This window comes from Tursiops truncatus, chromosome 13 (assembly GCF_011762595.2).
Source record: "Tursiops truncatus isolate mTurTru1 chromosome 13, mTurTru1.mat.Y, whole genome shotgun sequence".
Taxonomy (NCBI): Eukaryota; Metazoa; Chordata; class Mammalia; order Artiodactyla; family Delphinidae; genus Tursiops; species Tursiops truncatus.
Window position 1 is genome coordinate 81,205,355 of NC_047046.1, and position 288,358 is coordinate 81,493,712.

At 39.2% G+C, this 288,358-nt stretch overlaps 2 protein-coding genes and 2 pseudogenes across 17 annotated transcripts; 3 read left to right on the forward strand and 1 right to left on the reverse strand.

Moving 5' to 3' along the window:
* Positions 1-10,412: 10,412 nt before the first annotated feature.
* Positions 10,413-153,295, reverse strand: RTTN (rotatin). 11 transcript variants are annotated; one of them, XM_019937200.3, is made up of 50 exons: positions 153,005-153,282; positions 152,477-152,664; positions 151,367-151,544; positions 149,604-149,693; positions 147,061-147,154; positions 145,594-145,708; positions 144,483-144,633; positions 141,263-141,428; positions 138,809-138,990; positions 136,448-136,563; positions 124,863-125,033; positions 118,598-118,810; positions 117,281-117,393; positions 115,757-115,883; positions 113,091-113,216; positions 112,449-112,565; positions 111,392-111,531; positions 108,453-108,624; positions 106,800-106,899; positions 104,684-104,772; positions 104,214-104,331; positions 102,541-102,637; positions 101,836-101,904; positions 98,009-98,197; positions 97,132-97,371; positions 95,754-95,898; positions 88,742-88,896; positions 87,338-87,557; positions 80,775-80,903; positions 80,200-80,310; positions 78,347-78,505; positions 77,061-77,132; positions 66,378-66,567; positions 64,809-64,900; positions 58,483-58,576; positions 54,127-54,319; positions 52,450-52,540; positions 49,144-49,297; positions 46,028-46,165; positions 43,062-43,279; positions 35,680-35,785; positions 34,833-34,930; positions 32,965-33,042; positions 29,198-29,324; positions 26,937-27,139; positions 23,372-23,639; positions 17,423-17,526; positions 16,258-16,327; positions 15,063-15,192; positions 10,413-10,546 (listed from the first exon to the last, which is right to left on the reverse strand). In XM_019937200.3, the coding sequence occupies exons 1-49, from the start codon at positions 153,033-153,035 to the stop codon at positions 15,107-15,109; spliced, it is 6,693 nt and encodes a 2,230-aa protein (XP_019792759.1). In that variant the 5' UTR covers positions 153,036-153,282; the 3' UTR covers positions 10,413-10,546; positions 15,063-15,106. The 11 variants fall into 11 exon arrangements, with proteins under 11 accessions (XP_019792759.1, XP_073646914.1, XP_019792760.1 ...); XM_073790813.1 differs by lacking the exon at positions 10,413-10,546 and adding an exon at positions 12,969-13,329; XM_019937201.3 differs by lacking the exon at positions 10,413-10,546 and having other exon boundaries at positions 14,559-15,192; positions 147,061-147,151; positions 153,005-153,281.
* Positions 20,600-21,827, forward strand: LOC141276235 (small ribosomal subunit protein eS1 pseudogene; annotated as a pseudogene).
* Positions 69,145-69,410, forward strand: LOC109550299 (small ribosomal subunit protein uS14-like; annotated as a pseudogene).
* A 58,918-nt stretch (positions 153,296-212,213) lies between the features above and the next one.
* On the forward strand, positions 212,214-243,323 carry SOCS6 (suppressor of cytokine signaling 6). 6 transcript variants are annotated; one of them, XM_019937207.3, is made up of 3 exons: positions 212,214-212,350; positions 217,115-217,302; positions 240,406-243,323. In XM_019937207.3, exon 3 carries the CDS (start codon positions 240,535-240,537, stop codon positions 242,140-242,142), a length of 1,608 nt encoding a protein of 535 aa, XP_019792766.1. In that variant the 5' UTR covers positions 212,214-212,350; positions 217,115-217,302; positions 240,406-240,534; the 3' UTR covers positions 242,143-243,323. The 6 variants fall into 6 exon arrangements, with proteins under 6 accessions (XP_019792766.1, XP_033693732.1, XP_019792765.1 ...); XM_019937206.3 differs by lacking the exon at positions 212,214-212,350 and adding an exon at positions 212,773-213,014; XM_019937204.3 differs by lacking the exon at positions 212,214-212,350 and adding an exon at positions 213,031-216,558.
* The last annotated feature ends 45,035 nt before the right edge of the window (positions 243,324-288,358 follow it).

Sequence of the window (288,358 nt, forward strand, 5' to 3'; positions counted from 1 at the left end):
GTTTGTGTTGCTTGGTATCACGCTCTCTGTTTCTAGGTATCTTCTCCAAACTCTAATATATATGCCCATGATATGTGTGTGTGTGTGTGTGTGTGTGTGTGTGTGTGTGTGTGTGTGTGTGTGTGTGTGTGTGTGTGTGTTGTGCAAGGCAGAGCTCTACTTTCTCCTGCCCTAGAGGATACTGGGGGTCAAATCCACATATCTCCAAGTCCATCCAGAGCAAACCTCTTTCTTATCTAGTCCTCTCCTTTGGGATTGAAGTACTTTTAGGACTTTTGTGGATTGTGTCTGAATACGAGTTCAAATTATACTACTTTTCTAATTTCAGAAGTAACCAGAAGGCAACCATGAGCTGAGCTAGTTTTAAGATGCCCCACGAGATCAGCACTGACTACAGGTGCCATCTTCAGCACCAGTGGTCTGGGGCAGGTGAAGTTAGCTGCCTCATCCGCTGGACTCGAGGAGCACTGTGCTCTTATTTGGTCATGTCACCTGGCAGTTCATGTGTGTATATGTTTGTCTCTGCCCTGAGGGCTGGGAGCTGCTTAACCAGAAGCTCTGTGTTTCGTATCAGGGTATCCAGGCCTGGAACATAGTAAGTGTTGGATAAATGTGAATTAATACAAGTCTACACCGGGGGAAATGTACAGTGGCCTAGTACATAGCATTTTTCTTTTTTGAGATTTTAGATAATGATGCTCAGAATTCCAGGTATGCTTTCATAACAGCGAAATCTGAGAGGTTCTTTCTAAATTTCGGCAATAGGTTAAAGGCATTTTTAAACTTTTCAATTAAAACATGTTGGCAATTAGAGCCCTTCTTTAAGAAGCATACAATTTCCATTTTTCTTGTTCTACCAATTTATTTCTCAGTTTGTTTCCAAGTCCTGTGTCAAATAATGCTTTTCTCCTATGTTATTCATACATAACCAGGATAAGAGATAGAGCAGTCTTAAGTTGAATAGTGTACCAAACAGACTTGCAAAACTTATGAATGTATATTATCAAGTTTCGTTCTGTGCATTTGTGACATGAACTTTTAAAAACCCATCATACAACATTATATAGCTTGAAACGTAAACTGAGGGATCAATTCTACAAAATCAATGAAATAAAAAGCTCCAAGTGACTACTTTTACAGTTGACAGTTTAAAAGAATAAGAAAAACTTCCACTCTCAGTGCACACATCAAATCTCACCCCAAAATCCTGGGCAGCCCATGTGGAGAAGGGGAAGGGGTACATGATCAGCAAAGTTTGAGTCATGCCTCCTATAACCACCAGAATCAACATTGCTTTCAGCAAAGGAGGTTGGGAAAACTAGATATCCACATGCAAACTATGTTCCCTCTATACTACCTTTGTTGAGTTTTTATCATGAACGGATGCTGGATTTTGCCAAAAGCTTCTTCTGCATCTATTAAGATGATCATGTGATTTTTTAATCCTTCTTTTCGTTAATGTGTTGTATCATGTTGATTGATTTGCAGATACTAAACCATCATTGCATCCCTGGAATAAATCTCACTTGATCACAATGTACGATCCTTTTAATGTATTGCTGAATTTGGTTTGCTAATATTTGTTGAAGATTTTCACATCTATGTTCATCAGGGATATTGCCTGTAATTTTCTTCCTTTGTAGTGTCTTTGTCCTGTTTTGGTTTCACGGTTATGCTGGTCTTATATAGAATGAGTCTGGAAATGTTCCCTCCTTTTCAATGTTTTGGAATAGTTTGAGAAGGCTAGGTATTAACTCTTCTTTAAATGTTTGGTAGACTCCCCCTGTGAAGCCATCTGATCCTGGTCTTTCGTTTATGGAAAGTTTTTTGATTAATGATTCAATTTCATTGCTAGTAATTGGTCTGTTTAGATTTTCTATTTCTTCCTGATTCAGTCTTGGAAGATTATATGTTTCTAGGAATTTATTCATTTCTTCTAGGTTGTTCAATTTATTGGCATGTAACTGTTCATAGTATTCTCTTAAGATTGTACTTCTGTGACATTGGTTGTAACTTCTCTTTCATTTCTAGTTTTATTTATTTGGGTTCCTGTCTCTTTTTTTCTTGATGAGTCTGGGTTAAGGTTTATCAATTTGGTTTACCTTTTAAACAGATCTTTTCATTGACCTTTTCTATTATTATTGATGGTGGTGGTGGTGGTCTCTCATTTATTTCTACTTTCTTTCTTTCCTTCCTTCTGCTAACTTTGGGCTCTGTTTGTTCTTTTTCTAATTCCCTTAGGTGGAAATTTAGGTTGTTTATTTGGGATTTTTCTTGTTTCTTGAGTAGGCTTGTATCACTATAAACCTTCCTCTTAGAATTGCTTTTGCTCTGTCCCATAGATTTTGGAAAGTTACGCTTGTATTTTCATTTGTCTCAAGGTATTTTAAAATTTTTCTCTTTGATTTCTTTGTTGACCCATTGGATTTTTAGTAGCATGTTGGTTAGTCTCCAATGTTTGTGTTTTATTCCAGTGTTCTTGTAATTGATTTCTAGTTTCATACCTTGTGGTCGGAAAATGATACTTGATATAATTTCAATTTTCTCAAATTTATTGAGACTTCTTTTGTGGCCTAGCATGTGACCTGGAGAAAGTTCCATGTGCACTTGAAAAGAATGTGTATTGTTTTTGTATGGAACGTTCTGTAACTATCTGTGAATTCCAAATGGTCTAACGTGTCATTTAAGGCCACTCTTTCCTTATTGATTTTCTGTCTGATCTATCAACATTCATTGATGTAAGTGGGGTATTAAAGTCCCCTATTATTAATGTATTACTACCAATCTGTCCCTTTATGTCTGTTAATATTTGCTTTATATATTTAGATGCTCCTGTGTTAGGTGCATATGTTTATGAACATTATATATCTTCTTCTTGCATTGACTCCTTTATCATTATGTAATGCCCTGCTTTGTCTTTTTTTTTAAATTTTTTGTGGTAATCAGGCCTCTCACTGTTGTGGCCTCTCCCATTGCGGAGCACAGGCTCCGGACGCGCAGGCTCAGCAGCCGTGGCTCACTGGCCCAGCCGGTCTGCGGCATGTGGGATCTTCCCAGACCGGGGCACGAACCCGTGTCCCCTGCATCGGCAGGCGGACTCTCAACCACTGCGCCACCAGGGAAGCCCCCTGCTTTGTCTTTTGTCATAGACTTTGTTTTAAAGTCTATTTTGTTTGATAGGAGTATTGCTACCCCAGTTTTCATTTCCATTTGCATGGAACATCTTTCTCCATCCTTTCATTTTCATCTGTGTGTATCTCTAGCTCTAAAGTGTGCCTCTTGTAGGCAGCATATATATGGGTCTTGTTCTTGTTTGTTTGTTTGTTATTATTCATTCACTCTACATCTTTTAATTGTAGAGTTACCTTTAAAACGATTTTAAAGGTAAAAGGATTTACCTTTAAAATGATTATTGATAAGCATGTACTTATTGTCATTTTGTCACTTATTTTCTGGTTGTTTTGTAGTTCTTTCCTTAAAGTTCTTAATTTTTATATATTAAAATTTATCAATCTTATCATTATATTCAATGCTTTTTAAAATTTAGTCAAAAAAATTTTTCCTAACCATGTTCATGTTTTGGCTTTTACATATTAGTCCTTAATCATTTGGGATTGATTTTTACATATGTTGTGAAGAAGGAATACAACTTCATCTTTTCCCATATGGACAACATTTTCTCTTCTCCTATTAATCAAATTGTCTCTCCTTTCTCCATTATCTGTCATGCCACTTTGGTCATATACCAAACTTCCATAAACATGTTTTGCTTATCTCTGCACCATGTCAGACAGTTTTAATTACCATAATTTCATGAGAAATCCTGCTGCTTGGTAAGGTAAATCCCCTCCTCCTGCTATCGTTCTTCAAAAATGTCCGGGCTATCTCATTATTGTTTCATGTAGACTTCAGAATAATCTCACCAAATTCTACCAGGAATACCCTGTAGAAATTTTGGGTGGAATTGTATTAAATCTATCCGTTAATTTGAGAAGAATTGACATTTAATGATATAAAACCACCACCATTTTGTTGGTCAGAAATACGTGGGTCAGGATTCCGAGGAAGCACAGCAGAGGTGGTTCTTCACCTACCGTGACATCTGGCCTCAGGTGGGAAGATGGAAAGACTGAAGGAGACTCAGTAGCTCACAGCAGGACTCGTCTGAAGGCTCCTTCATTCACATGTCTGGCTGTTGAAGCCGGCTGTCTGCTGGAAACTCAGCTGTGGCTGTCATTCAGAGCATCCATTTATGGCCTCTCCATGCGGCTGCCTGGCTTTCTCACAGCACAGTGGCTTGGTTCCCGGAGAACCAAGAGGAAGCTGTATCACCTTTCACGGTCTAACCTGGGAAGTTACGTAGTATCACTTCCAGCCTAGAATCATAAACCCATTTCTGGAGGGAGAAATACCAGTCACTTTCTAAGAAAGTAGATGGGATAGTAAATACTGCTGTGGCTATCTTTGGAAAACACAGTCTGCCGCATAAGTCTCCCTGTCTATTCACATGGTATCGCTCATTTTTATGTGTTTTTAATTATGACTTAATAAACATTTCTAATTTTCCCTGTAGAGATAGTGCATGTTTAGCTAGATTTACTACTCAGTACATTATATGCTCCATAACTATTGTTAATGATGGCTTCTTATTAAATGTTTTTAGTTGCTTGTGATGTAAAGAAGTGCAACTGCTTTTGAATCCAGCCACCTTGCTAAACTCCCAACTCCTAAAATAATTTATTTAAAATTGTTTTGACTTTTTAATGTGATTATATCATCTGCAAATAATGATACTTTTATTTCTCCTTCCTAATCTTTATGATTCCAGTCAGTATTTTTTTAACCTCATTACACTGCATAGAACTTCCAATAAAATTTCAGTAGAAGTGATAATAGCAAGACTCCTTGTGGCATTTTTTAATTGTAAGGGAATAAATACAGTCATCCCTCGATATCCACAGGGTATTGGTTACAGGACCCACACGGATACCAAAAATCCACAGATACACAAGTCTCATATAAAATGGCTTAGTATTTACATATGGACATACTCCCTCACAATTTAAATCATCTCTGGATTACTTACGACACCTAATGCTATGTAAATAACTGTAAATACAATGTAATTAGTTGCTGGTGTGTAGCAAATCAAGTTCTGCTTTTGGAATTTTCTGGAATTCTTTTTCCTAATATTTTTGATCTGCAGTTGGTTGAATCTGAGAAGGCAGAACTGCAGATACGGCAGGCCAACTGTACTTCTACCGTTTCCACATTTAGAATGCTGGTGCTCTGGTTTTTAAACACACTCTTTATTGTTTAAGGTATTGCCTTCTACTTCTGATTCACTAAGAGATTCTGACATTAATTAGAATACTATCAAGTACTTTTTCTACATGTACTAAGAGAAACATATAGATATGTTTCTTTTTTTATATACAATGTCTACTTGATTTGCTAGTAATATTGCTTAGGATTTTTGTCTCTGTTCATGAGATAAGTGGCCTATACTTTTCCATTCTCATACTGTTCTGGTCTGGTTTTGGTAGCATAGTTATACTGGCTTTTTAGAATGAATTGGTATTCTTCCTTCTTTTCCTCTAACTCTTGCCAAGAGTTTGAATAAAATTGGGATTGTCCTTGGAATGTTTATTAAAACTTGCCTATAAAACCATTTGTCTTGTGTTTCCTTTGTGGGAAGATGATAATCACTACTTCAGTTTCTTTAATAGCTATAGGGCTATTGAAGTCTATTATTTTTCAGTTCAATTCTAGTAAATATTTTCCCAAGAATTTGTCCATTTATGCTTTCAAATTTGCTAGCATAGAATTGTTGATAATATTCCAGTAGTAACTCTTTATTCTTCTTTATCTGTACTTATGTCCCCCTTTATATTCATTATAGCATTTGTGTTCTTCTGCTCTTTCAGTTGATCATTTATGGCAGAAATTTGTCTACTATTTCTTTTCAAAGATCCAGTTTTTGCTTTGTTGATTTTCTACATTGTAATACCTTTGATTCTATTTCATTAACTTCTGCTCTTTTTACTATCTCTTCAACTTAATTTAGGTTTATTCTGTCATTATTTTTCTAATTCTTAAGATATACACATGGCTTATTCATTTTGAGGCCTTCTTTTAGACAGATTTAAAGCTAAAGATTTCTCAAGGATTAAAAAAGTGAGAGAACTTTCCCTTTCGCTGCATCTCACAGGTCTTTTTGTGTAGTTTTCATTATCATTCAGTAACTTTCCATTGTGGTTTCTTTTCATTGTGAGTTATTTAGAAGTTTGTCTTTTAATTTCCAAATACACAAAGATATCCTCCTTGTCTTTTTGTTATTAAATTTTAACTCAGTTACACAGTGGCAAGAGTCCCTTCTATATGGACCTATTCTTTGAAATTTATTGAGGCTTTTTTGCCTGATACTTGAGTCAACTGTAAATGCTTCACGTGGACTGAGGAAAAAATGTGTCTTTTCTAATTCTCGGTTGCAGAATTCTGTATATATCCATTAGATTAAGGTTATCAATTTTGTTATTCAGATTTTCTATATCTTTTCTGAGTTATTGCCGACTTATCGAAAATCAAGAGCATGGGTTGAAAGCTGCTTCTGCAATACCAGGTAACCATTTTATCCTTATAGTTCTGCCACCTTGGGGTTCAAGTATTTTGAGGTTATTTTGTTAGATACATGTATTAAAATTGCCACATCTTCAGGGTTTCCCTGGTGGTGCAGTGGTTGAGAATCTGCCTGCCAATGCAGGGGACATGGGTTCGATCCCTGGTCCCGGAAGATCCCACATGCCGCAGAGCAACTAAGCCTGCGCGCCACAACTACTGAGCCTGTGTTCTAGAGCCTGCATTCCCCTCTCAATAACAATATAGCATTCTTTTACTTGCTTTGTTCTTCTCCTCACTAATGTCCATCATGTTGATATTATCTAAACTTTTTTTCTTTCAGGTGTCTTATTGAAGTATAATATACATATAATAACAGGTACACTTTTAAGGTTTTTTACATATGCATACACCTGTGTTACCACACCCTGGATCAAGGAATAAAATGTTATAGATCAAGACACAGAAGCCAGATGCTTGCTTTGTGCCTTTGCAGTTAACACACCCCAAAAGACTACCGTTATTATAAACTCCTGTCACCAGAGGTTAGTTCTACCTGTTATTTAACTTCATATAAGTGGAATCAACCAGTATGTTCTCTTTTGTGTCAGGCTTCTTTTGCCCAGCTTAATGTTTCTGACGTTTATTCATGATGTTGTGTTTATCAGTATTTTGTTAGTTTTTATTGCTGAGCAATACTTCATTGCATAAATATAGCACAATAGTTTTTAGCTTCTCTTGTTGATGGGCATTTAGGTTGTTTCCAGATTGGGGTTATTATCATTTTTATTGGGTTGTTTGGGGTGTTTTTGTCTTTGATATTCTTAGATTTTTGCAATGAGTGTATATATATTTTTTCTTCCCTCTCTTCTTCGGCTTTCTATGAGCTGTTTAAGTATAAACTTTACCTTCTTAGTATTAGGAAATTTACCGCCACATTTCTTCAAGTACTTATTTTCTTTTTATTCTTTTCCATTTCTGAGACTTCTGCCATCCAGATGTGAGCACTTCTACTTCTATTCTCCTAGTTTTTATATTTTTATTTTGTATTTCCTACTTACTGTTGTTTTCTTCCTTCTCAAAGATTTCCTCAATCGTGTTTTCTGAGTCATTAATTCATAACTCAGCTGGATCCATTCTACTTGTCCTACCTATTGTTGTCTTTCTTTCAACCTTTATATTTGTTGTACATACTTTTTTGTACATTTTAAATGTTTTCTCATTTGGGTCTTATAGTTTTAATTTCTTTCCTTATCTCTTTAAATTTGGCTAATTTAAAATTCCTGGTTCATCTGTTTTAACATTTCTGCTTCTTTGGAAAAATGTATTTCCAGCATGTGATTTTCCTTTTGAAGCGGTCGTATTCCTCTAATGTCTTGTTATTTTGACCAGTGAGCTCACTTCCTGTGGGAATGTCAGACAAGTACCATGAAAGGCGGTGCGCTCGTCTGTAGGGGCCACGTCAGCTCAAGGGGTGGAGAGTGCGGGTCCAGGGCACCCATCGACCAGTCACTTCCACACTCCAAAAACCACCCCCTGCTTGGTGAGAAGCAGCGTTAGGAAGAGACACTTTTCCACTGCAGTGCCCAGGCCTGGGGCTCTGAAGCGGCAGGGCACAGCAGGGCCTGATGGAGTTCAGTGAGCTCCACCCGTTTTCTCAGCCCCTCACCACTGCAGGGGTTCTGTGTTGTGGCCTTGAGTTTGCTCATGCGCACCCTAGGCCCAGAGATGTGAACGGAGGGGCAGGCACTGGTTCCCTCAAGGCAATGGCTGGTGGGAGCGAGAACAGACCCACCCTGTGTGCTTTCCCTCACACAGCCCTGTGGGGCTGTCTGCTGCCCATGACCAAAGACACGGCCTCCCCCTACACACAGCAGCTCCAACAGCTGCCCCATGACACCAGGGTTTGCTCACCGTTCTCTCTCTCCATCCTGGGAGTGAATTTGGGAGGAGGGACCAGCAGTCCTGATGGTTCAGCATCATTGTTAGTACCAGCCCCCGTCTCCTTGACAACTTCAAATCTTTAAATCAGACAGAGCAAATGCCATATACATTGGAGCTACCAGTTTTTCTTTTTTTACGCGGGCCTCTCACTGTTGTGGGCTCTCCCGTTGCGGAGCACAGGCTCTGGACGCGCAGGCTCAGCAGCCATGGCTCACGGGCCCAGCCGCTCCGCGGCATGTGGGATCTTCCCGGACCGGGGCATGAACCCGTGTCCCCTGCATCAGCAGGCGGACTCTCAACCACTGCGCCATCAGCGAAGCCCGGATCTACCAGTTTTGAATCAGACTCTGTACGCTTAAAGCTTCCCCATTTGGGTCAAAACTCAAAATCACTGTGCAGGAGCTGTAGTATTATCCTCACCTTGCAAATGGAACTGTGTATTATCAGCTGTGGATAGGAAATATGCATGAAAAATGTAAAGTGATGCAATCACAGACTTCTTTCCCTATTGCAATGGTACCAACAGATTAAGCATTTTCCCCAATTTTAAGTCAAAGTATTAAAAGCTTCCTTTCGGCCTTTACTGCTGCCCCTCCTCTCTTTCTGTGCAAAGCAGTGTCATGTTTATTTTAGTCAGGTTCTCACAGTGCCTGCTGCTGCCAAATGTGGGCACTAAGAAACAGGAACTGGAAGGAAGCTGACAGGCTATCTGTTGATTTGTGCTTTTTACACAGGATGGGTAATGCAAACTGGCTTCTTCTGTTTGTTCCACACTGCTGGGGTTGCAGCTTATATAACTTTCAGAATTTAAGGTTCTATTTGCAACTACATCCTGCCTCCCAAAAAGAATAGCCCAAATAAGGTTCTTAGTAAGCAATGGATCTTGCAAGTTTAGCCTAGAATCTTTGTTCCATGTCAGTGCTGGTTATATTTTCAAATCACATCTAAAATACTGCGGTTTTATTCCTACTCTGCTAAACTAAAAAAATATTCTAAGGATTTTAAAATGTTTTTAAGCAGTGCTTTTTGGTTTCATTCTTTATTTTTAGAACCTAACAAAAATCTATTCTCATAAAAAACTACTTATAGTAGTGGCATTTTGACAAAGTCTACAGAATTTTAGCCTAATTTACATTATGAAATTCTGTAGCTTTTGTTAATACAGTATTTTCCATATTCATCCCCTCATTCATTCATTCATGTAAATAAATATAAACTGAACACCTGCTTTGTGAGGCATTGTGGGAGGCATGGAGTCACAAGCTGAGTCAGAAGTCCTGTTTTGAAGCAGACAGTGGGAACAATGACTTTATGCAAGTGAGTATAATACAAGGTGAAAAGCGCTAAGTGATATAAAAGTGAAAAGAAAAAAAAAACACGACTAAAATTGGTGTGGAAACTCAAAGAGTAAAGACTTTCCTGCCAGCTGGGGAATCTGACACAGCTTCACGGGAGACGTGACATTTGATCTTAGCCTTTTAAAGCAGGCAGAAATGGAAACGTAAAGGTGGGTGGAGGCACACGGGTGGAGGAAAGTTAGAGAATTCAATCAAAGAGGCAGGAGAAGAAAGGGCACGGATAAGCAAGCCAGAGAATGTGAAGAAGGTACAAGGTAAGTTGAGAATAATGTCCAACAAGGACCCGTGTCCTTTATCCTCTGGCCTTCTTTGTGTCTAATACAGGGAGCCAGGCAAGGATTAGCCACAAAAACAAACAAGAGGATGTTCAAAGTTTCAAGAAATCTTAGAAGCTCATAGTATAACCTCTCTTTATTGGCCACCAGAGAACGGATTTGCTAAGCTTAAACAATTCTCTCCATTTTCCCAATAAACATACCGGCCAACCAACGCCAGAGCACATGAGCACAGGGGCGAGTGGACCTCCCTCCAGCACAGGCTTCTCTGGCTTCCACTCGGCGAGTTTCATACTGACCAGGATCTGGCTGTACTTGTTCCTAAAACATCTGTACCGCTTGGACTCCTTACTGTAATTATAGAATTTGGTTAAATACTAAGGACAGTGGTAAGATGAAAAATAATTATTTCTATAAGAGCTAAGTTGGATGCTTTGCAAAGAATTAGAAACAAGGAGTCACAAATTGCTATTGAATCTGGTGAGGTGAGTTAACTACAAAAGAAAGTCAGAAATAATAGAAATTTGGAAGAATTCTTGGATACAATGGTAAAGAAAAATCTGGAAGAGGTTGAGGTTTAGATCGCTTAGTAAGTGTCTCAGTTTTTGCTCCACTTCCAGAAACTGAAACTGGAAATTGTCCAGAGATGTGATTTATGCCCCAAAACATAACATCAGTGAAGGAACTACCTTCAAAAAAGGCCTCAGCCCTTATTAAGAGACTGGGTAATGAACACATATTTACATATTTGAAATTAATGGTAAAAGTACATATATTTTTTAATCTTCCAATTAATTTTTTGATTAATTAAACTATCATTGAGAATGCTGGTATCTGCTCAGACCAACTACTCTGTCTTCACAGCCATATTTCTCTATGATAAGCAGGTGGGTTCTGACAACTGAAGGCTTTCATGTCATGGGAATAAACCCACACCAGGAAGTGATCTTACTTTATTCTCTGACAGTACTATTTCCAGTTCTAAATGCAACTAGACTTAATCACAAAGTCTAAACACAGATCGAATAAATTCAGTAAGCATCTAACCTCTTATTTTTAATTTGGGAACATAATACTTTAACTTCTAGTTGTATCATGTTTTTCTCTTAAATCAGCTAGAACGTTGGCCAGTGGGGCAGGGATTGGTGGTTGCCTAACCGAACCCCTTGTTCCTTTCTGCCCGGCAGAGGCCTGTGTTACTAAACGTGCAGTGAGCCCCGCTGAAGGACTACAACCCTTCGCTTCCCTTGTAGTCAACACACTGTTCTGTCCAAGGACCTAAGGGCAAGTTGTTAGACTGCTCTTTTGGGAAGCCTCCTGAAAGGGGCAATAGACAGCTGGGGGAGTTCTTTTCCTTCCAGATGCCCACGTGGCAACTTGCCGAAGGAAGAATGCATCAAAGAAGGATGGGCACTTGAGCCCCTGAGGACACCGTCAGCCAAGGACTACACCCCACCCCGGGGTGGCGGTGGGGAGCTTGCTGGCTGTGGAAAAAAACAAAAAACAGAAAAAGAAACTCTTCTCTCACTGAAGCCATTATTATTTTGGACTTTCTACTCTGCAATCATGGCTTTTCCTAAGAGATATAAGAGGTAACTTTTTATAAGAGGTATCATATCCACATACTGATTCTTTGCGATCCAATCTTTACAAATAACACCAGAAAACGATTAAAAATAGTTTTCCACTTTATAATCTGTCTCTTCCCAGGGTAAGCCAAGGGAAGAATGTTCTAACAGAGTATCTGAGGAAGTCATGTTTCCAGAACTGCAAGCAATCTGCTACCAGAACACCAAGCATTGCTGCCCAGAGGAATGAACCAAATGGGACGCAGACGCTCCAAAGGCACGGCTGCGGGCACGGGTAAGACCATAGGGAAAGAGACATCATTGGAAAAGAAGAAATGCATGAAAGAATCTTTCCCTTGGAGTCTACATTAAAGCACATACATTTCTCTTGGCTTTCATGTGAAATTAGTTAAAAAGAAATTTATTGAACGTTACCATATGGATCTTTTATGAAACACCGTTTTTTAAAAAAAGCAGATTTTTTTTCTGAAGCAGATTTCCCAAATGCAGAAGGAGCAAATGAAACACAAAGATGAACATTGTTGGGAACAGTTAAAACAGTATCATGCCGAGCCCCTCACATCTCGCTGCCAAACCTCAGAATCCCAGGTCTTGGCATGGTCTTCCCTACATCCTGGGCCTATGTATGAGACTTGTTACCTGAGTTCTATAAGGAATCTCCTTGAGGAATAACTTCTGACTTAAGAAAAATAAGCTCTAAGTTCCCCAAAACTAAGTTTCCTAATTCACAATGGCCTTTTATCATCCATTCCCCTAACTTCCTGGATCACACAGGCCAACAACAGGTGGCAAGAGGAAAAGGTCTGCTCCCAAACTGATGGATTCTGTAAGCTAAGATTTTCTTCCGGCTGCTAAGGTTATAATTTCTTGTATTTTCCATTTTCATAATTCAGATGGAGAAGGGGCAATATTTCACCAACTGACATTCAATCAAGACAACCTGTTGAGCCGAAGAAGAAAAAGCATCAGGTCACCCAGGTGTATTTAGCACCTCTATGCAGTGCTTTGCGAGACTTAGACGACTTGCTCAATGTCTGTGCCTTTAGCGACCTCAGGACTGTGGATGTGCACCTCCACCAGAAACGGATGATCTTTTTGGAATGTGGGAGCCTTAGTTCTGACAACAAAACTCACTTTCCAGCACATCCCCCTCCCCAAAGGGAGAGAAGCATTGCAAGGACACAAAAGAGTTAATGCTTTAATGAAAGAGAGATACATTTCTGAGACTGTAAGAATAATCAATCACTGATAACATCTAATAGACAATGAGCTACGTACCAGGTACACAGAGAAGACTGGGCACTCAATCCTCTCCCCAACTTTACAAGGTGGGTATACTTATCCCCAGTGACAGCGGAAGATATGGCCTGGAGGCTGTCCCAGGTCCCTGCAGATGTGCAGGGTGAGGCCAGGGCTGGCCCCAGGTCCATATGACTCCAGAGCCCTATGCCCTTAACCACTTCGCCACGTTCCCCGAAAGAACTGTGGTCACACCTCGTATGGCAGGAACAGGAATGCCAGTCATTATTCTTACTCATCAACCTGCTGAATTTGAGAAACATCATGGGTCAAGCAGCAGATCCCAGGAAATGGGGGGCAGACAAGGTGCAGCCACAAGACTAATGATGGAAAATATACTCATCACCTGTATTAATCTAACACTACAAAGGGAAACTGGGGACCTGCAATTAAATGGTCAAATTCTATTTTTCACTCCATTATTTACAGAATACCAAAGAAAAGTACTTCCAGCTATTCACTTCTGAAAAGGATTTTAGGAAGAGTGGGGAAAGGCTCCAAGTAGGTCAGCTAATTATTCTACTTGTTTCCTCTGTTTTCAAAACCAGTCGTCCCCCAGACTGCTCAAGGCCCTAAATACAGACACCCCAGGATCAATGTCTGCCTGCAACCTCAACTTCCCTCTTCATCACCCACAAACGGATCACCTAGCCACTGCATTCACTCACCTCTAACACAGGTACAACAGCAGTATTTTAGAGAAAGACAGATTAAATAATAAATGTTTGGAGAATAGTGCCTGTGACATAGAAAGAGCTCTTTAAACGGAAGTTACAGAGAAATCTGTTCTATCAGTCATCAATGAGGGCTTAAAGGTGATACCAAGAAAATGACATAGAGTACAAGAAACCAGGAAAAAAGGAAGAAATAATTCCTAAGATTCCTGCTCTTAGAATTCTTCAGAATACTGGCATGTCCATTGCTTCAAATTAATTTGGGCTATCCAGAAACTTCTGAACTTCCTAGACCTATTTTTCAGATCTCTAATGAATAACTTTCAGAAACTACAAATTTATCTGCTTCTATTTCAGCATTTAACACATATTTTGTCCCCATGCTTCTAGCGTAAATAACATCCCATGGCTTATTTTATTAATGATAGCAATTTGCTAACAGTACTTAATAAAAAAAGTTTTTTTTTCTTTTTCTTGTTAATCATAGTTTAATTAGAAAACATTTTCCTAAATAATGAGTGTGTATATATGTGTGTGGTGTATGTGTATGTATATGCAGGATCTTAGTTCCCCGATGAGGGACTGAACCTGGGCCACAGCAGTGAAAGCGCCAAGTCCTAACCACTGGAGCACCAGGGAACTCCCAATCTTAAGTTCTGAGTTCAGAACTACATGTTAGTTAAGAGTTATGTGAGGAGGTCTTGACAGAGTTGTTCCTGCTAGATTTTTCACATTCCTGTTCTTCATGATGTTCTGAGCTGAGACAGAATTTGAACCCAGGCCACGGTACATGACCATAAACACTATTTCTTCCTTTTTTATTACACAACATTTCAGAGGTTGAAAGGTGAAAATAATAAAATATAACACATTTATAAATCATATGGAAAGGAATTACTATCACTAAAAATTGCAAAAAGAAGCTAATCACAAAATTATACAGGTTTACTACAAATATTCCTTCACTGATGTGTATGCTTTGAAAAATAAGGGTTTGTATTGATGAGCCAAATTTCACGTAAAAATTTTTTTAAAAAAGGAAATCAGAACACAATGTCTTCTTTCCATTCCTAAAATTTATATTCATGAGACTGCTAAAAGCCTGTAAGCAGCAATTATTAGTCAATTTTCAGTTGCTAAAAATATTTTATTTTATTAAATAACTGATAAATAGGATTTTTACAAAACACATTGCATAGAAAAAAAAGAGTTTGTGTTCCCAGGACTCTCTATGCCCTTTGATGCAGAGGCTTAGCACGTCTTCAGGGACAGGTCTACACACAACTTGCTTCAAGGTTGGCTCACCTGTCCGGTGGCCGCTGGCTTCGGGGCAAAGCATCTCAGAGCGCTCATGAAGAGTTAAGTTGCTGCACAAGGTTTTCAAGACATTTCAAATAATAGGCATTTAGAGGAGTTTCTTCTGAGTTTAAGAAAGCTGAGACAGAAAAATTAGAGCACAGAAGAGCAATTTATTAAACTTTAGCACTGCACTGAACAGCAGACACACACACAAACACATGTGAATAGGATTATCTGTGACAAAGTTCTATTCCAATTCTTGAGTGCTAGCATTATAAGAATATTTTTTAATTTAATATTTAAAATACTAAACATTTTAAAAATTAAGAAGTTATGGAATTTATTTTTAATTACTGGTTTAGCCACAGAGTGTAAACAAAAATCAATATACCTCCATAATGGATACTATTACCTACGATCCCAAATGAATGCCTTGCTCTTTTTACGGACCACCCCTCCTACCACATAAATTCAAACATTCACTGCCTCTAGAAACTCATGGTCATAGCTAGAAACAAACCGAAGGGGGGGAAAAAAAACCCCAAACCAAACCACTTACAAAAAAATTACACTATAAAAACATAAAAATTATTAGCCAACAGACACAGTACAGGAAAGACACAGTTCAGTACCTTAGTGGAAAAAAGGTTTAGAGAATAATGCTCATTGAAAACTGGTATCACTTAAAATGAAAAATGCACTTTGAGAGGAAAACTCTACCTCATATCATGGTCACATCACAGGACCGAGTGGATGCAGGGGCAATGGGATCTATTCTTGGAAGACTGTAATTCAACTCCCTGACGTTAGATCAACATTTTCTGTTCAAGGTCAGTTCTAATTGGGCCTAGTTCTTATCATGTAAGAACATACTTCAGCACAGTGGTGGCCACCGGCAAAAAGAAATGTGATACAAAAAAATGAGCTGGAGAAACATCACTGACACGTCAAGAAAATACTGTATCTCAAACATTCATCTATTAGAACATTTTATTGTTTTAAAAAATGTTACAATGAAAAACATGGACCAAGTATTGGCACACTTGACAATGCCTCAGCATAAAAGCTCCTCAGACTCAGTGTAGAACATCAGTGTAGAAAACTGCCATTTTGCTGTCAACTGTCCAAATGTATCATTAATCAGAGAACTCAGGGAACAGCTTCCAAGTTTAACTATAATCTCTTTAATAATAAAACTTACTTTTCTTTGCTGTGGAATATGCTTCATCCACTCTTCTTTTTATTGATGGATTTTTCAAAGTTGTTTTTGCCTAGGATAATATAGAGCAATCCATCAATTAGATTTATTCCCATGTGTTTAATTATCAGGATAGCACAATACTAATACTAAGTCTGCGCTTGTTGACTACAGTATTAAACAGGATACTACAGAAGAGAATGATGTAGCTAGAGATTCTACACTACTCCATCCCACTGTGCCACCGCCCACATCCTTCCCTATCTGACTTGATTTTTACTCTACTGTCCCATGTTCTTCCTTCCCTGCCCTTTTCCCCCTTCTCCCCTGATCTCAATTTGCTATTTTAAACTATACCATCTCAGTTTCAGTATTTCATTATTTCCTCAAACCTCAGATTTCAGATCAAGGATACACAATACTAGCAGTCGGCCAGTTGGTCAACAAGTATTTACTGAGCGATTCCAAAGTGCATAACCCTGTGCTGAGCCCTGGGGGTACAGGGGTGACAGTGACAAGAGCAGCCTCTGTCCTCACAAGTGCTGACACCAGCCAGTGCGCACCAGGGACGGCCAGCTGCGTGAGCACCGTTTGGGGATGGCCATCTATCCTAACACTGTCACCTGGCCACTACTCAGCCACTAGGTACACACAGGTATTTCTCTCAGGAGTGAGACGTCTGCAATCAAAGAGAAGACCAGAGGCCAGAGAGAGCAGGTGCAAGTCCCACCTGCTGGCCGTTCCCCTGGGGCCGGCCCTGTGTCACAGCCTTACAAGGACTGAGCTGACTTCAAAGTTCAGTGATGACGTGTCCTAGAGAAAGGCGAATCTCGCAACTGGATAAAACTTCATTGTTCGGCCTGATTTCAAGATGAGTTTTTCCTTGACACGTCTTTTAGAAGAAACAGTTCATACTAGCATTGTACCAATATGGCAAATCAAGTTATATTCACAGGGAAAATTCACTCGAGAGAGAAACACTTGGAACTGAGACACCTCCTATTGAAATGATTACATGAAAGACTTTGACAGATAGTTTACTAATGGTTTGAATGCACAAAGGCAACACTGTCTTTGACTCTTGATTTTTTCCTTTCTGACAGTCCTCTGACTTCCGGACAGCCTTGGTGTTTGCCCCCTAGGGACAACAATGATTTTAAGAACTGACCTTTTGGTAATTGTGAATCAAAGCCCAAAGCGCAGCTGCTCCAATCCTCTGAGCATTTTGATTCTCACTTTCCAGACAGGAAGCTAGCACACTAATGACTTTTTCTAATAATAAGCACATTAAAAAAAAAAGTTCAGTCCCAGACAATACATTGTATTCATATCTTAGACTGGTCAGATAACCCCTTTTTACCCACCAAACAAATAAATAGTTGGCAAAAGCAATCTTTTATAACATGTGGTATGGGGGAGAACCACCTGGAAACAAATTGTTTTCACAGCAGGCACAGAACTGTCAGGGAAGCCACGGCTGCTTAACGTTTTAGGCCCTAATTCAACAAAGGCACATTCATTTAAAGACAACGATAGAGCAGAAGTAAGCCACTACACAATGAGTTTATCAATGAGCCGTTCAATCATATCTCACATCTTCACATGCAGGAAAATAGGACTTGGTCTTATGATAAATTATAAAGACATTATACAAACATATCAATAGCATGGGCTACAATATAAAACAATAGTCAAGAAATACCATATTAGTTAAGCCTTGTAAAAAAGGCCTAAACATTTCAAAGGCATGTTTGTGTATGTGTGTGTGAGAGAGAGAGGAAAATGTTTTTTAAAGGCGTAACAACACACAAGATACAGCCCCTCTGTGCAAAGCTGGCCAGAGGATGAAAGACTTACAAATTATCTGCAGCAGCCTACTCATTTTAAAGTACAGATGTCTAGCCCCAAGGAGATCGTCCAAGTGTTTCAGAACAATACACGAACCTATTTTACTACTTAACTGTATGGATCATTAAATTCTATCCAATTATTTTCCCTCTAAAATGTGTGATTTTAAAAACATGCTGCATTCCTAGGGGTGAAACCCTTGTTATTGGGAACTCTCCCTATGCATTATCCCCGCCTCAGTGAATGCACCTAACTGCAGCCCAGCTGAGGGCACACTCTGTGTGTCCGCTCACTGATGAATATTCACACTGCAAGTTTATTGTAGGGGCTCAATAAATACTAGTGGGATGAAAGATTCCATAACTAAAGCAAACAAAAATGATTTCAAGTAATCTTATTTAGCATTTTTCAAGAAATTTTAAGAAATTTAAAATCTTTTACAGAAAAAAAAAAAAAAAAGCGGCTCCATAAAGTGAGCTGTGTGCAGCAGAGGGACAGACAGCGTGGAAGTGAGGTGTGGGCGCTGCCACTCTCTGCCGACTACCCCCTGCTGCCTCACCACCTGCTCTGCACTCCCCGCCACCTCTGTATCATAACCTACCCAGACCCAGGCTATATATATACAACTGTTACCTGATGCAATTCATCATGTGAGGTGATGGGTGGCAGCTGGTACTCTTAGGGACCATCATCAAATGCGAGGGTGATTTCTGTGTTCTCCAACTGAGTATCATCCAGGCATGTTTCCATACTTTTTATCAGACACTCAGAACATATAACCCATGATCTAAATAAGTTTATATAACTCCTTCAACCAGTTACTATCTCTTAAAATTTTTAATAAAGTACTGTATAGGTACTGTATAATGTATAGGTCACTTAATGTAGTGTCCCCTCTGATAATGCAAGTGGATCAATTTTTTTTAAAACACATTTTATTGTGAAATATAATATGTATACAAAAAAGCATATAAAACATTTTTAAGTTTAACAAATAGGTATGAACTGAACTTGCACAGAAACATAGAAATAACCTCGAGAACAGACGTGGATTTATTTTTATTTATCTGCTCGAAATTATCTGAGTCTCCTGAATCTATGGATTCGTGTCTGACGAAAACAGTTCTTAAAATGTTTAGCTGTCCTCGCTTACATTTCCTCTCTTCTCCTCTCCTTTGAGGACTTCAATTAAACATGCAATTAGACTGTCCCAATGTATCTGCTATGTCACTTACCTTTTTTTTTTATTTTAAACCCTTTATTCTTTTAATCCTTTCTCATCTTTTTTAGCTGCCTGTGCTGCATTCTGGATATTGTTTTTCTGATCTATCTTCTAATACCTAAGTTTCTCCTCCACTGCACCTAACTTGCTGCCAGACATGTATACTGAGTGTTTAATTTTGGCTATTGAAGTTCTAGAATAGTCCTGTCTAACAGCACTTCCTACAGTGATGGAAATAATTATATGTATGTGGTCTAATAAGATAGCCAATAGCCACATGTAGCTAGTGTGACTAACAAACTGAATATATAATTTACACTTAAACACCTATAAGTGGCTAACTGATTATCATACTCAACAGTGAAGCTCTGCTTGGTTCTTTTTCCAAATCTTTCAATTTTTCAGTTTCCTATTCCCAGCAAATACTTTCAAGTTTGTCATTTATTTATCTAAATACTGTATAAATAAAGTCATTTCAAATCTGTGTTTTAGAATTCCAGCATCTGAAATCTAGGCAGATACGTTGGTATTTTTCCCCCTGCTCTTTCTCACTCATGTTGCCATTTCTCCTGACAAGCTTGGTCATCTTTAACTGTATACTGGCTGATGCTTTTGAAAAATTATTTGTGGAGGTTCCCTGAGGCCTAGTCCAAACTTGTCCTCCATCCATCAGAGGGCAGTCTGCTTCTGCTCAGCCCCCCGCGGCACTGTCAATCGAGGATCAGCTCCAACCAAGGTCATGGGCCACTTGTCTATGTGTGTCTGGGGTGCAGAGCTGTGAGGGGCAGTCTGTGGTGCCCATTCTCACACTTGTTTTTCTTCTCTTTCTAGTCGCCTGCATGAGGTTTGGGGCACCAATTTAATTCTGATTCATCCTCTTCTAAGAGGTTAGTTCTTTGGGATTCCAGCTCAATACCTGCAGGATGGTCCATAAGACTCCAGAGATTCCCGGCGTCTGTCCCCTCCCCTCTTGGCACTCCTGGACAAAAGCCCCAGCACACAAAGCTGGCAAATGTCCTGGGAGCTAAAGAGCCTTCTACAAACTTCTTACCTGTCTGGGTACACACTTTCAATCAAAATTGGCCTAGAAGTTTCCCACTATGTTTTCAGTTCTTTGATTTTTTAAGGTGAATTTTAATATATTTTATCTAGCATGTTCTTGTTTTCAGAGAGGAGACCTACCCTGACATGACCAGAAACAAGGAGTACTCTGGATCTGTTTAAACAGCAAAGTCAAGCCCCACTGCCCACTCTACTCCTGGCCATCTAGACTGGATGTTTGGGTGCTACTATCAGAGTTACGCAGCCTTGCTGGGAAGATTTTCAAGCTGCCTGACCCTGCCAAGCATTCCCTCTGGATCCCCAAGTGGAGACGGAGGCAGTGCCTGCGACACATCCATGTAGAAACGGCACAGTTGCTGCTTCCTACCCTGCCTTGAAGGCCCCTGATCTCACATCTGTGGGGCTGGGGAAAGCTACTTCTTTAAGCTAGTGAAGGAGAGAGCACATTGCTGATACAAGGAAATGTTTAAAAATAAATCCTGAGTGATCCAGCCTTTTGGCTCTCTGAGCAGCACCCTGGCAGTCAACAGTAACAAGCATCTTATGAAAGGCAGCAAAAAGGGAGCCAAGAAGAAAGCGGTTGACCAATTTTCTAAGAAAGATTGGTATGATGTGAAAGTACCAGCTATGTTCAATATAAGAAATATTGGGAAAATACTGGTCACGAGAACTCAAGGAACCAAAATCACATCTGATGGCCTCAAGGGTCGTGTTTTTGAAGCGAGCCCTGATGATCTGCAGAATGATGAAGCTGCATTTAGAAAATTCAAGCTAATTACTGAGGATGTTCAGGGCAAAAACTGCCTGACCAATTTCCATGGCATGGATCTTACGCATGACAAAATGTGCCCCATGGTCAAAAAATGGCAGACCATGATTGAAGCTCACGTTGATGTCAAGACTACCGACGGTTATTTGCTTCGTCTCTTCTGTGTGGGTTTTACTAAAAAATGTAAATCAGATTCGGGAAGACCTCTTATGCCCGGCACCAGCAAGTCCACCAGATCCACAAGAAGATGATGGAAATCATGACCGGAGAGGAGCAGACAAATGACTTGAAAAAGGTGGTCAATAAATTGATTCCAGACAGCACTGGAAAAGACACAGAAAAGGTCCATGATGTTTTTGTTAGAAAAGTAAAAATGCTGAAGAAGCCCAAGTTTGAACTGGGAAAACTCACAGAGCTACAGGGTGAAGGTAGTAGTCCTGGAAAAGCTGTTGGGGATGAGACAGGTGCTAAAGTTGAATGAGCTAATGGATATGAGCCAACAGTCTAAGAATCTGTTTAAAATTCAGATTTTAATGGTGACAAATAAAAGATCTTATTTGTGGGAAAAAAAAAACAAAACCCTGAGTGATCCAGAAATGGAAAATGCAGACTTTTCCTTCAGTTCCCTAAAGCCTGACCTTTTCCCAACTCTCTCAATAATAAAATTGCAGTTAGCAGTCCCCAAAGAAAACATTTATTCTGAGAAAGGTGAATGCTAACAGGTGATGGCAGGAAGAGGAACAGACGCCTCACACAGGCCGTCTCACTGCCCTCTGAGGTAAGGCCCTAACGTCACCCTCATTTCACAAACGTAAGGACTGAGGGAGACACAGCGAAGGAGGATGGAAACCTGGAAACAAGTCGCTGGAGCGCCCCCCTCCCAGCCCCTCCCCCATGGCAGCTACACAGAGTCAGCAGAGGGGCCACGGGAAAGGAGATCATCGTTCATTTAGGTAAGTTAAAGGCTGGCTGAGCTTCTAAAATCTTCCCCTGCATTTCTAGCAATTCAATAATTATTATCAGAAAAATAGAATCATGACTATACACAACAAAATGTAAGCAGAATCCTTTCCACTTGGAAAACTCCGCGTTTCATAGAAAAACACCTCTAAGAAAAGTTTAAGTGAAAAACATGAATGGAAAGAGAATTAATACATCTGGAGCATCTACCATGTACCACAAACAGTGCCAGGCAGTTTATGTGTTAACAACTGATTTCTACCGAAGTCAAGAAAGGAGAGACCATTTTCTAGATGAAGAAAGTGGACCTGGAGAAGCTGCCCCAGGCGATGCTGCGGGAGCACACGAGGGCCTGGCATCCGGCACCAGGTACGTGGGAGACTAGAGCCCACCTCTTGTCTTTTCATGATAACACACCTCCTCATAAAACTTGAAATTCACACACCCCTCACAGAAACAGCACATGGTTGCACAAACAGATGTTTCCATTTCGCTCCTTCCGTTCCAAAATTTTTCTGAATCCTCACCGATCCTCGCCTCCATCTGTCCTGAGATCAGAGAATGGAGTCGCTGTGAAGCTACTGTCACCATGTGCTGTTGGGTCCTGAACTCTGCTGACTGCTCAGTGTGGCTCTCAAGCTCACACACCCACTGGGCACCCACTAGTGACGGGCGTGAGTCTAGCTGCTCCAGATAAACATGAACAAAAGAGGCAGAAGCCTCTTGACGTGTAAGAGCTTATGTTCCAGTGCAGGCAGACGAGGAACACACAGATATACACTGAAAACACAGTGTAGCAGCTGGTGGTAGTGCTATGGGGAAACGTAAAACAGGGGAGGGGGCAGAGGGTGAGAGGGCGGGGAGGCAGGAGGAAGAGGTGGGGTTACCACGTGGACAGGCTGGTCTGGGCAGGCTCCACGGACAGGGCAGTGCCCGCTCAAAGGCGTGGAGGAGTCAGAGGACCAGGACGAGGGACGGGAGGAGGGAGGTGGGGCCCAGGCCCACCTCGGTACCACCTCCTGGATCCAGCCTGGCTGTTGTGCGGCGACTTGTTAATCCGGGAGACTCAGCAGCAACTCAGGGACGGGAATCACACCCGATTCAATTCGTCCCTACAGCTGCAGCCTCCCACAGTGCCTTGAACGCGGCGCATGATGAATAAGCACCTGGCACATTATTTATAAACTATCCTGTGTTTTCACCTGAATAACCACACGGATAAATAGATGCGTGTGGTGTACAGGCAGAATACTCACCATTAGCCAGGATCTTGGGCTTATTGGCAGGGCTGAAGCAAATGTTATGAAAAATAAGAAGAGGTAGATAAGGGCTGCTCTTATGCTTGAATTTGCTCATCTCTGTAAGTAAGTCTAAACAGCCATCGAGCCTCAGGATCATTTGCTGCCCATCTTCTCCAAACGATATGTTCAGGAGTAACTTCAACCAAAGAATGGTCAGATTACTGAGATGTTTATTTCCTCCTTTTGGCAATGTTAGAGACAGGAAGTTCTGTAAGAAGTTACTCTGTGGATAAATAGAGAGAATATCATTTTCCTCTTGAGTCTTTTCATTATTTTCCTAGTCCCTCAGAGATCACGTACTAGCATTCTGCTCCTCTTTTCCCCAACTTTAATTTCTCCTTCCTCCCAATACCTTCCAAATACTCCATCTATACTGTTTCCAGGTATAAGTGAAAAGGTTAAGGAGTGCTTAAATTTTAATTTAAATTTTAAGTGCTCAAATTTTAATTCTCACTAATCCTTTCCTGATGATGGATACAGTAACTAGTCAACTCCTAGTTATTTAGGGTTGATCATTCAGTTTGGGGATTATTTCAGGCTTCCTGAGTTTTCTCTTTCTGTCTGCCTTCTGGCAATTTTGCTCCTCATTTAAAGTGATCCTACAGGAAAGAAAAAGAAACAAAACCTCAGTCAGTCTTGGACACCAGTTAACAACTCTGGTAGTACCAACGACAAGTGTTTTTTTAAAAAAAATCTGTGGGTACATCTTATATTCACTTTACCCCAGCTGCTCATCATTACAGATGATTTCTCGTGGCTACATGTCATTCTTGTAAACTTATAGATGAGAAAGCTCCGTTACTTAACTGTAAGAGTCCTTTCAACCTCCAAATAAAACCCCTTCTATAAAACCACACCAAACCCTGAACTATGTGAAAGACAATAACTTATTGCCTAGAATAATCTGTATGCAAACAAGGAAAGAGGGCATAAAAGTATCAGATCAAGAAGCAGCCCAGGACAGCATGGGAACCACAGGCATTTGGATCAGGGCGCAGAAGTACAATCGCTTAACTTTCACAACTCTCCAGAGTAGCTCATCTTTCTTCCTGTTTAACGACCTATTCTGGCTTATTTCTTGGGTTCCCCTATACCTAAATCAAAATTTTGGCTTGAATCTATAAAATAAATTTGGCACTTTTACATAAAAGGACTGAGTACAAGAACGAAACGAGCTACAGAAACATTAGCAACACCACCCAAGCAACAAGTAAACTGCAGAACTGCATCCCACTCTGCCCTGCCCTTGCCATCACTCACATCTCTTCCCACCTCTCAGCCCAAATTAGTGCTTTTTAGATTCATCCCTTGTCTTTCCCATTCAGCTAGATTCTGCCATGATCTTGGGGATCTGGAGTTGACAACAGTGATAAAATATATGATAGTACTTTAAATTGTAAATATGCTCTGGGCAGTCCTTCTTTTTGCTGGGCCTAAAGACATTTTTAGACGATTTCCTGCACTGGGTAGGATGCAAAGAAATATGCCGTGGTAGAGAAAAAAGAGATTATTTTAGAATTTTAGTTGTACAATAGCATTAGCTACATTTTCTAATAACTACAGATGAGTTATGGGAGGTGTAGCTGAAAGTGTCCAGGGCTCTTCATAACAATGAGCAGAGGAAGGCTCGGAGGATTCCTAATTCGAGCAGAGGAAAAATAACCTGACTGATCTGCACCTGAAATGGAAATCTGATGAAATGGAGTCCGATCACACTTATATCAAAATACGCTTAAGGGGACTTCCCTGGTGGCACAGTGGATAGGACTCTGCGCTTCCAATGCAGGGGGCCCGGGTTCAATCCCTGGTCAGGGAACTAGATCCCGCATGCATGCTGCAACTAAGAAGCCGGCCTGCTGCCACTAAGAGTCGGTGCAACCAAATTAATAAATATTTTTTTTTAAAAAAAGGAGAAAAACAAAATATGCTTAAGTACCTTACCAAAATCATAGATTGGGGGTTGAAATATCTTAGAGATCATTTTGTTTAATCTAAAATTTTTTTGAATGAAGAAACTGAAGCTTAAAAAGAATAAGCATCAGCTCAGTCACACATCAGATCCAAGATTAGCATTTATATTCCACTTGGGAATTCCAACTTTGCTTCCTACCAGCGTGCTCTCCATAAGGAAGTGGCAGAAAGCACTGTCCCCCCCCACCCCCACCCAACAAAATCCAGTTGCAGATGACTTCACACACACACACACACACACACACACACACACACACACACACACACACACACAGAGCAAATATCCAGCCATGTGCTGAGGTGAGAGCAGTAGGTCCCTGATGTGCATGGCGTGAATATTCCCACCATGGCTGATTTCAAGATACCACCAAGATGTCAGCTGGCTTGCAAAATTCCTGAAAATTAACAAAAACACTCATGAACCAGCGTGAGTTAGCTCCAACATACCACTGAGAAGATCTTTGTTTAGTAAGACTGCTATTTATTTAGAGATTGCACTCAAAGTGTGTTTGTTTTTGGAGGGGGTGGTGGCTGGGGAGATGATACAATAGAGGAAAAGGAGACTCAATTCTTATGAATGTGGTCAATTTTTGCAATTTACCTTGGCCTTCATGTAAATGAAAGGGAAGCATTCAAATTACTATGTACTAGTAAGTAACAGATAATCTGATCATATTCAAATTTTAAGGAATCTTCCAAATTAGGGATCCTGTTTACACGCACCTAAATACAGCCTAAGGGAACACGTGTACTGGGTTTGCTTAAGCCAACCGTCCCTCTTAAAGCGCCCAAGTTGAAACCAGCGGCGGGAAGTCACGTTCTGGCACAGGAGTCTCAGGGACTGAAAAGTCACCTGTGTGCCACAAAGAACTTAGGTCTAACTTGAGGAGGGGCCGTCATTTCATAAACCATTTGACAATGTAAATTGAACTAGAATTGTTATGCTCAATTTGGTCTGTTTTTTGTGTGTTTAAAGACCAATATATCGCTTTTATGATCTCAAATAAATGTAACACAGCTGTCTTTCTAAAACCATCATCTTTTTTTTTTTTTTTTTTTTTTGCGGTACGCGGGCCTGTCACTGTTGTGGCCTCTCCTGTTGCGGAGCACAGGCTCCGGACGCGCAGGCTCAGCGGCCATGGCTCACGGGCTCAGCCGCTCCGCGGCATGTGGGATCTTCCCGGACCGGGGCACGAACACGCGTCCCCTGCATCGGCAGGCGGACTCTCAACCACTGCGCCACTAGGGAAGCCCTAAAACCGTCATCTTTGACAGAGAGAAAACACAGTCCAAAAGCTAAGAAGACAAACTAAAAGGGAATGGTGTGATCATATTCTAGCTTCTGTCACTTTTCATGTATCATCTATCAACAGGCTTTAAACAAAGTGAACCTCCTGATCCTTTTACAATCCTTTAAAATACAATGCCTTAAAATCATAATAATTAATCCTAAAAACTGAGTTCTAGACTTTTCACACATGTCCTCGGTTGAAAGGATTATTTTACTGAGTCTCTTTTTTATGATAGGAAGGAGAGTTTAAGTACTCACTTTTTGAATTACCCCTTTACAGTCATGAGACAAGGCCAGGTTTGAAAGAAACATGAAAACCATCTGCTGGACTGCAGTGTTCTCGAGAGGCACCTGGGAAGCCATCTTCAGGATACACAGCATCAGGGAGCTGCCAGGGGCCCCTCGATGTGCAGTTTGAACAGGATATTGTCCGTAACTTGACCAACAGAGAGAACTGCAACCTTGAAAAACAACAGTCCATCACAACGTCGTCTCGGCTCCACGCTTTAGTTCAACAACCTGAGTGGTAAAGCATGTCTGTCTATCAAAGGACTCGGCCATTAGCCTGTGAACTGCAATGGCACTGAAGGCTGGTGCTGATATGTCTGCATCTGATCTAATGGACTGAGGGCCTAATGACCTCAATAAAGCATTTAAAAACACTGTGGTCTAATGCCTTCATTTTCCAGAAGAAAAAAATGAGGACCACGAAACCCTGGGGTGGGAGGACAGGACAAACGCCACCAGCCATGTCCGCTAAACGGCATCTCGGGGCTCAGAGGTGTCAGTGACTTGCTCAAGGTCACACAGCTCACAAGCAGCGAGCGCCAGCAGTAGCATCAACTGGTTTTCCAGAGTCCAGTGTTTACTCAGTAATTTAAACAACCATATGGGATTTATCAAAGGAGAAAAATAATCATAAAAGAATTAGAAATGCATTTTACTGTATTGTAATGTAAGCCTAAGGTGTGATTAGCTTGTGAAAGTCCGTGCAAGGAGGCTAACTTAAGTACAACTAGATTTGAATCAAATACTTTCTGTAAAATAAACTCATAAAAGTAAACACAAATAAATAGAGTGATCTTTCCTGTATTCACACTACACAGCAGTATCCAAATACCAAGGTTTCCGTTCATGTTACATAAAACTATCACTAAATGATGCAGGTTTGCTTGGAAACAGAAAAGACAGGAAAATAAAAAGCTTCTTCCTCCATTAGAACCACATTCTAATATTTGCATCTACTGTAAGTATGTAAGTAACATAGATTACGGTTTCAAAGATTTATCGTAAAGTATTGGGTTGGTCAAAAGTTCGTTTGGGTTTTTCTGTAGCATCTTATGGAACAACCCGAAACTTTTAGCCAACCCAATATATGTTTCTTTTGCTCAGTATTTTGCAATGGATTCTTTTCTTCCCCTAAGCACACTTCCCTAAACCCTAAATTAAGGAGTGAAGGGTGGGGTAAAGAAGGATGATGTGCAGAGGCCACACTTCAGAGACCGCCGTGCCCCGCCGGTCACACTGCGAGAGGCCGTGAGCCGGGGTGGGGGGCAGTGAGAGCAGAAGTGGGGACGAAAAAGTCAACAGCAGCGGCCTGAAAACAAGGATGACGCTGCCCTGCAGTGCTCTCCATACAGCACAGAGCCTGAGGCTCTGTTCCCGCCAGCTCACACGGCCAGAGGCACGCGGAGTGGGCAACAGGACGGGCGACAGGACAGGCGGCTCCAGGGTGGAGGAAATAGCCACCCCCAGCACACAGCAGTGCCAAGATGGCTGTGAATGTTCTCAGTTCCGGTCCTTTCTCTGTCTGTCTTTTGATACCGGGAGAATCCAATTGCTACGCTGCTGACTGTTGTTAGAAGAAGCACGCAAACCTTAAACTTGCTGACTAAACCTTAAACCTGTGACCCTAAGTTTACATGGAAAATTCACACTGCCCGCAATGCCCCCCACTTCCTTCCCCTCAAACAGTTACCTCACACCTTCTCCTCAAGTCACCTCCCTGCTTGCTCTGCTCTCTCTTAGTTGTTGGCCTCTAACAATGCAGGGCCCTGGGAGGTTCTCAATAAAAAGTCTGTCAAATGCAGGAATGAAAGAGGCACCCCAATGATACCAACTGTCGCCAAGCCAACCGAACCCAGAACTACCTTTCACCACACCAGCCTCCTGTTCTAGAATCTCTTTAAGTTTTAATCTTAACCTGTTTTTAAGGTCTTCCATCATAATTTTCACTCTCAATTTTCCTCTTAAATTCAACGTTCCGCTGCCACATAATCGCGACAGTTTCTCCCTCTCTATTCCCTGAGCTGTCTAATGACTCTTCTGTCTCATCAAACATATACTAACGTAACTGCTCGTTCTTATAATACCTGTGAGAAAGCATACCTCTAACCAACATACCCTCAAATAAGTGGAAGAAACACTTCAAAATGTATATACATTTTTCCACTTTAACAACATTACATAAGATTAGTATTGCAGTATACTTTTGAAAGGCAGTGTTGGGTTCCATTTACCATTTGGAAAATTTGCAGTATAGACACAAAGCAGCTGCAGGGCAGTTTGCATCAGTGAATCATCCATCAGAAGCCAAGGCCAGAGAGAGTGCAAGACAGGGACGAGATGAGCTTCCAGGGCTGCCTCCTGCAGCAGGAAGGAAACAAGGGCAGCATTAGTCTGAATAATGAAAATATAAATTAAAATCAAAGCCAAAAAACTTGTCACCAACATGAGACAAAAACTGAATTGATTTTTGTTCTGATTAGAGAAAGGAACCCTATGGACAGATTCAGCACCTCGCAACCCAGACTGCCCTGACCACAAGCCTGACCAGTCTCGGAAGTCCCTGCAACACTGGGGTGACCAGGATACGCAGCTTAGGTCAGAAATGTAGAAAAACAGCTTCTGAACATGTAAATTAAGCAAGACAGTGATATCTTGCAACATTAAATAAACTCTTATAAATGCTATGATATGGTTAAGAAAAGGGATTTTCTGGTTAAGGAAACATTCTGATCAATTCTGAGTTCTCCCCCCCCCCCCCGTGTGTAGGTATATGTATATATATCTAATATGTGTAGCTAGACAGATAGATCAGAAGTAGATCACTGTTTTTAAATAAGTTGACTATGATAAACTTCAGTCAAAATATTATGCTAAATCAATAATTCTTAAGTAACTCAGTTTTTATTACAAAGATCAGTTACCGCTGGGACAATATTATGGATAAAATATAACTATTGGCAGTAAATGCAACAATTTTTTTAATGAACAGAGTTACTAGGCAATTTGTAGACCCATGTGCACACATGTGGGCCTTCACATAATGCCCTACACAATTTTATGGAGTATCAATACTCCATAAAGAGAGTGGGCGGGTTATTCCCAATGTTACTCCCCACTCTCCACAGGCTTGGAGCACAGCCCTACGCCAGCCGCAGATGACCCTGCTTACTGTTTCACACAGAAGACAGACACGATGAGGTACGGGCTCCTGCTCTACTCCGCCGTTCCGTCCACACGGTTGATCTGTGTATCCCTGCACTCACCCTTCCTGCCTGGCAGTGAGGAACAGGTGCTCTTTGGGCAGAGACTGATCCGCCCATCTGTGTTCTGGAACACAGCCCCGCGTGCCTCCTCAGGGATCTTTACCCATCTATTAGTTCTTCCCTTCCTGTCTCTTTAATAACTAGGCCCCGATTTGCTCATTTCTGTTTATATTTAAGCACTTTACATGTTAGGAGTAAACATACAGACTAGCTTCCTTTGATGCTATATTCCTAAATTATAACTGCTGCTTTTCAGAACCAAGCTTCTAGGAAGAGTACTCTTAATGCTGTCATTTCCCAGCTATTATTTAATCTTCAGCTTACTTCAATTTCTTTTCTGAACTGATGAGGCTGGTAAAGTCGCTCCTACCTTTACGGCTGTCAAACCCTCAGGCACTGTGGCAACTATTAAGGGCTCTTTGTTCTTTGTCTCCATGCAGTCCCTCTATCCTAGATCACCTCCAAACTCTCTCCAGCATTCCCTTCTCAGCTGTTTTCTGTCTCCTCTCCAATAGTTATATTTTCTGAGGACATGACCTAGGCTTTCACTACATGCCCTCTTGGGAAATGTCAACAATAGTCACGGCTACAAACACCTCTATGCACTGCTAGCTCCTAAGATCCCCAGCCTGCACCGCCCCTCAGAGTCCCAGAGCCATGTAATCCGCCGACTACCAGCCATTTCCCACCCCGAGAGCCCGAAGACACTTTACACTGCGATGTGCGAACCCAACATAAGGATCCCTCACAGCTACAGGCCGCTCTGTTAGGCTCGCCTGCGTAGACTTGAGCCTGGACATCGTTCTACATGTCTCTTCTTTCTCCTCAGTCTCTCGTATTTGCTCCCCTCCCTCCTTCCCCGCTCTCCCTGCCTGGCTAAGGTCTCGTCACCTCTTTCTGCACCAGCACATTCACCCCCTCTAACCTTGCTCGCTCTTCATTCCATCTACCTCACACCCCCGGTGACCTTTCCGGTATGGAAACTCCTCTGTGTCATACGTATAGACAGCGGGGTGGGGTGGGCGTGGGTGACTTGGTGGATCACCACAAGAGTGACCAACAGTTAGTGATGGGAGTGTGTCACACACCTCAGGTAAGCTGGAACAGGGAAAGAAATTAAGAATCTTTGCCCCCTAGAACTATGTCTATTCTCAAGAGTAATCTAAATATTCTTCCTTGGATTTATTCCTCATTAAACAACTTGGAAATGCAGAAACACGTGACTTATGGAGAGATTACACTTTCATAGTTGGCTGATGTGTTACAAATGTGAACACTACACTTACAACCAGTACTCAGGCGAGCATCTCGGAAATCCACAGGCAGATCCTACTTGGAAAGTGTGCTGGCGTGTTGCCTGAGTGAGGTGTCACAGATGCATACTAACTGCACCCAGTCACAAGGACCCTAACAAACTCAGTAAATGACACCTCTATTTGGAGTAAAAAGTTTGTACCATTGGGAATCTTAATGAAATCTATCAATGCTTAATTCCCATCAAAATTGCTTTGAAATGTAAATTGTTAGTCATGTGTCTTGAACAAATTATTTTACAGTTTAAGGGATATGTGTTCAAGATGTTCATTTCCTAGATATAGTATATATTTTCCAGTTTTATCACAACTAAAAACAAAAAAGGTAAGAAATTTTTTTAAAAAACGAAACTTCTGTAATTTATCTTCATCTTACTCATTTTCCATAGTAATTCTGTGTGGAAGCTAGTTCTTCAAAAGTGTCGTATCACTATGACCAAGCAAATCAAAGTGTTCCAGACACTATATCCTGTATAACAGCACCAACGGCTGTGTTAAATGACAGCGTCAATGCTCACAGACAGAGCAAAACAAGAGAGGGGCTGCAGGAGAGCTGGGAGTGAAGAACCTCCTGGACGTCAACAGGCCCACACTCGGCAATAGCAGTAAGCGATTTCTCCTCTGAAGCAGGAGACACCCTCATCTTCTTTCCTATGCATGCAGACACCTCTACTTATCTCCTTGGACAGTTGTCTAACAACCACCTTTGAAAAAATTCTGCCTTAAGATACATACATAGCCGTGGGACTTCCCTGGTGGCGCAGTGGTTAAGAATCCGCCTGCCAATGCAGGGGACATGGGTTCGAGCCCTGGTCCGGGAAGATTCCCACATGCTGTGGAGCAACTAAGCCCATGCGCCACGACTACTGAGCCCACGCTCTAGAGCCTGCGAGCCACAACTACTGAGCCCGCGTGCCACAACTACTGAAGCCCACAAGCCTAGAGCCCGTGCTCCGCAACAAAGAGAAGCCACCGCAATGAGAAGCCCACACACTGCAAGGAAGAGTAGCCCCCGCTCACCACAACTAGAGAAAAGCCCGCGTGCAGCAACAAAGACCCAACGCAGCCAAAAAAAAAAAAAGACATACACAGCCATTCATTCCATCTTAGTTAAAAAAAAAAACAACCGAAATGGCTACCAGTAGGAAAAAAAGAGGCTCAAGTTTGCTTTAGCTTTGCTTTAGCCTTAAGTTAAAGTTTCAGTGATAAAGTTAAAACGCCAACATAAGAAATGTCATCAGGGTTGAGAAATTATGGTAAGATTAGGTGCATCCATTTCTGAGAATGAACACTGAGCTTACAAACCAATCATGCATCAAAAAAAAAATTTGAAGAGTTTTCCATTTTCCCAAATTATCTCATATAAAATTTAACCTATTTAATAACAGCACTATCAAAATTTTGAAAAGAAGCTCTACTTACTTTACATTCTTCATTTTGATAAAGACAATTTCTTAGGAGCTGCATGGCAATGCTTAACTCTTTAATAAAACCATCTTCCTGTTTAAACAAAAAGCAGTTGAAAAATGTGAACAACAATAGCATATTCCACTTTTTACATATAGTAATTCCTTCTCCCCTGGGTCACATTACAATGCAGCTATGCTCTCACTGCGCCTGATCGCCATAGCTTTGAGGGAACTGACAGGCTAATGATCTCTGAAAGATGACCATATCTCGAGAAGCGCATCCACCAAGAAAAAGCTATTTCTGTTCTATCAAGCACGGAGGAACTGAGATATATAATAGGCTCCATGTTTCATCTCGATAAAGTGAAGCAGGTACTGACTGGTTTTCAGTCATATCAGGTGTTGGCTGACACTCTCAATGATGAAGTAAAGGGCCTCTGCATGAGAGGAAAAAGGAAAAGAGGCAAGAAAAGAAACTGACAAACATATAAGCCCCTGGACCAATGAAATTATCAAATATGGCTTTTTCTTGGTTTCTTATCAAAGGCAGCAGAAACTAGTTATTACACAGACCGCTGCAATAATGGTCTTAGATCTATGTATATATATAATATATATATAAATATAATAGATATACTTATAAACATATACACATATTCATTTTCTCGATAAGCCTGTGTGGCAGATCTTTTTAACCATAGTTATTAGTATTAAGCATTGCTATTATATAAAAACTGTGTTATTTCCAATAGTCCAGATATAGAAGCAACCTAAGTGACCACTGACAGATGAATGGATTAAAAACGTGTATATATCCAATGGAATATTACTCAGCCACACACACACACACACACACACACACACACAAAATCCTGCCATTTGCAGTGACACAGATGGACCTTGAGGGCACTATGCTAAGTTAAAGAAGTCAGACAGAGAAAGACAAATGCTGCACGATTACACCCACATGTGCAATATAAAAAACAAACAAACAAACCCCAAATAAATGAACAAACCAAACCAAATAAAGACAAACACGGAGGTACAGAGACCAGAGCAGTGGTTACCAAAAAGGGAAGGGATGAGGGGGAGGGCAAAAAGGGTAAAGGGAGTCAACTCTACAGTGGCAGATGGAAACTAAACTTTTGGTGATGAGTATGGTGTAGCGTATACAGAAATAGAAATATAATGTTGTACACATGAAACATATAATGTTATAAACCAATGTTATCTCAATATAAAATATAATTTTTTTAAAAACCTGTGTTATTTCAAGTTTACAGTGAAAATGAAGCTTGAACATGAGTCCAGCAGACTCAACGCTTAAAAGAGACATTCAGAAGTCACGGAAGGAAATAAACACGATTAGGAATATGAGCTCTGCAACCACCCAGATACGGGGCAAACAGTGGCTTTATCCATTATCAGTTATGTGACTGTGGTGTCATGAGTGTGCAGGGAATAATAAATATGAAATGTTTAGAATAGTGCCTACCATATAGAAAACACTTAGGAAGTATCTCATTCCTAGTGAACCTATGAGAGAAAGATTTTCTTTTTGTAGTATAAAAATGTATCATGCACACTCCAAAATGCTTATAACAACAACATATACTATATAAATCTCATTAAAAGATTTTCAAGTGAGAACTAAGACAGACAGACACACACACACACACACACACACACACACACACACACACACCCCGAATGCAAACCTGCTAATGTAGAAATCCCATTAATTTATTTGGCTGTACCTTTCTTCTAAAACAGACACTCATTTCAACCAAACATTGGTGTCATTTATAAGCACAAGGATACTGGAGAGATGGTCTCTACGTATGGCCATTCCTGCCTCCCAGAATTTGAGAATTCAGTCACCTTTTTCTTCAGAGCTGCCCTCCCAGGCCTCAGAGATTCCAGGTTCAGCTGTGCATGAACGTGCTTCATCTGCTCCACGCAACTGTCTATTAGATGGGCTGAGAGGGAAAATCCAAAACAATCAAAAGGATATTCCATTTCCAAAAAAGTTAAAACTACACATAACAAACTCTCAAAAAAATAACATTTTCTATTTCCAACCAACTTCATTTTTGCACTTTCAGTGAGACGTTAATGAATCAGAGGATAAAAACGTAAGAGAACTAAAATGCTAAAGCCCACTTGTTTTCAATTTAGTATGATCCCACCCACGTCTCATTTACGTTGGAGGCGTGCAGAGTTTGTTTCAGTAGCAAAGTCACAACTCAAATTAGTGGGCTCGATGTTGCTGCTTGATGTTCTCTTTCATCTCTAAGACCTGTGTTCCCTGATTCCAGATGAGAAATTAAGACACACAAGAGGGGAAATTTCTATGAAAACATAGGATCATCTAATGCAGTTGTTATGACTATCAAAAGTACGTGATTTCTTCACGTGTGCAATATGTGCTTGTAGTTAGTATTATGAAATTGAGTGATGTGCTACTTTTAAAAGCTTCTCTAATATTTAGATATAGATTCTCTGGAGTCAGAATCATTACACAAAAAATAATCTACGTGCGTAATCTTTTTATTTTAAAAGTAATGCATGTTTACTATGTTTCTGTACAGGGAAAATAAAACCTATATTTTTTAGTGACACTAAAGTTCTTTACACTTTGAGTCCAAAGAAAATTAAAATGAACACGGAGTAAAATATACGAATTGAAAGCATGCCATAAAAGGAGCTGATGTGCCAGGTGGCTCACCCTTCAGAGCGTGTTTCTGTGCTCTTCTACTGACGGCCAGAAGCGACATCAGCGCATTCACAGCGACTCTTTTCAGGACATCTCTGGAGGATTTTACTTCATAACACTGCAAAGAACATATATCAAACGGCCTTCAAGAAAAACTTAAGCTGGAGCAAAATGGTTGTGAATAAAAGATGCATTCCATTTAAAAGCTATGGTTAGTTTTCAACTATTCCATGAAATTCACTGGAATCTGATAAATTATTAAGATTTGAGAATGCTGTGTGGATAAGACTGAATAAGAAATTTATAATATGGAAAAGACCAAAAATCATTCTCAAAGACTCATCATCTAAAGAAAAAAGCTATGTTTAGTACTAACACATAGCAAGTTTATACACTTAAATTCACCAGGAAATATATGAACACGTGTAATTTATTTAAAAGGGCCCTTGGAAAACTGGAATTGGAGAACTGTTATCAAATTCCTCCTGTCTTCTTCTTGAGACACAGTCCCCTCCCTCAATTTCTACTCAATGTACCCCTGTATCTCAGGTGATTTGGTTCTTTCCATCTTTCATTTCTATAGCAACATTAACCTATCCTGTGGCATGCTTTTCAAAAAAGTATTACTTAATTTTTTTACTCTCACATAAATGAAAAAATCACTTGTACTTTTGAAAATGCTGATATTTTGGTATATTTCCTTTATACATTTGAATTTATGAGTTAAAAATCTTTCATTATAAAAAATTCAAGTATGTGTAAGAGTAAAAAAAACAGGATAACAAACCCTCATACTCTTTTAAAACACTTTTGGCTGAAGTATTTTAAAGTAAACAGTAGATATCATAAAATGGCACACTCCAGATCACCTGCCTCTTCCCCCCACCCCACCCCACCCACCAGGGTTTTTCACTGTTGTTGTTGAGAAGCTGAATAAACCAGATCAGTCATCCTGCAGAATGGCTCGCATTATGGAACAGTCTGTTTGCTTCCTTGTAATGATTTTAATTTGTCTTCTCTTCTCTGTTATTTCCCATTTACTGGGTGTTTTAGCTCTAAAGGGTTGACTAGATTCAGCTGAATTTTTCGTGGTAAGATTCTCATGTGGATATATGAGTACATTTTTATTACAAGTTCAAGGGGTTCATAAGCTCAAGTTGAAGAATCTAAAAGTTCTTCATTTGGTTTATAAATATTAGATATCATTCAAATTCATAACTTTTCCTTCTACCAGTAATTTAAAAATGATCCAGCCTTACAGTATTATTAAAATTAAGCTTAAATGACATAACTTTACATAAAATATAGCACAGCATAATTATACAGGTGCAACTCCATTTACAATTCCAGCCTGGCCTACACTTGGCAGCATGACACTGGAGGAGCCTGCAGAGTCGGGGGGCCTCCCAGCCCTCCCACCAGGGGCAGTGATTCCATCTTAAATATCTCACTTAGGTCGCTGCCTCGAATCAAGCAGGTCCTGTCTGGCCAATGTTAGATATTAAATGGCCAGGCCAGGGATGCTTGATAAAGACCATGCTGAGTGTGACCATGAGAAAGGGGTGAAAAGGCAGTGAAGTGTTATAGGATGATGAATATCTATGGAGTATAATCATTATAGTTAACTATGAGAATCCCAATTTGTCTATAAACAATCTTCACCATTAATAGGAAAACTGCTCTCACAAACACATCCTTATTGAACTTGCACATATTAGTGATATGAGAAAAACAAAACTGAGCTCATTGAAAAACACTACTATCTGCAGCAATAAGGGAAAAAAGGAGGTAAGACTTCTAAGGAAAGAGCTGTGCACACAGATGTGTCTTTTATTCTCTCGTGAAATCTCATTAAAATGAGAGAAATGGGATTAAACACACACACACACACACACACACACACGTGCACGTGCAAGTCTGGAAACTAGAAAGTCGATGGATGAATGGCCAATGCATTCGCAGGCTTGAGAATTCTAAGCGGTGAGTAAGAAAAACTGAGTATCACCCCAGTCCATACACTGAATTGACAACGGCTGAGGAAACTTAGTACCATGTACCCCGGGAAGTGAGAGTGAAGGAGGACTGTTTGAAAAATCTCTGAGAAGCAGTTACATGGGACCAGATTCTTCCCATCAGGCTCTGTGCAGCCAAGCCACTCTTCCTCCCCAATCCTTGTAAAAAACTGGAGGTTTAGTCTCTGGAGAGGATGAGTTAGAAGGATTCTGAACTGGCAGAGATTCGGCACCTGTGTAGGTGAGGGTGTTCTACTGAAAACAACGAAGGATTAAGTGAAACTGTTCAAATTAAATTCTAAGACCCCAGCTCTCTCCAACTTTGCTGCAAAACAGTTGGCGGGTGGGTTTTCAACCCCAGGCAGGAGGTCGGAAGATTCTGCTCTCGGGAATGTGACAAGCTCACCGAGACAGGGTCACAAAATGACCCAGCCAGATCCCTCCCGCACAGAGCCTGCAGCTCACCAGCGCCGCTCACAGGCTCAGAGCATCCACCTGCTTTACGTCTTGCAGTTTGAAATATAGCAGACAACCAAGATTACCAGACATCTGACAAAAGCTCCCACAGCAGGGGATAGAAAACAAAATAATGAGAGGAAAAAGAAGAAAAGAGAGATTATGTAGGAAGAAGAAAACTTAACAAAAGTTCCCAGCACACAGAGCCTATAAAGTGGAGGGAATGTCAATGAAGTAATTAAAAAACAGGAGTTTACAGATGAAAAGAACCCCCGAGAAAGCCCAGCACAACAGAAAAAAGAGACCCACACCTAGGTACTTCATCAGGAAAATGCAGAATATTAGGGACAAAAAATAAATTCTAAAAACTTCCAGGAGAGAGATACCAGGAATCACAATGACTTCAGAATTCTCTACAGTAACATGAAAAGTTAAAGGAAATAGACGAATGCTTTTAAAACTCTGAAGTGAATGTTTTCCAGTCTAGCATTCTCACTTGGCTAAACTATAAATTAAATGGAAGCATGGCTAGATTTCAAAAAACCCTCCTATGCACCTTTTCTCTGGAAGCTGCTGGAAAAGAGACTCTACCAAAAGAAGGCACGGGGCACAGAGGGTCACAGGAAAAGGCAGAGAGGTGAAGGAATTCCCCAGGAAGGAAGTGAATGGAGACCCCAGGAGGACACTGGGCACCAAGCAGGTCAGAAGGAATCGGGAGTGATTTCTTCCAGAAGATGAAGCTAATATAAGTTCTGACATTTCTGAATATACTAGGAAGACATTCAATGGCTGGCAAAGAACAAGGGGCTTTCCAGTGATAAGAGAAAACTCATCAAATGAAAAATAATACAATTACCTCTAAGGAAAAAGAAAGCTGTGCAGGAAAAGAAAGGTGAACACTGCAACATGGTTCAATTGTGTATAACGTTTTCACAGTTTAACACTACACCCTGGATTTAACACTACATCCTAGTCAATGTGAAGCTATATAATACTGGGGGAATGAGAGGGGAACTCACTGCGGTTGGGCACGTAGGTGGCACATGGAAAGAGAGTTCAAAGTCTCATTTTCCACACCAGAAAATCAACAGAGTCCAAAACTGAATAATCAAGATAAAGAAATACAAGCATGTTATTTAGAGACACAGAAGGGAAACTATAAAATAATAAGCTAGGGCTCCCCTGGTGGCGCAGTGGTTGAGAGTCCACCTGCTGATGCAGGGGACACGGGTTCGTGCCCTGGTCTGGGAAGATCCCACATGCCGCAGAGCATCTGGGCCCGTGAGCCATGGCCGCTGAGCCTGCACGTCCAGAGCCTGTGCTCCGCAACGGGAGAGGCCACAGCAGTGAGAGGCCCGCGTACCGCAAAAAAAAAAAAAAAAAAAGAAAGAAAGAAAGAAAGAGAGAAATAACCTCTAGTAAATCCACACACTTTTCAACATAGACCGAAGGCCAGAGCACAGGATTTAATTTGGTCTCCCACTTAGCTCTTACTGCAGACTGACAAGGAGCTGCAGCATCAGAGCAGGACACCCTGTAAGGGTGAGGAGCCGGGCGCAGGAGGAGAGGCTAAGATTCCACATACGACAGGTGAAGTGACAGACGACTAGCTACTGGATGACGCAGACATGCAAAACAAGAGGATACAGAGCGAAAAACCATAGGCAGAAAGAAAATAAGAGGACTCAATGTAATTTGTTTAAATGTTACACAGTTTTTGATATAACTCTTTCTATATACTAGGTGATCTAGGCTTTTTGCTTTCCCACAAGGTACTAAAGTAGAGAAAAGCCTTTTTAATTACAGTGAACATTCACTGACACAGCAGAATCTCAAATATATGACAAGTCTTCTCTCCAACAGATTTACTGTTGAATTTTACCACTCACTAAGCAGTAGTGCAAAACATACCTCCTAAAATGTGACATAAGAGTTTGCTGTTTCCTTGCATTACTATCCTTAGATATCATATCAAATAAAAAGAGTAAAAATAATCCAACATATCAATTACAGACAAAACCTATTATAGAGATAGCTTTTACTAATCTCGTTATCTATATGTATTTGCAAATGAAACATATTGAGTATCTCACTAGAGAAGGCAAAATCTCCATTAAGTCAAACGTGTTCAATATTTTATGTTCAAAAGACAGCTAACAGTTTCTGAACCTGAAAGCACCTCAAAACAGAATTACAAAAATTATGGAAAAATAAACATACGTGATTTAAGAGATGAGTACCAAATGCAAACTTTCAACATGTACCATCTGTAGGATACTGCTGTAAAGCAGCCATTACAAAAGATTCTCTGTCAAGACATTTTAATTGAAGTTACAACAATATAATAATTTATCAGGAGACGGAGAATTTTACAGCCAGCAGAAACTGAGCAATAATGTAATACAATCCAACCATTTGCACTGAAGAACAGAATCAGAAAAGGTTAAGTGATATGCCTATGGTCACACGTCTAATATTTTTTGAGTACAGTTTTACAGAAAATTTAAATATGCCTTTGAAGGGCAATTTCAGAATACTATTTTTTCTGATAATTTAAAGACTATAGTTTACTTTGCTTCATATAACTCCTGGCACAATTCATGGCTCACACGGATATATGTTAAGAAACATATGTGATTTATTATAATGTATTGCTGCTTAATGCATTCTAACAATATTTTAATTCACATATCATCTTTATGCAGGGCACTGTAAAGAAAACACAGTATCTGCAGTTTAACAAGTTCATTAATAAATGTCCCATCTCATGTCAGGCATACATTTTTCTCATAAACTGTCATAGGTACAATTCCTTTCTCTCCTTTGTCTTAAATTTCTGTGCCCTCCTAACAAAAGTCACATATTCATATTCTACTGTTTACATGAGCAAGAAAAGTATGATTTATTAGGAAACACGATTTAAATAACTGGTTAACATATCCATATCCACACAGATCTTATATCTTTTGTAATGTGGAAGAAATGGGGAGGAAAGTTAGCTAATCATCAGGAAAACCACTGAGATACCCTCTTTCCCTGAAGAGGAAAACATGTTGGCACGAGCAAAGGCCCCTCGCCCAGGAGAAGAGTGTTCTGCCAAAGCCAAAGTTGGGAAACTAGTAATGATTTCTGATCGGGGCTGGGGAAGAACTTCGGTAAAGTGTAAGTTTTAGTTTCCTGCTTATAACACAGTGGTCCTTTGGTATCCACAGAGGACTGGTTCCAGGATCCCCGTGAATCCCAAAATCTGCGGAGGGTCAAGTCCCTCACATAAAATGGCCAAGTATTTGCATATAACCTAGGCACATCCTCCCATTTACGTTAAGTCATCTCTAGATTACTTCTAATACCTAATACAATGTAAATGCTATGGAAATAGTTGCTGGGCATACAGCAAATTCAAGTTTTGCATTTTGGAACTTTTTGAAAATTTTTTTAAAAACATTTTCAATCCACATTTGGTTGACTCCACGGAGGCAGGACCCGCAGATACGGAGAGCCAACCATATTCCTTAAAGTGCAAAATCGGACTCAGTTAATCATGGGGGAATAAAGCCTATTGTTGTGATGGTGACTGAGACAATCAGAACAGTGTCCAGTTTGGGTTCTAAATTAAGAAAAATCGAGTGGAATGAGTGAGGGAGGAGCTACAGGAAGTGGTGGCTTCCCAAGAATACGTGTCTTTGAGGAATACTTTGGGGACCTGTCCCCTAGAGCTCCAGCTCCTGAGGAAGCTGCTGAGACAGAAGACGAAGTGTCGGGGAGCCCCTACCACGCTCTTTCCTGTGCCGTGAAGACCACTAGAGTCCTCTAGGCGAGGGGGACAGAAGTCCCCGTGCAGCCTGCGAGCCCCTCCACGGGCAGCTCAGGCGGGGCCAGGGGCTGCCCCTGCCTCGGCCACTTCCGCACCCCAACACAATCAGGCTGTCATGCCAAACACACAAGGGGCCATACCAGAAGGACCTGCGCGACCACAACGATCCCGGGCATGGGAGGAGCAAAGATCCCAGAACCCTAGGTAGGCCCCAGGGACGGCGGCAAGTGGACAGAACACACGCTGACTGGGAAACGCGGCTGGCTGCCCGGGGAAGCAGGAGCAAACCCTTCGATGTGCCCACCCACCACTGACCCACCTTTCAGTGAGAAGACAAAAATCATAAAACCGTATGATGATTTTCTTTTAATTTTAACTTTATTAGAGTATAGTTGATTTATTAAATGTGATTATTAAAAAGAATTCTTAATACTGAAAAATCTAGTAATATTCCTATTTGTAAAAAGCTGTGCAACTCAGGAAACACTTCCCGTTTTTTTTTTAACTGTTAATCTATATATAAAATAACAATACTTCAGCGGCTTTAGAAAGTTTTCGATGAAACAAAATTCTTGGTTCATATTTTAGGATTGCAAAAAATAAGTTTACAAGATAAAATAGGCAGCAGGGTTTGGAAAGGGGGCATTTTCTCAGAAATATGCCAACCACGTCCACCTACCTCCACGGACATACACCTTAAATATATAGCTCATTTACAGTAGAAGCCAAATGCCATTGAGGTAAAAATATTTTCAAAGATGTAAACATGTCTTGAAAGTGGCGATAAATTATGAATTATAGCTGTATTCCTGAAACATGATCATTCTGGTCATGATCCGGCAAACTATTTTGATAAACAGCCAGATTTAAATTACTAATGTTTCATTTTGAATTTTTACATCACGTGTATTAAAGAAACCGATCAGCATCAAAGGAATGAGACTGGAGAGGAGATGGTTAATTTAACTTTATATATTTTTCTATTATTTAAATGGTCATAATGAGCATTGTTTTTTAATTCAAATGATTGAAAAAATTCTTACAAGACCAAGACTGAAAGTCAATTCATTTAAAAACTAAACCAAATCTTGAAAAATTAAGAAATCACATACCTGAAGAATTACTTCATTAAGTTGTTCTAGAGATTTCTGACTTTCCTGGGTTTTATCAAGAAGTGAAGCCATCATTGGACTGTGGCATAAACTTGTTTTATCCTTATCCTGGAGATACCTTTTTGCTTCTTCAGTCAGGAGAATAGAAAGGAATTGCAGGCTGGCAGTACACAGAGTGGGGCAGGTGCTAGACAAACCCACACATTTGCAGAACATATCTGAAAGAGAGAGTAATTCCATATGTAAATGACTGAAAACGTCTTCAAAATTGAAGAAGTTAATCAGATTTATCTGAGTAATGAAGTTTATAGTTTTTTAATTTCTAATGAAGTAAAGCTTATTAGCACACGAATAACCGTAGTGTTTAAAGGTAAGTTAAGCAGTACTAAGATAACCTACTGATGAAGGAATCTAATTTTCATTTTGTTCTTTTTATATAGGTTCTTTTTTTTTTTTTTTTTTTTTTTGCGGTACGCGGGCCTCTCACTGTTGTGGCCTCTCCCGTTGCGGAGCACAGGCTCCGGACTCGCAGGCTCAGCGGCCATGGCTCACGGGCCCAGCCGCTCCGCGGCATGTGGGATCTTCCCGGACCGGGACACAAACCCGTGTCCCCTGCATCGGCAGGCGGATTCTCAACCACTGCGCCACCAGGGAAGCCCTATATAGGTTCTTTTTTATATGAATGTGAGTGTGTGTGTACAAGTGTACATATACACAGTATCTGCTAAGATCTAAAATAAGAGGATTACATATAAATGAGTACTGATCCCTCTGGGGTCTACTGGGGGACCCAAAAACACTCTAGAGTTTTTGAGTTTTTATTTCAGTGCTAACCTTAAAAAATAGTTAATGTAACTATACTCTGGATTATCGAGATTACTATTTTACAAATAAGTGTGATTGTTTTTCTGTTTTCAAACACGTTGATGCTAAACAGTACTTAAAACAAGACCCAGCTTGCAATGTTGGCATAATGAAGGAACAAAGGTTTCAAAGTAGTTCAGAGAGAGAACAAGAGTGATTATGAAGTGATCTGCAAGTACAACAGAGAGGAAAGAATAGGCAAACAAAGTCAAAAGAATCTAGACTAAAGCAGTCATTATTAATTTCCTGTTGTGAGCACTGATTTAAATTTAATCAAAAGAATGTCTGCTATATTACATTAATTTTATTAATTTGACTGCACTGGTTTATAATTTTGTTGTGTTTTATTCTTATATTATTTTGGATTTATACTTGTCCAAGAGTTATAACCATAAGAATTTCTACCTAGATTCAGGCTTATAGAAATTCTTATGTTCTTAAGTAACATAAGAAAAGAAATTTAGTCAGCAGGTTTCATGGGAATCATTTAAATGATGTCAAAATATTAGTCAGATTTGAGAAAAAACTGTTATAGATAACTTAAGTTACAAAGTGACTTAATATTTTCAAATGTATATGGGCACATGGGAAGGAAAATTATAAGAGAAACAGAAAACAGACAAAAACAACCCCTCAGTAAGGAATATCAATGATCATTCTTATTAGTTATATTTTCATCAACATTGCGATTATCAAAGCTAACAGTATATGTAGTATGTTGTTTTTTATTAGCACCATTATTATATAAAACCACGTATATATTTTGTAGGAAGACTGTGAATTTAATATGTCTTTATTTTATCACTAGGGAAACAGTGTCAGGTAAACAGGCTTAAATCACGGGTCAGCAAACTTTTTCTGCAAAGGGTCAAAGGGTAACTAGGTATTTCATGCTTTGCAGGTCATGGGCCTTTGTCACAAATATTCACCTCTCTACCGCTATAGCAGGAAAGCAGCCACGGGCAATAAGGAAATGAATAAGTGTGGCTGTGTTCCAGTAGGATTTTATTTACCAGATCAGGCAGTGGCCAGATTTGACCAGCTGGCCTAGGTGCCCCATATGAGTGCCATAAAGCATGCTGCTCTGTACTACTGGTAATTCAGATGATAAAGTAGTTTCCCCCCTGCCCCACACCATGGACACAAGAGGAAAATATTAATCACTCACTTGGTCAACCTCTTTCAATTTTTATTTCTTTTAACAAAATAATAATCCCTAAATGGACATTATTCCCCTTAGGGTAAACTCAGAACTCCTATATCCAAATAACTAACAATTCTGTTTCTTTCTGAACATGTACTTCCCCATAACCTTTCTTCAAAACTATCACTCTGGTGACAAAATGTACCATACATGTAAGTTTACAGAATGACCAAATGATAAAATGAAATGTGAAAAAATAAGTCAATTGAATTAGTGGAAACTTAAAAGAACTCAATTTTGAATACATTTTAACTGGCTATTTTTAAAAGGTAACAAATGTTATTTATATACATTTACGTAAAAAAAGGCTCTTGCTATGCTAAAATTTAGAAGAGACTTTATGAAAAATTAAAGACAGCAGTAATATAAAAAACAATCATTTGTTTATTGTAGTAGGCAACTACTATATGGAAAACATCTTACAAAAATAATTAACTACAGTATACCCTTGGCTATCAGAAAATCCTCATGTCTCAAGACAAGACACCATTTTTATTATAACACTCTAAGTTATCATGTAAGCAGGATATTATATAGGCAGCTTTACCCACTCACAATGCATATGTGTGAGAAAAGAGGTGGGTTTCTACATCAACGGAAGAAAATCTATCTCATTGTTTTATAATCACATCATATGTATCTTCATAACGCCACAGGCTTTTCTTACTTGTTTTTATAGTATCTTGACACGTTTTATTTTTTTTAAAATGCATTTTTTGGGTTCCTAAAGAGCATTGCAAATTTCTCAAAGCAAGTACCTTGTTCCTCTTTCATATACCATGCCATAACTACTTAAATTTAGAGAATACATATAAATTATATATAAAATCAGAAATAAGGGATTATCTTAATTTTTATTAGCAGAACAACCCCAAACCCAGCGAGACCATCTTCTTACCGACCATCGTCGCCCAGTACCTGGCCAGACCCATCGTAATAGATGGGAAAGAGGCAGGGCCAGCTTTCCTCAGGAGTGTGGCCAGAAGGTTAAATAAATGTGTCCATGTCTGATAAAAAGCCGATATTAACTCTGTATCTATAAAATTAATCAAAACATTTCAAGTTATTAACACAAAGAAGAAAAACCTCACCGACACTTCATTACACATAAAATAAGAGGTATGTATTCATCAAATGAAGACAAATGTAATTCAGCATGATCCAAAATTTATTCCAATTAATTTCTCCTTTTCATTGCTTTTTAAAGATCTCTCTTCCACCCACCCTCCTACAGATAAATGAATACACACTCACACATCCTCCTCTTATTAAAGCATATTCAACAATAAGCAGAAACTGGCAAATTGAATATTAAGCCATAGCCTCAGAACTACATATTGGGCACATCATAAAAACATGTCATTGCTTGTGCTACTTCTATAAAAGTGAAGCTTCTCCTGTTTTCTTTATCCCCTCTAGCAGCTTTGTGTAGGGGTGAAAGGGGAAAACATAATGGCCAAGGTCACAGCAGTAAAGAAAGGAAACTTCTTTGAAGAACAGAAAAGAGTATTTCCACAAAAGGAAAACTGTGATACAAAAGAGGATTCTGCAGCTTTGCTTATGTATGGCTAAGGGTGCAGCAATTAACCTTCTAGAGGAAAAAACAGCTTTTCCCTTCTCTCTACTAGGCAAATGGGAGCTGGAAGGCAGTAGCTACCTTAGGACAGTCATCTGTGGCCACACCACCAGCAGTTATCTGCCAACTGTGTCAAACTCATTACAAGGAACTGAAGGCTCCCCGCTCAGTGTTCTTCAGCACCCATGAGGCACTGGGAAAGAGCATCTTCCAGGGAGTTTGGATTGTGGCAACCTTTGGTGTTTCTCAACCTTTTTGTCATTATCAGCTCTATAAATAGAAGTCTTTTTAATCATATGTCACCTTATCACAACCCCCATGAAATATTAACTTCACAGATACCATATATCTGTTTATGTAATATCTATATATTTGTACTTTACACATAAAAAGAGTAAATATAAAGCTTGCTAGCTTTATTTAATACAGGCTTAAGATGGTCAAATAAAATATTTAAGTTGAAAGTTAAATTAAAAACTAAAAAGCTATTCACATTTAACTTTATAACTGTGCTTGCTGAATAATTTTAATGTAATTTATTTACACATATAAATTAAGATATATAAAATTATATATGAAAATCATCAAATCATACAAATATATACCAGAAGTATAATCAATGTTTTATAAAAATCATTCAAAACTGTTATTTTTCCAGAAAAAAATTTAATTTCTTAAAAATTAATTATTTTAGTTAATGTTTAATGTTTGAAAGATATGAGAAAATAACTTTTAACTTAACCACCTGCTAAATATACATTCAGATATTACTGACATTTTTTCTTTTCAGCACTTGGTGTAATTAATTACAGGTTAAATAACTTTCATATACTTCGATATTAAAATATATACCATTTTTATTTCATTTTCAAAGCCCCAAATCAAAGCAAGGAAATCAATAAAACATCCACAAGGCAGCTGGTGGCAGCCAAAACATGCAGGCCACCTCTTGTCATGTGACTTTGGGATCAAGCATTAGATCAAAAGCACTCCAGTCACAGCCATGCTCGCACTGGCTTTTTAGCACTGATCTTGCATATTTCTCACACATGTTCCATGAGCTCAACGTCAAAGCTTCTCAACTGATACCTAACAAGAGAAACTAAATACTAAGGAATAAGATTTTATTGAGTAGAGTTGAGCTTTTGAGGGCCACAAGCCACTCTAACAGCTAAGATTTTTCTCCCCCATCCCTTTCCCTCAAGAATCACTTTTTGCTCCTTGTAGGGAGACATCAACCTTGTAGAGAACGCATGGTGTAACCTAATTAGCTTAGTCAGGACATCACTGTCACTTGTAAAATTTCCATGTAAGTAATTACTGCTGCTCTAGCACTGGGATAACTTAGTACTGATGAGACACTGAGGACCAGCTTTGCTGGGCATCATAAACCACTTCACTTACCAGACCTAAACCCTGCAAATCCATAAATTCAAAGGACTAAATAAGAATGAACTGATGGGCAAAGAGAATTATCACATGATCTATTACTTCATTATAAACTATTTTAGACAATTATCATATCTTAATTTTGACAACGAACCTTATTAATTTTCTCCACTACTAAGCTCTATGTTCAACGTTTCATCAAAGTATGTTTTTTAAGAATTCCAGGACTTCCCTTGTGGTGCAGTGGTTAAGAATCCGCCTGCTAATGCAGGGGACACGGGTTCGAGCCCTGGTCTGGGAAGATCCCACATGCCGTGGAGCAACTAAGCCCGTGTGCCACAACTACTGAGCCTGTGCTCTAGAGCCCATGAGCCATAACTACCGAGCCCATGTGCCACAACTACTGAAGCCCGTGTGCCCTAGAGCCTGCATGCCGCAACTACTGAGCCCACGCACCACAACTACTGAAGCCCGCATGCTCTAGGGCCCACGCACCACAACTACTGAGCCCACGTGCTGCAACTACTGAAGCCTACAGGCCCAGAGCCCGTGCTCCGCAACAAGAGAAGCCACTGCGATGCGAAGCCCACGCACCTCAACGAAGAGTAGCTCCCGCTCGCTGCAACTAGAGAAAGCCCGCGCACAGCAACAAAGGCCCAACACAGCCAAAAAAATTAAAAAAAAGTTCCAGACCTTAGGAAATTTCTGATACTGTATTCTAGACTTGCTTAAACTTGTTATTTAGCCATAGACTATAAGAATAATTACTATCTAATACTTAGTGCACTTTCTAACATTTCATAAAGAACTTTACCCTCATTTAAAATGACAGCACAGGGAATGGTCCTTTATTATACTACATAATTGCCTCAAATGGTCTCCTGGAACCACTTAAAATATCCAAACTATAAAACACATTATAAAAGGCTTCCAAAATACTGGCAAAGAACAACCCAAAATGTGACCTTGATCTGAATACCTGGTGCAAGGTAAGATACTCCTCCTCAGTATTATTTACTTTCATCCTAAACTAAAAAAATAAAGCTTACCTGATATATCTTTGGTGCATATGGTGAGAACTCTGATGATGTTTGTGATAAGAGGTTTCAGAAGCTCATCCTGAATCACAAGGTCAGGCTCTACCAATAAACATGACTGAAGAAGCCTGGACAAAGAGGACAGGTATTCTAGGAGAAAGGATACCTATTCGAAAAAGGATATAAAGTAAGACAAAGCATGTCATATGAAAAGCCCATCTCAGTGATAAAGTATTTTAGTTCTCTATGCATTACAAGAAGTCACTTCTTTGTAACATAAGTTAATAAAAAAGTAATAAAATATTCACCATAATTTTTAAAGACTAAAATGAATACACAGAAAGCATTATTCTTCTCATAAGCTTGTCATTAATGGCCACATTAACACCGTCAATTATAATAATACCAAACAAAGCAATATTTCCAAAACCAAATTCTGAATTCTATTTAGAGAAAGAAAGTCTTCATATTTTTCAAGTAGCTAAATTGTAGAATCAATACTCTGGAAGAAGCAAAAATGGCAGTCCAAAATCATAAAATCTACAATTTTGTAAAGAAAGATTATAAAATACTCTTTAAAGTGTACAACTGAGGGGTGGGAAAAGCCAGCTTAATAGCCTAGTTATTGCTACAAATAAAATGCAAACATGTCCAATGTTTGGCCTCAAGTATCCTTCAGCATAAAAATACTATTCTTAGTTACAAAAGAAAAATTAAATCTTCCCCCAAATTACCAATAAAAACATCTCTGGAATGTTGCTTGATACATACTAATACCATAAGAAGTATTAACTGGCAAAAGTACTTTAAAAAAAATTCTCTGGATATGTAATAATTTAAGAATAAACTGCGAGGACTCATTTGTCCACTATCCCCAAGCAATGAGACAGCCCATATAAATGAACTTTACAGAGATATTCTGAAGCCTCTGTCTCTTTCTGTACACACGTGTGCGCACACACACACACACACACACACTCACAGTTTTTCCTCCCACCTTATTCGGCTGCTGTTGTGAGAGCAGGGACCATTGGGCGTTTGTGGAGGCATAGTGCCTCTATGGTAAATGGCCTCAGACTATTTCCAAATAGTTCTTCTGTCCTACTGCTCTTGATGAAAGGTACTCCCTTTATCTAATCTGCAGATATATTTTACATAAAAGTATAGGTGGTGCTATGCTTTTCCTGTTGGGTAGAATGCAAGCAGTTTGTGAAATTTAATTTCCTTATTGCTGTGAAGTATTTTTTGATCCCTTCATAGACTACACTACTGAAGTTACAGCGAGTCTGCCCTCTCCAGGTATGGTGTAACCATAAATAGATAAACCATGGGAGGTGAGGAAGCATTAGAGAGAGAACAACTGAGCTGTCAAAGATTCTTTTGTAAATTACCATACTGAAGATGTAATCAGCTATTAATATGGTAGTTCACAAAGTAACTCTTTTGTTATGTTTGAAACTCCTTCTTCAAATAAATAGACCAACCAACTGACCCCATGCTTCAGAACCCTCATACCTTGGCTGCCTGCAGGCTCGCCGTGCAGAGTCCTGCCCACACACTCTGCCCTCAACCCACGGCCTGTTTCCTCACCTCCGAGGCATCTGCTCACATCTCACCTCCAGGAGGCCTTCTCTGACCACCACACAAGGAAAACATCAAACTGTCTCCCCTTTACCCGTCCTCATTTATTTTTTCCACACCATCGTCACCATCCGATAAAAGTTAAATTTTATTTACTGTTTACTGTCTGTCTCCTGACCGAGGACACAGACTTCATGTGGGCAGGGGTATGTGTCTGCTTTGTTCACAGATGCGTCACTAGCACCTACAACACAATGTGGCAAAGCATATGCTCCAAAGTTTTTCTGGAATGAATGATCTTCTATAAGGACAAAAAGGCAAGGACATTCAGTCTACATAAGGCCAGGGAGTGCAACAGTAAGAGCGTGGCTTCTTGAACCAGCCTGCGTGGGCTGGAATCTTGGCTCTGCCCGTTACTGTGTGAGTGACCCTGGGCAAGTTACTCATCTCTGGGCTCCAGTCACTTCCTTTATAAAACAGGGCCGCTAATGGTACTTCATGTGATTGATGTGAGGATTACATAAATTCACACAAACAAGCACACATGAAGGTTTGTTACTGTTATTATTCATTCATTCCACAGGGACTGAATGAGCACCTGCCATGGGAAGGGCACTGTGCCCGACACTCAGGACACAATGGCATGAAACAGGAAGGCCCTTCCTTCATGGAGCCCTGAACCCTCTAGCCCCATCTCCGCCTCGCAGATCCTGCCCTGGCCACTGCTTTCTGCTTCTTGAATAGGCCAGCTCTCAGGGGCCCTGCTATGTCCCATAGGACCAGCTTCCTCACTAAGTTCAGGCCACACGTCACTGTCTGAAAGCCCCTCCCTGACCACCCTATGCGGAAAAGCCCTGCCCCCGCCCCCGACCTCACTTCCTGTCCCTGCTTTAGTTTTTCTTCTTCGACGTCTAAGACATCATCAGGCACATATGTAGTTGCTCACTATCTACTCTCCCAACTTGAGGGAAAGGGTCTTTGCTTTATTCATTTAGGGAATATCCTGGTGTACAGTAGGCCCTTAATAAAGATTTGCTGGATGGACAGACAGAAAAATGGAGGCGATGGCCATTATGCAAATAAGCACACTCACAAATGAAAACACTGCAATGGGACAGTGTTTGGAAGATGAGGCACAGTGTTACCCAACCTTGTCCTGGGGGTCTGCCTTATTCAGAAAGCTCAAAGGACACAGCACACAGCAACAGAGACTGCTAGTCCACCTGTAATTACCTCTCACCCCAAATAAATCGTGTAGCCCTTCTTACAAAATCTGATTTTACAGTAACGTTTCTATTAGCAGCAACTACACTAAATATCTGTGAAGGAACAAACATAAATTTATTCTTATTAGACTGAGTTTTGAATATACACAGAATTTAGTCACTAAGTATTTCACAACTTCAATTTAAGTGGAAATGACAGAGACAGCCTAAAATCACAGAAGGGGAGGGTGGGCTATACAACATCCCCTTTTTTTAATACTGTGCTCAAAGATACCCAGACCCTTGATTAAACATTTCTAGCTGGTTAATGATGGAACCAGGAATACAATCTAGGTCTTCAAATCCCACTGCTCTTTTCTACCATCTATTAAGTAACCTATTTCAAATAACCTCGTCATACCACGTATATCCTGAGAAATTTTCAACCTTGTCCTGTGGTTAGTATATCAGCAGAATTTACGTTTCTGGCATTTAAGGGTAAACGAACGCACATGCAGACGCAGGCGCTTACCTGAGCCTGAGTGCGTTCAACAGGAGGTGACGCGGGCAGCAGGGCCTGGAGCTCCTGGACGCTTGTCTCTATGAGGGTGGCATCTGCGATGCTGTGAAGGACAGAGAAGGAACACCCTTCAGATGATCAGTATGCTTATTCCTGAAGACTAATTCGTGAGAATTTAAAGTTCGGATATAACCATGAACAGAATTCAAGAAAAAGGATTTTTATAAAATAACGGAAATAATTGTTTATAAAAAGTTACCCTACAATATTTCAGAACACAGGAAAAGATCTCATCAGATAAATGTGGGAAACAAGGAATTCTAAGAAAAATATCTAATGAAACTTATTAAAAGCAGAATAAAATATCATAAAGCCCTTTCAGAAGGAAAAGAAACAAGAGCAAGACCTTGGTGGTTACGTCCCTATTTAAAACAGGAAAAACATTTGCCAGGAAATAAGTTCTGATTTAGAAAGTAAAAAATAAAATAATGAAAAACAAACAGGAAAAAAAAAATTAAATCAGAAATAAAGAAGAAGGATGGAAATATATGCCTTTGCCAAGAAAGAGTTTTTAATACCTCTGTGCCCTCAATGTCACAACAGACTCTTAACTGACTCTGGAGAAGCAAGAATATTCCTAAAGCCCCATTCTGACCCTTTTTGAGGCAGGAAACATTCAAGAAGGAAAGACAATCAACTAGCAGTTTCCTTTTTTCAACTCTAGTAGGCATCGAAGTAGAAAAGATGACAAATGAATGTAAACAGAACAAACTCACACCCTGCTGCTTATTATAAGGGCAGAGTAAAGGAGTAATCACAACTGAGTGAAGGGAAGCAAGGCAGACTTCTTTCTTTTTAGACTGTTCTTATCCCAGAAAGAAAGCGAAAGCATTGTGATTTGGCAAAGAGGAGGAAGACATTTCAGACAGTGAATGTTCAAAGGGCAGAGACAGAGAAATGCAAATCAATATGTGGTGAACAGGAGGTAGGTACACTTGGCTAGAATAAACATATGTGAGGAGAAAAGGAACACTTAAGATAAGAGAGTATCCTAGACAACACCACTTTTAATCCTAACAGTAACCCCATTAACTAGGTGTTTATTAATGACACTTCAGAGATTAAAGTTACTTTCCCAAGGCTGCAACACTAGTGAGAGAATGAACTCTAATTAGGACTTAAGTCAGACTGAATTCAATATCCTTGGCCTTTTTAACTATACCATATAGCCAATCAGAAAATCAGAAAAAGTTATGTCAGACACTGATTAATATTAGGTAAATGAAAGAACCAAATCATGATTTCCCTAAATTTTATCAGACTACTTTCTGATAAAACTCTCAGGCTCCCATAACTAAGTAACTCCAAATGAACTTTAAAAATGACTTTTCAAACCAAGGACATTATTCTGATATGACTGCTAGGGAGATGAACCCCAAAACTCCTTCTTCCATTCTGAATGACCAAGGAGACTTGCATCATGTTCCTTGAACGTGGCAGAGGACAAATAAGGTTTCAGAACTTCGGAGTTTAAAAAAAATCAGGACGGGGAGCTGGGGAAGCTTAATAGTCAACATAACAAACCCATCCAAGTGCTTTAACATATCTAAAATAAAAACTGTCGAGACAGTTCTGGCAAAAGCAAAAACCTGCAGTCTACACGCCTCTCTGGGAGTATTTATCTCTTACCTACAAAGAAGCTCTATGAGACGAGCTTGTCGAAAAGCATTTGCAGTGTCGCCTGGAGTCGTTGCCAAGAGGCTGTCTAGGAGGCTGCACATCGCGGAAAGAAGAGGCGGAGTGACAAAAACACACTGTCTGGGCAGAGGAGCAGAAAGGGATGAATCATGAGGAAGCCGTGGAGATGCAGTTTCATGCTGACCTATTATTGAAATAAGTGTGAAAATTATCACCATTTTGTTTACCTTGTGGTTATGTACAATATTCACAAGTTTTGATAATCAGAGGAAGTTCCTAAAATTGCCAAAGAGAGATGGCTGGGAAATTCCCTTAACTGCTCAACACACCTCAACCCCGAGGCCAGGGAGTCAGACGTCCAACTCCTCCAGAGTGTGAGTGTGAGTGCGTGCGTGTGTGTGTGTGTGTGTGTGTACATGCATGTACACAAGGGTGTGTGTGTCTACCTTGGGTGACAGTGTACTAGCCAAGACAAGAAGGGCAGGGCATGGTTTTGTGTCCCAAGCATTCAGACACTGAGGAACAAACAGATGCTCCACAATCCTTTTTTTGGAAACTCTAGGGGTCAGAAGTGTTTCAGAATTCAACATATTTTTACATTTTAGAAAAGTAATAAGGTACGCGTACCATATATTAATTAACACTTCCAATGGAATCTTGGGCATCAGCCCATAAGGATATAAATATTTCTGCAATGTAGCAGACACATAATCACAGCAAGCAGGATGAATACATAAGCAAATACAACCTCAAACTAGAATTGGTCAGATTTTGCAGCCAAAAATATGCAGGTAAGGGCAAGTTTTACTGCCACCTGTGTTCTGAGAAAACTTTCCATTTTCAGAGATTCTGGATTTTAGAATTGAAGATATGAGGGAACTTTCCTAGAAGACTCAGCAGCGTACTGCTAACAAGAAAGCTTAACCTGCCTCAAGATTCCCTCATGACCTTCGTTTCTTATTTCTTTTTTAAAGAAACATTATATTTTGAATAAATCAAACTTACAGAAAAGTACAAGAGTACAAAAATTCCCAATATACCTTCACCCAGATCCCTAAATATTAGTATTTTACCACATTTTATCTACCTACCTACATACCTTCTTATGAACTGTAAGCTGCACACAAATGCCCCTTTAATCCTAAGTTAACTTCCTAAAAACAGGACTTTGTCTTTTATAACCACAGTACAATGATCAAAAGCAGGAAATTAACATTGATGCAGTGGTACTGTCTAATCCATAGACCTTTTCCAAATTTTGCACTGTCCCACCCACATCCTCTACAGCAAAAGGAAAAAGTTCTTTTTCTTGTTTGGATCCAATTTGAGATCTGCTTTTCCTTTAGTTCTCATGTCTCTGGGTTTTGAACTGGAAGGATTCCTCAGTCTTGCTTTGTTTTTCAGGACCCGGACATTTTGTGAAGAACACGAGCTAGTTCCCTTGTAGAGTGTCTGATGTTTGATGTTCCCTCATAATTAGATCTTCAGGACATTATATCTTCAGGACATTATATCAGGAGAAACATGATTCCTATTAGGCCCATTATGGGTGGTGTTAACTTTGGCCATTTGATGGATTAAGGTGGTGTCTACTAGGCTTCTCCATTACAAAGTCACAATATTCTCCTTTGTAAGTAACTAATTCCTTGGAGGAGGCACTTTGGAACTATTTACTGTCAAGACAGATTTGATATTTTAAACTAAACTGGGAAAATGAAATTTAGGGAACTCCACAGAAATAGTTCAACTGCTTTTAAGGGAAAATTTTATATATTCACAGAAGATGTACTACACGTCTTCAGGACTTCTAGGGCAGCATACAGAAGAAAAGAATACCAATAAAATAGGAGGGGCTTAACATTTAAGAAATTCAAAATCATTCAATATATTAAAAAAATTTAGTATTTTATCTGGAGAGAACTATCTCAGTTATTTATATTTGTAATACTCAAATATACTAACATTTTTATTTTGTAATGATTCTTTTCAACTTTGTAGATCAAATGTACGCTTATAGATCATGAGACTCTGTTAAAGCCTTTCTTAAAAGATAAAAGGATTTTTCTTTTACAAAAGTTAGAAACTAAACTTAGGAATGGGAAGTTGGACATCTAAAGTGGCCCTGATGTACATGATAGGGAAAGTTCTTGTCATCCTGCTCTAAACCACTTTGGGGCACAGTAATTCCCTGGTTCATCAAGAATTAACAGAACAAGAAATAAAAGGACTAACCAGCTTCATGGAGAAATCCTTCACTGAGAATTCCAGCTGAGGGAACTATAATCTCATTATCACTAAAAAAATTTTATCTTAACACTATTTTAAAGAGACGGAATTTAGAAAGATATGTAACAACAAAATTGCTTTAGTCTTAAGGCTCACTGACAAAAGATATTTAATGCTTTCCAGTACTATTCAAAGATTCGTTGGCAGATTCAACAAAAAGGAGTAAAATACTTTTTTGTCAAATACATACACTGAAGTAATTGGCAAACAGTAAAACTGTGCATGGGGGGCTTCCCTGGTGGCGCAGTGGTTGAGAGTCCACCTGCCGATGCAGGGGACACGGGTTCGTGCCCCGGTCCGGGAAGATCCCACATGCCGCGGAGCGGCTGGGCCCGTGAGCCATGGCCGCTGAGCCTGCGCGTCCGGAGCCTGTGACCCGCAACGGGAGAGGCCACAACAGTGAGAGGCCCGCGTACCGCAAAAAAAAAAAAAAAAACTGTGCATGAACATATATTCTAAGCACAATCCTTGAAAGTAAAATAAATCCAAGTCAAGAATAATGAAATCAAAAAACAAACAAAAACCGCACAACTGTATGTTCACATAAAAACCTGTATGACTGTTTGTAGCATTATTATTCATAAAAGCCAAAAAGTGGAAAAAATCCAAATGTCCATCAACTGATGAATGGGTAAATGAAATGCAGTATATCCATATATATCCATATAGTATATCCACATGGTAGAATATCATTCAGTAATAAAACATGAATCACTGATACAGACTACGACACGGATGAACCTTAAAAATATTATGCTGAGTGAAAGAAGCCAGACACAAAAGAACACATATCGGATGATTCCATTTTTATGAAATTCCAAAACAGGCAAATCTATAAAGAGGGAAAGTAGATTAGTGATTGCCTCAGGCTGGGGAGAATGGGGGAGATCAGGAGTGATTGCTCATGGGAACAAGGTTTCTTTTTGGGGTGATGAAAATGTTCTAAAACTGACTGTGGTAATGATTGCACAACTCTGTGAATATATTAAAAAACAATGAGTTGTACACTTAAAATGGGTGAACTGTATGAATGTGAATTATATCTCAATAAAGCTGTTTTAAAAATAGTAACGTAACACACTCTTAGAAATAAATATTCATGAAACTCATTATCAAATTTCATTTCATGCTCTGTGTCCTTAGCCACTTAAAACAACCTGAGTTTGCTCCTTTTGTTCTTAAGAGGACCAAATGAGTACTTTCTATAATTAAACTCTTTTGTATATTGTTAACATAAATTACTAAAAACCAAAACGAGACATTGTTTAGGAAGTTATGGAACAAACACTGTAATGAAAATGCAGAGTAAAGTCTTCCTTAAGCAAGTATCTCTGAAGTTTTAGAAAGCATTTTCTCTGCACATGCTTATATTTCAGTGTTTAAAATTACCTTCTTTTTAGGTAGTATATTCCATATAGGTTAGGAATTTAATGCTACTGAATAAAGGTCTATCTACCGACTTAGAAGAAACAAAAGTTAGGTTGTAATCTATATAAATATATAAAGCGTAAAGCATAATAGAGTTGGAGGCAGTGCCTAACACAAAGAGTAAAATCGATATATTGTCATTAATAAAAATAAATCCTAGGCTACTCATCACACATTTCTAACAAAATAAAGACTCAAAACACTTTGTGTGCTTTCAAATGAAAGCACAGGCTTTGCAAAATACTTATGACCCCATTCTCGTCACTTTCAAGTGGATTACTGTGGTAAATTGAGGTGTTTTCCCAAAAGGGGAAAAAAATGAAGCTAATTAATATTCATTAGTTCCTCAATTCAAACACCAAATATCTATTCTTACCTAATAGGAAACGATATGGCAATCAGACTGTTTATTTGATGGCCAAATTCCCATTTATTAGTTAAGAGTATTTGTTTTGTTAATTTCTGATATATTTATTCTATCATGTTCTGTGATATTTCGTTTTGTTCTTATATAGACAGTTTGTTCTGTGACTTATTTAATTTGGTTCTTATCTAAACATTTACTTTCAACATATCTGCCTGGACCAACATCATTTTTATTTTTGAAAGTAGAATGTCTTCCTAAAAGGATACCTTGAGCCACAAACTGGTCATGTGAGGCTTCAGGGAGAGGCGCCGTGCAGGGCACTACCGGCTGAAATTCAGCACTTGCCGACGAAGCTGCCACCTGGGGATCAGTAAAGAAAATCATTCTATACTCGGAACAGTCACTCGTTAACATTACTAATTGGAAAATGAAACATGAGCAATATATATACAAGATATCCTTGAACAAAAAGGTATATTACAAAAGTACACTAGTTCGCATAACTGGAAAATACTCCATATCTCGAGAGTTAAAACAGTGTTTTGAATGGCATTTTCTACTTCTTCTTATAGGACCTGTTACAGTTTATACAAATCAGTAACTCAAAGGAGCACAGTTTTGATCTGAAGCCCATCTAGAGTTTAAGGTCCTGATAAAGCCTCTTCCCACTTACGCTCAAATGTTGAAAGGCTAAAAAAAAAACTACTTTATAATTCGTTGTGTCCTTCGAGATATTTTGCACTTCTTAATTCATAATAAAAGGGTTTTTTAAAGTTTCAAATGGCACACACAAATTGTAATAGTGCCTCTAAAGGAATCAGCAGAAGTATTAAAAGATTGTTCTCTACCCCTACCCATGTCGCAAATGAACTGTTTTTAAAAATTAGGCAATATCTGACATTGTTCTTCAGAATACATTTTTTGGAAACATTAAACATAACAGAAATTCTGTAGAAAACAAACACAATTTCACACACAGGTTTACCAATGAGCAGGCTGTAAAAGCCTTAAAACTGAAAAAGCCCAAATTGATGTCAAGTACCTCATATGTGGAAAATACTGTATCTTCCCATCAATTTTCTTTTCTCTGAGACAGCATGAACTTTCCATACTTGGATAAGCTCCAGGCCCGTGCATATACACAGGTAAGCTGTCAACAGAACTTATGAATCAACCCTACCACAAACCCAGATACTGTACAGCTCACGATATTTGCATATTGATTACATATCTATTCTAACGTTTAAAGTAGGTACCTTAGACTTGATATAACAGGATGAAAACAAAACCCAAGGTTATTTTCATTTGCAGTTTCTGATAGTAAAGAGAATATAAATTTGAAGAAAATGGCACATGAAATTAATACATAGTTTTTAAAAATCCCTCTTTCAACTTAGGACCTCAATCGCCTCTCACCACTTCAAATATGACATTACAGTAATAAGAAATAAGTGACAGAAGCTGTAGCCAAAAAAGTAAGCTAAGCACATGAAGTCATCTAAAAATGAAGGCTGGATAAATCTCAGTCTAAATAAATCACTCATAAATAAGCATGTATAAAATGCCTTATTTGATATAACATTAGATCTACATAACAGGGAAAAAAACCTAAAGACATTTTAAAAATTATATTTACCTACAATTGGTTATAAGAGATGTGTTTTAAAAAAAAAAAAACAGTTCCTGTCAATAGACATCCAGATAACTTTTAGCATGTGAAGCAACAAGCACACACGGAGACTGACATCACAACCGTGCAGGAGCTGATGAACGAGCCTGGCTCCTGCCACAAGCTCCCTCAGATACACAAGAAAATTTAAGAGGACAAGGATGCCGGAATCCTTTATCTTTTCACTGAACATCCTTTCAGTTGGCAAACACTCAAGCAGTCCCCACTACTGATGAAAACAGAGGTAGCATTCACTGCAGGAAAAGAAAGCTTCTGAGGGCCGCTAAATACCTGGCTCATTAGAACGCTAAGCTGCCATTCGTGACCAAGGTCAGGCATTAATAAACACCATGATTGTCCTCTGTATAGTCCAAGGAAGCGACACACAAAGTTTGAAAATTTGGTTTTAGAGGCATCTAATGGTTGCATTATAACTTACCCCATATGGCTGAGAAAACACAAGAACTTCTTTCTATAGCAATATACTGTGTTTTAAAAATTGATTAGGGGTGATTTATATTTCTACTAGCCTATCTATATTTTTTAAATTTTCTATATTAACATATTACTATTTTAATAAATAAAGGTAAAAAAGTATTAAGCTGACTTGCTCTACTACTATGCTCAAATCCTGCTTGCTTGAAAATTATCTTCAATGGACACTCATTTGATTATATTTAATAATACACATCAATACATAAATGTATTGTCATCCTGTTCTATAAAACTTTTAACTACCATCAAATAAACGTCAATTCATCTTTCTCTAATGTCCTTTGTAATGCTTCATGACATTTTACTTTGCTGAAATGTTTTATATCTTTACAGCTGTTATCTCTTATCTCTTCAAATCCAAAACCGGAGTCGGCTCTCCTGGCTAACCCCACCTGGTTACATCAGCAATCAAACTTCAGCCTTCTTCCCACCCTCAAAACAACCCCATCTTGCATCTTCTGAATATCTAAGGCATTCAGTACCACACAGCTTGGCATTCAGCTATTTCCTATTTATGCTTTATGTTCTCAAGTAGACTTTCAAACCTCATAAGTGGGTACCGAATTCTAAGACATATTTGAGTATCTTTTTAGTTCCTTGCAAATGTGTACATAATACAAAAAAGGGATTGATCCTTTAAAGCCCATTTCAATTGCCACTTCTTACACAAAATCACTGCCTATTTCATCATTCCTTCTAATCTAAGCTCACTGCACCCTGACTGTAACATCTATTTCGGGACTGATCACATCTTGCTCTGTAGTGAAGGAGCAAAACATCATGGCCAACGACCTGGGCTCTAGAGCCAAACACAATTCTGGATTCAAATAACGCTCCACCAGTTAGCAGCGCTGGAACCTTACACAAGACACTTATTCATTCCATGCCTTAATCTCTTCTTCTGTAAAACAGTAAAATGATTATCAATTTTTTAAAGACTAAGAGGACCCATGAGGAAAATTTCTCTATAAATGTTTAAATAAACTTAAAGTAAAATCAGTTTTCCTTAAATTAGTGCTCAAGGAAGTTTGAAAGAATCACATATTTCACAAAGAAAAGCTCAAAAGCAAATGACACACATTTCCTCTTTTTTGATAACTGACAAAACAGATTTTAAAAAATACAGACATAATTCTGCTCAAGAGCAGCAGAAAAGATCAAATTTTGTTCTTAGAGCTGCTGCTACAAACTGGTTTGTCCTGGGCATAAACACCTATCTAGTTTGGGTATTTCTGACAAGTAGAAATGTGATCTCAGGAGGAAAAACAACTGATACCTGACCCCTCCCCTGGGGAAGGAGACACTGAGTTGAGGGAAGCCATCTCTGAAAAGGCATTTATTTACCAGGGCAACACCCCCAAGGTAACAATGACACTCCTTACTCTACCTATAATTTACAAAACATACAAGTCACAATCAACTAAACTAATATTCATTAGATAACACCATTAAAGTCCCTAATGTGGCATTGACAACACAGAACGGATAATGATCCAGCAACAGCACACTGGATGATACGACCCACATCAAAAGACAGTGCTTTCCTCAGAAAGACAAAGTGGAAAGACAAACCAATCAACAAACTGTATCTTTTCTCAATTCTGGGAGACATACAAAATAATGATATTAATAACCAGATAAACTCATTAGCAAGATTTACATCCACTCAACTGATACCTCAATTTGTAACTTCAACATTTTCTTATACCTGAGAAAGTATTAGTTGGTCTGGGTACTGACAGTTTAGGTTTAAAGTAATACTGGTATAAGGGCTTCCCTGGTAGTGCAGTGGTTAAGAATCTGCCTGCCAATGCAGGGGACACAGGTTTGATCCCTGGTCCGGGAAGATCCCACATGCTGCGGAGCAACTATGCCCATGTGCCACAACTACTGAGCCTGCACTCTAGAGCCCGTGAGCCACAACTACTGGGCCCACAAGCCACAACTACTGAGCCCGAGCACCACAACTATTGAAGCCCGTGAGCCTAGAGCCCATGCTCCGCAACAAGAAAAGCTGCTGCAATGAGAAGCCTGCACACCATGACAAAGAGTAGCCCCCGCTCGCCGCAACTAGGGAAAGCCCGCACACAGCAACAAAGACCCAATGCAGCCAAAAATAAAGAAAGAAAGAAAGAAATTTAAAGTAATGGTATAAGGAATAAACTCTCCATATTTGTCTCCTGCTGGAAAAAAGATATATAGTATATCTCATATGGTAAGGAAAACATGACAATTCGTAGAACTCGGGTAATTAGATTAATTTTTGTGAATAAAAGTCACCAATTTGGTGAGTAATTCACCAATACCAAAACTCTTCTGTTTGGAAAACAAAAAAGAAAGAAAAAAGTTGACTGTAAAAATTCTAACAGGTAATACTAATCTTTTGAGGAACTACAAGAAGGTAAATCTTACATAAGACTATATATATGAATTCTTAAAAAAAACAGATTTCACTGGTATGTATTTCTAAAGTCTATGTGATATCCTAACATAAACAAGTTAAAGACTTTTGCATTAATAGATGTGCTTCTATTTTAATAATGATTATAATAAGTGACATATTTACAAAGTGTTTCTTGGAAAATCTAGTAGCTTAATCTGTAAGATTTATATATTATTATAGAGAAATGCAAGTTTGATTTGCTTTTGTTTTTTGTATGTAAGTTTCCTTGTATAAATAAATATAACTTGGGGACTTCCCTGGTGGTGCAGTGGTTAAGGATCCACCTGCCAATGCAGGGGACATGGGTTTGAGCCCTGGTCCAGGAAGATCCCACATGCCGCGGAGCAACTAAGCCCGTGTGCCACAACTACTGAGCCTGCACTCTAGAGCCCATAAGCCACAACTACTGAGCCCGCGTGCCACAACTACTGAAGCCCACACGACTACAGCCCGTGCTCCGTAACAAGAGAAGCCACCGCAATGAGAAGCCCACACACTGCAACGAAGGGTAGCTCCCGCTCGCCACAACTAGAGAAAGCCCGCGCGCAGCAACAAAGACCCAACACAGCCAAAAGTTAATTAAAAAATAAATGTAACTTGATATCTACAAAATAGCTAACTCAGAAGTTATTTACAGCAATTACTATTTACCGCATACCTACTATAAGCAAAGAACTGAAGAATGTACAAAGATTTCAAAGTTAGTCTACAGCCCTTTAAACAAACAGGGTAACCTAAGAAGAATTATTTTTAAGCACATATTAACGCTGTACTTCTGTGAACTAAATAACCAATTAATACAATCCCCTTTAGCATTGAATCATATAATTATTTCTCTTATTGAGACAAAGATACACACTATTTCTAGCTTGCAAAAGAAAGCATGACATCTAGTGGAACTGGAGTAATTATTCTGTTTTTCTAAATAAAGGTTCAATTTAGCACTAAACATAAACTCTTCTGAGTCTAGAGGGAAAAAAAAAAAAGTCTCTTAAAACTTAGCAAAAAGTACCAGTCTCTTGAGAAACTGTAGGAGGTGAATCTTATTAATTCCTGTTTAATTATTTAATTCTCATATTATTTTTGCTCCTGGAAGCAGTGGTGTTGAGGCTCTGCCTTCCTAATAGGTTCTACAACACAGTATATTGTTCCAAAAATACATTGCAATGCTTTCCAGTTGAGAATGATTTTGTATGCTTATAAAACAAATGAAACCTAGCATGTCATTATTTAGAAATAATTAGTGTCTCAAACTTTTTAGAACAAAGCACCTTATAAAAAAAAAAAAAAAAAAAGGGGCTTCCCTGGTGGCGCAGTGGTTGAGAGTCCGCCTGCCAATGCAGGGGACACGGGTTCGTGTCCCAGTCCGGGAAGATCCCACATGCCGCGGAGCGGCTGGGCCCGTGAGCCATGGCCGCTGAGCCTGCGCGTCCGGAGCCTGTGCTCCACAACGGGAGAGGCCACAACAGTGAGAGGCCCGCATACCGTAAAAAAAAAAAAAAAGGAAGAAAGGCAGGCAGGTGTACATAAATTTCAGGTATTTCAGATAATCAAGACAAGCTTCTATTTGATGCAAGCATTTAGAAATGTGTTTAAAATCATTAGTACCACACTGGAATCATCTGAATGGATCAACATTCTTCAAACTGCCTTGTCCTTAAACAAAATTTCAGGGTAATCAAGCATTACTAATCATATGGGATTTGTTCTCTTTTTCTACTACTACTGATAAACATTTTAAAACATTTGAACTTCCGGTTCTATCAAAAAAGGTAGGAAAGAGGTTGACAATTCATCTAAAAGGATATTCAGTGCACTTATTTGAGCAAAACAGACACTAGTTCTGCTATAGACGGCACTTCAAATAAATCACAGTTGTTATGGTCATAACCTTATATTTCACATCTATTCTTATCCCTCCACTATGTAAATTCAAATTTTTTCAGAAATTCAAAATGCAGCACTTAAGCGTTCTTTGGAAGTACCATTGTTTCCAAAGTGGAGAGAGAACTTGGATCTCGATCTTGACTGGACATCCGAGATGGAGCCCTCCAAAACTTGAATGAGTCATCTAAACCTGTGACAACAAGAAAACTGTCAACGTGAATAGCCTTCTGGGCACTGTAACGATTAACAGAAAGAATACTCCTTACATGAAACCAATCCAGAACTAAAGAAGTGAGAAAGAAGTGTGCCTAATTTTTATTATTCTTAATTAATTTATATATACAGCATGTTTCACAAAAAAATTTAAAACAATTAGTTGACTGCGCTTTAGTTTAATCTAACACTATTTAGCAAGAGCACCAGCTCCCAAACTTCAAAGTGCAGAAGAATCATAAAGGGCTTGTTAAAGTGGTTTCCTGAGTCCTATTCCCAGAGATTCCATTCCCCAAGCCAAGGTCGGGGGTGGCGTAAATCTGCATTTCTAACAAGCTGGAAGCAGATGTCAGTGCTGCTGGTTCAAGGGCCATGCTTCCAGTAACACAGATACAGAGAAATCCAAACAATTAAAGTGGTCACTTTCCTCACAGGGACATTTGTTTAGAATGTTCAAAAACTTCATTAAATGTCATTCTCCTCTTAATGCCTCCAAGAAGTGAGCAGAAAAGTGAACTAGAAATTTACATTTAAGTATTTCAGGGTAAGGGAACTTCATGTTTGTAGTTTACTCTTAAATGGCTCAGAAAAAATATATATATGTATATATGCATATAAATAAATATATTTCACTTATACGCACATACATACACATGGTATAGGAGGGCAAATATAGTAAAATGTTAACATTTGGGAATTCTTTGTTCTATTCTTGTACCTTTTCTGTGGGAAATTATGTCAAGATTTTTTAACATTACTTTAAAATTTTAAAAATTTTAAAATTTTTATTATTTTATTTTTATCTTAAAATTATTTTTATTCTTACTATTAAATTATCATTTATTATGATGAGACATAATTATCATTTATATGCACTAAGATCTTATACTTAGGAAATCCAAGAGAATCTACAAACAAGTAGAAATGAAAAGATTTCAGCATATATTTTGATAAATGAGTAACATTCCAAAAAACAAATAGCTTTTCAATATACTAGCAAAACAAATTAGAAAATTTAGTAGGAAAGGTCTCATTCTTGTTTGCCTGGGAAGAACCTTCCAAAAATTTAAGACATTAATACAGGAAAAAACTGTAAAACTTTACTAAAGGGCATGAAATAACTTATGAAACATTAGTAAGATGTCAAAAACGGTTTCCATGAAGAATTTATAAAATAGAAAAATGCTTGGGCAATGTTTAGTGAAAGGAGGAAATACAAAAATGTACATAAGATATGAACACAATTATGTAAAACAAACAAGAGCTATACAGAGAAAGAAGACTGGAAGAAAATATACTGTAAGGTAACAAAGGCAACCTCTGGGTAATGGGACTAGAGAATGTTTTCCTGTGTACTTTTCATTATTTTTCAAATATTTTGTAACAAACACATAGGTTTTTAACAGTTTAAGAAATGTTACATTTTATTAAAAATATAAATATAATATTCTTACCATTTAAGTCATTGCCTTCAGAAGTTCCATTAAGAGCAGAACAATTCAAATCAAACGTATACCGTCCCAGGTAACAATGTTTTACCATCTGATTCAAATGTTCATAAAAATGGCAGTGGTACAAAAGAGCCTGAAGGGCAGGTTTTCCTATGAGCGACAGGCCAGAGTCCTCATCATGGACACAGGGGCCCTGTAGGAAAAGAAGGGGAGACAGTGATTTATCACTTAATTTCTTCAAAAAGACCCATGTCTCCCCACATTCCCCTCAATGAAACAAATGGGTCCCAGATGTGACCATTCTCCTTTCACCTGCCCGTCCTTCCCCACATACACCAGCCTGACCCGGGCAGAGGATTTCACAGGACTCCAGGTCTCTGCTGCCTAAAAATCCACTGAAGGCAGAAGGCTGATCTAGTCTCTCTCTTGAGGGGCTAGAATGAAAAGCCTGATATCCACAGTAAAATCTGTTTGCCACTTTACTTCCCACTGAATTAACCCTTCTTCCAAGGGAATTCCTTGCATACATGCATGCATGCGTGCACACACACACACACACACACACACACACACACCTTCCAGCAGGAGGCTGAGAAGGATCTGCCATTGCAAAATTTTAATCTCTTTGCACTTTTTTTCAAATAATTTTTTGCACTGTCACTACTTTTCCTGGAATATCCAAATGGCAAAAATCAAGCAAGCCATTAAAAGTATGCAAAGGATCGGTTTAAAGTATGCAAATAATCACATCATTAGTTTATAAATATTTCTCTTTTTTGGAAAATGATAATCAATATAGTTAACACTTTTCAAACAGACCATAATAGAGAGAAAAATAAAAGATAGAAAATCGAAATCTAAGTGCCAACAGGAAAGGTCTGGTCAAAGCCTATTCAAAGTTTACCATTAACTGAAATTTGCATACGTGCCCCTTCTCTCATGCCTCCTGGTCACCAAGGAAAGATGGATATTAAAACTCACTATCCAGGAAGATAAAGTAATAGTTAAACGTATAATTACAGTTAAAGATATAATTACATTAAGAAGATTATTTCCATTAACCCTTCTCTTTAAGAATATTATTAAAATTAAATGTCTTACTTCAATATTAAATACTTTTTATTTTTATGAATTTGTTATTGTTGTGTTCTAATAAACCTACCCAACACTGTGAGCTTTACTCTTTACAAATAGGGCAATTTACTTGTCCAAGAAGGAATAAGACTCTTTAATGAGCAGTCACAGACGCTGGTCACCGTGTTAACTTTAAATCCGGAGCTTGAGAAGCGGCAGGCGAAACAGAGAGGAGTACATGAACAGGGTCACGTGGCTCCCGTCTGTGAACCAGGTGCACATTTCAGGCAATGTGGCCCTTTCATGCATTACTTTATTTAAATATCTAGGACAAAGTAATTCATCCAAAGCCACAGAGCCAATCCTAACATTCAAAATGTTCTATCTTTTAAGCAACTTATAGCATTCATAAATGTAAAAAGCACATATGAGATCTGCAATAGTTGCTTAACATCACAAATTAAAGCCCCCATTATATTGATTCCAGGAAGGACCAACAACCAAGAGGAGAATTAAAAATAATTCAGCAAAGGTTACTAGCTTAATTGCAGCTGTGTAACATACCCCAATAAATCAATAAAATAAAATTATTAAACAAAGTACCACAAACACTATTTTTTAATTTATTTCATAATAATACTAAGAATAATTTTCAAATATTTTATTATACATATTATATAAAATTATTCAAAATTTTTTCTTGTGCAAAATTGTGTCTATATAATTGTTTCCTGGATGAGTTAACAGCCACAGTCCAAATTAACAAAGGTTTAGCCAAAATTACATGAAGGAATGTAAACTGTATAAATGCTGAAAACAAGTTTCTCAAGAGTTCTTAAATCTGCTGATTCTTTATTCGGTAAAGGCCCACTGAGGCTGATGGTTTCACCACGTGCTAGAAGGAGAAGTGTTACAAACCCACTGTCTTCTAAAATCCATCTTTTCTTTAGTTATAAATATTTTCAAAGTGAGAAATTACACACGTAAATATGATGCAGAACTATAGTAGTTATTCTATAAATATGTATAATTATCATGGTAATTATCATGGTATATAATTGACATAATATTCACCCTTTAATTAATATATTTTAAAAATTCATTTTTTTCTCTAGTTCTTACTAATATAAAAAGAAAAAAGATTTAGAAAATAAAGATAACAAAAGAAGTCATAAAAGACATAAATTTAAATCAACCTAGTAAAGTTTAGAACCTGACTTTTTTTCTTCGCCTATAAGTCACAGTGAAAATTATTTGGCCTACCAAGATTGAAAAAGTTAAACTAATTCTGATACGAACAAAAAAATTAATATCCCAGAATTTAAAGACCAGGAGATAGAAAAGATAAGGAGCAGAATATTAATTCAAGAGGCCTAATATAAGACTCATATAATTTCTAGAAAAATAAAGAAAAAGGAAAAGTCATTTTTAAAATAAATACATATGAAAAAAATTTGTCAGAGCCAAAAGAAATAGAACATCTATGTCTCCAAATTAAGGAGCTTAATAAATATCAAGCAAGAGAAATGAAAAAAAGACACAGAATCATAAAATTCTAGAACATTAAAGACAAAGTGAAGATAGTAAAAGAAAAAGTCATCCATAAAGAGGTAAAAAGAATCAGATGGAAAAATTCTGAAGAGTGCCGGCATGTGCTCCCTCTTTCGTTTTGCCTTGTTGCAGCCGAGAAAGCAACATGGGTCACCAGCAGCTCTACAGGAGCCATCCGAGAAAATTCGGCCAGGGTTCTCACTCTTGCTGCGTTTGCTTAAATCGGCACAGTCTGATCCAGAAATATGGCCTCAATAAATGCTGCCAGTGTTTCCCAGTATGCGAAGGACATCGGCTTCATTAAGTTGAACTAAGTGTGAACTTCTTGAATGGGTCATCAAGCATATCTACTTTCCTCAGAAACAATACTAACTCTCTGTATATAAATAAAAATGTTAAAACTTAAAAAAAAAAAAGAATCAGATGGGTATCCAACTTCTCATCCGTAGCACGAGATGTTAGAAGACAGTGGAGCAAAATTCTTATGAGGAATGATTTCAGCCTAATACCTGGTAGCCCAAACTATCAATCCAGTGCAATTTAAATACATTTTCAAACAAACAAGAACTCAGAAGTTTGTCACTCATGCATTTGTTTTTAGGTAGGAATACAATTATTTTGAGGATGATTACTAGGAAAGGGGATTCTAACTGAAGAGAAAGGATGATTAAGAGCTTAGAAAAACTTGAGCTATGATATGGACTCACAATGCAAGAAAAAAAATTAACAGAAACTCCAAGGGCAAAAAAATCACCCAACGCCCAAATCAAGTTTTTAAATCTCACACACACACACACACACACACACACACACACACACACACACACACACAAACAAACACCAGGAAAGTTTTCCTCTGAGTGCCAGAGGGGTCATAGCCCTGGAAGCATAGATAAGGAAGTGTAACAACAGCCCAACAAATAATGGCTCTGTAGCAAATTACTGGTTTTCACTTTTTAGAATCAACTTATAGATATAAGGAGGCTGTAGAAGAGAATCTAACCATAATCAGCCTTCACAAAGTAAAAGTGGAGATGAAACTGGCAAAGATTGGCAGTAGAAGTGGGGGACAAGATACCGGTAAAAGGAACAACTTAGCCACATCTTAACTTCTAAATGGGGGCGGGCAAGAGATATGACCCATAGGTAAGGAGACCAGAAACAGCAGGGGTGACCAGGGGAGAAACTAAGACCACTAACAGAACTATATTGGCAGGACATTGTTTAAGTGAGCTAAATCCTATGTATTGACACAGTAAAGGAACAAACATACTCTATTACTGCAAACACACTATTTAGAGACAGGAAGGTAACTACCTGAAGAATTAAAATCAGTAGGAGGTAAAGCTGTCTCTGTGAATGAAGAGGGTAAAGAATTTCAGTATAAGCTCTATTAGCTTTTTTAACCATATATATTCATTACTTGAAAAAAATAATTTCTTCTAAAAATTTAAACATTTCACTCAAAATATTTTTAAATTTCTCAAACGAAACCAGATGATCTGGAATAGGTACATATTACATAACCATTATTTATTTTTTATTTGATTTATTTTAGCTAAGCATTTAGCCTGAATCCCCAATCTCCACGTGCCAGAGCTTCCTAGTAGCAATGGCACATTATCAACAGAGCTTTAATCACAGCAGTGAAGCCAAGTCCAGCATAAGCGCAAAAGATGGTGTGGCTCAGGCTTTCCACACATGACTAATGTACAAGGGCCAGAACAATGAAGCCTTTCACGCATGTACTAGGCTTCGCTCCATAGATTCATCAGTAATTGATGGGGCTGTCTTCTGGTAAAGTGGGGAAATCAGCACAGTCTAATTGCTCTGTCTCAGGACATCTATATCCTTACCAGCCTTGCCCTCAGGTGAGCGCTCGGGCTGCCAGATCATCTGCAAAATTGCCAGGGAGAGCTGAGAAGGGCAGTATGCAAAGAAAGAAAACTCTTCAAATCACCAAGAGCCATAACAAATAAGTTTGCAAAGAAAACAGCAATTATGTCATAGAATACTCCGATTAATTTGAAAATATTGATCTCAAGGATGCAAGAAGCTACAATATTACATTTAAGACATTTTACTCCTAGTGTCACAGTACTAACATATCCATTAGCTATGATTCAAAAGGAACTAGAAGCAAAACAAAATTGCATGTAAGAAGAATGGAGAATATTTTCAAGAAGAAAAAGGAATTATTTTGATACATAACAAATTTTTAAAATGCTATAATGTAATGCAGAGATTGAAAAAAATGACCCTAGTTACATAAGAAATCCCTAACTGCATATAAATTATGAATATAGTTAAAATGGTATTGTTTCTCTGACACCAAGTACTTAGCATTTTGTGAAATCAATACTCATAATGATCCATGATGAACACATTAGAAGATGAAAAATATGCATTGATAATTATAACATCAAATATGAAAACGATACATACTACAACTATAAATGAGTCGGCCATCCCTCTACAACACATATAAACACATATGCAGACAGTCTAGCTATGTCCACTGAGAGTGTATAGAAGCAAAGACCCCTCCCTCGGAGCAACGAGCATATCTAGAACTCATTTCTATATACATTCTCCATTGAAAGAAATCAGGGCTCTTTGAGCAAATATCTGATTCCAGGGTGGCGCTGGGAAAGTCAAGAACATCTTGCTATGCCAGGAAGTAAACAAGTACTCAAAGGTTGATAAAGACATGTTAAAAGGATATAGGAGTCTTTGTGAAGGAAGTCCTCCTAGCCAAATCTGAAACAATCTGAACATCTAAATAAATAATGATAGAAAGAGATCATAATCCATGAAACATACTAAGACTCCTTGAGTCCATACTGGTGTAAATAAATAAGTGAATAAATAAATAAGAAAGGAAGGCTCTTCCTTACAGTAAAATGTAATTAATGTGGAAGAAATAATGGAATTAGAAAATCATCATTTGGCAACCATTCTGTAATAACTGCTTCAGACAAGAATCACAAATGGAAGTTAAAACTAATAAAAGTTGATGAGAAATAGATATTTTACAGTCTCAAAGCACCTCCTGGCAAAAGGAAAAATTTTAAGTCCACAATGGAGAAAACAGACCAACTCTACCTTAACCAAGTAAGCAAGGTTAATATCACCAGCAATGGGACAAAGAGAGAGCCTATCTGCTGATATAATATAATAAGAAGCACAGAGCACTTCTGTGGCTTTTCTGCCAAAAATGCATAACCTGAATCAAATTCTGAGGAAACAGACAAACCTAATTAAAGAATATTACAAAAACTAAATAGGCTATGCTCTTCAAAAATGCCAAGGTCATAAATGTTAAAGATTTAGGAACTATTTTAGATGAAAGAAACTAAATAGACATGACAGCTATATGCAACATGTATTCCTAGATTGGATCCTAGATCCTGACTGTCTTCTTTTTGTTTGTTTTCTATGAAGGACAGTAGTGGGACAATTGGAAAAATTTGAATACTTTCCACATTTTGATAATTATTATAGTGATTCTGTAAGAGAATGTCCTTGTTTTTAGGAAACTCACAATTAACTATTTAGGGAAAATAGAAGTATATGTCTGCAACTCTCAAATAGTTCAGAAAAAAGACACTAGGTAGAGTTAAAGCAAATATGGTAAAATTATAACATTTGGGGAATCTGGGTGAAGGGGATATAAAAACTGCTATACTGTTTCTGCAACTTGCATTTAAGTCTAATTTTTTTTCAAAATAAAATTTAAAAAATAAAATAAATGTGCCAACTCCTCTCACAAACATGGAAAGGAATGAAAGCATTAACAAGTGTATTTACACCACAAACTGACATCTCATTATATTACTTAAGTGCATGAAATTACCTTTACATTTAAATCTGTGACACCATTTTCAAGGGAAAGAACAACTTTAATATTGTAAAAAGTACACATAAGCTACCATGAGCATATATAAAACACTGTAGTAATGTTCTCTTGGTAGAACACTGTCCTCCCCCCACAGGCCATAAGCCCCAGAGCACTAAGTCAGATCATCTGTGAATCCCCAACATTTAAATACTCAACAAACATTTAGAGAAATGAACTGAAACAAACTACACAGATAATCCCTATCTAACAGATTTCTTGTTATAATCAACTCTAAGATTCCATTCTGGTTGTTAAAGTTGCTGGGATATGGATTTGTGACATTAGTTCTCAAACTAAACCCAGAAACAGAATCGTCCACATCCAGGAATACTAAATCCAAGTCAGACTCTAGGAAACCAGTTTACAAGACACTGCACAGCTGGGAACACAACATAGTTGAGGGTCCCTTGGACACTAATTCTGTTTTCCCTCCCTAAGAGAGGAATGTAGCCTTGAACAAAGAAAGGCCATTATTATAAACGCTGCTGTTAAAAAACAGAATAGAAAAGGTCTGTGATGCCCCGAGGACCGACGCACCAGGAACGGGGCCCTATGAGGGCTGCTGGGCTCCCCGGGAAGCTGCGCTGAGAGGCTCTTTACCTGTTCCTACTCCTCGTGACCGCCCACTCCCAGTGCGCTTCTGTATCCAAGGAAATCCAAATGGGAATTTCACTACAAAAAGTAAGACCTGATTTTCAACTTTATTTACTTAGCAACATCAAGAAGACTAATGGGATAAATGGAATGATTTGCACATCTCTACGCATTAGCAAAGACGGATAGAGGACCACTCTCTGTGGATGGGGCTGGGAGAAACATTTTTTTTTAATATTCAAAACATGGTCCTGAAATACACATTCCACCTAGGAAGATTAAGTTAAATAGTAAGAAATATGCAAGGCAGTAAAGGTATATATGAGAAGAACCTAATTTAATGGTATAGACATTAAATGCTAGTATCTTTCAGAGAAGAGGAAGATTAAGATGGATTGTAGCAGTTGGTGAAAGTATTTTTTTAAAAATACTTTCTTTAAATTAAAAAAAGTTTTATTGTACAACACACGGGATATAGCCAATATTTTATAATAACTATAAATGTAATATAAGCTCTAAAAACTGTGGATTACTATGTTGTACATCTGAAACTTATATTGTATATCAACTATACCTCAATTTAAAAAAAGAAAAAATAGTTTGCAAATGAAGTAAACATTATCCAAAAGCCCCTTGAAAACACTGCTAAATTTTGGTAGCCTTATAAATAGACTAAGAAAAAGAAAAATTATAAGCTAAATCTTAAAACTTAAGGAAGAACTAAATTTTTATAAAATTTATAACTTTAATAAATTAAATATTCCTTTCAAACCCCCCCAAAATGTTTTAAGTGACTTATGCCTTACCTTGTTCCAGAAAAGATTTAAGCCCTATTACAAGGAAAGGTAAATTATAACATGAAAAGTACACCAGAAATGAAAGAAAAACAAAAGGTATGTAAACAGTGGAACCAGCTAAAAAGTATCTACCACATTTGATAAGAGAGCACTAAACTTTACTTAACAACAAAAGGAAACCCGGCCAGTTATATAACTCACAATTTATTTATGCAAATGATTCCCACTCAGAAGTACAATTTCAATAGTAACATGAAATAGAAATCTAGACCTGCTGTGTGGGGAAAGAATTGGGACAGAGGTAATAATCTTAAAGCAAACACTGCAGAACACCCAGTGGAACAAGAGTGTAAAGGGCATCAACTCAGACTTCAGGCACCAAGACAAAGTGCAAAGCAGTAAAAGCAGTTCTCTTTGTAAAATATTATTAATCAAATATCTACCTCAACCAAAATAAAATATTTACAAAGCTTCTATATACTAGTGCTACTTCCTGCTCTATCCTCCCAAACACTGCAAAACGTACACCAAGGCAAGTAAATGAAACATCTTATTGAATAAGATTATTACTCATCGTTCTACCAAAGACAGTTTTAATTTTAAATTACTGAAAAAGTAGCACCTTCTTTCTGGCTGTAGTAAACTGGCAAAGGTCACAACTTCTTGGAGATTATAAAATTCCATTATCTAGGCTTCCCTGGTGGCGCAGTGGTTGAGAGTCCGCCTGCCGATGCAGGGGACACGGGTTCGTGCCCCGGTCCGGGAAGATCCCACATGCCGCAGAGCGGCTGGGCCCATGAGCCATGGCCGCTGAGCCTGCGCGTCCGGAGCCTGTGCTCCGCAACGGGAGAGGCCACAACAGTGAGAGGCCCACGTACCGCAAAAAAAAAAAAAATTCCGTTATCTATATTTGAAGAATATCTTTCTCCCTTACTAGAGCAGCTGTTTCCACTTTGGGATTTAAAGTACCACTAAACTTTTTAAAAATTGGGGGACATATACTAGATTACCAACTATTTTATACTACCAAGTGAGGACACTTAAAAAATAATAACCAAAAACAAATTTAAAAAAGAGAGGAAGAAAATGTGAGTTTACTAAAAATACACACAAAAAAGACTGATTCTCCTAATTTTGCTTAAGACTAGTAGAAGTTTCATCATCAAGTACTATTTTGGATTAGAGTAGCTCTCAAATATTTTTGATTATGGCCAACATAGGTGAAGCAAAAGACTCTAAAAGCGTACTTAAACCACTGTTTTCAACTTTTTTAGTAGAAAATTAATTCTGTGATGAAGAACTGGAAAATAACAAAATCAAAAAGCTGCACTAAGCATGTCACCAGTAGCAAAAAGGAGCTGTATACTACTTAACTTACTAGAAAAAAAAGTGAACTTCAACACATGGTTTTATATTATAATGTCCCAAGAGCTTTAATAGAACCCAGAAAACTTATCACTCTTGCCTTTATATTTATTTCAATAATTTAAAAAAACTCACTGGCAGTACATCACAAAGGTTATAGTATACAAATGTCACTAGTTTAACAATGGGAGTAGAGATCATTTGCATTTGAGCCAAAAATAACATTTTTAAATGTAGTTATTGGATAACAGGCATCAAAACCACTACACTGTTAATATAAATATTAATCCTGTGTAGTCTTTTCTAATTTGTCTCCTATGGTTTTATTACAACACAGACTGTGAATAACAACCATCATCAGAAGGCACGTTAAACAAATTAAAGGAGCCAGTGGACAAGCAGCCTGGGATTTTCAATAATTGGCAGCATTAAACTGGGTTTGCAAAGTTTGGAAAAGTGAAGCTTCCAAGGGTTAAATGAGATCCAGGCCTTAACGACCACCAGGATTCAGGCTCTAGGTGACTGCCCCAAAAGCTGCCCTCACTACAGCTCAACTAGATTCAGTAACTCCTCCAAATATATTCTAACGAAAACTTAAAAAGAAACCTTAGATCTTATCTAAGATCCTGGGGGATGAGATGCAACAGTGTGATAAATATGCACATATAGGATGAGGACATATGGATAAAGACATGGGTAGAAAAAAAGTATGTCTCATTTGCCCCAGGTGAGCACTTTTCTATCCTCCAAATCACCTAAAAAGCAGTAGGCTATAAAAAAAGGTTAGGTAAAACTATCTACTGACTTGTCGTTCAGAACATGATACAAAAAATTAATCTAATAGAAAGCAAAGAAAGATAAATTATGACTCAGTGTACTTACCCAGAAAAGAAAAAAAGAAGTTAACATCAATGCATATTTAACTACAAACAAATTTGTTTATTATTATTAAATTAGAGAGACAATAAGGTGAGTGCGAAAGAGAAACTGCCTGGACTGAAAGCAAAAGGGTGTGATTTAGGGCCAACTACTTAAACCTGCTGTGCTAAATTTTCTTAATCTAAAAAATGAGGATAATAATGGTTCATAACTCAAACCATTACACAAGCTGATATTTGTTATGTTTCTAGACGAGTGCCTAGTACATAGTAAACATGTCAGTGATTATTATTTCTGTTTAAAATTATTTTTAACACCACAGAGAAGAATTTGTAAATCTGATCAAGCATTAAAAAAAGTCTATATTCTCTTTCAAGAGGTCCTGTTGGCTTGTATAAAGTTTCATCAGTAAGGAAATATATACATATATAAAATATATATATATATATATATATATATGCTGAAACTTTATCATCACTTAATCTCAAATATCTACTAGGTTGATAATTGTTTAAAGTCACCTACCTGCCAAGTATAACCCTTTATGATTTCTGAAGGCATTGGAATTACAAGGAGATTTTGAAAAATAAATGCAGCCTGAAATTAAAGGAAAAAAATGTCAATACTGCCATCTTGTTGTCATGTCTGAAATAACCAATATAGTGTTATTTAATAACAAAAAAGCATATCCCTGGTCAGCTGCACATGCTGAGAGGTCATTATGAGAACTCCCCACTGCCCTTCCTGTTAGGTGATGACATAGTAGTGGGGGAAACTACTTCACCAGCAAAGATATTTTTTCCTATTTCAGAATTTTGTCTTTCCAGAAAATGATCTGTAAACCATAAACTGTTCTGGTAGTATTTAAGAAATCTACTTCATGTTTCTATTATCCTCCTACAGATCATATACACACACCTTTCTCCCCATCTCTTTCTTCCTCTCTCATACAAGCTCCTCCCAATAAAAAACTGCTAACTAGAAATACAAACCACAAACGTCCAACTTAACCTCCTAGGTCCTGAAGATGGTCAAATTAAAAAATCATACTAATTATGAACACTGATTATCTATTTAGTGAAAGATCATAACGGGAGAATAACCAGAGTAACAGAGGGGATCCAAAGGGAGTGAAATTTTCAACCACCTTAACTGGAAGCCAGTAGACAGTCTTTAAAGTTGGTCAATCAAGAGGAAGCTACAAGTTTAAGCATTATTATTAAAAAAAAAACAAATAATAAGAAAACTACAGCCTTTGGATTTTGAAACTGGAAATTGGCTAATGGTGGGCCCAGGAGCTGCTGTTTTCTTTACAAGCTTCTAAGCATTATTCGATTACTGTTCTTAAAATGGTCTGCATCAATCATCACTTTGATAAAAGCAGCGGTAAAGAAAATAACAAACTATTTAGAAAGAATTAAAATAGCATTTACTTTTCCTCTTACATGTTATATAATAAATACTACAGAGTATTTTGACAGCCCCTTATCTTAAGTAAAGCTTTATAAACTTACACACTGAGATCATATAAAAGTAATTTCCTGTGAACTACTTTTCAATGTGTAATAAAATAGAAGAGTCCATTTAAAATGCACTGAATTCTGCTTTGATCTTTCAGAGTAAAGGACTCCTGTTCTGACTGTGAATCAATACCATTTTGTTCTCTATAACCATTTCATTTCAGTTGTTCGCAGGTCAGAGAGACAACGGTCAGTGGTGAGCCCACAGTGTTGAACAGGGAGTATGGTTCCTAAGAACTACCACAACAGGTCTCTGAGGGAAAACGGGTGGGGCTAAACAGACAGGCCTACCTCCCGGCGTACCATGCTACACTCCGACTGGTCCAGAAGAATGTTCACCACGGTTCCCCAGAGCCCACCAGAAATGTTTTGACAACTGTTTGCTAAGGCCACACAGCCAGTTTCAAGGGTAGTCAGTGCCGATCCTAATCCCAGTGAAGTGAACCTCACCTGTTCAAATTAGAGAAAACGTTGTGAAACCAAAGAACCCGATTTCACAACATGAATTCTCAATTTTTCTGGTACATAAAATATCACATTTTTATGACACTGTCTTGACGATCCTAAATTATAAGATACTTAAAGAATACTGTCCTATAAGTTTATGAGCGAATAAAACTCCTATTCCATGATTTAGGAAAAGTAATAATATAGGTTATAGAAGCTAAATAAAAGCAAATGTCACAAAAAGTCAAAACCAGCTATAAGACAGACTAAAAATTATAGTTCAAAAGTCTTTTTCTAGGGAAAGCATAGGGTGCCTACGTATCTTTCATGAACATGATTCTTGTTTATTTCTCATTTTTAAGAGGATACTATTATTTTGTTCTACCTTCCTTAATTTTTCAGTGTTTCTTTCAAACAAATGGTTTTAACTTCTTTGAAACTTCTTTTCAAACAGAAGTAATTGAATTATCTTTTTAAAAGGTACTTAGTATTTTCCCCAAAATTCTTTTAAAAGAAAAATGTTTCAAAAGAGATTGACATGGTGTAACGTTTGCCATAGTACCCCCACTGCTCAAGCTACGTATCGGGTGAACCTGTGAATTTTGATTTCAGAACAGAGTTTCACTGATAACCACAGGGTAACAAACAGCAATGCAGTCATAAGGCAGTCAAGCACCAAGTCCAAGTTCAATGTGGCTCGAGAATGTATCTCTAGCTGTTAACAGCACTATATTATATACACAAAAATTTGCTAAGAGGGTAGATTTTATGGTAATTGTTCTAATCACAAAAACAAGCAGTAAGAGGACAGAAGAAACTTCTGTAGGTGAAGGATATGTTTACGGCATTGAATCTGGTGATGTATATTTCAGGGCTGTATACTTATCTCCAAATTCATGAAGTTGTACACATTAAATAGGTACAGCTTTTTGTATGTCAATCATATCTCAATAAAGTGGTTTAAAAAAATCAAATCAGTAGACAAATGGCTAAAACTGGAAAATTCATTAATATAAAACGCTGCACTGTAATGATACTATTCTATTACATGACACTCAAAAGTCACTTGGCTGCTATCCTTCTAAACTGTTTAAAAATGGCTGGACTTCTCCAATAATATTTTGCTGTTCTTTATAAAACGGATAGATTCTATAATAGTTCCTTTCTTACTATTTTTAATCTGTACTCTGAATCTGACTGAATAGGGGGTACCATGAACTGAATAATGTACCCCCAAAATTCATATGTTGAAGCCCTAACTCCTAATGTATTTGAGGAGAGGGCTTTTAGAAGATAATTAAGGTTAAATGAGACCATGAGGATTGGGTCCTAATCTGATAGGATTGGTGGCCTTATAAGAAGAGAAGGAGAGAAAAGGTCATATGAGCATGCAATGAAAAGGGAACCATCTGAAAGCCAGAAAGAGTCCTCACCAAACTTGACCATGTGGGTGGGCACTTTGATCTTCACATCCAGCCTCCAGACGTGTGAGAAAATAAATTTCTTTGTTCAAGCTACCTAGTCTATGGTGTTTTATTATGCAGCCCAAACTGACCAAGACAGGGGGTAAATATAGCTTAAGGTATAGCACTAAAATAACCTCATTTTGGAAAATATGAACAAGTATATGCATACATGTTTTGTTTCATTTGTTCTTTAATCTACACATAATGGACTCGATTTTCCTTCACACTGACCTCTGGGTCTCGGTCAACCCACAACGGAATCAACCAAGCCAATCCCTGTTGAGTGGTAGCATGTTCTTCACTGTGACTACCCAAAGGCAAGAACCAAAGTGACATCCACTCCTAGAATGAAAAAAAGGGAACAGAAACGCATCAGGTACATTTCTAAGGATAAAACAGAGTTCAAAATAACTGAATTTTTAAAAATCAAAACAAAGTAGAAATATGCTTAAGACTTGGTTTTAATTCATTATTTAGCCAACACAAGGCAAACAACAATCTCAGCTCCTCCTTAAAAAGTTATACATAACAGTTTTTCTTCAGAACAGCTACTTTCCCCATGATTTAGATAAAACATAGTTCTCTAGTGCATGCAGATTTCAATCAAAATAAATTTAAAATAAAATTCAGATTTGTGTAATATACAGCTTCTAAGAAACATCTTTGACAAAAATCATTTTTGTCTCCTAAAAAGACAAGTCAAAAGACATTTTCCTAGAGTAAACATATAGGCTTGAAACGTGTTAGACACAGCACATTCCCTTTCTAGCAACTGTGGGAAGACAGACAGCTTTGAAAGCTCTCACCGAGCTCTGGGCCTGGGCCATCATCTCATGGGATAAGTGAAGCAAGCAGAGAATCGTGCTCTTTGTGACACCTTTTCCCATGAAGGACATAGCATTTCCTCCACGCTCCACATAAAAAGAAGTAATGACCTGAAAAACAAATGCAAACAATTTTGTGGCAGCTTTACTCTTAGTGGCTAAATATATACCTTTCTACTGACTTGTCTGAATTGAATCCTAACCACATAAAGTATATTATAATATTCTTAGTTTATACATTTAAAAGTGGTTAAGAAGGTAAATTTTATGTTATGTGTATTTCACCACAATTAAAACAAACATTCTTAGTTTAAATTGTTTTCCTTTGGAATTTGTACAAAGAATGTGTAGTATCCTCCTAGAAGATTTTGTGATTTAAAATATGCTCGTAACATTCTTCAAATGTTATAGTATCCTTTAAGTAAAAGAGTTTATTTTATAAATACCTTGTTGAAAAGTATACTTAGAAATTGCTAGCTATATAAAACTCTTACTAACTACCAGATTTAGGCTAAGTTTTCTGGAAGTATGGTTTGAATGTAAATGGACATTTACATTTCTAAGCGATCTTAGATTTCTACTCCATATTTAAGCATATATTTATTACTTAAATCATTGCCTGTCAACTTTTTCTCTCCCACCTACCTGAGGGCTTTAACACATTTCCATCAGTAACAACAAAAGAAATGTTTCTTATCTGAAGCTATTATGCCGTTATCTGAGAAGCTGAATCAGAATGAACATGGGGAGTTAGGACACAGCAGTTTGAGAAAAAGTCCTTCCACCTGATTTAGAAAATCCTTTAAAATACGTGACAAACTCTTCTGGAAAATTTCTGTGTAAATCACATATTGTCCCCCATATAGGGGTTCAATAAATATTTGTTGACACTGAATAACAAGCATCATTACAGCTTTCAACTCAAAATAAAAAATTTAAAGTGACAAAAGATCACTTCATAATTCACAAAGTTTTAATAAAAAAAAGAATGGTAACTATATTTAGGTGCCAATACATTATGAAGGAAAAACTTGTGAATCAAAGCAATCAAAACCACATGTTATCTAATACAGCAGAAAGTATTTCAATTCATCCACCCAAGGACTCAATGCTTTTATTCAGCACAGTAAGCCATTTTGTCTTATAACAGAGACTACTTTTTAGTTTGGATTCTTTTTAGCTCATGCAGCAAAGAAGATTACTTAAAAAAAAATGGCATAAATATAAATCACGTTAGGCACAGCTTATTTAACAAAAGCAATTTATTCGTAAGATAACTTGGGGATTTTGACTTAAATTAGAATTTTCATAAACCAAATAACTGTATAGTATGTCTGAAAATGAAACAGTTTGGCCAGGGGTTAACAACTACAGGTGACTGCTACAGGAGCCCTGCTCTACTATTCTTTCTGCCTATGTATATGTTTAAGGTTTTTATAATTAAAAGTTTAAAACTTTAAGGGACTATTTTAGAAGAGATCCAAATGATCAAGTCTTTATTATCTTCCTATATGTCACTGGAGAGAGCTATACTGTCATGGTTTAGGTTCTAGCTTAAAAGGGATAAGTCAAGAACGTTGATATTATCTCCTTTCAACTTACCGTCAGATCCCTGGAATTATACTTCATATATAATTTTTAAGGCTTTATTTATCATAGTTTATTCACCTATCATAATGAATCATGCTTAGTCTAAAAGTCTCATTTCCCAACCACAAAAGGCAAATACTGCATTCAAATTTCACTGTGCAGAAACAAAATATCTAATAATGAATTACAACTCCCATCTGAAAAGGAATCAGCTTTAATTACTGAGAAACTATGAAGCAAATCATTTGGACCAACAATGGCTTGTTTCAATGTCCAGTTACATGAGCATTACTTTATTCTCTAAAAGATCAATTTAGCCAGTAGTAAAATAAAGAAACCTGTTTAGCTAGCTAAGTAAGCAGAAGGACCCAAGTAAGATTTAATAGGACTCCGACACAATTTCTAACAAAAGTGACAGATTTTTTTCATATTATTTTCCTGTCATTTAATGTAAAGACATAAAGATTTTCTTCCCAAGATGTTATATGAAGCATAACATGTACTCCTCTGTTTATACCAAATAAAGATTTGTTATCAGGTTTTCATAACAGTGAAACATTATAAAACAAGCATCACACTTTATAGCTATTCCTTAGCTAATAAACTGTATTGATTTTTATTACCTCAAAGACAACTGAGCTTAAATGACAGTATTGTCTTTTTTCCCCCCGACTTCTTACTGAGAACTAAGCCTTTTTGTTCTCCAATAACATAGAAAGCTCATTTTAATTTCAGGTATTTGAAACACAGGTGTGATCTGAAGTCTCTCCTGTTACACAATTTTACAAACAAAAGTACTTTTGAGGGTTTCTAAATATAAACAATGTAACACTTCTTCAATTACTGCTGTAGTAGGTCCTCACATATCCCTGATCTGAAACAGATAAAAATCACTTAACAGAGGAGATGTGTTCCAAAAGGTTTTTAAATGGAGTATTCATAAATCACATTACAAATAATGCTATAAATTAGGTACTTGTAGACTGAATTATATTAAATGCATTGGAGGAGCTTATTTCTTAAAAAACATTATGGTAAGTTTTTAGCTAATACATCTATTCTAAAAAATTCATATTATTTCTGATCATGGACACCTTGAAGCATGAGATAATTAATTTACTGACAGTTTGCTCTTTTTCAGTATTTACAAGTATTCAAGATTAAAAAATTATTTCATTAAAGTGACTACACTAAAATTCATATTAAATTTTATAGTACAGCTGAGAGTATTTAGAATTTTGAAATATTTTTTAAAAAACAAGATGTACTGTTGGAAACAAATCCTAGATAATATCATCTGAAGCATGATTTACAGCTGAATATATAAACATCACCTAAAGTATAATTTAATAATGAAAATACAAAAATTAAACACACATCATTTACATTCATTTACATCACATTTCCAGTTATTCAAACTTTATTCTAATTTTAAAATCATAGATAAGATACAACTAAATTATTCACTATCTGACCACTATGTACAAATCACTGTCCTAGGCCAGTGGGGAGCTGGGGATAGCGGAAATGGTCCACAGATGATTCTCACAAGCTCACAGTCTAACAGATCAAAGCATAAAGCAAAATAAAAATACAATGTATTAAGTGCCATAATAGTGGCATATATAAACTGCTTGAGGTACATAACCTGTAGAAGAGATCAGTCAGTCAAGTAATACTTACTGGGTGACTATGTGTGAAAGAATAAAAAAAGGCTTACTAAAGGAAGGCAAAGGAACAAGTGAGATCTTCAACTTTGTGTAGAGATTGCCACCCAAAGAGAAAAGAAGCTATATAAAAGAAAGACTTTTTTTTTTTTTTTTTGCGGTACGCGGGCCTCTCACTGTTGCGGCCTCTCCCGTTGCGGAGCACAGGCTCCGGACGCGCAGGCTCAGCGGCCATGGCTCACGGGCCCAGCCGCTCCGCGGCATGTGGGATCTTCCAGGACTGGGGCACGAACCTGTGTCCCTTGCATTGGCAGGCGGACTCTCAACCACTGTGCCACCAGGGAAGCCCAAGAAACAGACTTTTTAAGGATGCTTTTTTATTTAATGAGAAGAACCACATATAACTGAAACTTCAAGAGATGTGGGAAAAATTTTAAACAGAGATAAGACTCAAAATGCTAGATTATAATGAGCCTTATGCACTTGAAAAAGGAGATTGGGAGTGAAAGGTTTCTGTTTTGAAGGATGATCTGGTGGTGGGTAGAGACCAGTGGCAAGTAGAAACGTGCAGCACAAAAAGGAATAGGAAGTTACGGACACGATTTGGTCAAAACATTCCATGTCTAGAAAGCCCATCACTTCTGATCAGTTTATTCATCTTCCAAACCTCTCTCTACACTGCTTCCTACAGGAGCCTTGCCTGAATTCCTAACAGTTAAAGATGCCAACCTCTATAACTGAACCTTTCAAGGCAAGCAATGCTGGCAGACTTGGTCACTAAGCAAACACTGATCCATTTATAGATCTAGACAGTTTATTACTTACATAAAAAGCATAAGCAAGAGTAGGCAAAGGTGCCAGCTCTCAGCGTCCCTTTTACAGGGTGACACTGAAACAAAGGGGCCAGATGACAGCAGTGCAATGGCAGCGCACTCTTGCTGAGGAGCTCAGGCCAAGCTGCAACTGAGCCATCTATAGCCTGCTGCCGTACCCCAAGGGAGCGAGGCAGAAAGCCCGCGAGTGCATCAGAACCCAGGAGGTGATAAAAACAGGCCCGTGACACACTTCCTAAGACAAAGTGAAGTGAATGAGCAACGGCCTTGTAGCAGTTCCTTACAGGCTTCTCATGTTCCAAAAGGATCACAGGAAGTTCTGCCAGAGCTTAGATCAGCCGCACCTAAGCCCTGCCTACGTGGCCCATGTGCAAACACACAAAGCTGCCAGGGTACCGTGGCAAAGCTGTTCTCTTACAGAAACCTATCACTGCTCTATTCACTGCAACATTCTTAAAATATACTGGACTAAATGATGATGAAAACAAGGCATAAAGTTAAGGCCATGATTGGAAGGTGATTAGAGCTAAAAATATATTTTTGAGAAAATTTTTTAAAAAATCAGTGAAATAAGGCTCTACCTTAAAAAGGTAGGAAAAAGCCATAAATTAAACCAAAATAAGAAGGATATAAATATAGGCAGAAATTAATAAAAGAGGGGAAAAAACATTAAAGGGGGATAAACAAAGCCAAAGATTCATTCTTTGAAAAGACTAATAAAACATACAAACCACTAGGAAGGCCAATCAACAAAACTGGAGAGAAGGAAAAATCAATGTCTGAAATGAAATGGGACCTCACTACAGATCTGACAGATATTTTAAAAACAAGATGATGTGATGAACAATTTTAGGGCAATGAATTTGAAAATTCAGATAAAATTCAGTAAAATATAGCTTACTAAGATTGACTCACAAAAAATACGAAATCTGAGCAATTCTAGATCTACTTTAAAAATTTACTTCATCTATAATCTTCCCAAAAAGAAAACTCCAGTCCCAGATTGCTATACTGTCAACTTAACATTTAAGGAAGAAATAACACCAATTCAAGCCAACTATTCCAAAAAGAAAAAAGAGGAAGTTACATAAAGAAAAAGAGAAAATTATATAAGGATGGACTTATTTTGATATTAAAAAACTGACAGAAGTTTTATGAGAAAGAAGATAGATATAGTAATTCTAGAAACTTTTTTTGCCAATGAAAATAGGTAGAATAATTCTAAAAACATTAACAAACTCAATCTGTTTATATATAAAAAGAATAATACATCACAAACTAGTTGAAATTTTTCCAGAAATGTAAGGTTGTTTACCATTTTTAAATCAACCAACGTAATCCATCATCTTATGGAATATAAAAAAAAAACCATATGATTATCTTAAAAGATACAGAAAAAGCAATACACATTTATGATTAAAAAAAATTGTTAGCAAAGTAAGACTAAAAGAAAATGTCCTTAATCTGACTTTTCTTTAAGTAATTGAAAAAAGACTACCACAAATAGCTTACTAAAAGATAAAACATTAAAGGCCTTTCCTTTGAGTTTGGAAGCAAGGACTGCCGGGTACACAATTAACATATAAAAACTGAATATATTTCCATACATCAGCAATAGTTAGAAAATAAAATTTCACAGAAGATATAATATACTCATTTTCAACACAAGTGTACAGTGGCAGTATCTAAAATTGCCCTAAACAGGAAGAAAAGAGAAGCCAAATTGTCCTTCAGCATTGTAGTAGAGAGAATACTACACAAAAATGAAATTAAACTCCACCTACAGGAAGCAAAATGAGTTAACTCTCATAAGCATAATGTTAAAAAGAAATACAATTCCATTTAACAAAATCAAGAGAATGAGAAATTATTGTATATATGGACACATAATTAAGTGGTAAAACCATCAAGAAATGCAAAGAAGTTATTACCGTAAAAATCAAAATAACAACTACCTTCAGAGGAAGAGTAGAGACTGGAGGTGGTTATGACAAAAGCTTCTAGGGTGGTGGCTACTCTCTACGTTAGGATCAGGGTGGTGACATGTGTGTTCATTATGTGATAATCAATGAACTATGTATTTACGTTTTGTGTATTTTCTGCATGTGTTGTATTTTACACCAAAAGGGTTAATAAATGCAAAATAAGTTACCCAAATAAAGGGGCTTAATGAAGTGTAAGGCTTACTTTTCTTGAAAATGGCTTATTCATAAAAGTAATCTTACTTATGTATTTGCTAATAAAAATCATTAACACATTTAACCATTAATGAGCCATAAACACTGAAGAATAATCTACATTAAATATAATAACACATACAGTGCACCTAATATTGTGCCTGGTACACACTGAGCGGTCAGTAAATAGTAAATAGCTATCATTTGGGGGTTTGTAAATAGCTATCATTTAGGGGTTTTATTATTGTTGTTTATAGTTATTGACTATTTTTACTTACTTCGAGGAGACCTGACAAGTACTTCACACAAATTTCTAGTGGCTTTGTGAAAGGAGAGTGTGAGCTCCATCCCGGGAATGCTGTAAGGTGGGCCATCCCCCGTAAGGTCCTCTCGAGGGACGGCAGGCCGTAGAAGCGAGGAGCATCCGTGACTCTCAGACACTGGAGCAGTTTCAGAGCCAGCTGCGTTTGGAAAACGTAAAAAAGTTCCAAGCATTTCCTGTGTATGTAAAGGAGGAAAAAAAATCAACCACGGAACAAACGTAACTGGCTTAATGGGCTTTCTTGGTGGTGGTGGAGGGTTACTAGCAACTTACTGTATCAAAAAAGTATGAACTAGTGGAAATGGCGGGAAATGGCAGAAAATACTCCCTCTTAAAACAAGACTTTTTAAGAAAAACATAGTTAATATACCATCCAGAGTATATGATGTAAAATATAAGTAACAATTACATTGAAAAATGCATAAATGGGTATTATTATTGCCAACCAATAATGAAATTAGAAGTTAACATAGAGTTACCACATGAACCAGCAATTCCAGTCCTAGGTATATACTCAAGAACTGAAAACATATGTCCACACAGAAATTTTCATATGAATGTTCATAACATCACTCTTCACAACAGTGAAAGGTAGAAACAACTCATATGTCCCCCAACAGATGAATGGATAAGCAAAATGTGGCATACCCATACATGGACTATTATTTAGTCACTGTCATCTGCTACAACATGCATGGACCTTGAAAACATGATGTTAAATGAAAACAGCCAGACACAAAAGGTCACATACTGTTTCACTCCATTTATATGAAATGTCCAGAATACACAAATTCATAGAGAAAGAAAGAAGATTAATGGTTACCAGGGGCTTGGGTAAAGGGCAAATGGGGAGAGACTGCTTAATGGGTACAAAGTTTCTTTTGGGGGTAATGGAAATGTTCTGGAATTAAACAGTGATAGTTGTACAACACTGTATATATACCAAAACCCACTCAATTGTACATTTTAAAATGGTTAAAATTGTGAATTTAAAATTTTTAAGTCAGAGCTACAGATATACATTTGAAAATCATCCATGCAAAAATAGTTGTACAGTCATAAAATGGGTATGACTGCTCAGGCAGATGTGTAGAAAATTAAGAGAGAACCAAGAACTAAACCTAGAGACAACAAAATACTGTGTGTGTGTGTGTGTGTGTGTGTGTGTGTGTGTGTGTGTAATTACAATCAGGCTATATCAGAAATTGATCTGAACTAAAAAACAAACCACCACAACTGATTTTTACTGAAGTCTTTTCTCCTCTTAATTTGAAACTAATGAAAAGTACGACCCTTTAGAAATCAAAAGAAAACTAGGTTCTGTGTGAAGTTCCCAGACCTCCAATAATACAAATGGTACCTGTCGGTAAGTGCCACGGAACCGAGCAGCAGGGTGTTGAAGAGAGCGACCAGTTCTTTCTGGAGCTGCTGCCGGACGGCGGTGCGGATGTCATCTGCTTCCTCTCGCGCCTGGGACTCTGTCAGAAGCAGCAGCTCCAATAGTGGGTTTGGACTCTAAAAAATGGAATTTGTAAAACATATATTTACCCTCTAATGGAGCTGTATGCTGTTTCCCATAAAGGTTTTTTTTGCTAATCATGTCCTGGAGTAACTAAGTTATAGCGCCTAAATCGTAGGTTCCTACGGCATTAGTACAGATGTTCTCAACTCAAAAGGTGCTTCATATGTTATCTCAAGAAAAGGAAAGCATATCCATTACAGGAAACTGAGGAAAACAGAGAGAAGCACAATGAGAAAAACAAAAGCCACCCATAATCACACCTCACAGAGGTAGCTGTTATTAGTATGTTGGTACATACTATTCTTTTTATGTGAGTGCAAACAGAATTATAATTCAATATTTTTAACAAAACTGAGATCAAGTGAAAAAATCCACTACTGCGACCATTTTTTTAAACAATGTTATTACCAATATTTCTTCAAACACATTATTTTAGTATCTGATTGTTATTCAGCCATAAGGGTTTACCACAACTACTGGATAATCAGTGATTTCTAAGTTCACTGAGCTGCAGCAGCATGCTCAACTCTGATTACACCCTACGTATGAATTCTAAGCAATGAAATCACTAAATCAAAACATTATAATAGTTTTAATGCTTTCAATGTATACTGCCAAATTGTCCCTGCAAAAAATGTACCAGTACATATGATTAAGGCCCACAGCACCCAAGCCAACGTTGAGTATTATTACTGTTGTAATCTTTGCCAATTTGACAGGCTGATAAACAAAGGAAGCTAGTACTACTTAAATTTCAACCTGTTTTCCAACTTAAAAAAAAATAGCTAAAGGATGTATTAGATGATTTCTAGTAATATTGAGAGAGCAGAAAATGTTACATTAACCAACAGCATTAAAAATAGATGGAATATTTATCTATCATCTATAATGTCATAGGCACTGTGCTAAAAAAAAGAGAGAGAGAAAGAAAATAAGATTTTATTTAACTTTTGAGTTAAACTAGAAGATCTACATTTTCTTATTTTATAGATGGGCAAACAGAGGTTCATGAAGAGTGTAGGTAACTTAACCAAAGTCATATGAATGAGCAGAGCAAGAATTCAACCTCAGGACCATCTTACATCAGAGATAGTTAACATTCCACCCCCGGCATTATGTCACATCAATACTGCATATTACAACGTTCAAAAAGAGATAAAATCAAAATGTAATTACTGTTGTCATGGCATCCTTCACCTAAAGAATTCAATTCAAAAATAACTACATTCTTTTTAAGAAAAAGAAATTTTTTAAATGGGAAGAAAATTCCAAGTTGTTTACATTATGTAGTATGTACAGTATACTTCAACCAGGTACGAAGAATTAAAAATAATCTAATTGAGAGCTTTTGGAAAATACTGAGGAGACATGCTTTACCTTTAACTTTACTATGTTTCACACCTAAGCAGCATTTTTTTTCAGCTTTTCCTTTCATCTTGAACAAGAAGTGTCTCACTTGGTTCAAGTAAAATTACATAAAACATAACTACAATTTCTAAGTTTCATACATGAATAAAATAACTAGACACACATTTAATAAAATCATAAAAATAAATATATATTCTATAGTATTCTTAGCCCCAAATAACCAAAGGCTTACACCCACACTCCCTCTACATCCCATAAATACTGACTAAATGAGCGAGCTGTTTTTAATGCAAACCCCATCTTGGTAAAATGTAATTTTACCATCAGCAATTATTAATTCTGATATACATATAAAAATTAAGTAGAAGCTACTGATTAACATATTAATATATTGAAGCAGTATGTAAACACCTAAAACTAAGACCCTTCCAAAGAATCTCATCCTATTAATAACTTATTTTTGCAGGTAAATTGCTGAGACTTTTTCCCTTTATAACATATCTTGGATTGACATGTTAACGCTAAGATTCAGTGAACCTCAGCAACACCACTTCTAAAATATGGGATTTATTACTATTCCTCAAGTACAAGAGGAAATAGATGTCTCTATTGATGCTTATTGATCTCAAGTACTTAATCATATCTGAAGGTTTTGTCTTTAGATATTAGTATTCAATCCTAATTTTAAACCAACTATGTGGGCCATTATTTCATCAGTGCTGACCTCCAAAAGGCAACAGTTTCTGCAGTGATGGTTCATTATCTTTACCTGCAGAGTTACCACTCATCATATCCAATTTTCCATCCATCAGCAACCTACAATAGTAGGATGGACAACGCCCTCTGTGAACTCTGAGTGCACATGAGCCAGTGGAAGTCTGACAACAGACAGACACGTGCTGTGTAGTTCTGAATGGTCCCCCCGAAAAAGTATGGCCCCACTTCGATAAATTTCTATCAAAAACTCACTCTGAAAAGAAATGCATTCAAATTCAGCACTTCTCAGTTATTTTATATACTAACAAAATATCAATACATTAAAATATAAATTAGTAGTACAAAAAATTCCTTAAGTACATAAAATGCTTGTAATAAATGAAAGTTTTGATAAAACATGTAGACAAAACTTTCACAAGAGAAAGTTTCTGTATCTTCCCTCGGTAAGTTAGCTGATTTTTCTTCATATATCTTTTAGGCATTCTTCTGCTTGATCAGGTATTCATTTCTGTCTAATTTTCTTTTTGCAGTCACTTTTGCACATCTTCATATGTTATGTCCATACATTCAAAACAATTCCTTTGGAAATGCTATTTTACTGACCTTCTTAAGCCATTTTTCATTTATTTTACCCATTTCAGATGATAAACTTAGTAAAAGTCACTTTTTGACTTTCTATTTTCATGCTTCTTTTATTTTGAACATTGGTTGTTACATACGCTTAATAATTTAATCCTCGTAGCATGATATTTAGAGAGTAAACTCTCCTGATAGTGGATGCTTAAGTCCACTTTACTCACCCTTAAAAGTATTACTATTATTTATAACACTAGTGATGATAATATATGACAAGGTAAAAGCTCTCCAAAGACAGCTTTGATACCATACAGTCAAACAAACTAATTATACCAAAAATCCTTTCCTAAAACTGCATTAAAATTACAGTACAATCATCTAGAGTCCTGTAGAAATTTCATTTTAATTTCAAAACTATGAATAAATTATGCAATATGTATCAGCATTCATGACATACTACAAAATTCATAATCGTTTAAATGTAAAGTTTTAACTATCTAGTTATAGTTACACAGTTTAGGTACGTATATTTTAATTTTTCTATTGTTATATACTATTTACAGTCATATGCAAACATTCAACTATTGCACAGATTTTCAAGAAAAGATTCTAAAACTAAAGCCCATCACATATCTGCTATTTTCACAAACCAAAGCAACCACAGCTCCCAGTGTACAAGAACTCTAGCTGAAGAAGGAGATTGTTTTAGGGGTTATTCTTTTTTTAAAATGAGTAAAAAGATCATGAAGTTATAAAAAATTTATAGATCAAAAATCAATTTATCAAAAAACTCATTCAGAGGAAAAGCTTCATGGACATTATTTTAATAATATTTTAATGTCTAATCTATAAAATATTTAAGCAGGCCTAAAAGCTGAAAGAACTATGACAATAGGTTTTCCTGTTCACTTTATTAAAAATATCCAGAAAAAAACTGCCTCTGAATGCTTCCTTAATTTTTTTAATAATTGAAAGATAAGAGAAAATAGAAGTAAATACAGTACTTTGAAATCATCCTTGGGAAAGTAACAGAAGAGCAAACTTTACTGAACAATAAATCTATGTACCCTGGAAGTGCAATCATCTTAATAAGGACTCAAAAATTATAATTTAAGGAAATTAGTATGTTGTCTCTCATTTGTGTTATAAATAATTTTCTCAGTTTATCATGACTTTTTAACTATGCTTAAGGTATTTCTTGCCATACATACAGAAACCAATAAAATTCACATATAAATGCCCTCATACTGGACAAATGTTCTGTCATGTTTCATGAAATGAAAATAGAAGTGAAACAGCCAGAGAGGGCTTCCTTGGTGGCGCAGTGGTTGAGAGTCCACCTGCCGATGCAGAGGACACGGGTTCGTGCCCCGGTCCGGGAAGATCCCACATGCCGCAGAGCGGCTGGGCCCGTGAGCCATGGCCGCTGAGCCTGCGTGTCCGGAGCCTGTGCTCCGCAATGGGAGAGGCCACAACAGTGAGAGGCCCACATACCGCAAAAAAAAAAAAAATAGCCAGAGAAAAATATAAAGAATAAATTTTATTAAGGAAAAATTTGCTATGATAATTTAAAAATGTAGTTCTTCAGAAAAATACAGGCATATCAAAGGAACATAATACAACGTTCAAACAAAGAGTCATGCATATATAGGAAATCAGTTTATGGTTTTAAAAAATGGTGCCAATTCAAATCATGGGTAGACAGGACATGAGAAAATTGCTAACCGTTAAAAAAAATAATCTACATCATAAGAAATTCCAGATGAATAAAGATGTAAACAAAAATAAAACCTTAAGTATCATAAAAGAAAACATGAGAGTGTTTTCTCAAAACTCTGGAAAACAGATCTTTCCAAGAAGACACATAATTTAGAAACTATAAAAAAAACCTATGACTACACAGAAATAACATGGCAGTGAACGAAACAAACAACATAACCTGTCCTCCCACTGCCCACATTCTAGTGGGGTGGGGTGGGGTAGAAAGAAAATGAACAAAGATATTCTGCAAGTGGGAGCGATAAGTACAATGAAGAAACATAAAATAGGATTAAGAAGGCACAGAGAGTCAGGCACGGAGAAATGCTACATTATGATGATAAGGATGACTAACATCTGAACAGAGCACTGACTCAAGTGCAGTAGTCAGCTGTATAGATATCTAGGGGAAGAACATTCCAGCCAGAGAGAAAAAGAAATGCAAAGGGAGCTATGAGTGCGGTGTTTGAAAAACAACCAGAGGCCAATGTGGCTGGAAAAGAAGGAGTGGAGTATAGTGGTAGGAGGGAAGATCAGAAAGATACTCAGAATCAAGCTCAAATAGAGCCTTGTAGCCTATGGAGCTTAATCTGAATGAGAGGAAGCTGGTGGAGGATTTTGAGAACAGGGACATGATGTGACTTAAGTTTAAGATCCCTGTGGCAGCTGTCTTGAGAACCACAGGCAGCATGGGTGGAGGCTGGAAGACCTAACAATAACCTGGGAGAAGGGCGGTGATGGCTCGGCCTAGAGTGATAACGGTCGAGGTAGTGAGAAGTCAGGTTTCACACACACACACACACACACACACACACACACACACACACACACACCTGTAGCACTACACCTAAATGTGGAAATTATGATTGATCATGGAACACAATTTAAGTACTATAAAAGATGAAAAGTAGAAACAACATAACTAACAAAAGCTAGGGGATGAAAGGGGTAGATAAAATAGGAAAATAAGTCCAAAATACAGTAAGGTCAGAAGACTAATGACAAAAAAAAAAAAATTTGCAACTCATATCACAGACAAAGGGCTAATCTCTCTAATTTATGAAGGGCTCCTCTGTTACCAAAAACGAGAGAGAGAGAGAGAGAGAGAGAGAGAGAGCGTGCAAGAGCGAGCGCGAGAGCGTGTTTGAGCACACACGTGCGAGAGAAAACTAAAAACCCAATTGTGGGGCAAAACTAGCAAGGGCATCAAGGGACAATTCACGGAAAACAAAAAAACCCCAATCATGAAAATCATCGTATCATTCAAAATAAGAGTTACCTATTTAAAAAAAAAAAAAACTCAATACAAACACATATACACATGTATCTCTGCAACTTGTAACTGACTCAGCAATTACAGTTTTAGGAATTTATAGTTTCCATTTGTTGTATTTTAACATGTTACAAAATTAAGGTTATGTGCGTTTCTTGTAATTAACTACATAGCTTCCTTAAAGTGATATGTTTACTAGTGAGTTAATAAATGTTTATCGAGAGCTCACTATGTGCAAGGCACTATGGTAGATGCTGGGTATGCAACGGTAAACGAAACGGTCCCTATTTTCACCAATCCACAATAAGGTAGAAAATAATAAACATCTAAACAAGCTTTATACACATATAAACATTCATATACATATTTTTAAAATCTCTAAATACTTTTAAAAGTATTCTCAATTAGAATTTCTAACTTACATTATATTAGCTCCTTGCATCTTTATAGAAAATCACGTCTTTAAATGAGCTTTGCAAATGTATTAACATATAATGAAATATATTTGTTTTATAAGGTCTATTATCTTCTTTTTCAGTTTAGGCCCTTTTTTCTAATTTTAATGTGTTTTTTTCGTGATTGTTTGTGCGAAGGTTTATCTTTACCAGATTAAGTAAATCCATATAGTATTTGCAAAAAAAAAAAAAAATACAGGCCAACAATAAAAAAACAAGCTAGCTTCCTGGGTTCTTGGCAAGTTTCTCAGAACACAGTCAGCTACAAAAAGTAGAGAGTAGTGGGGGGCAAACACAGGTAAACACTACAGTAAACTTACATGAAGCCTGAGCACAGTCTGACGGAGTCCTTCCAACCTCACCTCACTACCCCTCACTGCCCCTCCACATCCCTACTTGAACTCCCCCACTCCAAGATTCTCACTTAATACAGCTGCTGCTGAAAGCTCACATATAGAACAGGTTTCGTTAAACGCCAAGACTGAAGGTTCCATTTAGGCTACGGACTTTTAACTTAAACCTAGTAACAATCACGTCAGGAAGGCATATTGCTAAAAGCCATCTATTACAACATAAGGACTACTTGGCTAAACACGGGCTATGTAAAAATTATACTTTTCCATATTTTCATATACAGTATTAATGATTTTTACAAATATATCATTTGTCAAACCTAAAATTCAAATTCCTTAACAACACTTACATGTCTAAGAAGTAATTCGAGAAGCCAGTTTAGAAGTTCTACGGATACATTTTTTCTTTGTTCCTTCAATAACTTATTTAGAAAATGTATGATATCTATTAGCAGTTTCTCATCTTCGGTGCAAGCAGGAAGTACTTGTAAAAATCTACAATAAAGAAGACAGTAATCATGGTTTCTAGTTCTTTAAAGTAAGTGGCGTGCAGATAAGTATTTAACAACCTGCTGAGAAGTGGGGTGCTGATTTGCTGTGTTTGCCAATTTCCATAGTGTAAATACCCCGCCATGGCTGACTGCAATCCTCCAATCTACCACATAGCTATGGAGACAGGCACTGCAGCACACCATTATACAGCATTTCCACAGCACAGACAGAATCCATATAAACAACATCGAGAGCACAAATAACAGGAAAATGTAAAATACTTAGGAAGCCATGACTCTGCATAACCATTACCTTTATTTTTAATATAATTTATTTAATTGTAAGTTTACAAAGTTCAATTTTAAGAGTGGTTGTGTTTAACAACTAACTTGCAAAAATCCAGATAATTTAACCATCACCTCTCTTACAAGGCAGTCCTAGCTGGCGACAGCACGCCACTGAAAAAGGTGAACTAGATACCCAAATTGTGAGAGCTGCACTAAATAAGAGCCCACATTTTAGAAACTCAAATAACCTTGCATTTTGAAAATGGCACACTTTCCGTTTAATAGAGTTATACATTTTATACTAAAGTCACATGAAGACTAAAATGTAAAACTGCTGGCAGCGGCTGCTTATCAGTCTTGTTTCAAATGCAGCCATCTGCTACCAGTTAAACGTGTTAAATTTACAAGCCGGGGCCTTCCCAAAAACTACTAAAGGACCTCCACATGGCTATCAACTCCATGAAATTCAGAGGAAAAAGAAAAATGAGATAATTTACTTAAGAACAGACCGAAAGCAAAACAAAACAGCCAGAGTTACGAAGCCTTTAATCAGTTCCCTGATGTCTCAGCTCATTTATTGATATAATATGGACAGGAATAAACATTCAGTTTGTTTACCCATGTCTTACCCTAATCATTTACTTCTGTGAGATAAAAAATAAGATTTGCTATGTTAGGATATAAAAATCTAATAATTATAATATTTGTAAAAATTATAACAATTTATTAATAATTCCAAAATGCAGTAATTATGTTAAAATTTTCTCTTTTGCTATTATTAGACCTGTATTACAGATAATAAAAATCCTTAAATTTTTCTTTCTAAAAAGCATTTCTCTCATGATACCAACAATAAGAACACACGCTCCTAACTTCAAACATGTGGAGACGAACCCAAATACAATTCCATCCAGGCCTCTGAAACCAGCAGGCTTGAGCTGATACTGACCTGTTTAGTGTGGTGTGCCAAGACAAGGACTTCAAGGTAATCCCACATGGGCCAGTGCCACCCTTGAAAGACAATCTGTCATTCAGAAGATAAAAACTCATCCTCGTGAGAGCAGCCCTCACTTCCCTGTGGGCTGCAGCCTGAACAATGGAGCGGAGACAGTCCTTCAGTCCACTTGCTGTGTGTGTCATCTTCAGAGTAAGGGTGTCCTCAGTGGATAACTTCAATGTATCTAAAAATCTAAACAAAAAGAAAAAAAGAAAGAGCAATATAAAGCTATTAAATAAAAGCTCACAATTATTTTTATTATAAACTGTCTCCCCCAAATTCTGTTTTGTTTCCTTTTAAGGGTGATTCACAGCCAAAAGAAAATCTGATGTGTATCTGTCAATATTAGGGTTTCATACTAGCATGAGGATGTTTATATTGACATTTTCCTGCTTACAGAAATATAATTTGCTTTCAAATGAGAAAGTACTGACAGATTAGAATACTGAGGTATTTAAAAGTCATCATCATCGTCATCACCCCAGTGACGTCATCACCCCAGTGACGATAACGAAATTCACATATGTATTTACTAAGCTTCCACCCTAACCCAGAGCACTTTTCCTAGTGAATTACATCTGTTAACTAACCAAACTTTATATAATCTCCAAAACAGCATAGAGCACAATGCTTTTTAATTTAAATTTCTTTGTGTGATAGTTTTTAAACAGTAATGAACGACATGTAATCTTTAAAACAAAGTAAAAATTATAATCTTCAGTGAGAAAGCAGGGTCAGACGATAAAACGTAAGAAAGGAAAAATAAGCCTAGCTAATTAATCATAATTAGGCAGATGTGAATGCTTTTCTACTACATGTAACAGCTTACTCTTGGATTTTAGTTTCAGAGTTCATTTGCTTCAACAGATTATCACTCCCATGATACCATGATAGGTTCCAAGCTATTCTCAGCATATCTGAGACCGGCTTCAAGGCCAAACAATCAGCAGATAACGGCAAAACTATGGAGTAAGGACTCACAGCATGGTGGCCAAGTACATGTACTGGTAGATGATACCTAAAGAAAATGTACAAAAATAATTACATACTTTTAAATTCTTAAGTGCTACTCAAAAGAACGAGCCACAAATGAGGGCTAGTTCTACGCCTCCCATTCTACAGCAATACAAAGATCTCTCATGTGGTCCCAGTTTTGAACAGTTACCAGGCTTTATTCTTTTGCCATCCTCTAAACTTTCAAAAACACCTGATTAAACTTCTTTCCTGAGGACTTACCATACTCTGTGTTGTATTAGGGTTGTTTGCAGAGATGACGGACGCCCCTTGAAGTCGAGGCCCATGGCTACAGTGAACCACACACACAAGGTGTTCAGCTGAAACACAAATGTCTACTTTATGCTACACACTGTACGTTATCTACCTTTCATTCACAGTTACATGGCATGGCACCATGAAATCCATTTTACAGATGATCAAAATGAGTCTTAAAGACGCTAAATGAACTGCTTATGTTCACAGGGGTCACTAAGTGACAGAATCACAACTTACTATTTTCACTTGAGAACACAGCTGCACCATCAATAAACTCAGTCACTGTGTGTCACCAAGAGAACCCAGAAATATTTTTAGATCTAAGAAAAGATTCAATAGCAGTATCTCTTAAACTAGTTAATGTTAATTTAATAGTGTTTAGCAGGACTGCAATGCCTAGCATCTCAAATGTTAAAGAATGATTTTGCTTATAAAACATATCCCAAACCCCTAATTCATGTATTTGTAACTAATATTAGAGAAACACAATTGGGTAGGATTTTTAAGGGGAAATTTAGTGTGCTTTTTCATTTCATGCATCTCAAAAAAAAGAGGCTAAGGTAGAGTTCTGTATATAAATGAAGCTGAATAATTTTTTAAAAGATAATAAATTTTAAAAATTGGAATTTTCCTTAGAAGTAACCAGGGCTCCTTAGAGAGATGGCTAATGCTAGGTCTGAAATAGGGAAATCAAAGGTGAACCGTGGACATCTCTTCATGCCAGAAAGCAAGAATGTACTAAAAGGCTTGTGAAGCCATGTCAAAAGGACACAAGAGCCTCCTTGAAAGGACTTGCACTAACTGAAAAGAGTTAAGGCTGTGAATCAATGGTCAAACTTTTAATAAGTTATAAAATGTACTGCAAATTACACCTGAAGAACACAGAAGGAAGAAAATAATAAAAAGCAAAGGGTATTACATCAGGACCAGTTTGAGAAACCACTACACATCCACCATGTGGACAATTTTTAAAATGACATTATTATGTGTAAAGAAATTACTGTTGACATTTCTTCTGTATGGACAACCTTGATCTTGAGGTAACTCTCTGACCCTTTTCCCCAGGACAACCAAATAGATATGGAATGTCAACAATTTTACTAAACCACTTTGCTTATGGTGACAATCACTCCCTGCATCTGGACTGGGAGGTGTGGAAACAACCCACACCTGTGTGTAAATGTACAGTGGGAAGCCACAGCTCTGAGCATCCCTGAGTGCTGTGGCTCTCCTACATGATGTGCCTTGTGGGGACCTGGACATTATGCCCACGGCATGCTTCCTAGAGATCACATTTTCTATTGGGACGTGGGCCTCCTATGCCAAGACAGCCCCCAGCACCCACACAGGTAATCACATTTCAAGCATGACCTACTGTTGTGTGCGTTTTATTATTTAGCCAAACCTAAAGACCATAAAGAATGTGATGTCTACAACTAAAGAATTTCATTCCTAAGGATATACCCAAGAAGAACTATTGGACACATATCCCAGGAGATACATACAATAATGTTTACAGGGATGTATACAGGAGCAAAAACCCAGAATCAACCCAAATACCCCATGACAGGAGAATGAATAATCTGTGGTATCGTCTAACAAGAGTATTATACAGTAGTGAAAATGATTATACTACATGTAATATCTAGCAAGCTATAAAATGTTATTTTTAAATTAATCATAGTTTTATTAAGATGTAACTTTCTTACCCTTAAAATACACAGATTTTAAGAGTACAGCCTGATGAATTTTTATATATGTGTTCATTTGTGTAACCACCACCCAGAATAAAACACAGAACATTTCCATCCCCTCAGAAAGTTTCTTTGTTCCCTTTTCTTGTCAATTACTCTCCTAGCCCTCCTCCAAGAGGTAACTATTATTGTTACCTATTCTGATTTCTCTCACTAGAGATCAACTTTGTTGGTGAACTTTAAATAAATGGAATATACAGTATATACTCTTTTGTGGCTGTTTTCACATTATGTCTATGATTATGTCATAAACCCTATGTCTATGAGACTCGTGTTGTTGTGTAAAAAGTAGTTTTTAAATGTTGTATAGTGTTTCACTGTGTGAGTATAGCATAGTTCATTTATCAATTCTCCTTGCTGTTGGACATTTGGGATGTTTCACGCTTTTGGTTACTATACATAAAGCTGTTATGAACATTCATTCACCTATACATGTATATAAAAGGATAGTGGGTGATGTCAATACCAAGAGCTGGAGAGGGTGTGCAGCATCTGGGACCACTACACTGCTGCAGGAATGTCAACCAGTACACCACTCTGGAATACTGCTTGGTAGCATCTACTAACACTAAACATATTAATATCCTCTGATCCATATGTGTTCAAGAATATGCTTAGCGGTCATTATTCATCATAGTCCCAAACAGAAAACAAACCAGATGTCCATCAGTGATAGAATGGTAACTACATGGCTGTATATTCTTACACAGAATACTACACAAAAATGAAAATAAATCAAATACTGCTAAGGCAACATAATCTGTACCCTGTACCCAAGTTGAGCAAAAGAAGGCAAATGCAAGAATATAAAGTTCAAGAACAATATATAATAACAGGAACAAAAACTGAATTATCTTTGTGGGTGCTGGAAGGTAATAAGGAAGGAGAAAAGTGGTTTCTGGCATGCTAGTGATATTTTGTACCTTAATCTACATGTTAGTTACATGGGTGTATGTATCTGGAAAAATTCAGGATTTGTAAACTTTATGTATCTTATACCTCAATGAAAACAATTTACTTTTTAAAAAGTCTAGAGAGACATGAAAACCAAAGGCAATTCATAACCTTGACTGTATCCTGAATTTTAAAAAAAATCTATAGAAGAGATTTGGGATATAACTGGAGAAACTGGATCATGTTACAGAATTATTTTTAATTTTCTTAGATGTGACCTTTCATGGTACAGTGGTTATGTAGGATAATGTCCTTAATTTAAGGAGGTACATGCTGGAATAACTGGGAGGGAAGTAAAATTATGTCTGAAACTTATATTTAAATGGGTTGGGGAAAAAGATTACGTAAAAATAAATAAATGTATTGAGAGAGAGAGAGAAAGACAGAAAAGCAGACCCATGTGTTAACAGTTGCTGAATCTAGGCTGAAGGGTATGCAAGTGTTCACTATATAGTTCTTTCAAGTTTTGTGTAGACTTGAACAATATCAAAAAAAACACTTGGTGACAGGGATGTACACTTACTGAACTTTCAGAAGCACCACCATGAAGGAAAGATTAAAGCATTACAAGTCATGTGATGAAACGCTAGATGAAAACTTTAACAAATCATAGATTTTGATTGCCCTTTCTGTAACAGTATTTTAACTGAGAAAATCAAAGAAATAAATTCTTTACCTTCTAGAAACTGAAACAGGCAAACTGAAGACTGATGGTGAAGAAGGTTTATTGGAAGGATTATCAGACCTATTTCACAAAAGAAACACAAAAGGAAAGAAACAACTGAGCAGACCATCGTTTTGTCTAAGAAACACAACTTGCTGCGCTTCCTTGACTAAAACTCAAATCAAGAGCTGCATTTGGTTCTATCATTTAGTATAGTTATAACATGGTGCCACTACCCAGATTTGCTTTTGAAGAGCAAATTATGCTTTTCTTTAAGAAGTCCATATAGTAAATGACCCAGACAATGCAGATGCTGTACTGGCAGGTGGCCTCTGTGTCTCTCTCCCACTGATCCTGCTCAGGGTCAGTGTTAATCAGATATTACATCCTAAACATCTTCCCCAAGGTTTTTTTAAATTAAATATTAAGGAAAAAACACACAAAATTGAGAGTATATACCAAAAAACGTATTAATGACAAAACTTACTATAGTAATTATCAAATTTTGTACTTAGTAATGTTCAACAAAAGTTCAGGGTGACTTTTTGAGCCAATGTGCATTATACTGCTACTCAAACCAAAAATCATACCATGTATATCTACCATAGAAAGCATAAGCTTCCTAAGTCAGAAATTTCCATGCACTGCTATAAGACTGCATCAGAAACTCAGACAGACAATTCAGAGTAAAAACCTTTTAAAAGTCTTATAGCTCACCACATATCCATTCTTGATACTTCATCAAATAACAGAAGACAAAATAATGCTCCAACTTCAGTCACGACGGTACAATCTTCATGAAATATCAAGGAAACTGTAAATAAAAAGAAGCATAACTTTATAAAATATTTTTACCTCTAGAAAGAATGAACTTCAAATTTAAAATATCTTAACTTGAAAAGAAGAGATGCCATTCTCAGAGAAATGCGATGCTAACCCAGATAAACTGACATCGTTAAAACAGTGGCTCTCAACTTTCAAATCTATGCAAATCTCTGCAGGGCTTGTTAAAACAGAGTTTCTGATCTGGTAGGTTTGGAGCATACAGACACTACTGGCCTAGCACACAGTATGCACTCAATAAATGTTTGCTGAGGAATTAATTTTCCTTGTTGAGTACCTAGTTAAAAAACTAATTTTGCCCTAAATTCATTAATGAGAGATATTAAAATTCATTTTCAGGCTCACTTAAGTAATTCTTGGAAACATCAATGAGATCAAAAAAGTATTAAAAGGGTACAGATTATGTTGCCTTAGAAAATGCCTTTGAATCTAGTAGGTGCTCATAATTAATTGATTGCTTGAATAATTTAAATCAAAATTATAAATGAAAAGGTAAACTAGGAACTAAATTCTACTGAGTGAGGTTAACAGGAAGACAATTATTAACAAGACAAAAGAAAACTAGAGATCCATAACTGCTACTCTTCCACATCAATCTATAAAAAAACTTATAAAATTTTACTCACTATTCAAAATTTATGAAGCCGAACACATTGACTCTCTTTAGAACTTTACCTGGTTTGAACCTTTATCAATGTTACTTAAACTGTGTCCTATTCACTTGGCAAGCAGAAGCCATTAGAAGAGAAGAAAATGCTAAAATAAAATGACTCATAATATTTTGAACATAAATATCATTAATCTCTTACATGCCTGATAATTGACAAGGTTAGGCATATTGAGACATTTGATCAAGATGTCTCTTGTAGAATATTTAAAAGCAATGGCCTACATTTCTAGGAAAGAAAATAGCACAGAATGTTACCAAGCTCTCTATTGAGAACAGTCAGAAGAGAAAAAAATAACATGGAATTTTTCCACCTAAATACATTACTCAATTACAACCAAACTGAAAAAGGTTAAAAAAAAAATCACACTTTAGAAAATGTAATAAGTTAATGCTCAGAGTCATTCAGGATGGTCTAGTTCCCACTCCCCACAAGTTGAGTCTATACACTCTGAATGCCAGTTTAAGGACATAGTCAGTTATAACAGCAAAGCGTCAGATCTAAAGGCACAAACAAAACAAGAATGAGGAAACAGACACTGGAAAGAGGCAATAGAGACAGCAGCTGCAGCGCGCGCTCTCTCTCTACAGGTAACAACTGACCATCTGAGCACCAAACGACAGCTACATCAAGGTGCAGAGAGCGATCAGAGGCTTCAGCCCTTCTCAGCCCTAAGGTCTACTCTGTAACAGGATTTTAAGAAAATTCCCACAAAAGTGTTAAACGTTTTCCACTGCGATGGGTTTTTTCAGTGGCATATTCACTAATAAACTTTGTTATTGTGTTAGTAAAGCGGAAAGAAAATGTTACCTACAGTTAAAGAATAAACAGTTAAAGCTGAAGATTGCTCTTATTACTGTCAGAATGTATTTTATTTACCTCTGAACAGTAGGGTCAAGAGAGAAGGTTGTTGGGAGAGGGAAACACGTAGGACTGGGTCAGCACAGAGAACCTTCCTCAGGAGCGTGAGGCTTGGCTGTACTAGACACTCTATTACCTGGCCAGCAGGGGAAAACACAGTTATTACTTTTATCAATTCTAAGGTGAGATAAAATATACTATAACATCGTCTTATTCTAAATGTCATGCTTTTTCATCAAAATTGTGTGAAACTAAAATGCAAATATTAAGATTTTCCACTGAAAGTACGTTTTGTGTATACTTCTGCTTATACATCTAATAGAAATGTTAAGGTTTTCCTTTAGAGATCTCACTTTTAGAAATTAAAAAAAAATGAACAAGGTAGTGGATGTTACTCAAGACTGAAACTCCAAGTACTTATCCAAATCCAGTTGAATTCATTTCAAATTTAATTGATAAAAAAACCAATCTGTAAAAATATGTCTTACCTCTCCATCCTGACTCACACATTTATTTAAATACTCAATTATCTTGTCAGTTAAGCATAATTTTTTCACCACAGCATGCATTTTAATATCTGCAGGCCAAAAAAAAAGTTACTAAAAGTTAAAGAACATTTTCTATAGTTTTAAAAATAGAACAGACAGCCACACAACTTTTAAAAATAATTACACCTAGTGTGGAAAATTAGAGGATGACACTTTAAACTTTTTACTTTATACACATCTGAACAATTTGAAAACTTTTAAGTAACAAGCACATCTTACTTCTGTAATATAAAAAAAAAGCTATTTAAGAAGAATAATTAAATGAACTAGCTCAGATTCTGAAAAGGACTAGAATTTTAAATATACAAATGAACACTTTATTTGTACATGGAAAATTATTTTATGTTCTTTCATGGACATTTCTTCTCTTTTCCAAATCTATCATCTCAAAATGTTTAGAATTCTCCACAAGCTAATATGTAAATATGACTTGCATTTTTCTATCAATATTAATACAAGATCTTTAACCTCAAACTGTTAATAGCAAATATAAAAGAAAGGGTCTGTAACATACTCTACATATTTCTAGAGAATATGACCTCTTTTTTTAATAAACATATACATGCGTGTGTGTGTGTGTGTACACTGCCACAGTCTAAATGTTTGTCCCCGCAGAACTCACATGCTTGAAACCTAATCCCCAGTGCGGTTGTACGTGGAGGTGGGGCCTTTGGGAGGTGATGAGGTCATGAGGGTGGAGCCCTCCTGAATGAGATCGATGTCCTTATAAAAAGAGGAGAGCTTTGTTGCCCCTTCTCCATGTGAGGGCACAGGGAGAAGACAGCCACCTATGAACCAAGAAGCAGGCCCTCACCAGACACTGAATCTGCGGTGCCTTAATCTTGGACTTCAAGCCTCCAGAACTGTGAGAATAAATTTCTGTTGTTTATAAGCCACCCAGTCTATGGTGTTCTACTTCAGCAGGCCAAATAGACTAAGACACACACACACACAAACACACACACACACATATACCAGATATCACTAGCACCAAAAACTCTAGTTGCTTATAGATTAGTGACAAGTATTTCACAACTAGCAGACAAATTTTCTTAGTTTGTGCTCCGATATTCTCATTGAGAAAGACGTACAAATATAAAGTTGATATTTAATTTGTAGCTTTCACTGTAACTACCTTTAGCTGCCACTTTAAAAAGGTTAGTTTCCACTACCCTCCAATATAGTGCATATACCCAAATCATAAGCTTCATTTTTGAAATGTTAAACAATACTGAAAGAACACCCTCTAAAAGTTTTCTTTAATCTTGTTAGCCAAGGCTCTCCACATTTGATTGAGGCTTATTTCCTGTAGTCTCTATTATTGTTATTAAAAGCACAAATATGTTGAATATGATCTTTCAAATTACTCTCTCATCCCAGTTTCCACTAATGTCAGGATGGGAATATCCATCATACCCCACCTTCCAAGTTAAAAAAAAATATTTTTATGTAAATGCAAAATTACTTCTCTCAAACATTAAAGATAAATTACATACATCACATATAGGAAAAAATTAAAAACTCAAAGAATAACAACACTACAAACAAAGCTAAGAGTAAATTTTACTAGTTGTTTTTAAAAATAAACTTTTAAAGAAAATACATAGTTACGGTGCATTATTTTTATCTTACCTACCCACAAAGTACAATTTGATTGATTTCTCTAAGCAAGATGGAACAAACTGAATATCATATACTAGGTAAACTGAGAAAGGAACAAGCAATTTACTGTTAGAATTATATCAACATTTCAGAAGAAAGATAATTTTATCAAATGACATTCCACAGGTCAAACAACAATAATCTAGACCGGGGGTCGGCAAACTTTTGCTTTAAGGAACTAGATAGTAACTGTGTTGGGCTTTGCTGGCCGCATATGGCCTTTGTCGCATATTCTTTGTTAAAAATGTAAAAACCATCCTTAACTTGAAGGCTGCAAAATAAAAACAGGCCACAGGCCAGATTGGCCTACAAACCATAGTTTGCCAACCCCCAGTACTACTACACACAGCAATCTAAAATTCCATTCTCAGCAGCATTTTCCTTAAAAGATTACCTTGCATAATCACAGCTAACTGTTCTGCAGCTGACTTTCTCAAAATAAGATCAATATCGTCTGAGATAAAGATGTCATATACCTTTTCAACAGTCTCCAACTGAAAAAAAAAAAAATTTTTTTTCATCTACTTCCAATTCTCCAGTAAAAGTCTACAGTTATAAAAACAAAAGCTCAAAGGCCAACTTATTTAAGTAACTGATACATTTACATTTGCAACAATGATGTGCTAGGTCAGAGAGGGAGTTAGGATCCAAAACAAAGATCCATGATGTCAAATAAGCCTCTCCTCTTAACGTACATTTCCGCTAGGAAGCCATTCATGACCCACTAACCATCCAAGTTACACAGCATCACTACGGGTAGTTCCAGGCTAGCCCGAGAACAGCAACCCCAGACACGTGACTTGGGATTTCTCTGCTGCTCCCCGAAACCACCAGCTGGAATTCCCTTGGCCTCTCCACTTCCCCCTCTTAGGGACCCCAAAGCGGACAGCTCTCTGGGGCTTGCTGCCCAGCACTCTGACCAAGCCCCCCACCAGCAGTCCCTGACTGTCACTTCCTGCCGGGACAGTCTGAGGAGGCAAAACACAACAGGAAATGGGGGTAGAAAAGGACCGAGAGCACACCCCTCCTTTCTCCCCCCCCACTGCCACCTGCAGCCCTCATGTGGACTCAGGAAAGAGAGTTCTAGAACCCCACTCCACCTTCCTCCACGTGACACACAGGGCGCAGTAGTGATACCAGTGGCTCAGTACGCAGGAATTCCCCAACAGGACCTGGTATGTGGCCCATGGAAGGTTCTCCAATCCTCCTGCCAGGGCCATCAGACGGCCCCGAACACTTAGGTTAGAAGAACACTGAATATGTTTCCCTGTTTTAAAAAATCCATTGTGTTGCATGTGGCTCTACCACAGGCCTCGGGGTCTGGTCTAAACTTAAAGAAAACTGCCAGACTGCACACTTGGAGTCACAGGAGAAGCTATAAAACACAGGAATGAAGCAATGAAGATAACGGACAGCTTGCTTTATCTGATCCTACATCAGTCCACGATGATTTGGGGGCAGTTCTGGGCAGACAGGGAGATGAAGGCTACACCTCTTAAAAGGGGGAAAAAGCCAAAGATTTAGAAAAGAGATTAACAAAAAAAATCTCAGAACCACTGTAACATTTAAAAGAAATTGCCCTTGCCTTCTATATTATTTTTCCTGTAATGAAGAGGATGAAAACTTTTATCATAATATTTTCTGTTTTAGTATTACAGGCAATTTCCAACAGAAGAAAAAGAAGAATAATTTTATGTCAGTGATGTTTGTTTTTAAGTGTCATCAGAGAATTTCTTTCCACTAGATTAGCCTTATGTTGTATTTAAGATACTATTCAAATTAATTTGCATTTCCAGCGTATATTCTGAATGAAAAGGGACATGATGGTTGGCATATAGTAGGCACTCAAGAAATATTTGTTCAATAAATAAATGTATCCAGGAGCCAGAAAAAGCCAGGACACAACTTCACACTAGGCAGGAATAACCACAGGTGAAGCCACCATTTCTCTCCCTCTCCCGTACATAACACAAATTGAAAAATGTAACATAAAATATATCAAATAACCACACAGTTATGAATAAATAAACTTGAAAGTTATGATCACCTTAATAATCAGTTCTCTTCTGTCATCCAATTTGAGTTCAATAGGCTTTTTCACAATAAATAAATTAGTAACTCTGGAGAGAACTCTGGCATCGATTGAAGGGCGCTTGGTATCCGCCCCCTCTTCCCTTGTAAGGTGACTTGCTAAAAGCTTTAATGCCAGCATCCGGACCCTGAAGAAACAAAGTCTTTAAGTCAACATTTTGTAATATACAAATGTATAGAAATTATAAAGGCCCATAACACAAAGAATTATTACAAATCAACATAATAATTAGCTATGCTTATACTGACGTTACTGATGACATTTTATCTTTTCTATTAAAATACTTAGTATTTCTATTAAAATACTTATTAATACTTTCTATTAAAATACTTTTCTATTAAAATACCACAGTTATTCCTGCATTTTACATTTATGAATAAGCAGCATAAATAAAGAATAATCAATAATTACAAGTGAAGGTGCAGACTCACTGAGACTGCGAACTTCACTGTCAATATCACCTCAGCTCCAGTAAGTCGGTCTGCAAATTAAAAATCCTAGCTCCTGACTCCAAGTCTAGTGATGTATCTCAATCATAAAAGCTATCACAGACCCATGAGCAGAGCCCAAACAACAGGTCGAACCTCCAGGAGAGTAATCATACTAACAGCTAAAGCGAGATATTGGGGGTGAAATAGATCCCCTCAGATATGATATTTTTGGTTCCCATCAAAATTCTATTTTATCTGGAATGGATTAGCATCAAGGTCAGTTGAGCACTGAGTGGGGAGGTGGAAGATTTCAAGAAAAGGTTAAACACTGCATGCACGAGACAATGAAATGGAAAAATAGAAAGTGGACGCACAGCAATGAGTTACTGAGACAGGTTCTGGAACTACATGGACACTGGGCAAATTTTAAGCAGTAATACAAGTTCCAGGTTTTAGGTACTACTTGTGAGACTACGATTAAAACCTGCACACTCGGGGAGGCATCCCTACCACAGCAAAGGCTGTGTGCTGACCCCTGAAGTCCCCCATCATAACACTGATCTCGCTGTATTACAATTAATAATAAAGTATAACTGGTAAGATCTCTCTTCCCAATTACATGCCCAATTCTGGAAGGGCAGCGTCATGTCTGTGTTGTGTGCTGCTAGGTTCCATTGCCCACCACGGTTCTCAAGTGCTTACCAAATCTAGAGAAAGCAGGAATTTAGTGTATTACTAACAGATATCATCTTTGGAGGGCAAATATTTACTCCAACATGGTGTGGGAGTCAGGCAAACCTCCCTCTCCCATCTGCTGTGACCTCATGAAAGCTCAGAACAGCCAGACACCCACACGATGCTCTTCCTCTGTGCCAGCACTCTCTGTATTAACATCTCGGGTCGTCAGTGGAGAGACAGCCACCACCCCCAGGCAAAAGCCCAGAGTGGGGTATGTACAGCATGTTTTTAATGCAGCTCCTCCTCTGGTGGATAAATTTGGCCGTTTTTTTAGGTTTAGCACGAGCACCATGGTGCGATTACTTCTCTATACTTATTTCTTTCAACAAATACATTTTGAGCATATTTATGCCCAAGGTACTCAATGAAGTTCTGAGGATGTAAAGATTAGCCAATGGATGGGGTTCCTGCCTAATGGAGTTTATGGTCTGGTGAGATGGGGTAGAACTAGTCAAATGATGAAAACAAATATGTAATTTGGACTGCTTTAAGTTCTGTGTAATCGAGAATTACCTTACCCAGAGAGGTCTGGCCTTGCCCTTGGCTCCTGGGAAGGGATCTCTAAGCCCTTAGAATGTCCTGCCTGATAAGACTGTTTTTGTTTACCTGGAGACTCTGGGCCCCCAAAGGTGAACCAAAAATATACACCTATTGTGTTACATCACCAAATTTGGGGTAGGGAATATTACACTAGCACATTAATAAAGACACTGCCGAGGGTCAATGGGAACATTTGCAGAAGCCAATCCCCGAGGAGCACAAACACACTCACCCCATGTGCCCCTCTGCTTCCTGCATCACCCACAACTTTCCTCTCTGCACGATGCATGAGCCCTTACAACCTCCTCTGACTTTCCTCTTTCCATTCTCTTAACGTTTTAGTTTATTTCACCTACTTCCTTAACTTTTAGTCTGATCATCTGTTTATAAATAAGCCACTGCATTATCCTGATGTAAGTATGGGGAAAACAATATTATCCATTGTCAAAAGAACATCTGTCTGTTTCTCCTAGCCTTTTCAACCGACACTTTCTCTTCATCACTGCTTATCCATCTTTACTCTAAGCTTTTTTTCTCTTCTCAGTGAGAGAAAATCCAACCACTGTTACCTAAAGAGAGTAACACAAGATTCATGTTGCACTGACAGAGAGGGAAGGAAGACAATCTTTCTCTCCTTCTTTTCTTTTAGTTAAAATGACACTTACACTAATGGTAGAGGAAAGGACACTTTTTCAGTTTCCCAAAAAAGAGGACAAGCTAAACAAGATTAAAATACATGCATACCCTGGTATGTGAGGCAACTGGTCCACTACACTTTCATGAAAAACTTTAATTTTCAGAACAAGTATTTAATTAGAAAAGTTACACTCCAGGAGACTAACAATTTCTAACGAGAAGACAGTGCGAATGCCCTATGGTTTTGGCAATCTGTTTCTCTCCACGGCTCTCCACCCTGCCCGCAGCAGCACTATGAACAGCACTGAGGGCAGCGATGCCGTAACACAGGCTGATCTGACAGCAAGGCTGGAGGATGGACAGAGCGTCTTAGAAAGTGTCCAAAAGACCTTTACTGGGTTAGTTTCAGCCATTAGCTCCCCGTCTCTGTCTAGTAAGAGAATCACTTTCCTTTACCTCCTTTGGTTCTATACTGCTTGATACAATTACTACCCTTTCCTAGAACATTCCCGTTCATCTTTCACACTCAGTAGACTCTGCTGTACTTACGATGGCTTTTTCACCAGCAGGAGCCGTAGTATGGACTTTAACCAGGTGGTACAGGGGAGAATCCCTTCACCAGCCTCAGAACTCGCTTTGCTTAGGAGGAGAATGCAGTTACCCAAAGGATCCTCTGTGTCAGCATAGCCCTAACAGATTTCATAAAAAGAGAAATGACCATCTGATTGTATGCACATACTGCTTAATTTTTTAACTTGAAATAAGAATTGTGTTGACCTGTCAGGCAACTCACAAATTTCTTTCAATTCAGTTGAATATGACTTTTCAAAATAACCTACATGAGGTAAGAAGCCTACATACAACTGTATTTAAAAAATAATACTGGAGAACTTCAGGACAATGTGCCAACCCTCCTGACACTTGCTAATTTTTCTACTTTCCAAGATTCTAGTAGTGGCACTGCCCCTAGATGAGGCCCCTCCCAGATCTTCAGACCTGTGCCCTCATTACAAAAGTGGAGTGCTGCCGGTGCGCCTGCAAGGAACTGAGCTGTGCAAGCGGCAGGGCCTGAGGCCCAGCTCTCTCTTCTAAGAGGACTGTTCCTATGATGGTGTTTCCCATCTCCACCTTCTCATGCAAGGGAGGGAAGGCCCTGCACTTCCCTCCCTCCTTTACCTAAGCCCAGAAGGACTGCTAAAAAAGCTTTGTTTCTAAGAGCTCATTAATCAAAGTATCAGGCTAACCCATATATGCACAGATAGAACTCATGCAGCCAGTTTCATGACATAAAGGCTGTTTAGAAAGCACTGTTAGCTTTGGCTAAAAGCCTTTATATAAGGCTGAGCTCCATTTTTCACAGTCAATGCTAAATGCCTGCGCCTCACTTCTTAACCTCCCACCCGGTGTACACAGACAAATTCGCTAGCCTGCTTTAACCTTCTGCCAGAAACAAGACAGCCGCCCACTTCCTGTTCCCTTATCCACAGCGCCTTCGTGGCTTCACTTCATTTCTCCCACAGCATGATGGTTCTACTGCTTGCGTGCGTTTAAATCAATCACACTCACTAAAGAGAAATGGTAGCGTAAGCAGGTGAGCACAGAGTACCTGTAGCACTGGGATGACAGGACACAGAGACTCGATAAACTTGTTCCAGGTCAGTGCTGTCATCCTCAGTCGCCCCTGCAGCAGATGCATCAGGATGGCCTTGGCAGTGGCATTCACCTGCTCAACAATACGGGGGAAACAATCCAAGAGGAGGTGGCCCGTTAAGTCATCTTACATACCTGTAATATTTCATAAAATCTGGAAAGGTAATTAGCATCTCTTCCTTCAAACGTTCCTATTTCCACAGCATCATCTTACATTCTGTTCTCAACCAGTCCTTCCCCCTTAATGATTTCCTTTTTTTTTTTAACCTTTAAAGTATATTTTTCCATTGAATAAAAATGTTCCTTAAGGAAATACGCTGCTTATTATAACTACTGCATCATTCCTACATCTAACATGAAAAACTTAAGTTAACATTTTGATCTGAATTCTCTGAGAACAAGTATGTCCTGTATTTTAAGCCTCATTTTTTTTAGCATTTCTTTTTAGTTAAACAACAACTTAACTGAACCCATACATCAAAGACAAGTTTCTTTTTAGTTTCTCATACTACCTTGTGACATTAGAATACTGTCTTGATTTAGCTGAGTATCTAAAGAATCAGAGTAGTCTTCTGTACTTCCTTCTAACATGCCATACCTCATTTTTGGGCTCTTGAATACCAAACGCAGAGATTTCATACAGAACTTTTGGGTGAAGTAGAAAATGAATTCCATTACAAAGGGAAGACACAGGTTTACTGACATTATGGACACCTAAACATTCCTGCAAAATAATACAAAAAGTTTTTAAAAATTAGTGACAGTGATTTTTCCAAAGCATTCCTCTTTCTTCTGTTTATAATTCAAATCCAATTTTAGTACTTATGTCACTGAAACTTTTCTTTTAACCGGTAGAACACAAAAAAAGATTCTCTTAACTAACAGTTTTTGAGTTTGCATGAGATACCTATTACATTTCTTTCAGCCAACAAGAGTGGTGTTGACAAATTAAATAACCAAACTGCTGAGACAACCATAATCTTTTAAAGTTGTTCATAATAACAGACATATAGGAAATAAACACCACCATAAACTTATCCTAAGGTGTTTGTATTTTGCTTACTGAGGTTTGACAAAGAGAAAATTCAAATCAAAACAGACTTAAGTTTCTGGGTGAGGGGGAGGACAACATATATGTGGGATTTTTCTTATCAATACAGTGATGCACCTGCATATAAGTAATGACTCTGTATCATCTCTTCGACAAAATTAGCACAAATCCCACTCTGGATATGCACCCAAAAAACTGAAAGTAGAAACTCAAGCAGGCATATTTGTACACCTGAAGCACTGTTCACAGTAGCCAAAAGGTGGAAACAACCCAAATGTCCGCTAACACATGAATGGGAAATAAAGTGTGGTATATATACAACAGAATATTATTCATCCTTAAAAAGGAATGCAACTCTGATATATACTAAACATGGATGCTAAGTGATATAAACCAGACACAAAAAAAACAATTATATGATTCCACAAGTATGAGGTACCTAGAACAGTCAAATTCAGAAAGTAGAATGGTGGTTGTCAGGATCTGGGGGGGGTTGGAGGGTAATAGAGAGTTATTTTTTAACGGGTACAGAGTTTCAATTTAGGAAGATGAAAAAGTTCTAGAGATGGATAATGATGATTGCACAATGTGAATGCACTTAATGCCACCAAAACCTTAAAAATGGTTAAAATGGTAAATTTTACGTTATGTGTATTTTACCACAATTTTTAAAAAGCAAATTAGACATCATTGAGCAAAGAATTAGTGTACTGAATGACAGTACTGAGCAATTCTATCCAAACAAAACAAAAAAAGATCAAATATAAAAGAGGGCTTAAATGACACAAAGGGTAAAATAAGAAGATCTAACATGATCTAATGAGAGTTCCACTTGGAGAGAACAGCAAGGCTAAGGGAAACAATAATGACTGAGAATTATCCAGAAGTGAAGGCAGACATGAGTTTTCAAACTGAAGCATGCTAAAAGAGATACGTTAAAAAAAAAAAAGTGTATACAAAGTTACATTGTAATGAAACTGCAGAACTCCAGAGCTAAGGAAAAGACCTTAAAAGCAACTAGAAGAAAAAAATACAAAGAAATTATAATTTAACTGACAGCAGCCTTCTCGACAATGATAAAAGCCTACCAAGAGCAAAGCAGTACTGGCGAAGTGCTAAGGAAAAATGGCAGTCAATCTAGAACTCTACAGAATTCTACAATTCCAGCTAATCTATCATTCAAGAGTAAGGTGAACTCAAGACATTTTCAAACACATGCACTATCAGTTACAGACTGTCATTGAAAATACTGAAAAACATAGCTCAGTAAAAAGTAGACGGAACCTAAATACTTATCAATAAATAGAAGAAAGTATATTCAAAGTAAAGAGCAGTTAAGATGAATCCACTAGGTAGATCTTAAACCTTACTATTAAAGGAAAAGAACAGGCAGCAAAAACATGTGTACGGTATGAAATTATATACTTTTTTAAAGAGACAAACACAGTAATATATATGATTTATAGAGATATGCACATATAAAATACATGCATGGGAAGGATAAACAAAAACTTTGTAAGAGTGGTTATCTTGGTAGCACAAAAAAAGTGGAAGAGAAAAGAAAGAAGCTTCAGTTATAACTAATGTTTTTATTTCTCTGAAAAAAAAGGATCATAAGTAAAAAATGGCAAAATGTAAACATTATATCTAGGTAGTACTTATAAGAGTACTGAATACAAGAGGACACTTTCAAGAGTACACAGGAATATATATATTTTTCTATACTGTCCTATGTACAGTGTTCTTTTCAATATTGAAATAGTTAATATTTATGTACTATTCCATGCTGAAATATTTTATAATTTAAAAACGCAGGAAATATTTGTTTCAAAAGAAAGAAAAGAAGAATATTACTAAGAAAACAGATCTGAAACTATAAAATTTAAGCCATAATAAGCTAAAACTTTTCCTGAGCATAGAAATCACCTTTGAATACTTGATAGAAGTCAACTTTTCCTTACAATTTTTCCATCATTAAATAACACAACATAAATGTAATTCTTATTAAAACTGCTAATAAGGCAATTCAGTTGCTAGACTTACTAAGGGAATTCAATAGTATAAATTTCTTAGAGTTGACTAATAACTACCATCTATTTTTATGGTAATAACTCTTATATCATATCCAAAAGGTCAAGTAATTTAATTTTGAGTTATAATCAGAAAATCCACTGTTAATGCTCCCCAAAAAAATCAAAAACAAAAAAACCTACCTTAACAATTTCCAGACAACAGTGGTAAGTTTTAACTTTCACTTGTGGCAAAGGGTGAGACAACATACGTAGAAACACCTTCTGACTTTCTCCTTGTAATAATGGACTGGCCTGTGCAGATTTCCAGCTGGTAAAAAGGTAAACATACAAGACATCTAAGGCAAGTAAGGGACTAAACATGAGACTAAAAAGCACAGAGAAAGGGGTTTCTTCCTACTCCAGTGCCTACAACTGAGATCATGTTTAACTAACCCAGAATTAATATTTACTCAAGCATTTACTTGTTTCAAGGCAGGGAATATTCTCTCTTAAAGAATACAAAACAACAAAATGTCTTTAGAAACCTATATTTAGAATGTAAAATGGTACAACAATTATGGAAAACAGTATGGAGGTTCCTCAAAAAAATAAAAACAGATTTACCATATGACCCAGCAATTCCACTTTTAGGTATGTAACCAAAGAAAATGAAATCAGTACCTCAAACAGATATATGTACTCCCATATTCATTCCAGAATTATTCACAATAGCCAATACATGAAAACAATGTGTCAGTTGATAGATGAATGGATTTTTAAAAATGTGGTATGTATGTGTATGTGTGTGTGTATATATATATATTATATATGTATATAATATATATATATAATGGAATATTATTCAGCCTTAAAAAAGAAGGAAATCTTATCATTTGTGACAATATGGATGAAGCTGAAGGACATGCTAAGTGGCATAAGCCAGGGTACAGAAAAACAAATACTGCATGATCTGACTTATATGTGGAACCTAAAACTCTTAGAAGCAGAGAGTAGAATTGGTGGTTGCCAGGGGCTGGAGGAAATGCAGAGATGTTGGTCAAAGGGTACAAAGTTTCAGTTATGCAGGATAGGTAGTTCTGGTGACTATGGTTGATAATGCTGTACTGTATACTTGATATGTGTTAAGAGAGTAGATCTTCAATGTTCTCACCACAAAAAAAAGGTAATTATGTGAGATGACTGACAGATAGAAAGAAAAATAAATCCTGTATTTAATGGATATTTATCACCATGGATTTACTCTTTCCAAAAGCAATGAAAATACTAAGTTTTACAGAAAAATCTGTCCCAATGTCCCCCAAATAAATTAACCAATGCATGATGCTTTTCAAAAATCCATATAAAAGGTAGGAATAATGAAATTTACATTTAAAAAATCCTCAATTCAAGTTATTAATTAAAATGTTAAAGATAAATAAACAAATGTGCTTGAATACTTGTTTGGAAAGACACCAAAACAAATGTATAAAAATCCAAGGATAATTCATGTTGATTATAGGCATGACATTTTTAAAGCTTACTCGTGAATAAAACAGTTAACTGTCCTAATGCTACTATATATATACAGTTTAAAGGTCAAAACATATAAAAGCAATTTAAACTAAAAAATAACAGATTTAAGACAAGTTTCATTTTCATTGCTCCTAAACTTACACACACACACAACCTATAATAATATAATCATATTAAGAAAGAAAATATTACATCTTTGAACAAATACAGATGATTTCCTTTATTAGGGGGAAATGCTGATGATAGGAAAAGCTATGTAAGGCTTGGTCTGCCAGCTCCACTAATTCTAAGAGATTCTTCTCTCCCTAAAAAAAGAAGAGAATGGAACAGTAAATGTCAAGGTCATGTACAATAAAATTCTCAACAGCTAACAAAGCAGCTTCAAGAAATTAGATCATCCAGAGGCCCTGAGACTGTTCACATTTGCTTAAGTCAACCTGCTCAACAAGCAAGCCAAAAACGTCAGCCAAGGAGGAAAAATGTGGGGAAAATGCCTAACTCAACGCCGCTTAAGACTTTATATTATTTACCTCTGAGTGGCATGGTTCTTTGACTGCTCAATTGTGGCCTTATCCCCCTACTAACTGCAGCTCAAGGCAGGACTCATGTATTTTAAGATCCACCTCCCACTTCTAACATCCTGATTGGTTCTAGGGAAAATAGGGGTGATCAATACCTGTGTGATTAACTGACCATGCAGAATGCCACGGAAATAATTCAAATAAAAGGCAGTTCAAAATTCTATCATGGAGGAGACAAGATACAGTGGCATAAAGATGTGGGGAAAAGAAAATAAAAATAAACAATAGTGGGTAAATAAGGAAAATTTAAAATATGAAGTTCAAAAAACTCCACTGTAGGGGCCAAATGGAATAAAATTTTGCTCCTAATTTTTCAAGATCTTCAGGACCCATTTTGGTATTTTCAAACAGTAAACAACTATTGTAGTAATGTCTATTTTAAGACTCATTAACCCTTTAATTGATAACATACTAAATAATATCCTAAAAGGGATAAATAACAAATACATAATTATTGCTATAACATGGTATTGAAAGTCATCCTACTACCTTACAATCTAGTTCATGGCTTTATTTAATTAAAAAATCAGGCTCTTTCTGTGAATAAATAAAGGTCTATAAAGGGAAAAAATGTGTCTACAAATAAGCACTAAAATGGCCCTTATAATTGTTTACATCAATTGTCACTCTGTTCACCCACAGTAAGCCACTTCAAAGAGGAACTCACTAATAAAGATATTGATAATAATTATTGTTTTTTTTAAACCACTGGTCTCATGAATATATACCATTCATTAATCTAAATCTTCATTTTACATTTATATAAATCATACCCTTACTTTAATCTTATAATTGGGCCATTCAGTAATAATGGATCCCACCCCTAAGAATTCAATTGTTAAATGTCCATCAATTTGAAAACTATAGGTTAAATTTTCTAAATATTTTATCAAAGGAATTTTAAAGAGATATTAACAAAACTTTTTACCTCCTTCCCAACATCAGACAGGAAGTTACAGGTACACTCAAGTGAATAAACAGCCTCTGCAGTTCGTTTATAAATACTGTAGTTTTCAGAATTCAGCTGTTCCAAATAGGCCACAACAGCTTCATGAATATTTGGATATTCCAAAGAAAGAGGCATGTCCAAAGAAACTAGAAATAATGCTGCTGACATAGGCTCTGGTAAAAAGTGGCTTGCCTTGATAAATTAAAAAAAAAAAATTAACCATTTTTAGATAAATATAGTAAACTATAATATTAACATAGTTGAACTTTTTTTAGTAATTCTCTATCACAAAGTCTATTGCTTTTCCAAAGAAAATTCTATTCTCCAACACATCATTTATCTACACCTAGGTTCACTGCAATTTTTCTCTGCCCAAAATATCCCAAGTCCAAATTTCAACTCCTTCCCAAAGCCTGGGATTCAGGATACCTCCTCTTCCCCACATCAACACCCAGAACTGCTCTCCCTCTGGGCCCACACCTCGTTTATGCCTCTGCTACTGAACTGAAGGTACCAGGCCTTTTTCTCTAAGTTTTTCGTGCAGGTGCACACAAATCTCCAGAAAAATGCAATAAACCCCTGAGGATATAGCCCAAGGCTTATTAACTACATATTGAATTGAATATCACTAAATCAAGTATAGCTATAGACTAATTCGAACAGAAATTAATTTTTATTTGGTTTTGTTTGTGTTTTAGAGGGGAAAGGAGAAATTCAACATATTTAAAATAGTTCTAGAACACTCACAAAAGACTGACCTTTAATTAGTATAAAATCAAGGGGCCCAAATGAAATAGTGTATGTTTTATAACTTAAATCAATTGATTTAAGACTAAAAAAACCCTTTGCTGGGTTTTGTTTCTTTTAATGATTCTGGCTTTGTAATAGAATTTTATGCATCAATTAAGAAAATGAAAAGGCCTGAAAATTCAATGTTCAGAGAAAACCATTTGGCAGGGTTTACTACTACAGCTGAAATGCTGCCTTTATTAAAGTAGGTTTGGTCATAATTTTTTCATGGATAACCTATTTTAAGAATAATCATTAACTGCCTGAAAGTCTAAGAACTAAATCTGCTAAACAATGCTTTTTTTTTTAGAATTACTGTTCTTTATTTTTTTTTAATTAATTAATTTATTTTTGGCTGCATTAGGTTTTCTTTGCTGCACGTGGGCTTTCTTTAGTTGCATCGAGCAGGGGCTACTCTTTGTTGCGGTGCACAGGCTTCTCATTGTGGTGGCTTCTCTTGTTGCAAAGCATGGGCTCTAGGCACATGGGTTTCAGTAGTTGTGGCAGGTGGGCTCAGTAGTTGTGGCACATGGACTTAGCTACTCCCCGGCATGTGGGATCCTCCCAGACCAGGGCTTGAACCCGTGTCCCCTTCATTGGCAGGCGGATTCTTAGCCACTGTGCCACCAGGGAAGCCCTAAACAATGCTTTTAAATGAAATACAGTTGCCAAATGAATATCAAAAGCTAAAGGAATCAAAATTTTAGGTTACTAAGCATGAAAAAAAAAACCCAACTATTAAGACAGCAGCTATTATAAAGTCAAGAGAAATTTCTCTTATTCTGTAAAGAACTCTCCTAGTGGGGAAAAAAGAGAGAGCGAGAAACTAAATTACCTAGTCACCAATTATTTGCTCACTCAGCAAATACTCACTGGGCCCCTACCGTATGCCAGGCACCATTCCAGATCCTAGGGACACAACAGGAAATAAAACAGAACCTCTGCCCTCACGAAGTTAACACTCCAGTGGAGAAAGCATAGAGTAAACCATACTTGTCCAGTGTGGCTAGGAGTGCTAAGAAAATTTTAAAAACAGGGGATAGGAAAGATGGAGAAGAACAGAGAAGTTACAGGAGGTGGAAGCAGAGGAAGGCCTCTCTGATAAGGTAACATCTAAGCAGAGAACTGGAGGAGTGGATATCTGAGGGAAAAGCACTCACAGAAGAGGGAACAGCAAGTACAGAGGCTCGGACACAGAGTATATTTGACAGCAAGGAGGCCACTGGAGCTAGTGCTGAGGGATGGAGTCAGGGGGCAGTGGTGCCAGATCAGGTAAGGCCTTGGGTCATTATAAGGACTTGTCCTCAGAAGGAGCATTGGAAGGTTTTGAGCAAGCCTGAGGATGAGTCTGGAGAGAAGAGATGGAAAAGAGCAAGGGTGGAAGCTGAGAGACCAAGGAGGAGGTTACTGCAATAATCCAGGCGTGACAGGATGGTGGCTTAAACTCAGGTAGCAGCAGTGGGAGTGGTGAGAAGTGTTCAGGTTCTGGATAGACGTTCAAAGGAGAAATAACACATTTTGCTCAGGGATTGGATCTAAGTGTGTGTGAAAGCCAGGAATCAAGGATGACTCTAAGGTTTTTCCTGATCAACAATCAACTGGAATGAAGGTGCTATTTACTGAGCTCGGGAAGACTAGAGGAAAAACACATCTGTGCAGGGAAGTAAGACTTGGGGCATGTTCAGTCGGAGATATCAGCTGTCTCGAGAAGATGTCAAAAAGGATACTGGATATATACTTATGAGTTTGTGGTTCAGGTGACACGTGTTGTCTGAAAATATAAGTTTGGGAGGTGTCCGCAAATAGATGGCACTTAAAGACCAAAATGCGATGATATCTCATGAGGGCCAGGGCCAGTCCTGGGGTTCCACCCCTTTAAGAGGTTAGGAAGATAGAGAGAAATTAGCAAAGGAGACTCAGTGAGTGGGGCTCTGCGCTAAGATAGTAAATCCTAGTGGGTCTAACTCCAAAGGCACTGTGTTTTAGTTTAAAGGCGTTTTCTCTGACTCTAGGCAGAAAAATAAGAATAGCTGATGTGAGGATTAAATAAGCACTGGGCAGATGTCTGGCATATCACATTCAATAAGTACTAATTTCCTTTCTTTCCTCTTTTCATCCCATCATTAAGGAATTCTGACATTTTCACTCTGCATACCTACATCTGAAACTCCTCTCAGCAACTCAAAGCACCAAGGTAAGGTCATACGTTTAATCCTTGCATGGCCAATGGACCCATCACAGTTTACACCCCAGACTGAAGACGGTGGTCCTACATATATAAGCATTAGTCACGTGTCAGTTGGGACTGAAAGTGATGATGTTTCAGTGGAAAGCTATTACCAGTATTAGATAGAAAAGAGTCAACATCGTCATCTCGTGCGTGCTGGAGGAGGAGGGGTATAATACTGTTTTCTCTAAACCTGCCACTCAGAGCAGCCAGGGCGTTATCCTGGCATGGCCTGTCAGAAGTAGGGATTCTTAGGCCCTATCCAGACCTTACAGACCAGAACATGCAAGATCGGATTAACAAGATCTCTGGGTGATCTGGGTGCACATTACACTTTGAGAAATGCTGCTCTGAATCAATCAGCTACACCCAATTATTAGATTTTATATACCTCACTAAAAAAGTCAAAATCTTGTGGTATAAATTCTTCCTCACCTTCAGTCTGCTTGGCTGAGAAAGGGTCACAGGGGTTCCTAGGATGCTCTGGGATCTTGTTTCTGGCACAGGGCCAGTATTTTTAGCTCTTATTTCCCAGATGGTTCCCCCATATGAAGTTAACTTCATTTGTCTTACCAATTTGATTTACCCAACCAGAACACTTTTAATTTTAATTTACAACATTGGTAATAACATTTACCAATGCATCATTTTAACCTATACATGGGTATTCTCCAAATTCATTTAAAATCAGCAATTATCAATTTCAGAAAAGGTCTTCAAGGCATTTTGTCAAAACATTCAAATTCAGGAAATCTCTACATAGATTCATACTATATCATTTTCCAACTTCAAAATTACATATTTGGTAAGTGGCAACTCAAACATTTAAAAGCCACTTTTAAGGTAGAAAGTTTCAGAGTCCAAATTCCACTTCAATTTTTGGTGGGCTAGCAACAGGCAGAGGGCAGCATAGCCTTGTATTTATATAAACTGAAGGAGAAAGTTAACAGCAAAGGAAGAGCATGTTTGTTTAGATCTCATTTTAAAGTTCTTAGTTAATCAGTCAAAGCAGTTATAACCATCTATAAGCTGATACCTTAATTACACTCTCTTCAATGACCCCACTTACTGTTCTAATGCAGTTCCAAGCTACATATTTAAAAGAGCTCCCCAAAATGACAGATACTGATTTGCCTTCAAAAACAATACATAGCTACCTTAAAAAAAGACATGGAGAGTTGCCTTTACATTATTCTAACACCAAAGTAAGTCAAATAAAATAAATTATTGACTTCTATTTTGACTCCTGCCCAAATAAGCATATAGATGAAAAAAACTCTATAATCAAAAAAGCAATAAATAAGCTCTACGGTACAACTGACAAGTAACTTTTCCAAAAATACCTCAACCTATACATAGATTGATCATTTGTAATACTTAGTAACAAGTTATTGTAGCACTACTAATTTTTCAGTTATATAACATTATCATGTAAAGTTGAGACACCTATATTTTAAATGCAATACCAGTCTTATATGACTGAAATTCTTCAATTTATAATGTTTATGCCTTGGAAAATTATCACTCTTTAACACAGAGTGTTATTCAGAAACATAACAATTAATAAAAAAGTTAAAAATTAAAATTAGGGCTTCCCCGGTGGTGCAGTGGTTGAGAGTCCGCCTGCCGATGCAGGGGACACGGGTTCCTGCCCCAGTCTGGGAAGATCCCACATGCCGTGGAGCGGCTGGGCCCATGAGCCATGGCCGCTGAGCCTGCGCGTCTGGAGCCTGTGCTCCGCAACGGGAGAGGCCACAACAGTGAGAGGCCCATGTACCCCAAAAAAAAAAAAAAAAAAAAAAAAAAAAAAATTAAAATTAACAGAAATGTTATTTCCCCTAAAGGAAAACACTATATTTAAAATTTAATGTTCTATTCTTATTTTTCCAGATGACCTGATACTATTTTGCATATATTGCATATGTGTTATTAAAAACTGGAGTTTAGGGCTTCCCTGGTGGCGCAGTGGTTGAGAGTCCGCCTGCCGATGCAGGGGACGCGGGTTCGTGCCCCGGTCCGGGAAGATCCCACATACCGCGGAGCGGCTGGGCCCATGAGCCATGGCCGCTGAGCCTGTGTGTCCGGAGCCTGTGCTCCGCAACAGGAGAGGCCACAACAGTGAGAGGCCTGCGTACCGCAAAAAAAAAAAAAAAAAAATGGAGTTTAGACTACATGCTCTGCAGAATTCTACGGAGCAAAAGGGCAAGTGGCTATAACAAAGGACAACAAAAGGCACAGGAAATGGTTCTTTAGCTGCAGTAATTTTTCCCATACCTTCAGTTAAGCACGATGCTACACCTTTCTTTTTGCAATAAGTTCACTACACAACACTTGCATATGAGTCATTTGAGATATTTTTACCACCAACGTTCAAATTCAGAGATATAACCTCCACTTTAAAGTACAGTCAATAAGATGATTTAAAAGAAGTATTTACGCCTGTTAAAATCACCTTTAACATACAGTCACATAATGGAATAGTATTTTGCAATAAAAATTAACAAACAACTGCTACAAGCAACAACAAAAATGAAACTCAAAAAAAAAAAAAAAAATCTTGGGCTTCCCTGGTGGCACAGTGGTTGAGAGTCCGCCTGCCGATGCAGGGGACACGGGTTCGTGCCCCAGTCCGGGAGGATCCCATGTGCCGCAGAGCGGCTGGGCCAGTGAGCCATGGCCGCTGAGCCTGCATGTCCGGAGCCCGTGCTCCACAACGGGAGAGGTCACAACAGTGAGAGACCCGCGTACCGAAAAAAAAAAAAAAAAAAAATCTTGAGCAATTACATACTTTATACATCTATTTATATAAAGCTCAAAAACAGAAAAACCCCTCTATGGTGACAGAAGTCAGAAAGGAGTTTAGCTTGCAGGGGTGGGGAGAGGAGAGGTTAAGCGACAGGAAGCGGCCTTGAAAGACTGGTCATGTTCTACTTCATGTTTTGCGGGGTGGTCACTTTCTAAACACAGATATATTCACTTAGTAAAAATGCCCTGAACTGTGCACCTTTCTCAACATATTACACCACAGTTTTTAAAAGTTATCTTAAAAAATTAGTATTTTTTTCTATCAATTTATTTGTCAAAACTAATAAAAAATGTTAGCCATTTCTCAATTTCTGCATTTCCAATATAATCTTTGTACACCATGAAATGATCAGAAGGAATTTACAACAGGACAGTGATTGTAACACCCAGTAAACTACAACAAAGCCACGCTACCTGCCTTACCTTTTCAACAGGGAGAAGTGTCTGCAGCAGTCGGACTGCAAACAGCGAAATGCTGACAAAGGCCATCCTGTGGTGCACCAGCACCGCCTCTGGTTGTTCCAAACTGATGTTGCTTTTATGGTAGCACATGCTGTCTCCAAGGGACCCCAACACCATGAGCAGTTTCTTTTTCTGCAAACATTTAAACACAAAACAGAAGAAAACAATCAATTTTAGGGGCCAATATAGAAATATCATGGAGAACAATACAAAATGTTATCATTAAATAATATAAATGTATTCCTCCCTATAAGAATAACCAATACATGCCAAGATACTTTTAACGATAGGAAAGAATTATAAGTATACCTAAATTTTTTAAAAAGCTAACAATTTTTAAGTATTTAATATGAATTCTAACTAATAATAAATAAAAATAAACAAAATACAAAAACTTAATGATCCATTAGTTCCTCCTAGTTTCTAGTGCTTAATTGTTCCAACTTTGAACACTGCATGTAAATCTCTCATCCAATATTTATTGGACTTAGTGTATGCTTAACACAGTGGCAGGTATATGGGGGAAAATGCATTAGTTCAAGAGACATGATCCCTGCCCTCAAAGTGATCCCAAAGTTACTAAAGAAATGAAACAGGGGAAGTCAAATAATTAAAAAACAATGAAATATTAAATTGTATAATCTCTCTTCAGGTAATAAGGTTGTTTCAGAGCAAATGTTCCACCATCATAAATTTCTAGATACCTTACTACTTAAATAGAAGTTATATCTTTTAAATCGAAAGGTATGCATAAAGCATGAAAACTAAAATACAGTAGACTAACTGGCAAGTCATAACAACATAGACTAAAATATATCCTAGATATGTTGACATAACCCTATAAACTAGCTGCTGAAAGGACAGTATCAGAAAAAGGGTAGAACAAAAAAAGCACTGGGGTTCTCACGCTCAACTTTCCATGGAAAATTTATGAAAATTAAAATGAGAAATTACCTGTAAACTAAAGACAAAAATATAATGTATGTCAGAAATTTTTTAATTCAAGGATAAATAAACACGAAATAAAACTAAAAGACATGGGGCCTATAAAAGTTACATAAAGTATCAAAGCCACAATAGATACACTTCACATCCATTAGGATGGACATTATCAAAAATAATAGGAAATAACAAATGTTGACGAGGATGTGGAGAAACTGGAGCACCTGTGCATTGCTGGTGGAAATGTAAAAGGTTCAGTCACTGTGGAAATAGTATGGCAGTTCCTCAAAACATTAAACATAGAATTACCATATGATCCAGCAATGTCACTTCTGAGTATATGGCCAGAAGAATCAAAAGCAGGGATTTCAAACACTTATTTGTACGTCAATGTTCAGAGCAACATTATTCACAACAGCCAAAAGGTAGAAATGTGTCTATCAACATATGAATGGATAAACAATATGCAGTAGATGGTATACATACAATGAAATATTCAGCCTTAAAAGGGAATGACATTTTGACACATGCTACAACAAGATGACTCTTGAAAACATTATGTAAAGTAAAATAAGCCAGATACAAAAAGACAAGTACTGTATGATTCCTCTTATATGAAGCACCTAAAATATACAAATTCATAAAGAAAGAAGGTAGAATAGTGGTTATCAGGGACTGGGGGAAGAGGAGAGTGGGGAGTTATTGTTTAGTGGGTGTGGAGTTTCACTCTGAGATGATGAAAAAGTTTTGGAGACAGATAATGGTGACAATTGTACAACAATGTGAATGTGCCTAATGCCACTGAATTATACACGCAAAAAGAGTTAAATGGTAAATTTTATGTTATGTATATTTTACAAAATTTTAAAAATTATATAAAGGAGTAAACATTTTTTTGTTACTTACATGGATCATTTGAAAAATTTAAAGATAAACACAAATAACATTAAAACTATGATACTTTCCAAATCACTACAGAAGTAAAAGGAAGATAAAATAATCTATAGAGTAAAAAAAAAAAGGAAACAAAAGAGATAGCAAAACTTCTGCATGAAGACCAAGTATAATAACTGTACTAAAAAAGGTTAAATTTCCCTGTAAGTGAAATATGATTTCACACTGAAGTAAAAATCAAAAATAATCTACACATACAAAAAAGACATTATCTTTGTACATAAAAGGTTAAAAATTAGTGAGAAAAATCTCAAATAAACAATCTAACCTTACACCTAAAGGAACTAGAGAAAGAAGTACAAACAAAACCCAAACGTAGTAGAAGGAAAGAAATCTTAAAGATCAGAGCAGAAATAAACGAAATAGAAACAAAGAAAACAATAGCAAAGATCAATAAAACTAAAAGCTGGTTCTTTGAGAAGATAAACAAAATTGATAAACCTTTAGCCAGACTCATCAAGAAAAAGACGGAGAGGACTCAAATCAATAATATTAGAAATGAAAAAGGAGACGTTACAACAGACACCGCAAAAATACAAAGCATCCTAAGAGACTACTACAAGCACCTCTATCCCAATAAAATGGACAACCTGGAAGAAATGGACAAATTCTTAGAAAGGTAATAACCTTCCAAGACTAAACAGGAAGAAATAGAAAATATGAACAGACCAATCATAAGTAATGAAATCGAAACTGTGATTAAAAATCTTCCAACAAACAAAAAGTCCAGGACCAGATGGCTTCACAGGTGAATTCTATCAAACATTTAGAGAAGAGCTAACACCCATCCTTCTCAAACTCTTCCAAAAAATTGCAGAGGAAGGAACACTCCCAAACTCTTTCTATGAGGCCACCATCACCCTGATACCCAAACCAGACAAAGATACTACAAAAAAAGAAAGTTACAGACCAATAGCACTGATGAATATAGATGCAAAAATCCTCAACAAAATACTAGCAAACAGAATCCAACAACACATTAAAAGGATCATACACCATGATCAAGTGGGATTTATCCCAGGGATGCGAGGATTCTTCAATATATGTAAATCAATCAATGTGATACACCATATTAACAAACTGAAGAATAAAAACAATATGATCATCTCAATAGATGTAGAAAAAACTTCTGACAAAATCAACACCCATTTATGATGAAAACTCTCCAGAAAGGGGGCATGGAGGGAACCTACCTCAACAAAATAAAGAACATATACAACAAACCCACAGCAGACATCATCCTCAATGGTGAAAAACTGAAAGCATTTCTTTGAAGATCAGGAATAAGACAAGGATGTCCACTCTCACCACTATTATTCAACATAGTTTTGGAAGTCCTAGCCACAGCAATCAGAGAAGAAAAATAAATAAAAGGAATACAAATTGGAAAAGAAGAAGTAAAACTGTCACTGTTTGCAGATTACATGATACTATACATAGAGAATCCTAAAGATGCTACCAGAAAACTACTAGAGCTAATCAACGAATTTGGTAAAGTTGCAGGATACAAAATTAATGCACAGAAATCTCTTGCATTCCTATACTAATGATGAAAAATGTGAAAGCTAAATTAAGGAAACAATCCCATTCACCACTGCAAAAAAAAAGAATAAAACACCTAGGAATAAGCCTATCTAAGGAGGTAAAAGATTGTACTCAGAGAACTATAAGACATTGATGAAAGAAACCAAAGACAACACAGATGGAGAGATATACCACGTTCTTGGATTGGAAGAATCAACATTGTGAAAATGACTACACTACCAAAAGCAATCTACAAATTCAGTGCAATCCCTATCAAACTACCAATGGCATTTTTCACAGAACTAGAACAAAAAATTTCACAATTTGTATGGAAACACAAAAGATCCCGAATAGCCAAAGCAATCTTGAGAAAGAAAAACGGAGCTGGAGGAATCAGACTCTCTGACTTCAGACTATACTACAAAGCTACAGTAATCAAGAAAATAGGGTACTGGCACAAAAACAGAAATATAGATAAATGGTACAGGAGAGAAAGCCCAGAGATAAACCCATGCACCTATGGTCAACTAATCTATGACAAAGGAGGCAAGGATATAAAATAGAGAAAAGACAGTCTCTTCAAGAAGTGGTGCTGGGAAAACTGGACAGCTGCATGTAAAAGAATGAAATTAGAACACTCCCTAACACCATACACAAAAATAAACTCAAAAGGATTAAAGAGCTAAATGTAAGGCTGGACACTAGAAAAGTCTTAGAGGAAAACATAGGAAGAACACTCTTTGACATAAATCACAACAAGATCCTTTTTGATCCACCTCCTAGAGAAATGGAAATAAAAACAAAAATAAACAAACAAGACCTAATGAAACTTAAAAGTTTTTGCAAAGCAAAGAAAACTACGAACAAGACGAAAAGACAACCCTCAGAATGGGAGAAAATATTTGCAAACGAATCAACAGACAAAGGATTAATCTCCAAAATATATAAACAGCTCAAGTAGCTCAATATAAAACAAACAAACAACCCAATCCAAAAACGGGCAGAAGACCTAAACAGACATTTCTCCAGAGAAGATATACAGATTGCCAAGAAACACATGAAAGGATGCTCAACGTCACTAATTATTAGGGAAATGCAAATCAAAACTACAATGAGGTAACACCTCACACCAGTGAGAATGGGCATCATCAAAAAATCTACAAACAATAAATGCTGGAGAGGGTGTGGAGAAAAGGGAACCCTCTTGCACTGTTGGTGGGAATGTAAATTGATACAGCCACTATGGAGAACAGTATGGAGGTCCCTTAAAAAACTAAAATTAGAACTACCATACGACCCAGAAATCCCACTACTGGGCATATACCCTGAGAAAACCAGAATTCAAAGAGTCATGTACCCCAATGTGCATTGCAGCACTATTTACAATAGCCAGGACATGGAAGCAACCTGAATGCCCATCGACAGACGAATGCATAAAGAAGATGTGGTACATATATACAATGGAATATTACTCAGCCATAAAAAGGAACGAAATTGGGTCATTTGTAGAGACGTGGATGGATCTAGAGACTGTCATACAGAGTGAAGTAAGTCAGAAAGAGAAAAACAAATATCGTATGTTAGCACATATATGTGGAACCTAGAAAAATGGTACAGATGAACCAGTTTGCAGGGCAGAAATAGAGACACAGATGTAGAGAACAAACGTATGGACACCAAGGGGGGAAGTGGCGGGGTGGGGGTGGTGGTGGGATGAACTGGGAGATTGGGATTGACATGTATACACTGATGTGTATAAAACTGATGACTAATAAGGACCTGCTGTATAAAAAAACACATAAAATAAAATTCAAAAATTCAAAGAAAAACTAGTGTAGTGAAATATGAACAAAAATGTATGAAATATAAATAATCAATAATTCAGAACAAAAAAAATTAGATAAATTAGGTAATTTTCTATTGATGAAGTGCATAATAGAGAGTAAAGACCCAACATGAATGAGTCATTGTGGTCTGAATAACATAAATATGAGGCAAAACCTGAAGTTGGATTTAAAGGTTTTAACTCAGTCTTTTTTACCTTAATTAATAAATTAAACAGATATAAACTTTGAACATTTCAAAGACTACAACTCCTCGAGTTTCCAAGGAACACTGACTTTATAAAACTAGCCATTTACTTAATCGCAAAAAATGGTCAATGTATATTTAAGACTATGTTCTTTGAGCCCATGGAAATAAAACTAAAAGTTAAAAATTTCAACCAAATGTAGGGCCACCCTTACAAAATTAAAATAGAAAATTTTAATAGCACTTATATTAATAACCACTGGTCTAGAGAAAACAAATTAGAAACACAGTGACAGTCTTATTACATGGACAGGCAATTTTTCACCCAGTGCTTCTCCATTAAAATACTTTTCTACATCTACAAACAACATATCTCTGTTATTCAAGACTAAGTTTGACAATTTACAATTTAAATCAATGAACACATTTAAGACCTCAGTATTGCAAGGCTTTTTCTAAAAATCTATTTACTTGTGAAATTGTTTCAAATAACCTTGCTAATTCTAATGATGAATTGACATACTTCTCAAAATAGTATAAAAAGGAAGTATTAAATACTATAAGAATCAGTCTTGCAGCTTTTACTATTTGCAACACTTCTTCCAAGCCAAAAAAAAAAAAAAGTGTTTTTTTTGTTTTGTTTTGTTTTGTTTTTGCAGTACGCGGGCCTCTCACTGTTGTGGCCTCTCCCGTTGCGGAGCACAGGCTCCGGATGCGCGGGCTCAGCAGCCATGGCTCACGGGCCCAGCCGCTCCACGGCATGTGGGATCTTCCCGGACCGGGGCACGAACCTGCATCCCCTGCATCAGCAGGCGGACTCTCAACCACTGCGCCACCAGGGAAGCCCAGTGTTTTGTTTTTAATGTTTTAAGAAAAGAAAGGATTTTAAAACAATACTATCTGGTCCACAGTTTTAATTTGCTGGGCTAAAGATATTTAAACAGCTGTAAAGTAGTTGATGCAGAAAAAAAAAAAAAGAGCCAGTTTTCAGAGGATAGTCAAAGCTTTTACAAAATTACAGACTTAAAATATCAGATGAACAAAATATTCTAAATATTCCCAATAAAACAGAATTTATAGTGCAAACACAATATCTCCACTATCTGCACAATATAAAACAGGTTTTGGATTCTGTAAAGCATCTGAAATAAGTGACTCTCCCCCATATGCTCCCAGCCTCACACTCCCCACTCCCCTTCTACAAGGCAGCCAATTACTGTTCTGCATGCAAGTCTCACCAGGCACTTCTATGTTTAAGAGCAAGCTCATCCTGCCTGCAGAATGACAGCCAAACTACTCAGCAGCACGTCAAAAGCCTTCTGTGAGCAGACCCCACCTGAACCCTCCAGCCTCTCTCCCACCACATCCACCTCACGTTTTATGCTCTGGTTGCTTGCACTCCTCCCAATAGCCCTAGCCTTGACCACCAATCAGCACTATTCATTCCTCCCCATCATTCTCTTCCCCTCCGCCAGACAAAAAGCCCTACCTTTACTTTCTTAGCCGAATCGTATTCGTAATTTCAACTCAGCTCAGCCACGATTTACACAAAGCCCTCCCTGAGATTCTCGGCTGGGAGTGTTTTCAAAGCACCCTTGGCACATGAAAAGATACTCAACATTACTAGTCAGAGAAATGCAAATCAGAACAACAGTGAGATATCACCTCACACCTATCAGAATGGCTATCAACAAAAAGACCACTAATACAAATGTTGACAAGGATGTGGAGAAAAGGGATCCCCTGTACACTGTTGGTGAGAATGTAAATCGATGCAGCCGCCATAGAAAAAAGCATGGAGATTCCTCAAAAAACTAAAACAAGAATTACTGTATAATCCAACAATTCCACTCCTGGGTTTATATCCAAAAAAAATGAAAACACCAACTCAAAGAGACGTGCCCCCCAACGTTTAGAGCAGCTCTATTTACAACAGCCAAGATATGGAAACAACCTAAGTGACCATCGACAGACAAATGGATAAAGAAGATGTGGCACATATGTACACAAACACATACACACATATACATACAATGGAATATTAATCAGCCATAAAAAAGAATGAAATATTGCCAGTTGTGACAACACAGATGGACCGACCCAGAAAGTATTATGCTAAGTGAAATAAGGCAGATAAAGACAAAAAACATATGATTTCACTTATATTTGGAATCTAAAAAACAAATGAACAAACTTCAAAACAGAAACAGACTCATAGACACAGAGAACGAACAGGTAGCTGCCAGAGGGGAAGAGAGGGGGGGAATGAGTGAAACAGGTGAGAGAGATTAAGAGGTACAAACTGCAAATTTCAAAATAAATGAGTCATGGGGATGAAATGTACAGCATGGGGAATACAGTCAATTTTTTATCTAATTCCCACAAGAGTGAAAAGAATTGCTGCTTATTCATCTTGCACCCCCAGGGCCCAGGGTCGACTAAAAAATTATTCACAACCTAAAAGCTGAGAGTTATGTTTTATTCAGCAGGAATTTTTAGGACTTCAAGGCCAGGAGGCCGCATCTCAAGTAACCCTGAGAGAACTGCTCCGTGGAGGCGAGGTGGGGAGCCAGGATACATGGGAGTTTTGTAACAAAGGGCAGGGAGTCTGAATGTCAAAAGATTACTGTTAATTAAAGAAAACCAGATATCTCAAGTTAAGGAATTTAGCGCTTTTCTGTGCACGGGAAGATGCAAGAGTCTGAGTTCACTGAAATCATTGCAGTCTGATGGCTGGTAGATGGCAGGTATTCTTTTCCTTCCTGAGTTTCCTCACGGCTCACCAGCTCACCATCGGAGGTGGCTGCAATCACTGATGACTGTGACATCCTTTGTTTACTGATACGGCAGGAAGTATTCCTTTTATCACTAGCATATAATGAGCAATCAAAGAATGTTTGGTGAACTAAAACACCTGTCTCTGGACTGGCGGCAGTAGCAGGAAAAGCATATGCTAATTAGAGATTCCACTCAGCCAATTATAAATTCACAACCTGGTTCAATTCCCCTTCTTGAGCCCTTACTGGATACCAAGCCCTTCTCTCTAGAAACTTTCATAATCCTCTCCACTTCACTTGAACTTCAACCAGCAATTCTTCCAACATGCCTGGAAATCTAAGTTACCAGCTCACAGCAGGTCAGATGGGAATTTAGAAGGAATGAGTCATAAAGAAGGAGAAAACACTGCTTTTCGTGACACTGAGTGACAGCAGTGACAGAAAGAAGAAAGGCAAAAAACGAACAGAAAACAGCCCCAAGAGTCTGGGGTTATCTGGCATGAGGAAAAGAGCCTTCCTTACTCCCGTGAACCTAACTTACCATGTGAATAAGGAAAAAACAAACTTAATTTCATAGGTAGGCAAAAAAAGGATGACATACTTCAGGTCATCCTAACTTTTACAAGTGCTTACCAAAAAATTTTTTTATTTTAACAAAATATAATTTCAGTGAAAATATTTTTTCTTTTATTTATTTCGACTGAAATAAAAATATTCAATTTATGGAGAAAAAATTTCTTTGACTATGCTTACATAAACTGAGTTATGGAATTCCAGACGTGAATGCTATTAGCACTATTTGGAAAGATCTAGAGAATTGATTACATATCTACATGCATTTAATTACTGAATTGGTCAACATTTATTACTTCGTTCCTTTAACGACACGACAAAAATATGCTTCTGCCTTCTGTGTAAACCTCACAAAAGTAGGGACATTAAGGAATTCTACTTAATTGTCTGCTTCTATTAATATATAGCCCAAAGGGATGAGATTTTTCCTAGGAAGCATTTATTCTTTTAAATAAGTCAAATATAATTTCCAGCAGTACTATTTAACATTTCTAACATACCAATTGGCACTTGCACAACAGATTTAACCTTTAAAGTAAAAATAATTCATTGAATCATAAAAGATCAGCAGCCAAAAGTTAAAAATGAATGACTAACTTTTACAGATAAATGTTCTGGCCAAGAAACTTGAGCTATTTTAAGAAGCAACTGATAAAACATTCTTCACACTTCTCAAGGAAAACTCACTTGTTGAAAACCTTCAATATGTGAAAACCTTCTAAAAGTACTACAGAATAATGTGATAACCTTAAGGACGAACGAAAAACTAAGATAAGAACTATTATCCCTATTTTATAAATAAATTGTAGGACTTGAAACAATATATTACACCTACTGTAAAATGTTTCAGTTGTGTTTCTTTTCAAAAGATTTGTGTAAATAAAAAAAATTGGGGGAGGGCTTCCCTGGTGGCACAGGGGTTAAGAATCCGCCTGCCAATGCAGGGGACACAGGTTCAAGCCCTGGTCCGGGAAGATCCCACATGCCATGGAGCAACTAAGCCCGTGCGCCACAACTACTGAGCCTGCACTCTAGAGCCCGCGAACCACAACTACTGAAGCCCATGTGCCACAACTACTGAAGCCTGCACACCACAGAGCCCGTGCTCTGCAACAAGAGAAGCCACCGCAATGAGAAGCCCACACAATGCAACGAAGAGTAGCCCCCGATCACCACAACTAGAGAAAGCCCGTGCACGGCAACAAAAACCCAACGCAGCCAAAAATAAATTAATTAATTTTAAAAAATGCACATTACTCATTTCACATTTTTGTTAGCAATTATGTCTATCAATATGTTTATTGAGTGAATAAATACACAGTGAAGCAGTCGCAGCCTGTAAAAAAGAATGAAGATCTTCACATATGAACACAGAATAATCTCCATGCCTATGTTTACATCCATCCATCTATCCAGGATGCATTATTTTCTCTTCCAGTTTTATTGAGATATAGTTGACATATAGCACTGTATAAGTTTAAAGTGCAGAGCTTAATGATTTGACTTACATACATCATGAAATGATGACCACATTAAGTTTGGTGAACATCCATCATCTCACATAGAAACAAAATTAGAGAGATAGAAAAACAGTTTCCTTTCCTTGTGATGAGACCCTCAGGATTCACTCTCTTAGCAACTTTCATACATAACACACAGCAGTTGTGCATTACATCCTAGTATTTATTCATCTTAAAACTGAAAATCTGTACCTTTGATCACCTTCATTCAATTCCCCCTCTCCCTACTTCCCACCTCTGTTAATCACAAGTCTGATCTTTTTTTTCTCTGAGTTCGTTTCTTTGCTTGTTTTTGAAGAATAATTGACTTACACAACATAGTGACTCAATATTTCTATACATAATGGTCACAACAATAAGTCTAATTACTATACAGGATTTACTCTTACGTTGTAAAAACAAGGTATGAAACTGTATATGATATACCACCTTTTATGTAAGATGTGAGAAGGGGAATAAGAATCTACGTACTTATTTTCTTACATTTGCAAAAACTAAAATAAAAATGTAAAAAATAAACTAGAAAACAGGATGGCAGGGAGACACCCCTGAGTTACATTTTTATGAAGAGAAAACAATTCCCAAAAATGAAAACAAATTGAAACAAAAATCTAACTGTATACTGAATTGGTAACAGAGAAAATAATTCTTTTGAGTGACTTTAAGGCACAGAATTTTGACTTTATATACTTAGTGAGATTTAGTCTAAGTCAAAAAGAACTGCAAGAAAATCCTGAACTTTATTAGTTATTGACCACAGTGATACTAATACTGCTACTGTGAAATCACTTACTTTATGCTGAAGGTTAAAACTAATAAGCAATTATGTTGATGTTGCTAAGAATCTATGAAGGACAATAAAGTCCAAGCAAAGAAATACAAGTTGAAGTTCAGAAGTAGCAGAGTCTGAATTCATGAGTTTTTTTTAAAATACAGATTTCCTAGGTTCTATTACTGAAGGGAAAGAATGATATCACTGTAACTACAAGCAGCCCTAATGGCCTGTTTTTGGTCTTGATATACATTTCCCGCATTAAAAGTAACCAGAATCTCTGGAGAAATGGCCTATTCCAGACTATGCACAAAATAAGCCTGGGATCTGTTGTGTCTAAAACAAAGAAAGTTTTCAAAGACTAATGAGACAATGAAACCAGCTTAAAAGGACCAAGATAAAATAAAATACTAATATTATTACCCACATCCCAAGGAAAACCTTGATTCTCACCATATCTATAGCAAAAAGACTGCTGTCATCCCAGATATCTGCTGAAATCGCTTCACCAATAAGTACCATATCCTCTGCAAGCAATTCCAGAACTCTTATTATCATCTGTCTACTACCTAGGAATACAAATAGGAGAGAGAGAGAAGAAAAATAAAGTTAATTCAAATAAAGCTGAACATCATATTGCTCAATCCTCTGGTTAGCTAATGCCCCCAAGTTCCTATTTCTCTTTTTATTTTTTGATGTTTTTAGAATTGTTTAAAAAGAGACGAATAGGGAAGTCACAATATGCAATCACCATTAGACTTCTGTTTCAATCATAACTCTATTTAACTACAAAAAATCAAATGTGCTCTTAAGTGGGAAAGATACTCAGGAAGAGTATAACAATAATCTAACTAAAAGTACTGTGAGATAGATCAAAATAACTTTTCAGATTCAGAGACCATCCATGTTACATGTAATAGGTGACAAAGCACAGGTTTAGTTGAGAAGATGCAGTCTAATAAATTTCCCACTTAGGACTAGAAGGTTTAAGCCTTGTCATGAATTAGTAGTTTCCTACACAGGAGTTGCCTGGGAAACCTACACTCACCTTAAACTCTAAAAACATTCCGGAGGAAACTGTGCTGTCAGAGTCACACCCACCTGAGCAATCTCCCTTCTCCACAGAGATAGAATAACAAAGGAATTCCACCACCCATAATTCTAAGTAAGGTGAATGTTCAATCAAGACTTTCCTGTCCCACATATCAAAGGTCAATTTCTAATGAATAAAAGTAAAACAAACTACCAGATCATAAGGGTCTAGATTAATTGTTTCATGAGAACAGCTGGAGCAAATTCTCTTAGAAATCTCTTACGACACTGAACAAATGCAAATTATGCAATAATTTCCCACAAAAGGGCAAGAGAACATTTAGAAAATTTTATGTACCATGATACAGCTCTATAATTATCAATCTGACTTTTTACAGCAAATTAAGAAAAGGTTAAATGCAAAATCATTAAATCTAAAACTGTTCTCCTCAGTACACCATGCAGACAAACATATACACTTGATGATGCCGAAGTTCAGATCTTCCTTCATGTCACATTATTAGTACATGAATTAATATGTATTCCTCACTCCTGGAAGCAGAATTCTTCAGTCAGTGAGAAGTTAAGGTATAGAGTTTTCTTCAGAATAAAAAAAAATTGTTCATGTTCCCAAATATACACCTACCTCCGGCCTTCTTCCCTATCACTTCCAAGCGGGCAAAGAATAGTCATAGGACTTAAAGAACCATCAGCATGGGACAGATTTTTTACTCAGCCAGTATAAACGAAAAAAAGCAAAACCTGTTTATCTTGTATTTTGACAAGTTTATCAACTACTTAAAATGTATATATTTAGAGAATAAAAATCATTATTTATTCCAAACCTTTCTTCACCTTGCAAAATGCATGCACTTTGGTCTCAGAACCGTAGTTCAAGCCTCTGTTCTTCACTGTTTGACTTTGGATAAGTTTCTAAAGCACTCTAAACCTCAGCTCCCTCATTGTAAAACAGGGAGAAAAGCAGTAATTACCACTAAGGGATGTATAAAATGGGTTGGTGTGAGGAGTGCATAAAATAATGTGCACAAGACCACATCCGGTAGCCGAGCACAGCAGGTACTCAATGTGTGGTAACTTGTTTGATTACTAGGCTCTGTTGGACACTGGCCACATTGTTATCCTTCTTATCACTCTCCACTAAAATCACAACGACATCCCAGTGTACACTACAGTACATCTTTGCAAACTTACCCAGCACATGAGAGAAAATGTAACTCCAGAACGTTTGGGTTTTCTGAGTTTTGTTTTGTTTTTTAAGAAAAAGAAATTACTGCAAAGGTACAAATCCAGTGTTGGGTCTGTTACGGTTTTTAACATGTTTCATAGCTCAAGTAAAAACCAAGTAGGAGGAGTGAACAACTGAAAGCAACTCAAAAAATTTCTAAAGAGCAAAAGCCAAAGAGTTTTTTATTCTGGTCTATTCATGCCAATCCATCTTCTCTAACTTACTCCAGTTGCATTGTTTTTTCAGTGCTTACCTTTAAAATAGCCACACACAAATGGAAGTCTGTGCAATAAAAGGCCAGCAATGGAAGGGGATACTCTATCTGAAAAGCGCTCCATGGCATCCACGTTTAATTAAGGGATAATAAAGACCTTACTAAGTTCTTAGGAATTTGTACCCCAAAAGATAAGTAAATCCAGATTTTAAAGGTCTGAAGACAGATAGAAAGCAAAAACGAGAAAAATTAGAGTCCTAGAAAATAGACAAAACAAACACAAAGTATACAAAAGGAACTACTGAATTCAAGCACAACCAACCTGTTCTTAAGAGAGGAACGGCACACTCCAGGATGGAGACGCAGAGCTGGGGCAGGCTCAGCTGCTGGAACTGCAGCTCTAGCGTGTCCTCAGCCTCCAGCTCTGGCAGGTCCAGGTGCACCATGTCCAAAGGGGAAGGGATGGAGACCCTTGAGTTGACATGAGCGTGACTACTACTTCCACTGTAAAGTAGACAAGGATAATAATAAACCTTGAGTATGGAAACAGCCCACAAGCAGATTTACTGCAGAGCTGCTGCCTGGAATATTAGGAGACTCATACCGTGCACAATTATATTGCTCCATGAAACAATTCTGGTCAGATTTACAGAAACCTTGACAAATTTATGAGATTAAATTCCATAAAGATGGCTCAAAATTGTAAGTGAAACCAAGAATGCTTTTTTTATATGTTGCTTTTCAAACTGATGTTCTCCAAACGTGTCAACATTCCTATAGCAGCAATCAACATGAACACTGATAACCCATCCATTTCTAAAGGAAAGCAAACAGATTCATAGCAAAGTTCTTCCGTAACTTATAAAGGCAAAACTAAATAGTTCGTACGGTTTCCTAGATTTTCTGTGATTTTCACCAAATGTTCTAAGTAAGCCAATGTTAGCAACTGAAGAATGCTAGAAAATGCCAGAAAAACATGATGAGAAATGGATTACTTTATTTAGTACAGTCAACATCATATGATTTTGGAAATGTACCCCAAAATGGAACATCCCTTCTTGGCTTACTTTATAAAAAAAATTACCTTGGGTGTAAAGGAGTGGGGTGGGGATAAAAGTGCTACAGAAAGGCTTGAACTTCCCATTTACAAAGCACCTCAAAACGTTGACTTTTGATGTTATCCACAACTGAAGCTGAATCACAGAGATGCACTAACACTACTGAACGTGTAAAACTCCCCAATTTTAATACATTTTGTCATTTCTTCAATTCCAATATACCAAGCATCCCAAAATATGGAAATAAGCTGGGCTTCTCTCAAACTCTGAAAGGGCGCAGGAGTACGTTCACTCAGGAGTGAAAAGCATGTAGCGCACTAGATATAGCTCAGAGAATGAGGTAAAGAGAAAAACCACACCTGATCGACAGCAGCCACCCGGTAAGGACAAGGAGCACAGGCTCCCGGACCATGTACTGCCCACACCCCTGCCCCCCTCTTCACCAACTGTATAAACTGGGGCTTGGCTCCCAGCCTCTCCAAACCTCAGGCTTTTCTATAAATGATGATAATAATACCAATTCTATTACAGGACTGTTACGAGAACTACCACAGGAGGCAAAGCACATGAAGCACTTGACGTAACACCAAACACACAGCAAGACTGAGTCAGTGTTAGCCTGGAGCAGCAGTAGCCACGTCACAAGAAAATAATCAAGCCAACAGACAAGTGCTGGTCTCACTGAGCATTTAGCAGAATGACAGTAAAGAAAAGACTTAAAAAGAGCTTTTTAAGAGCTTCTCTGGTGGCGCAGTGGTTAAGAATCCGCCTGCCAACGCAGGGGAAACGGGTTCCAGCCCTGGTCCGGGAAGATCCCACATGCCGCGAGCAACGAAGCCCATGCGCCACAACTACTGAGCCTGCGCTCTAGAGCCCGCGAGCCACAACTACTGAAGACCACGCACCTAGAGCCCGTGCTCCAGAACAAGAGAAGCCACCGCGACGAGAAGCCTGCACACCACAAACAAAAAGTAGCCCCCGCTCGCCGCAACTAGAGAAAGCCCGCACACAGCAATGAAGACCCAATGCAGCCAAAAATAAATAAAAATAAAATAAATAAATGAAAAAAAAAGAGGTTTTAAGATGCTTGGAGCCTAATGAGATAACACACAAATACCACGCTAATCCCTTTAAGAAAACTAGATATATAAATATCTTTCTTTACACCAACGAATAAAATACCGTAACTGTGCACCTTGAAGGGGACTTTGTTTTATAGATTCTCCAATCATTCCCTTTAATAGTAAACACCAATGCATTTAAATTATGATTAAACTTACAAAAATGGGCTTAAAATGTTATCAAAAAGTATACAGCATTTAAAACTATGCTTTTAAACTAGATAACACTCCATTTGTGGCTGCTAAAAACAATTCAGTGGGTCAGAATCACCATTTTTTTGATGAAACAGAAATGCACTGTGTAACACAGAATGAGAGAACAATTTTGTGAACATTTTTTCAGTGGACACACACAGATGCACACGCACACATACACAGAGTATATGTCTGTGTACTGAGTACCGAGTTGCAGTATAATACTTGTTTCTTACTGGGGGTCATGGTCAAAAAAGTATGAAAGTCACTGGTTTAACACAAGGCCAATACCTGTGTTAATGTTTCAAAAGAAAAGACTAAAGAGCAAAACAACAGCAAAACAACAATCTCCCTCTAAAACTGAAACACACACACAAGTTAACCTGGCTTTCCTACAGTCACCTGGAAGACACAGCGTCCCAATCCTGGCCATCTCCTCTGGGTCGCTGGCCTGTGCGTCCCACCACAGAAGGCCGAGGGCTGCTGCTTCCTGGAGAAGGATTCTGGGAATGATGAGTGACTCTTGCTTCATGACAATAAGACAGAGAAGAATTTGGGGAAACTGTATCTGGGGGGAAAAAAAAAAGAATAAAATTATTCCTTGGTAGAGACAGATTACTGATTATGTAGTTCTTGTCATTCTTCAGGAAAAAAATTAACAAAATTAAGATAGTAGAAATGCTTCTATGAGGTAAAAGTAAAAGTCAACCTTTTCTGCAATACTCCCTTAGCACACTTAGGTTCATGTCTAATTGACCTGATTACACGGAACCTTTTAGCCAACACTGTTCACTTACAACATTAGAGACCGAATCATGCACTCTCCCGCTTAAAACCCTCCCAGAGACCCTACCTCAAACCTTGTGCAAAAATTAATTCAAAATGGATCGACAACCTAAATATGAGTTAAAACCGCAAAGCTCTCAGCAGAAAACATAGGGGTGGGTCATCATGACCTTGGATTTGGCAATGAATTTTTAGATATGACACCAAAAACACAAACAACCAAAGAAAACAGAGATAAATTGGACTTCAACAAAGTTTAAAACTTTCATGCATCAAAGGACATTAACAAGAAAGTAACAACCGGGACCCTTGTGGCCCAGTGGTAAAGAATCTGCCTTATAATGCAGGGGACGCAGGTTCGACCCCTAGTCCAGGAGCTAAGATCCCACATGCCGCAGGGCAACTAAGCCCACACACCACGACTACTGAGCTCACGCGCCTCAACTAGAGAGCCTGCGTGCTGCAAACTACAGAGCCCACGGGCCCTGGAGCCCACGCACCACTGCTAGAGAGAGAAAACCTGCACGCCACCGCTAGAGGAGAGAAAACCTGCATGCCACAACTAAAGAGAAGCCTGCACGCCACAACAAAATATCCCGCATGCCTCAACAAAGATCCCGTGTGCCGCGACGAAGACCCGACGCACCCAAAAATAAATAAAATAAATAAATAATAAATAGATCTTCAAAAAAAAAAAAAAGAAAGTAACAAACTACAGAACGGGAGAAGATATCTGCAAATCATATACCTGATAAGGTTTTAGTATCCAGGATATATAAATAACTCCCAAAACTCAACAAAAACAAGAAGTCAACCATCCCAATTTAACAACGGGCAAAAAACTTAGACATTTCTCCAAAGATATACGAATAGCCAGTTAACACATGAAAAGTCACTAGAGAGTCACTAGTCATTAGGGAAATGCAAATCAAAATCACAATGAGATACCACCTCACACCTACTAGGAGGATTACAGTTAACAAAAAAGAAAGAAAAAGAAACAAGTTTTGGCGAGGCTGTGGCGAAACTGGAAGCCTCATACGCTGCTAGTGGGAATGTCAAACGGCGCAGCCGCCGTGGGACACGTTTGGCGGTCCCTCAGAAAGCTAAACGTAGAATCAACGTATGGCCCAGCGGTTCTGCTCTGGTATACACCCAAAGAATCGAAAGCAGAGGCTCGAACGGATATGCCAGCGTTCACCGCAGCATCACTCGTAACAGTCAAAAGGTGGGAACAAGCCCCACATCCACCAACAGATGAATACATAAATATAATGTGGTGTGTACATACAGTGGAATGTCATTCGGCCGTAAAAATGAAGTTCTGACACGTGCTACAACATAGGGGAACTCTGAAAACATTACGCTAAGTGAGATAAGCCAGATAAATACTGTACAATCCCGCTCTCAGTCTAGGGACCTAGACAGAAAATAGACGAGAGGTTACCAGGGGCTGCAGAGGGAAGGGGAAACGGGGAGAGCTGCTTAATGGTTACAGAGCTTCCACTTAGGATGATGACAACGGTTTGGAAACATGTTGGTGAGGGTCGCACAATACTGGGAATATACTGATCAAATCCTTACTAAGGTGTGCCAGTGCCACTGCACCCTGGCCCCGGGCCACCTCTCTGACCTCACCCCATTCCCCTCTCTGTACCCCCAGCCCACTTACTACGCTCCACCCACACCTGCCTGATTTTCGTTCCTCAAGCGTGTGGCCCTCAGGGCCGAGGCCTCTGACCTTCCTGGAGTACTCTTCCTGCCGCTTTTCAAGCGGAGGTTCCTTCTCACCCTTCAGCTTGCCTCCTGTTGGATACCTTCCCTGATCATCCTATCCGAGAAAGCCACATCCCCAGTCACATTCTGTCACATCACCCTTCTTATTCCCTTTGAGCACTTCATATCTAAAAACTTGTTTGTTTACTACCTGTCCCAACCTTCTACAATACAAGCTCATAAAGGCGGGAACCTTATCTGTTTTGTTCAGTGTTATACCCCTTAGAGTATCAGTTGGCACAGAGTAGGTGATAAATAAATATTTATTTAATACACGAATAAATCTTCTGATTTATCCACTATTTTTACCCACATTATAACTCTTTTTCTGATGAAATATGGGGTACTCACAAGCTCTCAAGAATGTTAATGAGAAAACCCCACGCCCCCTGAGGTCTATAATAAAGCTAACATAAAGGATAAATATTCGAGTAGCACAGGGATCAGTGAAACTCTCAACAAAACAGGGCTTAACTATGAAGCATGATGATAGATCACTACAATTTAATATTCGACTTTCAATATATATTGCATTATATAAGTGCACAGAAATCCTAAACTGTAAATGCTGGTTTGACAAGGCCAGCCTAGTGCTCTATTTGGCCATTAGGTGGTGCTTCTTCCCTGAGAAGTCTGGCACTGCTACCACATAATAGCTGCCTACATCACAAGTTGCATAAAAATAGTTTTCATAAAATACAAATAGGTATTTTTCAAACCAAACAATTTCTTAACACAACATATAACTTGCTAAAATGCCCAAAGTCCCACATGAATAGCTGCACTCAGAATCCTGGTCCTTAGCTCCCAACAACACTCAGCATACGTGGGAGAAAAACACCTTGCAAATGTCTCTTATCAAAAAAAAAGAGGATGGGATCATAGTGCTTCTGTCATTCATACAGTTTGTTTTCAAAGATGATAATTTGATTACATTTAGGAATGGGGAATTTATGTTGTGAAAACGTATACACAATAACCCTGACAGTAAATATAATGGGGAGTTCTTGGAAGAATCTACAAATACCACCAGTGACCAAGGAATATACAAACATAATACCTTGTTTACTAGAGAAAAAACTTGGATCTCGGTGAAAGTTAAGTCTGTTTCTTAAATACGTGCACAGCTGCTGCAAGCAGGACACTGACTGCAATGCCAGGCGATGTTTTCCATCTCCTCCAAAGGCCAGTTTCAACAGAGATAAAAGGCTCTGCAATAAAGAAGAGCTATAAAAATTATCGAGGGAACAAAGTGCTCGACTTTCAAAGAAGGATGTGGAGCTTAAGTGAGGTTAAATGAACAGTCAAAGGAATTAAGATAAGGTGCAAATATTTATAAAACATAAGAAACAGAAACAGGCAAAAATGACTTGGCATAATGCAGGAAGATGGGTCAAAGTAAGATAAAATTTAAATACAACAGTCAGCGTTTCTCATATCTGAACTGTTAGTTGAGTACCTATCGTGAAGAACACGGGAATTATTCCCCATTCAGGACATTAAGTTACACAGTACTTTTTAAAACCACAAGAAGCCTCTTACATCTCAAAGAGCTAAATCATTTTGCATGTTTTGATAATTTACAGCTTTCCCTCTGCTATCACTCATAGCTGGGACAGTATGAAGTAATAGCTGCCACTCACTGGCACCCATCTCAGCCCCGTGATTGCAGAGCAAGGGTACCAAGCCTTACCAGATGCCGTGGACACACCACAATCCCAGCCCGGGATCCCAGTCTCTCTGCTATACACGTATGCAATAAACTGCACTGCAAAGAATCCACCTACATTGCTCACCTCTGCCATATTTCCACAGCATCCAGCACCGTGCCTTAAACACCCAGATACCCAAAGTGATGCAATTCTAACTATTAAGATTGGTCACTGCTGCCCAACCTCAGTTTCCCAGGTCTAGTCTCCCCAAGTGATCCATAAATGGTTAAGTTCAAGGTCGTCAAACTGGACTGCATGTGTCAAATGAGACTACTTCCTATCAGGAGAACAACCACTATCTAAGTAAGTTAGAGAGTAAGTGGTCTAAATAACCAAATACTTCATTATTTAACTATGGTAGTGCAAATTTCCTTCCCAAGGACTCCTACTTTGCAAAATGTGTTTCATTGCAAAAACTTCCCTGTTTCAAAATCTAAAACTATTACAGAGGAAACGCACCTGAACAATTTTTGGCCTTTGAAGGAAAATCTCAGCAGGAAAATCTTGCATGATAACGTCTTTCAACAGTTCACAGGTGTTCCAGATTAAAGTGTGGTTACTACTTCTTAAAGAGCTACAAAATATACAAAATACAGTATTATTTATTTTTGAAAAGAATTTACCTATACCAGATTCTAAGTAACCTATTCACAGTCCTTCAGGTCTCAGCCAAGACACCTTGCCCTGGGAAGCCTTCCCAAATCTCCTCCCTAATCAATGAACAACCCTGGGGTAGGTGTGTTCTTTCATGTGCCCATAACCTGTGCTATGAAACCGCCTCTTGACTTCGTAGCCCCACTAGAACCTCCTCAAGAGCAGGGACTACACAGTATCCACCACTGTATACCCAAAGGCGATCACAATGCCATGAAATGAGATCAATGAAATCTGCTAAATGAATCAGGAAATAAGGCAGAGGAGATCATACTAAGTACAGAGTTAAATTCCAGAAATTAGATTCCTTACTGCTCTTCCCTACTCGAGGGGAATGAAACTGGTACTCCTCTCTTATCTCATGGAGAGGACACCTCTGAACTTCTCTGAAATATGTGCCCTCCTAGGGATGTCACAGTCGTTCACCTCTCACCCCAAGAAACCAAACCTGCTCTCAGCCCAGCTCCAGTCCACCCACAGTTCACCACCCACAGGCGCCCAATGGAGACCATACCTCCTCCTTAGCGACTGACTCAGAAGTGACAGATCAACACCACCCCTGCCCCATCCCCGTGGGCACGCTACCTCTTCAATATGTTATTCCAAGAGAATTTACTGACGCCCATCAGTAAAAAGGGCCATCATCCAAAGCCATTTAATAGCATCCCCCTGTATTGGGCCCTAACTCTAGAAGTTGGTCTTTATTTTTCACATTCTCACCAAAAAAGGGCAGACAACTCATTTGATGTGGCAGTCACTGAAATTACGTTTCAGCAAAAAGTGAAACTAGACATTAAAACAGTCTCCAAACTTCTAGATATTGGCTCTCTACTTTTGGGGGTGATGATCAAATAAAATCCAATACATCAGATCAGATCAGTGGTCCCCAACCTTCTCCTAACAGAGTCCACGTTTTGAAATACATTGTCTACTAAAAAGACTGCATTTATGTTTAATTTCTCCATTTTTATTCACCAAGGGCCTAAGCAATGGCCACCAATCTGGTTGATAAGAGATGACTCACATCACCAAGGAATGCACAGGATTCTAAGCATAAAAAAGAAACGATGTGAAGCCTGATTCAAGGCAAATAGGAATTTTCTGGCTTGATTTTTGAAATACTGAAAATCATTCATATATTCCCACTGCTACCTATCACAGCCACTCAGTATCTTTTTTCCTGATGAAAATGTACAGTAATAACTCTCAGACTTCATGGTTATAAATATCAATACCAAAAGCCAAAACACCTGAAATACATCAGGTACATACCTTTCATTAGAGGAGAGAACATGCCTATCAGCTGTGGTCAGGGGGAGCCAAGGGAAGGTAGAAAACTTCAAACACTTCGCGGTCGGATTTGCTGCTAATGGAAGAGCAAAACTTAAGGCATCAAAGGAGACAATGCTGACAGATGCACAATGTTCAGAATAAGGCTTCACCTTTAAAACAAGTCCTCAAATAAAGTCACAGCCTACAGTACCCTAAAATATACCGAAAAGATCAGCTGCAAATTTCTTCCCTCATAGAATAAATAACAGAGCTCTCTTCTCATAATTTAAACAGAACTCATATATTATTATTAGAAAGGTATTAAACACAAACCAATATTGAATGACATTTAAAGCATCAATTAAATTTTCTATTTCACCATGTGGCTAACCAGAACATAGAACATAAACAAAAAAGGAACTGGCATTTGGAGATCTCTGACTGTAGAAATTAAAAACAATATAAACGTAATCATATACTATATTTAATTAGTCATGTTCAAATATCCTAAATCGTGTTAGATATTTAAACCTCTTTGAAGATGACTCAAAGACCATAAGATTAAAGTTCAAATATCAGTGCTCAGACAAGATTAAAAGAAATCCGAGAAACCAATGCAATTTTATACTACCTTCCTTCAAATTATTTTTAAACACATAGTGTACAGGTTAAGGTGGCAACACATAAGCTCTTCCAAACGGGCAACAGTCTTTCTGCAAAATGCTCTGAAAAGAGCATGGAATTGTTAAATTCAGATAATAGTATTATTAAATTCTCAAACATAGTAGTTGCTTCCTTCAAAAGTGCTAACATAAAAGCAGGGTTTACTTTCTAAGGGAAAAACAAGAGGTGGATGGAGGGAAGGACAGGCTTATACTGCACACATAAAGATGTGTCCAAAATAAGCCATACCATCAATCCACAAACTGCAACTCACATAAAAATATGTTACCATCTCAATCTTCCTGAATGTTTCAACCACTTCACTGAAATACCCATGATTCCCAGCCCTGAAGACACTCCGTTCAGATGTCTCTCGTTGTCACTCAATTAAGCCTCTCAGCCACAAACACAAAGAACTACCATGTCAAATCCAAAGCTCCCGGGGCTTCGCTGGTGGCGCAGTGGTTGAGAATCTGCCTGCTAATGCAGGGGACAAGGGCTCGAGCCCTGGTCTGGGAGGATCCCACATGCCGCGGAGCAACTAGGCCCGTGAGCCACAACTACTGAGCCTGCGCGTCTGGAGCCTGTGCTCCGCAATAAGACAGGCCGCGATAGTGAGAGGCCTGCGCACCGCGATGAAGAGTGGCCCCCGCTTGCCACAACTAGAGAAAGCCCTCACACAGAAACGAAGACGCAACACAGCAAAAATAAATTAATTAATTAATAAACTCCTACCCCCAACATCTAAAAAAACAAAACAAACAAAAAAAACATTGGTTGAAAAAAATAAATGCTAAAAAAAAAACCACCAAAGCCCCCTATAAGCCTAACAAAACTTTTCCAGAAAGGAAAGGTCAAGTATTTTAACAGCTGAACAAGTTTTCTGTTCTTTCTTATGCTGCACTCAACCTGAGAGTTTCTACGAAATCGCTTTTATAACAGAGGGCTACCAAACTGAGTCACATTGGATGCTTGACGTCCGCATATATATCCTTGGAAGCAGCCTTTTAATTTCAACCATGCAGGCAGTAAGATGTGAAGTACATGCTTACTTAACCATGCCCTAACTGTGTCGCCTAGTACAAAGGTTTTATCCTTTCTAAGCCCCAGTGTTCCCATCAGTAAGATGGCGTTAATAATAATATCAACCTCACTGGGACTCCATGAAGATTCATTCATTCATTCAAGAAATACATACTCAGTGCCTAATACATTTCTGGCACTGTTCCCCACACCCACACAGGTAAAGCAGTATTTGCAGCTGTCATTAAGCTTATAATGAGGGAGACAAACAGGAAGTAAATGAATACATAATTTAATAAATACATATAGGAAGAAAACCAAATGTAGATAAAAAGTGATCACTGGCTAGAGTCCTCGGGAAAGTCTCTTTGAGGAGGCGGCATATGACTGACCAGAGACCAGACGCAAAAAGACCTGGATGACATTCCTGAGAGAGGCTCTAAATCAGAACTCTTCAGTCAACTGAATGTTGGAGTAAAGATAAATGAGGAAACAAATTTGATCCTGAGCCTCTGGCTTGAGTCACTGGGTTGACAGTACCGCTTAGTGAGCTGGAGAATTAATGAGGTGGTGTGTACAGTGCACAGCTCAGCTCCTGACAAAGACTCCCAGCTCGATAAGCACCAAGTACCACGGCCACCATTACCACCGCCTACAGAGCTGGTCAAAGGCACTTAGAACAATACACAGTTTCACCATTTAGACTCTATATCCTAATCTAACTTGAGGGAACAAACTTTCAGTTTGGTGCTTAAACATTTAACTCTGACCACAATACGTCTTCACAACAATGAGGGAAAGTACATTAATTTCCAACTTCCCAGGTAGACAGGACCCACGTCCCTGTAGATACACACCCACAGGTCTCGGAGGCACTTCCATCTGCTGGAAAGTACTTTTGTCTTGAGGAAAATATCCCGTTAAGATTTCAGGTTGCTGTGGCAATTCTGAAAAGAAAATATATATTACTGTTACTGATGCATTATTTGCTGAAAGTGAAACTTGCTCTTTTCAAATACAAATGGTTTACCTTAAGTTTCTGAATCACTTTAAAAACTAGAAAAATAATCCAGTTATGGTTCTCTGAATAATCTGTCCTCCTAAAGAGGAAAAAAATGTAGATGCCGAGTCAATTTCGAATTGAGGGGTTTTTTCCCTCTCTTTTACTGTTACGTAACTACAATTATTTCTTAGAATGAAAACATCCACAATGTACATAAAGAATCTGTTACAAGGTATTTATTCAAGAACTGTTCATCTCAGCTTCTTAGTCCATCTCTCTCCTCTCCCTTACTCTACATATTTCCTAATCACTTCGATTTTCATGTTTTTTAAGAAAAAGTTGTCAAAAGCAAGAGTCAGACACTATCTTTCAATAACTCTGACGATCCCCTATCATACATGATTACATATTCAGCACTTCAGTTGTCATGAGATTGAGAATGAAGAAAAGGCTAAAACCAAATTTTGTCATTTTCTGTTTGAAGTTCTCATGCCAGTAGTTCTAATGTTAATACAGAAAACTAAAAATTAGCCCTAGACCATACCTCTAAACTCACCTGCAAGGAACTAGGTGGAAAATTCATGATTTAAGATTCTACTTTATTTGTTACAGCTTAGACAGAAATTGCAAAATACACTGTTAAAAATCACAATCACACGAGAAACTCAGTAAACGGCAGCTGCTACTGTTGTTCTTGTTAACAGCGGGCCCGAGGGTCACAGCAGTGGCAGTACAGCACTGGCATAGAGAAGAATAGGGTCTAACAGATTAAATGAGCAAAAACACAGTTTTTTATACTTTTACTACTCAATCATTTAAATTTCAAGAGCATTTTCTTTCCTTCAAATCAATTTAAATGCTTTCCATGAGCAAGGCACTATACTGGACATCAAATAATAACAAGAACAACAAGTAACAGTAGCAGACAAGGATTCTGTGCTTAATATACACCAGGCCTTATGCTGAGCACCGTCCAGACATTGCCTCACTTAATCCTTACAAAAATCCTATAAGATGTTCTTGCTTATTGTACCAATTTTTGGATGAGAAAACTAAAGCCTGGAGGGATTAAGTACCTTAGCCATGGTCACCCAACTAGTGGCAGAACTGGGACTTAAATCCACGTCTCTTTGACTCTGATCTTAGCCAGTATACCATGTGTAGCTCATTTTGATTGGACCCCATAACAAAAGCATAAGCAGGGCAGACATCCTCCCTAGATGAAGAACACAGCCCCAAAATGCAAGTATAAAATATTTAAAACAACGTCTGGCACATAGTAAAGAGTGCTCAATGAAAATCTGTTGTTATTGCTAAAAGAGATAATCTGTCAAACTAGTCTCACAAAAAGAAAGTCACTTCATCTTTTATGCCCCTTGACCAAAACAAAAACACACAAGTATCCTCCTCTCTGTAACATTACAGGAGGGGAATTAAGATCAAATTCATGTAAGTTAACATAAGAAAAATAAGAGTTGCGGGGGGGAGAGGAGGAGGATTGTTTGCTTTTTTTAATCTAAGGTTCCTTTCCTTAGAATTAACCATTAGAACCAATATATTATATTTTAACAGACTGATTGATTGATTGATTTCATCAGAGTGATTCCAAAGAGTTACCAGTTTGATTGGTTTGGTAAGATGCAGAATGTAGTTCAGGAACTTCTGAAGGAAGAATAAAAAGTCCATCCAGAATGCCATCAATTTCAGCCTGTAGATTCGGCTCCACATTAGAACGAAGTTTAGATAAGAATTCGACTGCACCAAGGTCAACCAAATGCTGGACTGCTGGGGGATACTGAAATAAGAAATGGAGTGTCTTGAGAACAACTATAAATATCAAAATCTCCAGACTTTATTTTACAGCAATCAAAACATGACATTATTTTTGGTATACCAGATGTTCATTTTTAAAACATAATTTTTGCAGTGATATACATAAGACGTAGATTTACAGAGACATACGTAAAACATTTAATAACACTTATGAGAGAAAAGCCCAGACACTGAACACTAGAAATGCACACTATCCATTCCTACTTTCATTTATTAAATTGATTACTTCTCTTCACTGACACTCACTGTATCCTCTTCTACCTCCAGTCACTCAAAGGATGCCAAAGTAATAAGTATCTCCTACAGCTGCACAGTGATTTACAGTTTGGAAAAGTTAAACCTGCCACTTTGATATCTGACCCTGACAACTAACTACTCTCAAGACAGACTGAGAAACATAAATCTGAAAAACAGATATGGGAAAAACAGTTTAACATACTTGTGCTGTTTAGTATCATGGTCTGTAACTTTATCTTTAAATGTGTTCTCTTTTATACAAAGACATCTCATTGTAACATATAAATGACAGAACCATCAGGGAAAACAGAATGACAAGTATTAACCTCCAAAGACGATCCCCCAAATCAGAACATACCTGAACTCAGAAACTGTGTTACTTCAGAACACAGCAGAGACAATGTGAGATTCAACATTACAAATAAGAGAAAAGGAGAATGGAGCATTATATACTCCATTATATTATTATATTATATATATTATACTCCAATATATATACTCCATTATATATTATATACATATTTAATAAATGAATTAAAATTCAACGTTCACAGCTGTTTCTTAAAAAATTAATAATTTAAATTTTCAACAAATGCTACACTTAAATGACTACGAAATACTCACTTGTTCGATTATTTTATTTCAAAATGATCCTACCTTAACCAACCTGTTCAACAGACTCAGAACCTCTTCTTTCATTGGAACGGACGGGAAATTGAACCATTCCAGCAAATGGAGAAAAAGGAGCCTCTCCTGAACCAGATCAGCACAGCAGATTAAACTGTGCTCAATCTTGCAGAGAATATTCTTGAGAGCGCGCGCCCTGATCTCGGCCAGCTGATGACCTGTCAAAAAAGACAGCACAGAGCTATTTCCCGACTCCAAAGAGACGCCCACAGGGAATTTACCCTAAAACTTCGTTATCTACACTGCGGGCGGGAGCGGGGTAAAGAAGGAAATAAAGAAACCAGTTTTTTCCACACGCAGGACGCTGGTGCATTCACGACGCGAACTGCGGAGTTTACACAAAGTCCGAGGTGGGCCCCCGGGGGCTGCCCCGCCGAAGCCCGGACAAGACAGGAAGCCGTCGCGGGGTGGCCCGGCCTCGGAAACGTGACACAGCCATTCTCAGCAAGCGGCCACGACGGGTGGGCGACCCGGGCGAGGGGCAACTCAGACTGTTACCCAGTTTCCTGATGAGCCCCGTCAGGACCATCTCTTCCCGCTCAACCAGCCGCCGCCGGAGAATTAAACTGCCGCGCCACAGCGTCCGACCACAATTACTGTCCCCCTAGAAACCCGGCCGGTCCGAAAGCGAGTTCCTCAACGCCTGAGCGAAGGACCCAAAGAGTGAGAGGCATTCCGTGAGCTGTGCCGGTCCCCGCGCCAACAGAGAAGCTTACAGTCTCGCTATAGTGACTACTATGCAGTTCCTAGACAGCGGACTCCTTCGTAAGAACTGGAAAGAATGAGGAGTCAAGCAGGGATAGAACGCGTTTTGGCCGCCGTGCACGTCGGGAGTTGTAGTCTTCGCCAGTTCGTGCTCTCCTCCGGAATTCCGGACCCGCCACCGCTCCCGCCTGCCTGGGGTTCCGGCGTCCAAGCGCGGGCTGCGGCGCGGGCTGCAGAGGCTCGCGCAGAAGCCCAGGTCGGCCCTGCACCCTCCCTCTGAGAGGGGTTCGTTTATGACCCTGTCAGTCTGAATTCTCAGCTCCCAGAACTTTACAACTTAGAGTGCAGCGTTTTGTTAGGATGACGTACCCCGTTCCGCCCCTACCTCCCTGCCGTTACTAAATGGCTTAACCTCTTTAACTGTGAGATGCACCTGCACAATCATGCAATGACCTTGGATACCTGGGTTCAGAGTAAACAAGCCGAAACAAAAATGAGAGCGGCGGCGGGGGCGGGGGGGAATAACTTAACAGGAGAGAAAAAGGAGGCTGTAGAAAGAAAAGGGAGTGAGTAGGAATTTGAATTCGTATTTGAATGCCACTAAAGTTGCCTTTTGCACTGTGATCGGTCTGAACTAATAGAAAAAAATCTAAGCAATGGTAAGAGCAACCACAGCAAAACTAAATTTGTAAAGTGATTTGCATTTTAGAGAACATTTTATCTCATGGATTTTTTCATCCCTGGAGAAAGGATGTCAAGGCAGCAATTCCCATTCCTATTTTGCAAAAAAAAAAAAAAAAAAGGGAGTGGGGGACTATGTAAAATCGGAGAAGAACCTGGCCCACAGCAGCTAGTAAGTGGCTGATTGAGGACCCGACCTTATGTTTCTTTGTCCCATTGTTCGGACTTTGCTGCCTCTACAAGTGTGTAGGTAAAAGAGTGGTGATATTTGAGCTGGAGCTTGAGGGATAAGTAGGAGTTTGTTTGCCAGGCAAAGAAATGGAGTAAGGGAATTTCTGCCAAAGAAAACAGTACATGCAAAGGCAAGAATTCATAGTGAGTCTGTCAAAGTCAGGGAAAATGAGAAAGTCTGTGTGGCCAGATTACCTCTGGGAGGAAGAGAAGAAGGGGAAGGGGCAGCTAGCATTCTGGTTATTCTCCATGTGGCCCTGCAGTGGCTCCTTCCCACTCTGCCGGCCTCTGCAGGTAACTGACTTGTACACAGGAAAAGGCTGCACCACCCAGGCTCCCTGGCCCTCAGGCATCCAGGTGACTGTGGCTAATGGGAGAAACCAGAAAGAACTCAGACGCGGGAAGAACGAGACTGTGGATATTTAACCAAGACTCTGACAGCCCATACCTAATCCTGCCTGGCCAAGAGTGTAACAGTGGCTGCCTTGCTCAACCCTAGGACAATAGTTCCTGATGCATAAGTGTCCCAAATGGACCAAAAATGGAAACTGTGGAGGCACTTATACCAGCTGAGAAGTATCTGTAGTTATACAGGTATGAAGGATTTAGATGTAGATTTGAAATGTCAAGATCAAAAGGCACAAAACAGTTCAGAGGAATAAGAGAAATAATCTTTCAATGATATTTCAATGATATTTCTAAGTTGAATGGTATTTCTAAGTTGATATTTCTAAGTTGAACAGTCTTAGGTGATAATAAACTGAGGATGTCGTTGGTATGGGGTGATGATACCTGTGGGAGAAAAAGAATTTAAAACAGCCATTTTGTAAGTAAAATGGGGGGTCAAACTATGAAATGATATAATTTGCATTGCTTTTATATTCTAACTTATTGTTGAGCATATATTGCTTTTTAATTAAACAAAAATCATTAAGTCCTGCTTATTACATTCAAAGCAAAACAGTTATCCATCATTTTCCTATTAGACTAAGTATTGATTTGCCAATTTTTCCTCAAAATATCAACCTTCAATTTATTAATTCTACTGTTAAAAAAACATACATAGGGACTTCCCTGGTGGCCCAGTGGTTAGGACTCTGTGCTTCCACTGCAAGGGCAAGGGTTCGATCCCTGGTCAGGGAACCAAGATCCCGCATGCCAAAAATATATATATATATTCCAATGTATTTGCTGTACTTTTATTTAATATCAGTTGCTTTCTCCTTCCTTCCTTAGGTTTGTTTTGCCATTCCTTTTCTAACTTCTTGAGGTTAAGGTTTTGTTGCTTTACTTTTATTCTTTCTTATTTAGTTATAGTGAATTTTAAGTCCATGAATCTGCACCTAAGAAAATCATCAATCATATATCATGAATTCAGATTTATAATATTCTGTTATTATTCTCAACCATCCTGAAACTGCTGTTTTGATATTTCCTATTTCACCCAAGATCTATTTAGAAGGGTGGTTGCTGTCTTTGTTGCATATACTTTAGTTATTAATGTCTACTTTTTTATATCCCAGTCAACAGCTGGGGCTTTTGTAATTTTGAACTTCAAGGTCAAATATTTTAAGTGATGCCCAAATACTTGAAAAAAATGGACAATAGGTATCTGCATAGACGTATGGAGAACTGTATGTGTATGTATCTTTGTAATTTTCTATGCGTACTCTCAACAGTTTTTGTTATATTTATTTGAGTGCAAACAAAATAAATACACGTCGAATTTTACATGATGGTAAATGGCAGTCATTCAACTGGCAGTGCATATGTGGATCAGGAAAGCGGTGAGGGATGAAGATCTTATGTGTTGAGGTCTGCTTACCAGGCACAAGCCATGCAACATTATGGAGAGCCACATGTGGACCCAGAGCACAGGTCAAATTCTACTAATTACTCCTGAGATCCACTTAATCCTCAATTGTTCTTCAACCTTACAGTCATACCCATAAATCAGTCATTGCCTCAGTCTGCTATATCAGATCATTCAGATTAGATGAAGATATTTACACAGGAAATATTCAGTTGCCCTCCTAAGAACTCATATGACTACTATCTATGGTGATTTATTCTAGGAGAAAAAGAAATGCTTACTTTTGTTTTCTCGAAGAGATGTGCAGTTTTACTCTCCTCACAATTTGGACATGAATTTTAACACTTGGGGTTATGTACAGTAGGTCTGCCGGTTGTGAACCTGAGTCTTTCATACACTTTATTCCTGCTGCTTGACTCACTTGAAATATCTGGCTCAGAGCTGTATAACCAAAGTATTGCATGAGCACAAACTTTAGAGCCAGACAGGCAGAGATTTAAAACCAACTTTGCAACATTAGCTGCATAATTGTGGATAAGCTTATGGTTGCAAATGACAAAACTCTAACTTGAACAAGTAAGCAAAAATGAGTTTTTATTATCTCACTATAGAAAAGGATCTGGCCTCAGAGACTCAAAAATATCACGATTCTTTTTCTCAATCTCTTTGCTATGCTTCTCTCAGTGTGTTTCATTCTCTTATATTACTGGCAAGATTCTCCACAAATGTAGGAAAAGCAAGGATTGTGATCCAGGCTTCCATCTTTCCATGTAATGACTCTAGGAGAAAAGGAAACCTTCTCCCTCAACATCTGGATATCAAATCCATGATAAGAACTTCATCAGAATCATTATTATGAGATTACCTGATCCTAGGTTACTTGTTCACACTCTCTGAACAGTAGGGCAGGATATTTTAACTAGATCTAATAACAAGATACTATATTAGGGTCACAAGGAGGTGGGCGGAAGACTTCCACTAAGGAAAAGAATGGTATTAACAGAAAATGGGGGGAAAGAATTTTGGGTAGGGGGAAAAACAACCTGATGCCTCTATAACCTCAACTTCTACAAGTAGACATTGGGATTAATAATAGTACCTACTGATAGGACTGTTTGAGGACCAAAGGAGAAAACTCAGAGAAAGCACTTATCCCAGGACCTCCATAATAGGTAGTTACAACTAATAAACATTTGAGCAGCTGTCAAAGTGAAGGATGCCTTTTTGCTATGGACTGAATGTCTTGCCCCCATCCATCACCAAAAAAAAATTCATGTTAAAATCTAATCCCCATTTGTGATAATATTAGGAATTGGGACCTTTGGAAGGTGATTGGGTCCTGAGAGTGGACTCCTCATGAGTGGGATTTCTGGTTTTGTAAAAGAGGCTCCAGAGAGTTCCCTCCTCCCTTCTGCCATGTGAGGACACAGAAAAAAAGAAACCACCTATGAACCAGGAAGCAGGTCCTCACCAGATACTGAATCTGCTGGTGCCTTGATCTTGGGCTCTCCAGCCTCCAGAACTGGTTTGTTTTTTTACAAACCATCCAGTCTATTTTGTTATAGTAGCCCAAAAGGACAGAAATAATCCTCTTTCTAGGAATCCAATGCAATGTCAGACCACATCCCAGTGTTACCTGCAGGTATAACCACAGGGTAGGAGCTCGCTTCATAAGAGGGGTCCTGGGCCCCAGAAACAACCTTGCTGCTCAGCGAGGGAGGCTTCAATGATCGCAGGTTACAACCTCAACTATTTTTACAGCCATATCAAGGCAAAATTTCCAGGAAAAAAAAGCAGTACTCTGACCCCTTTTCCTCATTTTTCAGAGAGAAGAAATTTATTGGCCCAAAGGGGCAATCCTTTTACAGGCTACTTTTATATTAATTGGGATACTAATTTATTTGTGAAGACAATGCGAGCGGGATTCCTAAACAAAAGGGCTCTAACCAATAGCTGTGCACAAGTAACTCATAGTCCCCCAGGGCAGCAAACATTCTGTGTGCCTTCCAGGAAAGTCACCTGGACCCCAGCCTGCCTTATTTAAGAATAAAGCTCACGGGCTTCCCTGGTGGCTCAGTGGTTGAGAGTCTGCCTGCCGATGCAGGGGACGTGGGTTCGTGCCCGGGTCCGGGAAGATCCCACATGCCGCGGAGCGGCTGGGCCCGTGAGCCATGGCCGCTGAGCCTGCGCGTCTGGAGCCTGCGCTCCGCAACGGGAGAGGCCACAGCAGTGAGAGGCCCGCGTACCGCAAAAAAAAAAAAAAAAGAATAAAGCTCACGATTTGTTAATAATTCTGATCTCTAAGAGGGAAAAATGGTTGAGGCCTAAGGTTTCATCCCCCTCTCATGAATTTTCCTAATCATGCCCCATAACTTTGTCCTATGAATTTACATAATATTTAATTTTAAGGGGATTGTCAAATTCTAATTTATCCTCCCAATACCAAGATAGAAAGTTAATAAATAGTTTATGCCATTTTAAAATGGAAGGATGGAACCAAGATATATTCATGTTCCATTTCAAATAGCAAAGCAACATAAATCTGAACTATGCCTTTTTTGCACAATTTAATAAATACGGGTCTTCATTATACATGTGGCAAAGCAGACAAGGATGTCTGCTGTCACCATTTCTGTTCAATATTGTACTGGAAGTTTTATTTAGGGTAATTGGGCAAGGAAAAGAAAAGTCATCCAGATTAGAAAGGAAGAGTACATCTATTTCGGTTTGCTATTGACATGATCTTATATAGAGAAAATCCTAAGGAATCCACAAAGAAACTATTAGATGAAAATAGACCTTAGAAAGTTTAGAGAATACAAAATAAATACACAAAGTCAATTCTATATCTATACACTAGCAATAAACAATCCAAAAATTAAATTAAGAAAATTATTCCACTGCTGTGCAACAGAGATTGGCACATTGTAAATCAACTATACTTCAATTTAAAACAATGAAGAGGAAAAAATTATTCCATTTACAATAACATCAAAAAGAATAAAATACTTAGAGATACATTTAACACAATAAATGTAAGACTTCTATACTGAAAACTATAAAATATCATTGAAAGAAATTAAAGAAGACCTAATAAATAGAAAGACAACCTGTGTCATTGATTGGAAGATTTACTATTGTTAAGATGGCAATATTCCCGAAATGAGCTACAGATTCATAGCAATTTCTATCAAATACGCAACTGCCTTTCTAGTAAAAATTGACAACCTTATCCGTATGAAAATAATAGTCACGTGGAAACCAGACTGACCAAAATAATCTCAAAAAGAGCAAAGTTGAAGGACTTATACTTCCCAATTTCAAAGCTTACTACAAAGCTACAGTATTCAAGAATGTTTGGTACTGACATAAGGACAGACATATACTCTAATGGAATAGAATTGAAAGTTCAGAAATAATCATTCACATATATGGTCAACTGATTCCAAGACAATTCAGTGAGGGAAGAATAATTTTTTTCTGCAAATGGGACAGGATACCCACATGCAAAACAACGAATTTGGATTCATACCTCACACCATTAACAAAATTAACTCAAAATAGATCAAAGTCCTAAATACAAGAGCTAAAACTATAAAATTCTCAGATGAGAACATAAGCATAAATCTTCAGGAATGTGAATTAGGCAATAGCTTCTTAGACGTGACAGCAAAAACACAAGCAAAAAAAATAGATAAATTAGACATCATCAAAATTTAAAACTTTTGTGCTTCTAGGCACACTATCAAGAAAGTGAAAAGACAACCTGAGAGTGGAAGAAAATATTTGTAACTCATATATCCAATAAGGATCTATTAATCAAAATATGTAAAGAACTTTTACAACTCCACAATGAAAGGACAAATAACCCAATTTTAACATGGACAAAGGATATGAATACATAGTTCTTCAAAGAAGATGTATAAATGGCCAATAAACAAATGAAACAATCCTACACATCATCAGTCATCCAAGAAATGCAAATCAAAAAACAGAATGAGGTACTACTTCATACCCTCTAAGATGCCTATAATCAAAATTGGGGGCAGTAACGTTGTTGGCAAGGATGTGGAGAAACTGGAAACCACATACACTGCTGGTGGAAGTGCAGAATGGTACAGCCACTGTGGAAAACACCCTGGCAGTTTTTGAAAAAGGTAAGCACAGAATCAACATATGACCCAGCAATTCTACTCCTAGATTTATACCCCAAAGTATTGAAAACAGGTATTCAAGCAAGTACTTGCACATGTGTTCATAGCAGCACTATTTACAATAGCCAAAGGTGAAGAGAACTCACATGTCCATAAATGGAGGAACGGATAAACAAAATATAGTTTATCCACACAATTGAATAATATTCAGCCATAAGAAGGCATGAAGTAGTGATACATGCTACAATATGGATGAACTTTGAAAACATTCTATTAAGTAAGAGAAGCCAGTAACAAAAGTCCACATATTTTATGATTCCATTTATCTGTGTGTTAGTCTGCTCGAGCTGACATAACAAAATGCTACAGGCCGAGGGGCCTAAACAACAGAAATTTATTTTCACACAGTTCTGAAGGCAAGAAGTCCAAGATCAAGGTGCCTGAAAATTTGGTTTCTGGTGAGACCTCTCTTCCTGGCTTGAAGACGGGAGGGGGGAATAGGGAGTAACTGATAAATGGCTACAAAGTCTTCTCTTGGGGGTAATGAAGATGTTTTGGACCTAGATAAAAATGATGGTCGCACAACCTTGTGAATGTACTAAATGCTACTGAATTGTACACTTTAAAATGTTAACGGTATGTGAATTTTCCCTCAATAAAAAAACTAATTGAAACTTTTATAAAAGGTCAGAGAAAAACAAGTTTCCACGAGGGTGTGGAGAAATCAGAACCCTTATACAGTACACTGCTGGTGGAATGTAAAATGTTGCAGCAACTCTGAAAAATAGTCAACAGTCTCTCAAAAGGTTAAATATAGAGTTACTCTATGACCCAGCCGTTCTGTTTTTAGGTATTATACCCCCTCAAATGAAAACATATGTACTCACTCAAGCTCGCACATGAATGTTGGCAGCAGCATTAATTCATAAGAGCCAAAAGGTAGAAACAACCCAAACGTCCATCAATTCATGAAAAGAGAAACAATGAGTGTATGGAATGGATAAATCATATCTATAACAATAAAACATTATATAGCTAAAAACAGCAATGAAGGACTGAGACATGTCATAACATGGATGAACCTTGGAAACATGATGCCGAGTGAAAGAAGTCAGACACAAAAGACCACATATTATATGATCTCATTTATATGAAACGTCCAGAATAGGCAAGTCTATAGAGACAGAAAGTGATTTCATGCTTCCTTAGACTTGGGGAACGTTGGGGCATAGAATGGTAACAGCTAAGGGGTGAGGGTTTCTTTTATGAAATGATAAAAATATTCTAAAATTGCTTGTGATGGTTGCACACATCTGTGAATATATTAAAAGCCATGGAAATGTACTCTTTAAATGGGTGAATGATATGGCGATGAATTATATCTCAAGAAGGTGTTATAAAAAGAAAAGCAATAAGAAGACATTAACTTGAGAACAAGAATTTATTTTCTAAAGGACTTATTTTGTAAAGACACCAAAATAGATTGCTGAGGAAAATCACAGAATGTCCTTTCCTGTGAATTTGTGAGAGTGTTTTTCCCCTGTATCTGGTGACATTTAGATGCAGCCCTTCGAAAGTGATAGATTAGAGATGGGTGGTCCTCCCGTGAACCTTTGAGATATATTACATTTATCACCTACATTATTCAGTAAATGCAAGACATACCTGTCCTGTTTCCCTACTTCCTTTCAGTTGGGGTAACTGCCTATCATTTAACTTCCCCAGAACATTCTCTTTGGTAAAATGAGGTAAGTATACACTTTCATTTCCAAACTGTGAGATTTAATGAGCTAAAGTCCTTGGATGAAGAGTGCAGGGAAAGCTCAAAGTAATATTGTGATTATGTTTAGATATTTTTTTCAATGTGTAAAGTCACATAACCTCATTATTGCAGTCAGATATATGATGCTGGGCAAGTGTTACTTCCAGGAAAATGTAATAAAACCCAGCTCCTTTGAGATCCAGTACAACGATACATTTTCCTGTAATCTTCAGGTGATTCCCATGTGGGTAACCTCCCTCAACTCAACTTTAATAATAATGACCTCCGTTTGTGCTCCAGCCGAAAGTAATCTAGTTAATTGACAATCAGAAAATGACCCTGACTTTCAGGCCTGCCTTGCCAGTGATACAGCTGTGCTGAACGTATCTTGGACCTGCAAATAAAATACTGATTCCAGTCGCTGCTACAGAATGCGCGTTGATACCGTGGATATTTTCCAGGGCTGGCTCCGTTTTAAAGTTAGGTATCTCTACGGGAAAGTGGGATATCAGTTAAGACGAAAAGGTAATCCAGAGCTAACCCTGGTGATTTTTTTTTAATGTTTTTGGTCTTTTAATTGGGGAAGGTAACCTTGTACAGCAATCAGGTAGATTAAACACTGTGTCATTTTGACTTCCAAATGAAGACAAGAGTCTTGGAATTCTGAAGGACATGTCTCATAAGGCAGGTGTCCACAATCAATAGACTTTTTTTTTGAATTTTATTTTTTTATACAGCAGGTCCTTATTAGTCATCAATTTTATACACATCAGTGTATATATGTCAATCCCAATCTCCCAATTCATCACACCACCACCACCACCACCCCTCCCTGCTTTCCCTGCTTGGTGTCCATACGTTTGTTCTCTACATCTGTGTCTCTATTTCTGCTTTGCAAACCAGTTCATCTGTACCATTTTTCTTTTTTGTACCATTTTTCTAGATTCCACATATATGCGTTAATATACGATATTTGTTTTCTCTTTCTGACTTACTTCACTTTGTATGACAGACTCTAGGTCCATCCACATCTCTACAAATGACCCAATTTCGCTCCTTTTTATGGCTGAGTAATATTCCATTGTATATATGTGCCACATCTTCTTTATCCATTTGTCTGTCCATGGACGTTTAGGTTGCTTCCATGACCTGGCTATTGTAAATAGTGCTGCAGTGAACATTGGGGTGCATTTTGAATTAGTTTTCTCAAGGTATATGCCCCGCAGTGGGATTGCTGGGTCATATGGTCATTCTATTTTTAGTTTTTTAAGGAACCTCCATACTGTTCTCCATAGTGGGTATCACTTTACATTCCCACCCGCAGTGCAAGAGGGTTCCCTTTTCTCCACACCCTCTCCAGCATTTGTTATTTGTAGATTTTCTGAGGATGCCCATCCTAAAATAGATTTTTTACCTATAGTATTTTAGGACACCTCGTATGGCTCAGGGCAGGGTCTCAAAGGGGCCTGTGGTTGACTGCTCAAAAACTTCTCCATCTTTGCATTTCTGTAGGAATCTAGCCCACATTATCTGCTTAATAAATATTCTGATTGAATAAATGAATGAACTTCCAGATAATGCTTTAGATCATTGTGCTGGTAGTTTCTGACCTAAATTTGTTCATCATCAGTGTTCCCCCTTCTAGAAGTTCATATCGCCTGTTTTTTGTTCTGGTGTGTGCCTGGTAGTCAGAATAATGTTCCCCCCAAAGACATCTACATACTAATCCCTGGAACCTATGAATACATTATTTTACATGGCAAAGGAGAATTAAGATTCCTAATCAGGTGACTTTTAGAATAAGGAGATTATCCTAGATCATCTGAGTGGGCTCTGTGTAGTTACAAGGGGCTTTAAAGGTGGGAAAGGAGGGCTTCTCTGGTGGCGCAGTGGTTAAGAATCTGCCTGCCAATGCAGAGGACACAGGTTCAAGCCCTGGTCCGGGAAGATCCCACATGCTGAGAGCAACTAAGCCCACGCACCGCAACTACTGAGCCTGCACTCTAGAACCCGTGTCACAACTACTGAAGCCTGCACACCTAGAGCCCATGCTCCGCAACAAAAGAAGCCACTGCAAGGAGAAGCCTGTGCACCACAATGAAGAGTAGCCCCTGCTCACCGCAACTAGAGAAAGCCCGCATGCAGCAACGAAGACCCAACGCAGCCAAAAATAAATAAACAAAATAAATAAATTTATTTAAAGAAATAAAAAATAAAGTGCACAGTTCAGTGATTTTAAAAAAAGAAAAAGTGGAAAAGGAAGATAGAAAAGGAGGTCAGCGTGAGGCAGTGTGAGAAAGATTCACATGCTGTTGTGCTGGCTTTGAGGATGGAGGAAGGGGCCATGAGCCCAGGAATGCTGGCAGCTCTAGAAGCTGGAAAGAAAAGGCAAAGAGAGAGATTCTCCTCTAGAGTCTGCAGAGTATACGGAACCCTGCAGACACTTTAATTTTAGCCCAGTGAGACCCATGTCAGTCTTGCAACCTACAAAACTGTAAGATGTAAATTTGTGTTGTTTCAAGCCACCAAGTGTGTGGTCATCCGTTATAGCAGCAAACAGAAAATGAGTACCGTTCCCTATCTTTTTCTTGTCAACTGACTAGAGTTCCTTATATAGTCTAGATACTGATCTATGTACTCGTTTTGCACATTGAAAATAACTTTTGATCTTCTGTCACTCATTTAGCATTTTCTATGTTGTCCTTCATTCAACAAAAATCCTTACTTAATTTTTATGTACTCAAATCTCTCTCATTGTGAGTCCCTGTGGATGGTACTTTCTGGGGTCTTATTTAAAACACCTCCTCCACCCCAAGTTTCAAAGACATTTTCCTTACCTTCCTTGGTTAGTGTCATGGCTTAACCATGTCCATTAGGCTTCCAGTTCACAGGGGTGGAGTTTATCTTGTAAGAGATGTGAAGTAGATCTGTTGGTTGGGATATTGGCTCAGCTGCCCTAACAGAGCCCAAACTATCTGTGGCTTAAGAAAGAGAGAATTTTATTTCTTCTCACAACAGTCCAGATATCAGGAGGCAATACAGATGTGTAGGGCCTGTACGTGTGCCTTCCAATTCAGAGGCCACGTGGCTGTTCCAGTACATGTTTTATCTCAAAGGACAGGGAAGATTTTGATTCTCATTTGCTTTCTGATCAATGTATCCAAAGACATAAACTTATGTTATTCTGCTCTAGATTTGTCCCCAAATTTTTAGCATGTAATGCTTTAAGTATCATTTATCTCTGAGTATTTTATAATTTTCCAAGGGATTTCTATTAACACTTGGCAGATTTAGCCAGTTTTCCTGTTTTCATTACATTGCCTGGCATGTAACAATATTCTGTGAAATCTTTGTCTTTTAGTTTCAGTGTTACATCATGGTGTAATTTTTTTGAAGACATTTAGTTAATAATTAGTGATCCAAGTATTAATTAAAATTTAACCCTGTGGGGCTTCCCTCGTGGCGCAGTGGTTAAGAATCCTCCTGCCACTGCAGGGGACATGGGTTTGAGCCCTGGTCCGGGAAGATCCCACATGCCACAGAGCAACTAAGCCCGTGCGCCACAAGTACTGAGCCTGCATGCTGCAATTACTGAAGCCCACGTGCCAGAGCCTGTGCTCCGCAACAAGAGAAGCCACTGCCACGGGAAGCCCATGTACTACAACGAAGAGTAGCCCCCTCTCACTGCAACTAGAGAAAGCCCACACACAGCAATGAAGACCCAACCCAGCCAAAAATTGAAAATAAATAAATAAATAAATAAAATTCATAAAGAAAAATTTAACCCTGTGAAACGGTACCAGTGGAAATAATTAAGCTAATCTGATAGATGCATAGAATCTTCAAAGTGTGTCTACATTAGTAGGTGGGTAGGCACTGAGAATTATGTTATAATTGAGAACAGGCAAGTTTCTTTTGATGCTTAGTTTTTAGATTCATTTCAATTTTAGGAACATAAATGCAATAACAGTAATAGTAATAAATAAGAGAAAACGAAGCAATTGATCCTCTTGTTTTTACACTCAAAACTACCACACAATTAAATTATGTGTGTATTTAGCACCACCAACTGAGCAAAAATCTAAGACAGAGAAAGAAAGGGGAATAAAGCACAGAAAAAAATATAAATGTATGAGTTAAAAAGAGAGAAATGAATAGACATTTCTCCAAAGAAATACATATGGCAAATAAACACATGAAAAGAAGCTTGACATCACTAATCACTAGGGAAACTCAAATCAAAACCACAATGAGATACCACCTTACATCCGCTAGGATGGCTACTCTAAAGAAACCAGAAACAAAAAACAACAAGTGATAACAAGTGTTGGCGAAGAGATGGAGAAATTGGAATGCTTGTGCACTGTTGGTGGGAATGTATAATGTGAGCGCTGCTACAGAAAATAGGATGGCAGTTCCTCCAAAGATTAAAAATTGAATTATCATTCTACTCCTGGGTACATACCTCCAAATAAGTGAAAGCAAGTACTCAAACAGACATTCGTACACACCTGATCATAGCAGCATTATTCACAGTAGCCAACATGCAGAAGCAACCCAAGTGTCCCTCAACAGATGAATAGATAAACAAAATGTGGCTCAAATATACAATGATATATTATTTAACCTTACAACGGAATGGAATTCTGATACATGTTACAGCATGGATGAACCTTGGGGACATTATGATAAGTAAAATAAGCCAGACACAGGACAAATACTATATGATTCCGGTTATATGAAATACCTAGAGTAGTCAAATTTAAAAAGAAAGTAGAATGGTGGTTGCCAGGAGCTGGAGGAATGAGGAGTTATTGTTTACTGAGTACAGAGTTCAATTTCAGATGATAAAGAAAGTTCTGGAAATGGATAATGATGACGGTTGCACAACAATGCAAATCTCTTTCTGCCAATGAGCAGTACAGTTAAAAATGGTGAAGATGGTAAACTTTATCTAATGTATATTTTACCACAACTTAAAAAATAATTTTTAAAAAAGAGAGAGAGAAAGTTCAAAAGTGAAAAGAAATGGCCAATGATAGGGTCCTGTAGTGTTTCATCACAGTTTCATAATTTTGCCAAAAGGCGTCCCTTTACAGTTAACTCATGGGAAAATGAACATGTGACAACATAACACAGAAATGAGGCATGAGGGACACGTCAGTGCTGAGGACATTCCAGGCAGGTCAAGAACGTGGAAGGAGGAGGCTGGAACCGCAGAATGTGAGATGTCAAAACACAAACTTAGAGATTGTGTCTCTGGTTTTGTTTGTTTGCTTCTTTATTTTTTATTTTAACCTAGTGGCCTTGGTCCTCCAGGGTGTCAGTCAATCCCTAACTTTTTATCATTTTTCTTATTTGTACACGTGCACTGTTTAAAGAGAAAGTCCGTGGCTTTCATCAGATTCCCAAAGCGTTGATCAACTTGCAGGAAATAAAGAAAGAGATCCAGTTCACTCTCACCCTTTTCAGGTGTGGAAACTGAAATGTGAAGAAATGAGGCTTCAAGCCCAAGGTCACAGAGTTCGTTATAGGAGATTCTGCTTCTTTTTGTTCAGGTGCTTTTGAGTTTCAGGTGATTTCCCCTGTGGGAGTATTTCCGTTTTTAAGCCAGCTCTGCTGGAACCAGCTGTCCTGGAACAAAGGGACAGATGGTAGCACAAACCCTGACTTTGCTGGCCCTGCCCCTACTGATTTCAATGGGAGTCCTTTAATGAGGGAGGGAGGAGGGTGACCAGAAAGAGGAACAGAGGGACGGACAGTATTTGCTGACAGCCATGGGGGAGGGGGAGGTGCAGAATGTAACTCTTTGGCCGTCCTTTGACCCAAATGACTCCCCTGAGAAGGTGGCAGGAACTAGAACCATTGTACTCATATCGCGGCACAATCTCGCTGCCGGGCCGGGCACAGCACGATCCAGCTTCCAGGAGGGAGGATGGAAAGTGATTCGTAGCAGCACCTTCCCAGAACAAAAGGAGAAGGAAGAAATTTGGGCTGAACACAACAAAGACCAAACAAGCAGTCTGATCAAGCATCGAGCCAGCCAAAGAAACGTAAGTCCTCTTCTTGGCAAGAACTATGTTTTAGTAATAAGATCCTTTCTCAGGAAAGCAGGTGCTTTGTAGACAACTGGTCATAAGGAGCGCACATCAGTAGGTCTGGCTGAACACCTCATAACACCAAAGAACAGAAGGGTTAAATCAACTAAGGAAGGTGTCAGACTGGTTCAGTAAATGAAGGCATACTGCCTGGAAACTGTACACTTGTCCATTAAGGCTCAAAAATGTCTCTGCAAGGGACACAATACTCAAAAGAAGTTAAATTAGCAGATTAGAATGATCAACTAATTAAATTACGGGGCACAGTCTTTCCAGCATGAAGTCAGCAGCAAAGAACCTATTGCGATTAGCTAGGGAGCAATGGCATTCACAGGATAAAGAGCAGCTCAGACAGTGCTTACATGTGCTCCAGCCTCTGCACAGCATCAGCTCAGAGGATTCACTCAGTGCTGGTGAGAGACAAGTTTTACGAATGGGGAAGATTCAAGTAATAAATCATTTTCCTGTGCACGACTCTAAATCTGCTTCAGGCAATGTGGACAGCAAATATAAGAGATGCTGGTTTGTTTTTTCTTGTATGCATGAAATGACCAGTCAGGAGGTCTGAGGACTGTCATGATAATGGCCTGTATGCTGCAGTCAGAATTTGAATTATTTACCCCATGGAAAATAAAAATCATTTCCTGTGATGTCAAATGCACAATTTGCTGCTCATAACCTTTTTTTAAACAACATATACTAACTATTGAGCTATGTAAGGATTCTCTATGGTAATATATAGCATGAATAAGATTCAATGAAGAATAAAAAAGAAACTGAAAACCTATTTTGCAAAAAAAACCTGATAAGTAGAAAACAGAAATGATTTACACCTAAACAGTATATAAATGAAGGCTACAGGAGCTACTTAGCATTACAAATTGCAGAAAAAATATATATAATTAACTAGTGTCAATTTGACATCAAATACAACAACTTTCTTTTGAGCATTGTAAAAACAAACATGCAATAAAACTCTCAAAAAGGATGTATAGTCCTTTTTATAGTTTAGTCTAGGTATTTCCACTACCCAAATAATTCTATATCACTGGATTTTTTAAATTATATATTTGGAGTTTTCACTATAATCATTGTCATTAAAGACATGTTTGAAATTGCAAAAAGGTAGAAAAAGAGAAAAATTACATTTTACTTTTACTTTAGGATTTCTATGTACAAATTTATTTACTTAATAAACTAAATGTATGAACTAAAACCATAAAATTCTTAGATGATAATAGGTCTGAATCTTTATGACCTTGAATTAGGCAATGGTTTCTTAGCTATGACACCAAAAGTGAAAGCAACCAAGGAAAAATAATCCAGACTTCAAAATTTAAGATTTCTGTGTGTCAAAGGATACTATCAAGAAACAAAAAGACAATCTACAGAATGGGAGGAAATATTTGAAAATTAAATAAATGTCTAGTACCAAAGTACATAAAGAACTCTTACAACTCAACAATAGAAAGACTAATAAACCAATTGAAAAATGACAATGGATTTGAATAGATTTGCACATGTTTTCAAAAAGATGACTAATCAACACATGAAAAGATACCCAATATCATTAGCATTTAAGGAACTGCAAATCAAATTACAATGTGCTCCATTTATGATAAAAAACCCTCCAGAAAGTAGGCATAGAGGGAACTTACCTCAACATAATTAAGGCCATATATGACAAACCCACAACCAACATCGTTCTCAATGGTGAAAAACTGAAAGCATTTCCTCTAAGATCAGGAACAAGACAAGGTTGTCCACTCTCACCTCTATTATTCAACATAGTTTTGGAAGTTTTAGCCACAGCAATCAGAGAAGAAAAAGAAATAACAGGAACACAAATTGGAAAAGAAGTAAACCTGTCACTGTTTGCAGATGACATGATACTATACATAGAGAGTCCTAAAGATGCTACCAGAAAACTACTAGAGCTAATCAATGAGGTTTGTAAAGTAGCAGGATACAAAATTAATGCACAGAAATCTCTTGCATTCCTATACACTAATGATGAAAAATCTGAAAGAGAAATTAAGGAAACACTCTCATTTACCATTGCAACAAAAAGAATAAAATACCTAGGAATAAACCTACCTAAGGAGGCAAAAGACCCGTATGCAGAAAACTATAAGACACTGATGAAAGAAATCAAAGATGACACAAACAGATGGAGACATATACCATGTTCATGGATTGGAAGAATCAACATTGTGAAAATGGCTCTACTACCCAAAGCAATCTACAGATTCAATGCAATCCCTATCAAACTACCAATGGGCTTTTTCACAGAACTAGAACAAAAAATTTTGCAATTTGTATGGAGACACAAAAGACCCCGAATAGCCAAAGCAATCTTGATAAACAAAAAAAGAAGCTGGAGGAATCAGGCTCCTTGACTTCAGACTATACTACAAAGCTACAGTAATCAAGACAGTATGGTACTGGCACAAAAACAGAAATATAGATCAATGGAACAGGCTAGAAAACCCAGAGATAAACCCACACACATATGGTCACCTTATCTTTGATAAAGGAGGCAAAAATATACAACGGAGAAAAGACAGCCTCTTCATTAAGTGGTGCTGGGAAAACTGGACAGCTACATGTAAAAGAATGAAATTAGAACACTCCCTAACACCATACATAAAAATAAACTCAAAATGGATTAAAGACCTAAATGTAAGGCCAGACACTATCAAACTCTTAGAGGAAAACTTAGGCAGAACCCTCTATGACATAAATCACAGCAAGATCCTTTTTGACCCACCTCCTAGAGTAATGGAAATTAAAACAAAAATAAACAATGGGACCTAATGAAACTTAAAAGCTTTTGCACAGCAAAGGAAACCATAAACAAGACGAAAATACAGCCCTGAGAATGGGAGAAAATATTTGCAAATGAAGCAACTGACAGAGGATTAATCTCCAAAATTTACAAGCAGCTGATGCAGCTCAATATCCAAAAAACAAACAACCCAATCCAAAAATGGGCAGAAGACCTAAATAGACATTTCTCCAAAGAAGATATACAGATGGCTAACAAACACATGAAAGGATGCTCAACATCACTAATCATTAGAGAAATGCAAATCAAAACAACAATGAGGTATCACCTCACACCAGTCAGAATAGCCATCATCAAAAAATCTAGAAACAATAAATGCTGGAGAGGGTGTGGAGAAAACGGAACCCTCTTGCACTGTTGGTGGGAATGTGAATTGGTACAGCCACTATGGAGAAAAGTATGGAGGTTCCTTAAAAAACTGAAAATAGAACTACCATACGACCCAGCAATCCCACTACTGGGCATATACCCTGAGAAAACCAGAATTCAAGAGTCACGTACCCCAATGTTCATTGCAGCACTATTTACAATAGCCAGGACATGGAAGCAACCTAAGTGTCCATTGACAGATGAATGGATAAAGAAGATGTGGTACATATATATAATGGAATATTACTCAGCCATAAAAAGAAACGTAATTGAGTTATTTGTAGTGAGGTGGATGGACCTAGAGTCTATCACACAGAGTGAAGTAAGTCAGAAAGAGAAAAACAAATATTGTATGCTAACACATATATATAGAATCTAAAAAAATGGTTCTGAAGAACGTAACGGCAGGACAGGAATAAAGACGCAGACATAGAGAATGGACTTGAGGACACGGGGATGGAGAAGGGTAAGCTGGGACGAAGTGAGAGAGTGGCAAGGACATATATACACTCCCAAATGTAAAATAGATAGCTAATGGGAAGCAGCCGCATAGCACAGGGACATCAGCTCTGTGCTTTGTGACCACTTAGAGGGGTGGGATAGGGAGGGTGGGAGGGAGACGCAAGAGGGAGGAGATATGGGGATATATGTATATGTATAGCTGATTCACTTTGTTATACAGCAGAAGCTAACACACCATTGTAAATCAATTATACTCCAATAAAGATGTTAAAAAAAATTACAATGTGTTTACATTTACACTTCATACCCATTATGATGGCTATACAACAACAACAACAAAAAAGGAAAATAACAAGTACTGATTGATAAGTGTGTGGAGAGATTGGAAATCTCATACATTGCTTGTGGGAATGTAAAATGGTGCTGCCACAGTGGAAGACAGTTTAGTGGTCCCTCAAAATGCTACATATAGAATTACCATATGACTTAGAAACTCCACTCTTAGGTGTACACCCAAGAGAAATGAAACCTGTTCATGTAGAAATCAGTACACAAATATGTATAGCAGCAGTATTCTTAACATCCAAAAAAAAAGATACAGTGCAAACATCCATCAACTGATGAGTGAATGAATAAATAAAGTATGATATATCCATTCAATGGAATATTATTTAGCTGTTAAAAAAAAGAGAGGAAAGAAAGAATACTAATATATGCTACAGCATAGTTGTATCTTGAAAACTTTTTGCTAAGTGAAAGAAACCAGGTACAAAACACCACATATTTATGATTTCATTGATATGAAGGGTTCAGAATGTTCAAGTCTATAGAGACAGAAAGTAGAGTATTGGTTGCCAGGGTGTAGGAGAATTTGGGGGGGATGGGTTGGTGAGAGAATGGGGAGTTGCTGCTAATGAGTGTGGAGTTTCTTTTGGGGGTGATAATGTTCTGCAATTACATCGTGGTAATGGTTACAGGACCTTGTATATAGAGTAAAAATAAGTGAATTGTACTATTTTTAAAAAGTGATTTTATGGCACGTGAATTATATCTCAGTAAGAACAATTGATCTTAAAATATTTTAAAATGGGTGTGGTGGTTACTTTTTTGTGCCAATTTGGCTAGGCCACAGTACCCAGATATTTGGTCATACATGAGTCTAGATGTATCTGTGAAGGAATTTTTTAGATGAAATTAACATTTAAATTGGTAGACCTTGAGTAAAGTAGATTAAGCTTCATAGTATGGGTGGGCCCCATCCAATCAGTTGAAGACCTTAAGAGAAAAACAATGAGGTCCCTCAAGGAAGAAGGAAATCTGCCTACAGACTACCTTAGACACAAGCTGAAATATCAACTCTTCCCTGGGTCTCCAGCCTACCAGTCAACGCTGCAGAATTTGGACTTGTCTGCCTCCACAGCGTTGTGAGCCAATTCCCTAAAGTCTCTCTCTCTCTCTTTCTCCATGTATACACACACACACACACACACCCTCTCTGTCTTTGTATCTATATATTACATAAACGCACCCTATTGGTTCTGTTTCTCTGGAGAACCCTAACTAATACAATGGACAAAGGATTTGCATAGACATTTCTCTGAAGAAGATTAATGGTCAATAAGCACATGAAAAGATGCTCAGTATCATTAGTTATTAGGGAAATGCAAATCAAAACCACTTCACACCCGCTAGAATTGCTATAATCAAAACTGTCTCTCTCTCTCTCTCTCTCCCTCATAGTTATAAGCACCAGAGTTGAAGTTAAGCAGTAAGTGCCTGCGATCAGTAACATGCACTTCCGCCATTAGAACATAGAGCCATGGACACCTGGCCTCCGCTATAGCTTGCCCATTGGCCTGCTGAACCACCAAGATACTGACTACTAGAACACAAATGGGGCCAGCAGGATGGGTCCAAATGAGTAGCCAGCTTAGGGATGACTAGCTCTCGATCTGGAAAGGACGTGGTCCTACCTTATGACTTGATCGTTCTCATATTTTTCTTTCTATAAAACAAACAAGTTTTCTGGTTTCATTCTATTCATCATATACCTCTAGAATGTTATAAACTATCTATATTTAACATATGAATTCTGCTCATGTTTCTCAAGCTACTTGTTGACTCATTTTCCATCTTTAACACATCATATGAGTTCTACCTATAACACATAAGCTACTAGCTTATTTATTAGCTGTGCTTAACACCCATGAGTTTCATCCATCCTATTTATGATGGCTAATTTTATGTGTCAACTTGACATGGCTACAGGACGCCCACATAGCCAGCAAAACATTAGTTCTGGATGTGTTTGCAAGGGTGTCTCTGAAAAGATTAGCATTTGAATCAGTAGACTGAGTAAAACAGATCCACCTTTACCAACGGGGCAGGCATCATCCAATCCGTTGAGGGCCCAAATAAAACAAGAAGGCAGAGGAAGGGCAAATTTGCTCTCTCTGCTTACCTGGGACCTCCATCTTCTCCTGCCCTCAAGCAGCAACATCAGTGCTCCTGGCTTTCCGGCCTTCAGACTCAGGCAGGGACTTACACCTCCGATCCTCAGACTATTGGTCTCCAGCTGAACTGTATCACCAATTTCCTGGTTGTCTGCTTGCAGATGGCTGTTCCTGGGCCTTCTTGGCCTCAATAACTATGTGATCCAAATTTCCACTTTATACACACACACACACACACACACACACATATAACTCCTATTGGCTCTGCTTCTCTGAAGAACCTTGACTAATACACCATCTTCTTTCTTGCCTTCTGTAGCAGAATTAAATATTCAATAAAGATACAGCAAAATGATATTACAACAACTGAGAAAAACCATCGGATCTGGTCAATTTTTAGAGTACTTTCACATTACTCCCTCTTAATAAAATATTATAAAATTTAGCCATTTGACCTTCCAAGTAAATGTGGACCTCTGTAAAGTATTGAATACCAGCCCTATTAGATGACTGATTTTTCTAGTTGAATTGTTTTCACCCCTTTCCTCCAAATACAATTGTATCAGTCAAGAGACAGAAATAACGTGTTATTTTAACATAGAGAATTTAGTATAAAGACATGTTTGAAGCACTAAAAAGGTAAAAAAGAGAACACTTACCCTCCACCGTGGTAACAAGTGTAGGAAGAAGATGGTCCCTCCTCTTTGAGGAACTAAAGAGAAGCTTGGAGGAAAGGTCCCTTAGAGTTGAATCCCAGACCCCTGAGAGGCGTTGCTCTTTGGCACTGGAACCAAGACTTCTGGGCAATGCTGGGGTATCGTTTTTTTTATATATATACATCTTTATTTGAGTATAATTGCTTCACAATGCTGTGTTAGTTTCTGTTGTACAACAAAGTGAATCAGCCATAGGCATACATGTATCCCCGTATCCCCTCCCTCTTGAGCCTCCCTCCCACCCTCCCTATCCCACCCCTCTAGGTCATCGCAAAGCACTGAGCTGATCCCCCTGTGCAATGCTGCTGCTTCCCACTAGCTATCTATTTTACATTTGGTAGTGTATATACATCAGTGCTACTCTCACTTCGTGCCAGCCTACCCTTCCCCCACCCCATGTCCTCAAGTCCATTCTCTATGTCTGCGTCTTTATTTCTGCCCTGCCACTAGGTTCATCAGTACCATTTTTTTTAGATTCCATATATATATATATATATATATATATATATATATATACATTCATTAGCAGCTACATGTAAAAGAATGAAATTAGAACACTCCCTAACACCATACACAAAAATAAACTCCAAGTGGATTAAAGACCTAAATTTAAGACCAGACACTATAAAACTCTTAGAGGAAAACACAGGAAAAAACACTCTTTGACATAAACCACAGCAAGGTCTTTTTTGACCCACCTCCTAGAGTAATGAAAATAGAAAGTAAAATAAACAAATGGGACCTAATGAAACTTAAAAGCTTTTGCACAGCAAAGGATGCTGGTGCATCTTGAGGCGGTACATTGAGTCTAGTCCTTCATGGATTAGAAGAGCTGCAAACTGGTTCATCTTCTGCCCTCATAATCAGCTGTTGTTCCTGGGGTGGGGCTCAGAGCAACAGGACTAGACAGGAAGCCCACAGGAAGGAGAACCCTCTTCCCCAGCCTGGCAGCATCCCTCCAGCCCCGCTCTATAGGCAGGACCCACAGGGAGCCAGTAGGCAGGGCTGAAATGTGGTTTGCAGAGACACCAGCCCCCATGTCACAAAGCTCAGAGAGAGGGTAGTTCAGAGCCGAGAGCTGATGACTCAGTAACTGGCACAACCATCCTATCCAATGTAGTTAGATAATTTGTTACATGTTATTATTACTAAAAAGCAGGAGGCAATTCCTCACTGACATCAGAGCTATGTACGGACTGAAGCCACAAGGGCCAATCTTTATTTCTGTGTGTGATAAACTGGTATTCTATTCTGGGTGAAGCCTAAGAATAGGTCCCCAAAGGAGTAACATACCTTTCCTCTCTCGAATGGGGAAACTGTCATGAATTATCAGCTAATGGTCAATTCTCTATCCTCCTGAATGTTTAATTTATAACCTGTATTACTTTCAAGGCTTCAGACAGGTTTATTTGGTGGCTCCTGCTAGGATATAATGGTAAGATATTTCTAAGCATTAAACCTCTAGTAATTGTCCCCATTTTCCACAAATCTATAAAGGGTCACTCTCAATTGCCCTGTGAATTTTTATCTCTGTCCCATGGGGTATTAAATTTGGCTGTAAATTCTTTCCTCAGTGCCATCCTTCTACTGAAATATTTAAGCTATGATTCAAAAGGAGCTCCATTTGAGGTATATCATTATACCGGTTATGTTTAGTTATTTACTTCTGTAGTACAAAGCTCAGTGTAACTATCGAGAGAATTACACCAATATCAATAATCAGAGATCTGCAGCTTGAATTATTTTTGAATATCAGTAGAAATTCAAGACTATATTGAAATTTTAATAATTAATCAGAAATATGCGATGTTAATGAAGCCCCATATACTCTGTATGACTTCTTATAACACAGCATGGGCATAGAAAAATATACGTCATATTTAAATGAGACCACAGAGTTGGGAAAAAAACCCAATGAAAAAACAATTTATTGAGGTAACATCTTCCTTGTTTTCATTTTAAGCAAGTTTGCATCATATTTTTGAAAGCAGAGTAAAATCAAACCTGGGATTTGCCTCAAAGAGCTAGTAACTGCATACTCTACTTACCATAAATGTTTTCAAAGTAATATTAGTCATGTCAATAATAATACTCTGGGACTTCCCTGGTGGCATAGTGGTTAAGAATCCGCCTGCCAATGCAGGGGACACAGGTTTGTTCCCTGGTTCGGGAAGATCCCATATGCCGCAGAGCAACTAAGCCCGTGTGCCACAACTGCTGAGCCTGCGCTCTAGAGCCCGCAAGCCACAACTACTGAGCCTGCGTGCCACAACCACTGAAGCCTGAAGCCCGCACGCCTAGAGCCTGTGCTCTGCAACAAGAGAAGCCACCACAATAAGCCCATGCACCGCAACGAAGAGTAGCCCCGCTCGCTGCAACTAGAGAAAGCCCGCGTGCAGCAACGAAGACCCAATGCAGCCAAAAAGAAATAAATAGATAAATAGAAGTCCATAAATATAAAAAAGTAAATAAATAACTTATTGAAAAAAGATACTCTTCTTTAGTTTTATATATGTGTCAACTAAAATAATAATGATTTATCACCTCTGTCATAATAGAAGAATATGCAAGAATTGTGCACTACAGCAAGAGATATTGTTTTCATGAAGAATATTGTTTTACTAACGATAAATGTAGTGTCAGTTGTAAAAATATTTTTTGAAAGATACATGTCCAGATTTTAACCATTTTAGGGAATTTCCTGGCAGTTCAGTGGTTAGGACTTTGCACTTCCAATGCTGGGTGCATGGGTTCGATCCCTGGCTGGGGAAGTAAGATCCTGCTCGCCGAGTGGCAAAAAAAAAAAAAAAAAAAAAAGATTTTAAACATTTTATATATTTGAAGTAACAATTATCATGTATTTATCAATTAGCCATTAGAAATATCTTTTTTGTAGAGATACAAAAATAATGTTACTGCCCTTGCCCCAATGGAACTTGGAGTTCAGTAAGATCTAGGATTTTAGATCTATCCTTCATGTACATTCATCTTTCTTCTGCAATCTTTGAATCCAATTATTGGCTTGAGAAAGTACCTGGTTTCAGATCGAGATGTAATATTCGCAAATTTTGTCACAATGGTACTCATCCGGTCTAGCCTCTGCATCCTGCCTTAGTGAGCAAGTGCCTATGATATGTTATCTATTTAATTAACATCTTCAACCACTGTTTATAGCATATACATGGGGTTATAGAAAAGGTTAAAGCGCTTTTTCAGACAAGTAAAGTCAAACAAGAATTTTTTGTCAGATTGTATCATTGATCAAACTCACCAGATCATAGTCACTAGATAATCTACAGTTTTCTCCTCTGCTTAACCATTGAAATTAGTTTTTTGTTGGTGTGGTTGCAGTAGGAACTTTTAAGAGCTTGTTATTGCTGATTGCAGTAACTGAATTTAAATTTTAGCTTAAAAACATAAACATAGACGATGATTGTGTCAACAGATGAAAGGGTTTTATTTAGGATACTTTAAAGACTGCACCTCCTCTACAGTCAGAAATTCCTTACAATTTTTAGATGACTGATGGGCGTGCAGGTTGCTCAACGATAGCAGTGCAGTGAGTAAACCTGAATGTATTTAGCTCAGTAGCTGGGCTTTAGGATTTCAGGAAGATTATGGAATGATTGATAAGACCACAGAAGGACTCTCCATTTTGAAAATGCTTGTTTTTAATAATAATTTTGACTTAAAGTGAATATATGTGTGTCCATGATTTAATCCCTCATTTAATCTCCACGATTTTATGAGGAGATTGTTTACACATGAGGAGAATGTGTTAAAAAGCTTAAAGACATTAGTCTAGGATTACATAACTAATAAGTGACACAGTTTCACTCTTCTCGTAAAAGTGCCTAAGAGCTGGCGTTTTAGAACAGTTTTTTTTTTTTTCCCACAGTTTCAAGGGGACAAACTCACAACTGTGTAAAACTCTGGAACTTGCCAGGAGCAAGAGAACCTTTTGGTCCAAAGTCTGACATTGGCCTCATGTTGAGAACCTACGAGACCAAACCAAGTCATGGTTTTTTATTTGGCATCTCCAGGGACAGGAACTCCATTCACTTGTACCTGTAACCAATCACCATCCTTACAGTGTGCAATCCAGCCTCATGCTGGAGGTCCTTCCATAGAAGTTTCCTCTGTGCTCCTCAAATTCTGAAAGTGCATCTTGAAATCCAATTCCCTCTTCAGGCGTCAACCTCATCTCTGCTGAGGTATCAACTGATATTGTCAAGTATGTTTATCATTAGCTCACGAAAAGATCTCCACTAGTACCTGACACAGAGTAGAATGTGTTGAATGGATGCATAAATAAATGAATAAGTGAATGAATGAAAGTGTGTCCCAATGACTAGGGAGAAGTTATCATTTTGGATTTTACTCTGAGGTTGGCTTGGCAACCAAGGCTAGAGACAGAAGCAACATCTCTACTGCACTGGAATTATCCATCTCCTTTTGGTCATCTGCTCTTTTTTTTTTTCCTGCTGGAGCTCTAAGACAAAAACACCACTCTCAGCTCGCTCTCTTTTGCCCACTCTCCCCAGTAGACATACCTTTCTAATTAGCGAGTTAGCATAAAAATCAGTACATCACTTCTAGTCAGTGGTGGGTGGGAAAATGCTGAACAACTGGCTCGGGGTGGCAAGGCACGGTGAGGTCGGTTCAGACTGCCGAAGACTCCTGAGAGAATGCAAGAGCCTAACATTCTAGAACCGAAAGCCCTTTGGACGTTATCTAATCCAATGCCTTCTCTATTTTACAAGAAAAACCTGAGACCCAGCAAGAAGTAACTCCTGAAGGAAGGTGGCAGAGTTAGTGACAGAGGGAAGGCTAGAAACAAGGTCCCGCATCCCTCACCCTTGTGGGTGGTTCGCAAGTGCTGGTCTACGGATATCGTACACTGGACTCACCTTTCCACAGCATATCAAAAAAGAAGATAAGTGTGTTCACTTATTTTCATTTATTTAGCGCTTCTCTTGTTCATAAACAACATAAAATGAAAATGCCCCAGCCTCTTCACCTTGCCACGTACTCTAATTCCATGCCACCCTGTAGCATGCCTATCGTTATGCTTTTAATTAAAGTGACTACTAGGTCTGAGGTCGAAGTCAATTGCCTAGATGGAAAAGGAATAAACACCACCAGTGTCTGGTACTAGTATCTTTCCTTAACTTTAAGTAATCTAAGGGGGGCCCATCCATGATATTTTTCAAGACTCTAAGATAGCTTTCATGCCAAAAGACGCTCAACATCACTAATCATTAGAGAAATGCAAATCAAAACTACAATGAGGCATCACCTCACACTGGTCAGAATGGCCATCATCAAAAAATCTACAAACAATAAATGCTGGAGAGGGTGTGGAGAAAAGCAAACCCTCTTGCACTGCTGGTGGGAATGTAAATTGATACAGCCACTATGGAGAACAGTATGGAGGTCCCTTAAAACACAAAAATAGAACTACCATATGACCCAGTAATCCCACTACTGGGCATATACCCTGAGAAAACCAGAATTCAAAAAGACATATAATAGTTAATAATACCATTAATACAATTTTAGAAAAAAGAAAAATTTAAAGTTAAAACCAATGACTTGTTTGAAAAACACACACAAAAATTCAGGTGGTTCCTCATAATTTATTATAAGAGGAATATACAGTATTCCATCATTTTTAGAAATAATAAATAAATATCCTAGGGAATATTTTTATGAAGGCAGCTCTTAGATAAGTTGATCATATATATAACATAGAAGCCTAAGATAACTGGACACGAACCTTTCCAAAGATGGTGTGCTTATTGTTAAGTTCATCTGCTCGACCCAGTGTAATAGTTCATTGCAGCACTATTACAATAGCCAGGACATGGAAGCAACCTAAGTGTCTATCAACAGAGGAATGGATAAAGAAGATGTGGTACATATATGCAATGGACTATTACTCAGCCATAAAAAGGAACGAAATTGGGTCATTTGTAGAGATGTGGATGAACCTAGAGACTGTCATACAGAGTGAAGTAAATCAGAAAGAGAAAAACAAGTATTATATGTTAAAGTATATATGTGAAATCTAGAAAAATAGTATAGATGATCTCATTTGCAAAACAGAAATAGAGACACAGATGTAGAGGACAAATGTATGAATACCAATGGGGAAAGGGAGGGTGGGATGAATTGGAGGTTGGGATTGATATATATACCCTCTTGATACTATGTATAAAATAGATAACTAATGAGAACCTACTGTATAGCTCAGGGAACTCTACTCAGTGCTCTGTGGTGACCGAAATGGGAAGGAAATCCAAAAAAGAGTGGATATATGTATACATATAGCTGATTCATTTTACACCTGAAACTAACACAACATTGTAAAGCAACTATACTCCAATAAAAAGTAATTTAAAAAAAAAGAAGAAAAAAACCAAGATTGTTTTCATGCCTTCACAGAGAAAGTAAGGATCAGACTACATATCAAGAGTAGGTATGAGAGTTCCCAAAGTTATCTCATTACCTTCCCCAGCAATCATTTACAGATTTAGGAAAGAAACCTAAACGTTTACTTTTGGTATTTATGCCAACATTCCTTCTGGTTTGATGCACATTCACTAATTCAAAAAGAACAGTTTACTGAGGTCAAAAGATCTGAATTCAATGTCTAGCTCGGCCATGGCTGGGTTGGGAAATTCGATCTCTGGAGCTCCACCTCCATCTGTAGAGTGGAAATGATATGAACACTTCTTTATTTTTCAGTGTTATGGAAATCAAAAGTGGTGATGTATGAGAAAAGGCCTGGTAAATATATTGCTTTAGCATTTACCAATATATCTTCCAGAGAGGAAAAGTAATATATTTAAAAGAGATCTGCCTTTAGAAAATAAATCAAAACAGTTTTGTCGATAACCTCCTTGTGAAGCATGCTAATTTCCAATTTTGAGAATTGATCATCACAGAGAAGATAAGCAAAATTTGATATATTTACCCAAATCAAAGATCAACGTTAGATGAATTTACTCCCATTTTGTCAAATAGAGGCAAATAGTAGTAAATTCCTTAGAAGTTTCTGAATTTCACAAAGATCCTACAAAAACTAAGTTTATGAAGAATTGCAGTGTGGTTAATTTATTGCTTTTCCCACAGTTATTATATTTTTAGACTTGAAAAAAATCACAGAAAACATCCAGGAAATAAAAAATGACATTAAGATTTTTTAAACTCTGAGTAACTGTGTCGTGAATAATGCATAAGTTCCTTTGCGGTTACATCCACAGTTTATTCAGCATCTCTTTACATTAGGGAACTGAAACGGCTGTATTTCCCAAATCACAGTCACTAAAATTCTGTGGCTATTTTCAAGTTAAGTTTTACATCGTTTATTCACTTTTCTCCATACATAGTAATAAGGTAATGAACAAGTGTTGTTCTTAATTGAAAAGCTGCCTCTGAAAACAGTATTGAAATCAATGTCTATCAAGTATTTGAAGAAGGATTCATCTTTTTTAAGTTTCAATGATCCCATTCGTTTCATTTAAACTAGGTTTTCCACTTGAAAGTATTTATCAGTTTGGTCAGGGAAATCTATTGTGCTGGGGTGTTTATTTTACTGCAGAAAAAGACACCTTCCCGTTGGAAATTGTTAGCCTTTTTCCTGAAGCAATCTAAATTGGGTAACACATGGTTCTGTGGAGTTCACCAGGTGTGAGCATGCTGCCACATAAGACTTAATCACCACATATTTTAATAGCCTGTTCTTATTTTCTCTACTCTGGGACATACATAAGTGCCAAAGTGCCTGGCTAATAAATATCCCGAATATGTTTGAGTGAATAGCAATGCTGACTAGTCTCTGTTTTAAAAAAAGAGAGAGAGGTAGTTTCTTTTACCCAGATGAAAGAATTGCGTAAACCACTGTGACAAAATCTCTTGGGAACCACCTACACCACTGACAGCTGTGCTACCCTGGGGTTGGTGCTTCGTGTCAGACCTTTCCATGGGGCCAGTGAATAACACTCACTGTGCATTTTATTCCTTGGGTTGTAGTCAGTCATCAAGGAGATGAGCCCGTCCCAGTCCTGGGTAGGGGTGAACCTCCTTTGCTCATTTCGATGGCAGGGGATGGAATACCAGCCAATGAGACAGGAAGGGGGGTTCCACAGGGGACCCATTCTTAAAACAGGACACGAGAGGGAAGGTGCTCTTCACTACCCATCCAGCTCCTGGATACTCTCGTGTGAGCATGTGATGTTGGAAGCTTATTGCAGCCAACTTGCAACCGAAGGGACTGGCGAGAGGTAGCTCAATGCTGTAAGGAAGGCAGAGCAGAGAGATGAAAACTTTATCCTCTGTGATGTCTTGAGCCTCTGATTTAATGACCCAGGGAGCCACCCTCTCTCCAGACCGCTCGTAATGGAAGAATTTCTCCTTACCTTTCCACCTGGGTGTTCTGTTACCCGCAGGCAACATTATCATAGCTGATACTTGATACAGTCGACAGTCAATGAGTCAACACGTGGATTTTTGGAGTTGAGTACCAGCAGGCCCAGAATCTAATTTTTTTTTTTAGGACTTTTTTGATGTGGACCACTTCTAAAGTCTTTATTGAATTTGTTACAAGATGCTTCTGTTTTATGTTTTTGGTTTTTTTGGCTGTGAGGCATGTGGGATCTTAGTTCCCCGACCAGGGATCAAACCCACGCCCCCTGCACTGGAAAGCGAGGTCTTAACCACTGGACCACCAGGGAAGTCCCTCAGAACCTAATTTAATAATAAATCGTTACCCTGTTCTGGTTCAAGCTCTAACAGAACATCAAACTAACATCAAGGGCGGTGGGAGTTTTTTGGGGTTTTCTTTTCTCTTTCTGCAGTTCAGTCTAGACAGACATACACCAAGAGCCTTCACCATGCAGGTAAGCAGAGGGAGAAACAGGTCTGCCAGGCATCCCCTGCCTCTCCTGCAAACCCTTCGGTCCTTCACACAAGCGCCTTGGGTACCTGGAGTGTGCTGACAAGCCCACTGCTTCTCGAGAAGGGAAACCAGGTGCTGCTTACCTCCGTGTGCTGAGGGGAGGCCCCTCCTGCTGTCCGCCCATTTCCGTTTCCCACACCATCGCAGCCCTGATCCTACCGATGAAGTGAATTCATATATCAGGATGCACAAAATGAGGGCGTCCCCAGTGGCCCGGCCCATGTCACAAATCTAAACCACAGTCAGCCTGCACTTAGGCACAACTTCTGTCAAGGGAACCTAACAAATACCAATCACAGTCCTCCAGCTTAGCTTTACTGGCTCACCTTACCCTGGAAAATAGGACCTGTTGCCTTAGAAGGAAATCCCCTACCTCCTAGCCAATCACACCCATTCTTGCCCCAAATCTCTCAGGAAGTGTGCTCCACTGCTCGTGGGGCACTGGGCTCCCCCAGTCCGTGGGTTGCATTCCCTTGAATAAAGGACATCAGACTCATCACTACATTGTATTAGTTTTCTCTTTTGACATAATTCATCCTCCCCTTGTTTCAGATGGAAATCCTGAGTGGACCTAGCTATCTGGCTGACCACACTTACGTTGTGTGTAGGAAATTGTCACTTTGCCTCTTTTATCTGGATTTGATTTCTGCTCAGATCCTGATAACAGGGACTAACCAGGGCAGGTGAAGGAATTTGAAGTCACTAAATGGGATGAAAAGCCACGGGATGGCTCTCCACGGGGAACCTGACACAGGGAGCAGCTGACCCCCAGGGCTGCTCGTCTTCTCCACTCAAGTTGGTTTCTGTCACTTACCTGACAGGTCCCTGAGGCTTTGGAGCTCGTGACTCCTGGTGCAGGACGAAGCAGGGCTGGGGAGTCAAACCCTCAGTCAAATGCTTGCTTTGAAGCTCACTGGCTGTAAGCAACCTGGGCAAAATTACTTCATGTCTTTCAGCTACAGTCCCGTTTAAATCAGATGGGGATGGAAGGGAAGTCTAGGCAGAGGAAGGAAACCAAACCACAGAATCTTCCATTCCCATTCCTAATAAAAAGTGAGTGGAAAAACTAGTGAAAAGAAAAGGGCAAAACACACCCGCAGGGCTTCCCTGGTGGCGCAGTTGTTGAGGGTCCGCCTGCCAATTCAGGGGACACGGGTTCGTGCCCTGGTCCGGGAAGATCCCACATGTCGCGGATCGGCTGGGCCCGTGAGCCATGGCCGCTGAGCCTGCGCGTCCGGAGCCTGTGCTCCGCAACGGGAGGGGCCACAACAGTGAGAGGTCCGCGAACCGCAAAAAAACAAAAACAAAAACAAAAAAAAACAAAAAAAAAACACACCCGCAGCTATCAAAAAGAGCATGACTTCATGAAAAAGGGTAGCAGTTTAGTTAATAAGCAAGTCCTGGAGAGACTCCCACCGTGAAACTCGGTGGAAATCTCATGAATATATGTCCATCACAGAGAAATACGTTCAGGGAATATGTTTATCTTTCCTCTGCTGTGTGTATCTCTGTGGGAGTGACTGTTAAGAGGAACTTCTAAAATAGTGCAATGGAAGGAGAGGTCCTGTTCTCTTTGCCTGAAGCAGAGCCTCAGGTTGTCGAGCTAGATTGGGCAACCATCCGAATCCCAGGGGCATCTCCCCATGGGCTCAGCGTACATCCTGCCTGCTCTCTCTGGGTAAAAGAACAAGTGGATAGGACATTCGGCAAAATCTGATAAAAGAGAGTGAAACTCTGTAAATTCAGTTTGTAAAGCATTCCATTTGGCCATCTTAAATAACCCCAACATGGGAGGGGGAAAAACAAGGGGAATCTGAGATAAAAATCTCTTTGAAGGGCGTGTTCAATAAATGAGTGACGGTCTTTGGCAAGGACGATTTTCTATTTGAACATTTATAGCCATTTCCAACCGCTGCACTTTCATTCGAATAAACAAGAAATGACTCTTCCTTCATTCTAGCTTTATGTAATTGCTTAAACATCAAGAGCATCGTTACTCAATGGTAAGATTGTATAACAAGGAAAAACTGACAGCACATCCTGCATACTTTTCAAAGGTGTGTCTCTCTGAGTAAAAACTAGCTAGGGTGTGGTGGAGCCCACAGTTCACACGGAGTTAAAGACTTATAAAAACAGAAGCATCAGAGGACACCTAATTCACAGACAACGAAGGCTCACAAATCAGTGCGCTGCTTACTCCAACGTTCAGACAGAAGACAGAAATCAACAAAACCGACAAAAAGGTCTTGTTGAAAGTTCTGAAGTAATTCTTTTCAAAAAGGCATTTTTTTCCTGTTTACCAATGATGTATTTCTTTACACAAATTTGTAGGACATTACAATGCAAGGCAAAATATTGACCGAGCTTGCAGGAATACAAATCATTGCTTCAATTTGTGTGAAGACCAATAATTAACAGTGAATATCAGCAAATAACATTGTTTGCTAACTTGAGCACGCAGGAAAGCTTAACGGAATCTGCCTCATAATTGTAAGAGGAACTGCCCTATTTACCTTTCCCATCTCCAGAAACAAAAGATCCACACGTGATTTAACTGTGCTTACAAATAAAATATTGGGTGCTTTATTTCTTTCTCAAAATTATTTTTCTCAAAATTTAATTACAATGGTGCATAAGACAAAGGTCTACAGCATAATATTCACTCCCTTTCACACTAGCAAAGAATTAAAAACAGAAAAAAAGACTACCCAGGAATTTCTGACAATGTTTCGGGGGAAAAAAATGTGACATTTTTTGAGTAGCAATGGAATGTTTTTTTAGCGGGTGGAAACAGTAACAACAGACACTCAGAAACATAATACTTTATTTTTTTATTTAATGGAAAAATACTTTTCAAGCACACTGCAGTTTATCTATTAAAAAAATCAGTGTACAGAAAAGTGAAATGTATTGAAAAGTGAAATAATTTTCAGAATCATAAAAATCAGACAAAAACTTAAGAACCTTTATTTACATGGAGAATGTATCAAAACCTCTAACGTAAAGAAATATTTTTTTAAAATAGTCATTGTGTTAAGGTGGTCAGGTAATTAGTGCTTTTCTTTGTTTTTACAAATATTCCAAGATAGATAGATACATACATACAAAAAGATAGAGATATAGAGATACAAAAAGGAACCAATTTATATCAATTTCTCATATGTATACTTTAAGTATAAGAGAACATTTAGAACAGAATCATTTATTCAACTTAAAGCTGTATTCCATCATCTTTTACAGCAGTGCTTAGGATCACAGGTAGATTGTTGAGATAATTATCAATACCTATTAAACATACACAGTACTCTGTAAAACAACTACGCAGACACTGTTATGCCCAAAATGCATTAAATAAAAAAAACTATGAATTCCAAGCTTACCATTTCCTTTTTGCAACACCCACGTTCCCATAACGTCATACAGGAAGACTTCTGCAAAATTTCTTTCATCTGGCCATGCAGCCTTTGCTATAATTCCTATCACAGCCAATATTCCAACACTCTGATGAGAGGGGAACCAAGAAATTAGATAGCTGCCAGTGGTTCCGTGCCTAGATGGACATCGGAATTACACCGGGAGCTGTTTTCAGAAGTCATTATAAAGCCATGAAAAGTATAGAATTGTAAGAACTAAAAATTAGAAGTCCCCACTCTTTTCCTTCTCCCCACAAACCATTTCCTAGAGATAACCCTGTTAACAGTACAATGTATATTTTTCCAGATATTGTGTATGCCTATATAAACATATAGGAGGTATGCGGAAATAGAATGTGGGCACACTGATTTTTAGATAACTTGAATCCTATTGTACATATTAAATACTTGTTTCCTCCCTTCATCTGTGGCAAAGACTGGAGGTTTATTCATTGAATACACTGAAGTAGAGGGTTCTGGACTACAGATTTATGGCACAGACAAAATTATACCAGGCTCGGTCTTGGCAGGAAACAGATGCACACTTTCCCCTGTACTGGGAAGTGGGGGGGATAAGTGAAAATCCTCATCATGGAAAGTGTGTCCTCTGTCCCCTTCCCCAGAATGCAGGCAGCCATGTCTTCCTTTCTGAAGAAACTGACCAGTGAAAAAAGAGAACACAAACACACAGACAAACCAAAAACAAACCTTAAAGATACATCTGTGTCTCAGTAGACCGACATGACACCCGCAAGACAAAGAAGCCCTGCTCTAACACACAGAGCTTCCGAATAAGTCTTTCAGAGCCTCATTTTAAAATAGTAATAGACCAGGAGGGACCATTAGACATCTGAAGAAACTCAGAAATGAAAGAACAAAGCAAAAACACAACATTGTAAAACAACTATACCCCCCCACACAAAGAAAAAAGAACAAAGAAAAGAAAATTGCAAAGGACAGAGAAAGTTTGGGAAGCAGAGGAAAAAAAATAGATTTTCGAAGTTATACAAGAATATATTTCCTCCATGAAACAAAGCCTGATCTTACATCAAGGGGAGCATGCAGAAAACAAAGACAGCTGTGGGAAATTAATATTATGATAGCAGAAATAAAACATGCAATAGAAGGATTGAGAGATAAAGCTGAGCACATCTCTCAGAGAATTAAAAGGAGAAGAGAGAGAAAATATGAGAAAAAGCACGAAAAAATAAGGTTACAACAGAGACCCATCATTCAACCGGTAAGAATTCTGGAAACAGAGACCAGAGAAAATAGACATATCAAAGGTATAACATGAGAACATCCCCACAAACTGAAAAGTAAGAATGTTTGGAATAAAAGTCCCTATCAAGGGCATAACACAATGAATGGGAAAAGACCAATGTCAAAGAATATCTTTGTGAAATTTTAAAGCAACAGGGATAAAAGGAAGATCCTAATTGCTCCTTGAAGGAAAAAAACAGGTCATATGTAAAGGCAGAGGAACAAATAGCTTGAAGACCATGGGGCCGTGCGGTCACACTTTTGAGGAAAAAATCCAGCCCAGAATTGTAAACCTACCCCAAACTCAATTAAGAATGAAACCATGATGGTTAATTTTATGTCTCTATTTGACTGGGCTAAGAGGTGCCTTGGTGAAACATTGTATCTGGGTGAGTCTCTGAGGGTGTTTCTAGGAACAGGTGCGAGGGTGTTTCTGGGAACAGGTGCGAGGGTGTTTCCGGGAAGAGATTAGCATTTGAATCGGTAGATTAAGTAAAGAAGATTGCCGTTGCTCTGGGAGGTGGGCATCCTCCAATACGTAGAGGGCCTGAACATGACAAAAAGGCAGAGGAAGGGTGAATTTGCTCTTTGCTTGAGCTGGGACATCCACCTCCTTCTGCCTTCAGACATCAGCGATCCTGGTTCTTAGGACTCTGGACTTGAACTTCAGTTTACGCCATCAGCTTTCCTGGTTCTCCAAGCTGTACATGACCATGGGACTTTCCGTCTCTGTAATCACATGAGCCAATTCTTATAATAAATCCCACCCCCCCACCCCCCCACCCCTCTCTCTCTCTCTTTCTCTCTCTCTCTCTCTCTCTCTCTCTCTCTCTCTCTCTCTCTCTCTCTCGGTTCTATTGGTTCTTCTTCTATGGAAAACACTGACTACCAAAAAAATAGTTAATAGATCTTCGCAGGCTCTCAGTCACCTCCCGCATAGAATCTGTAAGATGTAGCAAACCTCCCGATGGCCAGTGACAAAGTACATATTTGACCTCCAGAGCAATGTTCTTGTCTTCTGTTTTCCCTGTGGCTCATAACCTGCTACTTCCTAGGAGTTCAGGATCTTGCAACTGTGGCTTCATATTAGAATTACCCAGGCAGCTTTTAAAGTATATGATCCCCAGAATCCAATAGATCTAGGTTTGCATCCTGGCTCTGCCTTTTAAAAACTGTGTGACCTTGGGCACATCCCTTAACCTCTTCTTAAACTTGGGCATTAATACCATTATGGGACTTCCCTGGTGGCGCAGTGGTTAAGAATCTGCCTGCTGATGGAGGGGACACAGGTTCGAGCCCTGGTCTGGGAAGATCCCACATGCCGCAGAGCAACTAAGTCCGTGCATTACAACGACTAAGCCTGTACTCTAGAGCCTGTGAACCACAACTACTGAGCCCACGTGTCACAACTACTGAAGCCCACGTGCCTAGAGCCCGTGCTCCACAACAAGAGAAGCCACTGCAATGAGAAGCCCACGCACCACAACGAAGAGTAGCCCCTGCTCGCCGCAACTAGAGAAAGCTCACGCACAGCAACAAAGACCCAACACAGCCAAAAATAAATAAATAAATATATAAATTTATTTTTAAAAATACCGTTATGTACTCACTTAAATTTTGTAAGCATTAAATGGGATAATATATATGAAGTACTATAGTGCCTGAGTAAATACTTAAAAAAAAAAAAAAGCTTGTGTTTTAAAAATTGTTGTTTTTGCTAAATTATTTAACCCCTCTATACCTCATTATTGTTATCTGTAAATAAGAATAATAATAGATTCTACCTCATAGGGTTTTCCTAAGGAAATAAAGTATTTACAACATTATGACTAGCATAGAGTGAATACTCAAAAAAGTTTGTTGGGCTTCCCTGGTGGCGCGGTGGTTGAGAGTCCGCCTGCCGATGCAGGGGACGTGGGTTCGTGCCGCAGTCCGGGAAGATCCCACATGCCGTGGAGCGGCTGGGCCCGTGAGCCATGGCCACTGGGCCTGCGCGTCCGGAGCCTGTGCTCCGCAACGGGAGAGGCCACAACAGTGAGAGGCCCGCGTACCGCAAAAAAAAGAAAAGAAAAGAAAAGAAAAGTTTGTTGTTGTGATTACTCATAAGTTTACGAAAAGCAGTAAAACAACACCTGTCTTGTCTACCCTGCTGTGTTTTGTAATATTCAAATTAGTTCATGTGAGTGAAAAGCACTGTTCTTAAATATATATATAAATACTGTACACATGTAAGATACGTGCATATGAACATGTGTACATATATGTGTGTGTATATATGCATAATGTATTTATAACAGCTGTGGAAATCCCTTCCTGTTGTTAACTGTATAATTGCCCACCCCAAAGATTCACATCCTAGCTCTCCGGACATGTGACTATGTGATCTTACATGGTAAAAGGGATTTTGCAGATGTGGTTAAATCAAGGCTTCTGAGAGCGAGATTATCCTGGGTTCCCTGAATGAACCCAATGTAATCACTAGGGTCATATAGAGGACGCAGGGTGATCAGAGTGAGTAGCAGGTCACGTGATGATGGAGCAAGAGATGGGGGTGATGTGAAGAGGGGGTCATGAGCCAAGGAGTGCAAGGGGCCTCTAGCAGCTGAAAAAGTAGGAAAATGCCTTCTCCCCTGAAGCCCCCAGACGGAACCAGCCCTGCAGACACCTTGAATTTAGCCCCATAAGATTCATTTTGGACTTCTGACCTGCAGAACTGTAAGAGAATAAACTTGTCTTGTTTTAAGCCACTGAGTTTGCTTAATTTATTACAGCAGTAATTGGAAACTACTACATTTCCCTTGAAGTCAAGGACAATGGGAAGTAAAAATTAGGATGGGTGATCTGATGATTATTTTTAGAGACAGTATGTTCCTGATCTTTATTTACTGGTATTTTACTGCTCTTCTGAAGTAGGGACATGAACTGATTTAAAAGACAGTTTTTAACTCTTCTAAGAAAGAAGAAAATTGCAGATCAATTAAACAAATGTTTGTCTAAGACAGATATGCAAAGTTTTGTGTACTTGTTATCTGACAGATATGAAATTAGATAGCAAGTATTACATGGTTTTACACAATGAAAAGTTGGAAAGATAGAACATGATTCTCTCAACAGCAAGACCAAAAGCGAAAGTCAGCACCGTGTCCTGGTACTACTAATAACGTTATTCAAGATAGATAAGGCTATTTATATTTTATAGATAAAGAAATTTGATAAGACTTATCTAATTCCAATAACGTAATTACTTTCAAAATTATAAAAAATATATTTTAAAAGGTATTCATGGTTAATAAAGGAAAGCCTTGTTGATAGCAGACAATTGTGTCGTTATTTTGACTTTGTATGTAGTTGTATATACGTATGTACTCAGAATTGCCAGGTTTAGCAAATAAAAATACAGAGCACCCAGTTAAATTTGAATTTCAGATAAACAATGAATATTCTTAGTACAAATATGTCCCAAATATTGGATGTGTACTTATATACAAAATTATTTGTTTTCCTGAAATTTAAATTAATGGGGCCTTCTATATTTTATCTTGCAACCCTAGTTGTACGGTTATTGGTAAAATCAGCTTAACATATAAGCAGACCCTACTTTTTACTCTACTACATTTATGAAAATCACATCAGAGAATTGTCAAATAAAGATCATTTTAATCTTCCTAAACATAAGCTTTTACTTAACCAGAAATCACCATGTGTATTATCAGATACACTATACATTGATCAATTAAAATGCAAATTGAGGTTATTTTTCCTGATGAACATACTTCAGACATGGCTAAAACTCATGAATAACTGACTAAGGGTGAAAAATGATACATGGGTTTTAATGGCACAGTTAGATAAGTTAATCAGTGAAATTGGGAGCAGGAAAAGGAATAAATAATTATAAGATGCTCTGTGGATTATACAACAGCAAGCCATCTCCTTAGGGGAATTTGGTCCACAGAGCTATTTCTAGGAGGTATTGGGGCACGCAGAATCATATTATATGCTTCCTTCTCTCCCTAACTATCAATTTTGTCCAGCTGAAATCTAGTTAAATAAATTTCGGTCTCCCTTGAGGAAAAAGAGAGGCACAAAAAGGCAGATGTGGGAAGAAATTCCTCTTTTGCTTCAGAAATTTGGTGCGGAGCATGCTGAGCGAGTATATGTGCCGGTCAATTCAGTCGTGATCAATGGGGAGAAGACGTGAGAAAGATCGAGCCAACTTCTTTCTTTCCTCCAGCACTTCTCCAAGAGTGAGCCCTTCGAAGACAGAGAACTGATGCCATCCATGGTCTAGGTATGGCTTCCAACATGATATCAAGAAACTGCAAACTGTGGGGAATTCTCTGGTGGTCCAGTGGGTTAGGAGTCCACGCTTTCAGTGTTGTGGGTTCGATCCCTGGTCGGGGAACAAACATCCCGTAAGAGGCGGGGTGAGGCCAAAGAAAGAAAGAAAGAAAGAAACTGCAACTATGACCAGCTATCAGTTAAAACTGAGATGTCAGAGTTCCAGGAGTTATAGATTTCAGGGTGAAAGAGAAAAGTCATTTGGCACTCAAAAATTATAGACGTATCTTGACCATCAACCATGGTGCAAAAGAATCATCCCCACGATGTATGCATTCACCAGTGTGTGAAATGCACTAGTTCTCCTGGCTTTTCGAGGTTGTCTCCTAATCCTGTCTTTCTGTGCCCTAACACCCTGGCCTCAGACACAGCAGCGCAGACAGCCCTTATCACTCCTGGGTCACAGCCCTTATCACTGCCGGGTCACAGCCCTTATCACTCCCGGGTCACAGACCTTATCTGGAGTCTGCTCTTCTGAACCCAGGCACATGTTCGACGCCTTCTGTCTCATTCACCACCCACAGGACTGAGAATCTAGACCTGGTTCCCATCTTTCCACACTTCTCACCCTCATTTTTTCACTATTCTTCTCCATAAGAATTAATTTTGCTCTGGCCTGTGACTCTATGAGACAGAGGTCAAGTCTATTATATGAAAGTTTTGTTCTGAGTAAAAATTAGAATGTAACAATTGGTCTTGTAATTTTGATATACTGATCATCAATTTTCAGGTTTGGGAAATCATCTAATATTTAAACGGTCTTAGATTTATGTAAATAAAATTTACTTCCTTCCCACTGATAGAGAAAATGTATGAAGATTAACAATTCAGAGAGAAGCCAAAGTATAGAAAAAGCAAAGCTCTGTCAGTGGTGAAGAGCTGTAATAACATCACAGGTGACTGCCGTGTGACCATAGTTTATTACACTTGGTTCTGAAATTAAAACAAGAGTAGAGTCAGATTTATGTAACATAGGCCACGTAACTGATAATTTCCCCTAATGAGTTTGTCTTTTTTTGCTAGTTCAAAAAGAATCTGACTTATTAAAAACTTGAAATTGATTTTACTTAAGATGAACTTATATAACAGTCGTTTCTCTGACAAAATCAAAGTGTGTTTTTTTTTTTTTTTTTTGCAGTACACGGGCCTCTCACTGTTGCGGCTTCTCGCCCATGGCATGTGGGATCTTCCCAGACTGGGGCACGAACCCGTGTCCCCTGCATCGGCAGGCAGACTCTCAACACTGCGCCACCAGGGAAGCCCCAAAGTGTGGTTTTAAAATAAGTGTTATAGCAGGAAGTAATCTGTGGGTTGATGATTTGATACCATATGAATACCTCGTTCCTCACCAACCTTTCTCTCCCTGGTTTTAGAATCCATTAATTATCCTTGCCCAAGGCAGTGATTTCAGTCATAGTGGTAAAGTGGTGACTTGATAATTCCATCAATCCTTCTACATTTATAAGCTAACATTGATATGCAGGAAGAGCTTTTCCTCTTCTATACGGAGGATGGTCAGTGTTCCCCCTTTGGACAACACAGGAGTCTAATCCTTCTTTTCCTGGCCATCCTTCAAATGTTTTAACGCCTTGATTTTAGATTCCTGCAGTCTTCTGGTCTCCCAATTAAACACCCCCATTTCTTTAGCTGTTTCCCATATCACACGCTTTGGAATTCCTTCACCATTCTGGTCACTTTCTTTTGAACAAGCTCCCATTTGCACACAGATAGTATAATTCCCAAGTGGGGTCTGGTTGAGTGGATTGAAACAATTGCCTTCTTCACTCTGGACATTATAGTTCTGGTAATGCAGCTCAAGGTCAATGTAGCTTTGCTAAGGTCACATCATACGGTTGATTCGTAATTTCACTAAAATCGCTGAGATAAATTTCCTCCAATCACACTTGTTCAAAAAATTTTACAACCAAAGGTCAAGAACTTATTGTGCTAAATTTCATCTTTGTAAATTCAATCCAATTGTCCAGATCATTCTATTCAGTTTTTTATACTAGCTGTAAATCTAAGGGGCTCTACATTTTTATCTAAGCCATTAATAAATTCGATCAGCAAAGGACCAAGGACAAAGCTTGCCCTTGACAATGATCGTTTGACATTTCTTGATGGTGGTCATTCATCCAGAGCTCTAACTAGCAATCTGTCCTTGCCTCTAGCTAACATTTCTCTATCTAATCCTCAAAGATATCATGTGAGAGAACTTAGATGCTTTGCTGAAGTCCAGATACCCTGGGTCTACAGTATGCCCTTTAATTTCCCCTTTAGTCACACTGCCTAAAAAAGAAATAAGGTTAGTGAGACATCACTTGTTTTTAGTGAAACCGTGACATAGCCTTATGATCCTGGCTTTCTTTCCAAGCAGTTCACGAACTGCTGGATATCAAGCAACTCATTCATCAATGTAACAAAAGATGCTTTTAAAAAGTAAACATGAAACGTGCTTAGGGAGAATTATCTTAAAACTCAGATAAAATATTAAGTTGCAACACTTGATTATTTAGAATTTTCTAAATTTCTACTGTGCTCTGACCATGGAAGAATTTTGTAAAAGCATGAAAATATAATAAATGGCAATAAGTATGTGATTAATTTCAAGAGAAAGCTTTTCGTGTATGTTTTTGGTGCACTGTATTAAGTTTAATTGTTTAATTTAAGTTTAATATATTTTTAACAAGTTCTCATTATTTTCAAGTGATTGCAATTTTCTAAGGAAAAAAAATGTTAAAGCCAGTCCTATTCTCTAAACCTGCTTTTAAATTTTAACATCATAGTTTGTAACACTGGCTGTGCAGCCTCATTAAATAACATTTCTACATTACTGGCTTTATGTAATGTTTAATAGGTCTATAAATCTATCTAAACAGAGAGAAGAAATCAGTTAACAGGGTCCAACCAAAGGGATCAATCAGTAATTTCATGGCAGACAATTCTACAGATAGATTGGTCTGTATTAAAGTTTTAACATTGCAGTTATATTCTGGAGTAGAAATTCGGGCAGTAGAGTCAACATAACATTACTTCATAAAGTTAAAATATGAGTGAGAAAAAGTCCAATGATTATTTTTGTATAGACCTAAAATACTATAGACGTGTTTCTGGCAACAACATTTCCTAGACTTAAACCACCATCTTTGCCTTTGAATTCGTGTAGGAAAATCAGTCAGTAGTGCAACACCCAAAATTTCTCTTGTAACTTAGTGATGTTGAAACCAACAGAGTGAGGAATGTGGTCAAAATTTTAGAGACATATAAATATGCTCACGCTGATGCACTTAATGTTTGTTCTGCTTATTTTAAGATATTAAGACAGTTAAAGAGCTAACATCCATGTGTAAGGTATCAGGAATTGAAAGTGAATATATAAATAACTTTAATATGAACTAGAATGCTAGGCATCTAGTACAAGGAAGATAATATGCTTACTATTGTCACAAAATGTGAAAGGATCATTTCAGTGTTACAAAATAGAAAATATTGAAATCAACTTATATCAGTTCAAAAGGAATAGAAAAAATCAATCTTATTTAAAAGAGGATAATTTAATTACTCTGTTTTCCTGAAAAGGAAAGTAGCACTTCACCTTTAATTTATGTATTGGAATTCCACTAGGAGTTCTGTATCTAAACATTACTTGGTAATTTTCATCTGTTGTTGAAATATTAATCTTTTCTTTTTTTTCCAAAATGTCCAATAACTGTTCCATTAATCAAGGAATAAAATGCATAAGGCAGATGATCCCTTCCTTTCTCTCCACATTGAAAACAGAACAGAAATTGCTTCTTTTTCAGTGATTTTTCTAAATCTAGGTAATGAATATTTTTTGGTACCATTGTTGATCATACTAGCCTATATTTTAAAGAATTATGGAATATGGATCATACAAATAAAATCAATTTTTTAGTGGTAAATTATACAAAATATATTTCACTGTGGAAAGTTTAATGTTAATTTCAGATGCCCTTGCTATGAATTTATTTATTTCTCTCCCCTTCCCTCAGCCCATCAAAACAAACTCTGTGTTAATTACAAACTTAGTTCTGGCTCGGTACTGACCATGCTTCGCATCTATTTGTAGTGAGCTCCCCAGGACTATAAAATTAATGGAATAGAACACTGTCCAGGTTCGGTGCCAATCACTTTTAAAATAAACATCTTTTAACTAAAGTGATCACTGTGCCAATATACGTATTTGATTTAGAAAATAATTTTTAAAGTTAGAAAAAATTCTTGGTTTAGTTTCTGTAACGGTCTAACATTACCCAACTCCATTATCCCCTTCAGATTGATGAATTCCATTGTGGGTGGCACTTAAATAAGATAATGCATGTTCTCGTTAATATGAATGGTCTTCCTTATATCTTAAGAGGAAGTTCACACAGTAAAGAGAATGGTTGCATTAAATAATATTTTTCAGGCTGGTGAATAGAAAAGATATTTAAAGTATAATTTTTTCCAAATAATTATTGTGCTATACTTAGTTAACTTCATAAATTGACAAATTAAGATTTTACTTTTGCTCTCTTACCTTCCTTTATGAAATAAACAAAAGGTCTTATGATTCTTAGATATGCTGGTCATGTTTATTACACTTATCTTCATAAAAACAAATTTTTCCCTTTTTTAATATAAAAATATTTGGATACAATCCACAATATCACATAATCCATAAAAGCAAAGATGTTCATAAAAAAGAAAGTCCCAAAATAATTTGTTCTGAATGTTATTACCTAATGTCGTGTCACATTTTCTACCAGATGTGGGTATCAGACAATGAATAAACTCTATGCATTAGAGTCCTAACTTTGAAGAATAAATTCCAAAATAAGAAAGAAACTAGGAATGTAGCCACATCTAGAATTTTTTCTTAGTATACTAATTAGGACCCTTTGTTTCTTACACACACAAAAGACATGGATGACATCATAAGTTTCAAATATGTGGAAAAAAATTCTATAAGAAGAATATGGAAAATGTTCCTGTGATTGCAAAGAATGTCACAATCAGAAATGTGTTCACATGGAGGGATTTTTATTGGCCCAATAAAAGAAGGTCTTTACCTTCCACTGATAAAACACGGAATGAAAGGATGTTGCTTCCTAGGAGTAGTTTAATAAAAGAATAAATAACACGCATTTTCTGACAAATTTAGACATGCATAAACTAAAGAGAAACAAGGCAAGAGAGAGAGAATGGGATTAATACAGATAAATGAAACGTACAGATCATTTCAAATTTAAAAGTTAATGATTTTTAAAATATTTTTGAAAAACCTAATAACATACAATAGTTTGAGAAGTGTGAAAAATAGCTAATTTGAATTTTATTTTAATTTCCAAATCTTAGCTTCTGTGAGGATGCTAATGGCCTCAAATCAGGCATCCAGACTGATGTTAATTAGTTAATTATGTTCTCAAAGAGAATACAATCTCACAGTGCTATTTCTAAGATATTTTAGAACGTGATGAGGCTCTGAAGTAAGAGTTGAAATGGTGTTAATAGAGAGATAAATAACAGAAAGTATTTGAACATCTAATGTACATATAGGAAGATAAAAGAATTGTTGTGTAAATATGTGAGGGTTTTTACCAGAGAAGCAGAACCACTATATATATATATATTCTTGATTATTCAAATATTGATATGTTATAAAGATTGACCTCACACAATCTTGGGAACTATAATTAGTTAGGCAGTCTCTGTAAGGCTGCAGTTTTTTTCTGCCTGGTGTTTGGCCTTCAGTCTGCAGGGCCACAGGCAGAAAGGGAAGAAGGTATAAGGTTGGAGAACAGGAAAAGGAACTGGGTGCGTGAACTTGAGCTGGAACCCGCAAAGACAGACTGAGACCTGGCACTTTTCATCTTAGAGCTAAACACACACACCTGGTGCAGGCATCACAGATGTGAAAAGGAGGAGGTGGGTGGTGATGGCACAGCTGCAGGGCTCAGGTACTGCTTACATCCACTGGGTGACCCAGCAGGTAAATGACACCAGGAGGGAGCTGCCACATAACCTGTGCCTCTCTACCGATCTTCTGAGCATAAGAGTAATATAAGTGCTACTTCACTTCCCCTTCTCAAATGTCATTGTAGCCCCCGCCCTAACCAGAAATATACAAGGACGAGAATTCCGGGAAATGTTGGCTAGCTCAGCCAAGTTAGCGTATTGCCAGGCCACCAGAGGATGCTTAGGGATTATCCAGAAAATGAAATGACAGCATGGTTCTAAGATGTATGCTCCAACAAAACTCCTCCAAGCTACAAAGCTGAACTGCAGCCATTGAGAAGAGGTGCTGTATCACTCAAGAGTGCTGGCAAAACATAAGGCAGACCCAAAAGGTTTAAACAAACAAAGCATAAGTAAGGAAGAGTACACAGAGTGGTGAGCACAGGTAAGGACTAACATGGGAAGATGACACCCAGGAACTAGCCACAGTGGGAAGTCCATTACCACCCAAAACGGCAAGTGGAGGGAACAGCCCCTGTGAGCGAGGGAGTGGTGGCTGAGAGGCGTGTCTACAAGACCTAGAGCCAAGGAAGGCAGCCTCTGTCCACATTCCAGCCCCGCTAGGACGGACCAGGGGAACAAGCACCGGAATTCTCTCTGCTCCGGGTCTCCACTCATACTCTTTCCTAACGTTGCTGGACCTACTTGGACACCAGCGGGCAAGGAAGCCCAGGGGATGGGGCCAGAGTGGGCAGCCTCCTACCGCAAGCGCAGACAGGAGAAGGGTGAGCATGGATTTCCGTGGAAAAGAGAGCAAGCAGCACAAGTGATCAGTCTAAACCAAAATGGCCTCTTTCATAAGCAAATATCTACATCTATACGTATATAGACATTTGCTTATCCTACTGAAGTTACAGTCCATAACAGACTTGTGTAAATATTACTAAGGTTGACAAATTCCTGGGAAATACTAAATTGCTCAAAAGATATTTGTTCCTAAGGGTCTGTTTCTCTACCATCACGGTGTTTCTTATTTGCTCTTTGATATTATGCTCCCTCAGGTACCGGGACACTTGCAGAGCAAGTGCAGACCCTCACGGCTGTCCCTACTTGGTGCGAGTGTAAGTCACCGACTGTTGGGTCCCCACTACCTCTCCAATCCCTCCACCCTTCACCCTCGACCATGTCAAACCAACGCGCCTCGCCCGCATTGTCGGGCAGTAGAGGCAGCATCTCTCCTGCCCGTGGGTCTGCTGCCTCTACCCAAGGCCAAGGGTATTGCAACTTCCGCTGAGGGACGCACTAGGTACCTGGAAGGAGGGAGGGCAAGCGCCTCGTCCTGCCTGTCATCCAGGATGAGACAAGGTGCTGCCGGCCCAAGGTGAGCCACGCCCCATGCCGAGGCGGTGCGCATGCGCTTCTGGCCCGGTCCCTGAGCGAATCAGCGCTCAGGTGGACCCTAGGCAGGGACCAGGCGGGGGTGAATAGGTGGGCCTGGAGCCGAGCTCATGGAGCAGGTGAATTAGAACCTGCCGGGAAGGCAGGGGAGCTGGACTACGTGTGAGCTGAGGCTCCAAGCCTCCAGAGCATGCTCCGTTTAACAAAACTCAAATTCAAAAAGAAAGCCATTCAAAATTCCTCCGCAGAGCATTAACCCACAGTTGTGGGACCCTCTGCCTGTGGGATGCCGGGCAGCAGCGCTGGTCCCAAGCCCATGAAGCGAGCCCAGGGAGGGTTTTAGAGTATTTTTTTTTCCTAGAAATTCTCTCAGGGATTTTAACCATGGTTCAAATGAAGCCAGTTTCCTGAAGCGATCTTTTGTGTCTGGAACATCTTACAAAAATATTCATGAAGCGAGGCATAATTGTTGAATTGTTGAATGCCTTAGACCTTGAGATAAAGTTTTTCTGTTCTTTTTTTCCCCCTAATTTGGTGATGGGGTTTTCTATTTATTAATTATCATTAAGTGATGTTTTCTTATAATCTGGCTATATTTTCAGTAACAAGAAATTTTTAATACTGACGTAGGTTGAAGATAATTTTATTTTGAAAGACACTCAGGATTCTTGTGAACTCAGGGTAGCTTTGATAAGCAGTTAGAAGATATTTTACAAAGCTACAATTTTAATTCCCACTTCTTAAAAAAAACTCACTATTTTGTTTCTTTCTAGATGTTAAGATTTTGGATTGTTTATTCTTTCACTGGTAAAGTGCATTACTACTCTTGGACAAATATTTGAATCTTTTTTTATAGAAACACGAAAAATAGAAGATCTTGTACAAGCATTTCTACAACCTACCTGAGTTTCTCAAAGCTGAGCTATTGGTATTAATTAATTTAATTAGAACTGAATGTCAGTTTCAGTGTGTCTATTTCCACTGATTTGATAAACTGAAAGGAACTGTCAAAATTTTTCCTAGTGTTCTTCGATTTTTAGTTAGTTGAAAAAATTAACAGGGGGCTTCCCTGGTGGCGTAGTAGTTGAGAGTCCGCCTGCCGATGCAGGGGACACGGGTTCGTGCCCCGGTCAGGGAAGATCCCACATGCCGCGAAGCGGCTGGGCCCGTGAGCCATGGCCGCTGAGCCTGCGCGTCCGGAGCCTGTGCTCCGCAACAGGAGAGGCCACAACAGTGAGAGGCCCCCGTACTACAAAAAAAAAAAAAAAAAAATTAACAGGAAATCTCTGATCTTGCCTTATAAAGTATGAATTAGCGTAAAATAATTTGAAAATTTTTCTTTCCTCTCTTGGAAATTACTTAGGAAAAAAGTAATAATAACTATTACTTAGGAAATACTAAATAATTACTTAGGAAATACTTCATTCTTGTAATTCAGTCTTGAATTACAAGATTGGATTATGTATATATATATATATATCTCAGGTAACTGATTTGAAAGCCTCTGATGTAGAAGACTAAAAGGTATAAATAAGATTAGAGAGGAAAATGCCTTTTGGATTCTTCTATACACATTTAAAATAAAACAAAATTAAAATTCAACCAAAATATTTTGAAACAATGAGTCATTTTAAATGGGCAGCATTCATGTTAAAATATTTAATCAGAGTATTTCTGAAAATTAGCTGTTATTTAAACCTGCATTTGCATTTCTTAATTTTTACTATATGGATCCTCACCTCCCCTTTCAAAATAAGAAGGTACACTAAAGTGGATAATCAACAAGAAGAGGTAAAGAAGTTTAGAAAATATAAAGAGAATTTATTTCATCTCGTAGAAAATGTCTGAGTTTTGTATTGCTTTACAAACGTGTTGGGGTAAAAGTTTTTGCCATGTTCAAGCACGGCTTTGAACTATGGGGCTTCCGTTACTTGTCAGGATGACAGAGCAGAGGTAAGATGGTTAAGGGTTATTTTGACCCTGCCCTCAAGAAGGTCCTGGGACAACCTGGGGGCCAACGTAGGAAGAATCTTCTATTTAGCTCTATCCTCATTTGCTCCCTCAACTTTCTGCTGTGTGTGTCTGGCCTGGCCTCAACATGTCCAAAAGTTAAGCCTATTTCTCTGCACCAGCGAGAAATAAAGACTTAAATACACGCCAGCCACTTGCTGGGAATAAAATCTTTATCCCGCTCCCTCTCAAGCTTAGCAGCAACGAAGTTGAGAGATGTATCTGTGGCGGTGACCCGTCAGGGCTCCAGTGAGTCCTCTGGAAAGAAGCGCTAAGTAGTTGGACTGCTATTGTTTGCTGCACCATCCCAGGAGGATTGGTTCAAACAAAACTGAACCTGAAAATAGTCAGTGACAGAAGGAAGTCTGAGTCACACTGATGTTTCCTTAATAGCTCCCCAGGTCTTCTGTTGCTTTCTCTTTTCAAGTTAAATCCTGGAGGTGCCAGATTTTTCCTGAGTTTACACACACTCAGCAGTATTTTAAAGGGAGAGTCTGTGAGGAAACTATTCCCAGATATCTGTCAAAATTATTCATTGACTATTTTTTTAAATTATTTATTTATTTTTTGGCTGAGTCGGGTGTTAGTTGCGGCAGGTGGGATCTTCGTTGCGGTGTGCAGGCTCTTTGTTGCGGCACTCGGCCTCTCTAGTTGAGGTGCGCGGGCTCAGCAGTTGTGGCGCACAGGCTTAGTTGCCCCGTGGCATGTGGGATCTTGGTTTCCCGACCAGAGATCAAACCTGCATCCCCTGCATTAGAAGGCGGATTCTTTACCACTGGACCACCGGGGAAGTCCCTCATCGACTCTTTTTAACAGACGTTAGTTTGCTACTATCATAAAGTACACACTATATGCTAATGAAAATATAATATTCAAATAGGTATTTATTGCTAGACATTTAGGTAGTTCCTTACGTAATGAAGAATTTTTTGCCAAGTGTTTTTCTTAAGTGAGTGCACAGCCTTTTCTACTTCTGGGTTTCATCTGAAGTCATACTTTTTCATCATGACCACCAAAGAGTAAGAAAGGGAGAGAGGAAAGAAGTGCACAGGTGGCTGACCTAGCATTTACCTTGTTGTGATCATTATTAATATATAACTACACGTTAACTCTCCTTTCCAGTTATTCCCAACTCCTCGTGATCAAAAGTTTAGCAGTGAGATGACATTGAAACCTGATTTTTTCGTATCATTGTTGCATCATTTCTTCCCTACAAAATATGGTCACCATGGGAACGGCAAGGGGAGGATCCTGATGTCAAGAGTAAAGAGAAAACAGGGAGAGAGATTAGAACAAGAGCACGGTCAGGGTGTGCCTTTTTTCTTTTCTTTTTTAATGAGAACATGCGGTTAAGTAAGCAGTTTATATATTTTGAACCCTCACAAGTGGATGTTGAATGATATTTTCTTAAAATGTTCATATTTCATTGGGTTATTTAAATTAAACATCCAGTCTATTACAAATTAAAATTTCTAACCCAGGTTCATATGAATGGAGAAGGGAGGTAAATCAGGGTAAAAGAAATATATTCCCTCCACAAAAAATTTTTTTCAATGAAAAGAGCACAGAAGAGTCTTTATTATAAAATATTCAGTCATTATCAGCTTCCGAATATGTTCAAATACATGCAAAGCCTTGATGGTTAAAAAATAATCAGTATTTTCTTCTCTAAAAAATAAAGTTTATTTGGGCTTCCCTGGTGGCGCAGTGGTTGAGAGTCCGCCTGCCGATGCAGGGGACACGGGTTCGTGCCCCGGTCTGGGAAGATCCCACACGCCGCGGAGCGGCTGGGCCCGTGAGCCATGGCCGCTGAGCCTGCGCGTCCGGAGCCTGTGCTCTGCAACGGGAGAGGCCACAACTGTGAGAGGCCCGCGTACCGCAAAAAAAAATAAAATAAATTAAAAAAAATAATAAAGTTTATTTAAAATTCTGAAAAAAATCATATAATACAATAGTATCATTGGGATATTCAGGTACCTATTGGCCACTTAGAAATCCTATTCATCCCCAAGGTGAACATCACACTTCACTTTCTTTCAGTGGCAGAGAGATTGTATGTAATGGTTAAGGAAGGGTGCTAAGCCATATCATCCCAGTTTCTTTGGGTCAAGGATTCAGAAACAGCTTAGCTGGGTAATTCTGGTTTGGGGTCTCTTACGAAGTTGCAGTCAAGGTGTGGGCTGGGCTTCAGTCATTCAAAGGCTCGTCTGGGACTAGGGTTCCCAATGAAGCTCGCTCATGTGGTGCTTGTTTTGGGCAGGAGGCCTCTGTTCCTGCCCACCTTGGGCTGCTTCTCCTCGGGTTGCTTGAGTCTCCTCACAAGATGGTGATGGTTTAGCAAGAATCCCTCTGCCTTTCATGATTCCTCTTAGTAATTTTCCATCCACTGACCCCCTTCACCCTGCTTGTTATAAATAAATCCCTATAAATTCCTGGCTGTCTTTACTGTTTCCAGAGTTAAGCCCCATCACTTTCCCCTATTGCTATAGTCTTGACCCTACCAAAATAATGTCTTCTTTACCATGATAACAAGTGTCAGAGTACTTTCTTCTTTAATACCCTTTAGGACAGGAAGAAGTCCTTCGGGAATTTCCTGGTTCCAGCTCGCATCTACAGGTCCACAAAGCCCACGGGTGGCCCCCTTGTCCTTGGCCTGCCATGCTTGGTTGGGGGGGTGGTCTTGTCTCTTCTTTCTGCTGCTGGGTCAGGGCAGCTCTGGTCAGGCTATACTCTTCAGCATTTTCCCGTGAGGGTCTGACACCAGGTCCCCCATAGCTCAAATTCCAAGGGCATAGGTCAAACGCTCTGGTTTTCTTGAAGTTTTCCATTACTTGGCTTAAAATGGGGAGGAAACAACTCCTTCCCTCCCTCATTGGAGGATGGGACACACAGCCTCTTCTCTTCTGTACCCTGAAGTTAGGTACGTTGGCAAATTCAGGCAAAACAGGTTTTGAAGCCACTCCTTTTGCTAGTCTGGCATAGATTAGCCCTTAATGTCAGGGTGTTTAGCACCTATGCTTCCCATCTCCGCCAAAACTCAAGGTCAAGGGGGCATGAAAATGGATCTTGTTGGAAAGCCATTCACTGGAAACACTTCTATGCCATGTACGGTCTCAAAAAGAGTGCCTTTTGGTCTCAAGTTCTTTGCCAGCCAGTGCTAAGATGTGACTAAGGATAAGAAATGTATGCATTACCAATTACAGATATGTTCATTATTGTTTTGTGACAAGGCATTTGAATAACAGATATTTTTTCTTGCCCTAGGAGAAATCTCACACTTTTTAAATATGTCTGCTGTTAATTGAAGAGAGTAAAATTAGTTCAATATAAACTATAGGTGAATGGGGAAACACAGATATGAAAAGTTAAAAATGATGCAAGAATCAAGTAACAATGTGATAGCAATATATAGGTCACAGAGTAATAAACAACTGATGACGTCTAAAAGTGCTATTGCTTCTAGGGAACTATTTGTGCTTTTTTTTTTTTTCCAGCAGGGTGTCTAACCGCTGGACCACCAGGGAATTCCCAATATTCGTTCTTTAATAACTCCAAATGTAAAGGAACAAAGCTCTAGTATAGAATTTTAATCCATGCCATAGAAGGTACAGTAGTTTTTTCATTTTTACAGATTGTCAGGTCTTCCTAATGCTTTAGAATCACAAACATGGGTAGAAGTTTACTTTTCTGTAAAATCCTACTTTGGATTTCTAGCTATTGAATGCAGAGAGCTATCTTGCTGTAGAGAAGGGTTCTTTAAGAAATGGGATTCTACCCAGCTAGAAGTCTCAAAGCGAGGGAAAGTAGTGATGGTATTTCAAGACCGTCCTGAACTTGGCCATAGGAGTTCTGACTCTGCCCATTAGGGAAGAATTCTGATTCTTCCATTGTTGGGTTAATTGTGAGGGTGGGGGTGTCTATCGTGTTATTCTCTACCACAGGACCTACGCACGCCATCAACTGCTCATAATAATGCCTATTTGCTAGAATTTTTTGCACTAAATCAACAGGGTTACTTTACAGAGTGAAATACCCCCTAAGCAGTCCGTGGGGCTCTGGATCCTGGAAGTGGAAAGGGCAGGGATGAGTGAGGTACTTCTTTTAATCGTCTACAAGTAGGAATCTCTGATCCGAAATGGAGAATAATGGAAGCTGAGCCTATGAGGGACTCTTACCATGTAGGAATGATATTTTGCTGAAGTGCTACCTTTCTCAGCAAAGAAACATGTATCCAACTACCTTCTGCCAGGTCTTAAAACCCCTCAGAATCCCTCGTTCTGAGAGGTAGGCACCATTCCTTTGCTGTCAGCGTGTCCCCAGCGAGCAGAATCTAGCTGCTGATTGAAATAGCCCAGACATTTTCCCTTAATAATTGTCGACTGAAGATAGTTGCGCAACCTAAAAGTTGAGAATTATGTTTTATTCGGTGGCTTACTGAGGACTATAGCCTGAGGTTCAGCCTCTCAGATAGCTCTGAGGAACTGCAGCAAAGAGTTGAGGAGCCAGGATATATAGGAGTTTTTGCTGCAAAAACCTGTAGTTGAACATCGAAAGATTACTGCTAATCACACCGAAACACCCAGACATCCCAAGATACTGATTTTAGTGCCTTTCTGTATATGGGAAGATGCAAGTGGCTGGACGCATTGAAATTATTCCTTTGATACACATCTTAACTATCTAGGGGCAGTATCTTGTTTTTCTCCAACCTGAATTCCCCTCAGGGTGCGCCGTCAGGGCTGCAGCTGTGGCGGAAGGCTTGCTGGTGGGTAACGTTCATTGTTTACTGAAGGGGCAGGCAACATTTTTTTGTCCGCATAATTATGCTCTGGAGATCAGGTATTTGTCACTTCCCAAAGGACAAACCAGCCACCCCTATATCTTAAAGTGGATCTTCTTTTAAACAAAATAATTAAATAATTAATTAATTTTTGGCTGCGTTGGGTCTTCGCCGCTGCACTGCGGGCTTTCTCTAGTTTCGGCCAGCGGGGGCTACTCTTCGGTGCGGTGCACAGGCTTCTCGTTGCGGTGGCTTGTCTTTGTTGCAGAGCACGGATTCTAGGCTCATGGGCTCAGTAGTGTGGCACACAGGCTTAGCTGCTCCCCAGCATGTGGGATCTTCCTGGACCAGGGCTCGAACCCGTGTTCCCTGCATTGGCAGGGGGATTCTTAACCACTGCGCCACCAGGGAAGTCCTTAAAGTGCACCTTTAAGGACTGTTCTCAGATGGATGGAGAGAGGAATGAAATATTCATATTTATTTATCAAAGATGTCTTGAGTCCCTACTGTATGAAAAAATCTCATTCAAGGTACTAGTCGCATAACACAAAGAGGAATAAGACAAAGCATCTGCACTCAAAGGAGAAGAGAGAAGAATTGTTGCAATTCAGGGTAGAGTATGACCTGTGCTGTAAAACCCAAGGTGGGGTTTCTATATAGAGTGACATCGTTTCTGACAATCTGAACATTGACTGATGATGAGTAAGGTTTTCAATATATAGAAATAATCAGAGGGTGTGTGTGTGTGTGTGTGTGGTGGCAGGGGTGAGATGGAAGAACATTCTAGGCAGAGAGAAAAGCACGAGTTAAGGCACAGGGTGGGGACTGTCTGGAGATGGACTTACCCAGCTTGGCCGGGCAAAGTGTAATATGAGGAAGCAGTGGACTGTCGGGGTGGAGAAATGGGTTGGGTCCAACTCTCTCTTTGAATGCCAAGTAACTGAGTCACTCTTTTGTACTTTATGGGGAAGGCAGGGTGAACACAGAATTTATTTTCTGAACAGGAGCACCTTTGGGATGAAAGGTGGCACTATTCACATTTGTGCCGGAACAATAGTTATAACCTGGTACTGTCCTGGGCAAACTGGAACCATGGTGACTCTAGTAATAGGGGAACTCTATAAGGAGGAGCTTTGATTGGGAGGAGATTTCAGTGACTTCATTCCAGAGAACAGGCCCTCCAGGTGGGTGGATGGGAGGGGTGGGAGGGGTGAGGACGGAGGGGCGGGCAGGCCTAGGACTCCTGCACTAGTTCCCTGTGGCTGCCACAACAAAGCATCACAAGCTGGGTGTTTAACCCAATAGAAATATCTCCTTTCCTGTTCCTGGAGGCTAGAAGTACAAAATCAGGGTGTGTGTAGGGCCATACTCTCCCTGAAGGCTGTAGGGGAGGATCCTCCCTCGCCTGTTCCACCTCCAGGTGTTGGCAGCAGTGCTGGCAATCCTTGGCTTGTGGGCACATCACTGCCATCTCTGCCTTCCTGGGGTTTCCCCCTGATCGTCTTTACACAGTCTTCCCTCTGCATGACTGTCTCTTGTGTCTGTTCTCCTCTTATAAAGACAACGATCAAATTGGATGAAGGGCCCACACTACTCCACTCTGACCAACTTAACTACATTTGTGAAGACCCCACTTTCAAACAAGGTCACACTCTGAGATTCCAGGAAGGACACTCTTCAATCCAGTACAAGTACCAAACAGGGAACCTCGAATGAGTGGAGGACTTCTGATCCTCAAAGGCAGGAAGGCAGGAGGCAGCAGAATGGCAGCGGGAAGGTGACAGGGGTGTTGAGAGCGTGGAGTGTTGCTTACTTGGACAGCTTTCCCGCAGGGGCCCAGAGGGTGCTTTTGGCGAGGATGTACGTGAATATCAGGACAAGGTTGGAAGGCTGCTTGCCGTATCCCATCCTGCTTCCTCCCAATTTTCTCCAGTGTGAGCTCCTCTCCTGGAAGAAGGAAGATGTTTAATACTAGAAATCAAACCAGACTTGAAATTGGGAGATGGCAGTTCAAGTCATGACTCAACTATTTTTAACTTTGTTGCTTGGGCAAGTCAGATGATTTCTGAGTCTGTTTCCTCCTCCATAAAATGAGGATGCTGAGGATGATCCAGAAAGTTCTTTCTGGCTCTACAAGCTATGACTTTAGGAGGAAGAGGTAGAACTATGCTCTTCTGCCCTGTTAAGGGGATAGACTTTCAATAGGACCTTTTGCCATCACCATCTTTTTTTTTTTTTAATTAAGTAATTTTATTTTTGGCTGCATTGGGTCTTTGTTGCTGCGCGAGGGCTTTCTCTAGTTGCGGCAAGCAGAGACTACTCTTCATTGCGGTGCACGGGCTTCTCATTGCGGTGGCTTCTCTTGTTGCGGAGCACAGGCTCTAGGTGCACAGGTTTCAGTAGCTGTGGCTCGTGGGTTCTAGAGCTCAGGCTCAGTAGTTGTGGTGCACGGGCTTAGTTGCTCTGCGGCATGTGGGATCTTCCCGGACCAGGGCTTGAACCCGTGTCTCCTGTATTGGCAGGCGGATTCTTAACCACTGTGCCACCAGGGAAGCCCACCATCTTTCAGCAAGTGTATCTATCAGACAGCGTTGTCTGCAGCCAAAGTATTGGAATTCAGCCAAGCATGGAGATTTTAATGGTATATTTAGCCACTAGTATCTCTACACTAAAGTTGTTATATTATTCACGTAGTTATCACTATTATTTCAATTTCGTGGTTAAGAGCTCATATTGCGGAGTCAGAGAGATCTAAGTCTGAATGCCAGCTCTGCCCCATAGTAGCTGTGTGTCTTTGATAAAGTTATTTACCACTTATACACAAGAAGCCACAGTTTCCTCACCTGTACTGTGGGGATGATGATAACACTGACCTTACAGATAGATTATTGTTAAAATAAAGTAGATAATATACACCAAAAACTACTTAAATGCCTTGCCTGTAAAATACACATTATGTATATAAAATGTACATTACATATGTACATAAAATATACATTACATAGTAATAACAATCATTATGGACCACTTTTGTGCATTATCTTCACAACTATTTAATATACTTAATATCAAAATATCAAAAACATATCAAATATCAAAACATATGTACATAAAATATACATTACCTAGTAATAATAATCATTATGGACCACTTTTGTGCATTATCTTCACAACTATTTAATATACTTAATATCAAAATATCAAAACCCCCTCCCCCACTCCCACCCCCCTCTTCAAAGACATTGAAGTTACAACTGAGAAACTTAAGGTCACATAACTATATGAATTGTCAAAGCTGAGATGCCAGACCAGCTCTGCCAAACTCAGAAGCCCGTGTCTTGATCCTGTCTCCTGGGAGTCAGCTCAGTCCACTGCTAGCTTAGTGCTTATCAAGCCCTGCTGACGGCCCCCAGCTGGCCTTCTTTAGATCATATAAGGAGACACCAGCCCCCTGATACTCCAATCTGTCCCATGTCTTTTCCTTCTGAAGGGCTTACAACAAGAGGGGTGGGTTGAAAAGTTTGCTTCTTTTCTAATTACCACTTACGATTATCACTGAGCTCTCTGACCATTCTATTTCAGTCAACATTAACTGTGATTAGATATTTGAGAATTGAGTTGTATCTAAATCAGGGTAACAATAATGGTAAATTCAACTAAGAACTGAAGATGACAGAAGGTCTGGTGAATCACATATAACAAATGACATAACCTTATATATACTATTCAGTCATACAAACCAACTGAATCACCTGGCAATCCAATTTTTAAATTATTAATCATTTTGTGTTTGGATGAGAATTATATATTCAACATTTATAGGAATTAAGATCAATTACTTGCACTTTTTTAAAGATAACAGCTTAACTGAGGTATAATTCAGCTACAAATTCACCTTGGAACAACTTTAAGACTTTTTTCCCTAGCCTTGTTTCCTCCTTAAAAGGTCCATACTATTCAAGAAATACAAGTCTTAAAGCCAACAATTATTAAGTTAGATTTTTTTTTCCAACAAAAGGTTTCACATATTTATTACTGAGCTACACAGTGAGCAGTGGTGAGGAAAGATCAAGAAAAGAGGAGATTTGTTATAAAGCAGAAACTAACACACCATTGTAAAGCAATTATACCCCAATAAAGATGTTAAAAAAAAAAAAAAAAGAAAAGAGGAGAGAGCCATTCCATTTCTCCCATCAAACACAGGCAGCTGTTCCAGACACTAGTGATGTTCTGATACGGTAAGAATTGACCTTGATAGAGTAAATGTGTGCCACTTCATATGTGAGGCTCCTTATAGACCCAGCTTGGTTCTTCTTCAATGCCTTCTCTTGGAGTTGTACCTGATTTTATTGCCAGTTTTCATTGGAATCCACTGGAGAATGGGACGATTCTGCTTTTGTTTCTTGGCCAGGAATCGCTTGATCCTGAAGTCTTGTGGGAAGACATGGCGAGGAGCAAATTCAACCGCACATAGGATGGCGGACAAGAGAAAAGAGCTTAAGTTAGATTTTAATGCACTTTAATCACTTTTCTTTGATGAAAAGAGAAATAAAAATGTTCCTGTTGCTTCTCATTGGCAAAAATCCAATTTGCTGTTATTGCTATATGTTGGGACGGTTCAGCCAATTTCCAAAGAAATGAGTCAAGTCACCAACACGCAACTTTACGTCACACTACCTTGGAATTCGGCGGCGCAAACAATAGTGAACTATTCCTGCATAAAACCCCACTAACAAGGACTCAATGGAAAAGCAGATGGCTTGAAACAAGGAATAGGTTTTCTTTTAATAAGCACATTCTACGGTTAAGCTAGACAAGGTGTGGGGAAGGGCTTCCCTCCCTGGCCCTGCTCGGGCGCGCGTGCTCGCCCGTCCCTCCCTCCCCGCGGGGACCGGGCCCGGGTCACCGCGCCAGGTGAGCGGACCTCGGCCGCGTGGAGGCCGCCGCCCGACCGCAGGGACAAGGGCAGGGCCGGCGGCCGAGGGCCGAGGACATCTTCCTTTCCGCGTCGGCCTGGCCGCCGAGGCGGGGAGGCTGCAAAGGCAGAGGCAGCACGGGACAAGCGTCCGAGCCAGCGGGCGCGGGCGGGGCGCGCCGGGCGGGCAGATGCCGGGACTCCGACTCGAGCCGGGGACCGGCCCCCCGGCCCCGCGGCGCCCCCGGCCCCGCCCCGCACGTCCCCACCCCCGCCCCCACCAGCCCACCCCCCCCGCGCCGACGCCCGCCGGCGCCGCGGGCCGAGTGGTGGGCGCGGAGCGGCCGGCTCGGCTCCTCGGCTGCGGCTCCAGCTCGAGCCGGCGCCCGGCGCGCCCCTCCTGGAGGAGGAGGAGGAGGAGGAAGGAGGCGGGAGGAGGAGTTGCGGGAAGGAGGGCCGAGCGCGGCAGTCGCGCCGGCGCTGGGCGAGGAAGCGGAGCGGGCGGCCGCTGGGTGAGCGTCTGCGGAGCCGAGTTGGAGGCTGGGTCCGGGCTCGGCTTCCCGCCCCCTCTCCTCGGCGGCCCGGGGAACCGGCCACGGCGGTGCCCCTTCTCCTCCGGCCGGCGGGGCGGCTCCGGCGCGGAGGGGGTCGGGGAGGCCGCCCGGCGGGGAGCGGCGAGGGTCCCGGCGGCGTGAGGCCCTGCGCGCCTCCGCGGGTCCGCGGGCGGGGGCCGGGCCGGCGGGGAGCGGCGTCCGGGAAGCCGGGCTGGGGAGGACTGAGGCCTGCTTCCGCCGCGCGCCGGCCGGACCCCTCGGCCTCTCGTCCGCCGCGCGCGCCGGGCCCGGGCCGCCGCCTTTGTTGCCCGCAGTCCGCCGGGGAGAGGCCGGGGCTCGGCAAGGCCTGGGGCGGCGGCGCGGGGCCTGCGCGCTCCGCAGCCCCTCGGCCGCGCTCGGACCCCCGGGCTGTAGGCCGGCGGCCGCAGGGCGGGCTGGGGGCCGTAGGCCGCGCCCGTGCCGTACCCCGGGGGGTCACGTCTGGCCGAGACCCTGGTCTGTTCCGCGCGTGGAGGCGCCGCCGGACCCTCACGGGCTCGCGCGGGCGTGGGGACTAGAGATGTCAAGCCGCCCCCGAGACGGGCCTTGATTTTCAATTTGCTTCAGGTGTTGACAACTTCAGGTACACCTTTGTGGTTCATTCTGGGTCAGAACTACTGACATTTCTCGGGGGCAGGTCCTGGCGCAGAACTTGGAATGTGTGCGGTCGCCTGTAGGCCACCTTAGCATTTAGTCGGAATGTGGAATTTTGGGTTGGCATCCGTACTTTTTGGAATTCAGGGCCAGGTGGGAATATGTGGCGGAGCTCAGGCTTTCGGTAATGAAATATATAATGTTGAATTCAGTTCAGCAGATGTTTCGTGAACGTCTACCCCGGAAAAGGCGATATGCCGCTTTACTGGGTATGAGGACGGAGAACGTAGTAATCACAATTATAATGTGAATGGTTTCCGAATATGTTCTTCGTGGACCGTGTTCCTTGGAATAAAGATATATGTGTATTCAAGCAAAAGTAAACTGCTGTCTACTTCAAGATGAAATGTCTGAGGTTATCTCAACCATAGTAGGTGTACATTTATCCTGACTTTTTTTGTTAACCTAACAAATATCACAACATAAAATCTACTTAGCTTACTTGAATGAATGAATCTTAAGTGGACTGTTTAGTGCTGTGGGGAATCAGTTTTGTTTAGAAACATGAATGGCGGTGGTTTATCACGTTTCACAGAGAAAACCCGAAAACATAGCCTGTGATCCGTTCCCCACGCTTTCTTATTTATTTCTCAGTGCCGCATCAGGTAGCATGGATGGGGTAAGTTTCGGAAGCCATTCCAGAATATACAGCACAGAAGATGTGGCCTCAACCCTCTGGTTCCGACATTGTCCCTAATGTTTCCTTGTTGCCTTGGGGGAAGCTGGCCCACTGACCTTGGGCTTAACTAGCACACTTAGAAGAACTCACCTGTGACTTGGCAAGTGCTTTCCACTGGTCTGGGTATGATCACCCAGATTATTCACCTGAACCTTTACCCTTTTTACAGCTCCCTTCATCTCTTCTGAAACATTTTTTCCTTTTTTTTTTTTTTATGATCTTTAAATACCTCCTGAATTGATGGAAGTGCATGGCGCTGCCCCTTTCCCTTCTTTTAGTGGGAAGATGGGCAGGCCTTAAACACGGCGTCTGCAGGACCCAGGGGCACACTCTTGGTGTCACCTAGCACCCTCCCCATAGCACCTTGCAGGGAGTGGCAGAGAAAGGGTTTGGGTGCCACTGACCTGGGCTGCAGCCAACCTGGGCTGTGCCATGACCTGGGAGGGAAACTCAGCTGTACTGAATGGATTCCTACTCATCTCATGGTCCCGAGTGCTCCTTTAAAAAAAAAAAAATTATCTATCTAGTTGGTTGCACCGGGGCTTAGTTGCAGCAGGCGGGCTCCTTAGTGGCAACATGCGAACTCTTAGTTGTGGCATGCATGTGGGATCTAGCTCCCTGACCAGGGATTGCACCCGGGCACCCTGCACTGAGAGCACAGAGCCTTAACCATTGTGCAACCAGGGAAGTCCCTGAGTGCTCCTTTAATGGCCCTCTTCTTAGGGAACAGAAGGAAGCATCTGCTTAAGCCTGTCTTGTTGGGTAACGTCACTCTGCAGAGAAAACTCTGGTAGTTTTCTCCACTGTGGTCAGTTTTCAGGAAACTTTTTTGTTACTAACATTATCTTTTATTTTGCTCATAGAAGTGCCTGTGTGATCTTATTTAAAAGTCATAACGTACTCCAGAAAAGGGAACTGTTACGCCCATTTCTGAGTTTGTGGCAGTTACTGTTATCGCTAGCTTAAAAATACACAGTCATGCAAAATGGATCGGTGCACACGCACATACACAAATATACTGAAGTATAAGGTCAAATACCCCACGTTATTTATAATCTCGAATAACTAATGAGTGTGTATGCATCTATTTTGATACTTAATAAGGGTAGGTAGGTAAATGACCAAGAGTTAAAAAGATCAGCTTTTGCTGTTTTCTGCTTGTTGCATTTTATGGGAAACAAAGATTGTCTATTTCAGTTCTCTGTCCTCATCCCTGACCTCTTCCACTTTTGGAAATGACACATCTGTGGCGCCTGGGTAATTTTGTAAAATTATTGCTTTTGCAAGGGAGAAATTTATAATATTAGTATGTGTCATAAAAAGGGGAAACTTTCTTGTATGACTAGCTTGATTGAAAGAGTTGTCCAGGTAGAGAGAGAGAGAAACAGCAGTGGGACATGTTTTAAAGTGTATTGAGAGTGAAATTGTCATTAATATTTTTATGGTTAATTTATTATGCTGCACAACACGTTGGTTTAGCTAGTAAGTAGGGAAGGCTTTTGGACTGAGGGCACATTTTACCTTAAACCAACTTCAGAGTCATCTTTGATGATTCATACAAACATTACGTTTTACTTTGTTGTGACGTTTGTTTTGGGTGACCGTTGGTCTCCTTAATGTTTGAAGAATAGACAGACTTAGATAAAGTCATTTAAGACTTCCATTCTCCCTTTGCGCACAGAGGACGTTTTAGAGGTGTTAGGTCTTTAGGGAAGAGTGTACATTACTAGCTTTGTGACCTTGAACCCATTATATAACCCCTTTGAGCCTTACTCCTCATGTGGGGCTAAGGTGGGGATGATCTATCTGTCAGAGTTACTGTGAATACATGTATATTTTGTTTAGAGTAAAATCCAAACTCCTTACCATCGACCACAAGACTTCTGCCTGGTTCTTCAGCACACTTTGAACAACCCTCTCTCCGCCTTAGCACAAAGGTGTGGTCTAGCCTTTCTGTTCCTCAACATTCCAAGCTTCGTCTGGCTTCCTCCCCTTTGACAGTTTTCCTAGACTGCTCTTCAGTGGTGCCCCCTGTGGTTGGTTCATTCTCAGGGTCACCCTCTCAGAGAAGCCTTCTCTGACCACCCTTCCTTCCAGCTCCTTCAGTAATCCCATTTTATCAATTCGTCTGTTTCTGATACAACGTTCATTGCTAAGTTCCTTGTGGAGGGCGTGGGCTGTGGTCTTCCTCCTTTGTCTCCCTCACACATGGCATGGAGCCTGGCCACTGAGTGGGGACATGGTGTACAGAAAGCACTTGTAGCTTTTACACGTTTGTCTGCCTGTTAAAGGCAGAGATGTGCTGGCTGGATCTTAGACATCCGTTGGGTTTTTTGTGTTTTTTATTTATCCCTGGCTGAGTTGATCTTCTCAACTGAATAAATCATAGCACTGATAAGGCCAACGTTCTTGACACTACATGGCCCCAAATCCCCACACAGGGAGAACTACATCTTCTTGTAGAACCGCGATGTGTGTCTGAGTTCACTGACATGCCCCACCGGCTGGTCGTGAAGATGCACAGGCCTCTTGTCGCTTCTGGAAGCACAGTTAACTGCAGTGTGAGGAGAGTAACGGCCCCAGAGCACATTTCCCTTGATGCTGCCTTACAGAGCTTAGCAAGGTAAAGCTTCAGTTGTCTGGAACCTCGGGCATCCTCAGAATTAAGCAGGAAGGAAGAACTCGTTAGGAATTAGACAAGCCAGAGACCTGCGTGACTGACTGCAGCTGGTGAAGGCAGTCTCTCATAGGGTTGCAGATCGAAGTTTGAATTTCAACACTGTGATTTTATAGGGTAGGTTTTTAAAATAAAATCAAAGTCTTATTTGTCTTATCTGTAAAATAATCATGGTGCCTTCCTCCTCATTGGTGTAATAATTGAGATAATGCATGTAAGTGTATGAGTTCAGTGCCTGGCATATAACAGGTGCTAACAGTAATAATTAGTTTAAAACGTACTGTGATTAGTTAAAAGGAGTATTCTGGTTAATCAGCAACATCTGCATAAGACTTGGTTTTTCTTGTTGAGGAAGCCCCATGTGGGGAATCGGTGTGAGACCAAAGAGACGAGAAAAATGGAAGTAAAAGAGGAAGGAGAGTGGGAGTCTACAGAAGTATTACTGGTGCAGCTACTAGAATTGTGAGGGCTACACATGGGTGCAGTGTAAGCAGCGGTGGGTTGACTGGCTCTGGGTCACTGCGGTCAGTTGGTGGGAAACCTAGAACAGAAAGGTACTGCATGTGGCCACCTGCAAGGCCCTGGGCGCTTGTTCTCCTACTGATTGTTTTAATATTGTCTTATCACTCTCAGCAGCCATCACACTGAAATTTTTTCTTAAAATTATTAAAAGGGCATCACACTTGGAGACTATGTTTGGGGAGCGGTGGCTATCCCATTGTCCTTGGGAGCCGACTCTTGAGTAGTAGAGAGGAAGGAAAGAAGAAAACACCCATCTCTCTGAAGGCCTGGGAGACGAAGTTTCCTGAGCATCAGTAAACCCTGCAAGCGTCACTATGCCGTCCTGAAATCTTCCAGCAGGTAAATTTGATCATGTGAAGAGGCATCTGTCTATATACAGCATGAGATTAATGTACACACTTGTGTTTAAAGTGTCTCTTTTAAGAAGGCAGAGGAATATATGGCTCTTATTAGATAAAATTTCTATCAAAAACCATTTTAAGACTTTAATGTTACTCTTTAGAACTATTTAGAAAAGATGTATTCAGCATGTGCTCTAGATGACCTATTATTCAGTGCTGCTCGCTGTTGTACTAACAGTGATAGACATTATTCTGGCCACACCAATGACACACTGGGTGGTGTTAGCAGCAGGGTTAACACACGTTTAAAGTAAGATGAATTCTTACTGGTAGACTTGTTATTTCGTATGATTTTCCTTTTGTTTTGATGTTTATAATAATGAAGGTGTTTGTTATTAAACCTGAGTTTGGGTTTTAAAGGAAATATCATCATCCCTCTGACAATAGTCATTTTTGTCTGTTGACATTGCTTTTAAAGTAAAAAATATATATATATTTAGGGAATAACATTATTACCAAATATCACTGACTGTCAGAATATGTAAGCATGTACCAAACATAGAATTGTATTAGGATTTAGTGGTTTTGTACATTGGCAGAATTACTGCCTTTTAGAATTAGAAGGAACCTTCTGATAACCTCATCCTTATGCAGATGATGAGGAAATTGAGACTAAGAGTGGTTACATAATTTGCCCGAGTCACAAACCACATTGCTGACAGATTTTAGAATGCAACTCTTTTCTTGCTATTGCTGCAAGATGTTTTCATTTACTTCTGGTAGCCAGGAAATTTGGATTTCTGTCTTCATGGAGGATGTCACAGTTGAGCTGACTCTTGGAGGGTGTTTGGGAAGAGCTATAGAGGGCAAGGACAGTATCCCAAACAGGCTGAGCAGTATGAGCTATACCGTCAACCTAGAGATTCTTTTCTCTCCTCTCCTAAGTAGGGTTACCTGTTTTCGATTTCTTGGTTTACTTCCTTGATGTGATGGAGCTTAACCTCCTGGTAGCTTCCTAGTAAGGTGATGGGGTGTGTGTGCCTGTGTGTTTGAGACCTTGCATGTCAGAAAATGTCTATGTTCTAAATATTTGCTTTATAGCCTGACTGTATAGAATTCTAGGTTACTGTTTTAGTCAGCATGGAATAGGTTATGCTGCAATGGCAGATTAACTCTGAAATCTCAGTGCGTAAGTAAATGCTTATTGCTTGGTTTCACCCAGTCTGCTGGGGGCCTGGCGCTCCTCTGGCATCTTCCTGCAGTTCCCCGTCATATCACCCCATGGCTCCAGGTTGCCACAGCAGGTGCAAAAGAGAGCTGACAGGTCACAAGCTGGCGTAAATATTTGGCCCAGAAGTGACGCACGTCACTTGTGCTCACAACCCATTGGCCAGAACCAGTCACGTGGCCCTGCAGGGGTGCGGGGAAACGTGCGTGTGCTCAGAAGGGTTGCTGACTGTAAACGTGTGCCGCATCGGAAGCAGACTTTCTCCTGGCATTTCGGAGACATTGCTCCACTAACTTCCAGCTTTCAGTGTTATCACTATGTCAGTTGCCATCTCTTTCCCAGTCATTTGTATGTAATTTTTTTCTCTTTCTGGAAGCTTATAGTATATTTCTGCTATTGTCTAGATTTTAAAATTTTACCACGATGTGCCTGATTATTATTTTTTCTTCTTTGGGTGGACTGAGCATTCCATGGATTCTTCAGTGTGTAAACTTGTGTTCTTCAGTTCAGGGGAGAATTTAAATTTTTCTTCTGTAATGCTTTCCCCTTCATTTTCTCTTTTTTTGTTGGATGTTGGACCTCCTGGATTGATATATTAATTTTTTTAGCCTTTTCTCAAATATTTAAGTCGGTTAATTTTCTGGTTCTTTTTTGGGGGGAGAATTTTTTTCAGTTTTTCTTCCGTTGAATTTTTATTTTGGTTTATAGGAGTTTTTGTTTTCTAACTGTTCTACCCCCACTTTTTAATAAATAGCATCTGACTCTTGTTTCAGATTTGCGATATTTTTTCTTAGGCTTGTTTCTGTTGCCTTCCCTTCCAGTAGGCTTAGATTTCAGCTTTCTCTCATTTGTTTAAGCCAGTTAACTCTGTTGTCATTTGTTTTCCAGTTTTCATTGTCCTTGTGTTTTTGTGTGCGTGTGTGTGGAGATAAAAAAGTATATGTTTCATTAGAAGCTCATCCAAAGTTTTTTTCTTTTTAATAGTTTTTGTTTGTTTTGCTAGGATCAGTGAATATTAAAGTCTTTTACTTTGGGGGAAACCCAAATCTAATTTTTCTTTAAATAAAGCTTTTCAGTGTGTTTTCAGTTAGTGCTGTCATGAAGCCACACCTATGTCACTGAACTTTGTGCAACTTAATTTATGAAATGCCTGCTGATCTATGGTGGGTAACATGGATTATTTTTAAGTTGGATCATTTTAAAAGCATCAAGAGATCCCCTGTTTGGCAGCCTATAATAAGTGATTACTTTTGATAATTAAGTTATCATTTTACAGTGTGTATAACCTTTTCCATTTTTTAAGATTTTTATATTTGCTTAATAGGACTGTATCGTTCGTTTGAATAATTATTGCTCTGCAGGATGCCCTTTATCGCTAATGATCAGTGAATGTGGTTTACAGTCACTCTTAATATACATTTGATAAATCTTTTGTGGATTACTTTTTGTACCCCAGTCTGCTCTTCTTTATTAGGTATACTTATATAAAATGAGGAAAAGATTGTTTTAACTAAAATCTCTTATTCTCTAATGCAGATTGAATGAAAAACTCTTACATATTCTATGCAAAAGCACTTGAACACATAATTGACACATTTCATTTTAAATTGGAGCTTTGTGTTAAGACCTAAAGGCTGAAAGCGGTCAAAGCAATTGTTTTACTTTTCAATTATTTTTATGTGCATGTTGCCATTAGGAGTTAAAAATTTTTGCTTTGGTAGTTCATTATATTTAAGAGACTTTATGTATGAACAAATTTTGAAGAAAGAAAAGTAGAGAAGGAACTCCATCATTATACTATTCGGTACAGCACCCCTGTCCCAGAATAAAAATAAACAGCAAACAGATATTTGGGCCCTACTTAATTGTCAACAGTTAGTCAAAAAATTCTCAAAGGAACTTACCTACTTCGTAGTTTAACCAATGGTTTAATACTTTCTTATAGGCAGTGGAAGTGGTGAGACTAGGGATTTACTATGTTTTTAGCTAAAACATTGGTAAGTTCCTGGAAAGGTGTAAAAATGTATACATTTTAAAAATTAGCATGTATATACATAAAGACAGTAATGAATTGGTAATAGGTGTACTACTTTTTAAATACAACATGTTAAAATCTGAATCAAAAAATTGACAGTGAGTTTATTTCATTAATCAAATCTTATAAGCCAGCTCCATTAACAGTTTAAATGATTGAATTTATGAACATTTGTTTTATATTCAATTTAATAGCAATGTGTTGAACACAATTATAGGAAAAGATACTTAGAAGTGCTCACAAAACTTCTCTACAGGTTAAATTTCTAAGTCTCTGCATATTTTTGTTTTCATTGAATCAGATAATTTTAGAGCTTGATGTGTTTTAGAGATCAGCCTCTTTATTTTATATGGGGAATCTGAGACTCACGCAGTGTCATGTAGCGAACTTAGTGCTACATTGTATTTTTGTATATAGCCCACAAAGTGGGATTTGAATCACTTGAAAATTTATTAGGCCTAGAGTCTGTCATACAGAGTGAAGTAAGTCAGGAAGAGAAAAACAGATACCATATTGCTAACATATATATGGAATCTAAAAAAAAAAAAAAAGTGTTTTTGATGAACCTAGGGGCAGGACAGGAATAAAGATGCAGACATAGAGAAAGGACTTGAGGACACGGGGAGGGGGAAGGGTAAGCTGGGACGAAGTGAGAGAGTAGTACTGACATATATACACTACCAAATGTAAAATAGATAGTTAGTGGGAAGCAGCCGCATAGCACAGGGAGATCAGCTCAGTGCTTTGTGACCACCTAGAGGAGTGGGATAGGGAGGGTGGGAGGGAGACGCAAGTGGGAGGGGATATGGGGATATATGTATACATATAGCTGATTCACTTTGTTATACAGCAGAAACTAACACACCACTGTAAAGCAATTATACTCCAATAAAGATGTTAAAAATAGAAAATTTATTAGAGCTTTTGCTGTAATTATAAATTCATTCTTAATTTTAAATTATATGGCAACTTTAAGTCTACTTTTCTTAATTTGATTATGTTTAAATGTCTCTGTCTACCTTTTGTAGCCATGCAAATATTCATATTGCTTTTTTAAAAAAATAAATTTATTTATTTTAAATTTATTTTTGGCTGTGTTGGGTCTGTTGCTGCACGTGGGCTTTCTCTAGTTGTGGTGGCTTCTCTTGTTGCGGAGCATGGTCTCTAGGCACGCAGGCTTCAGTAGTTTTGGTGCGTGGGCTCAGTAGTTGTGGCTCGTGGGCTCTAGAGCGCAGGCCTAGTAGTTGTGGTACACAGGCTTGGTTGCTCCACGGCATGTGGGATCTTCCTGGACCAGGGCTCGAACCCGTGTCCCCTGAATTGGCAGGCGATGCTTAACCACTGTGCCACCAGGGAAGTCCCCATATTGCTTTTTAAAATAAAGCTTATTATGTGAAGATCCAGAGGATCTAAAAGAAGTGAAAGCAATTCTATTACATTTACTACATTTCAGTTATTTAGTGAGGAGTTGGAGATTTTACCCTCCTTGCCAGCTATCAAGTTAGCCAGAAACAGTTTCATGGTTGCTGCCAGAAGACATGAGATTCCTGGTTCAGAGATACAGGACTTTGTTACTCAGGGTAGCGACAGGCATCTGGTGCCAGTTCCCTGAGCACCAGTGCAGTGTTGAGAGAAGACTGGGGTGGGGGCGGGGACAGAGGGGAAAGCAGGAAACTAATTAGGAGGCCGTTGCCGTGATGCAGGCAAGTTAGGACAGCAGCTTGGTCCAGCGTGGAGATTGGACCCCAAAGTGATTGGATTTTGCATACATTTTGAAGATAGGAATTGAGATTTTGTGACCTGTTGCAGCGGTCCCCAACCTTTTTGGCACCAGGGACCGGCTTCATGGAAGGCAGTTTTTCCACGGACACAGGGCTGGGGCTGGCGGTGTGGGAGGTGTTATGGTTCAGGCAGTGACGCGAGCAATGATGATGGGCAGTGGCAGATGAAGCTTCGCTCGCTCGCCCACCGCTTACCTCCTGCTGTGCGGCCCGGTTCCTAAGAGGCTGAGGACTGGTATCAGTCCGAGGCCCGGGGGTTGGGAACCCCTGAGCTATAGGATGTGGAGTGAGAGAAGGAAAAGCCATGGGTGATTCTGAAGGTTTTGATCCGAGCAGTTGGAAGAATGGAGCAACCATAAGTGAAAGTGGGAAAAACTGCAGGTAGAGCAGGTTTGGGGGTGGGATGGGAAAAATCCAGAGTTTAGTTTTGAACATGCTAAGTCTCAGGTATCTATAAGATAGTGCAGCAGCAAAGTCAACAGGGGAGTTGACTATAACTGGGCTAAATAAAGAGATAAAAGTTTGGGAGTGGATGACGCATCATTATTCCATGCATGAGAATGAATGACATTGCTGAGGGACGTGAGTGTAGATAGAGAAGAAATGACCAGGGTCTGAGTGCAGGGTGCCCCAACATTAAGAGATTAGAGGCTGAGCATCTGAGGAGTGACCAGCTGTATCAGATGCTGCTGGTAGAGTGTGTAAGATCAGGACTGAGAGCCCGTGCCGGATTTGCAATGGAGACGTTATGAGTGACCTTGGCAAAAGCAGTTTCTGTGTCATGGTGGTATAGTAGGTCTCTGGCTTGGGTTGAAGAGAAAATGGGAGAAAGGGAATTGTAGATCTCAAGTATGCATGATTTTCCCAAGGCGTTTTGCTGCAGGGGGATTGAAGAGGTAGAACCATAGATTGTGGGGAAAGTGGGGTCAGGACAAGTTTATTTGTGTCTATGAGAAGTGACGTTTTTAGGAGCGATCCAGTAGAGGGAAATTTTTGGAAGCGGAAGGAGACCAAGCACACCAGTGGAGGGGGCCCGGTAGAAAGGTGCGTGGATGTATATAATAAAGGATGGATGTGGGTTGATGTGGTGTCAGAGTCTGCAGTTTTCTTCTGAAGTTCTTAGTTTTCTCTGTGAAATAGGACACTGGGCCGTCTGCTGAGCTTGAAGACGGGGGAATAGGTGTTGGAGGTATGAGGAAAGATGTGACATGGTCGGCAAGGAACGTGAGAGGTGAATGGACCAGGGGAATGTGGTTTGATTTCCAGGCGGCATGAAGGCTCCATCTGAGGTTCATGGTGATGACTGCGAAGTGAGACCAGCCAGAGTGGTCACGTGTTTCTCCAGCCACGTTCCCTATAAGGGTGCAGGAGTGGCGCAGGGAGAGTCAGATTTAACGGGTGTTGTGGTTTTGCCAGGGGAGTTTTTCAGAGTGAGAATGGGGGAAGGGAATTGAAGGTATGAGCTGTGGAATGATGGTGATTAATCATGGGATATAAGCTGAAGTAGGGAGGGAAGAGGGTCATTGAAGAGCTGGTGGGGTTATTACTCTTAGCATTTAAACTTTGAATATTTCATACACCAAATAAAAAGTAACGTCAGATTTGCAAAAAGTTATTTTAAGTGGGCTGAGGAGGAGGGGGCTGTCTAGTTTGTAATAAAACAAAAATAATGCAATATTCTTAACTATTGATTTACTTTTCTGTTTGGTAGTCATGCCATGTACAAAAGCCAAGAAAAGACCTTGCATTCTGCTCTGACCTGATGGATCTACTCAGCCATTCCCTTTTAAAAAGTACCTTAAGAACAAACAAATTTACAGACTTTATTCTTATAAAAACAGTCCATGTTTATTATAGAATATTTTGAAAATAAAGTATTGAAAATAATATTTACAAAGTCTTCTATGATCCAGTTGACAGTTATGCTGTATTTCTTTCTGGTCTGATTTTCCTCCCTATTCTTTCTACATAATCGAGGCCACACTTTACATAAGATTTTGTTTCCTGTGTTTTTGCACTTAACAAATGAACAATATGAACTTTTCCCCCATGTTATTTTTAACTGTATAAATATCAATTTTAGTGGTTCCCTAAAGTTCCATTGTGTAGATGTGTAAGAATTTTGTTTACGGTTCTCATATGTTAGAAATTAGAATGTTTCTGGTTTTTTAAATTTAAATTTATTTTTCACCACATAATAATGCAGGGGACATTGTTATGTTTTGTTTTCATATTCAAGATTTATAAAACTAACATTATTGGGTCAAAGTATGAATATTTTTAAGAGTTGCATATAGCCAAGTGATTTTTTACAACTATATTAAGACATTTTTAAGTAGGGAACGTCATCATTTAGAAAAATCTTTGCTGATTTGACTTGTGAAAAATCACTACTATTTTAATTTGCATTTCTTTGATTCTTATGAGGGTCAGTATTTTTCTGTTAATGTGTTGAGCCAATTGGTTATCCCTGTGGAAAAATGCAAATTAATCCCTACCTCACACATAAGTCAGTACTAACCAAGTATTAACCAAGGACTTACATGTGAAAGGCAGAACTTTTAATACTTTTTTATAGGAAATAACAGGAGATACATGCTTTCATTGTTGGAAGAATTTCTTAAGACAATAGAATCGGCCTACAATGAGGGAAGACTTAACAAATTCGACTAAAATGCAGTGAGAAACTTAAGTTCTCCAAGACACCACAAAAAGAATAAAACGTCAATACACAAGTACTATACAGCTGTAGAAAAAAGGAAGTAGATGATCTGTATAAACTGATACGGAGTGATTCCTAGGGGTCTGAAATTACCTGCCTTTCCATAAATCTTTGTTTTCTGTATATCTAGTGAAGCATTTTAATCATTCTTTCCTGTAATAAGGAAAAAAGAAAAATGTTTAAAAGCCAACTCACTTTACGTTGCCACCAGTGATGCAGGAGGGTTCCAGTTTCTCTACATTCTTGCGAAGGCTGGGTCTTGTCCTTCTAGTGCGTGGGTGGTGGTGTCTCATTGTGGTTTTCATTTACATTGTCCTCACGACCAGTAGTGTTAAGCACCTTTTCATGTGCTTACTGGCCATTTGTATGTCTTTGGTAAAAGGTCTTATTTAAGTCTTTTGCCCATTTTAAAACAGGTTATTTGTCTTTCATTCAGTCTTAAAGAGTTCTTTATATATTTGTTCTGGGTACAAGTCCTTTATCAGATATATGGTATGCAAATATTTCCTCCCAGTCTGTGGCTTTTCTTTCCTCTTAATGATGCATTTTGCAACACAAAAGTCTATAATTTTAACGAAGTCCCAATGTTCACTGGTTTTTATGAATAAGCTTCTCAGTTGTATGCTGTTAGTTTATCTCCAAAATGCTGAAATGGTTGCTTTTGACAGTTTGGCCCAGCTTTATAGTTACTTTTTACAGAGAGGATTTATTAGCTTCCCTTTCCATCATGCCAGAAGTGGATCCCCTTTGGTATATACTTTTTAATTCCTATTTTCAGATGAGGAAACTGAGGCATGGATGCCCAAGATCATTGGGCGGTGGTGGCTGTGATTTGAACTCGGGCAGGATGGCTGCAGAGTCTCTGCTCAGAACCACAAGGCTCTGTCCTCCCAGGCTCCATATTATCTTAACACAGATAAAGTGACACGTGACGGCTCTTGTGTCTATTGCTTGGCAACTTCCTTTGTGACTTTGGGCCAATTGTTAAATATTCTAAGGTTTCATTTACTCTTCTATAAAATGGAGATAAAGATAGGACCTTCCAAACAGAGTTCTTGTGAGAATTCAAGGAGATTAGTGTGCATTTTAGTGCATAATAACCTCCTAGTGGGTGGTGCTTGTGGTGGTGGTAGTAGTCGTAGTGACAGGACACCTCCCCTCTTCCTCCTGGTGTGAGTTAGGTCTCTCTGAATGATGGTCGCATCCTAATGTGTTCCTTTTACAACCCTTCTGCAAATGCTTGCTTACTTAAATTCTCTACTAGAATCTAAGGGCCTGGAGGGTAAGGACTTTATCTTTCATCCCTGTGTTTTTACTGTGGTTTGCAGCTATCTCCTTATACTGTTCAAGGAAGTGCAGTGTTTTATCAGTGTCAAGACAAGTATGTGAGCTGGAGTGATAAATACTGTAGGAGAGGGAGGCAAAGAGGTGGGCATAGTTAAGGAAACATACAGAAATTGTAGTGAATGATGAGAACCACTTGTATGGAGTGAACTCAGTGGTACCGAGGTGGTTTGATGTCAGGGATTTGGCTGGATCAGGTGTTCATTCCTGGTCTTCATAGGGATCAGAGCTGCTGGGAGAGTCTGGGTTGTGAATAGGAAGCAAAAGACTGAAAGAAGAGAGTGCGGTATATGGAATGAGGCAAGGCAAGGTGCAAAGGGGAAGATGGATCAGGAGATAAGAAGCTGGGGAGAACTGGGAACAGTTTAAGCAGGTTTAGAGAGATGGATGATTAAGGAAAGCTGTTGAGACCTTGCCTTTGACCCTGAGGGCATCAGAGTCCTGCTTTTCATGACACCAGGTGGCTGAAACACACAGACACACATTCCTTCACACAGGCTGCAGATTTTCTTTTGTAAGGGGAGAGGGTGGTCATTGTTCTGTAGTAAAGTGAAACCTGCTCCATTGCCACAGGAAGATCTACTGTAGAAAATGTATGTCTTGCATGTAGGGCTTCCTGATCCCATTTCCTGTTCACTAGAAGTGTAATCACTGATACTCGGATATTCTTTGAGACATTTACTATACATATTTAGGCATATAAATAAGTACACAAATGGGATCATATTTGCATTTTATTTTGTAACTTGCCTTTTTCCAACAATATATCTTAGACCCCTTTCTTTATATAATATTCCGTCGTATTGATGGATTATAATTTATTAAACTAGTCACTGATTTTTGATGTATATTTTTATTGTTGCTCCCTGATATTTAGATTAATTCCACATTTTTACCAAAATGAATTATGCAGCAAAAGTCTTGTGTAGTGATTAAGTGGACTCGTTCTGTAGAATCAGTTCTGTGATCTTAGGCAAGTGCTGTGATCTCTGCCTCAGCGTCCCCATTTATGCAATGGGAATGTTACTATTGTTACGACTGCCTTTAGCTGCAAGCACCTGTATAGCTTACTGTGTGGTCAGCATTTTTTAAGGACATCGCATTTACGAACACATTTAAATCTCACAACTAACTTGCATGATCGATACTGTTATTTCTAAGATAACACACCGATAAAAGGTGGACCTGGGGATATACGTGAACTCGTGCATTCTGGTTTCAGAGGAGTGCTGCCCACCGTGCTATATACTTCTTGTGCCTAGTACCGAACTCACTGGGTTCTCAGGATTAAATGAGACGCAGTGTATTCCAAAGGCTTAGCCCAAGGCCTGGCACATATTAGGCCAATATGCGGCCTATATTTACCAATAGTAGGCCATTACTAGGTAAATGATCGAGTAATATTAGTTTTTATTTTCTTAATTCTGTAGCGAACATCGTTTTCCATATGTTCCTGTTTTCGGCATGAATATGGATCCAAAAGACAAATTCCTAATAGCATAATTATTGGTTAAAGCATATGTGAATTTTAAGATTTTGATAAATATTTTCAAATAGTCCTCCACAAGTTGTAGCCATTTGCACGTCAACGATTAGTTATCAGTGCTAGTTTCCCATACCTTTGCCCATGTTGTTAGTTTTTTCAAACTCATTGGTGAAAGATATTATCTTGTTTTGCTTTGAATTTCCTTTTTAGTGAATTTTTAAGGTTGATATACAGTTTATGTACAGTGAAACACCCTTTACAGTGTACAGTCTGTTGAGTTTATACAAATGCATTCCGTCATGTAACCACCATCACAATCTCATTGTAGAACAGTTCGCATCTCGCCCAAATTCCTTTAATTTCTTTGTGGTGAATGAGTTGAGAATCTTCTAGGGTGTTGACTGGCCACTTGAATTCATTTTCTCCCTCTCCTGCTTTGCCTGATTTCTCTCTTACTTGTTTGCTTGACTTCTTTTCTTCCATCGTTCTTTTTGTGTGAACTGTTCCTTTGTATATTTTGCCCGTTTGCTTATAGGATTGTGTGCCTTTCTCTTACTGATGTCTAAGAGCATGGTCTATGTGACAGAAATTAATCCTTGGTCATATGTGTTGGCAGTTTTCCTCCAGTTTGTTTTTTGGCTTTATGCCATTTTTTGGCTATCCAGAAATTTATGCATTTTGCATTGTTACATCTGTCGATCTTTTTCTTTATGGAGTCAAGATTTTATGTTGTGCATAGAAAGTCTTTCTTGCAGTGCAAGTTTTTTAAGAGTTTCCTTCAACTTTCATTTATTTATTTATTTTGTTTACATATTTGATCCTTCTGGAATTTATTTTTACATAAGAAATAAAGTCAGAATCTTCCTTTCCCCACCACTCCCAAATGGTTTTGCAACCTACTCTCATCGTCTCTTTAATAACCCACCTTTCCTCCGGTAGTTCCACCTGTCGTAGTTACAGAGCCTTTCCTATGTGTCTGGTCTGTTTCTTGACTTCCTAGTCCTTGTCCCTCCAGGTTTAAGCGCTCACAGTATGTTCTGACATCCAGTGCAGCTCATCCTCCTTCATTTGTCCTTTAGGATTTTCCTTACTTTTTTCATTGTTTATATGTCAGAGTTAACTTCAATATCATTTTGTCAGGTTTCTGGCAAAGACATCCTTGATGTTTTCATGGGATCTTGAATTAATATTTTGACAGAATTGAATTGTTTTATTGAAGAACAAGATAAGTCTTTCTATATATTTAGATCGCTTATGATCCTTTGAGGAGTTTTAGAGTTTTTCATGAAGTTCTGGACATTTAAAAAATTAATTTCATCTTTTTAAAAACTGTTATAAGTAGAATCTAGTCTTTTATTGTATTTTCTTACCAGCTTTAAAAAAATATAGAATTACTAGTGATTTTTACATATACATTTTGTAAGCAGTTACTTAACTGAGTTTTCTTCTTTCCCCCCTAATAGTTCCTCAGCTGCATCTGTTGTATTTCCAGATATTCATTCAATCATGTCACTTGTAAATAATGACAATTTGTCTCCTCCTTTCCAATATTTATACTTATTTCTTACTCTTGTCTAATTAATTGGCTAATATGTTGAAAATAATGCTAAATAAAGTATTGATAATTGGCATCCTTGTTGCCGGCTTTCAGCATTTCTTCATTGTTCATTATGGCTCATAATTTTGTTATATGTATCGTGTTAAATGTCCATCTATTTCAATTTTACAAAGACTATTTTTGGGGGAAGTCAGAAATTGATGTTATTTTTTCAGATCTTTTTTGTTCTTTATAGCTATGCTCATATGATTTTGCTTCTTTGATCTATGATAAATTATACTAATAAATTTACAAATATACAGCCATGCCAGCCATCCTGGGATGTACCTTATCTAGTTGAATTGTTTCCCCCACTGCTCTGAACATTTGCTGCTGTTTAAGATTTCTGTTTCGGTGTTCGTAAGTGAGATTTTGGTGTTTTGGTTTTTTAGAATTTGTTGTCTCTGTCCAGTTTCGGTATCAGTGTTCTTTTGACTTCAAAAATAAATTTGGGAGCCTTTTTTTTTTTTTCCTTGCTATGCCCTGAAGTAGTTTAGTGAGTATTGGACATATATCTATAGTGACTTGTTACTTTTTCTCCCCAAGGGAAGAGAGGGCCATGGTAGTTCTTGGATAACTTTCTCAGGTTCTTTGACAACTGTCAGCCTCTTTTGGATTCCTCCCTCTTCTGATACAAATTTTGGTAATATATATTTGCCATAAAATTATCCATTTCATCTGAGTTGCAGGTTAATTTTCATAGCATTTCAAAGTACTCTTAACATATTTTGATTTCTCATAGATCCATAGTTATTGCTCTTTCCATTTCTAAATTTGTGTAAACACATTTTCCCTTTTTTCTTGATTATGACAGCCAGTTGTTGTTAGCTTATGCCTTTTTTCATTCTTTTCTATTAGAGGATTTTTTCCCCAAAATAATTAGGATTGGTATTTATCAGTTAATGGAAAAACTGCACTGAAGGGCTTCCCTGGTGGCGCAGTGGTTGAGAGTCCGCCTGCTGATGCAGGGGACGCAGGTTTGTGCCCCAGTCCGGGAAGATCCCACATGCCGCGGAGCGGTTGGGCCCGTGAGCCATGGCCGCTGAGCCTGCGCGTCCGGAGCCTGTGCTCCGCAACGGGAGAGGCCACAACAGTGAGAGGCCTGCGTACTGCAAAAAAACAAAACAAAACAAAAAAAACTGCACTGAAACATACACTCATGTACTTTTAAACATTTTATTTTAAATTAAAAGAAGTAAATATGCACTCTCATTCATTTCCAAGTGTAGGACCAATGTCTTTTCTTTAAATAATCAGTGACTAAAAACTCTTATCAGTTTGAATTATGTCCTCTCCAGCCTTCCATAATGCATCATCTTTGATTTCCAGTTTGGCACTTCTTTTAAGTAAAATTATAATCACACTTGCAAAGCAACCTTCGTACGAAGGCTGAGATATTTTTTGCAGTAACGTTTTCATAGTCCTTTAGAGCGGTTTTGCTTACACCTAATTCCGCAGAACATTTTTTTAGCCATCTGCATTTATTTAGTGTTTACAAATCGATTAACTTTTTTTGTAGGAAGAACTTTAAAAAAAAAAAAAAGACTCTAAGTTCAGAAAAGTTTGGATGAGCATCAGCAATGCCCAGGAACTATTTCAGTTACTGGGGTCTAACAAGTGACCAAGTGATAGTGTTCCTGATCTCAAATAGAATACAAGTAGATATAATTCAGCTGATAGAATAAGAAAATCACAGGAATGCTGAAGAAGAGGAGAATCGGAAAGAGGTGGCTAATAGAAATTTTATGATGTTTTGAAACTTTATGAGGCAGTTGGTTTTAGTGTGTTGTTTTTATGTAACATATGATTGGATTTTAAAAACCAGATCTGAAAGTCTCTTTATTTTTATGGTTGGGTGTATCCCATTCATATTTATTGGCATAACAAACATTGGGACCTAAATTCCATCTCCTGTTATATTGGCCATTGACCTTATTTTCTTTCTTTATATGGTCTGTTTCTTTCCCTCATTTCTGCTTCTCCCTTTATGGAAAGGCTTTAGTAGTCTCTTTTTTATTTTTCCTTTTTTATAAAGGTAATGGCAGGTAGTGACCTGACAGATTCAGGAGCAGTGGAATAGAATTCAAGGAGCTGACCTGGGAGGGCATGAGCCATGTCACGCTCAGAAACTGGCTGGAAATTGAAATGCAGAGAGATGGTTACAACAGTGAACCTCCTATCTTGCTGATTTTTAATGTGGATGCTTTGCTTACATTAAAAGTCTTTCTCTTTGTTCTTTTAAACTGTCTTCACAGGTAGTTTAAGCTATCAGTTCTCAAAGTATGGTTTGTGGATCCCCTTTCATAATAATGCTAAAGCATTTGCCTTTTTCACTGTATCGCCATTTTTGCCGAGGGTGCAAAAGCAATGTGAATAAAATTGATGGTGCCTTACCACGAACAAAGCAATGGCACTAACTGTGTAATAGTATTAAACTTTCATAGTAGTCATATGTTCTTCACCTCCAAGCGCTTGTAGTAAGAATAAAATTCCAGTTACCTTTAAGAATGTCATTGATGAAGCTATAAAAATTATTAATTTTATTACATTTTGACCTTGAGTACACACCTTTTCAAAATCCTTATGATGAAATGGAAGTGCGTAGGAAGCACTTGTACCACATGCTAACGAAGGTGCCTTGTGCGAAGCCTTGTGCCATTGTTTGAGTTACTTACTGAACTAGCTGCTCTTTCATGACACACCACTTTTACCTAAAAGAACAATTGACAGACAAACTATGGTTAATCAACTTGAGTGTTCAGTCGATATTTTCTTATAAATGGTCAAAGTAAAGCCTTTCTCTTCACTGACAATATCGTTGCCCATGTTAGATTCAAGCAAAAGTCAGAATTGTGGAAAACTTCTATCTACCACTGTTTGCTTAACTGCTTCCCAGTACTTACAGACTTTTCTGATGAGATCAGTGGTGATATTAAATGTAATTTTTTGATATTGTATAATGAAATAACTAATACATGATGTTAAAAAATCATGCCTGCATAAAGGATTCATTCAAAATGTCACCGAGACCAATGGATTTAAATGTAGTAGAGTAAAAAATTCTTGATATGGCTGTAGATTTCTTAGCACTACTAACTTTTAGGAAACTAGCACTTGATTTTGTTCTAGTATCACAAGAAGACTATCCACAGTTATGAAAAGGTTATTAAATAAAATATCCTCCCCTTTCCAGTTCTATATCTGTAGGAGGTTGGATTTTCTTCTTACACTTTAACTGAAACAACATATTGTAACAGATTGAATGCAAACACAGACGAGTGCAGTTGTCTTGTCAGACAGAGAAAAGATTCACAATAATGTAAAACAGTACTACTTCTCTCACTGAATTTTTGTTTTGGGAAAATGTATTTATTTTTCTTGAAAAATTATTTATGTTAACATGTAATGAGTAAATTGTCATTTAAAAATGAATTAATAAATATTTTTATTAAATCTCTAATTTCTAATAGGGATTAAATGTAACAGAGTAAAGAAATTCTTGATATGGTTTCAGATTTCCCAGGGCAACTAACTATTTTTTTTTTTTTGCTGTGTTGGGTCTTTGTTGCTGCGCATGGGCTTTCTCTAGTTGCTGCCAGTGGCGGCTACTCTTCGTTGTGGTGCGCAGGTGGCTTCTCTTGCGGAGCACGGGCTCTAGGTGCACGGGCTTCAGTGGTTGTGGCTCGCAGGCTCAGTAGTTGTGGCGCACGGGCTTAGTTGCTCCGTGACATGTGGGATCTTCCCGGACCAGGACTCGAACCCGTATCCTCTGCATTGGCAGGCGGATTCTTAACCACTGCGCTACGACGGAAGCCCAGGGCAACTAACTTTTAAGAAACGATTTCAGTAGATATAACCCACAGAGACAGAGCTTTATTGTGGCCTTCAGTAGTTTTAAAAAGGGCAAAAAGGTCCCAAGACAGGAAAGTTTGGGAACCACTGACTTAAGCACGAGCACGACCAACAGGGCAGCTTGTTATAGGGGAAACGTGAGCTTTGGCGTCAGCATCCAGGTTCAAATTCTGGATCTGCTAGTTTTCCTCGTGGCAAATTATTTAACTTATTTGGGCAAGTTCTAATCTCTCTGAGACTCAGTTTCCTCACTTTTAAAATGGCAATAATAACGCTATTTTGTTTGTTGAAGGTTAGGTAGTTGTTTTGATGTTGTCCTTTAAGTTTTTTCATTTTACAATGGCAAGCATGACTACCTCCAATCATTCCTTAAAAAAGAGATTGTGAAATTATTTGAAGATATTATCTTCTGCCTGTATGGATAAAGTATTCATGTCTAAAACTTCCCCTTGAACCTTTATACACATTTTCAAGTATATGTGTAAACTTAAAATTTTACAATTAGAAAAGCAGTGAAACTAATTCAGAACATTTACTTCGGCATGATGAGACAGATGGTAATCCTATAAAAAGATGGCGTGTATTTTTAGAAGTGCAAACAGAAAAACAGATACTCTTAAAAATTCCAGAGTAATCTTTGCCTAGAAAATGAAGGGAAGAGATAAAAGACCATATGGCCTACTAGAACTTTTTGTAGTTTCTAATGTTTAGGATTGAATTTTGTTTATTGAATGTTATATTAAGTTGCATATGGGTTGGTAGTTGAAAAAGGAATAATTATCAAGTAGATAATTACCAAGTACTTTTACTGTGGTTATCAGTCTTGTTTTTTATGAAATGGATGTGACAGTGGGAAGCAGAACCATTTGAACCCCAGATCTACTAAGGGTAATTTAAATGTAATACTTACCACGTCAGAGGCAGTTACTGGTTCTGCTCTTGAGGCAATTAAATACATCAGCATCAAGTCGCCTGTCATTGTGGGCCAGTGTTCTCATTCATTTTACTTTGTTGTTTATTCAGCAGATATTTATTGAGTGCCGCCTTTGGGCCAGATACAAGCTAGGTGCTGCAATAACATGCTGGGAAAAGAATGGACATAGTCTCTGCTTTTGTGTCAATCATAGTCTGATGGGGTGATAGGTATTAATCGAATAATCATACAAACAGATGTAAGTATACATCCCAGATAAAAATCGTAGGCCAGAGAGGTGTGCAGTATTCTGAGATCATGTAATTGGGGGATTTCACCTGATCAGGAAGAGTAAGGTATGTTCCCTGAGGAACTGACAGATGAGCTGATGTGTGAAGGAATTAGTCAAGGAGGAGAATGGAAAAAAAAAAAAACAAACACAGTTCAAATGAAAGGAGCAGTATGTTAAGAAGTTGTGTGTTGAGTGAAAATATGGTGAATGTGAATGGAGCAGAAATCATCAAAAATAGCCAGATTGTGTAGAATTTATTGACCATGTTAAGGAGTGTTGTAACATTTTCCCAAATGATGGTGAATTATTGCTTGAGGTGGGGAGTGAGGAAGGTGAAGATGGGCAGGGGATCCGTTCACCATACCTGATTAGGTTTGCATGTCTAGCATTTATTGACTCCTAGTTACTGAGCACCTCCTGTGCCCGTGCTGTGCTCCTGGATGCTTGGGACACATCAGTGAGTAAGGCAGAGTTAATATCCCTACTTTTGTAAAGCTTATGTTCTTTAAAGAGGTGGGAGAGTGACGGAGAACCTACTAAGACAGTTCTGTTGTCTGCCAGGGAAAATGAGTGAGCATGGTAAGCGGGTTTGTGTTGCAGCCTAAATGGCATGATCAGGGCAGGTCTCACTGAGAAAGTGACAGTCCTGAAGACTTGAAAGAAGTGGCGGGGGCGGAGTTGGTTGTGTAATGTTTGCAGCCAGCGCCCAGGCCCTCAATGGCAGCACGTGTCTAGTATTCTCAGAGCACCAGGACGCGAGTGGAGAGGGCAAGGGAAGAGTGGTATAGGAATGGGGGCGTGACATCATGTGCGGCCTTGCAGCCCACTGTAAAGACCTGTTTTTCACTGGGTGAGATGGAAAGCTCTTTCGGGTTTTAGTCTTCCTGCAGTTTGGCAGTTGGATTCGAGGAAGACCAGAGTGTATGTGGGCAGGAGATGAGGCTGTTGCCTTCTTATAGGCTGCCTGGATCCTGCAGTGTGTTCTTTCTTATTCAGGCCTCCTTTCCACTCCATGTTCTGAATCTTTCTTCGTCCTCTGAACCTACTTTTCAGAACTTACCTAGTTGTGAATCCCTAAAGCTTGGGCACGTGCTGCAGATGTTTTCCGTGCAACCTCGGGATGAGTCTGTATGTGTTCCTAGCTGCATTAACTGTGTCTACACACCTACACACACACACACACACACACACACACACACACACACACACACACACACGCGTTTCTAATGACTGGCCTATCCATAAATGGTGGACCCTGAAGGGTTTGAAACGACAACTATTTCCTACCAGAATTGAAATTGAATGTAATTCACTAAAATTATATCACAAAATTGGGGCATTATGAAGAATTGCTTGCAAATGGAAACTAGCTATGAATAAAACCTTTATATGCAGTTGACTCATGTTTGAGTCTCTCCAGTGCTTTATGTTGAACTTGAACTCTCCCCACCCATCCATTGTTAGAAGAATTTTAGAGGCATGCGGCCTGTGAGGAGGACTGGGATAGCCTCCCCAAGATCTCCAAACAGCTCCGCGTGGTTAGCATCTTACTGTTATTCAGAAACTGTTCGTCTGTTTTTCAGATGAGGCAGTTTGAGACCCCTGGGTTCTTTGTGGGCTTTTTTGGTTGGTTTTGTCAACAAAGGTACACTCCTGATGGGTTTGTGTCTGTGTTGGAGAGGATGATGTGTGGTCTCAAAACTGGGAAGTGCATATATAAACTAGACCATGTTCATATTTGAAACCTTTTAGTTCTTCTCATTGCACTTCGAACCAGACCCAGGTACCTTGCCGTGCCTGTCTTGTGCCCACTCATCCTTCACGCCTTGGACTTCGGGCACACTGGGCTTCTCAGTTTTGCATCTGCAGTTTCCCACCTCAGGGCCTTTGCACATGCTCTTCCCTCAATCTAGAAAGTTGTTCACTCAGCCTTCCTTTGCACGACTGGCTCCTTCTCATCATTCCAGCCTTAGCCTAAATATTTGGCTGTCAGAGAGGCCTTGGATATGTGTCTTATGTGTTTATGGAGCCTAAAGTAGGAACCCTGGTGTTCTCTGATAGCCTCCCTTTCCTTCATGGTATCTGTCACAGTTACCAACGATTGTCCTCTTTGCTTTACTTGGTTTGTGTCTGCACGGCCCAGGCAGCCTCTCCCAGGAAATGGTGAGTACCGGGACCTTAGGGCCACTGGCTCTGTTAACCACTGAGGTGCATTCTTCCCATGTACAGAGTTTTCTCTGAAGACAGAAGACCTTTTTTGTAGGTCAGGACTCCTTTGAGGGTGTGAGGAAAGTGACAGGTAGAGAAAGGAACATAGAGTATTTGGTCTGTGAATTCAGCAGATTGGCAGAACCACTAAGACCCACTCGTGAATTTTACCCACACGCTAGCATGCAGCTGGTTAGGGTACAGCTAGGAAGCAGAATCAGGAATCACTATGCCCTCCCCTGTGTCTTTATTTACAGTCTGGTCTGACTTAGGGCTTTTAATCGTTGGTCATGTTCGTAGTTGACTGCTTAAAGATACTCTATCAGATTGTGTCTGTCCAGTTTCTTCCTATCGTTTTTTTTTTCTTTTTTTGAATTTTATTTTATTTTTTATACAGCAGGTTCTTATTAGTTATCTATTTTATACATATTGGTGTACCTGTCGTTTTCTTTCACCCATCTTGGAGCTCACAGATTTCATCTCTTAGTTTTGAATCACACATCTTAACTCCTCTTGGATCCAGTAGAGTATCTTACAAATGGGAGGGGGAAAGGGCAGTAGAAGACTTTATGAAAAGCAGCTGACAAGCAGAAAGGACAGTCTGTAGCACCTACTGTAATATTCTGAGACTGAGGACAACCTTATGTTTCTTTTGGACCTGATGACAGCGTAGTACTTATATAGGTAATGCCATCGTTATGCTACTTTTCACCCAGCCTCAACTTGTGAGATCAAAGATACTTTTTATTTTTAGATGTACTTATACAACTACATGGTACTAAGTATTGGGGGGTGGGATGTAATTTAGTATATTTACTTCCTTCTCTTTACTAGTATTTATTTGGTGGAATTTCTTCAGTAGTTTTCACATGTCTGAACACATACCATGTGAAGTATGGGAGTAGACACCCATTACCCGTATGGTAGAGCTTGCTAACAGATAGACACGTGTTTTTCTGTGTGTCTTTTTTTACGTGGAATTGCCAATCCTTGATCATTTGTAATAATGACTTGATTCTTATAGGAGATAGAGTGCTTTATTTTTTTATTAGATCTTTATTGGAGTATAATTGCTTCACAATACTGTGTTAGTTTCTGTTGCACAACAAAGCGAATCAGCCATATGGAGCGCTTTATTTTGATAAGAGGAGATTTAGCCAGTTTTGCACAGTGTGGATTTTTCTATCCATTTACTTGACAGCTAGGGAATATTTATTTGGTATCAAAGAGTTTAAGCAGTGTATATTAAGTATCTAATGATAGTTCCTGGTTAGGAATATAAAAAACGAATAAGACATGGTCTCTATTTTTTAGTACTACAATCTGGTTGGAGAGATAAGACATGAATAGAACACAAGCAGTTCTAAGTCACTGTGTGACATACTGTTAAAGAGGTACAGGTTGAGTATTTGGAGTCCAGAAAAGGGAGGGAACTCCTTTCTGGCTGGGTGATCAGAGAATATTTAAGGAGGAAGTATATTTTTTAAGGAATTCCCTGAAAGGTGGATTAGGAAAGAAGAAGAGAACATTTATCAGGAGGAGGAAAATAGCATAAACGAGGCACAGCAGTAGAAAAACAAAAGGCTTCATAATTAAGATTGAAACTGAACTTTTCTTCTCTTTTTTTATTGAAGTACAGCTGATTTACAATGCTTTAATTTCTGCTGCACAGCAAAGTGATTCAGTTATACATATATACATTCTTTAATATTTTTTTCCATTATGGTTTACCATAGGATATTAAATATTGTTCCCTATGCTATATAGCAGGATCTTGTTGTTTATCCATTCTATATATAATGGTTTGCATCTGCTAATCCCAGCCTTCCACTCCATCCCTCCCGCAACTCTCTCCTCCTTGGCAACCACAAGTCTGTTCTCTGTGTCCATGAGTCTGTTTCTGTTTCTTAGATAGGTTCATTTGTGTCATATTTTATATTCCACATATAAGTGATATCATATGGTATTTGTCTTTCTCTTTATGACTTACTTTACTTAGTATGATAATCTCAAGTTGCATCCATGTTGCTGTAAATGACATTATTTTGTGCTTTTTTATGACTGAGTACTATTCCATCGTATCTGTGTACCACATCTTCTTTATCCATTCATCTGTTGATGGACACTTAGGTTGCTTCCATGTCTTGGCTATTGTGAATAGTGCTGCTATGAACATAGGGGTGCATGTGTCTTTTTGAATTAGAGTTTTGTCTGGATATGTGCCCAGGAGTGGGATTGCTGGGTCGTATGGTAGTTCTATTTTTAGTTTCTTGAGGACCCTCCATACTGTTCTCCACAGTGGCTGCACCAACTTACATTCCCACCAACAGTGCAGGAGGGTTTCCTTTTTCTCCACACCCTCTCCAGCATTTTTATTTGTAGACTTTTTAGTGTTGGCCGTTGTGACAGATGTGAGGTGGTACCTCAATGTAGTTTTGATTTGTACTTCTCTAATAATTAGAAATCTGAATTAACATTTTATACCATTCCTAGAAAGTCAGCTGGGCCTGACCGTCTATGTGGAGCTTTAAATAGATTTACATGCTTGGGTTTGGGAGGCGGTGGGGGTGACGCTCCAGACAGACCAGATACAAGCCATTTTGGATACCGATCCATTGATCTCGTTTATCGAGAATTTGCTGATGTTCGGTTATTATTGTAAACGTTACTTCCTTTGCAACGTCCCTGTTGTTGCGGCAAAACATGTTTGTTTTGTCTGGTTTTCACAGCCTTTGGTTTTATGGATATTGGTAGTTACGTTTTCTTAATATCTGTGTGAACTGATGCCCAGTTTTTTGGTGGACAAAATTGGGTTCATTGCTAGTGAGCCAGAAAATTATCACTTAACACAGGGAGGCTTTTATTAGTCTTCAGGTCACCAATTTCTACCTGTTAAGACAAATAAATGCAGTTTCTACTACTATGATGAATTGTACTTATCTAGTTGTTAGGAGTGTTCCCTGCAGGTGAAAGTGTTGAAGCTGCAAGTACCCCTCTCGGGGCGCTCTTGGCTGTGCAGGGTACTGGCAACGCGAAGGTGGATGGGCCCTGTTCTCGCTGAACTAACTCATGGCTATAGAAGGACGTTTCTAGGCTTTTCCTAGATAACTCATCACAGATGATGGGACTGCTTTAATTCATTTTTACAGATGTTTGAATATTTAAAAATACGTTATAGCTTGTTGTAGAATCGATGAGGCTTATTACGGATGTGGGGCCTTCTCTGTTGAGTGCTGGCCGTTTGCAGGACACAGGCTGGTAGCCTGGTAGCTGGAGAGGCCGGGGACGGTGTGGATCAGTGTGAAGAGGATGAGTGGCTCTGTTAGAGCTGTGTTAGGAAGTAAGGAACACGAACCGTAATTAGGGTAAAATCAAAGTAAGGTGCAGAAAGGAAAGAGGTAGAGTCGGGGTTGCTCTTTAAGCATTATCAAATATTTGTCCAGTGCTGATCAGGTAGTAGGCAGTGATGCATTGTGCTGTGTGAAATGGAAAAAATATGTCTTAATGGAGCTTACCTTCTTATAAACATACTCAGGCATCCTTGTTCAGAAGCTAAAGGATTGAAAGTGACTAAAGTAAAACTTTTGTGGAGATATTTTTTAATGTAGCCTTCTAACATTTTTTATTTTTTGCATTTTTTTAGAAAATGGCTCCAAAGGGTAAATGAAGCGGGAAAAATACATAGACGCAGCATTGCGTGCAGCCTCTCCAGATGTTCGAGGATAATATTCCAGAGAGAAGTTGATTCCCTTGGATTAGGTAACTAGTCAGAATGAAGAAGATTAGTCTTAAAACCTTCCGGAAATCTTTCAACTTGAATAAAAGTAAAGAAGAAGCGGATTTTATGGTTGTACAACAACCGTCACTAGCCAGTGACTTTGGAAAAGAGGATTCCTTATTTGGTAGCTGCTATGGGAAAGATATAGCCAGCTGTGATCTCAACAGTGAAGATGAAAAAGGCGGAAAGAGTAGATCAAAAAGTGAAAGCCTAATGGGTACGTTGAAAAGACGGCTGTCTGCGAAACAGAAGCCGAAGGGCAAGGGCGGCGCGCCCTCCGGGGGCTCCGCGGACGAGGACACCTTCTCCTCCTCCTCGGCCCCCATCGTCTTCAAGGACGTGAGGGCGCAGAGGCCCATGAGGTCCACCTCGCTGCGCAGCCACCACTACAGCCCCACGCCGTGGCCCCTGCGCCCCACCGCGTCGGAGGAGACGTGCATCAAGATGGAGGTGAGGGTCAAGGCCCTGGTCCACTCGCCTGGCCCGGGCCCGGCCCTGAACGGCGTGCGCAAGGACTTCCACGACCTCCAGGCCGACACCGCGTGCCAAGAACAGACGAACTCGCTCAAGAGTTCTGAGTCTCAGGATGGGGACCTGCATCTCCACCTGGAAGAACATGTGCCTGTCGTTATCGGACTCGTGCCTCAGGACTACATTCAGTACACTGTGCCTTTGGAGGAGGGGATGTACCCTCTGGAAGGACCGCGCGGCTATTGTCTGGACGGCTCCTCCCCCATGGAAGTCTCCGCGGTCCCTCCTCCAGTGGGAGGGGGCTCCTTCCCCGAAGACGAGAATCAGGTAGACCCGGACCTCGTGGTGGCCCCAGAGATCTTCGTGGACCAGTCGGTGAACGGCTTGCTGATCGGCACCACGGGAGTCGTGCTGCAGAGCCCGAGGGCGAGTCCCGACGACGCCCCGCCACTCTCACCGTTGCTACCTCCCCTGCAGACGAATCAGATCCAAAGGAACTTCGGCGGGCTCGCCGGCTCCGACGCCCACGTGGCCGAAAGTATGCGCTGTCACTTGAATTTCGATCCTAACTCTGCCCCCGGGGTTGCCAGAGTTTATGACTCAGTGCAGAGTAGTGGTCCCATGGTCGTGACAAGCCTTACGGAGGAGCTGAAGAAACTTGCGAAACAGGGATGGTACTGGGGCCCCATCACTCGCTGGGAGGCAGAAGGGAAGCTGGCCAACGTGCCGGATGGCTCTTTCCTCGTTCGGGACAGTTCTGACGACCGCTACCTTTTAAGCTTGAGCTTCCGCTCGCACGGCAAGACCCTTCACACTAGAATCGAACATTCAAATGGTAGGTTTAGCTTTTATGAACAGCCGGACGTGGAAGGACACACGTCTATCGTGGACCTGATCGAGCACTCAGTCAGGGACTCCGAGAACGGGGCCTTCTGTTACTCCCGGTCTCGCCTGCCGGGCTCGGCCACCTACCCCGTCAGGCTGACCAACCCCGTGTCGCGCTTCATGCAGGTGCGCTCCCTGCAGTACCTGTGCCGGTTCGTCATCCGTCAGTACACCAGAATAGACCTGATTCAGAAGCTGCCTCTGCCAAACAAAATGAAGGACTATTTACAGGAGAAGCACTACTGAGAGGCTCTGAGAACCCTGCGTCTTGCACTTGGGGAGGAAGGAAAAGAGATTGGAATACAGTTTACAGACTTTCCATTGCTATCAAAATCTTTTGCTGCCATACTGTTTCAGTTTTATGTGTAAAAGAGTAACCAGTTCGTTTAGGGGTGGGCAAGTGTCGGCAAGGTGTCTTGGGTTTACTTTGGTTCTTTAAAAAGGGAAGTCTTGAGCTTTTAGAAGAGTGAACTATCTTCCATCAGTGTGCAGAATAATCACAATGTGAATTAATCAGATTCTCCTTACCCACCCCGCCCCCAGTCCTTTGCTGCTATCCACTGTGATTTTTATGCATTAAAAGCACATTTCATGTGTATTCAATCCTAAGTAAAGTTAAATGAAACTTATAGAATGAACATTGTTATGTCTCTTTCAATGGCCCGTTTTCAAAGATAGTGTTGAGTAAACATAGCCGTGTGATAAGTCACAGAGGTCACACCTACACTGAAAATGATTTTTAATTTCATACTTCAGAAGGATTTATTTAGAATTATGAACTGACATAATCTTGGGTAATGGAACAGAGATCTGCTACATATCTTTTACAACATTCAGTTCTAAATTATTTTAAGGTTGTGCTGTTATGTTGGTTGTGAGAAGTTGGACTTTTCTGTTGCCTTCATTTTCATCTTGTGGTTTGTCTGTTTTAATAAATGGCCTTACAGAATTGTAAAGAAATGTATACCACCAATTTAGAAATTGTTGCCTTTTCTGTCATTAAACTCTGGTACAAATTGGCGTAACATATAAAGACCTAATGGAACTAGAACTATTAAAGAAATACTAGATGATCATAGTTTCCGGTGTTAAGCAGTTTTATTGTTATCTATACTTTCCTTTGGTAAAATGTTTTATCTGTGATTTCTTTAGCTTAGTCAACATTTTCTTGGGTGAACTTGATGTAGAAATGATTTTCATAAATGGACTAGATCCTCTTGCAACATAAAGTTTATATAAAGTTTTAAATTGATTTGAATAGAAAGAAAACACTGTTTTAAAGTTGGGTTTATATTTTTCTTTTATGCAGTCACTATTGAGATGTGCTAGATTTGACCCTTCCTTCCCCCCCACCAAAAAAACAAAAACAAAAAACCAAAAAAACCCAGTGACTTGAGTTGACAAACTGTGGAGATTGTGGAGCACCATGTAAGAACAATATTAAAACCCAATCAGGTGTATGGAAGTGTTTGCCTACCGTATATACTGACCTTTAAAAATAGGTTTTCTATTTGTTTCTTTTTAAGTCCTTAGTAAATTGACATCATTAGTCTTTTCATCTCTTCTGAGTCAGTCCTTTGGGCGGGGGTGGAGTATGTTACCTCCAATACTTTTTATTTTGAAATGCAGTGTTTATTTACTGCATGATTCTTTAGTGTTTCGGAATTGCTCCATCCAGAAGATGTTTCTAGCTACATAACTTTAAAGGAAATGTTTCCCTCTCAGACGAAGCATGTAATTGAAGATATTTCTTCCTTTGTCCCTCGGTTTTCCTATCTCTTACCCCCATTTAAAAACAAGAGTAAAGGTCTCAGATCAAATGTAATAGCGTTGTCATTCAGACATAAACAGTATCCCCATTTTTTTCTCTCTTTGTTTTTTAGAGTCAACTGAGAATTACCAAGAAAAGGCACAATGCCATAGTATCTGTTATGATATTTTGACTTAAAGGGGAAAAGGTACTTAATTTTGGTGGAATGTTTGATTGTACCTTGTGACAAAGACTCCTCTTTCATTTTCTGATATGTTTTCACCTAATAAGATGGAATATGGAGTATACTGTAATAATATAATTTAAGTGTTCATTGTAAGCTATTTGGATTAAGAACTATTACAGAGTTGTAAACTTATCAAATTAATGCAAGACATTTAAACTATTTTTTTGCAAAACTATTTATTTTTAAACAATTTAAAATATATCTAGGGTGAGTTAAAAGTCCCTGTGCATCTATATTAGATGGCAGGTATTGTCACAGAGTCACTGTGTATTAATAATAAATGTTGAGATGGCTTCTCCATGTTTCTAGAAGCATTTACATGTACTCTTTGTGAGATCATGGTGCACAGAGGTCTTTGGACTGCCCTGAACCCCATCTTAATGTGGGCGTAGCCTGTTCCCCACGCCTTCCTCATGATACCATGTGTTTAAGATCTAGCCATTTGGTTTCAAGTTAAGATCATTCTGATTTCCATATAAATGGTTTTAAAATTGTATTTTGTGTTTTTATGGAGGGCAAGTCTTGATACTGTTCTAATTCAGAAAGCCAATCTTTAATGTGCTTTTTTATGTTCATAATATAAAATACTTTTAAGTAAAATGCCCTATTCTAATCCAATTTCAAATTGCTAGGGTCTGATAGTGTATCAGTAAAAATAAAAATATTTGCCAAGAAGTTATTTACAGAGAAAGGAGTGTTGCAATATTTTCTGCTTTTGTTTAAAGAGAACCATTTGGCATATAGGCAGTACAACATAATGTGAAAGACTGGCTTTGTAGGGTAGTAAAACAGTCTGGTTAAAATTGGAAAGGGGAAAAAGAGAAATCATCCTGTAGTTTTGTCTAGGTAGCATTTGGGTGAATTTCTGGATTCTGTTGAATGGTAGCGTAGATGACATGGGCACTACCTGTAAGTCATTTCTTAAATATGTGTTTCTGAAAATCTGAGCTCAAGGCAAGAAAAAGAAGACAAGAAAGCTGTATCTTTCTGCCATAATAAATGAATCAGAGTTGCTTTTTATCAAATATCTCGTCACAGAAACATGATGGAGGCCAGAAGCTATTTCCAGTGTTACTAGGACACTATTATGCAATTTTACAAATAATAAGAAAGCATAGAAAGTACTTGAAAAAGTCTCTTTCTCTTTCTAAGGAAAACTGTTCTGTTTGGTGCAATAATGTGAAAATTTTGGAAGGTCAAAAAATATCACAGGAAACGATCATAGAACTAAAAATAGTTTTTAAGGAAACCAGCTACACAGGGCAACCATCTTGCTGTTAAAGAAAATCATGTGCCAAAAGACTATATCACTGGCATATAGGAAATAAAGCCCAAGTATATACACATGATAATTTCTGAGCCAGTATCACTGAAACAGGATAAAAGTTACTGAAATCTTAGGTAGGTTATATGCAGCGTCTCTACTAGTGCTACCAGTCTGAATATCTTTCTTAACAATGCTTTCAGAAATGCCAATTTTGATCATTGTACATTTCACATTGTATATGAGAGATACTTGCTTTATGAATGATTCGAAGTAACGTATTTTAAATGTTCATGGCTTTTCATCGAATGCGAAGTCGTAATTTGAAAATGAAATCATGCTACCAGCAATAGACAGTTTTGTTGAAAACTCTAATAAGGAACAGTCGCCAGTTCCGTAAATAACTTTAAAATCCTAGAATAAAGTACTGGTACGCTAGTAATCACAAATTCGGTTTCTTTTAATACTTTTTTAATCCTGTAAAGATTTTTTATAAACATCCTTTTTTATTAATCAGTTAAAACATGGCGAATGTGTAGCTGCCGTTTCTGAAAAGTGATCCAAACTCTACATCCAGAGGTGATGAAAAATTCTTATAGAATTTTGTAATAAGTATACATGTTGGGTTCAAGAAATTTTATAGTCGTTGGAGTGCCATGGAATTAATACTTGCAATCCAGATTGCTGTAGTTTACACTTTTCTGTATGTTTCGAATCAGGTGTGTACCATTTGTACTGAGAACACCACAGAACGAATTATCCAAAGTCCATTGATTTTAATACGTGTTTTGGTTTGTAAACAAATTAGAGTAATTTCTTGCACATTTTTGGAAATTAATCGTATAAAGAATTTATGTATCTGCTTCTAGATACAGTGTGTAAATAAAAATTTCATTCACAAGGTCTGCCTTGCAGTCTATTTAATAACGAGATGCAGAGTTGGATTTTAATTAGTATAGGGTTAACTAGATAATTTCTGGATGTCCCATAAACTGGGCAGTTACTGGAGGGTAGGTACCAACAAATTTTAGTAAAACAGCAAAAGTGAAATGGTGGCATAGGAGACATCCAACAAATTAGGAATTAGTCAATGTTGCTGATATCCTAGAGCCTTCAATACAAAAGCTGGAGTGAGTTGGCGGAACATTTGCAAAGCAAAGACTAATTAAAATAGACACAGTAATAAAACCTCATTAAAAGAATGTTAGGCCTAATGGTAAAATGTTTGGATTGTGACATTTGAAAAAATATGTCCCTTATTACTTAATGGTATTTTCATAGATATAGAACCAGGTTATCAAAATAGTGCTTTGTGTAGAAGTCATTTAGAAATCCCTTCATAGGCAGGAATGATTTCTCATAGCCCCTGAATTTCATTATATGCTTTTAAAGTTCTTAAACACCATATTGGGTTAAATGTTCTTTCGCGTTTTGTTGTTCTATTACTTTTTAACAAGTCTTTTATCATAGCTGATACAAAGATAAATTTTTAAATGACCTTGTTCAGAATATATCACAAATTTTGTCTTTCGTAGACTCCAAATAACGTCACGTTCTAACCACATTTTCCAGAACTGGTATCAATTGACAGCATTGATTCTAATGTCAGACTTTGCTGATGGTGGTGCTAATGAAATATGAAATTAAGGAAAGAGAATGGTCAGGCCTCAAGAACTATGTAGAAGTATAGACTTCACGAACTTACACCCTAGCCAAATAAACAGATTCTTACTCATTCAACAAGAGCAAAACTTGCTGTCCAGTATGAGATGACTTGCTGAGAACATTGGGTCCACCTCAGAGCGTCCTAATTGATTATCATGCTGACCATAGTCAATTTCTCGTACTGCCTGCCACCTCACCTTTAAATTTTTTTTTTTAACCTCACAGATTTTACTTATTCTTTTACTAGACCTTCAACTTTCTGAGTCAAAAATATTTTAACCTTTATTTCACTTCAATTTAGTCCTTATTGTCTGCTATTTTAACCTCCAATCTAGTTTTCTTTTTTCTTTCAACTCTTTAGCTTCATTTAAACTTCATTATTTTTTAAAACATTGCCTTTAATTCTTTTAGTTTATTCGTATTCCAGTCTCCAGTTTTAAGGGCTTCCCAACCTTCTGAAACATCTTTTTTAAAAAAATTGACTAGTGTTTGTTCTTCCTGCTCTTTTTGCATGACTTGTCTTGCGAACGGATATTTCTGCCTCAGCTTCTTTGTTCCCACCATCCCCGTCCGCCTTCCCCAAGCCTCCTTCCCAGAGTCCAGGGCCTCCTGTTAACACCAGGGCCTGACACTGACAAAGAACCCAGTAGGAGTGGGTGTCTGCGTTAAGCATCCATTTCTGAGCACAGCTGAATTTTGTAGCCAGACTCCTGGAGTTTTGTTTTAAATTGCATTTTCCCTACTTAATACCAGGCAGCCTCACCACCTCTTCCAGAAGGGTTGGAGGAGGGTCCTCCTGGGAGAGGCTCCTTCAGACTGTAAAAGCCAAGGAGAAGCTGACCAGAGCTGGGATTATTTTGATAAGGTTTATGAACAGGGCCAGTTGCCTTTGCCTAGAGGTCATTTTGGGCCATCAAATTCTGTCCTTGGTAACTTGCTTGCAAATAAAGGGTCCATCTTAAGTTGAAAAGAAGACTCTTTTTGATCATGAGCCATGGATTACCCCACACCAAGGCAGTTTTAGGAAGCACAGATTGTTTCAGGAAGCTAGCTTTTTCTGGTCTCTCACTTTGTTCTGTAAGCCTAATAGACACTAGCTTTTGATAACACCAGCCTAGGTCACAAGTGAAGTTGTATAATGTTCTCTTAAATACATGGAATTCCATCCTAGAATCACATTGAAGAGAACCTCCCTTCCTTTGTGTAAATAATCTGGCCTCTTGTGCCATTCCACCCCAACAGCTTTAAGAGGTAGTGTCTCTGGTCCTCTCCATTGAGAACTGTCACTCTGAAGCCACCTGCTCACCTAATGCCTTTGTCACAGCCCACTTCTCACTGTAGTCCTTGACACACTGTTCTCTTGTGGCTGGCAACTGGTGAGCGCCATTTGGCCCTAAGTATTACCAGCCTAACAGTGACTATTCGGTGTGACACTTGCCTGGAAAACCAATAGATGTATATCTTTAAATGCAGAAGAATCCATTTCCCTGCAAAAACCGGGGGTTCTCCGGCAGTCTACTTAGTAGAATCGACAGATGAAACCAGAGAGCTGGATTTTACACCATTCATTTTTTAATTATAATAGAAAACACGTTGTGAAAATACATATACTGCTAATAACATATGTTTCATATCCTCATAAGAGCCCTATGCAAGGCAGGCACTTGAGGGTCATAAAAAAGGAAACTGAGGCAGAGGTAAACTTCCCCAAAGCCACAAAGAACCCAGTTTTAAACTCATACGGTCAGGCTCCGAAATCTATGTGCTCATCCCATGTGATATACTTCCTTTCTTCAGGGTTTTCTATTATTTAGAGCGTTTCTATCTGTGATTGTCAGGGGAAAGAACTGTAGCAGAAGCAAGTGAGTGACCGACTGTCTTCTCCTCTAGGGGACTACTCTGTAGTTTAAACAACTTACGGAGGCCTAACTGGTGGAGTATCTGGGGGGCTTCATATGCTATTGCGGAGGAAGGGGATCACTGCTTTCCCTTGTATGGCCTCGTCAAGTTTCTTAGAACTACCTAATATGCTAATACAGGAACAAGATTCAGTGAAATGGAACTCTTCGGAGGACTTCTCCACATGTTTGGTGCATGAGGAAAAGTGTTAATTCTGCTTTTTTTTGCTAATGAATTTGATCAGATTGTCTGAGACATTCATTGTGCCCTGTTATACTAGGAGCCATGGTTTTTTGCTTTATAGCAGAAGAAAGACTCCACCCTTTCTCTTTCATTTCCTATACCCATGCTTGGCCAACTCACTTCCACACCCTGAGCAAAAACTTCCTTCCAAAAGAAGTTCTAACTATACTTCCACCCTATGTTCAGCTTCTCTGCCCATACCTAAATGAGTAGAAAAATTAACCACCCGTGTTCATATGATAATTATGATCAATCTAAGTGAAATTCCCCTCCATACTTCTGGGAAATAGTGATTTATATTATACACAGCTCAGTACCATTAAAACAAATACTCTTTTCATTATAGACTTGGAATCATTGTCCTAAACTCTATCAGCGCATATGATTAGCCTGAAAAGTTTAGAGAATTAGGTGAAAGTAGCTAAATTCTATTTAAAATGAATTTTAGTGTTTCACATAGTGCAAGTCTGAGAGCAATGAATTCTCTTATTTTTTGTTTAACTGAAATATCTTTACCCCTTTTTTGAAAGATATTTCCACTAGATGTAGAATTCTGGGCTGACTGTATTTTTCTCCTTACGAACTTTAAAAACACCATTCCATTGTCTTCAGGGCCCCAATGTTGCTGATGAGAAATTAGCCATCATTTGTATTATTGTTCCTCTGTCAATTTTGTGCAATCCTCTGACCCCCAGCAGCTTTTAAGATTTTTCTCTTTCTCTTTATTAATAATTTTTTATTTTATCTTTTTGATTTTTCTCTGTATTTTTATTTTTCAGTAGTCTGATTACGAGGTACTGAGTTGTGTGTTTCTCTTTGTATTTATCCTGCTCAGGATGTATTGGGCTTCTTGGATCTGTAAGTCATGTCTTTCACCAACTTTAGGAAATTTTTGTTAAGTTATTTATTTAAATACTTTCTGTCCCTTTCTTGCTGTCCTCTCCCTGTAGGATTCCAATTTCATGTGTGTTAGACTGCTTGATATTTTCCGAAATATCATTGAGGCTCTTTATTTGCTCAACCATTTTTCTCTCAGTGCTTCAGATTGTATAATTTCTCTTGCTGGAGCTTTAAATTAGTTAATCCTTACATCTGCAATCTCCAGGTTATTGTTAAGCCCATCATTTATTTATTTGGCTGCACCGGGTCTTAGTTATGGTATGTGGAATCTTTGCAGCAGCATGTGGGATCTAGTTCCCTGACCAGGGATTGAACCCAGCCCCCCTGCATTGGGTGTGTGGAGTCTTAACCAGTGGACCACCAGGGAAGTCCCTACACTGAGGTTTTTTTTTTTTTTTCTTAAACATCTTTATTGGAGTATAATTGCTTTACAATGTGTTAGTTTCTGCTGTATAACAAAGTGAATCAGCTATATGTATACATATATCCCCATATCCCTTCCCTCTTGCATCTCCCTCCCACCCTCCCTATCCCACCTGTCTAGGTGGTCACAAAGCACCGAGCTGATCTCCCTGTGCTATGCGGCTGCTTCCCACTAGCTATCTATTTTACATTTGGTAGTGTATATATGTCCATGCCACTCTCTCACTTCGTCCCAGCTTACCCTTCCCCCTCCCCATGTCCTCAAGTCCACTTTCTACATCTGTGTCTTTATTCCTGTCATGCCCCTAGGTTCATCAGAACCTTTTTTAGATTCCATATATATGTGTTGGCATATGGTATGTGTTTTTCTCTTTCTGACTTACTTCACTCTGTATGACAGACTCTAGGTCCATCCACCACACTGCAGATAACTCAGTTTCATTTCTTTTAACTCAATTTTGTTTCTTTTTATGGCTGAGTAATATTCCATTGTATTTACATGCAACATCTTCTTTATCCATTCATCTGTTGATGGACACTTAGGTTGCTTCCAGCTACACTGAGTTTTGACAGAGATCAAAGAAAATGTGAAAACCCTCTCAGAATAAAGTCATCTCATTAAGATGAGAACAGAGAGGAGGTTATCAGAATTTTACTACTGGTTTTACTACATTTTAACTTTAATAAATATTGCCTAAACTAAAACACTTTAAAAATTCTAAAGTATCTTTTTTTTTTTTTTTTTTTTTTTTTTTTGCGGTACGTGGGCCTCTCACTGCTGCGGCCTCTCCCGTTGCGGAGCACAGGCTCCGGAGGCACAGGCTCAGCGGCCATGGCTCATGGGCCCAGCCACTCCACGGCATGTGGGATCTTCCTGGACCGGGGCACGAACCCGCGTCCCCTGCATCGGCAGGCGGATTCCCAACCACTGCACCACCAGGGAAGCCTAAAAATTCTAAAGTATCTTATTAAAAATAACTTTAATCTTTCGATAGTTAATAATTTTTTAAAAAATTAATTAATTAATTAATTTATTTTTTGCCGCATTGGGTCTTCGTTGCTGTGCACAGGCTTTCTCTAGTTGCAGCGAGCAGGGGCTACTGTTCGTTGTGGTACACGGGCTTCTCATTGTGGTGGCTTCTCTTGTTGCAGAGCATCGGCTCTAGATGTGTGGGCTTCAGTAGTTGTGACACATGGGCTTCAGTAGTTGTGGCTCGTGGGCTTTAGAGCACAGTCTCAGTAGTTGTGGCACACAGGCTTAGTTGCTTCGTGGCATGTGGGATCTTCCAGGACCAGGACTCGAACCCGTGTCCCCTGAATTGGCAGGTGGATTTTTAACCAGTGTGCCACCAGGGAAACCCATTGACAGTTAATAGACAAACTCAATCCCTAACCAAGAGAACTTTTTCCGCCTTTCATCGTCAGTAGATGAATTTACTCTGGATGGAAAACATCCTGGGATTAATTTGCTTTTACTCTGCTCTTGCCACCCCCATCCCTGGAGTCTTCTAACCCTAACTCCGCCTTTTTGCCTTTCCAGAAGCAACATTTTTATTCATTCTATATTGACTTGTGCATGATGTACAGTATCTAACAAAATTCCCTTTTGAAAACGAGAATTGATTTTGGGGGAGAGGTAGAGATTCATTTCTAAAACATTTCCTCCATGTGAAAAGATTAAAGGTAAAAGGAAATCTCAGTTGCTGAAATGATTCCATGAAAGGTTCAAATCTACACCCTCTTTTCCTTCTTTTGGTACAGCACTGCCTTTCCTTATAGGTCTCCAAATGAAGCATTTTAATGAAAAAAATGTGACAAAGCACAAGACAAAAATATACATCAATACTTTTCTCTGCTGTGACCTCGGGGCTCTCAATAAAGTGTGCTTGCATGTCCCTCAGTAACTTTCAAAATGATTTTTTCACGGCTTTGATCACTTTCTGAACTGGTTTCTTGGTTTCAGGCGGTGGTCTCATTTTCACATGAGAATGCTTCTTCAAGAAGTAACAAGGTTGAGAAACCAAACTTTGATCTATGTCCTTTGATTATGGAAAAAATACGAATGTAATTCACTTATTGGAAACCATGTAATTTTTAGAGCCTTCAGTTGAGAAGCACAGCTAAGGCGTGGTATGTAGAAGTTTATATTTATGCCTTCAAGGTCTCACTCAAATCCTGACTACTTATTTCCCCGGTAATGATGGTTGATGGTTGGTTTTGATTGCTTTAAAAGTGATTTCATTTTCTTTCTTTTTTTGGTCTGCTTCTGAGGAAGTAGTTTTTCACTGTTTAGAACTTAAAGACAATTGGTGGAATCCAGAAATTCGGCAAATGCCAACTAGAAAGGGAAGTCTGAACTTGAGTTTTTAGAACAATTTGAACCAGATATTGATTTTTTTTCTTCTTTACATATTGAAATACCTACACATTTATATTATTTCTAGTCATTTGTGGTTTTTCAGGCTATGTGCATTTGCCGTGTGATGGGAAGATACGTTTGCCGTGGGATGAGAAGATTAAATGTTAATTCTGCATTTAACTAAATTAATAATTTAATTAATATGAGTTATTAGCTCAAGGGCACGAAAGAGTTCATCTAAGTACATTAAATATGTAACATTTATCAACTACTAAATTGCTAACCTTCATCATTAATTGATAGCATTTTGGATTTAACCTTTTTGTTAAACTGCTTCAGTTGAAAGGATTTCTCTATAGGAACTGGGTGATAAAACTGTAACAGGGTGGGAATATATTTCTATTGTTTTCAGAGGAAGTTGAAGTGTAAGAGGGCTAAATGTTCAAATAACTCAAAACTCTTAGTAAAACTCTGGGTAAAAGAAATAAATGTACTGTACTTACGTTTTTCAGCTTCCATTTCCATGTTAGCCTTAGGCTAAAAATTCAGTTTTAGTATCATAATGTTTGTTCCTATTCAGAGCTTGTGGTAGAAATGAATATGCTTAGACCCAGAGATTGAATATATATTAATCTGTTTGAATTTTAGTATAAATTTTTCAGATGCATTTCTCAGCAACTTACAGCTTAGTAAATTTTCTTTTTCATCTAAATAAATTACAGGATAAAGTTCTGGAGCAAATTTCCTAATAGTCTAGGTCTTACATCATACTGAATCAGATAGTGTATGTTCATAGCTCTCATTTTAGCAATTAATCATAGACTGCTTAACTGTTCACTGTGTAGCTGTCTGGGCTCCACAAAGAGATTATAAAAACCCAGAAATTAAGGTTATAACATTGCCATAGTATTCAGCATCTAGGACATGATGACTTTCATTAAAATTTTACTAAAATTAATAATAATTTTCTTTAGTAGGCATGTATGCCAAAATTGTTCACAATAAAGAGAAGGGTGATTAGAAAATCATTGAAGTCTTTCTTTCCTTCATTATCTTGAATCCTTAAAATCATCTTTATCTTAAAATCCTTAAATATCATGAATCTTTTCTATCTATAATGTACATATAAATCTTAAATTTTTCATATCTTGCAAACAGGAACATATATGTTTCCAATATAAATTTTAAAATGAAAAATAAGAAAGGAAAATTGTAATCATTGATGATTATATTTGAGTATTCTAGAATCTAGAGAAATTTAGGTTATTGAACATCAGAATCACAGAGAGACCATTGAACCACTTTTCCTACTGTTCTATTAGGTGGAAGGAGGAGGTGTTACAGGAGAAAGAAATAGCTAAAGCTCTTTTTTTTCTATAAAAAGTAAATAAAGGGTGAAAAGTAAAAAATAAGGAGAGAGTAAGAAAGCTAGGTTTTTTATTTCTCTCTACATTTTGGGTCCCACATTTCCAGAAAGAGATAATTCTTTAAAACAGTAGTCCTCAAATGGCGTTAAGTATATAAAAGTCTAGAGGTTTAGTACGTGAAAACTATTTTAAAATATGGAAGCATAGATATTTCAGGGAGTCATTTCCCAGATTGTCAAGTACTATGTCTGTTGTTTTCTAAAACTGATCTTCTTGAGAGCATGCTGTGGTGGAGGTGTCATTCTGGGTAACTCCTTCAAAACTGTCCTTCTCTGTTATTCCATAATTACAAGATGCCATATAGACCACTCTCTACATGATTGTCTCTCAAATCTCAATGTCGTTTTGGAGACAGGGAGGAAGATTTACAACCCAGTATACTATATAGAGCCTAAACACTAAACAAATATGAGGGTAGAATAAAAATATTTTAAGACATGCAAGCTAAACAAAATCATGCACCTTTTCTCAGAGAGCTACTGGAGCATGTGCTCCAACAAAAAAGAGGGAGTAAAAGGGACAGTTAATCATCAGCATAGGAGAAATGTGAAGGGAATCCTGGAAGTGATACCAAAAGAATATCTCCAGGTCATTAGCTATAATAGATTCGAGAACAATCAATCTAAGTTTAAGTGAAAGGGCATAAGGCCAAGGAGAGGTATTTTCAAGAAAAGAAAAAAAATTACTAGATTTTCTGCTGTGTTTGAATGTACTGAGAAATGATTCCCAATTTTGATGAGTACCTCAAAGATGATTGATACATAGAAATTTAAGTGAATGAAAGAAATGATATATATGTAAGAAAGAAAAAATAATCATAGCATAATATCTATTTTAGTTATAAAAATATTTACATGCTTATAATAATCTAAACACCTGGATAATGATTTAACCAAAAATTGGGTAGAATATTTGGTTAACTCATTGGGAAATTTGTAGAATGGGGAAAGGAGGAGGGTGTATGTATGTGAATGTGTGGGCACATAAAAGAGTTAAATCTTTATCTTAATGTTAAAGCTCAAACAAGAAATCCAGAAATAATAATATACACTAGTAAAATAATTTTAAAAAGACTTTGGGATTGGGATGGGGAGTAGTGAGTGTGATAGGTAGATGCCCCAAAGATGTTCAGGTCCTTATCCCCAGAACACGTGAATATGTTAAGTAACACGGCAAGAGGGACTTTCCAGATGTGTTTCTTTTCTTTTCTTTCTTTCTTTTTTTTATGCTTTGGGGGAAGCTCTGTTTTTTTGTTTTATTTATTTATTTATTTAGGCTGTACCTGGTCTTAGTTGCGGCATGTGGGATGTTCATTGCAGCATGCGGGATCTTTAGGTGCAGGTGCAGACTTCTTAGTTGTGGCATGCAACTTCTTAGTTGCGGCATGCATGCGGGATCTGGTTCCCCAACCAGGGATCGAACCCGGGCCCCCTGCTTTGGGAGCACGGAGTCTTACCCACTGGACCACCAGGGAAGTCCCTGCAGATGTGTTTCAATTAAGGATTTTGAGATTGGGACATTATCCTTGATTATCTAAGTGGATCCAATGTCATCATATGAACCTTTGACAACAGAGAACTGTTCCTGGCTGAAGTCAGAGGGAGGAGAGAGAAAGAGAGAGAAAGAGGGAGAGAGATGTGACCACAGTGGAGATGGGAGAGATGCAAGACATGAGAGGGGCCTGACCAATCATTTCTGGCTTTGAAGATGAAGGGAGGGGGCCATGACCCTAGGAATATGGGCAGCCCCTAGAAGTTGGGAACAGCCTTTGGTGTTGCAAAGATCTGGGTAAGGTTTACTGCCTAAGGTGGCACGTAGGTCCTGCCAGTTTCCAAAAATGATTGAGAGCCATGGCCTCCAGCACTGGCTGCACAGCACAGTTACCTGGGGAGCTGTTAGTCCCATGGCCAGACCTCACCCCAGACCTGCTGGATCACGGTGGGGAGGCTCATGCATGTCATTATCACCAGCATTAAAATAATCGAACCTAAAGATGTAAGACTGATCTTGAGTGGCACATTAACTCACCTTGAAAATTCCTCTTAAAAGTTTCATAAATCAGTCTAAGGAACTGTGACAAAACAGCCGGTTCTTCCTTCTTCCATGCTCTTCCTTTCTTTATGTAGATACAAGTTTTTGACCTATATCACATTCCTTCTCTCTAAAGAACTTCTTTTAACATTTCTTATAAGGATGGTCTGGGCTTCCCTGGTGGCACAGTGGTTGAGAGTCCGCCTGCCGATGCAGGGGACACGGGTTCATGCCCCGGTCCGGGAAGATCCCACATGCTGCGGAGTGGCTGGGCCCGTGAGCCATGGCCGCTGAGCCTGCGCGTCCGGAACCTGTGCTCCACAACGGGAGAGGCCACACAGTGAGAGGCCCACGTACCGCAAAAAAAAAGCATGGTCTGCTGACAGACAACAAATTCTCTCAATATCTGTTTGTCTGAGAAGTACTTTATTTCTCCTTTACTTTTAAAGGATAATTTCATAGGGTACAGAATTCTGGGTTGGTGAGGTTTTTTCCTCTCAACCCTTTAAATATTTCACTTCACTTTCTCCTTGTTTGCATGGTTTCTGAGGAGAAGTTAGATGTAATTCATCTTTGTTTCCCTGTAGGTGAGGTATTTTTCCCTTCTGGCTGCTTTCAGGACTTTCTTGGTTTTTCTTAATCTGTGATTTTCTGTAATTTGAAAATGGTATGCCTAGGTGTAGTTTTTTGGGCATTTGTCCTGCTTGGTGTTCTCTGAGCTTCCTCAGATATATTAACTTAGATGAGGTAAGAATGCTTTGAGGTTGGTGCTATCACTGCTCCCACAGTAAACTCGATCAGTTAGCTTCAGGCAGTGAGCAGTTAAATCACGTGGCTAGTATGTGACAAGGCAAGGGTTTGCACTCGGGCAGTACTATCGATATTCTAAAGGCCCTATGGTTCATGTAGACTTTATTCCCAGCCACCTCACATTATTTTGAAAGAGTTGTGGCATGCCTTATTAACACAGGAAAACAAAGTGCTCACTTAACCTCAGTGACCTCTCAAATAGTACTTAATATATATCTAAACTATCTCTTCCCTCTCTGCTACTGCTAGTTGCTCTATTTTTGCTTATTTTGTAGACGTTATTTGCAAATATCTCTGACTTTTAAGCATTCCTTTGTATCGGTGCTTTCCTTATTATTGCTTTTTCTTTTTTTTAATTCCAAATGTTTAAGAGACAAAAAATGACTATGGTGCCTTAATTACAATGATTTCAATGAGCTGGTTTGACCTGCCTTTTTGCGATTCAGGATTCAGGATCACCCTGAATCCTGTCCTCGTTTCTGGGAGGTGTAAGGAACTGAGTGACTCATTCGGATCATCTGCTGTCATCAGGAAAGAGTACCTGAGGGACAGAGGCTAGACCGGGATTTAAGATAACTGGAATCTAATCTCTGCTGGCTTACTGGTTGTCTTTATGTGGGGCTACATGTTGACTGTGATGTATGGGTGATCACTTAATTTCCTGTTCTTTGTATCTTTTCCCTCTAAAATGGCAGTCATTATTCTTTATCCCTTCTCCCCCCGACAAGGATATTGCAAAGATTAATTATCATTAAAAACAAAATTATCAAGAGATAATTTGCTATATAAATATAAGAAATGATTCTCATGATTTCCTTGATCTTTATACCTGTGCCTGTAGGGTAAATAAGCACGTTCTCAATGAAGAGGGAGTGGTGAGATTCCTTCCAGAGAAGTCTGACACTCATTCTAAATTGCCATGGAGGCTCAGGAACCCTGGAATTGTTCCAGCTGGTTCTTACTCTGCCAGGTAAATATTTCCATGAACTAACAAGCTGTTTAAATTGATTATTCATGGATTCGGCCGTAACTGTTGCCAGTTCTTGAGTTATTTTTGTGTTATAGTTTTAGAACCCTTATAATTTTGTAGGTCCCAATACTGAATCTGAGTCAGTATTGTTCTTTTAGGTGTCCTATTAAAAAAGGACATTTATTGCAGACTTAATAAGATATTTAGAGGGAGGTGTTTCCAGATTGGCTTGTGACTTAGTATCATGGGGGTCCCATGTTCTTTCTTTCCTATGCTTCAACATCTGTAGCCTGTTTAGTTTTTATCCTTAGGTGTCAGGCTTCATGGTCACCAGGTGATTGCCACACCTACAGACAGCAAGTCTTTATGTGACCGTGTATGAGGGCAGAAGGAGGAGAGCTGTCAAGGTGGCAAGAGGCAGCTCTTCTCACATACCTGTTTCCTCTTATCCAGGAACAAAAGTCTTTCCCAGAAGTCCCTCTACCTTACATCTCTTTGGGCAGAAGGGGGTCTCATGGCCTCTCTGAGCTACAAAAGTGGCTAGAAAAGGAAGGATCTCGCTTTTTTAGCATCTACATTAGGAGGTGGGCAAGGAGAAAGGATGAGGAATCGCCAACCAAAGTGTTTGTTGCAACTAACAAGCTCCTTTTCTTTCTTTCCCTTCTACTCCGTTTACAGACAGCAGTGTCTGCCAACAGCCTCCCTCACTCTTGGAAATGGACTCTGACAAACTTACCACCGAGGCAGTTGACACTTCCCATCGAGCATGGAAGAATGGGGTTCCGAACTTTGTTACACTACTTTTGAAAGGTAATCAGCTCCTGTACGTGAGTGGATGGAACAGGTCCATTTAAATCGCTTTGAAGTTTACCTGTGCAAGCTGAAGCACTGAGGGGGAAAGTTGTGCTGGCATTGATCCGTTTCTCATAACTGCCTTGGAAGGAGACAAATGACCATTAATCCTACTGATTTTATAAATGAGGATGAACAATTAAAGGGGTAGCAGTTTGAAATCTAGGAACTAGGCGTGAACAGTTTCATTTCTAGGCTCCAAATGACCAAAGGTACCAGGACAATAAGTTTTCTGTCCAAAACATGTTTGATATATGTCCATTGACAGCTGGAATTCATGGATCTCGCCTTTTAAATCATTGTTTCTCTGAATTCCATACTTGTACGTTGAAATTTGTATTTTGTTTGCCCTAAATAGTCGGAGAATGCATAGGATGATCTTGTCCTTAGGCAGTATACAATACAATCAACTCTATGTGTTAATTCTAGAATCATTTCCCATTGATAGGAATGTAGGAAACATACACTGGCATCATTATCCTGGACATTTCTCTTTGTTTTTATTGTATTCAATAAAATATTGACTTCAGTAGCTCACCTTGGAAGAGAAGTGTGATGGAGTTGGACTCTCCTTTAGTTTTACCTTAATTGCCAAAATGCCAGGACCGCAAACCTGTCTTCCTCCTAGAGAGGTCAGATTGGGAACAATGAGCACATCTTTCGGAAGGTGATCTCCTTGATCTGAAAATGAAGAGAACCACCTGATGTGAATAAAACCCAAAGAACTTTGGGAAATGTTGGTGTTTCTTGATCCACACTCTTTACTTGGGATAGATTTAGCTGAGAGGGGCAGGAACTTTGATACTGCTTAAACAAATAAGGAGTTTCATTTTTCTTGCAAAAAGTATGGAGGTGGTCATTTCAGGATCCAGTGCATCTGTCCTAGGGCCGGGCTCATTTCACCCTTTTACTTCACCGTCCTTCACGCATAATGGCTGAGCATCTAAGAATCATGTTAGCATTCCAGAAACAAAGAAGAAAGATGAATGAGGAAGAATAAGTGGCTAGATCAGGCCTTGGAACATTTCCAGAAACCCTAGTAAATGTACACCTTCTTGCCCTGAACCGTGTCCCACAGTGACCTTTAGCTGCAGTAGGGTCTGATGACTGTTTTGTTCTCTGGGCCCAGTGCCATTCCTGTCAGAATGGAAATTCTCTAAATGAGGATGAAACAGGGAAGTGATATTGCCTCAGCAGCTCGCAGTGGACACCACACCCATCAGAGTCAGGCAGGTTATGGTGTCTGTGTTTCATTTGTGGGTCATTGTGCTCAATCGCTATTGCCATGGCTAATGTAAGTCAAAACGATTAGATGTCAAACATGAAGCTACATTTTCTTTTCTTTTTCAGGTAAGCAATAGTAGCCTTCCTATGCGTGTTTACTTTTGTGCAGAGTGGAAGTTTGTTTTCTAGTTTTATGCGTGTCGTTTTACATATATTCCCAGTTTTGGTGAGGAAGTGAAGGTTCATTTGGATGACAAAGTGAATCTTGGAGGGGCAAATTCATTCAGTCGCCAGCTGGGTCTGGGCCTTATCTGGTCACTTCTGTGCCCCCTGTATGGCGCCTGGGCACCTGGCCTCCCCTTTGGAACCAGGGCCCCCTCAACCCTGCCCGACCTGCAGAGGGTCTGAGCTAAAGGCTGAGGAGAAGCTTCTGGGTCCCAAGGTGGTGCATTTTGTGCTGTGCTGACCTGGCTGGCCAGCTGGGTCTGTGGGAACGCTGCCGCCGGTGTCAGGCAGTAGGTCAACAGTGTATTTAAACAGAGCGGGGGGCTGTTGCATGCATAGCCTGACTGCATCACAGCAGGGATCTTTCCCTAGGGACCTAAAGTGTGACAGGCGTTCCCAGCCAATGGACTCATGGGGTTAGCCTTTTGCAACCATGATACTAATCAGAACATTATACTAAAAGACACCTTTTTAGAAGAATCTAGAAGGCACTTTTCTAATTTCCCACCTGTAGGAATCTCAGAGGACCTCACCTCGTTCTTTGTGAAGACATCTACAGACACACACACATCATTTCTCAAGTCAGCCAGTTCTGAAGAGCGCGTCAGAAGGGTGTTGATTGTCTTAGGTGGGTATTAGCTCCTATCAGATTTCAAAACATCATACTAACAGTGAAATTCCAAAATCCTATTGGATAAAATGACAAAAAGGACTCTTGCACCGACTGGGTATTACACTACTAGGTCTTCCCTTTTGCGTTAGGCTTTGTTGATTCAGAAGTGAGCGATAGTAAGTGTCTGTCAGCAAATTTGGAGGGGAACTATATATGAAGCACAGCAGCAATTCTGAAAAATGTGAGGCAGCATAAAACAGAAGGAAACAAATGGTGTGATGTGCCCTTGTGACTGGTGTCTTTAAGATTAAAATGTTGAGGATATGTCCTTGCAAGGAACTTTGATCATCTTCCTCTCCATGTTCGGAGACATGGTAAAACAGGGCTATCTTGTCCCTTCTTTCCTCCTCCCTCCCTCCCTGTCTTCCTTTCCTTCATGCCTTCTTTCCAGGACTTACAACTAGGAGCGTTTCAAGGAGGAGAGCTTGATCACTTTGGTTTGAAATCATGAGAAGAGACATCAGGAGCGAGTTATTTGAGTGTTTGGTCAGATGGGATGGGAGATATTGAATCAAAACATGTGGACCAATGCCATGCTTTTTATTGAGTCTCCTAGAGTGACTCAGTCATGATTATTCAGGCCACTGTTTCACAAAGTAAATATGCAGCCCACAGGCAGCCATCAGTGTTGACACTTCCTTATGCTTTACTTTGGGGAGGCAAAGCATTTAGGAGCGCACTGATGAATACTCAGCTATTTTCAACAAGTTTCCCCAAGAGGCAGATGACCTTCTCAAGTGACAGGCTGTCAAGGAGTTACCTTGGGTTATGTGCCACTCTGGGCAAGCGACCTGTAACTGTGTCACCATCTCTCTTAACAGCAGACCGCAATCCAAGGAGAGTGGAAACACAGGGGGAAACAAATACAGGTGCCCTATGTGTTTTTAGAGGGTTGTCACAACTGATTTTAACGAAGTATATCGATGATGGTAGTTGAGGACTATCAAATGGTTGAAGACCACCTGTAGACTTTATCAAAGTCTGTTTATTCAGAGTTTCCTGTAGTGAGGGAGTCAGCTATTATTTCACTCCTTCTGCTAGAGACACAAAGGGATTCGAAAGGATAGTTTTATAGAGTGAAAGGAGGAAATTCAAACAGCTTTTGGTCCATGTCCAATTTGGGAGGGATTTTTTCCCCTTAGGGTGGGATTTTGGGAAGTGGTATGGAGGTGGTGGGAGTGCCTTGTGGGCCAGGAGTTTTCTGATTGACTTGCAAATGTATGTGACAGTCTTTGATTGGGTCACTGTCAGCAGGCACATAACTGGGACCTTCTCAGGCTGGGTAGGCCATGGGGGTTTTCCTGTTTCAACCGAAAGAGTATCTGGTCCTCGGCTTTGGGCTCCAAGTCTAGCCTAAGCCAGCGCTGCAGGACTGTTGCATTAAACCCTAAGCTCCTTGTTCAGCATATACCAGTGCCTGGTGTATAGTAGGGAGTCAATAAGGATTTGTAGACTATGCAATACATATCTTATAAGAGGGACTTTTCTCCCAACATTTTATTGTAAAACTTTCAAATATAAAAGTTGAAAGAGTTGTACAGTAAGTGTCCATATTGCCACCACCTAGATTCCATAATTGAAATATTACTATATTTCCTTCGTCACATGTCTATCCATACATTTGCTCCACAAGAGGGATTTTCCTATGACGCATTTGATTAAGCTAAAAAGAAAACAGTTTATAGCCTTACATACTTATGTAAGGAGAGATCCTAGTCCCAAGAGAATGTTGAGCGATGGTTCCAGAAATGTCTTAATTGTCCTTATAAGCCACTATTTTTTGCCAAACGTGGGAGGGGCTCAGATCCCGTATAAGGCTTTTAGTGTCCACCAACTTCAGGCAGTTAAAGTGCTACAGGTTCATTTGTCGATAGTATTATTGAGCCAGGATTTACCCACACTTAAAAAAGATTGTTATTAAACGCGTAGGGAGAAATGCCAATTTTAAAAAACTATATGGCATTTTAAGCTTAATGGAGCTACTGCAGTCAGTGTTCTTCATATGATTTTTTTGAAGAGTCTGGAAGTCAGCTTAATTCACAAGTGAAAGTTTATTCTGTAGGTGGAATGAGGCAGGTAAAAGTTGAATATGCCTCCTGCCTCACAGACTGGTAAGAGGCTTGTCATCAAAATATGTTTGCTTGGTTTTTCCTCTGTTCTGCATTTTTTCTGGAGAGTTAATACATTTCTGTACTATTACTCTCTACTGCTAGATATCTGTGTGCTGTGAAAAGTCTAGCATATGGCCAGCGGAGGACTTGTGGGTACAGCTGGGAGTCAGTGCAGCCCTTGAGTACAGAGCCAGATGCCTTGAGTTTGGGTTCAGCCTCCATCCTTCATAGTTGGGGCAAGTTACTTAGCTGCCCTGAGTCTCAATTTCTGCACCGTGGAATTAATTTAATCCACAATGAAATTACCTCCCAAGGTTGAGATAAAGATGAAATGAGATACAGTGTGTAAAATGCCTGGCGCATAGTCACAACCAGTAAATACTAGTTGTCATCAGTTAAAATGTGACAAAAGTCATATACTTAGGAGAAAAATTAAAATATACTTATATCGGTAGAATAGAATTCTAGTTTTGAGCTGGAAGGGGCTTCAAAAATCCTCTCCCTCGGTTCCTCATCTGACAGACAAGAAACTGAAATCCAGAGACATTAAATAATTTCCCCACAATAACAGTTGAATTTATTCTGGAATAGGCTGAAAGCCAAGGTTTTTTTATTCCCTTAGTAAAAAGCTCGTTCCACTATTCCAGGTGATCCTGTTTGGAGGATGCTGAGGACGGCCTACGACAACAGTAAAGAGCACAGTCCTTGGAGGCATGCAGACCTGAATCCACATCCAGACTTCACCTCTTATTATGTGGCCTGGGTAGGTTACCCCTTGGTTTTCTCTCTGTCAATAGGTTTTGTAATCCTACCAGATGAGGCTGTTCTGAGGTTAAATGAGATAATAGAATAAGGCGCACTGCACAGTGCTCTGGCATATAACAGGTCCACTGTTATGGCCCCTGCTGTCAGTGAAAAGCAAGAAAAGGAGCTGGAGAAAGAGAAGGAGGAGGGGTTTTAAAGGAAGAACACATTCCCTAATTCTCATAATAAATTGTGAAAGACTTGGATCCTGAAAAGACTGTGGTACTTTCAGAGGGAGTTAGAAGAAAAGCAGAAATGCAGTAGGAGAATGAGAGAAGGAAAGAAGAGTGGAAAGAAAAGATGTTGATGGAAAACGAGTGGTGGTCATCAATCATTTCTGTTACTTTGGGGGCTCTTGACTTTGGTTAGGAATAGACAATCACAGACATGGTGCAATTTGATTCCGCCGCAAGATTCGCGCCAACAGGGCTCCACCTCACCCTCTGCATGTGCTTTGTTTTTCTTGACTCCTGTCTGAGCTTAATTTTTGGATTACATGGATGCAAAATTACTGTCTCAGAAGCTTGCTTTGCACCCTTCGATGTGTTTTATTGAGTAGCTGTGTACAATGTAGGCCCTGAGTAAGCTGTTTTCTCAATAAGAGAATGAGATAACCTAAATATGTTTTGAATTCAAGTGTAACCATTACGATGGGTGGGTAGAGCGGACAGACTACCGGAGTCCACGACGCAGTGCAGTGTCATGGTCAGGAGCGCAGGGCTGTAGGAGAAGTGTCTGTGATGACGGAAATGTTCTCCACCTGCTCTGTCCAGTGGAAGCCACGAGCCACGTGTGGCTGTTGAGTGCTTGAACTGTGGCTAGTCCCACTGAAGAACTGAATTTGTAATATTATTTAATTTTAATTAGGTTAATTAGTTTTTAAAAATTTGTTTTATTGAAGTATAGGTGATTTACGTGTTGTGTTAATTTCTGCTGTACAGCACAGTGATTCAGTTCTACATATAAATACTTTCTTTTTCATGTTCTTTTCCATTATAGTGTATCAGAGGATGTTGAATACAGTTCCCGGTGGTATACAGTGGGACCTTGTTGTTTATCCATTCTATATACAATAGTTTGTATCTGCTAATTCCAAACTCCCAATCCATCCCTCCCCCTTGGCATAATTAGGTTAATTTAAAATTTAAATATGGCTGCAGGACATATTGGGCTGTGTAGGGCATAGAGTGTAATGGTAGGACGCAGACACTGAGGCACGCAGCCAGGGTGTGCATCCCAGCCTTGCCCCTGCTGGTCGCTGCACTGCTCAGTTCCATGGTGTCCCCGTCTGTCAGAGCTGTCGTGAAGACCATGAGTCAATAGATGGGGTCAATATATGGAAAGTCGTATATTGCGCCAATATATGGAAAGAGTCACTATATGAAAATGAATCAATATATGGAAAGTACTTAGAACAATACCTGGAAATATCACATATATATTATACATATATATACGTGTGTATATATATATATATATATATAAGCTTGTTGTTACTATTACTTTTATGAGGAGGCCATGAGATCTATTTTAATTAACTAGATCATTAAATAGTTATTTGGCCCGATTTTTGCCCTCCTTGACTGCCTAGGCCTGGGTAGTTCTGTCAGGTAAACACGGGGGTTAGTCAGTGCATCCTCTTCTGGTTCTGAGGGTTAATGTCTCTGTGCATGGGCCGTTTTCGTTTGTATAGTTGATTGCTAGGAGGAAATTTTGATTTTGCTACAGATTTGTTGGTATGTTGTCTTCTATCCTCAGTTTTTGCATCTGATGGATGAGGAAAACGCTACCTCATTTCTCAGATGTCTACATTTTAGAGTCACGTGAGGGATATTAAATAACATTTAAGTAAAGAGTTGCATTTCAGGTGTTTGGGACAGATTTCCCATGAATTATGATAATTATAACATAGCAAATATTGAGTGATTTTTCTAGGCACTGGGCTAAGTGGTTTGTGGGCATTATTTCCATTGGTCTCCAGTGCAACCCTATTAGGGAGATGTTGTCCCAGTTATTTTAAAGGGACAAGACAGAGAGTTTAAGCAGTGTGCTCCAGGTCACATAGCCGATGGACAGCAGAGAGGCTATGTTCTCTTTGACTCTGAAGCGTGTATCCCGAAGTTTGCTGAGTGGCCTTCTCTTATATCTGAGAACACACTTGTTAACTCGATGTGTTTGCCCACGTGCTTAAAAAAATTCAATGATTGAGAAATCAGTTTTAAATTTCAAAAAATTTTAGAAACAGGAAGCAAGATAGCTTTACAGAATGAGGAGAGAAAATGTTGGTCGTTTATGCCCCTTTTGTTGGTGAACTTTCAGTCATTTGGAATTTACTCTGCAATTTTCCTTCAGAAAGTCTCTTGCTCTGGGGTTTCTTATGCTGTTGCCAACACAAAGAATCCGATGAAAATAAACTCCCAATTACCTCCATTAGCAAATAAAGAAATATCTCACTGCCTGACAGCACTTCAATAAATTTTTTTAACTTGCAAATCTGTAAATGTGGAAAGGGTGGGGAGGGACATGAGTGGATAAATTACTTAAGGTAACATTGGCACATTTTTTGGTTGTCTCTTGTCTAGAAAACCATCTCCAAGAGGTCTAGGGATTCCTACACAACCCCAGTCCTATCTCTGTGTACTTGTCTTCCTTTGTGCACGGCTGTCAAGGTCATGCTTACTGTCTTGTTGTCTTTCTTATTCATTCAGTGAGTGAATTCAGAGAGTACAGGGCACCTGATTTCCTCTTCAACAATCGTCTCTTCATTCATGTTGGTGGGATCAACCCCAGCCAACATTCAGGGATGGACACTCATTGGTTTCAAACAATAAGTGCTTACCATTTTTTGTTTGTTTGTTTGTTTGTTTTTGGCCAAGGGATCTTAGTTCCCCCACCAGAGATGGAACCCAAGCCCTCATCAGTGAAAGCACGGAGTCCTTACCACTGGACCGCCGGGAATCTCCTTACCATTGTTTTTTTTAACATCTTTATTGGAGTATAATTCCTTTACAATGGTGTGTTAGTTTCTGCTCTATAACAAAGTGAATCAGCTATATGTATACGTATATCCCCATATCTCCTCCCTCTTGCGTCTCCCTCTCACCCTCCCTATCCCACCCCTCTAGGTGGTCACCAAGCACCGAGCTGATCTCCCTGTGCTATGCGGCTGCTTCCCACTAGCTATCTGTTTTACATTTGGTAGTGTATCTATGTCCATGGCACACTCGCACTTCGTCCCAGCTTACCCTTCCCCATCCCTGTGTCCTCAAGTCCATTCTCTATGTCTGCGTCTTTATTCCTGTCCTGCCCCTAGGTTCTTCAGAACCATTTTTTTTCTTTTAAATTCCATATATATGTGTTGGCATACGGTATTTGTTTTTCTCTCTCTGACTTACTTCACTCTGTATGACAGTCTCTAGGTCCATCCACCTCACTGCAGGTAACTCAATTTCGTTTCTTTTTATGGCTGAGTAATATTCCATTGTATATATGTGCCACATCTTCTTTATCCATTCGTCTGTCCATGGACACTTAGGTTGCTTCCATGTCCGGGCTATTGTAAATAGAGCTGCAGTGAACATTGTGGTACATGACTCTTTTTGAATTCTGATTTTCTCAGGGTATATGCCCAGTAGTGGGATTGCTGGGTCCTATGTTAGTTCTATTTTTCATTTCTTAATGAACCTCCATACTGTTCTCCATAGTGGCTGTATCAATTTACATTCCCACCAGCAGTGCAAGAGGGTTCCCTTTTCTCCACACCCTCTCCAGGATTTATTATTTGTAGTTTTTTTTTTTTTTTTTTTTTTTGCGGTATGCAGACCTCTCACTGTTGTGGCCTCTCCCATTGCAGAGCACAGGCTCTGGACGCGCAGGCTCAGCGGCCATAGCTCATGGGCCCAGCTGCTCCGCGGCATGTGGGATCTTCCCGGACCGGGGCACGAACCCATGTCCCCTGCATCGGCAGGCGGACTCTCAACCACTGCGCCACCAGGGAAACCCTATGATATCTTTTTCATGACTTTTTATCATTACCAAATTACTCTGTGACCTTTTATTTGTTTATTTTTTTTTTGGCTGTGCCGCGTGGCATGTGGGATCTTAGTTCTCCAAGCAGGGATGGAACCCGTGACCCCTGCATTGGGAGTGCAGAGTCTTAACCAATGAACCATCTGGGAAGTCCCATACCCTGTGACTTCTTAAAACATTAAATTCCCTATTAATCTTTTATTAATCTTGCTATTCCTACATAGTTTGTTTGTATTTGCCTGGTAAATTACTGCCCATTCCTTTATTTTCAACCCATTATGTATCGTTTCTATTTCACTATGTCCACAACTACTATCACACGTAACTTAGAACTCTACCGAACTGTAAACCTGAATCCGCCTTGATTGTATTTCTCTCAGCAAAGGAGATGTTGGGCTGTCAACCTCACCTTCTCTATGTACTGATACTGAGCTGTGTTATGGGAAAAACTGAGAAACCTGTATCCCATGACATTCTGTGCTTCAGCAATGCACTTATTGGACTGTAAGAAGAACACAGTAAGTGTAGTATTCTTTCTAGCTAAAGCCTGTGCAAAGTTTGATGCCACTAGAGAGAAAGAAGATTCTCTCTCTAACCCCATGACTTGGACACTTGGATTCTGAGTCATTTTGTAAGGGGCACCAAGGTGGGTCCAGATGTGCCCCGCCCAGGTACAGCCCACACCAGTCCTACGTGCTTCTGATTTTGTGGGTTTTGCACAAATATAGCCTCCAGAAATGATCAGAGCTTCCTGGTACCACAGATACTTCTGAAAAGCTCCTTTTGTTTCTGGAGTGCACTAGATAGGGAGTGCTCTGTAAACATTCAAAATCCTTGAGAAGAGAGCTGTAAGTTACAGTCTAACATTCAGTATCTCTAACAGGAGGAGACAAACTCCCAAGCCTTGAAATGTAAAGACAATGGTAATTGAATTGGTTAATTCAATTTTGGGTAATGAATTGGAGGTGACTTTCCTGGTCCTGCCCACCCGCCCGCTGGGAAGTGTGCATCTCCTCTGCCAGGACTGGCTGCCACCCACTTGTCCGTCATCTTGCCCAGTTGTCACCTACACAAAGCCTTTCTTTCTTCTCCTCCAGGCAGTGCTAATGGCTTCTTCCTCTGGCTCCCACAGCCCTTTGTGTATAAGCTATATTTAGGACTAAACAAATTGTTCTGTAATGATTTGTTTATTTATCTGTCTTGCCCAGGAGGTGATGAGCATCTTGGAGCCCGGGGACTGTGTCCTCATCAGTTTTATACTCCATCTCCTTTTGCTGAGTGACTCTTTGAGTCTATATTCACATCTTTCTGAACACCTTTTGGTGATTCCCACACTGTCACCAACATAAACTCCAAACTTCACTTGTGTCAAATGCCTCAACCGGTCCGGGTGAGCAAATGTTTACAGGCTCTCCTAAGCGCATTGGGCTCTCTTTACTGTTTGGAACGCACCTCCCAAGCATCAAACCACCCCCTTTCGCTGCTCTGGGTTAACTCTTCCTCATTGTCAAGATCGGTTAGGAGCACACCCTGGGTGTTCCTATCGTGTTCTCTGCTTTCTCAGCATGTGAGCTAACACACGGTGTTATCATCGTCTGCCCGTGTGTGTGCTTTACCCCCTAGACTGAAAGATCCTTGAGCAGAGAGCTTGGTACACAGTAAATATTTGCTGATTGTTTCTTACAAAATCCATGAAATGTATCAGGAAACTTTGGAGTAGAATAGAAAGAGCTCGTAATCCGAAATTACAAAACTTGTGTTTTCATCCAGGTTCTGTTATTTATGCACGGGGAAGAAAGTAAAATGTAAAAGTTTGCATAACTGTAAGAATATGTTAGCAAAAAGTGGACATGAGCAAAGAGAAACAAGTCCCTGTCAGGAGGCAGGAACCAAAGTACAAGGACAGTGAAAAACAAGAGACAAGTCAGCTTAGCAGCAACTGGGGTTAACAAGATCCAGCAGAAAGGGGCATCCAGTCCTCAGGTCACAATGGCCCGATGACGATGCAGGCCAGGAGGACAGGCCTGTGCCCAGGCAGGCGGTTGCCACCAAGATCTCCCCACGGACAAAAGGAGGAAAGAACTGGTTTTTGGCGTTGGGTAAAAATAAGACATCAAGCCTGAGATCTATTTATTTATGCACAGGTCTGCCCTTCATTCCCTGGTGAAGCCCTTGGAACAGATCCTTGTCAGCCGTGTGGCCTTGCTGCACGGAAGGGAGAGAGTCAGGCTCAGGCTTTGGCAGCTCCTGTGACATGAATGCAACGTGACAGCCGCCTGGACTGCTCACCCTGGGCCTAGTCAGCACGGCCCACCTGTGTGGGAGGTGGCAGGTCATTCAAAGCCTTTGGGCCTCAGGATCTCTCTCGGTAAAAATGGGGACAGACATTTACGTTATGGATCTCCGCCAGTGATCAGCCTTGAACATGTTATAGACATGTAAATCGTTTGTGCCTCTGTCCACGGCCCTTCATGGACGTGAACGTACCTCTAGGGGGGCGGGGATGTGTCCTGTGTCCTCTGTGCCACCACTGAGCTGTCCAACCGGGCTGTCACACACAGTGGATGTTTTAAAATAGATTGTATTCTTTGACAAATGCAGAGCCATTTCTCATTAAACCTCTCCTTCTCTCTCTTATGGGTTAGACCCCAAAAGCCCACATTTTGCCTATCTTCCTTGTTAGTGTATTCACCTAAGAGAGATTTGCCGTGTGTCTCTCATCAGTGTCAGGAGTGAGGATGTGCAGACAGAGTAGACTGGCCCCCAGACACAGGGTATGTCAGTGCTGTTTTGCTCATCGTAGTGGCAACGGCTAAGGGTGATGTCTTGCAGGTGATATGGGGCAGCGTATTTTGAGGGCCTGGCCTCATCCGGGCTTGGATTCAAAAGGCAGAGGGGGGCAGCTCTGGAGTCAGGCTGTGTTCTCTCCATGCTCTGGGCCTCAGCATCTGTGTCACCTGGAGCGTGTCACTTGCTGGTGTACTGTCTGCGGGGTGAGAATAAGAAAGTGCTTGCTGCGTGAGGTTGGTGTGGGGAGTCCATGGGACTAGGCACGGTACCCTAGCCGTGATCAGCATGCAGTGAACACGAGGTATAACTCGCTCCTTGTTGAGTTCTGACACCAGCGTGTCAAACGGGTGCCACTATCCCTTCTGTCCGTGAGAAGAGGACGAATCTTAGTCAGCTTAAATAAATGAAGATGACACTTTTCGTTAAGTGGCTGATTGGGGATTTGAATTCAGTTCTGTCAGACACCCAGAGAGGGACTCTTTTCTTAGTGCCGTGCTGCACTGGAGGTGGTCTCTAAGCTTAGGAAACTTTCTTGTGACCTGTGCTGAGCCAGCTGTCTCTCTTTGCAGACTCCTTGCCTTCAAATCAGCACACACTCTGCCTGCCCCCTTCCTCTTCCCTCCTGCAGGCTTCCCTCCTCTCCAGGGCCAGGCCCTCGGGGAGGGGCGAGTTGAAGTTGGCCATAGTTACCTCATTCTCTCTGGGCGAGGGGCTCAGAGAAAGCTCCTGGAGGAGCGGGGAGGGAGGAGGAATCTTCTGGAGAAGCTTCATGACTCTAAGAAAGAAACACAGCTGGGAAGGACTGGACAGGGAGATGGGGGTCTTCGGAGCCCGTAAAGTCGCCGTTGCTCAAGTGTTAATTACACAGCCCTGCAACCAGCCACCCCCCCCCATTACTATGCCTCTGCTATGAGAGATGATAAATTTACTTGTCCTAAGGTTATTTCAAATAGGAACTTCTATTACTTTTAGCCAAAGAAATCTAAACGGTCTTTGGTTTTATCTCCACGTGAATCAATCAGGGTGGCTATGAACGCAGTTAAATCTTTGTGGGAGTTTTAGGCACTAGAATTATCATTTCAGACTTAGTAAGAGGTTTATGTAGTGAATTATGGCATTTGGGGTTGGAAGGGCTCTTAAAGATTATTAAGCAAGAGTGTTTACTAAATCTACGTCCATGACTCTCCCAGTTACCTCTTGGTGCAGAATGATTCACTTTCAAAACTCAATGACTTGAGACTTCCCTGGTGGCACAGTGGTTAAGAATCCACCTGCCGATGCAGGGGACACGGGTTCGAGCCCTGGTCCGAGAAGGTCCCACATGCCGCGGAGCAACTAAGCCCGTGCGCCACAGCTACCGAGCCTGCGCTCTAGAGCCCACGAGCCACAACTACTGAGCCCGCGAGCCACATCTACTGAAACCCGTGCACATAGAGCCCGTGCTCCGCAACAAGAGAAGCCATCGCAATGAGAAGCCTGCGCACCGCAGCGAAGAGTAGCCCCAGCTCACCGCAACTAGAGAAAGCCTGTGCGCAGCAAAGAAAACCCAACACAGCCAAAAATAGAATTAATTAATTAATTTTAAAAAACCCCAAAAACTCAATGACTTAACACAACCAAAAACCTTTCATTATTGTGGTGGTCGGCCTTGTATGTCAACTTGGGTAGGTTGCTGTACTGTGTCATTCAAATATTCATCTGGGTTGTTGCTGTGAAGATATTTTATAGATGTGATTAAGATCTATAATCAGTTGACTTTAAGTAAAGGAGATCACCCTTGATATCTTGGGTTGGTTTGATTCAATCAGTTGGAAGTCCACAGGGGCAGACTGAGGCTTCCCTGAGGAGGAAGAGATCCCCGCTGTGGGCCGCAGAGTCAGCTCCTGCCCGAGAGCTGCCAGCCTGCCCTTCCTGGCCCCCACCATCATGACCTAACTCCTTGCCATAAATCTACATCCTTCCAGTTCTGGTTCTCTCCTGGTGGAACCCTGGTACAATTTGTGTGGATATCTCTCACAGTTCAGGGGGGTTGACGGAGCACAGCTGCAGGTGGTTTTTGCTTGGGACCCCCTCAAGCAAATGCAGTTGGAAGTCATGCAGAGGGTATCACTCATGTGTCTGACAGTTGGCTGGGACTCAGCTGGGCATTGACTGGAAAACCTAGACGTGGCCTTGCCGTGTGGTCTGAGCTTCGTCCTAGCACAGCAGCTGGGTTCCCAGAGTGAGTGCCCCAAGAAAACAAGGAGAAAGAGCGTGGCTTTTTTGTTTTAAAGAGATGTGCAATTTATTTATTTTTCAATTTTTGCTGCACCCCGAGGCATGTGGGATCTTAGTTCCCTGACCAGGGATTTAACCCACGCCCCCTGCATTGAAAGGGAGAGTCTTAACCACTGGACCACCGGGGAAGCCCCTGGCTTTTTTTTTTTTTTTTTAATGATCTAGTGGTGGAAGTCACAGAGCCTCACTTCTGCCACATTTTATTGGTAAGGCAGCCATAAAGGTCCACACAGGCTCAAGGGGCAATTTTCACCAGTTCTTGGTGGAATGAGAAAAACTACAGCCAAACTGATTCACTTTAGAGGATGGTCCTTGATTCTGACCTTAAGTTCTGGGGTTGAAATGTCCTGTATGGAATGAAGTGGTAATTATTGTACTTGATGATTCTTTTTCTAAATGTATTTAGTACACAAGTAAATAGCTGGCGACTTAGGGTCAGTCACCGGGGTCTCGTGAAATTCAGAACCTGGCAGTTTGATTGCATGCACTTCTCCATTCAGTGTTGTGAGGCCTTTTGCAACATTCCCCATTCATTCCTTCTGTGGGCACTCCTGGTGACCTTGGGCTCTCCTCACTGAAAGATTAGCCGTCCTTACTGCTAACAATCCTTGCTAGTATAAAGTCCTGACTTACTTCCCTGCTGTAACTTGTACCCTTGATCTTGAATCTCCCCTCTCTATTCACTTAACAGCTTTTCTCCTATGTAACCTGTCGTCACTGCACCATTAACTCTTCCTTTTTGCTAGGTTTAGCTGTAATTCCTGTAAGTGTTCTCTGTGGGATCCATCAGTAGATTGGGATCTAGGTGAGCTTGTATTTCATGGTAGTATTATCTCTACTTTCTATGATTTCAATATTCTCAATTTGTTCATATTGGAATTATGATTTTTAAGGTGCTTGCTGGCTAAGAATGTCTATAGTCTGCAATTCTGTCTGTACACTTCTAGAATCAGTACAATTTAGTAATGTTCTTTAACAGGCGATTACCACAGAAAACGTGTTCTTAGCAACACAGAATACAATGAGCTATAAAACCTCTTTCAAAAAAATCAGGTATGACATAGAGATGGTAAATGTTAAATATGTAATTAATTTAAAATCTACATATAATAAAATAGAAACTTACTTTTTTAAAGTCCTATCCTTGTGCAATTATTTTTACCTTCAATTTGGTACTTTTATTTCTATTTAATTATTAATATTACTATTGCTATTATTATTATTGTTGCTAAGCATCGATGATAATGCATTTCAATCACTAGTTTTTTTTTAATTATTTATTTAATTTTTTATTTTTGCTGCGTTGGGTCTTTGTGGCTGCGCGCCGCTTTCTCTAGTTGCAGTGAGCAGGGGCTACTCTTCGTTGCGGTGCACAGGCTTCTCATTGCAGTGGCTTCTCTTGTTGTGGAGCACGGGCTCTAGGCGTGCAGGCTCAGTAGTTGTGGCACGCGGGCTTAGTTGTTCTGCGGCATTTGGGATCTTCCCGGACCAGGGATCGAACCCGTGTCCCTTGCATTGGCAGGCGGACTCTCAACCACTGCACCACCAGGGAAGTCCTCATCTCCCTTTTTGAAAGTCAGCTGATTAGCATCCTTGATTCCATCTGCTACCTTAGCTCCCCTTTGCCGCCTAACCTAAGTTTCACAGGTTGGGGGATTAGGATGCGGTCATCTTTGGGGGCCATTATTCTGCTACCACAGGTATTTAAGAACATCTGCATTGGAGGACCTTGGCACGTCGGCAGAACCCCTTCATGCATTGTCAGCAGCAGCTTTCTGGAGCCATTTTCAGCAGCCCCCAGGCTGCCGCCACCGCTGCTTCGCAATCCATTGCACCCCCTGCCTCCATCCCCCCTCGAGGCCCCCCATCCCGGCTGCCCGGACACTCTTCTATCTAGAACTGCGATTATTTTTGGCTCTCCGGGGCCAGTGCGGTGCGGAAAAATAAAAAGAAAAGAGAGAGAAGGGGCTCGGAAGCGCCGGGCGGGGAGGGGAGAAGGAAGAGAGACTTGGAAACTCGGACTGTAAATAACAAAGAAATTGAAAACAATACGTTAATATACTCTAGCAATAAAAAGCAGGAGCGAAGAAAACACCTATGTATCTCTCTTGTTTCTTAGTTGATTAGAAAGATGTTGTATGTGGATTTTAAAAATTCTCTCGTTTGAAAACTTACAATTCGATTGATATCTCTATCATAGCACTTATGTATTCTATCAAAATGATCTGTTTATTTATGTGTCTCTCTCCCCCGCTAATACATATGCTTCTTAGTCATCTTTGAATTCCTTGAAGACAGCACAGTGACTAGTATAAAGGAGACACTTTGAAATGATTATATGGAACTGAATGAATTTTATTTATTTTGCAACAATTTCTTGTAATCTCCATCTTTAACTCTGACAGATGCTTTCCAAAATCCAAGTGCCTTTGCTTTCACAAATTTTGTCTTTCCTTTTATATAACACTTTTTCATCTCACATACACTGGAAAATAAATGATTTTTTTCATTCTATTAAGTGGAAATTCACACAAGAAACACATAAAAATGAAAATAATAATAAAAATTATTTTCAAGGTTTTTAAAAGGAGAATGAAACTCTGTGAAGTTTCTTAATATCTGTAACTAGGATTTTTTTGCAAATGCAAAAGGAATTTGGACGTTATTTTTCTAGGAAACTTTGGTTCCAGTGACAATGAAGCATTTTTTCATTAATTTATTCAAAACATTTTTTTTATTGAAGTGTAGTTGATTTACAATGTTGTGTTAGTTTCAGGTACACAGCAGTGATTCAGTTATACAGGTATATGTATATATTCGTTTTCAGATTCTTTTCCCTTATAGGTTATTATAAAATATTGAGTATAGTTCTCTGTGCTATATAGTAGGTCCTCGCTGGTTATCTGTTTTACATATAGTAGTGTGTATATGTTAATCCCAAACTCCTAATTTATCCCTCCCCTGCCTTTCCTCTTTGGTAACCATAAGTTTGTTTTCTATGCCTGTGAGTCTATTTCTGTTTTGTATATAAGTTCATTTGTATCTTTTTTTAAAATTTTTATTTATTTATTTTTGGGCTTCATTAGGTCTTCGTTGCTGCTCATGGGCTTTCTCTAGTTGCGGCGAGCGGGGGCTACTTTTCATTGCGGTGCGCGGGCTTCTCATTATGGTAGCTTCTCTCGTTGCGGAGCACGGGCTCTAGGCGTGCAGGCTTCAGTAGTTGCAGCACGTGGGCTCAGTAGTTGTGGCTCATGGGCTCTAGAGCGCAGGCTTAGTAGTTGTGGCACATAGGCTTAGTTGCCCTGCGGCATGTGGGATCTTCCCAGACCGGAGACTGAACCCATGTCCCCTGCATTGACAGGTGGACTTTTAACCACTGCGCCACCAGGGAAGTCCCTGTATCTTTTTTTTTTAGATTCCACATGTAAACAATATCATAAGATATTTGTCTCTCTATGACTGGCTTACAGCAGTGAACCATTTTTATAATGCATGATCCATGAATGTGAATCAGTTGTTCCTAATTATGTGACTTTTCATTGTGTTTATGACATCAGTACCTGTATCAGTACTAATAATCTATCTAATTTTTGGTTGAAGTCAAACTAATATTTATCGCGTTATTCTGTGAATTTGACAATATGCAAACAATGTTCTGAGGAAAAATCTGCTGCTTTTGTTGCTTTTTTTTCTTTGTCATTATTCTCTCTTTGGTTCGCTCATCAAACTCATTCTCAGATCATCCATTAAAACTGATTGGCTAACCTAAAAAGATGGTCTACTTACCATATACTTTTTTTAACCATATTTAATTTTGATACTTTTCCTTAATAGCATTTTCTTTACTGTATACTCTTAACCTCGTATAGTGTTCCTTTTTATTGATTTTTTGGCTACTAACAATCAACATTCTTTATTCCCATAATCCTTGCCAAAGTAGCAATCCCTCTCCCTTGGGAAAAGCAAGCATAGCCCTGCCTCTAAGTCAAAAGACTCACGGCTTTTTGTGGACCCAATGAAAACACACAGTCATTGTCGCAAAGTTGACTTCTGTTCTTCAGAAGAAAGATTTACCTGTTCCCTGGGATCTGCTCCTAGCTCTATAACTCTGTGCACAGTGATTTTATATGAGTCACTGGTAACACAGGATCAGTGTGGGAGCTTCTTGGACCAATAATTCTATGATTTCTAGTGATACTATAATTTTGAGATAGAGTGATTAAGTATTGGGATGGTGATTTCCTCCAATGTAAAAGAGGGGAGTTAGAGAAGATACTTCTCCTTTTCATTAACTCATTCTCCGTCATTTATTTCAAAATTAATCCATGAAAACACAGAAAAAATTATCTATAGTCTCATCGAGGGTGACAGCTATTAGTCATTATTTTTCTAATTTTTATATAAATTATAAATATGTGTATATATAAAGCTTCTCTATGTGTATATCCTTTTCTTTTTATTTATTATTTATTTATTTATTTATTTATTTATTTATTTTTGGCTGCGTTGGGTCTTCCTTGCTACGCGTGGGCTTTCTCTAGTTGCGGCGAGCGGGGACTACTCTTCATCGCAGTACATGGACTTATTGCGGTGGCTTCTCTTGTTGCGGAGCATGAGCTCTATGCACATGGGCTTCAGTAGTTATGGCACATGGGCTCAGTAGTTGTGGTGTGTGGGCTCCAGAGCACAGGCTCAGTAGTTGTGGTGCACGGGCTTAGTTGCTCCCTGGCATGTGGGATCTTCCGGGACCAGGGCTGGAACCCGTGTCCCCTGATTGGCAGGTGGATTCTTAACCACTGTGCCACCAGAGAAGTCCCCCTTTTCTTTTTAAATAACAAAAATGTCATCATGTACACAATCTGTCCTGCTCAGTAGAATGAAGTTTCCTTAAGACTGTCTTCCTTATCTTTTTTTTTCTTATTAGTCATCCATTTTATACACATCAGTGTATACATGTCAATCCCAATCTCCCAATTCATCACACCACAACCCCCATTCCTTATCTTATTATCCACTCTGTTCTACTTCCTAGAATAGTATCTGGTATAAAGTAGACAAGCAAGAAATAAATAGTTGTTATCACTGAACACTTTGCTGCGAGCCTTTTCCACAATAATTAATACCGATTGGGGGAAAATTAATTTAACCTAACCTTACTGAGGAATGTTGAAAGGTATGCCTTAAATCACAAACTTTAAGTTGTAAAAGGAAAAAATTCTGGGGATCTAATGTACAGCATGGTGACTTGACTTAATAATAATGTGTTGTAGGGCTTCCCTGGTGGCGCAGTGGTTGAGAGTCCGCCTGCCAATGCAGGGGACGCAGGTTCATGCCCCGGTCCGGGAAGATCCCACATGCCGCAGAGCGGCTGGGCCCGTGAGCCATGGCCGCTGAGCCTGCGCTTCCGGAGCCTGTGCTCCGCAACGGGAGAGGCCACAACAGTGAGAGGCCCGCGTACCGCAAAATAATAATAATAATAATAATAATGTGTTGTATACTTGAGATTTGCTAAGGGAGTAGATCGCAAGTGTTCTCAAACAAGCACACACGCACACACACAATGGTAACTGTGGGGTGGCCAGCGTGTCAATTAACCTGATTGTGGTAATCACTTCAAAATGTGGACGTATATTAAACCATCACGTTGTTCACGTTAAATATATACAATTTTTATTTCTCCATTATACACCAATAAAGCTGGAACATAAAAGAAAAAAATGTGAGTTACCATATGGATCGTCAGTAGATGGACCGGCGGGGCAACCGCAGGTGGTATTGATGAAGAGTTAGGAAGAACAGGGGCCTTTGCCTGCTGAGAGCTCGCAGCTGAGTCTCAGGAACGCCCTTGGCTGGAGAGCTACCTCACCCACTCTTATCTTCTGGGGGCAGTCCCACACAGGGGCTGATAGATAGAAGAGGGGACCCCAAGTCCCAGCCCTCTCGCCTCCATCCAGGTCAGCTCCGAAGGGCCAGCTGAGCTCCTCGTGGGATCTTAGCTAAGGCTGCAAACTCTCTCTTCACTCGGTCCTGCTTCCCACCCTTCTTTCCCTGAGTCATTTCTGAGAGCAACCTCCAAATAACCCCTGAAATCTCTAGGAGTCTGTGTCCAAGGGAACCCAACCCATTCGACATGTAGGCTGTTTTCAAGTATATATACTTGAACATTTTCGAGAAAAATTTTGTTGATTAGAAAGGATGAACATTTTTAAGGCTTTTGATACCAGATGGCAACTGACTCTAGAAGGGCTGAATAATTTACGTTTTCACTGGCAGTGTATGATGGTGCCCATACCCACCCCCTGCTTTTGCCATCACTGGGCATTCATTTATTGGTTTCTTTTTAATTTTGATTAATTTAATGGGGAGAAAAACCTTTGTCATTGCTTTTGTATCTGCAGTGCATTGATAACTAGTAATGTTCCACATATTTTCATATATCTGTGGAACATTTGTATTTCCTCTTTTGTTAATTTCTCTTATGGTCCTATTACCGTTTTCCTTTTGAGGGTAATAAATCAATAAAAACAGAGTCTAATTGTGTTTATATAAACTACTCTTTAACTTTTTACAACGTTGTTATTCCTGATCTACATTTCTACTTTGTTAATTTTTTAAAATGCAGAGACATATTTTTATTTTTTGTGGTTAAACCTATCAGATTTATCTGTCTTTTTCCTGTGTAAATTTTGCATTTGGAGTGATGCTTAAAAAGTCTTTCCCTACCCCTTGAGACTGTGAATATGTACCTAAATATTTTTCTAAAGCTTTTTGATTAAAAAAAATTTTTTTATAAAGTTATTTATTTATTTTTGGCTGCACTGGGTCCTCGTTGTTGGGTCTTCGTTGCAGTGTATGGGCTTTCTCTAGTTGCAGCAAGTGGGGTCTACTCTAAATTGCGGTGCACGGGCTTCTCATTGCGGTGGCTTCTCTTGTTGTGGAGCACAGGCTCTAGGCTCACGGGCTTCAGTAGTTGTGGCACGCGGCCTCAGTAGTTGTGGCTCGTGGGCTCTAGAGCGCAGGCTCAGTAGTTGTAGCACCACGGGCTTAGTTGCTCCGTGGCATGTGGGATCTTCCCGGACCAGGGCTCGAACCCGTGTCCCCTGCATTGGCAGACGGATTCTCAACCACTGCGCCACCAGGGAAGTCCCAATTCTTAAAAATATTTTAATTCTTTGGCATTTATTTTGCCATCAGAGAGAGGATACAAACTGTTGGTCTGGGCTGGATTGGACATGTAGTTTGTTCTGCTTGTGTAGTGGGTTTACTGGGTCCCCCCAAAGAGTCTGTTCAAACCCTCACCTGTGAATGTGACCTGGTTTCCAGATGGGATCTTTGCAGATGCTTTCAAGTTTAAATGAGTCATACTGGATTGGGGTGGGCTTGTAGAACATGGGAAATATGGACACGGAAGACACAGAGCTCGGACTGAGGCATCTACAAGCCAAGGGCTGTGGGCTACACCAGACGTCAGGAGGGAGGCAGGTAGCAGGTTCTCTCTCAGAGCCCCAGGGAGGACAACCCAGCCTGGCCCCCAGCCTGGCCTCAGAGCTGTGAGAGAGTAAGTTCCTGTTATTTTACGCCATCCAGCTTGTAGTAATTTGTTACCACAGCTTTAGGAAGTTAATACAACTTGGTTCACACAGTGTTTTAAAAATGTTTGAAATGGTCGCCTACAATTAAAAATTGGGAGAGTTCCTATAAAAATGCAGATTTCTTTTAAAAGCACCCAAACCGTGAGCCCTCCTGTTAATACGGTCCCTGGCTGACCTCGAACCTGCTTTCTTTGCTCGCCCAATGCCGGATGGGTAGGGGAGATCTACCTTTTTAATTAAAGAAATTTTTTTCTTTTTGTTTTTTAATGGTAAACTTGTTCCAATACCATCTCCTAAGCAAACCTCAGGAGATTAAAAAATGCTGCTTTTGTCATCTACTATATGCTTATCTAGCACTTGAGTCTATTTTGGGGCTTTCTATTCTGATCCTTGAATCTGTTCAAATAGCCTCTCATCAGCACTGCACAGTTGGACTTAATGGGAGTTTAAAAATATAACGTTAAATCTCACTGGGCAAGTAGGTGCTCAAAGTTTCCTTTAGTACCTAAAATTCTATCAGTTAGGATAAGTGAATTTAATAGAAATGAGTACAGATTCTGCTTAATAGACTTTAAGATTTAAAAAAAATTTTTATTGAAGTATAATTGACTTACAATGTTGTGTTAATTTCTGTACAGCAAAGTGATTCAGTTGTACATAGACATATATATTCTTTTCCATTATACTTTATCACAGGAGATTGCTTACAGTTCCCTGTGCTATACAGTAGGACCTTGTTGTTTATCCAACCTGTATATAATAGTTTGCATCTGCTAATCCTAAACTCCCAATCCTTCCCTCCCCCATGCCCTCCTCCTCTGCTTAAGAGACTAAAAGGTGACCTCACTGACTTAGATAGGTCTTCCCACTGAAAATGTTAGCCATTAGTTTTCTGGCTGTGGATTGCTTTCCCACTATCAATTTCTTTGGTATGAAAAAGATAATTCAAATAAAGAGTCATCTCATTATCATTGCAGTTGTGAATATCGTTTGTTGTCTGAAAAAAGTACGTGGCATTAGAATAAGGAAGATATTTGTCAAGTCACGTAAACTTCATTAAAATGCATGTGAACATCCTTTTTCCTGTAGCGAAGTGTCACCTTCTTGAAATTTCCTGTGCACAAAGTTTGAATTAATAGAAAAAGGAATACCTGAGGGAATCATGTCTGTAGACTAATTAAAGGTGTGCTTGAAATGATTAATTTATGATAATGTTCAGAAAAGCCTTGTATTTACATGTTTTTATTTTTATAACTCTTAAATGTGATATAATTACAGATTCACGGGAAATTATAAAGAAATATGGAGGGAGGTCCTGTGCGCCCTTCACCCCCATGTTAATATTTTATAGAACTGTAGCGCCATAACTACACCAAGAAACTGCCTTTGGCGCAGCCCATAGATTTGTCCCGAGTTCACTGTTAGGTATGCACTCATCTGTGTGCGTACATTTGTGTGTTTATGCAATTGTACAGCATAACCACTGCCGCAATCAATACTAAGCTGAGCTGCCACAAGGCTGCCTCCTGTAACCCACACCCATCCTTTCTCCCCTTCTCTACCCTCCTGCAACAGCTAATCTGTTCTCTATTTCTATAATTTTCTCATTTCAAGAATATTATATAAATGGCATCATATAGTATGTAACCTTTAGGGATTGGCAGTTTTCACCCAGCATGATTCCCTGGAGATTCACCCAGGAATGTTCATTCCTTTCTCTTGCGGAATAGTTTTCCATGGTGTGGAAGCACCCCGGTTTGTTTAATCATTCATCCATTGAAGGGCATTTGGGTGGTTTCCAATTTTGGTCTATTACAAGCTGTGGGAGGCCAGCTGTACCAACATCATTAGTTAGAAAGATTGCCCTTTATCCATCGAATTGCCCTGTACCTTACCAAAAATCAATTGGCCAAACCTATGTGCGTCTACTTCTGGACTCTTTATTCTGTTATGTTAATATTTTTAAAATATGGCTACCAGAAAATTTACAATTACGCATTCAATTTCTGTTGCACCGCATTGCTCCAGAGCACGGATGAATGGCACAGAGGGCTGGCCTTTGGAACTTTCCAGTCAGTCCCTGGCTGCAGGGCCCCCCAGGGGTGCGCATGACCTCCCCGTCGTCCTTTCCAGGGGAGGTGGCTCTCAGGGCTGAGGGCAAACCTCAGATGCTTACAGCAACTCACACTGTCGAGGGGGAACTGGGTGGGGCCAGTTCCCCTTTAATCCATCCCTTCTAATCTTCTCACCTTTATACTTTGGTCTCTCTTTTCTTTCTCTCTTTCCTTTGTGCTGTTTAAGCATTGCAGTTCCTCCTTCCTGTTCTGTCCCACACCCCCAATCTGTCTCTCTGTATGTCTCTCTCCATTTAGCATGAAGTCTTATTATCTTAATTCATTTTGTCTTCCTTGTGGACCTTAAATTATTTCTTTCTCCCTCGACTTTCTTACCTCTGACATATACACACTGCCAAATGTAAAACATAGCTAGTGGGGAGCAGCTGCATAGCACAGGGAGATCAGCTAGGTGCTCTGTCCACCTAGAGGGATGGGATAGGGAGGGCGGGAGGGAGACGCAAGAGGGAGGAGATATGGGGATATATGTATATGTATGGCTGATTCACTGTGTTATACAGCAGAAACTAACACACCATTGTAAAGCAATTATACTCCAATAAAGATGTTAAAAAAAAACCCCAAAACCTATAGACTTATTCATGATTATCTGGAAGGCCTTGTTATATCCCAATACTACTATTTAGTTTCAGCTTCTGTGTTTGTAATTTTTAATTGAACTGATGCTCAATGATCATTTAAAGTGATACTATTTAATTTCTAATATAGCATTTCTCGAACTGGGCACAGAAGCAGCATTCTAGGTTGGCCTGTGAATTCCCAGCGTTTGCAAAAAACTCTAGAATTCTAGAGATTGACAGATTTATTCAATAGTGATTTTAAGCGCTTACTCTGTCAGTCAAATTGTTCCTGTTACTGAAACACCAACACGAACAAGGTCCAGTGTTTGTTCCCGAGGAACTTATGTCCTAAAGGAGGCAGAAGGACGAGAAAGCAATGTTTACAATATGCAGAGGTCATGTCAGGGTGTGGAGGAAACCCTGCAAAGGACCACGAAGGGGGAGCTGCTACTTGGCCTGGGGGGAGACGAGAAGAGAAGAGAAGTGGGAGGGCTCCGGGGGAGGTGCTACTAACAGGAGCTGAGAACTGTGCTCTGGCAAGTGGGTCCAGATCTGAGCAGGCGCGGCCATACCAGGTGGAGAGGAGTGTGCAAAGCCAGGGGCGCGAAAGGGCCGGGTGCATCGCTATATCGGAGAACTACCAGGGATTGTACTCGGACGGAAATGCGGGCTGGTTGCAGGGGGTAGATTGGGAGGGAAGTTGGAAGAGAGCACCAAGGGCCAGATTATGAAGGATTTAAGGAATTTGTAAGTGGTGGGACCCTGATGAATAATCTTTTTTTTTTAATTGGAGTATAGTTAATTTACAATGTTGTGTTAGTTTCAGGTGTACAGCAAAGTGAGTCAGTTATACATACATATATATCTATTTTTTTCATATATATCTATTTTTTCAGATTCTTTTCCCTTATAGATTATTACAAAATACTGAGTACACTTCCCTTTGCTATACAGCAGGTTATCTATTTTATATATAGTAGTGTCTATATGTTAATCCCAAACTCCTAATTTATCCCTCCCCCTGATGAATAATCTTAAACACAAGACCAGCAGGACCGAACCTGAAACTTTGGAAGATAACACAGAGCAGCATGGAGGACGGATCCTGGGGTCACATTGGGGTCGTGTAGCAAGGGGTTAGGAAGTTATTATTTTATTTGCAAGCATAAGAAAGTGAACTAAATATTCCTGTGGGGAATGGGGAGATGGAGGGATAGGAGGTTGCTAACTGGTGGGACATTAGCAGCACAGAAAGGAGATGTGTTAGGAAGAAAGGACCTGCTTCGGGCTGCCTTGGTTTCCAGTCCCCTTTTGGGTCGCTCCACCAAAATTAACTTCATCTGTGAGTGACTGCAAGCGCAAAACAACTGCTTACATGAGAACCCTTTTCCATGAACACAGACGGATTTGTCCAGGGCTCCATGGTGGCTCCGGGCCCTCATCTGAGACCGAGCCTCCTTCTGTTGTGTTACTTTGCCCTCCTTGTGGACCAGCTCCACCTTCCTGTGCTTAGGAAGGAGGTCAGAGAGCAGGAGGGATGCCTCCTTCCTTTAAGGACCCCTCCCAGGATTAGCACGGCACACTTAGGCTAACCTCACGGGCTAGCTCTTAGCCAAATGGGCACACTTACCTGCAGGCGCAGCTGCACAACATAGTTCTTATTCTGGACGGCGGTGCACCCAGCTACAATCTAGGGGCTGCGTTACTGGGCAGGAAGTGGGAAATGAGGAGCAAATAGTCTTTAGCAAGCCTCTCGGTGGCCTTTACATTAAAAAACAACGGTCCTTGTGCATATCTTGTGATGTTTATCAGAAGGTATTTCATCATCTTTGTTGGAATTGCAGAAGTGGATCTTCTTTTCCGTCGTATTTCCTAACTTGCTGATCTTCACTTGAATTGGTGATTGATCTTTATTAATTCTAAAATGAATCAATTTAGTAAATTTTTTTTTTTTTTTTTTTTTTTTTGCGATACACGGGCCTCTCACTGTTGCGGCCTCTCCCGTTGCGGAGCACAGTCTCCGGATGCGCAGGCTCCGGATACACAGGCTCCGGATACACAGGCTCAGCGGCCATGGCTCACGGGCCCAGCCGCTCCGCGGCATGTGGGATCTTCCCGGACCGGAGCACGAACCCGTGTCCCCTGCATCGGCAGGCGGACTCTCAACCACTGCGCCACCAGGGAAGCCCTAAATTTAGTAAATTTTTAGTCACTTCCTTTGGGTTTTCTCTGTATATAAGTCCGTCACCAGAAATTAATTCCAAGTTGTTATTTCAAATTTTTATATTTCCTTCACTTGCCTGCTTTCACTGGCTAATAACTCCAGAACAATTTTAATGATAATCGTGCTACTGGTATCCTTGTTTTTCATTTTAATAGCAGTGACTCTTGTATTTATTCACTGAGCATGTGTGTGCTCTTACTGTGTTTAGTTTTATATATTTAGACTTACATATTGAGATTTTTAAAATTTAAGAATGTTGAGTTTTATCAAATGCTTTATAACACCTATAGAGATAATTATATGATTTTCCTCTCAATATGGTAAATTAACATCTTAATAGCAAGCCATTGCCTCATTCTAGCTGTAAACCTTACCTGATCAAGATGTATTATTCTTTCACTGTGTTTCTAGATTCTGTCTGATAAGTTTATCGGCTCCATTATTACAATATTGATCTATATGTGAATCTCAACGTTACTTTGCTTCTGCTCATTTATCTGCATTTACAATTCCTCGATTCTGGATGACTTCACCCTTTAAATATTTGTATCTACTGCAGATGCCTACCCTACCTCGTTAATGTTTACCTAACTTAAACCTGTTTAATTCTTTCATGTAAGTTAGGCTTTGGTCCTAGGTATGCATTTTGATATTCCTTTTCATTTTTTTTCTGGACTTTTACTCATTGGCGAAAATTGCTGTTAAAAAATTGTAAAGAAAAACAGTTTCCTCTAAAGAAAACTGAAAGTGAAAAACTACTGGCAGATGTAGCTACTGAGTCCCTGTGAGATGACAGAGCAGGATGGAGGGGCTGTGACTTGCTGACCCCCTTACAGTGTGAGGGGGTAGGGAAGAGACGCCAGCCTGTGCTCGGAAACATCCTTATTTATAAGGAAAAGGTGGAGAGTCTGGGTGAGAAAGTAACCCAAAGCCACTTACTCAATATCATTGAATTCAATAAAAATTAATAGGACAGATTAGGTTTCATGATCATTTAACTTGTAGTAAAAATCAAATTTTAAAGGTAATGAGTTATGTTTTATGTTATTAATCTCTAGGAGAAGTACTGGAAACATCACCATTTATTAACTGTGCAGGAAGATGCTTCCAATATCACCGGAGTAACAAGGCTCTGATGGGACAGGCAGGGACCCGTGAAGGACAACAGCACCCCAGATTTCCAGAGCTTTCCTTGTTCCCGGCTGTTTAGAAACAGAGCACCTCCAGTAGGGCTGGGCCTGGGAATAGTATTCCTGGTAACATTTGAAAGTGATGAAGAGATGGGCCCTCCTGCTGAAGCAACGAAGTATAAATACTGAGCAAATCACACCAATGTAATTAAGTAACCTTTAAAAGGTTAAACCACTGTCCATGTAGTCATAGTCTAAGTTGGCCCATCGCAAGTGGTGGTTAGGAACACAGGACAAATGGCTCCCATAAGTGACAGCCGGAGTCTGAAAGGCAGGCAGGGCGAGGTTGGGGTGTGGTTAGGAGAGGCCATTGAGCTGACCTCCAGCCTCGTCACAATTAGTTTCTTAGGTGTGCCAGGATCTGACCTGCGCCCTGGGGATAACACAGATTAGAAATGAACTGTTACAGCGTAATGTGGTATTGATGGTCTGGCATATCTGCCTTCTGAGAATGTGAGTTGATTAATCTTAAGGTCAGAGAAAGAATATGCTAAATGACTAGACACAAAAGTGCATGAGGTCAGGGACATATACTAACTTACTTCATACTTATGAAACTGTCCATGAAACGGAGACACAGAGAGGTTAAGAACTTTTCCAAAGTCACACAGCTAGTGTGAAGAGCTAAGCTTTGAATGGACACTGAGCTGCTTTATTGCTACACAGATGAAGAGCGTAAAAGCACATGGTAATACTCATTAATTTTGAACTATCATTATTTTTAAAAAATATTTATTTATTTTATTTTTGGATGCATCGGGTCTTAGTTGTGGCGCGTGAGCTTCTCTCTAGTTGTGGTGCATGGGCTGCAGAGTCCATGGGCTCTGTAGTTGCAGCCTGCGGGCTTAGTTGCCCCATGCGTGGCATGTGGGATCTTAGTTCCTTGACCAGGGATCGAACCCACATCCGCTGCATTGGAAGGCGGATTCTTAACCACTGGGCCACCAGGGAAGTCCTTAAACTACCATTATTATAACCTTGATTTGAAGAAGTGTTCCTTGATGTAGGCCGCTTGAGTTTCTCTTCCTGATTATAAGAATAATCTTTCCAAAGGAACTGATTCTACCTCCCAAGTATCTACCCCTTGGGGACTTCCCTGGCAGTCCAGTGGTTAAGACTTTGCCTTCCAGTGCAGGGGGTGTGGGTTGGATCCCTGGTCAGGGAGCTAAGATCCCACATGCCTCACCGCCAAAAAACCAAAACATAAAAAAAAAGAAGTAATATTGTAACAGATTCAATAAAGACTTTAAAAATGGTCCACATCAAAAAAAATCTTTAAAAAAAAAAATCTATCCCTTGAGTTTATCTATTTTTAAGTCATCGGGGAGTTCAGGCCACCATTATTTCTGCCCAGGATCACTGCGGCAGCCTCTACTTCTGCTTCCAGTCTTACCCCCTCCCACCCTTGTTCTTCAGGGCAGCTAGTCATCTTGCTAAAATGCCAACCTTATTTCATTTGTCTAATTCACCAAACACCAGCAATCAATCAATAATTATGGAATGAATGGATGAGTGAATTAAATATAAGACTTCCTTGGTCATAATTCCCTCTCCACTATGGTGGTGTTTAAATGAATCCTACCACTGCGTCATTTTTTCCAGCTTCCTTTGCTAACAGTTCCCTCTTCCAAGCAATTATTCTTCTAGTATTTCATTTAATCCATAAGTGATCTTGTGGGATTTAAAAAGTAAGAGGAAGAGAAGCGTTAGTGTGTTTTAACTGGGTGAGGGCTCTTTACCCTTCATTCTCAAATTGCTCTCAAACTTTAAGTAACTGATTATAATTAA

Bases quoted from the DNA above. Each gene is read 5' to 3' on its own strand.
- SOCS6 (XM_019937207.3), top strand. From the start codon at position 240,535: ATGAAGAAGATTAGTCTTAAAACCTTCCGGAAATCTTTCAACTTGAAT.
- RTTN (XM_019937200.3), bottom strand. From the start codon at position 153,035: ATGGTCCTGACGGGGCTCATCAGGAAACTGG. The intron at 52,541-54,126 runs GTAAGAGATAAA...TGTCCTTCACAG, and splicing joins CTCATAGAGCTTCTTTGTAG to CATCGCAGATGCCACCCTCA. The intron at 29,325-32,964 runs GTAAGTAGAGCT...TTCCTGCTGCAG, and splicing joins ATCAAAATGAAGAATGTAAA to GAGGCAGCCCTGGAAGCTCA.